Below are 288,358 nucleotides of genomic sequence, written 5' to 3' on the forward strand. Positions count from 1 at the left end.
AATTTTCTTTCCGATACTTTCGTTTCTGCTGACTCCGACCTCGTTTACGCACATGTCAATTATTAACATCACCATAATGTAAGTCGTAACTACAAAGTAACCCGTCGAAAACGAAACTGACGCTGCCCAAAGTGCCGAACTACTCGCATTCAACACAAGGCTCTCTCCTACGTTTCCAGATATATTAGTTGAAAGATTCATTCTCAAGACCTCGGAATAAAACAGCTATGAGATCAGCCTGAGTAAACTCTTGAATGAATGCTGAATTTTATTCGGAGCCGATAGATCACTATTGCGCATTCAATAAACGTAGTATTAAAATTTATTTCATACATTTTGATCATTGATGTCGTATTGAGGATTGTTTTTAGCTCATACTAATAATGACCTATACAAAAATAATAAGACCTTTCTAAGACAAAAGTAAGAGGACAGGAATGATAGGATCAATATGATCTATTGTTATTTTGACTGTAATCAAACTGTCGATGGAAACGAATTCTTATTGGACACAAAATGTACATATGGATCGTTTTGTTTTTAGATTGTTGTGAATCATTATTTTCTTCTTTGAAAAAATCACTCTTCAATTTTCACCTGTTGAAACTTGTTGTCGCTAGAGGAAGGCTATTACTTTTATTTATTTCAAAAGTATCTGTGAGCTCCATGGAATTCGTTAGAAGCTTTATGTGATAACGTAATCAAAATTGGGAATTTTGTGTCCATATATTTGAGCATTTTATATTTCTTATGAAAATTGCATCACACTGCGGCTGAAGCGATCCCAACATAAGAATTCTTTTTCATCGATAGTTTGATAACAGTATATATAATATTAAATCACAAAATTTCCATGTGTTTCTTCCATCTCGGCAAGGACGGTATCTTTGTTTTCTATGTGACAGTTATCATTAGTATGCCGTAAAACAAATTACAACACGAAAACCATGATTAAAATGAATGAATTGATTTTAAACACGAAGTACACTTGATATACAATAGGAATCTTTAGTCAAAATATAATATTTAGTATTCGCTCAACGGAAGGTAGACACAACTGCAGTTATATTTCGAAGAATCGAAAATGAATTTTTCAACAAATACCTCTGGAATAGAAGTTGAAGGTTTAGTGTTGAACGGAACCAGTTTGGCAATTTGGGCTTCATCAGTTTGCCTTTTGTTGGGATTTTTTGTGGCTACAAGTTACATCATGGTAATGCTAATGATTGATATGAGCAGAGACGGAGTTGGACCGAGTGGCACAAGTCAAAGTGTCGGGGAAAAAATGGGAAAATGGATAAAAATCTCGCGATTAGTACTGGTCGCTGTTTGCAGCATTGACTACCTGACTGGTTGGCTGGGACGCGTTTTAGTCGATCTTTACAGACCGAAATTTTGCCATGCCTATGTCGTTTGGAAAATAATGATCGAATCGGGTGCTCCCACCTTTACCTATTTGACGGTTTGGCTTAGACATCGAATAATCCATAGCATTCCAGCCATGCAACTAATGGCGCTACTCGCACTTTGAGTATAATTGTATTAGTCTTAGCTATAGTTGTTCCCTCGTTAAATAGATTGCTTATTGTTCTCAACTGTGCAACCAAATTTACGCATATTGGATGCGATATAGTCGAATTGAGTATCCCAATTCAGATTCCATTGATGTTATTTGGCGTGTCCTCCATTGTAATGCAAGTTATGATACTAGGACTTTTTCTTCATCCGCTACGTCAGCATCAACGGAACATTGGTAGAGCAGCTGACAATTTGACGCCTATGCTACAAAGAGCCTTTTTCACTACTCTCGTGTGTTGTGTCAGCGATACTGCTGCTTCAATTTTAGTTGTTTTTGGCGGAAGTGTGTTGCATAAATTGCGATGGAAACTACATTTTACATCAATATTTTGATGATTCTGATTGGCTTTCCGGAGTGGAAAACAACACTTTTCCCTTTCCTCAGTTTCACATCGGAAGAGAATTAAGTGAAACCTATAAGTTTTCATATGGGGAATGACGAAGCAAAATGCCTATCGACAGCGTTGATTTGTTTTTAACAACTTTCATATGAACATAATACTTTCTATTGTCGACTGTTTAATTTTTCAAATATACAATTTTCAGTTTGTTTGGAATCATTGGACCCAAACTCTTTATTGGGGAAACTTAGTATAATTATGGAAACCCTGGGACCTATGTAGACATAAAACTAATTGTATGTTAAGCCCGAGACGAAATAACCATCGATTAAAATCCATTTAAATTGAAGCGACCATTTAGCCGAACAAAAATTATGTTAAAGTCCATGTAAACTCCTTATCCACAAACCGAAACAATAATAACTGACGCAGTTTACCCATACAAGTTTTAATTTATTTTTGTAATTTCCTGGCCTATGACATTTCACCATGCGATCGCAAGTTTTATATTATCTGTAATTCATTCATGTAAATAAAGTTTTTCTCAGGAAGTACAAAACGATTTTTAAAAATTCTCGAAAGTTATCATTAGGATGCGGTTAAAACAAACTTCAATACGAAACCCATTATCAAACTGCATGAATTGAGTTTCGACGCAAAGTAACGCGGTATACAATAGCAATCTTCAGTCAAAGTATAATATTTTGTATTTGCTGAACGGAAGGTTGACATAACTGCTGTAGTATTACAAGGACTTGAAAATGAATTTTTCAACAAATACCTCTGGAATAGAAGCTGAAGGTTTGGTGTTAAAAGTAGACACTTTGGCAATTTGGGTTTCATCAGTTTGCATTTCGTTGGGATATTTTGTGGCTACAAGTTACGTTATGTTATGCTAATAATTGATATGTGCAGAGACGGAGTTGGACCGAGCAGAGCAATCGAAGAAGTTGCGATACCATTGAAGAAATGGATCAAAAGATCACGTTTTATATTCGTCGCTATTTGCAACATTTTTTACATGAGTGCTTGGCTTGGACGAATTTGTTTGATCTTTACAACCCGGAATTTCGCAATTTACACAAAAAGTGGAAAATCATGATTGGAGCTGGTGCTGTCACTTTTACCTATTTAACGGTTTGGTTCAGACATCGAATAATTCATAACATTTCCACCATGCAACATTCAATTAATTGTACTACTCGTTTCTTGAGTATAATTGTGTTAGTCTTGGCTGTAGTTGTTCCCCCTTTAAATAGATTGATGGTCGTTCTCACTTCTTCAGTCAAAGTTACTCAAACAGGATGCGATATAGTCGAAATGAGTGTTCCAATGCAAATGCCATTATTTATAACTGGTTTGACATCCATTGTAATGCAAGTTATATTACTGGGACTTTTCTTTCATCCGCTACGTCAACATCAAAAGAACATTGGTAGAGCAGCAGACAATTTGACACCTTTGCTTAAAAGAGCCTTTTTCACCACTCACCAGTGATGTTGTTGCTTCCGTGTTAATTGTCGTTGCAGGATTGTTTATTGCAGACATATTCATGGAAACTAGATTTTTCATCAACATTTGGATGATTCTGATCAGCTTTCCGGAGTGGAAAACAACTCCTTTCCCTTTCATCAGTTTTACATTGTAAGCGAATTAGGTGGAAATTACACGTTTGCATGTGGAGATGAAGAACTACAAAGCCTATGTACATCGTTGACTTGATTTTAATAACTCTTGTATGAATATTATCCTTCTATTACTGACTGTTTTTTCTTAATTTTATTCCTTTTTCAATTATTTTGTAATCATTTGACCCAAACTATTTTCTGATTTCAATATCTCTTGTATGAATATTATACTTTCTATTGCTGGCTGTTTTTTTTTTCTTTCTTGTATTCTTTTTCAACTATTTTGGAATCATTAGACCCAAACCATTTTCTGGGAAAAAGTTAGTATCATTGTTATACCCATCATGGATTTGCCCACATCATCTAAAATAATATGAAAATGATGGGACCTATATAAACATAGAACTCATTGTTTTCATGCCCGAGAATAATAACCGTAATAACCATCAATTAAATGAAATATATATATTACTTCAACTCTAATTTGATGCGACCATTTTAGTCTAGCAATAAATTATGTTGAAGTCCATGCAAACTCCTGCTCCACAACACAACACTACCTGACAAAGTCTATCCAATCAAATTTTCATTTAATATCATCATTTTCTGGTGTATAATATTTGATCACAAGTTTTCTATCATATGTACTTGATTCATGTAAATAAATTTTGCCGGAGGAATCTGTTTTGTTTGATGTCTCGTGTTATTGCGTAGGGCGGTTTTTGTCATTGTCATGAATTTTAATATTCATTAGAAAGAGAACAGATTGAACATATAAATTACAGCCTATCAAATCGTCCGGACTTACCGTTTTTCCCTGAAAATAATATCTAGCCTGAATTTTAAAAATGATTTTAATATATGCCCTCCCCGTAAAATACGACCTAGTCGATAGCGCGAAATTTCTTTTGACCTAGTCGATGGCAAAAAATTTCTCCTACTAGTTTTCTTCCGTCAGAAAACTCGGTTAGATAAGATCATCATTGAAATTTATGAACTTAGTTACTCTCAAGATCATCCAGAGGATAATGATATGATTATTTTTGAATAATCTATGTTTAACAGTTTTCCAAAATAAAAACGTGTTATTTATAGATTAATGGATATCGGTTTTCACAATTTGTATATTTGAAAATCTTCTACTTTTCTACTTTAATTTTGTTTATAATAAATGAGAGACATCCCCCCAAAAAATAGGCCCAAGTGTTATTTTTCGAAAGAAAATTGGAATAACACTCTTATTTTCGAGGAAACACGTTATTAGTGAAATATATCGTTTGAAGCCATGGCCTAACTAAGATAAAAGGAAATACAGCGCTTCCGTTAATTTGTTTTTCTTTGTTTGGTGAAATACCTATTGATTCACCCATTCCAAATATTTGGAATACTTGGCAGGTCTGGGGGGTGCTGTTGTGGAAATGATCAAAATTCTTAGAACTCTGTTTGTTTTGGTTTTGTAATAATCTTTGGTGAAATTTTATAAAACCATAAAATGAATTTTTATATAAATTTCTTTTTTTGTTCATGTCCGATTGTCAAATGTAAAGAGTAAAATATGTACTTATTTCATCTACCCTAAAAGTGACGCTTTAACAACTCTTTTTACCATCCCCTAAAGTTCGTTCCCCACAAGTTTGGAAAAGATAACTAATTGCTCGTCAAGGCGAACACTCGAAGGCATTAAAATAGAAGATGGTGAAACTAAAGTATGGAATCAAAGTAATTATCTATTGAGATGAGAAAATTTCTCTGGTTTTACAAAACTGGTAAAGAGCTTAATACGGTGGTGAAAGACTATAGATCTATACAACACGACACGTGCATATATGCTTACCGAAAGCTATTTAACAATGGGGAGATAATATTTGAAACGAATCGATGCAAATATTGCAAACTTTAATGGCTATGGAAATCACACATAATAGAAGACAAAAATCATAAAGTATCATGATCTATTTGTCAAAAAATTCATCCCTGATGTAAACCATTACAAAATGGTTATTTCAGATATCCCCGTATGGTATACTAAATATAACCCGTTACGTTGGGTATTTTTCATGCAAAACGCATCCAAGATCAATACGAGGTATTTGGTCATCAATATCACATCAAAGATATTAAATTTGCTTGTATTAATAGTAATTTTTTAAAAAAACCAATAAGTGTTGACGCCTAATTAATTAATCTCAAGACGCCTAACTAATCGATCTTAACGCCTAATTATAATGTTACTAAATGCAAGATGTCAAATCAATAATTTAGCCCTATATGCTAACACAAGTAATGTGAGGACGCCTTACATTAGGAAACATTTTAATTGTGCTTTGGTCGTTGAGAATTTCGATCTCGTTGCTATTTTTCGCAGCTACTTTATACCTTATGATAATGCTGATCATTGATATGTTAGTGAATGGAGTGGGTATTAACAGGAACGAAAGTATCGGAAACAAATTTAGCCATTCTTTGCGATCTTCGATTCCTAACTGGTTCTTAACTGGATTTTCTTGCCACAGTTAAGGTATGCTTGTCTGAACATGGTTTAATCGACAATTTTGTTTAGTATTATTGTATGCAAGCTATAAATATATTTGAATAAAATGTCACGTTGTGTATTAGACCTGTCAGTCTTTGCGTTTGTAACTGTTTCCTAGTTTATCAATTTTAATTTTTGCTTTGCAAGAACATTTACATACAAGCATGCATGTACTCTACGTAAGAATTTTTTTGTTTGGCGTCGACTACATAACACAGCTTTTCTTTTCTCTGCAATAAATCCTTCAGGAGACACACCACATAAAAGATTGTATTTTACAGTATGTGTGATTAATTATATTGCAAATAATGATAACTGTTTGCTTACGAGAGTACAGGTGTTAGATGCGACCCCTCATCAATTACAATAAATCTCTGACGTTATTTCTTATGTGTATATTTACATTTTTTTTCTAATGTCGTTATACACGTTTGCCGCATTTTCTTGCATTGATTCTTGCATGATATAAATAAAACATCTGCAATGCAAGATTATTCTTCAAAACTTCAATCAAGTTGGTGGATTTCCATATTTCATTTCATTTGCGAGTTTTCTGTCATTAATTGGTCCTTGATCATTTGTTTGAGCGTTTGATGTGTATGCCAGGGGTCATATACCTTAATGGAAACGGCGAATAAAACGTGGGCATGTGGTTTATTATATATTTATCGGTGGAAATGAAAGTTGTCCATTTATTGTGGCAATTCAAATCCGTTTTAAAACACTTACTTTTTTTAGTTAATTTATTCAACACGTTGTTATCTCCAGTACTTTGTTATTACTAAAGATTTATTCATTAAATAATGCTCTTCCTGTATAAGTTACATATCAATAGATAAACATAAGAGAGACATACATTCCATTTCTAACGCAACAATCAAATGAACGATTGTTGAATTATATCGCCTAATCGATTTTGTCCACGTAGCTGGAATTCGAATAATACATATACACTAAGCTCTTTTGTTATTGCTTTATTGTTGTACAGTTTTAAAAACCAAGGTCATAAACAAAATAAAAATAGCATGTTTATTTGAATAGAATAACACAGGAATAGAATACGGTATGAATACAGTGATATTACGAAACGCGGCTTGTCCTTAGAGAGACAACAGTCTAACTTTGATAGAAACAGCTGTAAGTTCAGATAGGACCAAGTCGGGGAGAAAAAGTATATGAGCGTTCCATAAAATCTGATATACATTTAATTTATTAATTGTTAGGTATTTAGTTCTCGAACTTGAAAAATATATTCAATACATTTTCAGACGTTTTCAAAAAAATTACAGCTATCTACTGTTGAAAATTCATGCTGGGCAATATAATGAATTAATGATAGCTAAACATTTTCCCTAAAAGTAGTTTAAGTCCAAAAATTACTGAGAATAAAAAATTGTATATTAATAATCATTCAGGAGCAATCATAGAAAGGTTTTATACTATTATATTAAGTAGTTCAACACTGCCTATAGGCTTCACACTTCTCCATATCCAAATCCCTCCATTCATCTTCATATCCTAATATGTAATTTCCACTCAATTAACTTCCGATGTAAAACTGACGAAAGGGAAAAGTGTTGTTCTCCACTCGGGAAAGCTGACCAGTATCATCAGAATGTTGATGAAAAACGTGGTTTCCATCAAACTTTTTGCAATTAGCGTCCCCGCAACGGCAACTAAAGCATAAGCAGCGGTATCACTTACACAACATACCAGAGTGGTTATAAAGGCTCTCTGTAGCACAGGTGTCAAATTATCAGCTGCTCTACCAATGTTGTTTTGATGCTGACGTAGCGGATGGAGGAAAAGTCCCAGAATCATAATTTGCATTATAATGGACGACAAACCAATTATAAACATTGGTATCTGTATTGGGATACTCAACTTGACTACAGAGCATCCTGTTTGAGTCACCCTGGCTGAACAGGTGAGAACGACGATCAATCTACTTAAAGGGGGAACAGCTACAGCTAAAATTAATACAATTATACTTAAAATGCGAGTAGCATAATTAATTGAGTGTTGCATGGCAGGAATGCTATGGATTATTCGATGTCTAATCCAAACCGTCAAATAGGTGAAAGTGACAGCACCCGCTTCGAGCATGATTTTCGACTTTTTCTGTAAATTGCAAAATTCCGGGTAGTGCAGATCGACTAAAATTTGTCCAAGCCAACCAGACAGATAGTAAATTTTGCAAATAGCGACGAATATGAAACGGGATATTTTGATCCATTTTCTCATTTGTTTCCCAACACTTTCGGTAGCGCCGCTCGGTTCAACTCCGTCTTTGCACATATCAATTATTAGCATTACCATAATGTAACTCGTAGCCACAAAATACCCCACTGAAAGGCAAACTGTTGAAACCCAAATTGAAAAGCTGTCTCCTTTTACCACCAAACCATCATATTCTATTCCGGAGGTATTTGTTGAAAAATTCATTTTCAGGTCTTTGAAATACAACCGCTGTTATGTCTCTACCTTCCGTTGAGCGAATACAAAATAATATCCTTCGACGAAAGATCCATATTATGTACATCGAAATTATTTCGCTTTGAGAATCAATTGATGCATTTTGATCATGGGTTTCGTATTGTTTGTAAAGTTTGTCTTTGTTGTTTTCTTTGTGAAGTTATCATTAAAATACGGTATATTAATGATATCGTTTACACGGAAATAACAAGATCGTTTTGGCCGAGTTGAGAGTAACAAGGGAATATAATATGATTTAATATAAAATTAACTGCAATCAATATATTGGGATCGCTTCGGTCGCACTGATATGCAATTTTCAAATGAAATGTAATCTCAAAATAATGAATCATTACATACCTATAGCTATAATTTTAAGTAGTTCTTATGTCGGCTCAGATCAATGATCTGCTGCGTGTACAGAATTTAATTTTGAGAGGTCATATTTAAATTTGACGTACATCGCATTTTCATACCACATTATTTATTCGAATGACGAATTCGCAGCGATCAAATATCGTCACAGTCATCATTGAAATTACGTTATAGTATGAATACATTGGACCGGTTTGTGACATTAATACAAATGAAAATGCTAGAATGTTTTTAAAAGACAATTTAATCGGAAATTTGTTTTATCGAATTTTTTTCATTCTAAATACCTCATCTTTGTCACATGCAATCGTCATCTTTTTTCGCGACTGATATCACCGTTCGACTTCTCCAAGGTGTAACTCGATAACAGGCACTGGTTTATCGCTTCGTCACCCTGAAACCCCATCCTTCGTTTTAACATTCAAAGTGTACTGTGTTCATTTTCGGTTTACAAGAGTATAAACTACTGATTACTGACTAAATCATCTTTAATTTGACTCAATAATTTACGATCTTGTCGACGATCATTTCCAGATTTTTCATCACGAAACTTTGTTATTTCACCAAACAAACAAAAACAAATTAACGGAAGTCCTGGATTTCCTTTTATCTTAGTTAGGCAATGACTTTGACCGATATATTTCACTGATACCGTGTTTCCTCGTAAATAAGAGTGTTATTCCATTTTTTTTTTAGAAAAATAACACTAGGGATTATTTTTTGGGAATGTCTTTTATTTTCATTTATCAAAAACAAAATTACAACGTAGAGAGTTACGAGATTTTCAAATATACAAAATATGAAAACCGATATTCATTTATCTATGAATAACACGTTTTTATTCAAGAAAAACTGATAAACATAGATTGTTCAAAATTGAGCATATCATCCTAAGGAATGTCTTGAGCGTAACTAGATTCATAAATTTCAATGAAGATTTTATTTAACCGAGGTTTCTGACGAAAGAAAACGTGTAGGAGAAATTCTTTGCCATCGACTAGGTCAAAAGAAATTTCGCGCTATCGACTAGATCGTATTTTAAGGGGAGGGCATATATTAAAATCATTTTTAAAATTCAGGCTAGGTATTATTTTCAAGAAAAAACGGTAAGTCCGGAAGATTTCATTGATCTGTAATTTATATGTTCAATCAGTGCCATTTCTATTGAATACTAAAATTCTTTTATTGCATTATCAGGCTATCGAACCCATTATGTGGATTTGTCGCACACGTAATCTGTTGTGGCTTTTACATACTTTGCGAGCATAATTATTCATAAAAAAGGCACTGCTACACATATAAACACATGCGGTGGCAAGTGGCATGAGCGCAAGTACGACACATTATTATCAGGAGGGCTGCATTTTTATAATGAATCGTATTGATATAGTATTTTAATTAATATGCGTTTCATATTCGAAGTAAAATGATAAGTTAGAAAAGTCAGAATGAAGAGTTACCGGTGCAATATATCATCATGGTTCATTCAATCTAAAATGATAGCACATTCAATTTTCAAATGACAAAAATGGACCCTTTTACTTACACAATTTTTAAAATCCGGTGTCCTATTGCTTTTTGAGAATTTTAACAAAGTTTACAATTTATTTCTTGTCAAGGAGCATCTATATTTATTCTTTTTAACTCCCATGCACTAATGCATGATTTTCCACAAATATACGATATAAGTTATCACAGATATAGAACAGATTTCCCACCAAACTTCTTATTTAATGGGAATGGACCTATAGAAGTCAACCAATGTTTTCTCATGAAACCTTTTCTTGTTTCCAGCTTTTAAGTTTCTATAGGTATTACGAATTATGTTGGTTCGTAAATAATGTTAGTTTCATATTGGACACAAAGTTGACTTAAGGACAGTTTTGTTATTATGTTGTTCTTGGTGGCGGTAGTTTTCATGTAGTTGTTGTGAAAAAATCGCTTTTTTGTGTAACCATTGGTCCAATTTTCAGTGGTTAAAGTATGTATTTGTCGCTAGAAAGCTATAACTTTTATTCATTCCACAAATTTCTGAAGGCTCAATGGAATTCGTTTTTCAGTATGATTTTTTATTTGAGACGCCACCGAAATTAAAAATTGCTCACCTTGTGGCTGCGCTGCGTTAGCGATCGTTGCGTTCTGGTTGTCAGTCAAGTCGATGAGACCGGTACTGTAAAATATTCCATACCAGTACTACTTCGTTTTGTTCTACGTGCCCATATAGTTGAGCATCGCTCTCTTGTTTAATTTATGATTAATTGGAAACTACCGTCAGTCATTGCAGTCTGGGTGGCATAGATCTAACTTAACTGATTTGTAGTAATTTAATTTTTATGGAACTTTGTTTTTACGTGCTTTGTTTGAGGCTTTCGCAGGGCGCACACAAATTCGCTACAAGACGCGTACGACCCAAAGCAAATGTTGCGAAGCAATAGTTGTGAAAAAGAATTTATAGTTCATTTGAGAATGTCGGCTATTACCGTCCAGCATAGGGCGCACGTTCATTAAACTACGTAAGTACTTCTTTTTATTTGCGTGGCACAACCATTTTTGCATATGTTATTCCTAACCCCCACCTGGATCTGTCATCCAACGCCAGCGATCTCTCGCATATTGGGATCGTTACGACGAGAAAACGAGAGAAATAGCTTGCTCGATTTCGGGTGATCGTCCAGTGACGGAATTTTTGAATGACGTAGTCGGGTGGGGGTTAGAAATAACATATGCAAAAATGGTTGTGCAACGCCAACTAGAAGTACTTACGTCGTGTTGTGAATATGGTCCCAGAATAGTATTACAAGTGTTCGTTCAAAGCAAATAATTGATAGAAAAAGTAAAGTATAACACACTTTCTTCACATTGTTCACAAGTTAGCATATTTCATTAGTGGGACTGCATAACACGCAATATCAACAGCTACATTAACAAAAATTGAAATCGGCTTGTTATGTATTTTATATGATATTTTATTACCATTTACGACAATTCTGAAATAAATAGAGTAAGTGAAATAAAATATTATTTATGTTCATATAAAATGTTATAGAATATCAAATCCATTTTGGAAGGGAAGATACATAATACACACCACGACGTAATTCTTACACTCGGAAATTATCAATTATATGGCAATACTGTATAGGCTTTCATGAAATTTTTACAAAGTTTACCAGAAAAAACATAAAATTATTCTTAAATTATTGACGAAAATAGCTACAGAAAGTTTATATTCACATGAAAAATTATCAAAATTAAATCAACACTGTCCAGATGCATTTTATTTGTTGATCCTCGTGCAAAACATTGTCCATGAATCTTAATTCTCTTCCGATGTAAAACTGATGAAAGGGAAAAGGGTTGTTTTCCATTCCGGGAAGCAAATCAGAATCATGAGAATGTTGATAAAATATGTAGTTTCCATTGCTAAGTTTTTAATAAACGGTATGCCAAATACAACTGAAATGGAAGCAGCAGTATCACTGACACAACATACTAAAGCAGCAAAGAAAGCTCTTCGTAACATAGGTGTCAAATTGTCAGCTGCTGTGCCAATGTTCTTTTGGTGCTGGCGCAGCGGATGAAGAAAAAGTCCTAGAATCATGACTTGTAAGGCAATGGACGACAAATTGAATACCATCATTGACATCAGATTTGGGTCCCGCGGTCCAGCTACAACGCAACCATACTGTGTAAATTTGGTTGAGAAGTTTAGTACAAAAAGCAATCCACTTGAAGCGGGAAGAACTAAAACTAAGACGAGTACAACTGCACTTATGATGCGAGTAGCATAATTAGTCGCATGTTTCATAGCGGGAATGCTATGAATTATTCGATGTCTAAGCCAAATTGTGAAATAGCTGGAAGTGGCAGCACCCGATTCGGACATGATTCTTAAGGTATAGTACAAATGACAAAATTTCGTGTAGTATATTTCGACTAAAACCCGTCCGAGACAACCAGTCAGGTAGGAAATGTTGCAAATAGCGACAAATATGAGTCGTGATATCTTTATCCATCCTCCAATTTTCTTTCCGATACTTTCGTTTCTGCTGACTCCGACCTCGTTTACGCACATGTCAATTATTAGCATCACCATAATGTAAGTCGTAACTACAAAGTAACCCGTTGAAAACGAAACTGACGCTGCCCAAAGTGCCGAACTACTCCCATTCAACACAAGGCTCTTTTCTGCGTTTCCAGATATATTATTTGAAAGATTCATTCTCAAGACCTCGGAATAAAACAGCTATGAGATCAGCCTGAGTAAACTCTTGAATGAATGCTGAATTTTATTCGGTGCCGATAGATCACTATTGCGCATTCAATAAACGTAGTATTAAAATTTATTTCATACATTTTGATCATTGATGTCGTATTGAGGATTGTTTTTAGCTCATACTAATAATGACCTATACAAAAATAATAAGACCTTTCTAAGACAAAAGTAAGAAGACACGAATGATAGGATCAATATGATCTATTGTTATATTGACTGTAATCAAACTGTCGATGGAAACGAATTCTTATTGGACACAAAATGTACATATGGATCGTTTTGTTTTTAGATTGTTGTGAATCATTATTTTCTTCTTTGAAAAAATCACTCTTCACTTTTCACTTGTTGAAACTTGTTGTCGCTAGAGGAAGGCTAATACTTTTATTTATTTCAAAAGTATCTGTGAGCTCCATGGAATTCGTTAGAAGCTTTATGTGATAACGTAATCAAAATTGGGAATTTTGTGTCCATATATTTGAGCATTTTATATTTCTTATGAAAATTGCATCACACTGCGGCTGAAGCGATCCCAACATAAGAATTCTTTTTCATCGATAGTTTGATAACAGTATATATAATATTAAATCACCATATTTCCATGTGTTTCTTCCATCTCGGCAAGGACGGTATCTTTGTTTTCTTTGTGAAAGTTATCATTAGTATGCCGTAAAACAAATTACAACACGAAAACCATGATTAAAATGAATGAATTGATTTTAAACACGAAGTACACTTGATATACAATAGGAATCTTTAGTCAAAATATAATATTTAGTATTCGCTCAACGGAAGGTAGACATAACTGCAGTTATATTTCGAAGAATCGAAAATGAATTTTTCAACAAATACCTCTGGAATAGAAGTTGAAGGTTTAGTGTTGAACGGAACCAGTTTGGCAAATTGGGCTTCATCAGTTTGCCTTTTGTTGGGATTTTTTGTGGCTACAAGTTACATCATGGTAATGCTAATGATTGATATGAGCAGAGACGGAGTCGGACCGAGCGGCACAAGTCAAAGTGTCGGGAAAAAAATGGGAAAATGGATGAAAATCTCGCGATTAGTACTGGTCGCTGTTTGCAGCATTTACTACCTGACTGGTTGGCTGGGACGCGTTTTAGTCGATCTTTACAGACCGAAGTTTTGCCATGCCTACGTCGTTTGGAAAATAATGATCGAATCGGGTGCTCCCACCTTTACCTATTTGACGGTTTGGCTTAGACATCGAATAATCCATAACATTCCAGCCATGCAGCATGCAACTAATGGCGCTACTCGCACTTTGAGTATAATTGTATTAGTCTTAGCTATAGTTGTTCCCTCGTTAAATAGATTGCTTATTGTTCTCAACTGTGCAACCAAAGTTACGCATATTGGATGCGATATAGTCGAATTGAGTATCCCAATTCAGATTCCATTGATGTTATTTGGCGTGTCCTCCATTGTAATGCAAGTTATGATACTAGGACTTTTTCTTCATCCGCTACGTCAGCATCAACGGAACATTGGTAGAGCAGCTGACAATTTGACGCCTATGCTACGAAGAGCCTTTTTTACTACTCTCGTGTGTTGTGTCAGCGATACTGCTGCTTCCTTTTTAGTTGTTTTTGGCGAAACGTATGTTGCAGAAATTGCGATGGAAACTACATTTTTCATCAATATTTTGATGATTCTGATTGGCTTTCCGGAGTGGAAAACAACACTTTTCCCTTTCCTCAGTTTTACATGGGAAGAGAATTAAGTGAAACCTATAAGTTTTCATATGGAGAATGACGAAGTAAAATGCCTATCGACAGCGTTGATTTGTTTTTAACAACTTTCATATGGACATAATACTTTCTATCGTCGACTGTTTTATTTTTCGAATATACATGTTTAAATATTTTGGAATCATTGGACCCAAACTCCTTATTGGGGAAACTTAGTATCATTATGGAAACCATGGGACCTATATAGACTTAAAATTAATTGTATGTCAGGCCTGATACGAAATAATCATCGATTAAATAAAAGATATATATTCCTATTAAATTGAAGCGACCATTTCAGCCGAACAAAAATTATGTTAAAGTCCATATAAACTCCTTATCCACAACCCTAAACAACAATAACTAACGCAATTTACCCATACAAGTTTTAATTTATTTTTATAATTTCCTGGCCTATGACATTTCACCATGCGATCGCAAGTTTTATATTATCTGTAATTCATTTATGTAAATAAAATTTTCCTCTGGAAGTACAAAATGATTTTTAAAAATTTTCGACCGTTGAATTGAATGTGTTGGAAATATTCAATCAATGATTCCTGCCCGATATTATTTTTAGATTACATTTCACTTGGATATTACATAACACTGCAACTAGGATCGATCCTAATATTAAAATTCGCTTCAGTCGATGGACTGATTGCAGTTTATTATATATTGAATTATATTATTTTTTTTGTCAACATACTTTTAATTTTGTGCAACAACAATTGTCTTATTACTTTCTTTGTGAAAGTTATCATTAGGATGCGGTAAAAACAAACTTCAATACGAAACCCATTATCAAACTGCATAAATTGATTTTCGACGCGAAGTAACGCGGTATACAATAGCAATCTTCAGTCAAAGCATAATATTTTGTATTCGCTGAACGGAAGGTTGACATAACTGCTGTAATATTACAAGGACTTGAAAATGAATTTTTCAACAAATACCTCTGGAATAGAAGCTGAAGGTTTGGTGTTGAAAGGAGACACTTTGGCAATTTGGGTTTCATCAGTTTGCATTTCGTTGGGATATTTTGTGGCTACAATTACGTTATGGTAATGCTAATAATTGATATGTGCAGAGACGGAGTTGGACCGAGCAGTGCAATCAAAAAATTCGGGATAACATTGAGAAAATGGATCAAAATATCACGTTTTATATTCGTGGCTATTTGCAACATTCTTTACATGAGTGCTTGGCTCGGACGAATTTTGTTTGATCTTTACAACCCAGAATTTTGCAATTCACACAAAAAGTGGAAAATCATGCTTGGAGCTGGTGCTGTCACTTTCACCTATTTGACGGTTTGGTTCAGACATCGAATAATTCATAGCATTCCCACCGTGCAACATTCAATTAATTGTTGCGCTGAGCGCCTTTAAAGGAATGAATTTGTAACCTAATTTTCAAAATTAATTTCATTCTGATTGCTTTTTTTGTGTCGACTTTGATCGTCTTTACCGCCAACGTAAAATGAAAAGTCAACAATATCTTTTCTACTGGCTCCACGACTCGTTGTCATTTTATCTTTGTATTTTTGTTTATGTTATGTTTGCGCTAAATAAAATGTCTGAAATGTGGTCGCTGCGTATCCGTCAATAATTCTGATGAAATTGACTTAATGGCATTTCTACATATTCAAATTAATATATATATTCATCCAGAAATCTTTGTAATGTAACTTCATTAAATACTTGTATTGACGTTTCAAATTTTACGAAACGGTTCAATAATACTTGATATTCCCGCGACATTGGAGCACGTGACACTCATTTAAACATTGACACAATATCCTAGCCATTGCAAATAAATAAATAAAAAAACGCAAATATAACACTTCAGTTTTGACGTCTTTGTTTGTTAGTGAAAACTGTGTGCAGATGGTTGTCTCGTGTGGTTGTCAGAAATCTACATGCGCGTTGTGTAATGATTGATTCAGCTATTAGCGAGGCTAGTAGCGATGTCTACGCCCGTTATCAGATATTCGAATAGTAAGCTGCAATTCTAATATTCTTGATACTCGAATATTTTTCCAGCTCTACGCAGTAAACAGTAAATAATTATTACCTTGATTGATTTTATGCTAAAAAACTTGCCTTCCATGTATTATGTAAATTCTAACGAAATCAGTACTTGGCTGGTATTAAAGTTTGGTACAAACGTTTGCGGCCCGCATCGAATGTCGTCGTGTGAAAGTGGCCCTGAAGACAAGAAAAGGTTGGACAGGCCTGGGTATATGTACTCATACTGGATAGTTTGTGCCAGGGATAAATATAATAACCACCTATGCTAATCGATCTACTTGTACATGCTATTCTTATTTTACTAATAACATCTGTTTATAAAAGTGAAAACAATAAAATAATAGCGAGAGAGCATTATGTAAATATCAGGATTAGAGTGTTGAACTATTCATCTGCATTCGAGGTGCGTGAACATGTCTAGGGGTCGGAGTATCGGCAGAAATGTCAGTTATTTGAATAGTATCGATCTGAAGCTGCTGTGCCATTAAAATACCAACACTGGCATTGATAAGTCAAAACCCAAATACGTAGTGACAGGCAATCTCACATTCATTGAATGAATTTACAAAAGTACAAAACGATCTTTGAAAATTTCGCCCGCTGGCTTGAATGCGTGGGAAATAGTTTGGGATTGTCTTTTTAGCGACACCTCGTACGCTTCAAAAGAGTCATGAGTTGTTGAATATTGTCCATATATTTGAGCATTGATTGTTTAATAAAAAGGTTCTTCTGTTCGATATGTAGTTGCGCCAAGATACGCGTCTGATTTCCCAATAAATACTTTTTGTCAAATGATTCGGGAAGTATTGATAATTATCCATCTAAAATCTTGCACAATAGATGTTTCCCCGAGCATCGACTTCCTTGTTTACTTCGTGACATTGTCCAATCAGCAAGATGCAAAAAGTTACGTAACAATGCCCCTTTCCGCATCCGCTCAGACACTTTTTTCACTCAGACAGATTTTCAGGCGTGTTCGTAAACATTACCTCGTTTTCGAGTTTTTGAAGTCTATTCGTTAGTTTTCAGTTGTGTTTCGGAAATTTGAATATGAATCGAATAATTCAATGATCACTTTGTCTTCCTAGGAGTTTCAGTTTAATTCAGTAATCAAAAATTAGTGTAGAAATAGCTGTGATACCCCAGGCAAAATTTTTTTATTTATCGGTACTTTTAAAAAACAGATATTTGAATGCTATGAATCAGAATGATGGTTTGAAACAAATATCCCATTTCACAGGCGCCAACTCGCAAAATTACTCCTAAAATAAGCACCGAAAATTTTGCAATGGTAAAGTATGGGAAAGTGTTTCCGGGAGTCAAAGGTCGGGGAAAGGTCCATAGTTATATATAGATAAGTTCTCAATCACATTATAGGAATTAAAAGGAGTAAAAATAGAATCTTAATCAACACTCTTGATTTGCATTTTTCCTTGATCTCTGTATGCATATCTTAGTTTCCTTCAGTTGACAAACTGTTGCAGAGAAAGATTGTCGTGTTACACTCCGGAAAGCTAATCAGAACCATTAATAAGTTGATGAAGAATGTAGTGTGCATACTTGCATCTTCTGCAAAATTTCCGGCAATGATAACTACAAAGGGAGCAGCAGTATCGCTTACACAGCATACCGAGGTCGTGTAAAACGACCTTTTTAACACTGGCGTTAAATTATCAGCGTCCCCACCAAAGTTGGATCAATTGTAAATTGTAATTGATGTAATTAATTACAGTTTTTCATGTAATTGTAATGTAATTGAGGCAATTTCATTTTGTATAACTGTATATGTAATTGTAATTTGCTAAAATTTTGGCTCAATTACCAAACTACGGCATCCTTTCATCTGGCCCCCAATAACACGAAAAAGGGCGAAATATTTTCCTAAGGAGCGTTTTCCAAGAATCGCCTCCATTTTTTATTTCGTAAATTAGCCAATCAGCAAGATGCGAAAAAGTGACGTAACAATATGCCTTTTTGCATCCGTTAAGACACTCGGACAGATTTTCAGTCGAGGTTATATAAACAATGGCTCATTTTGCGATTTTAAATGCTATTCGTTAGTTTGCATTTTGACGAAAACCCAATAATGTATTGAAAGAAGAAAGCTGAAGAATTTCCCAGGCTTGCTTCGTTAGCCAAGAAATATTTGGGACTAACAGCATCATCAGCCCCGTCAGAAAGAGTTTTTTCAATTGCGGGTAACTTTCATACCGCAAGAAGAAATTTATTGGGGTCAGAAACTTTTCGCAGCCTAATTTTTATCAAGTGCAATCCAACAGTTTTTGAGTAGGTGAAACTGTAAATATGAACCAAAATGTTATTGGACAGGTTAGTGGACAGAATGATCGTTTTGACCAAAACTTTGGTATTTTGTGTTGTTGTTCTTGTTATTTGACATAGTTATTGAAAAATCGCTTTTCTCTTCGATTACTGGACCAAATGCTCTGAAATTTTCAAGTTGAAGATGGAATTTATTTCTAGAAGGCTATAAATTCCTTTATTTCTAAATTTCGTATGAAAACTAATATTTCGTCCAAGATTTCGCTTTATTATTTTATCCATGGGAACACTAGCTGTCTGGTTTGATTCTTGCTAGGCGAAACTCGAATCTTTTTGAAGGTAGCGGTAGCGTCAAGGGTAAGGACTGCCTTGCTCTGTGTAATGTGTTCATGTATTTGAGCATTGCTTTGTTGTAATATTAAATGTAATTGTAAAGGTAATTGAACTGAACTACTGTAATTGATCCAACTCTGGTCAACACCAATTCCCTTTTCGATGACGTCGCAAAGGATAAATGAATAAACCCAGTATCATGACCTGCGTTACTACAGATGAAGCGTTGAAGATCAGAAATGGAACTTGAATTGGTATCTTTGATTGAACCATCTGGCATCCATTTTCAGTAACTTTGTATTCAAGATTAAGAAGGATGACCAACACATTACCAATCCGAATAGCCGTAACTAAGACGCTTACCAATATTCTCACTATGCGTGTTATGGAATTGGTTCACTGTTCGATTGCGGGAATGCTATAGTATAGAATAGATTATTCCATGTCTGAGCCACACCGTAAAATAACAGGTAAAAAGCAGACAACCTATAGAATAATTGTTACAACCATATAGATCTGACAGCATTCCGGGTAGTAAAGATCGACTATGATATGCAGCTCCGAACCAGTCAAGAACGTAAGGTTGCAGAGAATGGCGAAAATTACTAATAATTTTATCCATGCTTTATATTTTTTCCCGATACTTTCGTTTTCTGTTAATACCGACTCTATTCACGAACATATCAATGATCAGCATTATAATAATGTATGTAGTAGCTGCAACATATCCCAAAGAAATTGCCCATAACCAAATGGCCAAAGAGTCGCCATTCAGCAGCAGGTTTTCCGGTTCCAGTTCTGAGTTGTTTGTTGAAAAATTCATCTCCTTGACGATTGGCAGATATGTCTAAATATACCTTACCGTTCGTATACGTTACCCTGCTATATACAAAGTATAATAGGCATAACCAAGTTAATAAGCGTTATCACATAGTTTCTGCACTTCGCGTCGAAGATGAATTCATTCAATTTACTCATCGATTATACATTAAAGATTATTTATTTATATTAATGATACCTTTTTTAAAAATCCATTAAATGTTGACACGTACAATTACAATGTTACTTAAATTAATAGTTTGACTTTGTGCTAACGCAGGTCATGTCAGGATGCCTTACTCTGTTTGCGGTAAATTTGATCGAATTCGAATTGAGAATTTTTTTTTTTGAAATGACAATAAAATTTATTATGGAACCAGGACAGTTTCCGCCTATATGACCAATTATGGACACGAAATGGACCTATGAAAAGTTTTGTCATTTTATATTCTCATATCGCTTTCCTCATTAATTACTGGACCAATCGCTTTGAAATTTTCAGTGGTTAAAGATTGTATTTTTCGCTAGAAATTGAAGAATTCATCTTTAACCGTGACGAATATCACATATGCCTATTTGATATGCCCGTATGTAAGGCATACTAAATATAGCCCGTAAATTAGCGTGACGTGTCTTAACACACCTTTCTCGCGCTCCGCCTCGAAGATAAATTCAAGCAATTTGATCAATTCTACAGTAAAGTTTGTTTTTAAGAAGAATAACATTTTAAAAGACATCGCATGATGGACATCTAAGCATACAATTAAAATGATATCGATTGCAAGGCAAATGAATCAATCGTTCAGCTTTTTGCTATCGAAAACAATCCAGCTCGTATCCCTTCTCTCGCACACAATCTCACATGCGATTCGTAAACCGCACAATATTTAGTACATCTTTCTATTCATCTGATATTTTTTCAAAAATCCAAATTTGACCACAACCACATCCATTGAATTTTAATGACTATTGTATGATCAAACATATATTTCTAGATATTTCAAAGAACGTGTAGTTGTCAAAGTTTTCAAAATAATTTCACACAATTTTTTCCCGGGAAAAGATTTTACATCTGTACTTTTGATACGTGCTTTTAAAGACATTTTAAATTATCATATTTCACTATGGGTTCTGGTATTTTATCTCAATTTGAAGTGGCATGTTGGAGTGTGGTGGCTGAAATTGTTAAATGCCTTTTTCTTTTTTATGCTGTTAATCATTTACATGCGATTATCTTTTTATCAATTGGCTTCCATAAGGCTATAAATTACTTGCTACAGTCTACCTCCTAATCTTTTGACCAGGGTTTCTCATATTGGGTCCACGGTTAGCCTAAGGTATCGGAATGGTTTTCTGAGCGCCACGAGATTCACTGGGTGCCTCGTGATAACCACAATAATTCAAGGTAAGCTTTTTTCAATTAGTTTGCTATATCTTTATGGAATAACAGGGGGCCATGAGTGATGAGCGTATATGGAAGTGAGCCACGAATAAAGTTTAATAACCACTGCTTCGGGGCCTGGAGATGTTTAGTAAACAATAATTAGTTCCCCGAAGTTATCTGCAACATATCATTCCAATATAAATGTTCATAAATCGAAAACGAACGCAGTGTGAATTATCCCTATTGGTTGTGCGTGAATTTTCATACACAACAATCGGCCTACATAAACATGTTCTGGATTACTCGCATAATCGGTACCACAAAAAACAACTGTAATTTAGATGTCGCTGACACGTTAACTTTATAGTTGATTCGCGGCTCCTCGTCCATTGCAGTTAAATGATGGTATATCTGTTATATTTTTCTTTCTCAATTGATTTATTTTTTCTGTTTATTTGTACAATATTTCATGCACGACGGAAATAAATATCTGAATGTTAACCACCAATAACAAAGCATATATATAGAATAGAACTTTTCGTTTTGATTACGCCATTCGATATATCGGATGAAATGAACTTTTTTTTAATTTCTCAACGTTTCCCAAACTGTGTTCCGCGGAACACTAGTGTTCCGCGAGCATCTTCGAAGTGTTCCGTGGAAAAGGAATCAAAAAAACGTCTTAAATAGTCGTCATAGAGATCTATGGCAGGGCTTCCCAAACTAGGGGCCGCTAAACGAATTCTAACACCAATTTTACAAAACATCAAAGACGCATATTTCGAACTGTTTACTATAATTAACGAGAACAAGGGCCGCGAAAATTTTGGGAAGCCCTGATCTATGAAACGTGAGGTTGTCCCTCAACTGACTGTTCAATATCGCGTCACCATCGGCCTAAATCGTACTGACTGGGGAAGGGTAGTGGCATTTTCGATAACTGTCGGCCTAGCTTTTTGACTGTTAAGTTCATTATCAAGTAGACCTGAAGAATAAAGGCAAAGGGTCAACTCTTCTTCCTCCATCTCTGCCTGGTTTTACTTTGAAATGCTGAAAAAATTAATCATTTTTGCTCAACTCTATTAAGTAGATAAATGCAGCGAAATTGCAGCAAGCAAAATTGCAGCACGTACTTCTATCTCCATTAGACGTAACATTAGAGGCAAACACTACGTAATGGAGAGTAAACGACATAGAATGGTAAAAAAAATTTATTGCTTCATATACACACCATTTAAATTAAGAAACAACAGAAAATTAAATAATAAATGCAACATGTAAAATATTCAATCATATTTTAAGTATTTCAATACAATTCTGTTAGTTTTCGCCACTCATTTGACAACTTTTCTTTATCAATTTTACCCTTTTATTTTTTGGTGTTCCGTGAGGCGAGATAAAAAGTGAGAGTGTTCCGTGGCCGAAAAAGTTTGGGAAACGCTCCCCCAGCTAGGCATGTTATTTGATTGGTAGCTTTAATAAATTGTTTGTCAAGTTGTAAATTTGAAATGACCAACTTGGGTGAAAAATATAAATATTATCAATCTCAAATTATTTTTATTAAATTCCCGAATAAAATTATATTTTGCCAAAAGTACACAATACAACGTACCTGTTGTCGTATCAATATAATCCATGTTTCCTTATCTTCAATAGTTTAAATACTTCTCCTACGCTACAACGTTCTGGATGGCAGCTACAAATTTTTATTTCCTATACTGTTAGCATATCTTAATACTACCGAATACTTAATACAAATTAAAATCAGAATCTCAGACATGACCTTGAACAACATAAAATATCAAAATTAGAATATATATAGAATGACGCATTCCTGTAAATACACCTAACTGATTTAACTCGAATTTAAGGTATTACGTCAAACCATCACAAACTAGCAAAATAGACCCGCGTGTGATAACACCAAGCAATATAAAACGTGTCGGAATATGCGAAAACACATGGATAAGGCTCATTTCATAATCAGTTTTTATCAATCATTTAATCGCCGTTTATGCTGATTATGGGGTCAAAATAAACCTATTTAAGGGGCACCCCTGTTCATGTATTTCATTCCCATACAAATTTGACGCGATTACACAGCAAAATAGCACTAACCCCACCCCGTAACTTAATATAAAGCTCGCAAGCTACATCAGCTGTCAGTCAAATACAATATTAATTACTTGTGGAGCTATGTACATACACATGAACAATTACGTACCAATTGAATACGAGTCAGTCAGTCAGTAGCTTCTTTTTACCCATGCCGAAAGTACACATTGTCAATTTAGAATCAGGATAATAAAAAAAAAAACATTCTAGTGTGAAGGGAGACGTGACAAACCAGTGATGGAGCAGCCTCGCCTAAGAGTGAGTCATAGATTAAATCATACAGAGGGGAAAATACGAACATCGCATATTAACGAGGCTCAGAAGCTGCAGCGGATAACACGGTATACGGGTCTCCGCCTGCAAGCCTATGATAAAGTCTTAGACAGTTCATTGACTACAGGTGTTCGTTAAAAATATTAGTTTTCTCATGAAATATGCGAAAGGTTCTTAACTATTTAACGCAACCAAGGTAATCAAAAAAATAACATGCACTGTAGCATACAACACTTCTGTACGGTATCTGTAGACTGATAGATTAACTAAATTAGGGATGTTTTTAATAGAATAATTTATAAACAAGTCTAATTTAAAAAGTCGCAATTGAACATAGGAAACTTTACAAAACAAGAGAGCTACGCCCAATGGACACGTCTGTTCGCAGTACAGTACATTTTACCGTACCGTCAGATCACAGTCTACAAATATATTCACACCAAGCGAAGCAGTACAGTAGGACACAAAATGGCGTCCGATGTCCGCAGAAAGTTTAATGACGTCATAGCAAACAAAACAAATCTCACAGAGCTAACAGAAATATTTAAAATGAATAAAAGTAATAACCTTCTGGGGAATAATTTTATCTTCAACCACTGAAAATTTGAAAGCAATTGGTCCAGTATTCGAAGAGAAAAGCGGTTTTTTAATATTTCCACTAGGTGTGTTATTCTGTGTCAAAGAACAAGAGAGCTACGCCCAAATATATGGACACGTCTGTTCGCAGTACAGTACGGTTTACCGTACCGTCAATCAGCGTAAGGAAAAAATCGTAGCAAAGTTCCGTAAGGACTTCGTTACGGACCATCGACGTTCGATGGCACGTGATCAAAAAGAAGAGGAGTGTCGGCTATGTGTCCGCAGAACGTTCGGTGACGTCATAGCAAACAAAAACAAATCTCACAGAGATAACAGAAATATTTGAAATAAATAAAAGTAATAGCCTTCTGGAGAAATTTCATCTTTAACCAGTAAAAATTTCGAAGCAATCGGTCCAGTAATGAAAGAGAAAAGTGGTATTTTAGATTTTCCACTAGATGTCCAAAAAGTGTCAAAGAAGAACAACAACAACAACATAATATTGAAACGATCGTTATGTCCACTACGTGTCCAACAAGAAGAACATAATATTGAAACGATCGTTATGCCCACTACGTGTCCAATAACAATAACAACAAAATTTTGAAACGATCGTTATGTCTACTACGTGTCCAATACGAGCAAGTTTTGACCGCTCGCAAAGACCTGACCCTCGGCTGAAGTCGTTTACCGGTATGATGTACTGGTTGTGTAGCAACTGTTGCGTCATATTTGACTCATCACAAATTAGGGATTCTTACGAAATAAATGAGGAAACTGTACGATCGCATATTAAAATTTGGAAGTCAGATTTTTTTCATAGCGTGTGGAACGACCAACGACTAACATACCATGATGCGCAACTAAAGCCTTGGTCAATGAGGAGTGTCTGACGCGATACGCTCCATTCCGGCAACTTATACCCCATATCTGTTGGTCGCATCGGACTCACGCCTCACGGGCTGTAGTTATTATATAATCAGTGGCTATTATGGCTAATAAAGGTAAGTCTACCATTTCTATACGTTAGATATATACTATTAGCGTGTTTCCCTAAGCGGGTGACTATTCAGGGAGCTACCATGTGCTGATATATGACAGACAGAGCTGCCGAGTTTAAATCCCCGAATCAGATCCTGAAGGTAATGATATATTCAGACATTACATGTCTGCCTGTACCGTACTAGACTCATTCATGTTAGAGTATCATAAACTGACAATATTCATGGATCTTGACGAAGCAATGGAAGAAAAGTTTACCTTGAATGAGCAAAAGTAAGAAAAGCTATTGAAAAGAGAGCTACAGAGGGCAAAAAGTGTTAGGAGAGGTTTAATGCAGGACCACCAACAGATCATGCATTCAATTATCTTATCATGAATATATTTTCTGAATTTTATTCTATAGATAACACATACTTGAATGTGATATTTTCATGACAATATTTTTGCTAATAAACAACTTATTCTGTGATTTATAAAAAATAACTTGTTTTATTCCAAGGTGCTCAACGTGTCAAAAGTTATTTTCCAGCGTGGCATCTTTGGCTCAACATAATCATAAACAAGGTAATTTTTACATACCGGTAATTATAGACTCCTACATAAATTCCATGATTACTACTAATACAACTCCGACAACTCAAGATTATTTTTAGGCAGAGATATTAGTGGGGGCAAAATTGCAGCGGAAGATCATTGCAGCCACTGTCCCTATTTTACCAAATGTGGTCAAATACTTACAATGGTTGCTGAAGAAAAGTCCTAAGTGATCAAATGTTATTCTTCAGCTGTGATGCAGTTAGCGTAATCCCTACACTGGAACAGAGTATTCCAGGTTTACTATACCCTCCAGTCTGTCGGGAAATTATTTGAAAAATTCACAGCCAAAGAAATGGATTAAACGAAAGGTGCGGTCTTAATATTTGTCTGGATTTGAGTATGTTTAGATACCATAATTTTACGGATTATATGACTTACTGGCAAAAGTTGCTTAATCAGGTTTGTATTCATACACAAGGATATAAAACGCAACAGTTTTCTAAGCAATATTGGTTTTGAATGTAGGCAATAAAGCACTACCTGATTCATAAATTGTGCGCACCAGCTTAACAGGCGCATATCGATTTTAATTTCAAGTATTGACACAGATTGATTGACATTCATGGTAATCAATAATGCGATATATTAATATTACACCCCTGTTTCCTATGTTTCCCAGGTTTGAATGAAAAAACGATGCCAAGACCCGGAAGACTGCAAAAGAATTCAGTCGGTATTTAATCCCGAACCGGACTGTTTGATAACTGATTCTATTATTGCAGTAATGCAGGAAACAGAATATGGACGCTTAATCGTACCAGTGTCCTTGAACTATGTAAGCTGCTCGAAATTGAATTTAGACTAAACTATGCTCATGAAGGGGTTATATCCACAGTTTTTGAAAATTTTAATATAGAATCATTTGGTATTGCCCAAAACGATACTAGCATGCTGGACATCTTGGAAAAATTATGTAGGTTCTACCTGAAATTAAGGTGCAATCAAACAGCCAGAATTGTCATAACCAGAATTTATCCCTACGAAAACTGCTTAAAAAATAAATAAATGTAGATGAACAGCATGATCTCTTCACTTTATTTTGCAAGGTAGTGCGTTTAGATGTGATTCCAGTTTTATTTTTATTCCTTTGGCAGTAATAAACAAAGTAATCTTTTTTTCATAACAAAATGTTCATTGCATGGAATATAGTATATTTTCATGACAATAGGCAATGTAAGTTGCATAATAAAAATACAGCATATCTAGAACTGTTTGATTTGTCCCAACGACAGATGATTTCCAGTTGCGTATTTCTGGGATGAAAATCATTTTCAAACCAAATCAGTCGCTCAAAAATGCTATGGAATGGCCCGAGCATATTTTTAGGCGCTCCCGTAGTATGTGTACCAAGATAGCGCACAACCTGGTACACATATCACGGAAGCACCCTTTTATATATCCAAAATTTGGTCAAGCATTCATAATATCAAACCATTCATCCATAGACAATGCTGACCAAGAGCTCTGGCCAACCCCTCTGCTGCATCAATATTGCAGCAGTCTTAGATAGCACCTGGGCTGCATATTTGACACACACTTTTGGGTAGTTTTGTAAGCACAAGTGGGATTCATTCAATTTGCAGGAGCGGAACTCTTCGGATGAAAAGGATGGTACTTCACGAAAATGGTCATCGTTTTTTAATAGGCGAATTCCACCAGCGTGACTCGCAAACACATTATTGCGTACTGTTTTGAATAAATGAAATGATCCGGACCATTGAAACATGTATAAGGGAAAGTTAACTTCAAATTATTTAACTCATGTAAAATTTTACGGTTTGCACTAAGTCCATCTGTAATGAGTGCGATGAGCCCTAAACTCACATTCTTGGAGTTCTCCAACACTTTCCCAGAAAATGCTAGCGAGAAGGTCTGAGCGGATAACGTCAAGGGCTTTGAAAACTTCCTAATCAAACCATGTGCATAAACTGGCAGTGCATTGTGTGCAGGAACTTTTTCTCTGCGTTTCTCGACTCTCCCAAGTCAACAAAGCCAACCATCATATCTTTTTTTTGAATTGTAGACAATATTTTCATTGGGTTTATCTTCAAATATTGCCTTGAATTGACTAAGTTATGCCAGGTTTTGAACCAAATTACACACAACTTACCAGATTTGTCTCAATTTCGCACATTAATGTTTGTTTATTAATAATAATTGTACATTATAAATTTGGGCACTCTTCAACTAATTTTTTTCGCCTACTTTACATCATTTTGTGTAAATGAACTAAAACTTATGGACAGGTGTATGTATATTCACTTGGCTATCAGTCCCTGAGCTCGTAATGAAAGTGAAACAAGAAAAATCTCCAAAACACTGTTTGCATCTTATCCCAGGAGAACTAAATATTTCACAATTTAGTGATATAAAATAATGTTGAGAGACATTTCCTATTATTGCTCGAGCAGTGTTGTTAAGTCATTTGCAAGATGATACTGTTAGTGGAGGCATAAATAGACAGTACACTCAGATGAATGAGCTGAAGTTTTATGTACTTTTTGAGTGAAAAAAATGAAAAATTTTCAAGGTAATAAGATGATGATATCAACACCAGTGGTGAACATTGTGAATTCTTGAAACAGATGATTAGAAAAATATGTAATACCTTAAAGCAAGCAATCTAAGCTGTGGAGGCCCTTGTTTGAATTTTTTGAATTAGATCTCGAAAAGGACAATTCAAAATGTTGACTTGTTGTAGAACTGGAATTGCTGCTGCCAGTTATTCCCTCACAAATGATCGATGTATATATAATATGCAGAATATTTGATAAAGTTGTTTCTTTTACATCAAAATCATTTAGTCCTTCCGATGTTACACTAGTCCAGCCATGATAAATTGCACTGATCTCCAACTCTGAATCAATGTTTATAGCCAAACTTGATTGATCTGCAGCTAATTAGGGCTTGAGAAAATATTGTCTTTTAAATCCTGGTATTTCCAGTTGGAGGGTGGATAAGTTAATGCACTTTTTTTCAAGTCTTGCAAAATTATATGACATGTTTTTTCAGATACTTTCCTCTTTTTTGGAGAAGATTTATTCAAAGTTGGCTTTCATCTTGGGTATTGCACTAATTTTAAGACGTGACTGCGAGGCTTAGTTGAATATTCCTCTCTTTTATTATAAAATTAAAATCGTGAATCTATTTTTATGAATTTCATTTTCTTCCAAGTGCTCTTTACAAATTTTTACTCGTCACGTAAATACAGGTGTTTGAAATCAGCCTGTAGACCAATCACATTTTTTCAATTTTGTCTGCCCATATAAATTTTTCACCGGAACAAAATCGCTTGGATGGTGCCAAAAACAGGCTGCAAGATCCACTGACACTATCGATTACTTATGTTGATGAGTGATGTGAATAAATAGCCTATTATGCAAATTAGGCCTATGCATTTCTAAAAAAAGGTAGCCTAAAAGAAAAAAACGAGTTGACTTTGAAAAAGGGAATTGATACTTTCTGACTTTTAGTGTTTGGTGAATCTGTGAATACTATATTTGTAACTGAAAAGATGGTAACCCTGTAAGGCAGTACCGGACTCACAGAACATAAGAAATAAAGTAGCCTAGGCCCTAGGTTACGAAAATCGGGTAGAATATTGCAGTATTTAGGTGTTTCATAGAACGCCATTTTACCTGTAACTACGTTGAATCTGTGAATACTATATTTGTAACTAAAAAGATGGTAACCCTGTAACCCAGTACCGGACTCACAGAACATAAGAAATAAAGTAGCCTAGGCCCTAGGTTACGAAAATCGGGTAGAATATTGCAGTATTGGGGTGTTTCATAGAACGCCATGTTACCTGTAACTACGTTGTCTTGTTGAGGGGGAAACTAATAGTTGACTCCAAAGATAAATCTAATCTATTTTTGATTAAACTAAAAAGACAGAACTTAAGATGGACCACCGGCATTTGATATTTTATCCACATTAAACTACTGAACAAACTCAATGAAATACCACAGGCTGCTGAGCTAAGAATATACAGCGAGATATTTTGTGCACATACCACCGTCTTTACCAATTCCCGAGCAAATCAATTGACCGCAATGGAGCGTGAAGCTGCAGAAACTCGTAACGCGAATAACTTTGTTTGTTTTATTAATGTGGACGTGGCTTTCTAGACTAGTTTCATCCCCATGGGAACGACATAACGTCTGGCGAAACATCGATTGGATAAATATAGGGAAATGAGATCGAAAATTAAAGCCAAACATTTTTATAGCTTCATCTAATTCAGGTAATTTGGTCCACTATCGCAAAAATACGATCAACCTTCAAGTCATAGGTTAGAGAGTGCCTAATAACGACTCCTGAGAACTTGAAAGAGTGCCTAAGCTAAACATGGCATCTTTTCTATGCCTTTGTAATGATAGATCTGTATTATATATTGACTGCAAGAATATTATACCACAAATCATAACAGCTATATTGAGTGGATCAGATATCGCCTACTCCAATATGTACCGTGTTTTCCCGAATAAAAGACCTAGACTGAATTTTATTAAATGATTTTAATATCAACCTTCCCCTTGAAACGCGACCCAGCAGTTTTTTTTTAAATAAAAACGTTTTATTTATATGTAAATGAATATCGGTTTTCCTTTTTTGTATATTTGAAATTTCTGGAAATTCCCTACTTTGTAATTTTGTTTTTTAATGAAAATAAATGACACCCCCCCCCAAAGCCCTACTATTATTTTTCGACAATAAAAAATGAATACGACCCTGTCCTATTTTTGTGGACGGGTAGAAGGTTTTGTTTGCTTTCATGATTCTAAAATCAGTTTTATCAACTATTTTATCGTCTGTTATGCTAACTATGTATTCTAAATAAAACTATTCCATTTTTACAAGTTGCAAAGAAAAGCTAGACCATGAGATTTATCACACATTTATTTTAGAATTACAGCTGTTAACACTGGATAATTGGTATAAATTATATTGTAAATTACATGTGATAAACGAAATGTAATAAAATTAATTACTCACACAATATCTGCAAAACAAAACATTCAGAATCCAATAAAATTTAAACTCGTTAATTTTTGTCACAAAAAATTGATAAAAATCAACACATAATACTCCTGAGAAAAATTAGGGAATATGGTTCGATCCACCACTGTTACCCTAAGTAGTCTCGTTGATTCGAATCCAAAAATGGCGGATTGGTTAACTCTATGCCATTGCTGGGATTTCACTGTTGGTCGGTAAAAAATTACTTATCTGGTTGACTATTTCAATATCCAACCTCGTATAATAATCTTCTTTGTCTTTGCCATCACCAGAAATAAATATAAGAATCCCACCCTTTTTAGGGAGCAATTTTTTGATCGTTCAATGAGACTAAAAATTACCACCATATATTATCCACAATTGATACTGATTATAATGAAATTTACATATGATAAAATAAAATGCCGGTAGTTTAAAATTAATCACATTTTACAAAAATTTTTAAGAAAATAAAAAAAAATATTCACAATTCCATAAAACTCGATTCTTTGCTTTTACTAGAAGTTAATAAAAACTGACACATAATTACAAACATTGAGGGAGATAGCATGGTCACTTATAATGCCAACTTGGGGTATCAGTAAAGAAAGAAATATGGTGCTCCCGAAGAATGTGCATCAACCTGAACACAGTATGTGTACCAGGTTCAGGTTGTGCGCCATTTTGGTGCACATACTTCCGGAGTGCCAGAAATATTTATGAATTAATTGTTAAGCAGGAGAAAGACTTGCCAAGGCACCTATGCTACCATAATTACTTTCGCAGTTTTGAATAAGTATGAGCGTATTGTGCAAAATAGCCAATAAAGAGGAATGACATGTGGCCCCGTTTTTACTTTGTGATTAATCGTTTTTGCCAAAATGAAAATACACAATGAACTACTCATAACAGAAAACATCGACATAACTGCATACAAAATTTAGGAATGAACAATGGTAGTGAAAATTGTTAATTACAAAATATTCATCGGAATGCATTGAATCGAATGATACAGAACAAATAATTTGAAATGCACTAAAAATTACTACAGAACTTGTTCCATAATGATATACGAGAAGCTAATAACTGCAGCACATAATTATTCAGAACATATCATGTATACCATAAGTTCTCAAAGTGCTCCGTATGGAGACCCAGGGATCCCTATGAAAACATAGCGACTCCACGAGCTATTCGTTTACTTCTTAAAATACTGACTTGGGTAATTTTGTAACAGTCCTAAGGAGCAATAATGGCATCATTAAAATTTGACAACAGTGGGAATATTGCAACAAGGCAGGTAACTCGAATATGGCATTACCTAGTTCCAATAGAAAATTTTTATTTTTATAAATTTATTGTGAGGCTCCGTAAATAATTGCCAACCTCTTCACAGGCTCCATAACCAGGGGCGTAGGCAGGAATTTTCAAAGGGTGGGGGGTTCTGAAATTTAGGTGTGTACTAAATGTCGCACAACCTGAAAATAGTATCTGTGCCAGGTTAGGGTTTAGGTTGTCCGTCAACTTGGTACGCATACTTTCGGAGCGCCGAAATTTGTAATTGCCAAGTTTGACAGCAACAGGTGGTCTGGCCGGAGGCCGCAAAACGCGAGTTCCTAAGAGAACTGATGTTCTAAAAATTGCTATGTGTGATACAGAATGTTTTTAGAAATCGAAACTGAATATGTCAGGATTCCCAGAAATGAGGGAATCAAATGGAAATTGCGGACTCAATGGATGTTTCCCCGAGCTTCGACTTCCTTGTTTACTTCGGGACATTGGCCAATCAGCAAAATGCATAGAGTGACGTAGTTTCGCATCCGCTCCGACACTTTTCTCGCTCAGACTGATTTTCAGGCGTCGTCGTAAATACTGCCTCGTTTTCGCGTTTTTGAAATCTATTCGTTAATTTTTAGTTCTGTTTCGGATATTTAAATATAAATCAAATATTTCAATGATCACTTTGAGAGGTTCGACCCGCAGTAACCGCTAGATTCATTTCTCAGGAGTACAAACAAGCAAACGTTTATTTGCAATACATACCATGTGTCTTAGCCGTAAGATAATCCCCAAATTTACATTGGACATAGATAAAATATGACCCACCAGCCTGTAAGTTGGTTACAGTCATGCTTTTGTCATTGGTTTCTATCGGTTCTTTAGCTATATTCCGGCGAGAGTCCAACACATGAACGATGAAAGGCCCAGAATAATCAGAATAAATTGTAACATCGATAGAATGGGTTCTGTCCTGTTTGTTCTGAGTGCAAGTCACCTTGTCTGGTTGGTTGGGAGCTGAAATTGAAATGAAATGTATACTGTAATGATTATATCAGTATTTGGGAATTCTTTTTTAGAAAAGACAAAAATATTTTCGTTGGGGAAAGCTGTTGGGAAACGGGAAACCTAAATTTCATTTTTGATTCGCTTGGACACTTCAAATACTATAAGGCCAGACGATGCACATACAATTTTAAGTAGCTATAATAGCATTCATTATAGAGAAATAAAAATAAAACATATTCACAAACCTGTCACAAATTTTAAACTTGCACAATCATCATGAAAGAACATTTTGCCGTCTCCCGGCCAAATTTTTACTTCATACGTTTGGTTAGGCTCGAGCCATTCGAGATCAAATTTCAAGTCTGGAGTCTCCAACGCTTCAATGATGTTTCTCTTGGAATCCTGAACTTGTATCTTTGCTTTCAGCATTCCAGGTGATTTGTTCCATGTGCATTCGGCTTTGCTTGTTGGCGAAACATTGTCAAGATTGACTTTCAAATCTGAAGGTTTTTCCAATCCTGGTAAATATATTTAATTTAATTATATTCAACTTAGAGTTCAGATGCATAAACTTTTTGCTCTATATTGCATTGTGAAAAGCGTTGGAAACATACAATTGTTGATTAGCTTGTGGGATACAATCTGATAAGGATAAATAATTTCCCAATATATCATCAATATACGCATTGTAGTAAAGATGAAGTACTGAACCAAAAAGCAGGGCCCGTCGGAGTGTGGCATGCATCCAATGAAGTCAAAATTATGAGTCTGGATGACAGATTTTCGAAGGCAATAAATAGGTCCAGAATTTTCCACAGTTGCTAAGCATTCTCCACACTCTTAGAAGAAGGCTTGTATATGCAAAAGTCAGGAGTTGGAGTGAAAATCCTTCCTAACCTAATGTCGAACCCAACTCAGAATTGTGAGTCAGGACCGTTGGTAATTTTTTGGCAATAAACAGGCCTGGATTGAAAAATTGCTGTTCCCCAAAAGTTTCAACTGTTTTATCATTGTTCACCCACCCTGGGATAAATAAGATTAAGCCAGTAATTCAAAATGTTTTGAAAGTAATAACAGCTTTTAATTACGAATTGAGATTTCATATCCCAGGATAATCTTTAGGATCATATGGCGAACTACGATTCTTGTGCTGTTTCTAGTCCTAATTGGAATGGAATAGTTAACCAGTCATTCAGTTCAAATGCGAGGACTTGATTGCGGAGAGATCGATATACAATCACTTGTTACGTGAACCAGCATGTGATGGCGCGGAGTCTAGCAATTCCCTCCTATCTAATTTTTCCCCACAGGATTTGATCCTGCAAATCCATACAGCTGCAATGACATGCATGTCTTAGATGTGCCAAACAAGAACCTTCATATTATACCTGCATACAACCATCTTTTTGTGGGGAGGCTCGTATGGTTCTGTTCATTATTGTCGTGACAACAAGCTTGGACAGCAAGTAGATAGAGAGCACCGACTTGAAATTGGAATTGGTGTTCGTCAACCCACAAATCAGGTTGCTTGCTTTCCAGAGTCTTCAGTGTATCCAAATTGTCTGAGAGTATCTTATAAATGTAATTGTCAGCATGGTCTACATTATCACAGGTGATGTGCATCAATTTGCTTGTGAGAATCTCAACATTGATTTTAGGACTTTCTGGCACTGCAAAATAAATTTAATTTTGGTTTAATAGAGAAAAATGTGGTCACCTACTAATAGAACAGAATTTTATATTCATTCCAGAAGAAGAGTAAGTTTACGACATGGCTATACGACATGGGTTAGTAACCAAATGAGAGGTTGTGATATGCCATATGATCAAACTGTCTTTTCGGTTTTCCAGTTCCCATGGATAACTATGAAAATCCGGATCTATCGCATGTTCTTGGGCTGTAATGGTAACTGAATGAGAGGCTGTGTCTTTTCATATGCTTAGGTGTCTCATTGCCTTTCCTGTTCCTACAATTGATGTGTTTATGTATTGAATGATTGTAGGTGAATGGGTAAGTACAAGCTAGGATCTATTATTCGATATTGTAGAGTTAGACAATGACAAACTGGCTAGCTCTGGTAGCTAGGATAGGATTTACATATTTATCCCGGGGGGTGGGGGGGGGATAGGGGAAGCCGATAAGACGGATAATAAATCATATGGCAAACCTATGGCCTCCTGTGTGGTTACCAGTCCATATCGGATATGAGTTTAGTTTCCCCGCTACTTGTTTTCGGAAGCGTGGACTTGATGATGGAGGAAGCCGTAACCGACCAGTGGTTACGTGAACCACCCTACAGCAGCGAGAAGCCCAGGAATCATCTCGCACATAGCTGTCCTCGAATAGGATTCGAACCACATCGCGCCACATCACCGAGCCTTCTAAAACACTAGCTTATTATCTATCACCAGCTTGTTTATAACCTTGTTTAAGGTGAAGATATGAGAATATCTCATAAAGGCAACCAGTCGTGACATCAATTACCTCATTTCTAGCTAACGGTACTTACCAATAATTGTGTAAGGATCAGAATCAGCGCCTCCAGCAGAGACCTTGAATTCATAAGTTCCCGGCTTCAGATCAACAAACTTGTGTTCGGAACTTTTACAAGTAATGGGATGAAGAGGGATATAATCCTTTGACCAGCTTATTTTGTAGTTGATACTCGGATTTCCACAATTTTCCCATTTCAAGGTCATGCCAGATGTGTCTTCAATTGGGAAGCAAGTAACTCCAGATACTTTAGCTGGAACTGTCAATGATATAAAAAACTTGAAGCTAGGTGCAAAATAAAATGGAGTATACGCAGATCAAGAGAAAAATTGTGATACTTTAAAAACAATGCAGTATCCTTACATTCAGTGGATTGAAGTAAAAGTATGAAAAGTGTCTTAAGGAATTAGTTCTAATGGTCAGCACATTTGCCTAATCCAGGGGCCAATATATATTAGCATGCAATATCGATGCATATTTGCATTTTTTTTTTGTTAATCTGTAAATTAGAAATGGTCAGCTTCCTGAGAATCAGCACTGCTTTATTTGGCTAAAACAAAACCCAACTTACATGTTGTTACTGGTTTCCCAAATGTAATCGATGTCGTTTTGTTTTTGTCAAAGATAGATTGAGCACCAATCACATATTTTGTTGCGGGTTGACAATCTTTGATTACGTAATGCCGGCTCCTAAAACTTATATATTTATCGCCATTAATGATCAAAGTAAATGGGCCATCATGACTGGTAACAACTTCAACGTCCAAGCTTGTCTCTGGATTCTCTTTATTTCGTTTGACAATGACATCATTTGGAGCTGAAAAAAATCAATAATTATCTGGCGTATGGCTATGCATATCAAAATTTGGCAGTGGCAGTTAAGCAGTGGCTTTTAAAGACATATCACCAAAATAATCGTGCCCCTCCAAAGTATAGTAGCGCCTTATTCAACAGTGGCTATTAGTAAAAAGTATAAAAATGTAAATATGTCATATGAAATAGGATGTTCATTCAGTCATTTTCAGGTTAGTATCAGAGTACCGGGGTGTTAGTTAACTGCGTCGAATACACTGGTTATGTGGTTGATGCAACTTAGTGAGTGTTAAGAAACACACATCAAACAAAAGATTGTTATCCTGCACAAGTTCTTGCATTCTAATTATGTGGAGGATAAATATGTGGAACAAAATTGCCTGGACTCATCTCATCTTTATAAGGGGTAATGTAACTACTAGTTAGTTATAACTTCATTCAACATCAGGTCATGCATGTGAAATGAAAAAATCCTCATTCTCTTACTTCTTTGCTGGTGCACAAATTCTAGGTAACGGTGATATTGGCAATTTTGCGATGTTTCCAATACCCTAATTAAACCTTCAGTCCATTTTTTTTCTCGCTCACTTTAAATTTAAACCAATTTAACAAATATACAATAAACAAAGCGACATGAAGATCCTGGTTGAGCTCATTAAATCTAGCAAAAGCTTTATTAAATATTAAATCATGCATCTATTTTTTTAACCAAACTATTTACCTGTTGCAAAAGATATGGATGCATATTGGTTGCTGAGATGGCTGCCGTTTCTTGCCCAAACTTTGAATTCATAAGAAGTTCCATCATAAAGTTCGAAAGGACTCCATGAACTCTGGTTTGTAATTTTTTCAACTTTGAACTTCTCATAATCTGTGAGTTGAACTTTTGCTGATGACATTCCAATTGATTTTTTCCAACAGAATTGGATTCCATTGTCTGTAAACTTAAACGTCAGGTCTTTGGGTGGTAGAAGAGCTGAAATGAAAACATGTAAGTTCTTCAAAGAGGAATTTGTTGTTTTTGGGGGGAAATATAACTTTGCATTCGGCCAGTTTTGTTGTTATTGTATAGGTATTTAATGTCATTGTAATACATATTTATATTATTTACTATTCAAAATGAAGATTTCAGTTTGATTAATCAAGGCGCATAATAATATATCTGTTCTATGAAAGTTGGCACGGTAGTTTAGTGATTAAAACAAAAGTTTGAAAAGTACAAATTCCTGAATAATTGGCATCAAAAATAGTGGAAAACTTTATGTGAGTCTCAGATACAATTTTCATCCCTATCTATCCGAAGTACGGAAGCAAATAATTTGAATGTAAACAACGAAGCAAATGCTGACTCATGAACGTTAACAATAACTCACGAGATAGTTCAGTGTTAGACCAAGCCGTCTCTCCTTCACCGGTTGTATTGTATGGAATCACTTTACATGCATATAAGATTCCATGTCCAGCTTCTGTATTGAAAGAATGGCGACGTCCAGAGGTTTCCTGTTAAAGAACAATATATTAAATAGCTTTCCGCACTAGGAAATTCAAACTATCTAAGATATTAGAAGGGTTTTCACACCAGGAAATTCAAACAATCAGTTTCAACAAAACTAAAAACTATAAAAAGCACATACTATATTTACTTCATTTATTACAGAAATATCAAATCAAAATCCTTTCTGTGTTAAATCAAGGCTTGGTGCATCAGGCTAATAATGGTAACCAAACTAAAACCACTGGGAAAATACAAAATACAATGGGTTTGCATCTTGTAGACTCCACGGCTCTTACCAACACAGATGCATTTTAAAATGGCTAACAACATGGCATAACCACTCAAACCGGGACTTCCCAACCTTTTTCACTGTGGACTCCTAAATTTTTATTCAAAGTTGTATGGACCAAGTGTTCTTGCATAGATTGGGATGGTTTGTCACCATGCTGCCCGTAGGTTTTCTTGTAGCAAGTTGGCAACCGTAAACACTAAAAGAGCCAGTTGGCATCCTTTCCATCAACTTCAAACCTACTAGAGGCCGCAACATATACTCTATTGTCAGTGGCTATTAAAACTTTCCGAAACTACTTGGAGTGCAATAATCTAGTGCTTACCAAGAAGCCAAATAGAATACGAATGATGCAATATTAAGATTAGTGATAAACTAATAAAATAACATTTGTTTCGACCGACTTGCATCACTTAAAAATGCGTCCCATTTTAGCTCCACAACCTATAACTGTTGTAACCACTTTGATTCACATGAGCCAGTGCTCCGAGAACAAAAAGCTGCAGGTTGCCGATAGCTGATATAATTACACCATAGGTGGTTACCTTTACTTCTAGTTCTTCCCATTCACCGTTTAGTTTGTATTCATGCAAGATTACTTTATAGTTATTGGCATTCAAAGATGCATCCCATGAGCAAGTAATCTGGTCTTCTACAATTTCCAATTCAATTTTGGAAACTTTGGCTGGAACTGTTAAACGAAGAGATACAAAAGAAGTTAAAGGTTCCATAGCACTGACTCTCAACCAGTGGGTCAAGGCACAATGCTGGGCCTCAGAAATCTTTTCAGGTGGACAAACATATATGATTTTAGTAGCAATGAATGATGTTTATTGCTACTGAGTGGTAATTCTCATATTAAATATTAAAATACATTATGCTGTAAATCTGATATCTCACCTGTAGTGTATTCAAATGGCTTTGACCATTCACTAAAACCCCCACGATTTTGTGTTCTCATTTGCACTCCATATTTGCAACCAGATCTACCACCTCGATATGTAAGAAAGCATTTTCCATCTTCATTGCTTTCTCTTTCATGTCTTAGTATTTGTGGTTCATCATTGAAGTCCAAGCATGAAATTTTTACTTCTTCTCCACAGCAATTCGGTTGGGACTTCCAGGAGAGATGGAAAACTGAACTTGGGTTTTCTTCATCCAGTATGAAGTTGTTTTTCATTATCAGAGGAGCTTTAGGTGCTGAAAAATATTTCCCACAATAAATTTTTATTGCTAAATGGTTTATAAAGTGTTAAAGATTGTCAATAATTAGCGTATTTTACACGACAGAAAAGTCATTATACAATGAAAAAAATCGGCTCTTTTAACAAGTGCGTAGTCACGGCGACTGTTACGGAAGGGATTGTGATTTTCCGATTTTGACCCCCCCCCTCCCTTTTTTTTTAATTCTGGCTGGTCGCGTCTGGTCGCACGATCCATTTAAAAAAAGTATTAGGTGTGCTTTATGTTCCATAAATAACAATATGGCAATGACTTTGACTTCGATAGTTGTGGAAGCAGTACCTGGTGGACATGTACTCGCAATGCTGGGAAGTCAAAAAATGTGCTCACAATATTCACCCTGTAAACAGAGTTCGTTTTACCTGTTAGAATTTCCTGAGTTTGCTTTTCTTTACCTTTATCCCTCCCATACTTTGGTGTCACTATTGCATAGTAACTACAATTATTCTTCAAATCTGTAAATAGACCATCATCTGTGTGGACCCGCGGTTGGTCCTCTGCACTGGAGTCCCTTAGCGCAATGATGTGACATGTAGCGTTCAATGCTTCATTGTACTTAACGACCACAGAATCCAAATTGTCTTTGTCCAGTTCTAACCACGCTTTACTAACTTGTCCAACATCTGAAATGAATATTTTCATATTTATGCTGGTGGAGAGGAAAGCTGATTTATTCATATCGTGTACCATGGACTATTAACTGCCTCTAATTCCTCGTTACCAGTACATATCTGGTATGAAAATTTTTAACCAGTTATTTCTCTATTGCGAGGAGCCAAGCAATCCTGTCTCACATTATTATTCTCACAAAATATGCACCTGCGAATTCAACAAGAGGAAAACATACATATCTGGCCAACATATCTAGCCTAATGCAGAACCACACAATACAAACCTGTTGTAATAGTTTCCGGAGTTGTATAAGGTCCATAGCCATCTTGATCAGCTTTAATAGCAACTCTGTACACAGTGTTTGGCAAAAGATCCCGGATAACATACTCTTTGCAATCTTTTCCCAGACACATAACAAAGGAATTATTTCCTTGTCGATACCGGAGTTTATACTCTTCTACTCCTGTTGGAGGATCCCAAGTGCAATAAAGTGTAGTAGCAGAATCTTCCGTTCCTCGCTGGACATTGAATTTTTCAACTTTAACAGAACCTGAAAAGATTTTAAATTTTATTGATATTTGACATATTATGCTATAGTTGTTTAATATAGTGTAGGATTTACATATTCATCCCGCGGGAGAGGAAAGTGGATAAAACAGCCCAATCATATGGCAAACCATGGCCTTTCGTCCGGTTACCAACTCTGTCGAGTATAAGATTAGTTGGACAGTTATTTTCATTTTTCTAAGATGCATGGCCTTGATGGTGGAGAAAGCCGTTAAGGATAAGGATAAGATTTACATATTTATCCCGGGGAGATATTACGGCCCAACCATATGGCGAACCACGACCTCTCGTCCGGGTACCATTCCATGTCGGGTATGGGATTAGTTAGTTACTTCTTTTCGGAAGTATGGACTTGATGGTGGAGGCAGCCGTAACCGACCAGCGGTTACATAAACCACCCAACGTCGTCGAGGAGTCCAGCAAGCCTCTCGCACAAAACTATCCCAACATGGGATTCGAACCTGCAAACCCACGAAGAGTAATCAGAGGTGCGGTGGCGAGCGTATTCCTAACGCTTAGCACGATGAGCCACACAGCCGCGCCGTAAGGTAGTTACGTGAACTACTTTACGGTGACAAGCAGTCCAACAATCCTCTCACACATGGTATGGTTATCTTACTTGATTTTGTCTTTAGTGAATTGGATACTATCCATAGACTTGGCATCCCATTTGAGGTTATTGCTGCAACTTGAAATGTGTAGGATGTTCCCTGTTTCAAACCATCAATTTTGCTTTTTGTGTCGGTAGTGTTAATATTTCTAGAATACAAAAATATAGATGTTGGAGCAATATTCCATAAAGTAATACTTGATACAAAAATGAAGTTATAGTTTAAGCAAGCAAGTGAATTACTTTATAATCAAATGTTACCTTCTTATTTATATACATCAGAGCAAATTTGGATTAAAGAATAGCTGGCTGGTAAAGAGTTCAAAATGCATGATCATTAAGTTAAATGTTAACCATCATGCTTAACACGAATATCATATAAATAAATTTGGACGCTCCAGAAGTGTATGTACCAAAATGAACTTAAAACTTACATGAAAACTTTATTCTCCGTTAACACTTCAACAATGTAGTTTACTTTTGAATTCCATGAACTGCCATCTGGTTTCTTCCATGTCAATTCAACATCATTTGTATTTCCAATAAATTTGGCTCTGACTTCTTGAGGACCATTTTTATCACCTAGTATCATTAGAAGATTCGATTCGAAAAAGATTTAATCTTTCATTTTTTATTTTGCATATTTACATTTCTTTATTTACGATATGTATGTTCCATCCACTTGTTTGCAATGTGTTTTTCGAATAAAACATACTTTCGCCTCACTGTCTATAATTTGTAGCTTATTGTTAGCTAGTTATTTTAGAGCTGGGGCGTGAGACTTGACAAACCACTGTTCTAGACAATTATTCATAGTTATATTGTATCAAAGTAACACAAAGTATTCAAAATTATATCTCAGAGTATTCAGAAAAACCAGGCCATAATATAGATTTATGTCTTCTTACTTATTTCTTTTATAATTTCATGCAGATAAAAATTTAGGCAAGGATAGAAATACAATATTGGGAATAAAAATAAATCTTAATTACCAACAAATAATTTCTCCTTGTTGGATGGGTTGTCTTGATCTTCATAATATGAAGTGACTTTGAATTTGTACTCTCTACCAAGATAGATATTCCTCTGCATATCAACATCAAACTTGCATTCTTGCACAAGACCTTTAACTTCTTTACGGTCTAGCAAAACATCTTTGTCTTTGTCATAGATTTCAACATAGTGTTTGTCACAATTTCCTGTTGATGTTGACCATTTCAAAGTGAAAGAATCTGCCTGACATGTAATTTTGAAATCCTTCGGCTTTGCTGGTCCTGGTAAATAAAAACATAAAAAAGTGAATAGTAAGAGCGGTCTTCTAGTCATCGCATGAAAACTGTTTGTCTGACTAAGTTGGAACTTAACAAATGAAAACAACAACTGTTGCTTTAACACTATTTAATTTCAGCAATGACCAATTCCAAAGCTCATCTCCAACACTGATCTATGATTATGATAAAGTAAACCAATTTTTATTTTTGCAAATTTTTAAAATATTAGTGCCTAACACTCACGTGTATAGAAGTCTATGTCTCCAGAAGGGTGCTGGAAATCGCCCAATTCATCAGAATAGGTACAATAGATAGTAGTATGGTATCTTTTACCACACTCCAGCTTCCTATCATCAATTTTCCATTCCTTGGAAAATTTAGTCAGGTGTGGAGAATGACAAACTTCACCCGATCTATCACTGATTATCACTTGAATCTTCTTGACATATTTTCTGGCTTTGGGGAGATCCCAGGTGATGTTCGCACCTGATATGAATTCGCTTGCTGGGGGCTGCGATTGAACAACTTTTAAACTTTGACCTGTTAAACAATAGTCTGTGTCAAGTATTTAAAGTTAAGTCATAAACTTGCTGTAATGTAGTAAAATATGACACAAACTGTTGTAGTTCCATATTTGAATATTCACCCTCCCGTTTTTGTATACATACATGCCAAAATTCGTGGGACAGAAATAATACAAAGAGACAATTACCAAAAGTTATCAATATTTTGATTTTATAGATAATATAGCATTTCCATAAACACCCTGTGTAAAAAAACAGTTAAAATATGTCTCAATGACTCATAGCCCTTTACTTAGGTACCATTTTCGGAAAATACCAAGTACTTGTAAATCAGAATAGTAAAACAATTGTGTCCCCAAAAATCCTCTTGGGTTCTTATTTTAACAAAAACTATTGGAAACAAAAGAGTTATTGATTTTTTTTTTCTTAAAATTTTATTGTTATTTTGTATTTAATATTAAACCATTCTAAAATAACTATTGTATATGGGTGCAGTATTTGAGCAAAAACAGTATTTATTGTTTTTTTTTATGACGTTACAAATAGTTATTCAATCTCTGATTGCCAATAATTATACTGGGGGAATAATAATGCTTTTTGGAGCTCGCAATTGTATCAATATTTATGGAAATTTTATGTTGTGGCCATAAAAGCACTGCCTACCATTTAGTATATGAGCGTATATTCTCGGTTTGGGATATTTCACATAATTTTTTTTTGATATTTGAGTCATTGGAAAAAGAGGCTTGACCACTGACAATAGACTACCTCTCAACAACCAGGATCCATCTATCCCTTTATTTCATGTAGAAATCAAACCTTCGTCTTGATTGATGAAAATCAATGATGGACTAAAAGTATATTTTCAAAGGTCCACACATTATACAACTGTCAAGCTTAAGAGACTGAACTATTGAAATATGGAATCGATTAAAATTATATCAACAATTTCGAGGTCGTTGTTTTAGCGCTTCCTAGCTGACAAATTTCTTGATAAATAAACAAATAAAAGTAAAAAATAAAGCAACTGTACTTACATTTAAAATCATCTTCATTGTATGTATTATTAATTGTTTTGTCCCCTGTAAAAATGAAATTCTAATCTCAATATTTAGGAAAATAAATGTGTTTTTGCTGTTTAGCTGTTTTGACGCAGCTTAAAAACCTCATTTTCCATCCAAGCAAGCATTTAAAGATGTGAAAAATTGATAAATTAGAGCAGGGTTATCGAAAAACTGAGTTACGTGGACCCCTATGGTTCGTGATGACTGCACAAGGGGTCCGCACGATATGAAAAGATAGATCTTTGATGATTGAATTCAATCAAAAAGACATTGTACCTCTTTGGTTGAGTGTTGCTGACAAATATCTATTGTTGTTAGAAAAGGCGATTAAATTTTATTGCCTTTTGCAATAATCTACATGTGTGAGGCAGCATTTTTAGCTATTGCCCATATGATGACATAATACAGGTCAAGATTTTGGGGTTCGTCAAAAATAAGCTTTTACGAACAGGGGTCCGCTGCCCAAAAATTTGGAAAACCCTAAATTAGTATTTTGCTATGAGTGTTATTTGATTAATTGTTTGAACTGGAGAATAGACTGAGATATGGGTAGAATTCGAACATATCTGCTAGGTTCTCCTATTTTATGCCCCTTTGGGATTTGTGACACTGATATCGGAATATCCTGTCATTATCTGATTTTATAATTATTATATAAACCCCAAAATATTCATATCCACTAACTTATTTCTTTCGATTTGTACCATTCTACTTAAAACCTGTATTTTTAAAGCAACTTGCAACTCACCTGTGTCCATGTTGAATGTGCTTCCATAAACGCTTACTTTTGTGTTATCACCAGATACAGCAGACACTATTCGTAATCCAACATTTTTTGCTTTATCATACAATTTTGAAGCGAAATTTTTGTCTGATTTTGAATGTAGATATGTAACAACAATAATATATACTTCACTACAGCATCAGAATCAGCAATGATTCAAAAGATCTATCCCAGTGGTTCTCAACCTTTTACTGACCGCGTACCACCGACAAAACCGCTTTTGTCGCGGGAAACAATGGCACAAAAACGCTCTATGGTAGTATTTTATGTGCCACTACTTTTAGAGCTTCATGCAAAGTTTCAACGTATTAATTATATGCAGTAACAACGTATTAATTGCATGCAAAATCACGAGAAAATTTGCGTCGTCTACCGTAAGAGCTGAACGGCTCTAATCATCGCCACCACTGAATTATCGCAAAACTCGGACAAATAAATTTTGGCGCTAGCGCTATCCGGAACTGCCTAACCTAGTCTTCAAATTATTTGGCCTCAAAAGTCAAAATTATGCCGATCAACCAACACATACATTAGGTAATAATAGTAACATCATTATGATGTATCTATCAGGGTATCTCGACACTAGGGTCGCCAACTTTGTGTTAAACCATTCCGAGACACTTTAATGTCTAGAATTAGAAAATTGATGCAACAGAAGCTTGTGAAACACGAAAGACACCAAATGCGCAGTGCGCGCTGCGCATCAAAGATTGATGATCGCACAGCGTTATTTTCACAAACTTAAAGCTTGTAAATAATAATTATCATAATCAAAAAAACTTGTGAAATGTTGACTCTTTAAGGCATAAACGCAAAAAAAAACTAAACCAGGATAAATGTACAATTTGTGCAAAATAGATTTAATTCTTTAACAAAAAAAGTTAGTCTGTCTGGTATTTAAATTATTTTTGAGATTTTGCCGCTTTGGGAAGATCTTTGTTAATTTCTACAAGTGAATTTTTATTTTAATTTTCTGCCAAAAGTGTATGTTAAAATTTGTAATCCTTACGGCATTATCGGCAATCGATGAACTCTCGCTAAGACAAAGAGCTGTATGCAAGACGTCTTAAGATAGAAGGCTATGCGAGCCTGGAAACTGACTGAATAAGATGCACTAAAAGTGTATTATAAACTAAAAACAAAAAACGTTGTCACAAACCGTTACTTTAATAACTAAAATTTTCAACAAATCTCACCGAATTGGGTTTCTTAAAGCTTGTCCGTTTCAAGTTTCGAACGGAGCCCATACGTTGACATTGACTTCTATTTTATAACTCATTGGTTGTTAGTAAATTCAGGAACAACCGTCAGCCCGGGACACCAGATGTCAATTCCGGGAATGTCCCGGCCATTCCAGGACGGTTGGTAGCCCTACTCGACACGCGACGACCACCCCTCCAAAGTCCGAACGCTCTCTTCGTTGCCGATAATCTCAATGCAAATATATTGTGGACGTAACACGTTAAACGGGCGAAATATGCCCGTCTCGTTTCTTTTTAGTAGCGGGCGAGAGCGCTCTATCAAGAGAAGGACTGGTAACGCTATAAACTATTCAGCGAATACATTACGTAATGGAAGATAAAGAGAAAGCGTTTCTGCCATATTCCAGCCACCTCAAAAGTCGGTTGTTGCAATAATTCAAATCTGCTCGCGTACCACTTGAAAAGCCCCCGCGTATCACTAGTGGCACGCGTACCACAGGTTGAGAATCACTGATCTATCCAATACCATTGATCAAGACAATTAAAACATCGTTCTCTACCCTTCTGAATATTAAAGAAAATCATAAATTTCGGATACTCCTTGCTAAACCTCGAATTGTATTGAGTTTTTTAATTGACTACTTGAGATGTCAACACTGGTTCCTGATATCTACCCAAGTAATATTCAGAAACCAAATTGTTATTTATTCATTCTTGCAATATACCTTTCTTGCATTACACCTAAGAGTCGCTGTTCTGAAATGGCTAATTTTGAATCCACATCTGTGTTAAAACAGATATTGAGAATTGGTTCACATTGCTTGGTTTATCTAATTGTTTCATTCATTTTGATTCAAATTACCTAAATTTCAATTACCTCATCCAGTTTCATTTTATTATGGCATCCTCCTGTGATGATAGCTACAGATTTTGGGGATGATTTTAGATTTTGCGATTGGCAATCAACAAGATTAAAACAAATTAGGTTGGGTGATTGTTTGAAACAATATGAAGAACAATATGGAAGTAAAAAGGAGCCTGCTCACAAGAGATGCCAATAGGCTCGGCAACCTAACCCACAGCCCTGGGACAATAATATGATATGAACCGCAGGCGCGTTTTTCTTAATATGTATCTTCTTTTTTTTCTATTATGCATTATCTCATCATTATATTATGCTTATATTTACATTTAAATCAGGTTGTGCGTCATCTTGGTGTACATACTCCAGGGGCGCCAAATATTGTATGTAACTATAACTTGTTATAACTGAATACCATACTCCATATTGAAGTACAGTTAGTTCATTTCGTTATGAATGAATTTCTTATCTGCTTTTGGCCAAATGCTAATTAATATTGGGCTAAGGAAATTAGATTCAAGTAAAATACCAATTACCAAATGGGCAGCATAGTTTTTTTTTTAAATCGTCATTTGGCCGTATATTGGTTAAAAACGTTACTGGACCACAGGAAAAAAATTATTACCTTGTAAATGAGACATCGCAGAGCCTTGCTGCATACCTGAAAAGGACGGTCTTCGTTATATTTTAAATTGAACGTTTCAAATTAAATTTATTTTAAAAAAAATAAAATAAAATTTATTAATTGCATTTAGAAATAAAAATTGTCAAATGTCTTGCGTATTTATCTCCCCTAGACGTAACCGAATAAATATATTGACATTTTGAGTCTTGTTTTAGGTAAGGTAAATGTCAGCAATTAAATCATGTTCGATTATGATGAGTGAAAAAAATTATTTTAATTCTCTCATTCAAAGTCAATGCTTGAGTGAAAATCTATTCCAGAACAGGCAATTAAATAATTTATTACATTTTTTTTGTTACGTTACTCCCAAACTAATTAAAACAAATGGCTAAGTACAACTGACCTTCATATTGTTGCTTTCTTTCTGCCACAGTCGCTGTCATATCAACATCAGTTTCCAAACAATATTCATGTCTTTGATTTGGGTCTAGTATTAAAAATAAATTTTTGAATAAGTTTTACATAAGTTTTCAAAAAAAAAAAAAATACATTTTTACCCGATTTACCTGTGGATGAACATCTTGAAGAATTATTTTTTAACAGGAGGAAGCTGTTACATATATTTTTGAGTCGGGTCTTACTACTTACTGAATACAGCGCGAAACACCGCAAAGAGCGCAACACAGAGAAAAACAGCGCGAAACAGAAGGAAACCAGCGCAAAACAGGAGACGCAGTTATTGCCGAAATTTTATCTTCTTTTTTTGGTGCCCCAGAAGTATGTGCACGAAGATGTCGCACAACCTGAATACTAACAGCTACTCATATACTATTTTGTTTCCAGCACCAAGATGCCACACAACCTGAATCCTGACTGCTACACACACACACACACACATACTATTTTCAGGATGTGTGCCATTTTGTGTCCAGCACCAAGATCTCGCACAACCTGAATCCTAACCGCTACACATACTATTTTCAGGTTGTGCGCCATGTTGTTCCCTACCCCAAGATGTCGCACAACCTGAATCCTAACCGCTACACCAGGGGGCGGCAACCTACGGCCCGCGGGCTTTGCTGAATTATAGCAACAAAACAGCTGTTTTGACGATTATATTCTTTACAGAAGTAACAGAATTCATTATGAAACACGTGTATAGACTAAATTATATTATAACCTAACAAGTATATAATTCACAATTACTCGTTTAATGAGCCTATAATTTAATTATAATTAGACAAATGGCAAAAAACGCCGAAAAGTTGATGCCAATCGCAAACAGTTTATTGGCGCAAAAAATATTCAAATGGTAAATCTTCACGCGCTGCTTGTAGTTTACCTTCTGGCCTGTGTGAAAAAATATAATTCATAGGCCATCCGTTCAGTTTTTAACTTTCTAAAAATATGTGCGGCCCGTCAATGACTTGCAACCGTGAATTTTGGCCCGCGAGTGACGAAAGGTTGCCAACCCCTGGGGGGTTCGGGTTCCAGCGGTTGCTGGAATTTTCTGAAAAGTGAAAAAGTTGCCGATAACACGTGCAATTGCCTTCTGCTATAATCGCCGTTCGTTTTCATCAACGCGGCATGTTATTTATGCCGTGAACGCCCTTTACATTGGTGTTTATTCTCTTTAAATCACAAATTTGTGCCGCGGGAACAATGATAATTATTTTATTTTTGTACTCGCACGGAAATGTGAAAACTGAAAAAGCGTGCAATTGCCTTCTGCTAAAATCGCCCATGTTTTCATCAGCGTGTTATTTAGGCCGTAACGCCCTTACGTCGGTTTTTATTCTTTCTAAATCATAAATTTGTGCCACGATAAACATGATAATTATTTTATTTTTGTACTTTGCACGGAATTGTGAATTCGTTCGGTGGCTAGGTTCTAAAGACAAAAGAAGGAGTAAAACCGCGATCTAAATTTGATTGAAAAGCGGCATTATAAAATACTGAAAATAAAACCGTAAACAATATAAGTTTTGTTGAGTCCCGCGACAGTCTAAAAACGCTTTTCTAGTCGCAAAATCGCAAAATTTCGTGTGCCTACGGCGCACATTATGGTTGGTCGCCGTTTAGGAACATACCGTCACTTAAATCGAAACACGATTAATTGTGAGTGGGAAAAAATTGTCGTAGAAAATTTTCGTGTTATAATTAAACAAGGTTGAAAACACGATTTTTTCCCGGTTTGTGATGATATATAAGATAATTAATCCGAAGTATATCCATTAATTTTTATTGTACTGAAATAAATTTTACTCCATGAGAATTTACAGTAGATTTACGGATTTTTCAGTAAGTTTTATCTTTAAAAATAATCGGAGTGTCAGCATTGCGATTGAAGGGAGTCAATGTTACAAGCACATCTCAAATTTGTCGAATTTGCAAAATAGAAAAAAATACGGATCAAAACAATATATGATAGGCGACGGGCAGTTACCACAAATTTTTATGTCGGCAAATGGCCGAGTTGTTTTAAAATTGTGAATTGTAAAAACTTGTTTTGTTTTGTCGACGCAAACGCTGGTTAAAATGAAGAGAATTACATTAATAAAGCAAGATATTTTAATATGCCCTCATCGGCCACGAATTGATTACTTTGCACAACAGAAAATCATTTTTCGTTGTAAACGTCGGCTCTTTTAACAAGTGGCGTATTCGCGGCGATGAATATGTATTTTTGATTTAACGATATACTTCATATGCATTTTCATTGTACGAAATAAAATTGTACTTTTCGGGATTTTATATCAGTTACTGAGATTTTTCTAACGGCGATAAGGAGTTGGCAAGATTCCAAAAATACGTATTAAAATTAAATACACCGTTTATCTCATATTTTTATGTCCACCGATCGCCGTGGCATTTCAGAGAACTAATGTTTTAATTTTGACGTAAGAAGAAGCAACCGCGAGTTACGTTGGACACAATTAAACTAATATATAAAGACATTTTAGAATTTTGTAGTTGTCAGAGATTGAATATTTCACGCGACAAGAATAATCATTATACGCTGAAAAGACGTCCCTTCAACGAGCGCGTAATGCGAAGACTGTTACAGACCGCAATGGGAATTTATGATTATGGATCCCTCCCCCCTCCTTTAAAAAATCCTGGCTGCGCGCCTGAGTAGTAAGACCGTTTTTGAGTTTTATTAATTATAACATCAAACTTTGTAATTTGTCTTGAATAATATAGAAATGTTAGATTAGAAAACTTACTACAAAATCTTTACTAGTTGATATATAGCATTTTCAATCATAGAGTGTTATGTTCTGGGTGTGGATAGAATACGATTTACATATTTATCTAAGGGGATACGAGAGCTGGTAGGAAGGCTTAATCATATGATGAACCGCGGCCTCTCGTCCGGTTACTGGTCATTGTAGGGTACGGGATTAGTGAGCCAGTTATTTATTTTTAGAAACATGAACTCGGAGGTGTAGGAAGCTGTAACCACCGACCAGTGGTTACGTGAACCCCCCTACAGCAACGAGGAATCCAGCAATCCACTTACACATAACTAACTATTCACAACTGTACAACACATAACAGGATATGCAGTTAAAAGTTGAGATATATATACGGCAGCTTAACGAAATTAACCACATTATTAAACCATTAGAACATAACCCAAACTAATCAACTGGAATTGAAACAAATTTATCATACAGAATGAATGCAATTACATTTACGCCACTCGAAAATTTGAACTAACCTGATGTTTTCCTTGTGTCTCCTAACGACATATTGAAATTATGTGCATCATAGGTTACATTGCGCTGACCTAATGAAATGGAGATAAAAAAAATTTGATTCAGATGTTTGAAAGCTGGCACATTATGCTAAGCATTAGGAACACTTTGACATCACACAGTTATTTACCAAACACAGCAAATCACTACAAAATCCTATGAGATATGGTTGAGTGCTGAGGAAAACTGAGTCAGCTGAAGTCACTTTGTGAAAGAATCAAAGTGAAGGTAAATATCAATCAATCCTGGTTGCAAACATGAAGACATTTTTTACAGAGTTACAATTAGAAAAAAAAAACATTGCTGGAGTATGATTTACCATGTAAATTAATGCTTTATTGGTAAAATAAATTGGTATCTATTAGCTTGTTGCAGCGATTACTCAGCATAGGCCATAGGAGGTGGGCAAATTGTGACCCATGGCCCATTAAGTGTTTCATTCGGCCCACTTATGTTTGCTGAAGTTACGAATATAATTTTTTTAGATATAAATTTTCGTTGAAAATATTATAATGAGTAATGACCTATTTTTTTTTATAGTACTGGTATTTCATATTGAGTTTCGAGCCTGCGGCCCAGTAACCAAGTCTATTATCTGTAACGGGATCCTAGTTTTAATTTTCTAAATAACATTGGTTGCAATATAGAGATTTAAAGTCGTTATGCCTCATATTCATTCATAAAAACACATTTTAAAATGCAAAGTTAAACATCGAAATCGTCTTTGCCCTTGTGATTTAGAAGTGCAGCGACTTGATTTGTGTCAAGACTTGAACATATGATTTGTTGTGACTTAAACTCAACATGAGACTCTTGATTCACAGCTTTTTTTCCAGTATGATTATGCAAATGGAGATTGCTGGACTGTAGCAAAGTGATTTCTTTGATATCTAATCCAGTGGTTCTTGTAAAGGAAAAAGGAAAATAAATTTTACGGCCAGCATTGTGCCCGCTGCCAACTGCTCTGTGGATTTCTTGGGGAGGGGGGAGTGGTCGTTCATGTCCCTTCTAAAATTGTGATCACGTTATCACAATTTTAAAAAGGACGTAGCCATTTTAGTAGTGATATAGCAAACATAGCCATTTTAATGGGGACAAATCGGAAATAGTCATTTTAGTAGGAATATATTGGAATCGCGATTTTAGAAGGGACATAGCGGGCATATGGGACAAAGCCATTTTATAACTACCTGTTTATACTAGTAACAGGTAGAGGGTTTTTCAATGGAATGCATTTGCTTTTCAACATTTCTGAATTCGAATACCGGTAATAACATTTTTTTATTACATTTTATGGGCAATGAATGTTGATAAAACACACCTGAGATATGCTCTCAGATTACTTACGTGGAGGCTGTTGAGTAATCACTTGTTGATTGCTTGCTTCTTGCTGTTGAGCGAAAGCATTGTTTGTAGATGGTGTGGCACCTACAAGAAATATATATGAGTAAATAAAGACCTAAAACTTGTTTGAAAAGAGTAAATTAGTATGTTATTTCATGCTGAGAGGAAACAAGATCAACAAAATCGACTTTCCATCCTTGAGAATAAATAAAATGAAATTGTAGAAGCACATCATAATTTTCTATTACATCTGTAGAATAATGACAATTGCTAAATCCTGTGTTGGTGCAGTAGGACAGGGGTTCTAAATCTTTTGGTTTCATGGAACCCGTGATGAGTTTGACTATTATTTATGGAGCCCTACAGTAAATTTATAAAAAATGATCGATTGATACTTTTAGATAAAGTCATATTTGAATTATCGACTTGTTGCCAAATTTCGACACTACTGTGTCAATTTACATTAATGATGTTAATTTTAATGCTTTTATGGACAGATGCAAATTAGCCAAGTCTGTATTATAAATAAGTGAATGAATAGCTCGCGGAATCCTTAGGTTTCTCTAACGGAGTCCTGGAGCTACGTACCAAGCACTTTGAGAACCTAAGTAGTGGGAGATCATATTTCTCAATTTGAAAACAGGCATCCACTAGATGTCGTGTGAACCAATGAGAAACCCAATCTCAAATTCCGCATTGAAATTGCGATTGTATTATATTCAGATTATCATTTCAATATCAATATATTTTCATAAATACTAGTTTGTCTTCCTCTGTAGGGAAGCCACAGAAATGAAAAATGAACTATATTAGCAATAAAAGTACATACATATTGTTAAAAATAAGCTAATATTTTCAAACAAAAGATAGGGTTTCCTCATATTAAATGTCAATAGGTGGTGCTGTTGCATCATCTGGATCAATAAAAGTTACAATCCGCCGATTATAAAATTGTTGACTATGAGTTTATTATCTGGCATTTGATTTTACATAAAAAATATTGATTTTTCTCTCAAACAAACATTGTTTTGATTGGTTTATTATTTTCTACTATTATCAGTAGTTAAATGAGTCACAAAAATCAAAAATATTCAACATTTATGCTAAATTTGAATTTTTGTTTCCACTAAGTTTCAAATTATAATTCCAATTCTTTTTACCAATACAGTGGAATATGAAAATTTAAACCAGCTCTCACAATAATATCCTATAAAAATAACTTTGACTTTATAATTTAGGCATATTGAGACGGCGGAGTGCATGGTGCTAAGCGTAAAAAAATTCGCTTGCCACCGCACCTCTGATTACCCTGCGTGCATTCGCAGGTTTAAATCTCAGACAGAGATAGTTATGTGCGAGAAGATTGCTTAACTACTAGCCGCCATAGGGTGGTTCAAGTAACCGCTGATCGGTTACAGCTTCCTCCACCATCAAACACATGCTTTCAAAAACAAATAACTCGCTAACTAATCCTATACCCAACATGAACTGGTAACTGGACGAGAGGCCTTGCTTCACCATGTGATTAAGATATATTATCGGCTTTTCTTCCCGGATAGATATGTGAATCCTATCACAATTTTGATAAGAAACTCACCAGTCTGAGAAGTTGGACCACTATGAGGTGGTTGATTGTGTGCAAAAACAGGAGTTTGAAATTGTCCAGCTCTTCCACCTAAAAATACTTATATTGAAACTACAGTTTCATAATTAAATCACCAAATCTTTTTAAGTAGATATTAAAACCTTGGGTGTTGCTGTTCGATAACCTGATTTGGTTCCCCGCGACTTCCCTTCCACAGTAAATTGTATAATTACCTCTTTTTTGAATATTGTACATGATCGTTTTTATTGGCTGGTACTTGACTAGTTACTTCAAAAAAACCTTTTTATCAATTCTCAAAGTACGCCTTTACTGGCCTGATATTATATAATGAAAGATGTTTACGTATAAGAATTACTAATATATTTGCCAATAAATAGTGGTGAAAAAGGGCTTACCAGTAGCAGCTGGAAAATTAGGTGCACTGTGATAAGGTTCTTGGCCATATGCATTACCAGTAGTTCTATATTGTGCAGCTCTTTCATCTAAATGAAAAGTTCAATTTATAAATTTAAATATAATGAGCAGAACTCCCTAGGCCCGAATCTCAAGCTAAGTTGAATCAAGAGTCATACATGTCCGGGTAAAAGTAATTCCAAAACTTTTCGAATACCGAGTCAAGCAGAATCCTTGCACCCCAAGGTGTCTGGTAGGTACACTTTTTTGTATGATAGGTACAGTGACGGAAATTTAGCAAAGTCGATTCTCAAGTCATGTCTGAGTCCCGGCAAATTACAACTTTGAGCATATAGTCAAGTAGATTCTTCGCACCCCTGAGTGTCATGTCAAAAAGATAACATTGAAATCAGTGGTGACCAACCCATGGCTCGTGAGCCGCATGTAACTCTTGTGGCAGTTTTATGCGGCTCTTTTCATCTTGTTTATTCTAAGTAAAATAACTTGCTAAATAACGATCATCAAATTTCGATTCAAAATATTATGATTGGTTACCATCCTCCTATTATGTCAAAGACACACGAGCACGAGCTTCATTCATTTTAACATACAATTGTACATTATTACGACACAATTGCATTCTTTGGTGTGAAAAGCTTTTATTGTACTGTGCTGTGAGATAATTGTGTGACAAAGAATTTATGATTTACTCGCCCTTAAAATGTTAATAACAAAATCACTAGTTGGCTTGAGTTTCATTCAGTTCGAAAACCTGGCTTGTCGCATAAAAAAAAAACAGGGTAAACAGTGGTATCATACATGTTTCTACCACTTAAAGTGTGAATCTTGTATAATAAAATGAAAATATGTCCCACCCTTTTTCTTTCTGTCATGACTTCTTGATCTTCCTCTGGGACCTCGACCCTTGGTACTGCTCTTTTGATTATTGTGTTCTTCTAAAAAAAAGAATACTGAGAATTTTTTTATCACAAATCAGGATAGCATAAAACTTTTCGATCCACAGTAAAGGTTTTCACTAGTCAATGAGTTTTCTGAACATAAAATAATTTTTAAATTTTCACATTAAGTAATTTTCTTTTGTCCAGCTGTTTCTGGTGGTGTTAACTTGAAATACTCCAAGTATTACAGTTGTTATGGCCAGATAATGATTTATTTCCGATACAAGTACATAATACAATTAAGCAAACAACAATAAGCAAAAAAATGTATACGGAGGGGGACGGGCAAGACTTCCAAGGTCAACAAGGTCGACCGACCCCTAAGGTGAAATTCTACCAAGACAGGCCATAAACAGGGTTCTTATGGGTACTACCGAAGTATTAGAACCAAGATAGTAGACACTGGAATGTAATATGCTTTCCAGGTTAGAGTTAGGCCAAACTTTTATTCCAATTTTCCTTATTTTAGTCCCATTACGAGTTTAGTAACTAGCCAAGTGACTTCTGTAGTATTTGTACGTGATATTATGCCCCAACCTGGTACGCATATTACATTCCAGTGTCCGCTATCTTGGTTCACATACTTCGGGAATACCCATTATTGGACACGAAATGGACATAACAATCGTTTCAATATTATGTTGTTATTGTTATTTTCTTTCGTCATTATCATTAAAAAATCGCTTTTCTCTTCGAATACTGGACCAATTGCTTTGAAATTTTTCTCCAGAAGGCTATTACATTTTCGCTATGATGTCATCAAAATTATTGCCATTGGGTGGCGCTACGTGTTCATATATTTGAGCATTGCTCTCTTGTTCTTCTTAGTATTGTAATCATTGCCTGTAGCCAGGCAACAATGGACTATTTTAGCTGATACACATACTACCCGGTGTCCGCCATCTTGGTTCGCATACTTTGGGAGTACCCAATAATGTAATACAGGAAGTCCTCGACTTACGACGTTGTTCCGTTCTCGAGACGCGGTGTAACCCGAATTTCAGTGTAAGTCAGAACATTATACTGTACAGTACATAAATTACTCTATACATATCGTACTGTATTGTGAAGTATGGTACAGTAATAAAATGTACAAATAATGCAAAAAGTACTTTATTAAAAAAACAGAAAAAAATTCCATATCACATGAATAAAGCAAATACTGTACAGTACAGTGTTATCTTTTATATTTTTCATGTCGCGACCGTCGTAACCCGAGGACTCCCTGTAATGATAAAATCCAAATTATAGCGCACTGTAACACTGTAAATAAGTAAACCTGCTTTTCATAACATATTGACAATTGCATTCCTTTATAATTCAAAATATTTCAAGAGATTTATGTACAAGACACGAACCTTTGGGGTCACCAGGAATATCATTCTTTTTAGATTTTGGTCTGGTTACTGCTTCACTTCCTAGACCTGCTGAGAGCTTCACTGCTGATGGATCTGTAAAACCAATAATTGAATTGAATTTTTTAAGTGAATTCACTCAATTCAATTTTCTAAACAAAATGTTTTTTTTTAGATTTACGCATTAGGTAATTTTCTTCTGTTTAGCTTTTTCTGGCATTGTTGACTTGAACTATTCCAAGTATTACAATTGTTGCGGTGAGGAAAGGTACAAGTCAGACAAATCACTGCCTATTGTCCCAATACCAGTCCAGTATGGAATTAGTTAGTTATTTCTGATGAGCAGACAATCAATCAATTTTATTTTGGTAACTCTGATAGAAACAATACAAAAACAAACAAACAAATTGCAGAGGACCTGGAGGACGGGCATTTATACAGCATTCCTACAAACCATCTGACTGCAGTGAAGCGGGATTATTATGGGAGATCTTGTGGAACTATCTTTCAATGAGGCCATTAATAGGCTTGTGTTTTAACAGATAATTTATAATAATCTAAACATAAGAAAAAAACATTAACAACTGCATTCCATTGCAATCTGCTTCTAGCCGTCGTTTAAAAGATTTACGCTTATGAAACGAACCTTTTGGATTGCTAGGAATATTATTCTCTTCAGATTTTGGTCTGGTGTCTGTTCCACTTCCTAGACTAGCTGTGGGCTTTACTGCTGATGGATCTGAAAAACAATTATTGAATTAAATTTTTTTTAAGTGAATTCACTCAAATCAAGATCACTCTCGCTCACTTAAGAAGGAGATTCACTTCTGAGTGACAACTTAGGTGCCGAAGACCCTAGTGTAAACTGAGGATTAGATAGACTCGACAAATTCTAAAAAGATAACAGGGCTTAAATAATTTGAGAGCTACTGCTGAAAAAGATATTTGTGTTTTAACTAACCTTTTGGATCTAGTACAGCTGGTGTTTTTTCCTTATTTTTTTGTCCGGGTTTAGCTTCTTCTCTAGGAGTATCTGGTGAAGGTCTCGGACGAAATCCTGGATCTGAATTGACAGTTATTTATTCACATAATCATTTTTATATCGAATAAAAAGGTGTGTTATCTTTCACAAACAATGATAACTAATTATTATTGAAGTATTATTGTTTTGTTTCTGTTGCTTCAAATGTTTTATAGTGTTGACATTCTTTGCGAAATAACATCTCTCTCTCTCTCCATGCTTCAGTGCTTACCATTAGGAAAACTAATGTCTTTCTACCAACTGAATCAAGTGAAATGTTTTTTTTATGTCTATGGATATTGTATAAACTCTTCTATCAGTGATCATTTTATTTTCAGTTAGCTAAGAATTCAAGACCTTGCTATGATGAAATTAACTTGAATACAAATTGATGCTCACCCGAATGAGTCTTATTTCAATTTTTTTTTTTTTCAAAAATAACACTGAGGCTTATTTTGAGGGTTGGCTTTATTTTCATCTATCAAAATTTTTAAAATTCAGGCTAGGTCTTATTCTCGAGGAAATACAGATGATAAATTAAATCTCATATATCCACTTTATTTTTCTTCCATTTTAGTACGAAGCATCATCCTTGCAAATTTTGTACCTTGAAAATAATAATCAGTAACAGATAGAAGTCCAACCTTGGTTTCTGTCCTCTTTTCCAGAAATTTTCTTTTTGCCTGGGGGACTTTGTATCTTAGGTGGAGTTTGTGTAGCAGACATTTTCTTGCATGCCAGGAATGCAATGGTAAGCTTGATTGAAGAAACTACTTTGTAAATTGAATTGAGTAAATGCTAAAAAAATACAAGGCACACAGTTTAATTATGGTGAATCGATGGACAACATCCCTAACCCAAAGCAAAGTTGAAGTCAGCATAGTGGGTTCGAATATTGGCTCGGCAGATTGGCGCCTTGTGTTAGGCGTTAGGAATATGCTTGCCGTTGCGTCTCTGATTACCCAGGTTCAAATTCTGTGGGGGCTAATTATGTGCGAGAGGATTCCTGGTTTCATGCTTGGATGGCGCACAACCTGACCATAGTATGTGTACCAGGTTAGGTTTATCAAGTTGTGCGCAATCTCGGGAGCGCCAGAAAAGAATGTCTCACTTCAAGATTGCGATGTTAAGACAACTATTGAGCAAGGCTGGCGGCTTTCATGACTGAGAATTATAATTTTGTAATAAAATTCGTCTTTTAACATTTTATTACCTTTTAAATAAGTACCAGATCACGACTAAACTAACTTTGCTTCACGAGTCTTGTATGTGCTGAACAAACACGTTGGCTCATATAAGACTATAATTTATGTCGGTTAATTTAACAATTTTTGTCTAAAATAAACGTGGCGCTCATCGCAGAGTAAATTTGTAAATGTTGCCGTGGACCCGAAACCGACATGGTAGTAAGTAGGTAGGGCATTTTTGAAAGTTTTTTTTTACATTACGAAATAAAGATGTATTATAACAACGAGGGAAGTCCATAAATACGGAAAACAAATAACTGCCTAATTTATACCATCCCTAACATGGGCTGGTGGCCGGACGATATACCATGGTTCGCTAGATGATTAAGCGTTGATATCGGCATTCCTCTCTCTTGTGATAAATATGTAAATCATATTCTATCCGTTCTCCATTGCTCAAAATCATGCGTTTGAAATGACACCATAAAACGATGCTAGTTTTTGGCGCCAAAAATATATTCGAAGCAACAATAAAACAAAACACTAATAATTAACTACTAGCAATAACTCCCGATTCGCGTATTAACTGGCAAAACATCATTTTCTACAAGGTCAAGCAAATATTTATCGACCGATTAAAAATTAACGGCCTGTACCTAAGAGAGAACTTAAAATTGTTTGGGGTAAATACGGCCGATAACACCAACATAATATCGAAAAGTTTTGATAGGGTTAGGGTTAGAGGCTGTTTATCTTTCGGTGGCTTAGTTCTGCTTTTGTGCTTTGTTTTGAACGTTATAGAGAGCCGCGTGACGTCAGATTTGACGCCAGAAACACTGATCATAAAGCTAACGCCATGTTTGGCGCAAGCGTTGCAACGTAAATTTCAGGCAGGTCGCAATCATGGCCGACGTTAACTATTGCGGGACCCTGTGCAATTCGGATTCCGCAAGCCCAGTCTGAGTACAGTCAGAAATAATGTTCCAAAATTAGAATTTAGAAACACACAGACTTTTACATGATTGCACGGTAGGACGGTTAAATTAACACCCGACACCTAGTATTATTGAGGAGCCTACGGTAGCGCGAGACCCGTTGGGGTCTCAAAGGTTGCGTTGGCCAAAGCATGGCTATGGCCAAAATCCATCTTATAAAATCGCGGGTATGTTAAACATCGTTTTGTAAGTATTTATTAAATTGAGGCGAAACGCTGCCTCTGCCAGACAACGAGACTATTAATAGTTCCCGGTACAATACCGCTAAAAACTTTCACTTTATTTTGGGAAAGTTTTACATGGGGCTTCTATACTGCCTACTCGGTTACGCATTTTGGGAGGCTTGGTATTATATACATTTTTAGACATTCGTTGGGTTATATTTGGAAAATATAACGGGTGTTAATAAAAGCTTATTTTTTTTATTAAATTGCGAAGGAAATTTATAGAAACCTTATATTGTTTTGGCCCTCACAAATGTATTAAGTAAAGTACAAATACCTAAAAACAATTACTGATCAAAAAACAACGTTCTTCCATGGTCAAGTTTAGCGCGTAAAGAAGCCGTAAGTTAAGATTGTCCGACTGGAAATATTTAAATACATCCAATTCCCAATAGCTAAAAATATAAAAAGCAGCGTGTAATCCTCTTTAAACAATGAATTTATTCTGAAGCACGCATAACTGGTAATAAACTAGAATATCGGTTAATAACCGTAGACTTATCGATCGAAGGTTAGGGATCCCCCAAAACAGTGGTCTTACTCCATAGTGACACCGTGTGTCCCATCACTAATTAATTAATAACTCGCTAATTAGGAGACATAATTCATCCAAAATCAAAAGGCTTCTGATCCGAGCTATGATGAATGCACGTGCAAAATTTCGAGCAGATTCAACCTCGCTTTCGTGAGATATCGCGTGCATCTAACACACAGACAAACAGACATACAGACAGACAAATACCTATCAACATACTTACCGATCTTAAGATCGATAAGTAACAACATTGTGGCGATCCATTTATACCAGTGGATTTAAACTTTTGATATCGTTACCCCTATATGAAATTACCAAGGGCCCAATTACCCCTTTGACAATCTCTAAGTGGAATAAGCTAAATTCGTCTTTTCATAAAAATACAGTAGTCATATGTCATATAGTTATCTCTTTTTCTCCACTGAAAATGACGATAATACTAAAACCTACTGCCTATCTTACGATCCGAGTCTGAAATACTAAACTTGCGCGAACTCTGCATTTTAGCCTTCAGTCTGTACGACGAAGTATTGTTATTATGTCCTTACTAACCGTGTGACTCGATGACTACACTCATGGACTAGACGCGAGCATTGAAGCAGCTTTTCTGCAGACTAGTCAAAAATATGGGGATTGCAAAATAAATTATGAAACAGTTAACGTCTGGATTACCCTCAAAAAATTACCAAATCACCCCCTTAGGGGTGATTACCCCCAGTTTGAGTACCAATGATCTCTATACAAACACACACTCTACAGAGGCAAGTAGATAAATTATTCACATATTTAACCATCGGTGACCGTACATTTGAACCCATGTGTATATCCACGGGTTCAATCTATATGCGTGTGCTGAAATCCTTGGGTTAGGGTTAGTATGGGTTCATATATCCGTAAAACAAAAAAAATTTCCATAGGTGCAAATGGTCATGCATATGGTCTTATAGTGATTTCTTATTCTTAATAGGTAACGTTATGTTCGAAAAGACCTCAATTTTTTTTTTAATTGAGCAAAGTAGATTAGTGCAATCTAGATTAGTGTATTTTGCGAGAAACCTGCTTAATTAAGCAACTATAATCACAGTTTACACGCTTGACTGAATCATTTTAAGAGTCTTATATACATCTCAAGCAAGAACATAACATTGCATTCTACTAGCCGTCGAGAAACCAGCTTGGATTAGTCAGTTGCACTGAAATCATATTCCGTAACAAATCCTACGCAATTGTCGGCGGCGCGTTGGCGGGTTATTATGATTACGCAATTAAAAAACGAAATTACAAATAAAATATCTTAGCGTGCACCAAAAATAGAGCAAGTTTTTTTGATTTGTCAAATCATTAAGTTCAGCCGATTGCAAGGTTTTTGTTGGTTTTTCGCGGTTTTCGCACGTTTTGGCAAGATTTTTCTGTGGCTTTCAATTAAGGCATCAATCCAAATTAGTGTATTTTACGAGAAACACGATTAAGCCGCGAGAAACCTGGTTCATACACTAAATCGAAACGCTTCCTTAGAGTCTTATACACATCTAAACCAAGAATATAACATTACCGTCGGTAAATAAGTTTGAATAGTCAGTTGAATTTGTAAGTAATTGAAATACTAAGAACGGTGACTATTACATCCGCTTTGTCAATTCGGTTCTGCTTTCGCTCATCGCGAAGGACGTTTGAAGGTTCCTTTGTCAGAACTTGTTATCATTGAATACCCACGTAAGCGTGTCAGAGAAACGCTAAAATGGCCCACTTCGAAATTAATAATAACACTATAAAATTTTCGTTGTTTTAAAGTATGTACCAACGTCCATGTAACATATACGCGGGGGCCATACATATCTAACAGTTACCTATTACCAAACCTGACATAAACGGGTAAACGGACCAGATTACGTGGTTCGCCATGTGATAAGGTTGATTTTTAAACACTGATCATTTCGCCGGGGCTTATCGCGAGGGACGATTGAAGGTTTCTTTGTCAGATCTTATTATCATTTAATGCCCACGTAAGCGTGTCATAGAAACGCTAAAACAGGCCACTTCGAAATTAATATCAACACGACAAAAATTTCGTTTATTTTTTAATAAAAAAGCACGCCTATGTCGCATATCCGCTGAGGCCATCCATATCTAACAGTTATATATATATTACCATACCTGACATAGACGGGTAACCGGGCCCGAGGCCGTGGTTTTCTATAACCAACATTGATTTTCTGCGTCACCCTTGTCACTGTGAAATGCCATTTTTATGTGTTTTTTTTCCTAGCTTTTGTTCGCATCGAGTGTATTTTCATTTTGATGAAAAATAAACTACTGACCGACCGATATAATTGAGCCATCTTATTGAATGGTTTATTTGTTAACGAATATTATTACTTTTTCTTTGCCAATTCGGTTCTGCTTTCGTCAGGGCTTTATTGAAGGACGTCTGAAGGTTCTTTGACACAACCTACTGTCATGTAATGTCCGCGTAAGCCTGTTAGAGTAACGCTAAATAGGCCTACCTCAAAATTATTAATAACACTATTTTTTTTTGTTTTATTAAAAGTGTGTACCAACGTCCATGTAGTATATTTGCTGAGACCATACATAACTAAGACTTACCCACTACCATACCAGACAAAGACGGGTAAACGGGCCAGAGACCGTGGTTCGCCATATTATTAAATCATTTTATCGAAATCGGTTCGGATGATTTGTAAATGGTGTTTATTACTTCTCTTTGTCAATTCGGTTCCGCCCTTTGTCAGGACGTCTAAAGGTTCCTTTACCGGAACTTATTGCCACGTAATGTCCACGTAAGCATGTTCCCCTGAGAGCGGGGAGTGAACTCGAAAACTCAAATCCACAACTTCAACTTTTCCAAGCTCATGGCGCCAGATTAAATAGCAATATCGGGCTAACATTTTCAAACTTATCACTGGGGGAGAGAAAACCGATAGGACGGCTTAATCACATGGCGAACCACGACCTCTCGCCCTGTGTCCGGTCCATGTCGGGTATTGGATTGTCGGGTTACACATCAGTTGCCTGTTCCATATGCACGGACTTCAAAATTCGTCTGTTCATTTCAAACTCGTAGACTTGAATTTCTGCGGTTGGACTCGCATGTGCGTTGTCACTATAATATTATTTATGATTCCTTTGTCATAACAACTAGCTACAACCAGTACTTTTCCGCATAAACCACGCATATATATTTATAATTTCAAAATCTTGTACTAATAAAATAATATATCTACAATCTACACGGACGCCTCGAAAAGTATTCGCAAGCAAAACCTGTTAACTTACTGACGACCGAGCAACTGACTATCGAAGCGGAATCAGTAACATAAAACCGAAAACAAGAGAAAGTGGAGAAAAACTGTTCGTGCTTTACAGTAGGCCGCACCGCCTATTCACAACCTGGGTATTTCCCTTCGCGCACCTGAGGTTATTCTACGCTCGAAAGCATTCCTCTGTAGCAATGAATAGGCGTGGGCCAAATAGTTGGTGATCGTACATTTGAACGCATATATTTGCACTCGTATATCCGCGGGTTCAATCTTTATGAGGGTGCTAAAATCTATGAGTTAGCGTAGTATGGTTCAAATGTCCGTAAGTCCGTATTCCATAGGTGCAATAGTATACAAGTGCAATTGTCGTGGGTTCAGATGTACGTGGGTTCAAATGTAATGAAACCCAAATGAAGTTATCTCGTGGTGTGTGTACCTGGTCGGGGTTAGGCCATGATTTTATTCCGACTTTCCTTATTTTAGTTATATCACGAGTTCAGGACTGTCCTTTTTTAGCCAAGTGAATGTAAGCGAACAAAATTAGTTACCTCCACATTGGCACATACGCTTTTGCAGCGCCACGTATCCAACCAGGGCTGGATCAAACAATAGCAAATATTAAGCAAATTAGGCACATTTTGGCATCGAATGGCGTTCAACGGCGTCTCAGTGTTCGAGTTGGTCTAACGACTCAAACCTCAATTTTGGCCCGGTTTAAATAAATTTTTGCTTAGTGTTCATTCTCATGTATCCTTTATATATGTTTGTAGGCATTAGAACTATTTCCCAAAAAAATATCATGCAAATTTATCATAATTTGGCCTTCAATCGGTAATGAATACTGTTAAAAACCATCAGTCGTTTAACGTTTAAATAGCATTTCACCGTAACTTCAATACTGTTAAAAAGCGTCAGTCGTTGAATGTTCAAATGGAATTTCACCGTTACTTCAATACTGTTAAAAAGCGTCAGTCTTCGAATGTTCAAAGAGCATTTCACCGTAACTTCAATATTGATAAAAAGCGTCAGTCGTTGAACGTTCAAATAGAATTTCACCGTAACTTCAATACTGTTAAAAAGCGTTAGTCGTTGAATGTTCAAATAGAATTCCAATGTAATATAAATAATGTTGAAAAGCGTTAGTCGTTAAATGTTTGAATAGCATTTCACCGCAAATTCAATTTTATTAATATTCCATTTCACTGAAGATATTAGTTAGGGTCATTACAACGTGAGACTAGCTCTATTTAGCCTTGCTCTATTATGATGACGCACTTGTAGGCGTATAATAAAGCAAGGAGTCAGAGATAAGACGTCATTACGTGAACGCAGGCATGTGACAAGGAGCAATCTTAGAGAGATAAGGCAGGCAGAAAAGTTTTTTATATTTCTATATTTTTTATATCTATATTTTTATTTCAAGTCTATGCTTCCGAAAACATATAACTGGCTAACTAATCCTATACCCGACATGGACGGACCATCGGGGAGAGGCTATGGTTCGCCATATGATCAGGATAGGATTTACACATTTTTCCCGGCGGAGAGGAAAGCCGAAAAGACGGTTAAATCATATCGCGAACCACGGTCATCGTATCGACTTTCCTCTCCCCGGGATATATATGTAAATCCCAGTGGCGGCGCGTGGTCATTTTGACAACCGGGGCAAGCTACTGCGGGACCAAGTCACCCCCATCTACGGGGACAGGATGAGCGCTGTAAGTTCTCCCATCATTTTATGAGTATAAAAACCATTCCATCGGTAACAACCAATCGGCAAAAGCGACAATTTTTAACGATAAGAAAGTGTCTTTAAAACCGGTCCAAGTCAAGGGATTAATAAATTTAGACATAGTTTATTTTGAAACCTCTTTCAAAAGGAAAGGCAATATTTACCCAGATAAATACAATGACATATTAACAGAAACTTCGGGAAAGCAGACAAAACCTAAAATAAGGTTTAAAACGTTACTATGAAGAAAGGAAAGTTAATGCAAAGATAAGGACATGCGTCGCTCACTCATAGATATATATGCTGCTATACTTCTACTGCTTGAACATATATGCAACACGCCGCGGTTTCTTGGAAGCAAAATGCTAAATAACGCGCTGATTAAAGTCATGCATCCCAGAAATAACGTCTCTGTGAATGGATAAAACAGCCAAGGAATTTAATCTATCTTGCTTCATTGTGTTTCTGAGATACGTTTTAATACGCTTCAGCGTGCTGAATGTTCGCTCTGCGTCGGCGGAAGAAATAGGCGTCGTCAAAATGATGTACAGAAATTTTGCAGACGCCGCAAAGGTAGTTACTAGAGTGTTATCTATGAGGAACCCATAGAGCGCGCAAGTTGATGTGATGTTCAAAAAAGTTTGATTGGTGTATATACATCGCAATTCATTTTCCAATTTACCCACGTTTATCATGGGGTAAAATTTGGAGACAGTAGCCAACAGATGGATGGGAAATTGACGTGCAAATTTTGAAAAATTTTTGGGGTTCATCAAAGAGAACGCGTCGCCGGCAAGGTGTTCAGTGCGCAGACGATCGCCTATTTGATTCACTAGAATGTCACAGCATTCCTTTGCAGACAAAATCAAACGCTGCGTTGTTTGTCCGCGGCGTAAAGAAGCACTCCATGTGTCGTCGTATTTTATTGTTTCCCGGATACGAGATACAGCATCGCAGAAGTCTGAAATACACGACTGCACAGACGCTCCATCCATTAGCCTTGACTGCAATGCGCCGTATAATACATCCACGTGATAGAATATTGTGGAGAAAAAAGCGAGAAAAAATGAAAACTCACCCTCTTCTAGCAGACGCTTTAGACCTGCCGCCTCCCTCACAGAGCGTTCGTCCCAAACCGGAGAGCTCTGAATGCCATTGAAACACTCAATGAGCTCAGACCTAATTTCGGACACGCCCTGCACCACGCGTGATTGGAAGTTCCAACGTGTTGGTGCACAAGCTGGGAGACGGCAGCTACATATCTGGCGAAGGAGGTCAGAGCGCTTCGGCGAAACGGAAAAAAATGAAGAAAACCCCGAAACATTTGCAAAAAATAAAAGGACGAGAAGGGTATCAAAACACATATTTTTAATAACGAGGTTAAATTGGTGTGCATAACAATGTAAAAAATGCGCATGAGGAAAATCTTCTTTTATATAAACTTGAACACCATGTTTCGACCCACTCATGACTGCCGCGCCGTCATAAGTTTGAGCTATCAATTTTGACTTCGCGTTGTAAGGCTGTAACACTTCTTTCAGTACAGCCGATATCCCGCAAGCCGTGCGATCAACGATCGGTACAAAGCTGTGAAATCTCTCGGTAGGTTTACCATCTTTCACAAACCGAAAAATCACAGCCAGTTGGGAAACGCACGTGATGTCAGTTGTCTCGTCAGACTGAATCGAAAGGAACTGGCAATTCTCAATTTCCAGAGCCAAATGTTGTAAATAAATTTTATACATTGAGTCGAGCAAATCATTTTGGATATCCTTAGATGTCCCTTTCGAAACAGTTGCGGCATTAAGATGATCTCTCAATACTGTATCTAGGGATGCGGTGTATTCCACCATATCCAAAAATACCCCTCTATTAGAAGAGCCAGCCCGTTCATCGTGCCCACGGAAGGACAGCTCGTGACAACCAATGAACTTCAAAACATCTATCAATCGACCGAGAACATGGCGGTTTTTCTCGACGTTTTGGTTGTGCCGACGAATAGAAACCGCGCGTCCGAATGTTCCGAATGTTCGGTATTTTACTGCATTGTCCAGATGCTCCATAGAAGATTGATGATCCCTGGCACGCTCGGAAAGATGTTTAAGATCTCTAAAACCAAATTTACACCAACGTGAGTCACGGGCGGTAGCAAAAAGTAGGCAATAAAAACAAAAAAGTGCATTTTTGTCCTCGCTGTAACACAACCATTCGTGTTTTTTATACCAAGTTTCTGCGCAGAATGTACGCCGACGCTTTCCTCCGTCATGGGATTGTTCCAGTGAACAATTTTTTGGTTGATAAGGCCCAAGACGTTGTACCTCTAATTTTTGTTCCAGCGGCAGCTGCGAAAACGGAGTGCGAAGTAGTGCATCAACCTTATACATTATGAGGTCTAAGGCTAAGAAATGCGAAGCCGGAAAGAAGTGAGGAGCTCAAAAGGAATGTGGAAAATCGAAAGCAAATGGACTAAAGGGGTCTAACTGATTCAAATAGCGAAACAAGCGACAAAAACGAAGGCGAGGAAACTATCAACTCTTCAAGCAACCAACGAACGAGAAGGAATGCGTGAATATGTCAACACGTTGTTGTAAGAAACGTCGGCATTGTGTCGTCATAATTTCGGGGCTAGCCCCGATCGGCCCCGATGATTTAGTAAAAGAAACAGAAAACAAACGAGACAAACGCGGCGAGTGGAAGATAAAAGAGAGAAAACGATATACAATGAGCAACCGGGGCAAAATCGGCGTCGCCCCGTTGACGTTCGGCGAAGGCTTTGCGAGCGAAAAATGAACCATGTCGGGAGAATATGACTAGTGTAGACAGTCTGTGCAACCGATATTGAGGTGTTTTTTGAATATTTTTTATTATACCGGAAAAACAACCGGGGCATTGCCCCGGTTGGCCCTATTGACGCGCCGCCACTGGTAAATCCTATTTTACACGTCAAAAAAGGCTATCGCCGCAAGATTCGCGTAATCGGCAACCTCAAAGCGTCAATTGTGCGCTGCGATTACAGCGTCGTCGTTGTGACTTTGGATATTTATTGCTCCCTGTTCAACGAACATTTTCGAAATACCATTCCAGTTATGACAATATCGGGATATCGTCTTCGTCAACAATCAATTCATTTAACCTCTCGCATATAGCCATATCCGCACGGAAAGAATTGAAGAATATGCACAGTTCAATTTCGTAATTGATTTTCGTAATAGAATGTTTTCATATTTTATTCCGCGTTATTTTATTTATTTCTTAAGTTGTGTATTCATATATTCTTTTAATTTTGTCGCGATCTTTTAGGCACCAAACCTTGGAAAATCAAATTTTCATGCCAACATTTTTTTGCGAATAAAAGCTTTCTTTAACTTACTGTTGATAACGCCTAAAAAACTTTTCGCTTTTTTTCTCATCAGCGAAAGTTTGAAATCGCGACTCTGATTCCGGGGAAATCAGAATTTCAACTCCAGACTGCCAACTATAAATTCAGCAATTTGTATGTTAGAAGAGCCTGATATATTTATTGCCAGACCATAATGCATTTTACATTTCAAGTCACTGATCTGCAAATTATCTTTTTTAGACGTGTGAAATGTGACACAATTATATATTATTTTTTCCCCACTTTGTGATAGCTAGAAGAAACTCACTTACATGCAGTGAGGGGATTCAGCCGGTTCGGACCAAAGTGACTATAACTTTGACTTTTATAGTCACTTTGGTTCGCACCGGTTCTATAGAACCGTCTCACAGAATTTTATGAGATCATCGAACCGGTTAGCATTATTGGTCACTGTCAATAATTTCTTGTAAAAGAACCGGTTGAAAAATATGACTTTTGTGATGGAACCGGCTGACAAAAAAAATGAATCTCACCACTGCTTACATGCACAGTTTTTATAAACTCTAAATTTCAATTGCGTTTGTCATAATTGCGTTTTTGATATTGCATTCAAAATGGCACCATATGACAACCGCGGCCACAATTTTTTTTTTCAATTTTAATTTGAAAAAGTGTTGCTCTGTTCTTCTTCTGATCGGTGTTTTCACATGTTAAATTGATATAAAAGTTATTGCCCGACTTTGCATAGTGTGTGTTTATTTTGTTGCGTACTTTCCCTGTGTTTAGTGAACGGCAAAGCGCTCTTGGATAAAACCAACGACTAAGCATTAAAACCAACAAGAGGAAAGGAGTCCGAAAACTTTCTAACAGTTGGTGGACGGACACGTACTTGAAGGTTTTTAATTATTTACTGAGTTATGCTCGTCTCCAAGGTAACCCTGCATTTTGTTTTTTGTTTTGTTGTTGTCTTGTTTTATGCCAGAGCGACCAAAATAAAATTGATTGATTGAAGATCGAATAGCTATTTGACCGATTATTCCTTATGAGGACTCCAGCACAACATATGTCGAGTCAGCTGACCTTTGCCTCCAGGGGAAAAGAATCTGGTACTACCAGGCAAAAAATAAGCGTTACCGGTACCATTATTGGCGTTAGCCCTTGTTTCTGCTGGATGATTTCATAACCTGCGTTTATCGCAGAAGTTGGAATTTACTATAAACAGATAATTATACCCGTATAGTACCGTACTTGGTAAAATCTAAAACCTCAATGCGCTCAGCAGTGCTGCAGTGGCAGTTACAGAGTTACGGTACCGGTACCGGTGACTTCTTATCTTATCTTAATCAATCAACTTGTCGAGTGTCGGTTTTCACAATCCCAAGACTGCAAGAGAAGGAAGGGTATAGTATAGTTTAGTACCACAAGTACTTTCAGTGGGCGTAGCATAACGATTTTTGCATATGTTATTCCTAACCCTCACCCAGTCACCTGACTATGCCATCCGAAAATTACCGTACGTCACTACGACGTCACCATCACGTCATAGAGATTGCCAAAGTATACCGGTACCGGTAATTACGATCGCCCGAAATGGCATCTGCGCCACCGATAAGAACTTGCTAAAGCCGGCGATCTCTATCCTATCGTGATCGTTGCGACGAGAAAACGAGGTAAATACTGAAATAGCTTGCTCGATTTCGGGTTATCGTCTGCGCGTTTTGGACGACCATCTGCATACTTTGGGGAGCCTTATTACGCCACTGTGATGTCGGAATGACTTAATTTTCCAGTGACGTAGGCCAGTCTGGATTTCATGGCCTTTTTGAACGAGAAATCGGGCGTGCAATCAGAAATTCCCACGTGCAAATAAGAATTCCTGGCGTGCAATTATAGCTCACGACGTGCAAAACAACTGCACTCGCGTGCAACTGACTTCGACATCAGATACCTCTCAATACATCCGCGTAAAATTACCGGTATCGGATAAAATATACGTTGAATCAGAGAAAAAATGGACGTTTGACCTTTGACCCCAAACATTATTTCTACAGTTTGTCGCTAATTTTGAGAGTGTTTGTGCGACTTTGGATACCGGTACTGTTCAGTACATCCGCGTAAAATTATTGGATAAAAAATACGTTGAACCAGAGCAAAATGGACATACTTTGTCATTAATTTTGGTAGTGTTTTTACGTAGAATTAATGGATAAAAAATACGTCAAATTAGAGCAAAATGGACGTTTGACCTTTGACCCCAAACATTATTTTCATACTTTGTCACTAATTTTGGGAGTGTTTGAGCAACTTAGATACCGGTACTGTTCAGTACATTCGTGTAAAATTATTGTATGAAAAATACGCTGAATCAGAGCCGTACTTGGCCATTGGTGCGGAGGCGATCTTTTCGTCCATACCTATTCTCACGGGATTCCTATTTCCTATCATTCAACACGATATGGACCTTTCCCCGAGCATCGACTTCCTTGTTTACTTCGTGACATTGGCCAATCAGCAAGATGCAAAAAAGGACGTAACAATGAGAGGAATTTTTCGCGGGTCAAAGGTTGGGGAAAGGTCCATGGTCTTTTTGCTTCGCAATATTTCGATCAGACCAAATCTTGCAAGCTGGTATTTGTCGACAATTGTGGAGGTATAATATTTTGGCATCTTTATATTACTGGATTATTGATTTTAAAACCATTTAAACCGATTTACATTGGTGAGCAATTGCAAATTTTCGGCGTGCAAAATTGATTTCGCTCGCGTGCATTTTTGCGGAGCGCTAGCGGCCTCGGGCGTGCACCTGCCATGGAATCCAGTCTGGGACGTAGGTGGGGGTTAGGATTGACATATGCAAAAATTGTTGAGCCAGGCCAACTAGAAGTGGATGTGGTACTACAGTACTAAACTATAGCCTACCAGACCCGAGAAGAAATTGTAAAATTTTCGTACTGCTCACGTAGCCACCGTGCCGTCATATTGATAGTTCATTCATAACTGCGTAGGCTGATAACTGGATAAGGAACAATTTGACTTCCTGACTTCAGTTCCTAAAATTTATTGACTCGGGGCCAAATTAGAAGCGGAAGGATCTCGGTACCGGTATTTGCGGCCCAGGAGATGGTAGCGCCCACACAGGGCCGGTATCGGTACCGGTACGTGAACGTATAATTAAGATAGACTATCACTATTTAATTGTTTCTATCTCACCCAAGTTCAGCGGGCCATATTAAATTGTTCCGCGGATCATTATGTTATGGGGCCATGGTTCGGGAACCACTAGATTACTGGTAACTATTTAAAATTCTATACCGGTACGGTACCGGTACCTAGACACCCGATCTGCGTACCGTATGGGGTACCATACCTCAGACCTAGTAAGAAGATGTGGCTCTGTGGTTCGTTAGACGTTATGTAACTAGTCAGACATGATACAGGTATGATTCTGTGATTTGCTGTTTTCATCTTTTCCTTCCTTCTCTTGAGATTAAAATGAAAATTATGTTCTGCCATATTAAGTTTTTTTGCTTCATTTTCAAATCATTTTAGAAATCAATTTTGTAATTCTGTAAATAGCCTATTTCTAATTTCATAATTTTATCAACTCTAAAATGTAAGTTTTTCAACTATCTGTATCAAACGTTTGCCTCAGAACTCTGGGAAAATGCTGTGATATTATACGGAATAAAATATCATAATCATTGAAGCGTGACCAGTCAGAATAATCTCATCATACATTGATTGATAGTGCTGGTATTCACACTTCTTCATTTCACTACCTAAGTCGAGGACCAAGGATTATACTGCTATATAGGGATTTACTGAATGAGGCATCAATTCATCATTAGTATTCCTGTGTTCTGTTCTACTATTAATGAAAAACCTGGATTATTAAATAATTGCATACTAATGCAATCACCAATCAAGGAAGTTTAATTCTTTTTAATATTAATTAACTCTGATTCTTAAAGAAATCAACAACTTTATACAGAAGATTTCCACTTTAAACTTCATCATGACGGACGTTGATGAAGCTATCAATAATGAAATGGGTTCGCTTTGCAAACGTTCTTATTTACTTTTGTTGCTGGTTTATTTAACTGTTGATTACTGCCATGCACCGCAGATCATGTTAGTCATGTTTCTAGCTCCACCTGCGGATGCGTTCGATTATAACCCACATGCTTATAATGCTCAAACTATAATCACCGAATGGCATTTGACTGAAGAGGAAATAAATTGGATACCTGGTCTCCTACAGTCAATCTTTTTTCTCGGTTTTATGATCGGTACTGTTCTATTTGGACAGTTATCTGACAAGTATGGCAGACGAAGCATTGGTTGGAAGGTTTACACTATTTTAATGATTGCTGCACTCTTAATAGGATTCACTCAGAATTGGCAACAAATGGCAGCGTGTAGAACTCTAAGCGGTCTTGGTATCGGTGGACTAAGTGTTGTAAATACGATTATGCTTCAAGAAATGTCTGCGTCAAAAATGTGGGTTACGAATGGTATTATAGGTCACATATCTTTCACTTCGTTTATGTGTGTGTTTTTGATAATTACCTATTATATACCTACATGGAGGACTCTATGTGTTGTGGCCGCATTGCCTGGATTACTAGGATATTTATTTTATATTTTTACACCTGAGTCCCCAAGATGGTTGCTCTCTCTAGGACGGGTGGATGAAGCCGAAGCAGTAATTCAAAAATTTTCGAAGCGAAATGGAAATCAACATTCGTATTACAAATTAGTAACTGGGGATGGAGACATAGATGAGCCGTACTCTGATTCCCAACATCGTTCCTTGACTCCATTAGAAGTGAAAAATTCGATATTAGACTTGGTGAAACAACCTGTATTGCGTTACCGAACTGCAATACTAAGTTTTGTGTGGTTCACGACAAGTTTTGTGTTTTATTGTATCACACTTGGAGCAGGATCATTCAGTCCAAACTTTTATCTTGCGTTTGGTATGTCTGCTATTAGTCAGCTTCCATCTGTTCCAATTTGTCTATACTTTATGGAGCGGAAATGGTGTGGTAGACGCGGAACTTTATGCTTATTAATGTCCATGACTTCACTTAGTATGTTTATCATGTATATAGTTCCAAACACGGATGCAAACTCACACTTTCGTTTGATTTTATCAATGGTTGCGAAAGTTGGTTCTTCAGGATGTTTTACATTAATATACGTTTATACACCAGAACTTTTTCCTACTGTTGTTCGAAATGTCGGACTTGGTAGCATGTCTACAGTAGCCAGAATCGGGAGTATGACGGCCCCTTTCCTTGCCACATATACAGTGAATTCAAATTCCGCAACACCGTTTCTATGTTATGGAATTTTATGTGGAATTTCTGCAGTTTTAGCTCTACTTCTTCCAGAAACTTGTGGAAAGAAAATTGTTAACACAGTTGATGAGGCTTACACACATGAAGAAGAAGATGGAGAAATTACAAGTTAATTTAATGATGCTGTGGGATAAGTGAAGCGTGACTCGACAGAATAATCATATCATGAAAATAGTTTTGACGATCCCGTATCAGGTTACACTTCATTGCCTTTTTTTCGTTAATATCAGACTGAATATTATCAAAGAAGCATCTGCTAGCTAAACATTTTCAATGGACATCTTCCTACCTCAATTTTAGCTAAATTCACCTAGTAAAAAAAGGTAGTACTTTTCTTAAAAAATTAATTTTTTGCCTTATTATAGTTGAAAAGTTGTTTTTGTGTTTTCTTTATTATTTTATCTGTGTCTGATATTATGTACCGATACACATTTATTATCTTAGCAATATTTAAGAAGGAAGTATTGAATATAGAAGTTTTCGTATTTTATATGTTGCTTTTTGCAATCTCGTGAGCTCGTTCGACCAATTATTGCCTTTTTTATGAAATTTCAGAGCTGATTCATAAAAGGTTTTCCGAAGTGAGCCAAGATCTCTAAGAATTGAGCTGGAATTTAGACTTAGGTCTTGGAATCAAAATCCTACCTACTTGCAAGTTGTCCATGAGGCATTTTTGCACTGGACAAGGCCGTGTACAATCGGATTGATATCCACTGATACATAAGTAGTCGCTAATTTTATAATAAAGGGAATTATTTAGGTTTATTACTGTATATTCTCTCATATAATCTGACCCTACAAATAGTAACATGCCGTACGCACCTATCACGGTAAATGGTTGCGGAAGAGGTTTTGTGTGATCAGAGTTGGGCCAAATTTTTAGTGGAATAAGAGTTCTGGCAAAAGGCTTCAACTGAAATTTTCAATGAAAATTTTGTTACCACTTACCATAATGATGAATATAGTAATAAAATTAAATTTTCTGAATATTCTAGGAAACAAAGCTTCATTAAACTTTATTTTTGAAGTGGCGACACAAAATTTGTATTTTCAGTGCAATACTATAGCCTACTGCCAAAAGTGATGAACAATCTTTCGAAATGTAAAACGTTATTTCTTAACTTCGTTATTTTTAAGAATACACATCTTTTGATTACAATCTCTATTACTTTTTCAAATCATTTGATTTAAATTTCCAATTTCACTTAAATTTTTGACATATGTTTATTTTATATTCATATTATTGCTATAAGTTTTTGTGTGTGTACTTGCTGGGTATAACAACTGTGACACTAAGTCCTAGTACGAATAATTCGTAGTGAATATATTTCAACAAATTATATGTTAGAATTTTCTAAAACTTTTTTATGTAGAACTGCTTCAAGTAAATTCATGACCCAAAACCTGAAAGCAGATGGAAGATTATATGCAACATCTGATGCACTAATATTTTAGAATTCAATTATTCCTTGGCTACTCTATCTAAGAACTGGAGTCTTATCTATCTGGTCCACTACATATTATCTATTGAGGGATTTCCTTTTACATTGAAATTGCAGAGGTGGAATTCCCCTAATGTAAGATGTCTGTTCTCTCATGCTTGAATTTTGTCTGATGCTCTAGTTATATTTCTGACATATTGGTATTTGTTTCATAGCATAATATTTTATTATTCAAGTTTCTATTAGTTTAGCTCTGGGCATGTTTAGAGGAATAAGATTAATGGGATTTGTGTTATAAGTTATTGCTATGTATTTTGCACCTTTTTTGTTCTATTCTGAGAGTGAGATCATCTTAGAAAAAAATATTTTATGAATATTATTGACCTTTAATTATATAGCCTATTATATATTATTATATTCTGTGTTGTCCATGTTCTATCTTTCAAACTTGCCTTAATCAAGTGTTGCACAGTCATAAACAACTAAATTGACCAATTTATGACATTAGTAGGAGTTTTGAATAAGTTGACCATTTAAATATTCTGTTGTTTAAATGTAATACAGATTTCATTCTTGACTAAAGTATATACCCAAGTTACAGAGATTTATGCTGTTTTTATATTTATCAAAGTGATTTTTTTTAAAGTTTATTGATTTTAAATAGAAGTTTTGATCCTGTTAATTAATGAGCTAAATTTTCTGTAGTTTGGGATATTGGTTTCTTTTTTGAAATAAAAAGCACATACTTTCCCGTTATAATTAATATTTGATTAAATGCCTTATTATTATTCCACTCATTTTTAAGTCACATGAGTAGAAGTTAATAAGGAAATCTTCCTGTAGTTGAAGCTAAAAGTTTTCTTTTTGCGTAAAGCATACACCCAGGTTATTAGGATATTTCTTGTTTCATATTATATGGCATGGAAAATCACTTGAAATGAATTCTTTTATGGAGTATTTTATCCAGTTTTCTGGACTCGGCTGTTGTTTTCAAGTACCGGTACAACATTGTCATTATTGTGACATTTTTATTTTAGTTCATGCTCAGTGCTTTTATTTCTGAAATGTGTCTGTAGAAGCATTCGAAGCGCTAGCAATATTTATGTTCTTTGCTTCTTGCCATTAGTGTCTATGCTTACAAATGTTATAGTAAATACATTTATAAGTACAATTTGGTTTATAGTTTATTTTCCATTTCAAGTACTCAAATTTTGATTCATTCTATCAAGTGTTGAAATTTGTAAGATATAACCCCTATTACAGCTTCAACACATATTTTGCTTATGGGTTATGGCATATATTATATGAACATTTTTCAATTGCATATTGCACTTTTGGTTATCTTACTGTGCTTTCTACCATCATTTCAAATTTGCTTTTGATATTTGTTAAAATTTTAGAGACCAAATTCTGTTTAGTCATTGAAATTTTCACAAATCGTTGAATTTGATCAGGCAGCAGTATTGTATATTTTTTTCTACATTGTTTTTTTTCTTCACATATATGGCATAACTATCTCTCTTTTCTCTCTCCCTTTAGTTAGTGAATAAAGGTATTGTAGCAAGAATCAAGTTGGTTATATTTAGTGGTACAAATAGATGAATAACACTTTCACAAATTTTATTATGTAACTTAGACTTTGCAGTTTTTGAAAAAGTAAGACATTTGGACATTTTTGAATTTTCACTTAAGTCTGTTCAGAAGGAACTCCTTTAATTTAACAGTACTGAACTAATATGGACGGCCACTTACACCAACCTATGCTTTACTATATTATACTTAAACAATTGTGCCTTTTTAATACAAGTTAGTATAGTACTTATTCAATATACGTTGTTACAGCTGTGTTTAATTTTAAAATGTCATACTTTAATTATTGTGTGGTGTATTATCATAATATTACATAAATATTGTATTTTCCAGCTAGTAAGCCAATTTTTTGGCCTGATTTTCTGGGGTCAAGACTTATTGGGCGTTTCCCCTTTTTTTGTTTTTTCCAGTGGTCATCTTATTAATATTGGACTAAAAATATCAGAAAAGGAGGTCAATAATGTGCTTTCACCGCAAATTTTTCTGGGTTGGCATTTCAGCCGGAAAATACTGTATTCCCTATTATACTATAGAGATAACACAATTTACCTTGTCAGTCCTACATTTAATATTACACAGATTGTCTTTAAAAAAACACGCTCTTTTTAATATATGGTGTATTGCATTATTTTTTAGATTTCTAGGGATTTATATATTATAGGGTAAAATGCTATATCCTTGACTATTTGGGTGGTACATTATCAACACACCAAGTGATTTTTTCAAGATAGGATTGGACTATCTGTTATTGGTTAAAAATGTCGCAATTAATTCCTGACAACATTGACATTGCGTGCTACTACACTACGAAACACTCATGGAGAGGAAAGTAAGAAATATAATAATTTTTTTTAAATTCAACTTTTAGTTGTAGTTATGCAAGACTCGCTACTATCTTTTCTTCCTATACGCCATTGCTCTGTTGGAGTGGTTTCCAAGGTTGATTGACTGGGGACCAAATTTAGAAGCGGAAGGATATTCGCAGGCCAGGAGAGTGAAGGGCCCAATGCCGTTACCGGTACATATACAGCAATTGAAATACTGATATAGTTGAATTGTTCCGAATATGCACATGCTTAAACTGTGATGAAGACATAACAATTGGAGTACTAAACTATTTCACACACTTGAGATCGGTGGGCCATATTAAATTACGGCCCATGGTCCGCAACTTGGGAACCACTGCTCTATTGGATCCATATGCATAAAATGCATTTGTTGTATCATGAACAAAAATAACTATCCTATGTGATTCAAGAGTCTTGCTTCACACTTGACACAATTGTATTTCTGTGCCATTTTGATAAAAAAAATATAGTAAAATATAGCGTGACACTACAGGACGGCAAATCCACCATGCACTAACAGTACGTTGTGTTGTGCTGTAAATTTTTGCGATGGTACAGTAGGAGCCCATAATATTTTCTGGTGCAGTAGCTGAACTACCCCCCTATGTGTTGCTCAATTCACCTAATGTAACACTGTAAATCCAGGCCAATAATGTGCATATTGTATGTGACACTACAGGACATTTTTCCACTTCGGAATAGCGGCCTCTATCATCTCTTAAAATTCTGGTAATAAATCGTTAAATGGGTGAAGAAATGTCCTACAACCCTGCAAACATTCAAACTTTATTAACTTAAATCCAGTGCGTCAATTCCATATGAAATAACTGTACCACACAATCAAACACTTTGTGTCAGGAATCATCACAAAATATGCCAATTATACCAAAATTGCTACATTTCAGGCCAATTTTTATAAACCATTAAAAACCTGGGTGAAATTTTAAATTGTTCGATTAAATCAATGTAGTCCAATAAAATTCCAATGTCTTTTGGTATCGAAAATAAAAAAAAATTACTTTCACTACACTTTTTAAAAAATTGATGGAATTCAACTTTTGCTTGGAATGGCCCAAATGATCTTTTTATAAATGACTGTTCTATATGATTATTGTATAGGCTACCCAATTAATTTTTTTTTCATCTCTTTGCTATTAGTTGGCAAAGTCTGATTTTTGTCAGACAAAATGTTACATAATAAGAATTGTGAAGCGTAATGTTAGACTTCTGAATGAATCCACCCCCAATTTCAGTTTTAATTTTCAAACAGGATTTTTGGTCAGGCATAATGTTAAATAATATGATTATTTAATGTGTGATGTTAGACTTTTGAACCACTCCATAAACCCCTGTTTTTAGTTTTAAATTTGATTTTTAAATATTTTCTCTGTGCAAGAATATGACTACACAAGCTTACACAAGCATCAATTTGAATGACTCAGTTCTGAATCAGAGTTTTGTCGTTAGTATCGTATTTCCCACTGACCTGTATATGATACTCTGCGGAATACCGGCAATTATGTTGCTGAACAATTGATATCAGAATTCAGAACACTAATATCAGAATGCACTAATGTACTTTCTGTTAATGGTGCTCCAGGAGTGTGTGTACCGATATGGAGATAACTAATTTTGTTGGCCTACTTCACATCGAGTTGTGGGAAGGGTCTGGTACACACACTACCGTAGTACCCTGTTAATTAATGTTGGTTTATATTTCATCAAATTTATTTTTCTATATATCCCCAAATTGAGATACCAAGATATTACCACTTTATAAATATACTGGTTTGAGAGCATATTATGGCGCGGGAAACAGTGACAATAAGCGTTCAGTATTGTTCTGCAATATTTTTTTTATTCTCGTAAAACTTATTTGCAGCTGCACTGCTTAAGCCATTATGTTACACTGCACAGGGATGAACATGGTAGCTGTCTCTGGTATGATTGCCAATATGTATCGGATTCAATTGAATTAGGGCCCATTTTCATGAACTAGTAACAGTTTCATTTTCTAACTTTTACTATTTTCAGATACAAGCGAGTGTTCTCTGTTGGAACGAAAGGAATCACAACTTATAATCCATCAACATTAGAAGTAACAAATCAAGTAAGAAATTCATGTTAGGTTCATAGACCATTTTTATTAAATTGAGCTTATTTGGGACTTCTGTAAGTTAAATATATTTACCGTATATCCTCGCATATAAGCCGACCCCCTAAAAATGGCCCCAAACTGGTGAATTTATAAAAATTCGCATATAAGTCAATCCTACAAATCACATGCTTTGTTCGTGAGAGCATGGTTTGAATTGTAGCTAATGGAATTTGAAGTAAGCATAATGTCATTTAATTTGAGCGCGATCAGAGTTATGTGTGTATAATCCGATCCCTTAGTTTGGCAACTTTATTACCGTACTTATCGATTTTAAGATCGGTAAGTATGTTGATAAGTATTTGTCTGTCTGTTTGCTTGTTTGTATGTTAGATGAACACGATATCTAACGAAGGCGAGGTTGAACCTGCTCCAAATTTGCATGTACATTCTTCATATCTCGGACCAGAAGACTATTTATTTTGGATTAATTATGTCGTATAATTAGCGAGTTATTAATTAATTAGTGATGGGACATGCGGTGTCACTATAGAGTCATAAATTGAAACACCAGTTTCGATCGATAAGTCTTCGGTCTTTGATCGATATTCTCGTTTTTAGGTTGTAAACTCGGCTCGGTAGTAATAAGCATTTTAGGCTTACACTTCACGATGTCTGTGTTCCATGCCATTATGATCAAGTTCTGTGTTTGAGTTCCGAACAAGTTATGTTAGCTAAAGTGCTGATATTTTTTTTGGAGTGTTACAGTTAGGCATACCTTTTTACTGGCTCGCCCATGAGATGATTAATTCTAACATAAAGGGTCAATGAACTATGTATTATTGAACTAGTAGCGATAAGCTACTAGAATTCAGCCTTTAATCTAAAAAATTTTGCTCTATTTTGTAATTTTTCAATTTTTTTGTTATTTTTCAGTGGCCGTATAGTGACTTTGCTGGAATTCTTGCGGAAAGCAAATCAAAGAATTTAAATGAATTTATCATTTCATTGCGAAAAACTGGAAAAAAGAATGATACGATGAGATTCTCTTGCGACCATAGGGCTGATGTTATCACTGAAGCATTGGTGAGTCTGCTTCGCCTATCAAGTGTCTTTTTTATAAAATTGGTTTGAGTTCCCAACCTTTGTCATTAAAATCCTCCTTTCGGCTATTATTGGACTTATTATTCCCCCCTCACCATGCATGGAAAATATTTTATTTGTTACTTATCGATTTTAATCGGTAAGTATGTTGATAGGTATTTGTCTGTATGTCTGTCTGTCTGTCTGTCTTTTAGATGCACGCGATATCTCACGAAAGCGAGATTGAATCTGCTCCAGATTTCGCATGTGCATTCATCATATGTCGGACCAAAAGCCTATTGATTTTGGATGAATTATGTCGTATAATTAGCGAGTTATTAATTAATTAGTGATCAAGTGATCAAGCGAGAGAATTTTGAGATCAGCCGAGTGTGTGTGTGCGATGCGCAGTGCGCAAGTTACAAGAGCGGATGAATCAAAACCGCAGTTTCTGTTTTGTGGGATCCCCTAACTCTATATCGATAAGTCTTCGGTTTCCAACCGATTTTCTCGTTTAATCTTTAATGGAAACTCAACTAATGTTATGCGCAAGTTGATTTTGTACAGTTCAAGTAGTTTATAATTTGTGCATAAATAAATATTATGGTAATAATAAAGAACTTTTGTCATACTACACCAAATAAAAGCCAAAGTAAAATTCATCCTGTGGTTACTAATATTCTAATTGACATGTCAGTTCACAGTCTTGATAAATTCAAAATTTATGTCGGATTTGGCTGTCTTGTGAATGTTGTGATGAGATTTTTATGTCCTAATGGTTTAGCACTCTTTGAATAACCTTTTTTGAGTATTCTGAGATAGCTATTTTTACAAAAAATCGCGGTGTTCCCAATTTGACCTGCCTACTAATAGTATATGCCATTCATATTTTATATGAAAATCGTATTTTAACAATATTTTTATTATCTGAGTTTTTGAAACAGTATGCTCGAAAAACTATGTCTCTGATTGGGTCCATTCCATAAAAAAGAAATTGTAAACCTTATGAGAACATTACTTTATTGAATCTGTCGCATTTGTGTTCGAATTCATATTTTGTTTGCCTATATTTTGTAATAGGCTGTGCTCAACACACAGCAAGGCAACACATAGGCAAAGTGATTGATCATTAACCAGGGTAAAGGTGTGTTTGTCTGTGTTGAATGATCAGTTCGTGTCATTTATCTTTTTATTGATTTGTTTGATATTGCCTGTTTATCTATGCCAGTGTGGCATATTTAACCTGTTTTAATAACTTTGTAACCATCTCGTAATTTCTAATAAAATTGAAATCATAAACTCTAATGTTCTCTACAAATTTATAACTTTCTGTAACTGTCTGACAAATCCTAACCCTTTTTAAATCTTTTTTTTTATATAATGTGGTAATAATCTTTGTTGGTTTGATAACGCCGGTCTATCTATGCCAGTGTGACAAACCTGGTTTCATTATTTTGTAACGATCCAATCATTTATTTATATTATAATAAAAAATTATAAACTCTAATGTTGTCTACAAATTTATGACATTCATAACTGTGTAACAAATCCTTATACCGTTTATTTATTTGTTTCAGAGATACTGCAAGCATTTTTCTGAAGCATATCACAAGGTTCAAAGATTCAATGCAAGGAAACATCATTGGAGTGATACAAGACTTCCAGTTTTATTGGAGGTATTGACTATTAAATTCTGTCATGTATTTTGTAGGAATGACCTCCCAGTTTTATTTCACTTATATTTGGGATCACATATTTTACATATTTAGGATCATGTACGTTCAATAACGGTTATAAGGGTGTTGTAGATAGGGATGTCACTTTCAGATTTACGAATCGGATTGATTCGAATCGCATCTTTTCCGAATCGATTCGAATCAGATTTACGCGATTTGGAAAAAGAGAGCGATTTACAGAAAAAAAGAAAAAATATTGGACGTTCGTTAATCGTTGTTTTTGGCTCATTGAATCGAGATACAGCGTCGACAAATTATCGCTTGTCAGCGCCGCGTCCATGATGCACATTTGGACTTTCTGAATTACGAAAATAAACGTAGTCCACGATAATAACAGTGCCCGAGTTTGCCAATAACGTTGTTAGCCACAAAATATTCGTGTCTCCAATATTTATGGGAACTTTTTTTCGCAGCCGTAGTCGGTTAAACGATTTTTTTTCTCGAAATTAATTTAATTTAGTCGTGGTTAATTTTATTGTCTTCAAGCATATTCTTGCAAGCATTTTCCATTATAGTAATTCAGATGCAATTAGAATGTTTTTTGTCGTATTACTCTATGCTGCTAGCATAAATATTTGCCAAGTATATCTCTGTTTAGCATGCTCTATCACGATATTGAACCTATAAAGAACAGAGATGCCGAAATACTGTGTTGGTGAAGCTCTGCTACAAATTATGTAATAAAATTGTACTAATATTTTGAATATAAAAAATCGGTAATAAGGCCGGCCTTAATTCAATATAACGAAAAGTGAAATATCACATTCACATATACTGGTGTGGGAAAGCAGTGCTGTTACAGTGTTTATGACATAGCAGTACAAGTCTTCTAGAATTGAGCTTTTTCGGGACTTTGGGAAAACATACGCATGCAATAAAAAAAATTTGATTCGAGTAACAAATAAAATAACTCCGACTTATGGCAGTGGTTGATAAGTCCCTTATCAAAGACTTCAACACTTGTGCCCCCTGCTTTACTATTTAAAAACTTAGTTTTGCTTTATTAATGTGTTTTCACCAGTTTTTGTATGCGCCACAATTGATAATAGGAAATCCAATAACGAAAGTAAACGAATAAAGGTCTTACACTCAAAGACTTAGGCAAATCACATTCAATTTATTTTAAATGGCCCCTAGTGACCCACTTTGTTAACGATTTTGAGGGTCCAGTTTGAGAGACTTTGGGTTGACCTTGTTTTTTAATTCTTTTTCGGCTAAACATGTTGAGTCATTAGAAAAGGGAGTTGGACTAAACAGACACGCTTATTCAAGACTTATGTCCCATTCAAAATCTGACTCCTCTCTAACTACATTTTCATTTACAACTTATATTTTTGATGCATTTTTTTGTATCATCTGACAAACTGCCTATTCTTTATTTGTTTTTTGTACTTTTGAATCTGTACTAGTGACCTTTGTAACAACGATGCTTGAATAAGATCAAATCAAATGTTTATAATTGTGAGGTTGTGTGACCTATCCTTTGTCTTATATTTCTTGTGCTGCTTGGTCCATATGTGACCTGTGCTAAAAAGATACTTGAATAGGAAAAAGTTTTTAACAATAATAATATGACAGAATTTCATTCTTCACAATCAATTCACTTTATGTTCCCCTTTCTCAGGTTGGAGCAGGATCTCTTCATCAACTCGACCCAACTTCAAGCAGAGTTCTGGCTTCTTATGACTACAAAGACATTGAAGGGTTCACAGAGGTAAATTTTTTATAAGAGTGTTTGCTCAAAGTAAAATCATGTGCATGTCCTCAAAGGCAATGGTTTCTCATTTCTGAGCAAACTTATGGGCAACCACTAAAATAGCAAAAGCTACATGCACTAACACAGAAGCAAAGGAGACTCATCTCTGAACAAAGTTTTATTTATGAATATAAATATTATCAATTAGCTAACAAATCCCAGAATTATGTATTTTGTTATAGAATACTAGAATACTATACTTTTGTATGAAAAGTATGCTTGATTGCTTGTTTTTTTACTTGATACAAAATAACACTGAGCGGGAGTGTCTGGTAACTGGTTGCAGTAGGGTTGTTTTTGCGGAATAAGTACGAGTTGTAATAAGTTTTTAGCCTTGTACTTTTGTTGTTTTTTGAATTTGGTCCGTCCACAATGCAAAAAAGGTTACAGAATCCTGCTTTATATAATGCACATGGTAGGATTGTTTAAAAATTTCTGGGTTTCAGACATTCAAATTCAATGCAAAAATGATATATGATTCACATGTTTTCTTTTTTCAGGTTTCAGGATATCCTGGTGGATTTGCTGTTATTTACAGTTTCAGTAGATTGGTGAGTCATTACATCTATTTTATTTATAAAATAGAAAAAATTTCAAAAATTTGGTAATATTTACTACTCTAAACAAGGTTTTGTAGAAGCAGCCATTGCTTCGTACAAAGCTACCATAATTCCGAACCAAGGCAAAACTCTTTATTATCCCAAATCTGTGAGTAAAAAGACATCGGCATTGAAATGCCAAGAGCCCTCAAAATTATATGGAATTATAGTGGTGGATTACATACCAGTGATAACCAATGGCAGATCAAATCCCATGCCCACCACCGCCTCACACAGGATGTACCTCACATATCAGCATATCTCACATATAAGCCGACCCTACGAATCGTAACATGTCGTACGAGTTGTAGCTGTTAAATTTAAATTAGCATATTGTCATTCGATCAGAGGTATGTTTCGAATTTTTAGTGCGATCAGAGTTATGCGCGTACAAGCCTTATTCTGGCAACTTTTTTTTGAGTTTTAAACTCTGCTTATATGCTTACATATCATTAGATATGCTTATTCAGGGCCAATTGCGTTAATGAGCGCCATATAAAAAAAAAAAAAAATATCCAAATATTTGACTTACTATGCTATCCACTGCTACTACTACGGCCATTTAATTTTCAACTCATTTCTCTCATTTCACAGCATTTATTCAGTTGTACAAACCCTGATGAACTAATTAAAGCATGTGTAGATGCTGCATCAAGGAATGTTGGAATTCAACTTAAGAAACGAAAAGATCCGATCTCATTCGATCAATTCGTGAATTATCGATTTGGAAAATTTAGCGACGATGAACAAGTAACAAGCGTTGCAGAATTTTCTGTGCAGAAAATAACGCACAGAGTTAATGTGAGTAGACTTTGTCGAAATGGCTAAAGTTTTGAAATTTTTTTCATTTTAAATATCACAAAAAATAGGTTGTTTTAATCACAATTTATTCATTGTATTCAAGAATGTTTCAAATAAATAGAGGCTTTTTTCATAAGCACAGCCAGGGGACCCTGATCTATCATGCCCTCAGAAAAAAAAGGATATGAGATATTGTTAGATGCTTTTATCTAGCCTTGTTTGAATCATTAAGCTTTGTATTACGTCATAATACAAAAAAAATTTGGCACCTAGCAAAAATTTTTTGCTTGCTACACTCTTGACTCTTTTAGTTTGTTTTTAAATACAGTTTGAAACCAAATATGTAAGCCAAACCAAATGAAGTAAAAGTTATTTCAATCAAAAAAATATAATTGTCTTCATTCTCTCGAATTACCTTTTACATATTTCACACTATTGGGTGAAACTTGATCAAATAATAAGCATCAATTTCATGACATATGAATGGCAAACCCAGAAGTCGGCAATTCCATTTCCAAGTGGGCCAGTTACACATAATAGACCTGGGCCAGACACATACACATAATAGTTACTGGGCCAGAGGATGAATAAAAAGTTTATTTACAACTGCTAGGCTAACGTTAATATATTAATAAGAAGAACAATGTAACAATCGGGGTCATTATGACGTTATTTTCATTGATTTTTTCAACTGATCGTGGGCCGGTTGAAACACTGCGTAATTTGCTCGCCCATGTCCTAGCCGGTTTATAGTTAAATCTTTTTATAGTCTCAACTTTTATCAAATAGTGAAGTTTCCTATCTATGTTGTACACTACTGAAATTATTACTGTTACTATAAGTGATGCTTGTCTGGCGATAAGTGGTGCTCAAATGTAGACGATCAGATTTGGTTTTTCTGAACAGTGAGGCTTCAGAGGGAATTTATAAAATATATTTGTTATATGTGTGAAGTAGGTGTCTTATGAAGTCTTTCTATACTTTCCTTCCTACATCATTTGGCTTTCATATTGTTGAAGCTTGGCAATAATATTTCTATGCCCAAAGTTTTTGCTGCTGTTTTTCTTATGTCAAGCACTATTAACTGACATTCATGTAACCTGGATAAACCTAGTCTTGTTCAATGTTAGTGCACCAGTGTTTGGCATGCAACTGTTATGTTAATACTCTTACTTTTACCAATTTTAGTTCAGGACGCTCTTGTATGGAAAAAACTCAATTGAAATATAATTTATAGCAACAGAATCCCTATTAAGAATCCCTATGCTAAAAATAATTTCACTAAGCTTTAAATGGCAGTTTTGACTTGAATCATTTAAATTCTAGCATTAACTGCTATCTACTGTTATATCATCTCGAATAACAATAGCTATAGTTCACTCTTTGTACACGAGTGGTTGGATTGCTTTTAGCTGAGGGAGGCTTGTTTGAAAAAACAACTCATTTGAAAAATCTATTGAAAAAGTGAAAATCCATTTTAACATGGCTATTCTTAAACTTTTAATCCAAGGTCAAACATAATCTCTCTCTTTTTCGTATCGAAATGTGTTGATTGAAAACAAATTTAAAAAAGGGAAACTAAAAGTGTCTGGTACAGTTCTATTTTCGGCATCACATATTTTTCAATATTTGTAATCTTTTGCTCATTATTTATCAGGAGCCTGTAAGAAGGACGTTATGCCTGAGTGAATCCTGTATCATTGAAAGAGACCCAGCAACATATAATATCGTGACATTGAGACCTTTATCTGAGGTGAGTGACTAGGACAAATCATTTATTTGGAAAATCATTGCAGCTTTTAGTCTGTATAGTAAGGAGCTTCTATTTAATTGGTAGGAATCTTTTTAATTATAAATTTTTATAATGTTATGCCAACGTTGTTAGGCTCAATACCCTAACTGTGATGCAATGTGATTACTCAAATGATGAGTAGAGCCACAACTCTCAAATGTTGTGGCGCAATGCATCTCATCTATCCGCCTGACTTCTGTTCAAGAAACTCTGGTATAATTCTGTTGTAGTATTTTATCTATTCTATTTCTCTATCGTCAAGTTTTCATTCTAGTTAATTAATATTCACGTTAATATTTATCCAATTCCAGGTATTTTCACTTGTGCGGGACGTTGTAAACCCTCAGAAGTTTACAATAGAATATTGCAAAGGACAAAGAAGGTATTATCTATCAACAGACAGAGATTCATTGCTTGCTACTCTATTAGACGGAGTCAGAGCATCTGGCAACAGGGATGTTTGTGTGAAGGTGAGATATTTTATGAGTTTGTTATAAGTTGGGCACGGGGTTAAAAAAATGTGTGAGTTTTATATTTTGTTTTGCCAATTTACTTTGTTTTAGCCACTGTCACTGGGCCACTGTTGCCACAATTCTGATTATTTAGGCCTAGTGCTCTACTTGGCGTGAGGATTAAATATAAGATTTTTATCCTGTGTGTTATTAATATGGTTTGGGCTCTGCCCCTATCTGGGCTATTGTATACATCCATATAATTTGTAAGTGGGTGCCAGTTGCTTTTCTCAAAGATAAGTCTTGTTTTCTATTGTGCGCAGAACTCTCATAGAAAAACTCCATTAGAGGGGCGATATGTCTACTCAAATGATTCAAGCCTGTGAACCCACACATGAATATAGTTCCAATGTTTAGCATGATGTGTCAAACTATCAAGTATCCAGTCTTATTATTTTTATCATTCAGATGATAGAAACGAACCTTGGGCAGAGGATGGGACCAATGTACGTCCCAGTAGAAGAAGACGTTGAATCATTACATCTAAGATTTCTAGCTCAACCTCCAACCGGAAACTTTGCTGATGCAGTGTCTAGGTTCAATAATTGTATCCAATATAGGTGAGTGATGGATTATAGTCGTCAGATATGTGAACATTCGGGGAAGAAATTTATTTAAAGTAGAGAGTTTTGACCCATTTTAGAAGATATTATCTCATTTTTCTGCAGTATTCGGTATTTTGGAGATGGTGACAACTGTAACTAGGGATGGGCAATATAGAATACCGAATCCGGAGGATTCGAATCCCAAAGTATTCGAATCCAACGGGATCCGATAACAGGATTCGGTTTCCGCCTCTCCGGCGCCAAGAGTCAATTTTTGTATTTCGGGTTTCTAATTTATCAATTATAGACGAGCGTTTTTCTCGCGTGGAAATCTCTCTCGTTTCATTAAACTTGCGTCTGCTCGCAAAGAACCCGTAAATCGGTCAACCTCAAACACTGTAATTTCAATCGGCATATTCAAGACAAGAAGTCGGCAATATAACCTCACGCCGAGGACTCGTTATTGCACCATTTTTGCGTTTTCCTTCTTTGCTATCTAGCTAGCGTTATTTACTGGTGATATTCCGATAATCTTAACGTTACTTACTGGTGATATTCCGATAATCTGAATGCAACAATCTTTAATTGTTTACAGACGTGCCTTGCCTCATTTTAAATTATATGATTTTTCGCGACCTACGAGTTTTCCCCAAAAAATGATGCACGTAAACCAAAAGCCGGGCGTTAAATGTTATAACATTACTCGCCATTAATTTAGATCAAATATTATTTACGAATAATTTTATCATACCATTTTCCGAAATACAAAGTTATATCGCAAAACGCGAACAACTGTCACATTTAAATTTCACTCTCAAAAGATTACATATTTTTCGGTTCGTTACTATCGTTCAAGATAGACGCACGTTTGATTTTAGTCGCCGATAAATTTTGAAAAAAATTGCCGCATCTGGCGAAGATAATGACGTATTGAATTTGAGTAGGGCTAAGTCTGGGTAGATAATGAATAATGATAACATTCCTATCGTTCAAGATAGGCGCACGTTTGATCGAGTGTCTGTAGTATTTTAGTCGCCGATAAATTTTGAAAAAAGTTGCCGCATCTGGCGAAGAGAGTGACGTATTGAATTTGAGCAGGGCTAAGTCTGGGTAGATAATGATTAATGATAACATTTCTATCGTTCAAGATAGACGCACGTTTGATCGGAAGTCTGTAGTATTTTAGTCGCCGATGAATTTTGAAAAAAGTTGCCGCATCTGGCGAAGCTAGTGACGTATTGAATTTGAGTAGGGCCAAGTCTGGGTAGATAATGATATGTAACGATAATCATAGAAAATGAGTTCGTCTTCAGATGTTATTACCTAATAACTAAGTACGAAATCGCGTTTACGGGAACTTGGTTTTACGTGTCTTGCTCTCACAGAATAAATGGTTGATTTTAATTGATAGTGGTTAAATTTAATATTTTACAACGGCGCATAGGTTGCAGTGGCCACACGCTGGTTCTCAGCGGGTATGTTTTAGTATACTCGGCAGACTTACATTAATAATGATTTAACGCCGTTACATGTCTATTTTGTATTTAACCGCTTACTATTAAAGTGTGTAAAGCGTGTCTTAATTTAGCATATCAGTATTTATTAGTATTTAGGGATTACATACATTTGGAACAATTGAAGGCAAAAAATATTGTAATATTCCTAAATTTTATTGTCCTGGGAACTGCCTGTTTAGTATCAAATGAAATCCAATGTTCAGGACATTTCCAAATAGATAATACATTTATAGTAAGTAATACATTTGCAATTTTTTACCATCTAAATCCAGCAATGTAGAAATTCCCACTATTTGAATAAGTATAAAAATAGAATAGGATTCGGTATTCTGGATTCGATTTAACTATTCTAGAATATTCTAGAATAGTAAATTATTCTACATTGCCCATCCCTAACTGTAACCTTTTGTAAAATCTTTCCTCAGACTGATAATTATGTGTACTAGTTATATAAAATGGACGGTGCTCTCGTAGTATTCATACCCAGATGGTGCACAACCTGAACATAGTATGTGTACCAGGTTAAAGTTAGCAGGTTGTGCACCATCTTGGTACGAATACTACAGGAGCGCCAAATGGACTAGTTCTAGTACTTGTCTTGAAAATTTCAATATCAATGATTCCCAACCTTTTGAAAGTAACATCTTATAAATAAAATCATAAAATAATTTTTTAGTGGATTGCTCTGGGCTGTAAAACAAGATGGATTCTTCTCAGAAAATAAAGAGAAACTCATCAATGGTGCAATAAATGCTTTGCTCGAGAAAGAAGGTTAGACTTTTTTGATTATTTTGGAATTTTCTATGTTTTTTAACTTCCCCATAACCCTGAAATTGCAATGTACAATTACGTCTCATATTGGCATTGGTTGCGGTTTGGGAACACCCCCCCCCCCCTTTTGAAATGTAACATCCCCTTTTGAAATGTAACAAAAAAGCCTTTTCCTGTACATACATAGCAATTTTTTCGAGCTTGAAACACTTTTTAGACTCTTAATAAGATTCTTGAAGACTCACCTTTTCCGGTCGAACCTGCTAGCTGTTACGATCTAATTTGGCAATTTGAAATATCAGGACCCAGCCAGTCAATGGCTGATTGAGACCGTATCTGCAGCCTTATTCCTAACTATTGTGCCAAATTATGTTATCAACGTAAATTTAAATATTATTTGCCATTGCTTCAAAGTTATAATGGTTTTCTCTCAAGTTTCAAATCTGACGTATACACGGGGGTCCATAAAGTCCCAATTACAATTTCATTTTTGGGTGCTCCCGAAATATGCGAACCAAGATGGCGGACATCGGAACGTAACATGGGTAACAGGTTAGGGTTAGGCGATAATTTTTTTCCAATTTTCCGTATTTTAGTCCTATTATCAGTTCGAAGACTAGCCAAGAGCCTCCCGTAGTATTTATACCTAAAATTATGGCCTAACCCTAACCTAGTACACATATTACATTCCGATGTCCGCCATCTTGGTTCGCATACTTCGGGAGCCCCCATTTTTGTTATGAAGTCAGTTCTCAATATATCTTAACTAGGTTTGTTGTTTTTTAATCAGTAATTTTTCAAGTATTTTTACTTTATTCAATATATCTGTGAGAGTCAAAACAATGTATGGTATCCATGAATTTCCTTTGGAATTTTACATAAGTTTATTAACCTTTGTGGACACCCTATACTATTCTGTATTGATTTCTATGTTTGCCTTAATCCTTCAGGTGATCAAAACAGCATATCAGACATGGAAATGGAATCCCAGTTTCATGCAGTCAGACGTCTCGTTGCATCAAAGGCTGGTTTTATGGCTTTCACTCAATTACCTAAGTAAGGAAATTACGTATTGTGGTCTTGGCGTGGCCGGGCCAATGATGAGTTACCTCCATATTGGCACTTCTGGAGCGCCTTGAGCTGTACTTTTACATTTTGTTTGCATGGAGTGCATGTTTTGAATATGAGTCACATATCCAGTCGTGTAGCCCTTTCATGTACTGGTGTTTCTTTTCACACAAGCAATAAGCCATCCTTCCCAAAATTTAATTTTATTTTTTTCCTTTTCCTAGGTTTCGAGAAAAGCTTGGTATGAAGGTTGTGAAAGCCTTGAAGCGTGAAAATGATGGAGTAATGCATGCGGCTTGCGATATGCTCGCTACCTTACTATGTGTAAGTCTTTTATATAAAACTATAACCAGGATGTACTTGAATACACAAGATCAAACCAGATATATAGGGTGTCCATAAAGTCTTATTTTACAATTGCAAAGGGAATTTATCGATATCGTATATTGTTTTGGCCCTCACAGATGTATTAAATGAATTAAGAATACTTAAACAATTACTGATTAAAAACAACAAACTTGGTTAAGATGTATTGAGAACTGACTTCATAACCACATTGAAATTGTAAAGGGACTTTATGGGCACCCCATCTATACGTCCAATTTGTCCAATAGATCATAAGCTTTAAGTATCTTTATCTCATAATCTTGTTTTATTTCAGCCTATGCATGATGATTATGACCTACGTCAAGAACAATTGAACAAATCATCTCTTTTGTCATCGAAGCAATTTCTGCAAAGTCTATTGGACCAGTTTGCAATAAGAGTGGTGAGTTCACAATATAACTGTAACATGGCCATCAAGCCTAGGTATTAATGATATTATAACGAGAATATCGGTCGGAGACCGAAGACTTATCGATCGGAGGTTAGGGAATCCCCCAAAACAGTGCTCTTACTCCATAGTGACACCGTGTGTCCCATCACTATATGATTAATAACTCGCTAATTATACGACATGATTCATTGAAAATCGATAGGCTTCTGTTCCGAACTATGATGAATGCACATGCAAAATTTGGAGCAGATTTAACCTCGCTTTCGTGAGATATTGCGTGTATCTAACAGACAAACAAACAAACAAACAAACAGAAAAATACCTATCAACATACTCACCGGACTTGAGATCGATAAGTAATAATGCTATGGAGCTTATAACTGGATAGTGTATTTTTGTCAGTGAGACACTAACCCTACCAATGTCTCCCTGACTACATTTCTCTATTGTTTAGAGATTGCCTAGAGCTGTTGTTCTTGTATCTTTATTATCTTTATCGTGGAGCATGTTTGAAAGTTCAACTTTGTGCTGTTAGTTCATAGATTCTAGAACCCTCTGTACAATGTCAACATGCTAATTGTTAGCTAGTTTTTTTCGAGGTGGGGTCAGGGGTGTGAGTTGTGACAAATCCTAAAAAGGGGAGGCATCTTAAAAAGTTTGAGAACCATTGCAATGGAGCCTATACCTGGAACATTTGTTATTGTTTAGTGAGACAAAGCCTCACACTTAACCTTGACTTTGTTTACTTCCCAGTTTGGCACCCACCTAATTTATTACACACTGAGTTTGAAGTCGTGGGTGCACGGTTTTAGACCCAAGATATTCGAAAATTTGTTTATAGTTTAGGTATTATAAACTCAAAAATATATGAAAGTGAGTCAGATTTTCTGTAACTAGTTGTTTATCATTTTAATTATCACTGTCATTGATAGATGCACTGAGTTGACTTGCTTAGCATGCTAAGCTTTCCCCAAAGCAACACACAATATTTGCACGCAAAATAAAGAGGGTTTTACTGCTAAAATCCACTATACACAGAAGTAGCTAATAAAACTTAATTAAACATAGAATATTGAACTACATGCAGTTCAATCTTCGATTATTAACTATTTCAAAATGTTTCTAAATTTTTTATTTCCAGAATAAAGGCAGAGGAGCTTTAGTAATCAGTGCAATGCTGGATTTCCTCACATTTTCATTGTGCGCACCACACAGTGAGACAACAGACGGGAAATGTTTTGAGCAACTTTTACAAATGGTTGCAGATATGGGTAGAAGCATATTCAAGTTATTTCAGGTATTGTATAAACTACATCCTTGTGCCTTGATGCGACCCGCTGAAGCATTTCATACAAACCGCCTGCTCTTGGAGAGAGCTGTGAATATTTTTCACAAATTTGTTACAAAATCCAAATTAATTTTAAAATTTAATTTGAAAATAACTAAACTATAAATTGTTAAATTAATATTAATGTTATTTTTATCTTTGGTTCAACAATGTCAGCCACCATTAAATTTGACACTATCCTAGAGAATTGGGAAGAGTAACTGTGATGTCACTTTGTGGCCTAAAAAGATTTTTGTACTGCTGCTCTTGCAAAAAAAACTTTCTCCACCTCTGGAGGTGCTGTTTTATGTTTAATTCGGTTAAATCAACTTTATTCGGCTATCAATCATATACACTGATATACAGGATGACCCAAAAAAACAAAACTGAGTTTTTAAACTGCGTCTTTAAAAATTTAAACAAAACTTGAATTTGTTTTTGAGTTTGATTGTACCATAACGTTTCAGTAATCCCCAACGCTTTGCACAAAAGTAATGCTCTCTCAAGAATATGTTCTAAATGAGCTTGGTTCTATTTTTGTTGGTCACTCTGTTGTAGGATCAATAGATATGGAGGGTTAACAGAGCACACTGGTACTTTTTTTCTAAAGTTGATATGCGCTTTCATATGTAGGCTTGTCCTCGGAAATTGTTGCATGATATTTATGTTAACTCTAACAGCTTTCATCTCTTTTTCCAGCATCCTTCCATGGCAATAGTAAAAGGAGCAGGAATGGTCATGAAAGCAATTATAGAAGAAGGAGACTCTGAGACTGCAGCACATATGCAAGACTTGGCCCTTGCTGAGGTGAGCAAAATATTAATTCGGATCGTCAAAAATATAAATACTTTGCCAAGAATAAAACTGCAATTGGATAAAGTTCAAGGACACTGGTTTCGAATCTCTAACCATGCAATTTTGAATGTACTGGGTACCACTCACGATGACTGCATTAATCTAAAGCAGGGATGGGCAACAGGTGACCCACGGGCCATAATCCGGCCCACCAAGACATTGGCTCTTGTCAACATTCGAAATTTCCCCAACTAGCATAAAATCTTAATCCGATAGTGTATTTTTTTGAAGGCGATCACATGAGTGAAAATACATAATCAAATTTCTTGCTCTTGTCGCTGCATTAAATCTTCTGCTGTTTTGCAAACTTAGTTGGAAATCCAGCTTCTTATACCTTTTCCCTCAATGGTAAACTTTCCGTTTCAGGGAGCTCTGCCTCGTCATCTGCACACTTCCATGTTTACTGTATCAACAGACATGAGGATGTTGACCAATCGCCAACTGAGCCGCCATCTTGTTGGATTGTGGGTAACTGGTCACCCTATTGCTATGGGACTTCTGAGAAGAATATTGGTATGTATGTGTATTAGCATAAAAACCACTAGAACTGAACATTTTATAGAGAGAAATTGTTAAAATACTGTCATTTTCTCTAATGTAGAAGTGAAGGAGTCCCATATTGAAATAAATTCATCGGCAACCATCGAAACATATGCTAATATAGGATTTTCATATCTATCGTGTAATAGAAAGACTGAACATTCAGTCATATAAAAAACCAATGACCTATCGAACCAGTCCAGATTAGGTATAATAATTCCTAACTATAGATGCATTAGTAGGAAGGCCAGTAGCCCTTCAATCCATCATCCATACCAACTGTCAGAATAGCTGCAAAATAATCTACTAATCCAAGTTAAATTGTGCTGCATAGTAGTAGTTGTAGGTGAGTTTGATGTCATAGTGCTTGTGGTGAGACCTATGTATGTTGTCCTAACAATCGAATAGACCTGGGCTCAAACCGGGATTCAGATTTTTTACTAATCAAATTCAAATGAAACTGTAAGTCAATAACAAGCAAAATTAATTATCAATTCAAAAATATTATTTGACTTTTTTCCAGCCTGCAGGCCTTCTTGCCTACTTGGATTCAGAAGACAGTGTTCCTGAGAATGAGCAGGATCTGATCAATATAAGAGACAACTTGAAACATGCTATCGTGAGTGTTTATTTAATTTATTTTTAGAAGGAATCAAGTATTGGGATGTATGGCCTAACGTTCTTTTGCCTTACTATCCTTTATTTGTAACTTATTGTTAGCTAGTTATTTTCAAGGTAGGGGGGGGGGGGGGGGGGGGGTGACTTGGTAAAAATTATTCTAAAAAGGGGGCAAGGCTTAAAGAGTCTGCGAAACATGTTAGCCTCACTCAAATCTGAATTTAATTGCAGGATCAAACTAAAGGAAAGCAGTCTCAATGGAAACAACTAGACAAGAATTTAAAACAGGTATTTTATTATGAGCGTTATTCATAAATTGATGATTTATCCAAATAATTATATTATTCAGTCTTTTTTGTAAGTTCACTTGTTTTGTGCAAGTTTTTGCGCTTGATGAACTTGATAAATCATATTCATGACATAGTGCTGGTTGGCAGGCCACATGTTAATGCAGCATGCGCCTATAGTATAGTACATAATAGGGCACTCCAGAAGTGTGTGTACCAATATGAGGTAACTAATTTTGTTCGCCTATTTTATGTCAAGTTGTGTGAAGGGACTGAGCAGGGGGTATATTCACTTGGATAACACAGACAGTCCCCAAACTCGTAAATGAACTAAAATAAGAAAAATTGGAATAAAAATGTGCCCTAACCTGGCACAGGAGTACCCATAATAGTACACATATGCCAATAGTACAAACTTGATGATTTAATCTTGATAAATGATGAAACTGTTTTTAGATATTTCTGTGCAATTGTTCAGATCTCTGGTATATATGCGCTTCACTCTGTGGCCAAAAGTCAGTTTCGCAAATTTCCTGAAAAATCTCAGTTTTATCCTTTTTACGACAGATCTACAAAGTTTAACTCCTTTTTCACAGATTGAAAGAGTTGTCTCAAAGAAAGCGAACATTCTTCTAACTCATTGGAGAGATCAGATGGGAATAGCAAGAAAGGAGCAGCCTCAGCAGAAGCCCATAGTGTTAAGAAAACGAAGACAAAGAATCAAATCTGAGGCAAATTGGCCGTTGTTCTATTACCAGTAAGTTACTTTTTTTGGATTTTTTCGTCAGGATTGCTGGACTTGAAGTATGTTTACAGATGGCTTGTTGAAATTTTGTTGTTTTTGTTAGGTTATTCGTGTTGTTGTCTGCGCCAAAATTGTTTTTCTCTTTACCCAATGACCCTTTTCAAATTTTCGATTCCTAGAGGTGTCCATATCTTCTAGAGGGCTGTAATTTTTCCATAATTTCTATACAGCTTAGGCTCACTGTTTTCCCCAAAAGTTTGCATTTTTTTAGATGGACATATCATATATATATATATATAAATTGCAATTGAATTGCATTATAAAAACGTCGGTTGTCTACCAATAACAGAACTTTATTTAAAAGTTTGAAGTTGTTCTGATTTCATTTTCTTTATTATAGATTCACCATGGATCATTCATTGCCGAACTTGATTTGGAACTACAAGGTAATTATAATGAATTTCTCTTCATTTTTTCTGGTTCTAATCTACCTAGTAACCAATGACTTGAGAAATAGTGATCTCTGGAGATTTTAAGATTCTTTAAGATATAATAGGGGTTTTATGGGTGCTCCGGAAGTATGCGAACCAAGATGGCGGACATCGGAACGTAACATGGGTAACAGGATTAGGCGATAATTTTTTTCCAATTTTCCTTATTTTAGTCCTATTATCAGTTCGAAGACTAGCCAAGAGCCTCCCGTAGTATTTATACCTAAAATTATGGCCTGACCCTGCCCTATTACACATATTACATTCCGATGTCTGCCATCTTGGTTCGTATACTTCGGGAGCCCCGTTTTATGTTTACCCATGGGGGACAGCATGTAAAATGACCTTATCACTTCGATTCAGCCACGATTTCTCGTCCAGTTACATGACCGTGTCAGATATAGGAATAGTTAACCAGTTTAAGTTTGAGACGCATAGACTGTTGACTTCGACTTTTATTCATGCAAGCCTTTCATTTCGAACAAGGCCCAGTAATATCCAACGATAGGTATGAATCTGGTATTTTTAAAACAGTTGGAATTTTACTGGTTTTGTCATTGTCCATCCTATTTGATAATTTGGGGTAATTGAATTATATAAAATAATTTTCCAATAAGCCTAAGAAAAGAAGCTGGAAGCAATTTGAAAATAAATTCAAGTATAGGAGATAAGATATAGTAAAAATTACTGAACTATTTTCTTTTCCATACAGACACGAGAAGAACTGCGGGACGCCCTTGAAAACGAAATGAGAGCTTTTAATGTTGACAAAGAACTTGGTCAAAGTATTGAAATTTCCTGGAATCATCAAGAGTTTGAGGTTAATCATGATTTAGTTGGACTGTTCATAGCAGCATGGATGCCAAAACACAGATTCTGGATATTTTGGTTTTCTCTGCTTTAATAAACCCAGTTTGCAGGCTTAAATCTGTCTGTAGAAATATAAGAAGTTGTCACCTCACTCAGAATGTAAAAAAAATTGTAGTCTCCATCTTCCATCTTAAGCCTTCACGAAAAGACTGTTTGTTTCGAGCTTTGTTAGGAGTAACACTGAATTCATGAACATAGTGGAATGTTTTAAATACTTGCTAAATATTAAAGATGATGTTTTGTTACTTTTAGGTTCAATATGAATGTTTGGCCGAAGAAATCAAGATCGGAGATTATTATTTGAGACTTCTTCTTGAGGAAGATGAAAATGAAGAGAATGGCGCCATCAAGAGATCGTGAGTTGCTTTGTATTTGGTTATAACAGATATCGACGTAAATTGTTCCTGTATTTAACTACAGCACCAAATGTCGCTGTCCGATGGCCAAAGTTTTTCTTAAAATTCTATGCTCTATTACAGATATGAATTTTTCAATGATCTTTACCATCGTTTCTTACTGACACCGAAGACAGCCATGAAGTGCATGTGTTTGCAAGCAATGAGCATTGTATATGGGAGATGTTGGGAAGAGATCGGACCTTTCAATGATACTAGATACCTTGTTGGGATGCTGGAAAGGGTTGGTTTTTGTGTTATGTTATAGTCGGGTAGTCAGGAATGTCTGAAAAAAATTATATTCAGGACATATGAGATTTTAGGATAGGGGATTTAAAAAAAAATCACCATTATAAGAAGTGGCGTAGCCAGGGGGGTAGGGTTGGGGGTTGGAAGCCTTCTTTTGAAATGTAAAAAAAAGCATTTTTCTGTATAATCTATAGCAATTTTTCATAGCATGAAACGCTTTTCAGACTCATCAAGAATCTTGATCCGGCCGGACCCGCTACCAGTTTGGTCCTAACTTGGCATTAAGAAATTTGAACCCCCCCTTTTCCCCCCTTTGAAAATTCTTGGCCACGCCCCTGATTACGTGCATTGACATTTGATTGTCACATGCGAATTGACTGCATCAAACTGATGCTGATAAGAGTTGTATAAACAATATAATTTTAGCTATTATGCATTACCAAATTCATTTACTATCAGATTACTATTTCTGCCAATTTCTTTGTGGAAGATTTATTCAGAAAATATTACATAATTTCTCAGAATGTATGCTATTCATAGAAGTAGACTACTTGGTTTTGGCCATTTCCGGTTCTTGTATGGCCTATAATGGGAGTGCTAAATGTATTTAACATCAAAACCATACTGCTCTATCAATTTATTGTATATTGGAATTTCGGTGCTCCCAAAGTATGCGAACCAAGATGGCGGACATCGGAACGTAACCTGGGTAACTGGTTAGGGTTAGGCGATAATTTTTTTCCAATTTTCCTTATTTTAGTCCTATTATCAGTTCGAAGACTATCCAAGAGCCTCCCGTAGTATTTATACCTAAAATTATGGCCTAACCCTAACCTAGTACACATATTACATTCCGATGTCCGCCATCTTGGTTAGCATACTTCGGGAGCCCCGGAATTTCCATGGAAAATGATGGATTGTTGTTGAAATGTTCTTTCATTTTCAGTGCTCAGATCGCCTTGAACGTGACAGGTTGATTTTGTTCATCCAGAAGTTGATAAAACATAAGGTATGTGACAAATTTCGTTGGTATTATGATGGTATGCTAGTGCCATTTAATTCTAACAAAATCGTATGAAAGTGAACAAAGTTTTAATGAGAATTCGATACGATTAGTAAACTGTATTGAAAAAAAAAAGACTTTTATATTCATGTAAGTGAAGAGAAAAAGCCAATATATGTTACCCATGTCTCTAATGCAATAATAGATAATTTATATATGGCTACTTACATAAAAAAGAAAATTTTTTTTTAAATTTTTTTTTTGATTTTAGAAAAACGATATATATACCCCGTCCCTTCAACTGCAAACCCAAACTAAAAATCTTTTTTAGAAAAACGTTAAAGAAGCACTCGATGCAAATGCAATCCGAATTCTTGTTGACCTACTGAGTCTTGCCCATCTTCATACAACACGAGCTTATGTTCCGACACAAACCAACGTCATTGAAGGAACAGATGAAATGGTAGCGGGAGCTGCAGAGAAAGAATGGTATTTTGGAAATAAGGAAAAAGAGAGACTTGGACCTTACAGTTTCAATGAGGTATAGTGGTAGAGATAAATAAATAATGGTTTATTGCTGAATATTTCACCAGAGTTGCAGTAAAAATAAACAAACGAACAATAATTATAAAATATAATCCCAAAGGGGTGGGCGAGACCTCTTTGACTGTTTGAATGATTATTTGGTACTCCTGAATTATGCGCACCAAGATGTCGCATAACCTGAACCCTAACCTGGTACACTACCTGAGTTCAGGTTGTGCGCCATCTTGGTGCGCATACTTCAGGAGGTCCGATTATTTTACTAATGACACTTTATCAGCTTTTAATATTGAATATTTTTTGACTAAAAATGGTTTTTAAATGCTGGCTACCTTTACCACTATTATTGTAAGAGCTTTTTGTTAGAAATTTATGTACTTTCAACTTTTTATGTATATTGCCAAGTTACATCAGCTGTTAACTTAATAATCGTTTCAACACTACATGATACTAATGACCACCTAATATAGTGTTTGCTTCTTTCTTGAATTCCCATGATAACTATTCTGGAATTTGAGGACAATATATTTATATTTATTAAAATATTGTTTGATTTGTGATAAAATTTTCAAATTGGCCAATTTTGGAAAATTATGTTCTCTACTCTTAGGATTGGCTACTTGTTGTATTGAAAAAAGTTTGACTTCATCTTTTTTTTACTTTTTCGGTGAAATCGGAATGTTTTTAAACAGAAATGTAGTCTGGTAGTGGAGATGTTGCATCTTCCTAGTATTGCTTTGTTGTAAATATGCCTGCTTTCAGTTTGATTTCGGTAACAAATTCTTCTGTTTTAGATGAAAGATTTCTGGAAAGATGGCACACTGACACCTAAAAGCCGATGCTGGGCACAAGGAATGGATGGATGGAGACCATTACATGCAATCCGACAACTGAAATGGTGCTTGATGGCCACTGGTCAAGCAGTTATGAATGAAACAGATCTTGCTATAACAATATTAAACATGCTAATCACTATTTGTGATTACTATCCAAGCAGGTATAGCCTATCTTAGCCTTAGCTTGTAAAATTAGCTGTCAGTACTTTTAAAATACCATATGCTCGGACATTTCGTGACAAAATGGTAATTTAAAAAATGTGGACCAGCAAATACGCATCAACTCACGAAACACTCTCATAATAAGCATTAAACTAGATTTAGCAATGGTGGACTGACTATACAAGAAATTTTATTTGGGTCGACTTTAACTTCACAACTTTAAAATTAGAAGGCAGCAAGTAGTATGACTTCATATCAGGTTTCCCAACCTTTTAGGGCTCATGGCCTTTTTTCGGATGCTTTTAGCACTCATGGGCGCCCCCTGTTTATCACTTCAGGGGTATTCACAGTGATATTTTAATTGATAGATTCCAAATCCCATTATGTTAAAACAGATCATGCTCGAAAAGTGAAAACACCATTAAAATAACCTAATCAAGTAATGAAACTACGAAGAACAGAAGTTTTCTTATCAAGAAAAAAGTAAAATTAGTTTTGGGTCAAGCATTTTGAAACTCGGTCTGTGGCACCTTTGGAGGCGGCGGGCTGCCAGTTGGGAATCGCTGCTTTATATAGTACTGGAAGCCCAGAACTTCACCCAAAAAACTTGGTTTTGAGTTTCACAGACTTCTTCAAAAGCAATGTTTTCGGGGTCTGGTGATAAAACCTGGGCTGAGACTCTAGCAAACATCCATTGCTTCCTTAGTCCAATTCTTGATCGATATGTTCGCTTGTAACAATATTTTTTGTATTTCAGGGATGCAGACAATGCTGTGATTCGTCCACTACCAAGAGCAAAAAGGTTGTTGAGTGAAACTGTGTGTCTTCCTCATATAGTGCAGGTATTATTCAATTTCTCGTAGCTCAGGTTATTTTGAATTCAATATCGGGAACCTTGCTCAAGAACAAGCTTTCTTAACAACCAATTCAGCAGTCTTATTTTGCCTAAATTTTTATCAATATTTTTTTGATTTCTGTCTTGGGTGAAGGAAAATGTGTGAATTTGTCACTTCAAAGATCTCCAAAGCCGTTTCATTTTTGCGACAATGCTGTGAACGACATGCTAATTCTGTTAGTGACGTTTTCTTTCTGAAAACATTGAAGTTTTAATCTATTTCAACCTCTACTTTTTGTTTATAGCTTCTCTTGACCTTTGACCCCATACTTGTTGAGAAAACTGCAGTTGTATTGCAACATGTCATTGAAGATAATCCTATGCTTTCTAGAATGTATTTAACTGGTAAGTGGGATTTGTGCTTTATTATTTTATTTGTAAGTTCATCTCAAGGCACTGACTAAGGGGTTAATCAAGCTGCCGAACTGATATAAATATGAGGTATAAGCAGTGGTGGGATTCAGCCGGTTCGCACCAGTTCTATAGAACCGTCTAAAGGAATTTTATGAGATCAGTGAACCAGTTAGAATTACTGGTTACTGTTCTGTTTGTAACAAAACTGGCTGAAAAATACGGCTTTTGTGAAAGAACCTGCTGACAAAAGATTTGAATCCCACCCCTGGGTATAAGGTTATGGAATGGTGGATTGCAATATTTGGCTACGTTCCTCTGCCCACCACTTCACCCACTGTAAGAAATTGGGTAGGTAGTGCAAAACCAGAAAAATCGAGCTAGGCATTAAGAATACATCCTCGCCGCCACAGGGTGGTTCAAGCAACAGGTAGACGGTTACTGCTTGATCCTCCATGAAGTCCATGCATTTTAAACAAATAACTGATTCCATACCCGACATGTGTTGGTAACCGGACGTGGAACTGTGATCTCCATTTGATTAAGTCGTTTTACCGACTTTCCTTTCCTCCGTGAATTCAGGGATGGCCATTTCCGAATACTAAACTATTCCGAATACATTCTAAAATAATGTTTTCGAATCTGGAATTCCGAATACATTCTAAAATCGAAAATAACACATTTTTGTTTTAGTTTATTAAAACCCAGTAAATTAGGAAATAAGCTTCAATAGAAATATCAGAATAAAGCCACAAACCAACAGTATATGTACAAAAAGTAATTGATAGTTTATAGCTATCAATAAAAAATAATAGCAACTTGTGACACGTCAGTTTATTAAAATTATTCACTTTGTACAAATGACCATATGAAAAGATAGCCAAGGAGTTGTCTGACGCTTTCTATCATTGATACCATGATATTACGATAACAGTCAAGTCTATTGACAAAAATACTACTTGTATTCAGATAATTGTGTATATTTTCTGTGAGTAATCAAATTTATTGGCAATACAGGCAACTGAAACAAGCAACAACAATCGAAAATCCATTATGCCTTTAAAAATTCTAATATTTAAGCTTAGAGTATTTTACTACCTACCAGTATATTTGTATATTAATTTATGTGAACCATATTGTTAATATGTGTAACATATTGTTGTGTTCAAATTAGAAATAAATTAATAGAGAATAGATGACCACCACTGCCAGCCGCGCAGCCAGGATTTTCAAAATCGGAAATTCCCATTGCCGCCTGTAACACCCACCGCGATTCCGCGCTCGTTAAAAGAGCCGTCTTTTCAGCGTATAATGATCATCCTGTTACCTAAAATATTCAATCCATAACAACTACGGATTCTAAAATATCTTTATATATTAATTTAATGGGTCCAACGTAACTCGCGGTTGCTTCTTCTTACGTCAGAAAAAAACATTATTATTCGGTCCACAGCGATCTGTGACCTAAAAGTACGAGATAAACCACATTATATTTCATATTATGTCAAGCTATTTATAGATGCTGGTAAAGTTTAACCAACAGAAAATTTTAATACGTATTTTTGCAATCTTGCCAACTCGGTATCGCCGTTAGAAAAATCTCAAATAATGATATACAAATTCTGTTAAGTGTAGTGTATAATTCATTTCATACAATGAATATACATATAAAGTTTAGCAAGCAGTAAATTAAAAATACATATTCATCGCCGCGATTATGCCACCTGTTAAAAGTGTCGACTTTTACAACAAATGATATAACAACGAGTATATATATTTCTGTTGTGCAAAGTGATGAATTCGTGACCGATACGGGCATATTTAAAATGTCTTGCTTTATTAATTTAATTGTCTTCAATTAAACCTGCGGTTGCGTCGACAAAATAAAATCCTCACCACTCTTATATACCATTGCAATCCGCGATCATAGGAATAAAAACGTGTGGTAAACTGCCCGATTAAATAATGTTCAGATCCGTACTTTGCGAATTCGGCAAATATTTAGATGTAGGCCTACTTGTTAACAGTGACTCCGCTCAATCGAAATGCTGACACTCTGATTATTTTTAGATAAAACCGTCGAAAAATCCATAAATCTGCTGTAACATCTCAGAGTAAAATTTATTTCATCACAATAAAATTAATTGAATATACTTTTAAGATTAATTATATTATATACATCCTCACAACCCGGGAAAATGTCGCGTTTCATACCTTGTATAATGTTAACACGAAAATATTTGAGGGCAATTTAAAGCAATGAATAATCAGGCAAATCCCGCCCTCAATTCGTGACGATATGATTCTAAACGCCCGACTAAACATAATGTGTACGGTAGGCCCACGAAATTTGGCGATTTCCACAGCCTAGAAAAGCGTTTTATAAATTTTCGCGGGCCTCAATAAAACTTATATTGTTTGCGGTTTTATTTTCAGTTTTTTAAATTGTCGCTTTTCAATCAAAAAGTTGCATTGTCTTTAGAAACTCGCCGCCGATGAACGTATTTACCAGATTCACAATTCCGTGCGCGTACAAAAATAAAATAATTGTCGTCGTTATCGTGGAACAAATTTGTGGGAAATTTTCGTTTTAGAGAAAATAACACAAGCGTAAAGACGTTTACGGCCTAAATAACACGTTACGCTGATGAGTGATGAAAACAATCACGCGCAAGTTTCTATCGAGAATGTTTTCATTCAACGGAAACGTCTTGGAAGCGGCGTCGGCCGAAAATGTGTGACGTCACACAAATATTCGATATTCTTATGAACGCTATTTCCGATATTCGAATGACGAGATATTCGAATACATTCGAATACTTTATTCGAATTGGCCATCCCTGTCCGTGATAAATATGTGAATCCAGAGTGCAGATGGGAAATTGCCTCGTAACAATAAAACGATAGTCTAAATATTTAATATTTTGTTTCCAGGCGTCTTCTTTTTCATCCTAATGTACACCGGCTCCAATGTGATCCCAATTGGAAAGTTTTTGAAATATTTGCATTTGAAACAAGCATTCAGGACATCTGATGAGGTAAATGTTGAATTGTGAAGTTGGTTTTTTAAACTTTTTTTTGGTAATATTTAAAGATAGATGTTCTTATTCTATATTGTACTCAAAGTTCAGTATTGTATGTACTGATGTACTGATGCGTTGAAAAGAAAGTTGTTCTCTGAAAATATTAGTTTGAGACAAAAACGTTTTCTTCACAATCATATACATTTATCAATGAATTTTGTGAGCTTGTTCTTGCCCACATTAACAATCATAAATCTCCTGAATGCCTGATATGGTCGATTCTCAATGCTAATTTTTATTTCATCATTCGGTACTCCCGTAGTATGTGTACCAGGTTAGGTTTTCTTTATTTTAGTTCTATTACGAGTTCGGGGACTGTCTGTGTTAGTCAAGTGAATATACCCACTGCCCATAGGCTTCCGTCCTTTCAAACAACTTGATGTAAAATAGGAGAACAAAATTAGTTACCTCCATATTGATACACATACTTCTGGAGCGATGATCGTTTCATGTCAAGTTCTAATTACAAAGATAGAGGTAAAATATAGTGTGCTGTGATGTGCAATCTAGGAACCGCCTGGATACATTTAAAAAAATGTGTATTTCTGTTTTCAGAATGTCTCTGACATGGTCAGCCACTCAATCCTTGGTGCATTGCTACCTGAAGCCATGATACATTACCTTGAGAACTATGGTGCTGAAAAGTTTGCTGAAATATTTCTGGGAGAGTTCGATACCCCAGAAGCTATCTGGAACAGTGAAATGAGGTTTGTGATTGCGAACGAATTGTTTTTATTGAAATCTATATAATGGTAGGCAGGGATAGCCAATTCGAATGTATTCGAATATCTCGTCATTCGAATATCGGAATTAGCGTTCATAAGAATATCGGATATTTGTGTGACGTCACACATTTTCAACGCCGCTCTCAAGACGTTTCCGTTGAATGAAAACATTCTCGATAGAAACTTGCGCGTGATTGTTTTCATCACTCATCAGCGTAACGTGTTATTTAGGCTGTAAACGCCTTTACGTTTGTGTTATTTTCTCTAAAACGAAAATTTTCCACAAATTTGTTCCACGTAACGAAGACAATTATTTTATTTTTGTACGCGCACGGAATTGTGAATCTGGTAAATACGTTCATCGGCGGCGAGTTTCTAAAGACAACGCAACTTTTTGATTGAAAAGCGGCAATTTAAAATACTGAAAATAAAACCGTAAACAATATAAGTTTTATTGAGGCCCGTGAAAATTTGAAAAACGCTTTTCTAGGCAGTGAAAATCACAGAATTTCATGTGCCTCTGGCACACATTATGTTTGGTCGTCGTTTAGAAACATATCGTCACGAATTGAGGGCGGGATTTGCCTGATTATCCATTACTTTAAATTGCCGTCGAATATTTTCAAAGTATATTTAATCAATTTTATTTTGATGAAATAGAGAGAGAGAGAGAGAGATTTTTTATTTTCGTCAACCAGAAAAAAAAAAACAGTCATAACAAAAATAATAATAATAATAATTTCACCTCGAGATGTTACAGACGATTTACGGATTTTTCGAACGGTTTTATCTAAAAATAATCAGAGTGGCAGCATTTCGATTGAGCGGAGACACTGTTAACAAGTACATCTAAATATTTGCCGAATTCGCAAAATACGGATCAAAACATTATTTAATCGGGCAGTTTACCACACGTTTTTATTTTTATGACCGCGGATTGCAATGGTATATAAGAGTGGTGAGGATTTTATTTTGTCGACGCAACCGCAGGTTAAATTGAAGACAATTAAATTAATAATGAAGCAAGACATTTTAAAAATGCCCGTATCGGTCACGAATTCATCACTTTGCACAACAGAAAAATATATTGTTATATTATTTGTTGTAAAAGTCGACTCTTTTAACAGGTGGCATAATCGCGGCGATGAATACGTATTTTCAATTTACTGCTAAACTTTATATTTATATTCATTGTATGAAATGAATTATACTCTACACTTAACAGGATTTTATATCATTATTTGAGATTTTTATAACGGCGATAACGAATTGGCAAGATTGGAAAAATACGTATTAAAATTAAATACATCAGGCAGTTTATCTCGTACTTTTAGGTCACAGATCGCCGTGGACCGAATAGTAATGTTTTTTTTTGACGTAAGAAGAAGCAACCGCGAGTTACGTTGGACACATTAAATTAATATATAAAGATATTTTAGAAACTCGTAGTTGTCATGGATTGAATATTTTACGTAACAGGATGATCATTATACGCTGAAAAGACGTCTCTTTTAACGAGCGCGGAATCGCGGTGGGTGTTACCAAAGTCACTTTGGGTGTTACAGGCGGCAATGGGAATTTCCGATTTCGAAAATCCTGGCTGCGCGGCTGGCAGTGGTGGTCATTTATCCTCTACTAATTTATTTCTAATTTCAACAAATATTAGAATTTTTAAAGGCATAATGGATTTTCGATTGTTGTTGCTTGTTTCAGTTGCCTGTATTGCCAATAAATTTTATTACTCTCAAAAAATATACACAATTATCTGAATACAAGTAGTATTTTTGTCAACAGACTTGACTATTATCATAATATCATGATACCAATGATAGAAAGCGTCAGACAACTCCTTGGCTATCTTTTCATATGGTCATTTGTACAAAGTGAATAATTTTAATAAACTGACTGTGTCACAAGTTGCTAATATTTTTTATTGATAGCTATAAACTATCAATTATCTTGTGTACATATATTGTTGGTTTGTGGCTTTATTCTGATATTTTTATTGAAGCTTATTTCCTAATTTACTGGGTTTTAATAAACTAAACAAAAATGTGTTATTTTCGATTTTAGAATGTATTCGGAATTCCAGATTCGAAAACATTATTTTAGAATGTATTCGGAATATTTAGTATTCGGAAATGGCCATCCTGATGGTAGGGTCTTGCTGATATTGGTTTATTTTTAAGCCATGCTGGTTACTACTCAGACATACATTTATTGCCCAATGGGGGTTCTACCTCTTGCTTAATTAGCCATCCATACTTGAATACACACGATTACAACTAGGTATGCTTATTGCCAACCAGTGCAGAAGCAGACAACTAAAACTGCTTTGACAGATTAGACTCGAAACTAAATAATGAAAAGTGATGGAGCATGTGCTGCTGTACGAATTGCCAATATTTTTAAAACAATTTTAGTTACAAACAAATCTAAAAAATTAAAAAAAATAGTAATTTAAACATTTTCAAGTATGGGTGGCAACTGAAATGACAAGAGCTAATGAACTATATTGATTTATGACAGTACTTTACTCGTCATAAAATGCCAAAATATACAATCCAAACAATAAAAAAAAAAAAAATTCTAGTCATGGATGTGAATTGTTTTTAACTTTCAAACCAGTCTTTAAAAACAATCAAAACTTTTTCAAATTAATTTCAGACGTTATCTGATTGAAAAGATCGCAGCCCACGTCGCAGATTTCAGTCCACGTTTGATGAGCAACACCAGAGCGCTGTACCAGTACGTTCCCATTCCATCTATAAGTTATCCACAACTAGAGGAAGAATTGTTCTGCAACATGTATTATCTTAGACATCTCTGTGATCAAACGAAATTCCCTGAATGGCCAATCAAAGATCCGGTGAGTAGACTAAATAGTTTAATTAATGGTTGCAAGTTGACTGAATTATTTTATGGCTCTAAGTTAGGGCGGTGATTCTCTAATTGTCCAGTACAGTGGTTCTCAAACGGTGAGGCGCGCCTTACAATGGGGGCATAGACAATTTTTTGTGGGGGCAGGAAGTTAATTGAAAATAAAAGTATTTGTTAGATATTTTGGATCTTCCCCCATCTTATTTTGCATTCCATCTTCGTATTTTCACTCAGCTCTGTGCAAGCAACAGCTCTTGTGTAGGGGCTACTATTTCAGAACGATTGAAATATTCAGGTTATGGACCGTACCTACTCAATTTTTCTGCACTCTGGGGGTAAGGTGGGCCATCTGGGCCCTTATGGCTTAAATATAAAGTGCTTATAAAGTGATTTCAGTCCCCCACAAAATAAAGTAGCTAACTGCTTGAGTCCTGTTTGGAGCAAAAAAAATATGTCATATAGAAAAATTGCTGACGTTAAGATAGACATGTGACCTTCTTGTCCATAGAATTAAGAATTGTTCTTTATCAAGTATCGCTCTCTTGTTTCTGTCAGATCAAACTTCTGAAAGACGTTCTGGAAGCCTGGAAAAAGGAAGTTGAGAAGAAACCTCCAACAATGTCTGAGGATGATGCTTATGAGGTTCTCAGGTTGCCAAAAAATCAAGGCCCGTAAGTGATGTTTCTTTGTTATATCTATTATATATGGTGAATTAGGCAGACAGGCCTAACAAGGCTAGGTGCTTGAGACAAGACTTGTGCTGAAAGGGTATTTAATATCTATCGGCTCAGCGATGTGACGCATCGTGCAAAGCCGAAGGGATACGCCCGTCAGCAGACCTCTGATTACCCTTCATGGGTTCGCAGGTTACCGGCCGCTTGCTCCACCAACAAGTCCATGCTTCCAAAAACTAATAACTGGCTAACTATTCCCGACATGGACTGGTAACCGAACAAGAGGCCGTGATTCGCCATATGCCTAAGCTGTCTTATCATCTTTTTGTCGTCTTTTCTCTCTCTCGGGATAAATATGTAAAACATGTTGAGTCTTCTATTCTGCTCAAATTTTGCCTCCTGGATTTAAATTCCTAATTTTCTAGTTTAATACACTCAATTCTGTTGATAATAAACTATTGTTTAGTTAAATTTTTATATTACCGTATTTCCTCGAAATTACGCCTATCTCGCGAATAGGTCAACTCCCTAAAAACGGCCGTAAAACGGCGATTTTATAAAAATTCGCGAATAAGCCAGTCCTTCGAATCTTTACACGCCGGACGCCTTAAGAAAAATGTAGAAAGAGAGCAAAATTACTGTATACAAACAGTTCTCACGTTTGTGAGAAAATAAAACAATGCATAAAACAATTTCCTTTGATCGCCCACAAGGGCGGTTAATTTCGTTCCATGTCTGTTTCAAGGAAAGAAATAACGCTGTATTAACACAGTCTTATAAATCGCTACGAATCTTAACACGCCACACGCCTTAAGAAAGGTGCAGAAAGAAAACAAAATTACTGTAACACAAACATTTCTTACATTTATCGTTTCTGTTTGTTAGCGAGGGCCATAGGTGGCTTCTTACCCGCAACTCTTACTTGTTAATTGATCCATCTGTCCTTAATATATCCACTATGTTTAAAGTTCTGGACAAGGAGTTAATAATAATAAATAAGGCTATTCTAGTTGTAATTGCATTAGATCTATCTGAACTGTTCGAGAGCAGTTGAATTTTTCAAGCTAACAAAGCCATTCCACCTCTGTCCCTATCTATCTCACCTAGAAGACAACGCAGTATTCATTTTTATGATTTTTGTCTCAGATAATATCAAACTTAAGATTTGAAATCATACTAGCAGTGTATTTCTATTTTCAGGATAAACGAGAGCAAAATCCGCAAAGCATATTTTAGAATGGCACAGAAATACCATCCTGACAAAAACCCAGAAGGAAGGGTAAGTCTGCTTCATGAGTTTGAACTCATCGCTTGCCTTGACAAGTCAATATAGCCAAGTCTACCTTACTAATCATAACCACTATGCCAGTTCTGTTAAATTCTGAGTTCTAAAACCGTTTTATCGTCTTTCTTCACCCTCTGGACAAATATGTAAATTCTATCCTGTAAATCTTATTAAGTCAAGTTAAATCTGTCATACTAGCCATAACAGCTCTTCATGCTCTTTCACTGACATTCGCACCCTCTCACTTGAATCAACTCCTCGATTTTTTAGGATATATTTGAAGCAGTAAACAAAGCGTATGAATTCCTATGCGCCAAGAAAAAGAAACGTGCAATAGATGGGCCTGACCCAGAGAATATTTTACTTGTCTTGAAGACTCAGAGCATCTTGTTCAGCAGATATAAAGAAGGTTTGTTGCTTTTGTGTTGAATAATACTATACTGATCACATTTGATTAAGCTTGGTTTCTTTGAGTTACTTTGTGATTTAAAACTTTATTATAAAGACTATTGGGTACTTCTGTAGTATGTGAACCAAGATGGGGGAGATTGGTTTGTAGTATGTGTACCAGGTGATAATTTTATTCCAAATTCCTTATTTTAGTTCTTTTACGAGTTTGGGGATTAGCCAAAAGACTCCTTTAGTATTTATACCTGAAATTATGGCCTAACCCCAACCTGGTACACATACTACGTTCCAATGTTCGCCATTTGGTTCACATACTTTGGGAGTACCAACAATTGACTTGTTTTTTGAACTGAGGTAACTTACTACCCTTTTCTCTAACAACTGGATTAGAAAAATACACCAAGCTTATGCCCCAAAATTCTCATCCCAGTTCCAACTACTCATGATAGATAATCTGCTTTTGTAGTGATAAAAGGACTGATATCTACTGTTCTATGGCAGCGAATTCCAAGTCCAGCAATTCTTTCCATATATTCTATACAAGATTTAAAACCTGTGAAGCCATGTAGTGTATTCAAAATTCAGACAACAAGCTTCTAATAAGCATTAGGAAATCTCTAAGCTCTTGATTTTTTTCACCAGAACTTGAGCCATACAAATATGCTGGTTATCCTGCGTTGATCAAAACAATAAAAATGGAAACGACAGATGATAAATTATTCAGCAAGGAATCTCCTCTGTTGCCAGAAGCTACAGAACTAGCTTATCATACCGTCAACTGTTCAGCATTGAACGCTGAGGAATTGAGAAGAGAGAGTGGTTTAGAGGTAGTTTGATAAATGATTTTCTTTGACTTTTGACTCAGAGATGGCAAAATTTGATTTTTCTGAAAGAAGTTTGAATTAGTATTTCAAAATAAAGGCAGGATGGCCTAGCAGTTGAAGCATTACACTCTTCTGTGTTGGTATTGCGACATTTAATGATAAATAAGCCAACAAACATGAGCGAAAGAATAAACGCATTACAGCAGTGGTCCGCAAACCGTGGCCCGTGGGCCAATTACAGCCCGCATATTTAATATGGCCCGCCAAAGTGAAATAGTGAAAAGTGAAACACTTTATGTTATTACATTTTTGCATCCTGGATGCCACAGTTGTTACGTCGTTATCACAGTTTATTATGTTGGCATTTCGTTTTATATATATATATTGAGATGATTTTTGTATAACAATACAAACCATCAAAATCTGAAATCAATCTTGAAGCCTATTTTAATGCCTATTCTTCATAATTTTCTCAGCGCGCTTGTGTGCCGACCCCTCTTTCGGCCCGCGATTATACTTCCGCTTCAAATTTGGCCCTTGGTCATTACAGTCATGGGCAAATGGCTTAACATTCGGCCCCCAGAAAACCATTCGTGTGCTGCCGTGGGGGGGCTGAGCGGTCAGTTTGAGAAACTCTGATCTAATCTTACACTCTTATTTCCAGATTCTCCAAGCAGCATTTACTCGTTGCGTTGCAATGTTGAGCAACTCTTCTCAACCTACAGATGTTGCTGTACGAGTGTGTATGTACATATGCAAGTGTTATACTGTCGCTGCCCAGTTCGAACAATGTCGGGAGAAGTTTGTTGAGGATCCTACGATCGTCAGAGATGTCTGCAGAATATTATATTATAAGGTATGGTTGCTTTTTTAATTGAAAATTCGCTCAAAGAAATAGTATAAAGGTAGACTAATCGGCGCTCCAGAAGTGTGTGTATCATTATGGAGGGGACTAATTTTGTTCACCAACTTTACATCAAGTTGTGTAAAGGGACTGAAACTTATGGGCAGGGGGTATATTAACTTGTCTAACACGAACAGTCCGCAAACTTGTAATAGAACTAAAATAAGGAAAATTGGAATAAAATTATGGCCTTATCCTATCCTGGTACACACACTACGGGAGTACAGACTAATCTACTTTTTAGCAAAGCCATGATTGCCCCTGGAATGCCAAAAACTACAGAGATACTGTATTGCATTCTGTACTTGTAAATGCCGGTTGACGTGAGGCTTAACACTTTTTTGTATTTATTTGTGCCAGGCAGTGTTTATTGAACTTTTTAAGCCTTGCCCCCTTTTCCGAATTTGTCAAGTCTTGCGCCCCACCTCAAGATTACTAGCAAACAATAAGTCACAAATAACAGATAGTAAGACGAAAGTATATTTTATCAAAAAACAATTTGAAAATATGTGTACATAATGAAGAAATGTAAACAATAAAGAAATAAATGTAAACAATAAAAAAAATGTAAATATTCAAAATAAAGCGGGCATGATCTAATCTAACTAATATTTTTTTATTATTAATTAGCATCACGCTCCCTCAAAAAATTGTCTCCGAAACCCTCCTTGTCCAGCATTTGAGAACTGCTATGCTGGAGGCTACATATACAAGATTCTACATAGTTGTTTAGTTGTTTCTACATAGTCTACTTCAGTTGTTTGTGTCCGAATACAGTTTTCATTATCGTATTCGCCTGAACTGGGTAATATATGGATACTCAATCTCAATATTCAATTACCATTTTCAGAATCTTCCGAAATTATGCACAACTGCCACCGAGTGTGTGAGTGCATTTGCGATGGACATGGCAATGCAAACTCAGTTATTCAAATCCGGTGTCATTTGGCATCTACTCCTCTATTTATTCAATTATGACTTCACATTGGAAGAAGGCGGAGTTTCAAAGAGTGAAGAGTCCAATCAGCAGGTTGATTTTTTTTTTTAAATAATTCTTTGGCCAATCATGATTATTAGATTTATTTTGTACTCAGCCATGGTATAAAATATTAACGCGACACAAGACACAAATTCAAGAAAGTTGCCTAAAACTTAGAGGTGATTTAAAACTCTGGACATAAAAGTATTAAAAGGGCAATCTCATCATTTGGACATAGAATATAAGAGGAAAAACCTGACTCTACCAGAGATACTCTCTGATTGATTTCTGAGTATTGTCTGCTTTGGTTCGTTTGCACCACTTTTGTTTGTTGGGCTAGTTATGAAGCAAGTAAATAAGGGAATGAAGTCGGATTTATGTGATTGGGATAAGTAGGCCAGAGCTTTTTAAATTGAGACATACGTTTGCAGTGTGTGTATTCAATAATTCAATTTTAATGCTCATACATAGCTATTATATTTAAGGGGTGACAATTTTTTCCAATGGTGTATTTTTCCTAATCCATTGTCGAAGCCAACCTATCCATGAATCTAGAATTAATATCCTCATTTTCCAGGAAATGGCAAACCGACTTGCTCGTCTCTCTGTCCATGCACTGGCGTGTTTAGGTGGCTACCTCACAAAAGAAGGGGGAAATCCCCTTGTACAAAAGTCCCTCAGTGCTCTCATCACTGGATATTTGGCGAATAAACTAGGAGAAGGAAACTATGCAGAGGTTTGTATTTTGTTTTCTTATTCATTTTTGTGTTTTCCTATTCATTTTTGACTGGGTAATCGTCTATATACGAATATTATAGTATTCAAGGTTCTCATTTTATAATTTGCACTTAGGGGTGACAGTCTTTGTTTGTGTTTAAATTAAAGTGTTAGTTTCAACTCATCTGATTGTGTATTGTAATTTTAAAATCTGCCAACAGCCGAGAATCAGAATTCGCTATCGTATATTCCAAAGTGCCTGGAACCCGAACCTAATTTCTAAGTTTTGCAATCTGTTAACTTTCTGTTTCAGTCTAACTCGCAGTCTGTGAGTAGAGGTGGTATTCTTGTTAAGCTGAGGCCGAAATTCTATTTTAATAGTTCATTGTTAATTAGACTTTTGGCCCTTCAAAACAGTTGGTTGACATTGATTGTATAGCCTTTTTTTTATTCATTAGGTGGTAGAGATTTGATTCTGTCAGTCTGGTAGAATTTTTGTGTAAATCCGTAGAAATTTAAAAATTATTGGAGTAATTGATTCTAACTTTTTACTAGATTTAACTACCGGTAGGTTCTATTCTAGTAACCATACTTAACACAGCATGAAATAGTTTTATTGGTTTTCTTTTTCATTTTGCTGGAATTACAGAATCGTATGGACAATTTCACTGAGGTGAGAATTGGTGTCAATTCACGGTGATTTCAATTCATCATTTCTCCTGAAATGATGATGAATTATAAACTTGCTTGGTGAATTTATTTTTCCTTGTGTCATTTTTGTTTTATTTGGTGTACTCTGAAATGAATCTAACTTGGATGTAATGAATGTTCTAGTTCTTCCACTTGTTCACACTATCAATTATGAGCCAGTTTTCTTCTTTTGCTAGAAAACCATATGGCCACTGGTTATGCCATGAATCTCACTTCCAAAGCTTTTTTTGATCATTCGAAAAATCTTCTGAATCCCATATCTATATTTTATTTTATATTTTATTACTCTATGTGGTGTATACTTCATTTCTTGAACTAATTCATCGATAATCTTTATTCATTTTATATCTGGTATGGGTGTCTATTTCTGACTAGCTTGGAATCCTGAATTTACATTCTCTCGCCACTTTCCTCTTTATATTCAATAAACTATGTTTGTTTATTTTTGTTATTCTTATTTTGCCATGCAACAACTTATTTTTTCTTCCTCACAAAAATCCCCAATCATTGATAAATGCCTCGAATATGACAAAAATATTTAAGATATCTATTAAAAATGTAAAAACTGTAACATGCATTAGTTATAACCCATGCTCCAAACAAATCCATAGAAATATGTAGCTACTACATCTTACATGGGCAAAGTACGGCAAAATCTTACATGGGCAAATCTGACCCGGCCTGTTGGGTAATTCAATCTGGCTTGTCTGGTTCTGCGACAACCAAACTAAAACCAAATTTTGATGTTTTAGCTAAAAAGTAGCTCAGGGAATTTGTTGAGATCGCGATTGAATTTGGTTTTAGCACAAGGCCTATTTTCTCCATATTCGCTTTTGTGACACTAACATTGTAAATATTGTTCATGAAATGTAACTTTTTTCATCACATTTACTTGGCCCGCCAGTCTGGGTGGGCAAAATTTTGGCTCTTGGTCCTAAAATTGTGCCCATCCATGAGCTACATGGTCGGAAATATCTAATTTGTTTACTAATATATCAATAAACCACTGTCACAAAGCATTTATTCTGATTGGGGTAGACTAATCAATTTCTCAAATGGCGGCTGTCCTTTATGGTAGCTTTTCTAACAAGTTAAAAACATAGTTATATATCATCATTAGATTGCTAATTATTTGCTTTGGATGTTTATCTTTTGTATTTTTACATCTTATGCTTTGGAACAAGGCCCTGTATAGGATCTACATCCATGGGAGAACCTACTATATTTGGAAGCTACTAAACTTTCTATTTCAGCTTTGTCTATCCGATTATTACATCCTGGGTAAGGTACTGGGCATGGGATTTGTACTAAAGATGTTTGATCTATCTAGCCCAGGGGTGGGCAACTTCTCTAGTCGACGGGCCAGATGTGGGAAAATGAGGTTCTCGGCAGGCCGGATTATGACATGAATAGTATTCAATATCTTAATCACATATTTATTCGCTAATGCAAAAAAAGAAAATTTTAAATTGCGTTTAAAGTAAAGTTTAAACTGCAAAAAAAAATAGACCAAAAAACACATAATGAATTTATCATAATGTACTAAAAGTGTAATATTGTAATATCATAATGTACTGATGTACAGTCAGCGGGCCGGTCAAAATCTCGTCTGGCCCGCGGGCCGTATGTTGCCCACCCCTGATCTAGCCTATCTTAACCTATAACAATTAACCCATAGGTCATCTTACATGGTATTTTATCATATTTTAAATATGTATGACCTTTTACCTAGGTTTAAACTTTAACCTTTTGTTTCCATAGGTACTGAAAATCCTTAACAGCAATACAGAGAACCCATACTTGATATGGGATAATTCTACAAGAATTGAACTGACTGAGTTTTTGAAGGAACAACAAAGAATGGTTATAAGAACAGTAAGTTTTATTTTGATCTCTGATAACCTACGCGAGTTTGCCGGTTTCAATCTTCTGGAGGGTAATTTTGTGTTAGGACTGGGAGGATTGCTAGATGGTTACTGCTTCCTCCATCATCAAGTTCATGAAACAAATAGAAAACCTTGTTAAAAAAAGCCTATTAGAAGCCGATATATAGATCCTTTACGCGTCCGATTCAATCGAGAAATCTGTTATCGGCTTAATTTTTGTGGAGTTTTTTTTTAAATATAAATTACTATCTTGTCTTTTTTCAAATTACCAATTTTTATAAAAATGCTAACCCAGGTATTATTTTTACAGGGAGAGTGTGATCCAACATTTGGGTCAGATTTTGTGTTCACCGTCCACGGTAAGGAGTTGATCATCGGTGACATATTTGTGAGGATTTACAATGAACAACCTACGTTTCCTTTAATGGTGTGTTGAATATTTTATTTTTCTAATCTCATGTCCTCCATGAATAGAAAATTCGCTAAGCAGAAAATCTAGTCGAGGATGTAGTGACATCAGGGCTAATTGACAGTCTGTGGTCCAGATTCATGTCCGGATTCGATTTGGATGACTCCTGTTTGGTTTTTGGAGCATTGGCGCCATTAAGTTTGGATACACTTTTATTTATAGTTTGAGTTAGTTTCATCATTTTCTCATCTTATATGCGAAGAGCAGTGATTCCATAATAACTCGGTTAACGCATAATCATCATCCGGCTTCGAGGATTCTTATATTTGTGGTTACCTAATTAAACATGAATATGCCTATTTGAGGTACTATTTAGGCCTGCTATGAATATATTTTCTGATAAGACTGGACCCTGCAAATTTTGAACTTCCATATGTGGACTTCTATTAAAAATTGTTGAACAGCCCCGCTGACATTACGTAGAAAATTGCCTTACTCTTGACTGATTATTGTTCGAACCTGGAATCTGAAATGTGTGGGTATGTCCAGATGACTTGAAACTTTCCATTTCCATTGTAATTATTATAGCCTTCATTCCACAATACCGGTAAGGCGGTAATACTCTGTGCGTGAACCAAAGCTTTCTCAAAATTGATCAGCTATAAATAAATACACTTTATGGAAAAAATTTGAAAATTGGGATCAACTGAAGAATCTCCCCCCCGGACCCACCTGTGGAGGAGATTCTTCAGTTGGTCTTAGTTTGGGTGGAGATTCTTCAGTTGATCCCGTTTCCCAACTGAAGAATATCTCCCTCCCCAAAACCACCTAAGCCGATATTACCAGTTGATCCTTCATTTGACCTGGACTAATTATTTGGTATGGTTAGGGTTAAATGGTCTTAGTTGGGGTGGAGATTCTACAGTTGGTCTAACTTGGGATGGAGATTCTCCAGTTGGTCTGCAAATTGTTTAGGAAATAATTCTTTCAGGTACCACTTGTATACATATATATATATATATATCTTCTGAAACGATTGGTCCAGTAATTTACTGCTCTAAGAACGACCACATTTTTAAAACTGTCCACTCAACCATTTTTTCTTTTTCATTACTAATTACTGCTTCCAATTCAGGAACCTCATACTTTTGCAAAGAAACTTCTGGATTACCTGGGATCACAGGCCGAGGTCAGTTTCTAATGTTCAATGTATAGCGTTATATACTTGTGTTTGTTTGTGTATGTGTGAAGTGAGAATAAAAGCCTTACAGGTTATAGCAAAACAATATTAGCAGTCTGTAAAATCTGAGCCAAGGTATAAAGTTGGGTAAAAAAGTGCTACTTAAAGGGAAAAGGCACTCGCTTGTCTGAGGTAGCTGAGGTTTGACCACGAGGCTAACACCTTTCTGTCATAAAGCCCGATAAATACAATTTATGTTTATTATGGCTCAAAAGGTTTTGGTAATTGAAAACGGTAAACAAAGTTTTTTTATGTCATTTATGAGTACTTCCAACCTTTTTCTAAGCTCTAGAGACCCAATTATTTACTGATAACAGTAACAATTATTGCAAATCAGTTTTTCGTTTTACTGTCCTTGAAATTGTAATATTTTGAGTGGTAGTGTGTTTTGATGGTAAAGTTGAATATTGTAGCGTTTTGCCGCATTTTGTATGTTGCAATTGAATGATTTTGACTAGATTCTTGTGAATGACATATGAATATGAGGTTAATTAGACTGATCAAGACAATTAATCAGCGGAAATATCGGTATCCAGGCCGGATAGCGACTGTCAAAACAGTGACTGTCATAATGGCGACTTCATAATAGCGACGTAATCAAGTGATCGACTGATCGCTGTTTTAAATGAATCGCTGTTGTGTAGTCGCTCTATTGACAGTCGCTGTTTTAAATTAATCGCTGTCGTGTGGTCGCTCTATTGACAGTCGGTATTTGGAACCCTAGCCGGAAATATCATCATCTTGAATCTAATGATTGCTATCTCTCGGCATTTAAGTGGTTGATATGGACAAATTATCTTACAAAATGGCAATTTAGAACATTCATATGTTTCTACATTGAATATTACTACCCGATGGTCCTCTGTCCATCTCTATTTGCTGTTGAGTTTTCATAACTAAGGCATTTTAAACTAATCAGTTTTGTCCATTCCTGCCAGCTGTCCATGCATCTTAAATATTAACTGTTTAACTATTTCCATACTCAATATGGGCCGGCACCGTCACCTCTACACTAAGATAAATATGTAAATTGCTATATTAAATTTGCTTGTATTGTCAATACACATAGAATCTATGCTTATAATAACTTATATTAAAATGATCAAAATACTCTGATTGTAAAATAATAGCAATTGAGTCTTTCTAATTAAAATAAATTTATTCTCATATTTGCTGCTGTCAATTCACTGCAATGGATGACCTATGAACTTTGAACTTCGACACATGGATGCATGGTGACAAAACCTGAACTTTTTTGCATGTTTCTCCTCTCTCCTATTTTGTTATAAATTGCACATCATATCCATTCTATTGTACTTTATTTGCACCTTTCTATTGTACCTTGCTGTTGGCCAATTTTGAATGAAACTTTGACTATTCGGCTCCTTTCCTTGTAACTCATCTATTTTTTTCTTGTTTTTCTGCGATTGCATTGTTTCGATCAATTTTCTTGTTTTCTAACCTCTTGGTGGCATTGAATTGCCGTTATCCATTATTTTTTTTATACCCTCTGCATGTAACACTGTCTTATGAAAAAAAATATTGCCAAATTTTTTATGCAACTACACTCTCTATATCGCTTACTCTATTTTCCCTAACGGCACTCTACTGGCTCTATCACTTCCCTGGTGACCATTTTTGCATGTAACATTGTTTTTCCATCACCATTTCCCTTTTTCTCTTCACACAACATTCTCATAAAATTTTCCTTTGTGGCGACATATTTTTATCTCGCTATTCTCCTTTTGGATAAAACTCTAACCTTTTATCATTATTCCATGTTCTTTTGCAACCACACTCTCGTGGATGTTCTTTTGTGGCTAATTTATGTCGACATGTTTTTATTCCCTTTTGGATATAACTCTAACACTTTTTCGTTCCTCATTATTTTGCAATCACATCTTTTTCCTAAACTCAAATATTTCTTTTTCCTTTCCTCATTTTGTTGAACTTGTCCAAGGAAATTTTTTCTCATTATTTGACTGTAACAACCTCTTAATTTCTGTGGAATTTACAATTAATTGCTTGCTTTTTTCTAAATTCTTCATTCATATAATTTTGCTTCATATTTTTATCACTTTTCGTTTGCTTTTTGTTATAACACTCACTTTATCATTTATTAATAATCACACTAATTTTATATTGGAATAATTTTAATTAAATTTTCTTTGTTGATTTTTGATTGTCAATTCTGCGATTCTTTTGTTTTTTAATGGCTTATATAAATATATTGAGCAAACTAATTGTAATGGAACTACCAATTTTGATTTTCACAAAATTTGGTATTACTAATTATATTGAATATTGCAAATAATGCATTTCTGTAAAATTACTTCCAACGGAATTCATGTATTTTGATAAATATTTGATACTCACCATTTTTGAAAATAATAAATTGTTATGTATTGATGCAATTTTGCTACTAATTATTAATGAAACGAATAAATTACATGAAAACTAAATTAATAAACTTGTAAAATCACTCAACACAATTCATGAATTTTAATAAATGATTTCAACATATCACCTGTAAAACAATAAATGATAATAATTTGATGCGATCAATTCCCAAAAATAGTATGTCCTAAGTTTAATGGCACTAAACCAACAACAAATCCCAAATGGTGAACAGAGACTACGCAAGGAACAAGGCCATCCACCGATTCCCCTCAAACCAACGAAACTGAAACCGACGGGCCAATCAGATTTGATCAGCATGGATAAGAACGCTACGAAGCCACCTGTGCCTGCAAAATCTGTCTCTAACGACCGACTTGCGAATTGTGAGGCTGCTCTTCAAGCTTTATCGAATGTGATCAAGAACTGCCCTGGTTGGTATCTTTGTATTGTAGTCTATAAGTGCTGAATTCACTGCTTCGAAGATGTTTTCATGTTCATTTAAACTCTTTCGAGTCTCTGGTAAATTGATTTTTACTAACGCACATTTCACTGCCACAATTTTATGTGGATTTAGTAGCTCTTAGCACTTTAGTGGTCATTCTTAACTTAATTCAATGATGAATCTCCTTTACTTCTGAGTCATTACCTGTGACCTTGCATTAAGAAAATTGTCTTGAAATTTGAATTTTTATGAAGTATTTCTTTTCCTTGGAGCATGACAGCAGGAACTATTCAGGCAGCACATTTTTGCTCTAAACAAGGATTTGTTGTTGAATACTATGTACAGCGCATCCCGGAGAATATGATTGACGGCAGTTCATTTGTGGTTATAAGATTTATGAGCTCGCTTGTCATGCTTCTTATTATTTTGTAGAGGCTCGCATTTTCAAATACGATGAGGGCTAATTAATTATGTACGCCAGGGAACTTCTCGCCTCATCATTGTAGAATTTGTCAGTTATGCTTTCTCCATCTCCAAGTCCATTCATCCAAAACAAATAACCGGTTAACTATTCCCATACTAGACATGGACTACGACCTGACAAGAGTCCTATGATTGAGCCAGCTTATCGATTTTCCTCTCCAATATTATTTGGTCCACATTACTGATGGGAAGTACCAGCTTCCCCTCCCTTCGAGTTCATTCACCTTGTGTATAAATAACTGGTTAACTATTCCTATAACCGGCATGTATTGGTAACCAGACTAGAAAACATGGGCTCAGGGATGAATATGTAAATTTTAAAATATCAGGCTTAGATGTTCCTGAAACATTTTTGTTTCTCACAGGCACAGAAGCAGTTTGCATTGGTCATTTCAAGTTGATATTTTCACTTCTGAGAGTGGATAATGCTTCCAAGATGCAGCTGGTAGCTTTAGAGGTGAATTTATTAGTTACATTACCCAAGAGGGGTATCGAATTGGCAATAAATGTTACATAAGCTATCTACAAATTAAATTTATTTTGTCTGTACGAGTAGTTTCATTATCGCGATGATAAATTGTTATGTGTCGAGCTATCTGGCGTAAAAAAATAATTTTTTGTTACCATGATGCCAATTTTTCAAATTCACAGTTTTATTATAGTATTTTCCCAATCACTAACACAATAAGAACTCTGTATGTAAATGTATTGTTAAGAGGTGCCTGTATTTGGCAGAGTGCAAGATACTAGGCAAGAGGTCGAATTGAAATTAATTTTTTTATTAATAATTATTAATAATAATAATTAATTAATTAATAATATTAATAATTAATTAATTTTTTGAACCTCTTCATTTACAGGGTGTCCATAAAGTCCTGAAAATTTTTTAAATTGCAAATGGGATCCATCGATACCTTGTATTGTTTTGGTCCTCGCAGATGTATTAAATGAGGTAAAATCACTTAAACAACAAACCTGGTTGAGATATATTGACAACTGACTTCATAACAAAATTGAAATTGTAAAGGGACTTTATGGACACCTGTATATTAACTTTTCCTATTTAATTATATTCATTGTATTCATCAAGGTACTAAGTGGAGTTACCGGCAACAGAGAATGCGTTCAAAACATCGCGGATTCAAAAATTACTTCTTTACTGTTGCTAACACTGGAATCATTGCCAGCTGGCAGGGGACTCATACTTGTGACTTTACATGCTCTTGCATCCAATACTAAGATTGTTAAAGAAGTTTTAGAACAAGGTAATGTTGCAAAATGTTTCAATTTTTCAAACTTTTAGGTGACTTCGGGTTAGTGCGAGTTGGTCTGGGGAGTGTTGTATCGTACTTTGGCTTTTTGCTAATATAAAAAATGTGATGTTGTCATTTAAATTGGTAAAGTTTGACTCCCAGCTAGAGGATTTGAAAAATTATCAATGTCCAACCCTCACTTGAAGAAGTGGATCTTAATTTGCTTGATGCCACTTGTCACTTTTGTTTCGAAGAATTTATTTATTAACTTACTGTAACACATAAAAATACAATCTATTTTATATTAGAGATTCGAAAAACACCCAATTCTAGCTCATAAATTGGGTTAGCAGAATCTACTTGGTTCATCAGTTTGCTGAAGATTGAGAAAAATATACTAAAAGTTATCATCTTGTTTTATAGGTGGATTAATCTACTTGCTTGATTTATTCTGCAATTCCACAACTCCTTCTGTCCGTGAACAAACAGCCGATCTGTTTGCAAAGCTGTCTTCTGATAAGTTGACAGGACCTAAGGTATTTTTATTTTTTTTTCTATATTTTTTTGTTTAGGTTTATGTATCTATAATTCATACATAGCCAAAGATTGTTTCATAATGTCTTTGTAATATTAATTCCAAGTTACATTTATATCAATCATTATAGGCACAGGTTGGTTTCCAACATATATAAATTAAAATAAAACGCACAATCAAGCTGTCTTAACTGGACTGGAAAAATTTTCACAGTTTTGAACTTGTATATGAATATCTAAAATACAGTTTAATGGGGTGGGTTTACTATGAATCAGCTTAAATTATATTAGTATTTGTTGTGTTTCAAACCCAAACACTCGCTGCCCATTGGTTTAATGCAAGCGCATGCGTATATTACTAAATTCTATATGAAAATAACACTGCTACAAATATGCAATAGTCCAGTAATGATCGTTACAACTTAGATTAAGTTCGACCATTTTTATATTTGAGACAAACAAGTATTAGCTTAGAAATTTCCATCATAACTGCCCGCCGCCCTTTTCTAGTTTAATGGCCAAAACATTCTCTTCCCATATGTAAAATTTTTTTCTCAATATTTCTAGATCCGAATTCTTCTGAGCAAATTCTTACCCTCCATATTCATGGATGCGATGCGAGACTCACCCGAGGCCGCCGTTCATATGTTTGAAGGAACGCATGAAAACCCTGAACTCATCTGGAATGATGAAGCCAGAGAAAAAGTCTGCTCTACTGTCAAGAATATGGCTTTAGAGTAAGTTTTTTTTGACTTTTGTTGGGAATAAGTGAAAACATCTAAAGATAAAAAAACACTATGCGCAAATATCCAGGTACTAAGCTCGAAATAAAGTAGAACCGATACCAGTACTTTTTCCTCTCAAAATACTCTTACCTTCACTGATCTCCAGAGTCCAGATTATCGAAATATGGTTGGCGAACTGCCACACAGACACTCAGTGCAAAATTTTTTATTTTGATGATGTCATCACACAAAATTCTCAAAGTAAAGAACGAATCCCATAAAGCCTACTGAAATTTTTGAAATAAATGGAAGTGACATCGCCACACTTAACTTCTAAATAAAAACAAATGTCATAGAGCTGAAAAAAAAAATAATAGCCTTCTAGTGACAACAGCAATCTTTTACCCCTCAAAATTTCAATTGGTCCAATAATTAATAAAAAAGTTTCTTTATGAATTCAACAAATCGATCCACAGTTTTTTTTAATTATGGTTCATGAATATGATGTTATATATTGTGCCGAATGCCAATTCTATGTGAATTAAACTACAGGATGGAGATGATCCTGATATTTTGTCTGTAACCTTAATGATGAATTTACTTTATATTTTAGACACTACAAGAAGCAGACACTAAATCCTGACCTAACATGGAAACTCCCTGATGATTATGTTTCTGCATTTGTTAATGAAGCAGTAGGAGAGGTCGTGGTAAGTGAAACAATTAAGATGATTGTCAGTTGAACTTATACTAAACAAACTATCTAGCATAGGATGGTCCGAACCTTAGCACGCGGATCGCAGTCACATTCTGTGCGGCCCACAGAACAGTTTTAGCATACAGATATTTGTATTCATTGGCATATCATTTTTTAGCTATTCCAACTCGGGCTGGGATCTCAAGATTTAAACCCTTTTCCTAATTCCGATGTCATGATTGATTATTATTGAAGTGAGTAAACTCGCAGTGTTTTGATCACTTTTGGGTTTTCCCAACTGCGGCCTGCAAGGCTTACTCAAAAATATTTTGCGTCCCTTCAATCTCGCAAACCTTGGACCACTCTGATCTAGCATCGTTGCTAGAGGTTGTAAATCATTTTGGCTCACACATATTTTTTATTGTGAAAAAATGAGACTGTGATTGGGTGGGTCATAGGTATTTGAACATAAGTAAGCATAAGTAAGAAATTAGGATTTTTTTTTGCAATTCTTATATTCTTTGGTTAGTATCGTGTAGTTTTTATCATGGGGAATTATCACTGAACTAAGACAGTTTCTGGTACTCGATTTCATGTTATTTTAGCAATTAGCGTTGGATTGAAAGAGGAAATTTTTGTTATTGAAATTTTAGTACGTTCTTTTGTTCTGTTCGTTTCTAGGTGGCAGGAGTGTATCTTCGTTTGTTCATCGCTCAACCAGGATGGGTGTTAAGAAAACCGAGAGAGTTCACAGTAGAAATCATGGAGAAATTTACAAAGCTGGTTTCAAACCCGGGATATCAGGTAACATATCTCTTCTTATGCCTGATTACAGGGCTTCCCAAACTGGGCGTCCGGCAACAAATTTTTGAGGCCGTCAAGAGTGCAGCAATTTCACACAAATTCTATATCCGCTGTACTTATTTGAGCTTTTGATTCGAAACACAATTATTAGAACTAGCTCTGAATGGGCCAGTTACAGATAATAGACTTGCTTACTGGGCCAGAGGCTCAAAACTCGATATGAATTTATGAACAAAAACAGTTTATTGGCAAAAATCTGACGTAACAGCCGATGTACAATAAATTCTAGTTTACTGAATGGCTCAAGAAGCTTGCACATGTGGGCTGGATGAAAAGTCGTCTTGCATGCTAACAGAGGGACAAATATGTTAGTGTGTAGCAATTAGTCTGAACAATAGTATATATTTTCCTCGTAACACTTCGGTGGTCCGGCTCCTTAATTTGCCCACGTCTGGTCTTCATAATGTGAACATAATTCTTATTTCAGGGTGAAGCTCTTGAAACAGTCACACAAGCCATTTGCTGTCTGTTCACTTCTCAACCAGCACTTGCAGAACAAGTTCCAACACTTGGGCATCTTCCAACTGTGTTCAAATACATGGCCAGTAAAAATGATGCCGTTCCGAAAGCTTGCATTGCAGTGATTCATATACTATCAGATAATGAGGTGTGCAGTATTTCAAACCTTAGCACTTGGTTGTTTTTATGCCTTCCTACATAAAATTAGTTTTTTTTTGTTTATCTCAATAATAATTAAAAGACTTTAATATCATTATTGCTGTCGTTTGTTTTTTTATGAAATAAGTATGCTGTAACTGTTTCCAATATAAGCCTGACGAGTTCAAATTTGATAGAAGAGTTAAATTCACGTATTACTATATCTATAATGAGATTATTGTATATTATTAAATGTCTCTTATTTTCTTTTTAGTATTATTATTACTTGTCTCACTTCTCCGTTGCCTTCTCAATAAATCACAATTTTTTTTTATTGAATTGTTATTTTTTTTGTGAACAAATTGGTTTTTACTTCTATTCACTCATTGTTGTATAATTCTGTCTTTAACTCTATTTGAAGGTCTCGATATTTACTGATTTTTGTGAAGTCAGTCTTTCGTATTTGAAATTTTCTACAGTGCTTAAAATTAACTTATATTTTCTATAAATCCATTTTAGAGTTGTGTCCATGCTTATGCCTTGACTGAATGCATACGACCACTCATGCGTGGTATGAAAACCAGACCAGATCAGATCGGAATAGCATGTGATGCCATGCATAAAATGTTCACAGTGGACCAGAGCCCTCAACTCATACAACAGGTAGATAAAGTACTTGAATAGATGTGGATGAGGGCTGAAAGGTCAAATGTTAGCTTGATGGGTATTGTTGGCCATTGTGCAAAGCTAATTACCAAATGGGATGCTGTGGTTTGGCATATAATTTAGTCGTGTCACTAGTTTTACCTTTTTTTGTGGGCTTTGGCGAACACCTGAACATAATAGCGCAGGCTCATGGGTGTTTTCGAAATAGAAAAAATATCGTGGTGAAATTACTATGTATCACATTGATCATTGCAATAAAAAATTGAAAATTCAATAACTAATTCTTAATAAAGTACATTGAACTGCAGGCCATCTTTTTCCTTCTTACTCAAAGTTAATATGTGGCATATCGAATAAAGCTTTAACAAGATAGTATCAAAGTGATTAATAGGAATTTAACGTAATGTCTTTCCATGAAAAAGCAAGTATTTTTGCGAGCTTTTATTAGATCATAGTCTAACTTCTGGTGACAGAACAAGATATATCAACCAGCCAATAAATAATGCATTATATAAGAAATCTCTATAGTTATATCCAGTGATAAGCTGAAAAAATCGCAAAATTCGCCTAATTCGCAAAAATGTAATATATTCACAACATGATGCGGACGTTTACAGAACAGCAAAGAAATTATATGAAATATGTTTGTGTAAAATTATAAGAGTATTCATAGCAATTCAATACAAATCTTATTATTAGAAAGGTATAGACTATAGAATGAATTTTCATGGGGTCAAAGATCGGGGAAACATCTATTACACGTTACTGCTGTACTAATAATTATTTGTGTGATGTGATGTAAAAAGACTCAATATGATGTAACAAAACATAAATTAATAACTAAGTATACCAGAGAAACTAGACTTTTTGTACCACAATTTTATTTCAACAACAGGAACGCAAATGTTGTAAAATGTCCAACAACCGGAACGACATTCTGGTGCGTTCCGGCTACAGCTCACCACTGGTTATATTTTGATTTTTCTAAAAAATTTTGATATACCATTTTGGTGAAAAGGGATATTTTATTCTTGTTTTCAATATACAACATTTTTCTGTCCAGGTTCTCAACGCAGATTTGATTCCATTCCTACTTCGACTACTTGAGGGAGAAGGCATGCAAGGAGTGCCGAATGCTGCTCAAACTAAGGCCCAGATTGTTAAGTCATTAAAAGCAATGATGGGAAGCTTCGAACATGGAGAAGAAGTTAGTTTGGATTGTTATTGCTATATATTATGAGTGATATGTTGAGGATATCGAGCACAACCGATGTTTCCAGAATGATGTATTTTGTCGGCACTTTGAGTTTCTATACAGAAAAATTCATCGGGGCATCATATGGTGAAGACATTAGTGCATACTCACTACATACACGGTGTTTAAAAAATTTCGCCTGATTTTATAGTGACAATAAGTAAAAATTTTGCCACACTTCATAGTGATAACAATTGTAAGTTCAAATAAATTTTATTGTATGATTAATGAGAACTACAAGCACAATAAGAACTAGTAATAAACAAAGACATACATTTTCAATTGTTATTACTATGAAATTGAGCAGAATTTTTTGGACACCCTGTATATATCCTCCTATAATAATTGTTGTCTGCGTCGGTTTTTAGCAAACCTGTGTGACTTTCCTATACATATTACACTCTGAACAAGAATCTGCACAAGCGGCCGCTAATATTTAATTTTATGTAAAGTGATACTTTTTTGGAAGAAATGGAATCTCTATAGTTCAGCATTGCCTACCAGATTTACTTCACCCTAGGTTGGGCTTTGGACCCTATGGCGTTTAACCATCGAGTTTCGTCCTTTGTTACCAACATAGTTCAAGTTTAATACATCAACCATTATGCTAATTTGTTGTTGTATTCTTCCAAATATTTTGGAACTCTTTATTCCTTCCTCACCATGTGTGGAACTACTTTATTTATTCAATCTTCAATGGATCATTAGCTGGTATTATGCGCAAGTAACACTCCCGCTTTTGTACTGTTCAAGTCGCATAAATAAGTGTTACAGTAATAATAAAGAACTAAAGAAAATTAGGAATAGGATTTACATATTTACCCCGGGGGAGGGGGGGAGGGAAGAGGCTAATGGTGAACCACGGCCTCTCGCCCGGTAAACCGTTCATGTTCTGTATGGGATTCGAAAGCGAGATATTTGTTTTAGAAAGCATGGTTATAATACTATAGCAAATACAAAGTCAAACAAAAATCTTTCTTGGGGACGAATTCCTTCCCGGTTGGGATACGTTGCGCTAGTCCATTGCGGCCACTAAGATTAAATGAGATATAAATTTTATACTAATCCTAAATCTTGTTTTCAGATTCAAGGTATTTTAGAGAAGTCCAGCACTTGGGCAGCTTATAAAGACCAGAGACACGATTTGTTTATTTCTAATACTAATATATCTGGATATCTCACCGGTAAGTTTAATTTATATTAGATATTTTGATTTCAGAGAAAGTATTCTGTGAGCTTGTTGCCGTACTGGGGCAAGATATTTTCACGCTCCAGCCTTTTTCTTATCTGCTATTGCGCAACATTGGAACGATACTATGATTCTTTTCAATGTGGCCTGAGGTATTTTGATTTCAATATTCAAGATGTTTAATTGCAATACTGGATGAGTTTCAAACATTTTCAATTTTGTTACAAACCTGTTAATGATATAATAGCAATCATCATCCCAATATCACTATTGGGGAATTATCCCACTTTGAATCGTACATTTGATAAATCAAATGCAATTTCTAACAATATATGCCGCTTGCATTATTTCCTGTATAAAGGGTCAGTCTTGATTAGTGTAGTGTACCCATGCTTTCAATTGTGTAATCTCCCTTTCAGGTGGGCCCACAACAGCAGGATACCTCACTGCAGGTCCAACACAAAGTATGATGCCTCAGAAACCCCCTCCAGTGGACAAAAATTGAAGAGATGATCTGGAAACCATTCCGAATCAGGGGATAGTCAACAAGACAGTGTTCGCCCGTAGCACCAATTACTCTATCATTAAATCAAATACCTAATTTATGCCATGAGAGATCATATATTATTATGCCTCATAATGCTGTTTTGGGAAGCAATCTTGATAAATAATAATAATAATCAAACAGATTATTCTTATCCATTGGATTGTGATGACTGCAGGGCCAAGTGTATACCTAAGTGAATTAATAAGGTATTCGGATTAAACTTGATTAAAGTATAAAATGATTTTAAATGTCAAATCCATCTTATTTATGGAATGAGCTTTCTTTATCTTGTATTCCCAACATAGTTCAATTTCCTCGCTACTAGATTGGCTATCTCTTCGTTATATTGCCCACATATGAAAATATACTATTATAACCTATTTAAATCTAATTATCGAAGTATAAAATAAATTGTTAAATTCAAATTTATCATACTTTGTATCAGACATGCTTTTGTAACCTGTATTCTCAACAAAATACAATTGGCACAACCAACTATACAGGCTTATTCTTCATTGGTTTGTTAGTGACCCATGTATGAGGGTATACTTTGAATCTATTTGAATCTAGTCGTCTATTCCAATACCCGACATGGACTGGTAACATGACAAAAGGCTGTAGCTTTCCATGTGATTAAGTCTTCTTATCAACTTTCCTCTTTTCCGGGATAAACATGGGATTCCTGTCTTATTCTAATAAATAATCCAGCGATAAAAATGATTTGTAGAATTGAAATTTATAACAATATATATATCAGATGAGCCCAATTTACCCTATATCTCCTGCATATTTCAATATTCTCACTACTGAATGAAATGGGATATTTTCTCATCGTCATGTAAGCTAGCCAATGCTATGGCCTAAGAATTGTCTCAGCGAATAATTAATTTCTAATCTGTGACCTATACATGAATATTGAAGGTTAAATTGTTATTATTTTCATTTTTGCAACCAAATTTCACATTTTAGATTTTTAAATAAAATCAGCTTGCAATATTATTATATATTCATGTATTTAAAATATTAGGACAATTATATTTAACTCAAAAAATTGAATAATTTTTTGCTAATAATATTCTTATATAATGACTTTCTAATTAAATGATGGAAATACTAATAATGAGTAAAATCTGGACCAGAATGTGATATTTTGCCCGATTTGATAAAAAAAAATTTGCTATTATAATTCCTGTACCAAGAGATTGCTTTGGAATTACTGGCCTTATTTTTGAGCCATTTTGATTCAACAATCACTTCTGATTTCTTGTTATTATCGTGGGTATTATTTTTTTTCAAATATCTTGTGAATTGCCTCGTCTATAAGAGTTCACCAACTCATTCAAGTATAGCCACATAGTTTCATCCAGTGAAGTTCAATTCGGACTCGGGGTGTGAAAACGCACAACAAAAGTAATTTGTTTGTCTCTTATTACAATCTGTGTCCTAGAGAATACAGTTTTACAGTTCGGGATACATGTGATTTGGCCCTGGGTGCTCTAGGTATGACGCAGAAGTACAGTAAATCTGCTACTTAAATAGCTCTGTAATGTCATTAGTTATTTCACCTTTGACTACATACATACCGGTAGTTAAAGTTCTTATAATTGTCGTCCATATCATCGATGTCTTTTCAAGATCCGCCTCTAGGTAAGATCGTCATATTATATCCTATTATGATTGTTTTTCTGCAAGACTTATTATATCTTGATTTTGTTTATGTATTTTCTGCCTGCTATTTTATCTGTAATTTAAAATTCACTTATTTTAACAAAATCGCGCCATTGATGATAATCGGCGCTTCGTCAACGGCTTTGTTTAAGTCGTCATTTCTGATTATTATGTAAGAATCGCATACGTGCAATGTAATAATTGTTTCATCATAATGTTCCGCGATTATCCACGTGTACTCGCTTGAAATTAAATAGTAAAAACGTTTATTACGTCTGTCTCTGGGTGTTTGTGTTGCAGGTATCCCACAGCACTAGAGCACGTGCATCTGATATTATTAATAATAGCTCAGCTATTCCCATATTCCACAAGCATTGGTAATCGGAAGAGAGACTGTGGTTAGCCACGTTGATAGGTAACCGGACGAGAGACCGTGGTTAGTAATATGATTGATTCGTTTAATCGGCTTTCTCTTTTAGCTTGAACAACCGTTAAATCCGTTCTCAATATTGTTTATATCTGCCGTCTATCTTGTTTGCTTTGAGGTATTTTTGCAGTCGACAAAGCTTCATACGAAATCACCTGTTAAGCAGCTGTGAATATAGTATGATGTCACGGCCACACATGTCCCAGCCCGGTATTACTCGCCCTACACAAAGTAGTGAGAGCGTGGATTTAGAAAGACTACGAAAGTGATCACCGTTGGTGCAGGAAAACTCTCACATCTCTGTATATTCAGCGAACTTTTTTGTTCGTCCGGCGCAAAATTATCTGGGAAAAAACTCGCGGCGCGCTTACGCGAAAAAAATGCTACTTCTAATAAAGCTCAATTTTGTGATCGTTAATGTGTGTTTTAAAGTTTGTAGTCGAAAGAAAGGCAAAGGCTCGACTCTATTTCCTCATATCTGCAATCACTTATGTTCGCTAAATTCGGTTCAGCAGATAAATAAACTGCAGCTAACGAAATTGCAACAAGTAGTGTCTATCTCTTTTGTTACATAATGATAGAGGCGTACACTACGTAACAGAATGTGATCGACATGAAAAGGTAAAATTTATCCATTGATTCTTATACACGACATTTAAAATGAGAAACAATAAATCATTTATATCAAATGCAATATGTAAAATATTTTTACATTTCGGGGCGCACTTAACAACTCGCCGCGGCGCAACTTTTGGGAACCGCTGCCTTGATTCATTTCGTTTATTACTAGCAATTGAGAAAATTCGGTACATATAAGAGTCGAGAACGTTCAAGTAATGCCAAATGGTTAAATATTTTGAATCAAAATGATGGCGTAAATATGCTTGAATACGATATCTCGGAAAAACAGGCATGAGAAATCAACCTTAATAATACCGATAATACGACTAATTTTTCTGGGGTCGAAGGTTGTTTTCATTCGATGTATCATCCCTACGTAACAATACCGCCGCAGCTACGAAGAAAATCAAGGACAGTGACGCAACAATGAATAACTTTATCACCATCCACGCGGGTCGCGGACTGTTCCGGCATTTATAAGTCTGGCGGATTCTACGCGAAATTTTGCCGTTTTTTCGCCATGGTTTGGGATTATTTGCTTGTTTGTGTATATGGTTTGAACAGAACAAGTTGACGGTCACGTTGTTTTGGAGGGAGAATAATTTGGATGTACTTACAAAGAGAATGTTAGTTGTTATATTAGGTGCAGTAGCCTGTGATAAGTTTGTGAAGACGTTAACCAGTCTGCATCTGTGAAAGAGTTTTGTAGAAAATCTAAAGCGGTGCTTCGCGTTAATTTGGTGAGTCGTTTTTCTATTCTAATAATCTTTCCACCGTCTCCAGGCAAAGTTTTATGACGGTATGACTCTCATTAATTATCGAAAAGTACCGGTAAGTAATATATATATATATATATATATGAGCTCTGTCTATCCTACTAAAAACGTCAATTGCGATACCAAGATTGAATAAAAGCAAACAAATATTGAATAGGACTGAGCAGTATTAAGGTATAAATTGAATATTCGCTTACGTAGAGTACAACTATAAATGGAGTGGGCATGCGCAATAACTTTATGGTTCGCGTGACGGGAGTCGCTGAGTCGGGCCGTGTACTATAATAATAGTAGCTACAGCTACTATTAGAACGAAGCACGGGCTGTGATAGTAGAAAAAAACAAAATGTTGATTAGTTCTAGACAATGGAGAACATTCTCTTTTGGATTAAGTTGAGTTCTTGTCTAGTTTAGCCGCATCCTCCCTAATCTTAATCTACGCCTTTTTGTTCTATGCGTAGGATAATTGTTCTATGAGTAGGATAAAGACAATTAACTATAACTTGTAGGAGAACGTTAACGCAAAAATGAAGAATTCTAGCGACGATAGATGATTTTTGTTTTAAATTTTTATACTTGTTCTTGAGTAAATCGATATGTTCCAGTCAAATCTTATTCACCTAGCACTGTACTGTGAGGGTGTGTAAATACTACGAAAGTGATCCTCATTTGTAACAGACAACTATTGCGTTTCGGTATATTCTTTAATTCAGCGGTTCAAAAACTTTCTGTTCGTGTGGTGCTAAATAATCTGAGAAAAAACTCACATATACTATAGGGGCAAACACTGGCTGTGATAGTAGAAACATTTATTGGTACAAGGCTACAAGCATTGAGCACGCTGTGTTGTTCTATGAGTATGATAGGGTTTACGTATTTATCCCGGAGGAGAGGAAAGCCGATAATACGGCCTAATCATAGGGCGAACGCCGCGACGGGTATGGGATTAGTTATCGCCTTTTTTGTTTTCAGACGCATGGACTTGGTGGTGGAGAAAATCGACACCGACCAGCGACCACCGTACGACGATGAGGATTCCAGCAAACCTCTCGCACATAATGAACCCCATATGGGATTCGAACCTGCAAACCCACGCAGCATTATCAGGGGTGTGGTGGCGGGCGTATTTTTAACGCTTAGCACGATGCGCCACACTGCCGGATTAAGATAACTTACTTGAACTTGTAGGAGAATCCTAGCGACGATAGATGATTTTTGTTTTAAATTTTTATTCTTATTCGTGGGTCAATCGATTTACCGCATTAATACGCCAAGACCAAATTTACACAACGGAATCTAATATCGTGTTTCCCCGAAATAAGACGTATCCCTAATTTTGAAAATTATTGAATATAATCACTCTCCTTAAAATAAGACCTATTGACTAGCGCCTAGTGCCCTAGTCGATAGCCTGAATTTTTTTTTTTACCTAAGATGGTCGATAGCAAGTAATTTCTCCTACATGTTTTAAATCAGGGGTGACGAACCTATTTGCTATCGCGGGCCATTTTATAAGTCACCGCTGAGTAAGCGAGCCGCACAGCATTTTAGTCGTACTATATACCTGTTAAGTTTCTTTAACAGAAACAAACAATTGCATTCATAGAGACCTAGCCTGGAGTTATTTAATGAATATTTTGCTCAGGGATTTCATGCTCATTGCTCCTTTCTGTAACGTTGATATCTCGAAAATAATCTAAGATAGTAGGTAGCATAGCGATAGAGCGGAGTCAGTGTTGCAAGAACAGATTAAATTTGTAACAACGCAACAATTTGAATCAAAGCTTAACATAATTAGGCAGTTTGAAACCCTTTTTTATGGTCGTGGATTTTCGTGTCATTTCGTAGCAATATTCTAATTTCGTCGACGCAACCGCAGGTTTTATTACACACAAATTTAAATTAATAAAGCAAGACATTATAAATGGACTCTTTTTGGTAATTTTGACTGCGCCCTTGAACAGAATTCAACTTATGTCTTATCGAACCCTCCTTTATGACATTGATATGTAAAATTCTAGTAAATAGTGCATGCTTCAGATAAGTATTCGGGATCTTTCGTACAAAGCCCTGCCATAAAAAGCACCTCTGCCTCCGTTAAAAATAGAAATAATCAAGTTACGGTTCAAGGGTGAGTCTGGGAATACTAATTGCGCCTGGAATTCAAATCTTCAAATCATTCCGAACCCGAATGAGTCCCTCCTGCGACAATTAGCCGATTTTTAAAACGTACATTTCTTCAAGATCTTCCATTATTATAAATATAATTATTGAACATTGAGTTATAACTTTTTATTACTTTCAAATATCCCGTGTATCGTGCGCCGAAAAATTACGTTTTTACAAAGTAAGGTCACCCATTCTCCGTTAATCTTTATGCGTTTGCCGGCCGATAAGGCAGCTTAACTATGCTAAGACGATGGCCATTTTGATCCATTGTTAAAGGTATCGATGATCCGATTAAAATGATGATATCGATTAAAAATAGATGTATTAGAAATAGCGTTGTCAGTAATATTAAGAATACTGACAATCCCGTTTTCGCTGTACAGTCTCTAAAGCAGTGTTTCTTAATCTGGGTTTGATCAAACCACTGCGGTTCGATGAGGCTGTACCAGGTTTAAGGTTTAAGGTGAGGTTTAACCAGCCTACTTATTATGTAAAATTGGCTCCATTACATTTGAACCCACGTACATTTGAACCCATGACAATTGCACCTGTATGCTATTGCACCTATGGATTTTTTTTTGTTTCACGGATAGTTAAACCCATACTAACCCTAACCCATGGGTTTAGCACCCGCATATAGATTGAACCCGTGGATATACACATGGATTCAAATGTACGTGGGTTCAAATGTACGGTCACCTGTAAAATTAACTATAGTTTATCTCAGATATAGAAACACGTTTAAACATCTCATAATACTGTATGTAACTTAGCGCAGATGTAAGTTTTACTGTAAATGACTGTTACACCGTAGATCCCAGTTTCACCGAAAACAAATATTATCACAAAATGTCGTACACTTTCTGCATACTTAGGGACACAAAATATCTTAGGTTGTTTTAATGTGGGGTTTTAAGCTAAATTTTTGCGTGGCTGGTCCCTATTTATAGTCTACAAATAAAAATGTAACTCAAGTTTAAAGGCAAGTCGAAGATATAAAGTAAGTGTACATAAATATAAAAGTGATAAACTTTTGAAAAGAATATTTTATTGCATAGCTTTGCTTATAATTATGAACATTCGTTCTGGACAACTTCTATATGGCATTGACAACAATATGGCGTTGAGTCACATGATATCTATTACTGTATAACGATAAACAAACGCTTTTACCCGCATTTCAATCCAGTAAGAATATTGAGAAGCGAATGCATTGACTAATTGAGCTACCAACGTTTTTATACGACATATTATCTTTCGGATTTCCAAAGCATTTGCAGTTTTTACATAATCAGTTTCTCGCCATATATTGACCTTACCTAAGATATACAAAATCAAAGAAATCACCCGCTCAACCTAACAACAAAAAGCTTCTGCTTCCGCCAACACCATTGTGACAAAACAATGCCTATTTCCACTCGGGTAGCTATAGGTATCCTAGGTTAGAGTTTCTTAACCTATGGGTCGCGACCCAAAACAGTATTTTTTGTAGTAAATTTTATTTTTATATTTGCTGCGCAGTGGCAATTAATTTTACGTGGTGTAAGTATTACATTGTAAAATCTTGGCAGTATCTAATTTGCTTAATCACAAAAAGTATATTTTTTTGCTAAAAGCCTTAACTTACGTAATCGCCACAACCTTAATTATTCGCTAAATGCGTCGTCTTACTTGATTGCTAAAAAGCATATTTACTCGGTAAATGACACAAATTATTTAATTGCCAAAAAGCATATTTAGTCGCTTAATGCCTTACTACATTTAATCGCCACTGCCTTACTTAATCGCAAAATAGAATATTTAATCGCTAAGTGCCACTACGCTTACTTAATCGCCACTGCCTCATTAATCGCCAAAAAGCATATTTAGTCGCTTAATGCCTTAGTACATTTAATCACCACTGCCTCACCTAACTAAAGTTACGCTATGTTTTCAAAAACTCGCTGATAAAAAACAAGTGCAGCCTACTCTTTGAGAGTTAATTTCAGGAAAAATATTCGCCATGTAAAAATTGTGGCCATAAAACACTGCGTGCTGTTTACTATTCGAGCATATAATTAGGTCGCTTGATTTTACAAAATTCATGTCGCCCAAAAAGTTGGGAACCACTACCTTAGGTTACACCACAGTGACCCTTTCTATAACCTTGCCCCTAGATAATAAAGTTCTGATTGTGCTATAGTTTCATCTGTTCAACATGATGGGGTTCGATAGAGGCTTTCAGAACAGTTTAGGGGTTCGGCAGGCTTGCAAAGGTTAAGAACCACTGCTCTAAAGGTTTATGGCTTCAAGTCCGAGACATTCCATCAAAATATACCCGAATATTATTTTTCGTAAGAAAATTGAAATAAGACTCCGTCTCATTTTCGGGGAAACGAGGTGTGAAAGAATGAGATTTCAGCTCGCAAATGTTGCGCAACAATCATGGAGGTCTCGCTTGATTTGACTCTCGTTTCGAACGACCTTTAAATATAAATAACCGAATAGAAAGGTCCGTCTTCGCCTACGACCATACCACGTTGAATACACCCGATCTCGGAAGTGAGGCAACGTCGGGCTCGGTTAGTATTTGCATGGGTGACCGGCTGGTAATACCGGGTGCCGTAGGCTTTTCGCTCTTTAACTAACTTTATTTTTTGCAATAGATTTCAAACTGAATGTTTGTATATATGTTACAAAATGAAATTCAACGAAGAGAATACATTTGGCCCCCCCCCCTCATTTTTGCGGGCCGCAAAAAGTATTTTCCTAATCGTGGGTGTAAAATTTGGAATGGTTATAGAATTTGCCCGGCTTCATAGGTCATAGAAGCAGACGATGTTTACTTACCTGGCATCAAGCGTTTTAACATATATGTAATGCTTTGAACAGTTAGATAAATATATTTCTTTGATAAGGTTTGAAACGCTGGGCGAGAGTTCGGCCTCTCCTCGCCATGGTTTGGCCATGTATTTGCTTGTTGAACTGGAAATGTATTATATTTCGCAGTAACCATACATTTATGAAACGTGTTTCGCTACAGACTTGTATAGGATTGACGCAGTCTTAATGAACCGGGTGTGATTATATAGTATTGTATAAGTTTATAATATTATTTTATATAGACATTGTTAGTTAGCTCAGGTGTTTGTTGTATATTATTTTGATATATATAATAAATATGATATAATACCTCTAGGTGACGCTGTTCAACCGTTTCCTTTTAAACTTGTCTCTCCGAGGCTTGCTGCTTAGTTTGCTACTGGTGTCTTAATTTTGAAGTGCCTGACTCTTACAATAAAGTAGTGTTGTAATGGGAACTTGGTGCTTGTTTATAAATTACTAGAAGTAGAATAATTAAACTCACTTTTTCTTGTTGTTTAGTTTCTCGTGTTATTCATGATAATGCGACTTTTTTTGACTATTTTAACATTAATACGAAGAAACTAAACATACAAAGCGGAATATATTATACAGGGTGGCCCAAAAGTAGGAATACAGTTATTTTATTTATTTTTTATTACCTTCCAAGCAGCTAGAAAACTAATGTAAAATCCACACTAGATTAATTATCTAAAAAAATAAGGAATTTTTGTAGTACTTAACAAGTAACATAAGGTGAACTGCAAGTAGCTTCAAAGCATATAAAATAGTTTAATAACTGTATACCTATTTTTGGGCCACCCTGTATAACGAATGAGCTCTCATTTCGCCAATGTTACGCAACAATCATAGATGTTTCGCTTGATTCGACTCCCGGTTTCCAACGAATCTTTAATATAAATACCCGAATAGAAAGGTCTTCCTTCGCCTACGACCATACCACGTTGAATACACCCGATCTCGGAGGTTGGGAATACCGGGTGCTGTAGGCTTTTCGCCTTCGAAGTAATTTTATTTGTTCAATAACTTTTGATGTGAACGCTTTTTAATGGGTTACAAAATGGCATTCTACGAACAGAATACATCTGGCTTTATTCCCTTAATTTTTTCACTGTTTTGCTTCGAAAAAGCGCTATACGCAAGGGGTGTTCATCTAACTGATATCTATCGTTTTAACATATATATAATGCTTTTCACAATTTGTTAGATGAATATATTTCTTAAGTACATTCTACTAATTAGAATAAATTCTTCCACATTCTTTGAATTTGTAAGGCCCTTATTATTTTCCTAATCTTTGGGCACAAAATTTGAAATGGTTATTGAAACTGTGCTGTGTCCCCCTTCTTATATAACTTTCTTATTATACGGTAGTACAGCAAAACTACTATTTTCGTTCTATTATCAAATACAACTTTTCAGAATTGCATTTGCTTTTTACACCTGTTATTTATTCAATATGTGTCCATCCTTATTCATCTTACGAACAAAAACAAGCATTGTATTATGAGCCAAAACTCAGGGTATTAGTTAGAAACTATATAATAACCATATAATATAATGCATGATTTTGTTTGCAAGATAATAAAATAAATTTATATGGTGTGTCTTCATATTACCACATCACTGGAAATTGAAAAACTAATAGATAGATGCTAACAATGCTGTAGGTAGTGATGATATTTCAGTTAAAATGTTTAAAAATGCTTGTTCTTTCACCAACTCTATCCACTCTTTCAATCAGAGTTTCACAGATCTTGTGTACCCAGATATACTGAAAATAGCCAAGGTGATACCAGTCCTTCAAAAAGGATCTAAGCATGATTCGAATATTTAAAGGCAGATCTGGTGTGCCCCAGGCTTCCACTATTGGCCCGCTGTCATTTTTATGCTGCATAAACGACCTACCTTTGGCATCTGCATTTTATTCAACACTGTTTGGAGATGATACTTCTCTGGTAAAATCAATATCCTGCGGTTCAGAACTCCACAATGGGCGAATCAACCGAACAAAATTATCATGCAATAAGTATTCTTATGGATATTCTTGAGCTATATGGATTTTTCGTGCTAGCTTCAGTTTTCCTTGTTCATAATAATGCAAATTTTTTATTAGTGGGCCAATGGAATTGCAGCATTAATACGCCGATACCAAATTTATAAAACCAGATATAATATATAACTAATGAGTTCCCAGCTCGCCAATGTTGCGCAACAATCATGCATGTCTCGCTTGATTCAACTCTCGTTTCGAACATCCCTTCAATATAAATGACGAATAGAAAGGCCTATCTTCGCCTACGACCATACCACGTTGAATACACCCGATCTCGTTCGATCTCGGAAGTTAAGCAACGTCGGGCTCGGTTAGTACTTGCATGGGTGACCGGCTGGGAATACCGGGTGCCGTAGGCTTTTCGCTTTCAAAGTAATTTTATTTATTCGATAACTTTTGAAGTAAACGCTTTTTAATGTGTTACAAAATGGCATTCAACAAATATAATACATCTGGCTATAGTCCCTTAATTTTTTTTTCTGTTTTGCTTCGAAAAGGCGCTATATGCAAGGGGTATTTATGTTTATCTAACTGATATCTGTCGTTCAAACATATATAAAATGCTTTTCACAGTTTGTTAGATGAAAATATTTCTTAAGAACAAATTCTTCCACATTCCCTTGATTTGTAAGGCCCTTATTATTTTCCTAAGCTATGGGCATAAAATTTGTAATGGTTATTGAAAGTGTGCTGAGTCCCCCTCCACATATAACTTTCTAATTATACGGTAGTATAGCAGAACTACTATTTTTTCGTTCTATTATCAAATACAACTTTTCGGCATTGCATTTGCTTTTTACACCTGCCATTTATTCAATATGTGTCCATCCTTATTCATCTTACGAACAAAAACAAGCATTGAATTATGAGCCAAAACGCAGAGTATTAGTTAGGAACTATATAATAACCATATAATATAATGCTTGATTTTGTTTGCAAGATAAATAAAATTGTATGGTGTGTTTTCATATTACCACAACACTGGAAATTGAAAAACAAATAGATAGATGCTAACAAAGCTGTAGGTAGTGATGATATATCAGTTAAAATGTTTAAAAATGCTTGTTGTTCCGCCAACTCTATCCACTCTTTTAATCAGAGTTTCACAGATCTTGTGTACCCAGATATACAGAAAATAGCCAAGGTGATACTAGACTATAAAAAGGATCTAAGCATGATTCGAATAATTAAAGGCAGATCTGATGTGCCCCAGGGTTCCACTATTGGCCTGCTGTCATTTTTATGTTACATAGACGATCTGCCTTTGGCATCTGCATTTTATTCAGCACTGTTTGGAGTTGATACTTCTGTGGTAAAATCAATATCCTGCGGTTCAGAACTCTACAATGGGCGAATCAACCGAACAAAATTATCATGCAATAAGTATTCTTATGGATATTCTTGAGCTATATGGATTTTTCGTGCTAGCTTCAGTTTTCCTTGTTCATAATAATGCAAATTTTTTATTAGTGGGCCAATGGAATTGCAGCATTAATACGCCGATACCAAATTTATAAAACCAGATATAATATATAACTAATGAGTTCCCAGCTCGCCAATGTTGCGCAACAATCATGCATGTCTCGCTTGATTCAACTCTCGTTTCGAACATCCCTTCAATATAAATGACGAATAGAAAGGCCTATCTTCGCCTACGACCATACCACGTTGAATACACCCGATCTCGTTCGATCTCGGAAGTTAAGCAACGTCGGGCTCGGTTAGTACTTGCATGGGTGACCGGCTGGGAATACCGGGTGCCGTAGGCTTTTCGCTTTCAAAGTAATTTTATTTATTCGATAACTTTTGAAGTAAACGCTTTTTAATGTGTTACAAAATGGCATTCAACAAATATGATACATCTGGCTATAGTCCCTTAATTTTTTTTTCTGTTTTGCTTCGAAAAGGCGCTATATGCAAGGGGTGTTTATGTTTATCTAACTGATATCTGTCGTTCAAACATATATAAAATGCTTTTCACAGTTTGTTAGATGAAAATATTTCTTAAGAACAAATTCTTCCACATTCCCTTGATTTGTAAGGCCCTTATTATTTTCCTAAGCTATGGGCATAAAATTTGTAATGGTTATTGAAAGTGTGCTGAGTCCCCCTCCACATATAACTTTCTAATTATACGGTAGTATAGCAGAACTACTATTTTTTCGTTCTATTATCAAATACAACTTTTCGGCATTGCATTTGCTTTTTACACCTGCCATTTATTCAATATGTGTCCATCCTTATTCATCTTACGAACAAAAACAAGCATTGAATTATGAGCCAAAACGCAGAGTATTAGTTAGGAACTATATAATAACCATATAATATAATGCTTGATTTTGTTTGCAAGATAAATAAAATTGTATGGTGTGTTTTCATATTACCACAACACTGGAAATTGAAAAACAAATAGATAGATGCTAACAAAGCTGTAGGTAGTGATGATATATCAGTTAAAATGTTTAAAAATGCTTGTTGTTCCGCCAACTCTATCCACTCTTTTAATCAGAGTTTCACAGATCTTGTGTACCCAGATATACAGAAAATAGCCAAGGTGATACCAGTCTATAAAAGGGATCTAAGCATGATTCGAATAATTAAAGGCAGATCTGATGTGCCCCAGGGTTCCACTATTGGCCTGCTGTCATTTTTATGTTACATAAACGATCTGCCTTTGGCATCTGCATTTTATTCAGCCCTGTTTGGAGTTGATACTTCTCTGGTAAAATCAATATCCTGCGGTTCAGAACTCCACAATGGGCGAATCAACCGAACAAAATTATCATGCAATAAGTATTCTTATGGATATTCTTGAGCTATATGGATTTTTCGTGCTAGCTTCAGTTTTCCTTGTTCATAATAATGCAAATTTTTTATTAGTGGGCCAATGGAATTGCAGCATTAATACGCCGATACCAAATTTATAAAACCAGATATAATATATAACTAATGAGTTCCCAGCTCGCCAATGTTGCGCAACAATCATGCATGTCTCGCTTGATTCAACTCTCGTTTCGAACAGCCCTTCAATATAAATGACGAATAGAAAGGCCTATCTTCGCCTACGACCATACCACGTTGAATACACCCGATCTCGTTCGATCTCGGAAGTTAAGCAACGTCGGGCTCGGTTAGTACTTGCATGGGTGACCGGCTGGGAATACCGGGTGCCGTAGGCTTTTCGCTTTCAAAGTAATTTTATTTATTCGATAACTTTTGAAGTAAACGCTTTTTAATGTGTTACAAAATGGCATTCAACAAATATGATACATCTGGCTATAGTCCCTTAATTTTTTTTTCTGTTTTGCTTCGAAAAGGCGCTATATGCAAGGGGTGTTTATGTTTATCTAACTGATATCTGTCGTTCAAACATATATAAAATGCTTTTCACAGTTTGTTAGATGAAAATATTTCTTAAGAACAAATTCTTCCACATTCCCTTGATTTGTAAGGCCCTTATTATTTTCCTAAGCTATGGGCATAAAATTTGTAATGGTTATTGAAAGTGTGCTGAGTCCCCCTCCACATATAACTTTCTAATTATACGGTAGTATAGCAGAACTACTATTTTTTCGTTCTATTATCAAATACAACTTTTCGGCATTGCATTTGCTTTTTACACCTGCCATTCATTCAATATGTGTCCATCCTTATTCATCTTACGAACAAAAACAAGCATTGAATTATGAGCTAAAACGCAGAGTATTAGTTAGGAACTATATAATAACCATATAATATAATGCTTGATTTTGTTTGCAAGATAAATAAAATTGTATGGTGTGTTTTCATATTACCACAACACTGGAAATTGAAAAACAAATAGATAGATGCTAACAAAGCTGTAGGTAGTGATGATATATCAGTTAAAATGTTTAAAAATGCTTGTTGTTCCGCCAACTCTATCCACTCTTTTAATCAGAGTTTCACAGATCTTGTGTACCCAGATATACAGAAAATAGCCAAGGTGATACTAGTCTATAAAAAGGATCTAAGCATGATTCGAATAATTAAAGGCAGATCTGATGTGCCCCAGGGTTCCACTATTGGCCTGCTGTCATTTTTATGTTACATAAACGATCTGCCTTTGGCATCTGCATTTTATTCAGCACTGTTTGGAGTTGATACTTCTCTGGTAAAATCGATATCCTGCGGTTCAGAACTCCACAATGGGCGAATCAACCGAACAAAATTATCATGCAATAAGTATTCTTATGGATATTCTTGAGCTATATGGATTTTTCGTGCTAGCTTCAGTTTTCCTTGTTCATAATAATGCAAATTTTTTATTAGTGGGCCAATGGAATTGCAGCATTAATACGCCGATACCAAATTTATAAAACCAGATATAATATATAACTAATGAGTTCCCAGCTCGCCAATGTTGCGCAACAATCATGCATGTCTCGCTTGATTCAACTCTCGTTTCGAACAGCCCTTCAATATAAATGACGAATAGAAAGGTCTGTCTTCGCCTACGACCATACCACGTTGAATACACCCGATCTCGTTCGATCTCGGAAGTTAAGCAACGTCGGGCTCGGTTAGTACTTGCATGGGTGACCGGCTGGGAATACCGGGTGCCGTAGGCTTTTCGCTTTCAAAGTAATTTTATTTATTCGATAACTTTTGAAGTAAACGCTTTTTAATGTGTTACAAAATGGCATTCAACAAATATAATACATCTGGCTATAGTCCCTTAATTTTTTTTTCTGTTTTGCTTCGAAAAGGCGCTATATGCAAGGGGTATTTATGTTTATCTAACTGATATCTGTCGTTCAAACATATATAAAATGCTTTTCACAGTTTGTTAGATGAAAATATTTCTTAAGAACAAATTCTTCCACATTCCCTTGATTTGTAAGGCCCTTATTATTTTCCTAAGCTATGGGCATAAAATTTGTAATGGTTATTGAAAGTGTGCTGAGTCCCCCTCCACATATAACTTTCTAATTATACGGTAGTATAGCAGAACTACTATTTTTTCGTTCTATTATCAAATACAACTTTTCGGCATTGCATTTGCTTTTTACACCTGCCATTTATTCAATATGTGTCCATCCTTATTCATCTTACGAACAAAAACAAGCATTGAATTATGAGCCAAAACGCAGAGTATTAGTTAGGAACTATATAATAACCATATAATATAATGCTTGATTTTGTTTGCAAGATAAATAAAATTGTATGGTGTGTTTTCATATTACCACAACACTGGAAATTGAAAAACAAATAGATAGATGCTAACAAAGCTGTAGGTAGTGATGATATATCAGTTAAAATGTTTAAAAATGCTTGTTGTTCCGCCAACTCTATCCACTCTTTTAATCAGAGTTTCACAGATCTTGTGTACCCAGATATACAGAAAATAGCCAAGGTGATACTAGACTATAAAAAGGATCTAAGCATGATTCGAATAATTAAAGGCAGATCTGATGTGCCCCAGGGTTCCACTATTGGCCTGCTGTCATTTTTATGTTACATAGACGATCTGCCTTTGGCATCTGCATTTTATTCAGCACTGTTTGGAGTTGATACTTCTCTGGTAAAATCAATATCCTGCGGTTCAGAACTCCACAATGGGCGAATCAACCGAACAAAATTATCATGCAATAAGTATTCTTATGGATATTCTTGAGCTATATGGATTTTTCGTGCTAGCTTCAGTTTTCCTTGTTCATAATAATGCAAATTTTTTATTAGTGGGCCAATGGAATTGCAGCATTAATACGCCGATACCAAATTTATAAAACCAGATATAATATATAACTAATGAGTTCCCAGCTCGCCAATGTTGCGCAACAATCATGCATGTCTCGCTTGATTCAACTCTCGTTTCGAACAGCCCTTCAATATAAATGACGAATAGAAAGGCCTATCTTCGCCTACGACCATACCACGTTGAATACACCCGATCTCGTTCGATCTCGGAAGTTAAGCAACGTCGGGCTCGGTTAGTACTTGCATGGGTGACCGGCTGGGAATACCGGGTGCCGTAGGCTTTTCGCTTTCAAAGTAATTTTATTTATTCGATAACTTTTGAAGTAAACGCTTTTTAATGTGTTACAAAATGGCATTCAACAAATATGATACATCTGGCTATAGTCCCTTAATTTTTTTTTCTGTTTTGCTTCGAAAAGGCGCTATATGCAAGGGGTGTTTATGTTTATCTAACTGATATCTGTCGTTCAAACATATATAAAATGCTTTTCACAGTTTGTTAGATGAAAATATTTCTTAAGAACAAATTCTTCCACATTCCCTTGATTTGTAAGGCCCTTATTATTTTCCTAAGCTATGGGCATAAAATTTGTAATGGTTATTGAAAGTGTGCTGAGTCCCCCTCCACATATAACTTTCTAATTATACAGTAGTATAGCAGAACTACTATTTTTTCGTTCTATTATCAAATACAACTTTTCGGCATTGCATTTGCTTTTTACACCTGCCATTCATTCAATATGTGTCCATCCTTATTCATCTTACGAACAAAAACAAGCATTGAATTATGAGCTAAAACGCAGAGTATTAGTTAGGAACTATATAATAACCATATAATATAATGCTTGATTTTGTTTGCAAGATAAATAAAATTGTATGGTGTGTTTTCATATTACCACAACACTGGAAATTGAAAAACAAATAGATAGATGCTAACAAAGCTGTAGGTAGTGATGATATATCAGTTAAAATGTTTAAAAATGCTTGTTGTTCCGCCAACTCTATCCACTCTTTTAATCAGAGTTTCACAGATCTTGTGTACCCAGATATACAGAAAATAGCCAAGGTGATACTAGTCTATAAAAAGGATCTAAGCATGATTCGAATAATTAAAGGCAGATCTGATGTGCCCCAGGGTTCCACTATTGGCCTGCTGTCATTTTTATGTTACATAAACGATCTGCCTTTGGCATCTGCATTTTATTCAGCACTGTTTGGAGTTGATACTTCTCTGGTAAAATCGATATCCTGCGGTTCAGAACTCCACAATGGGCGAATCAACCGAACAAAATCATCATGCAATAAGTATTCTTATGGATATTCTTGAGCTATATGGATTTTTCGTGCTAGCTTCAGTTTTCCTTGTTCATAATAATGCAAATTTTTTATTAGTGGGCCAATGGAATTGCAGCATTAATACGCCGATACCAAATTTATAAAACCAGATATAATATATAACTAATGAGTTCCCAGCTCGCCAATGTTGCGCAACAATCATGCATGTCTCGCTTGATTCAACTCTCGTTTCGAACAGCCCTTCAATATAAATGACGAATAGAAAGGCCTGTCTTCGCCTACGACCATACCACGTTGAATACACCCGATCTCGTTCGATCTCGGAAGTTAAGCAACGTCGGGCTCGGTTAGTACTTGCATGGGTGACCGGCTGGGAATACCGGGTGCCGTAGGCTTTTCGCTTTCAAAGTAATTTTATTTATTCGATAACTTTTGAAGTAAACGCTTTTTAATGTGTTACAAAATGGCATTCAACAAATATAATACATCTGGCTATAGTCCCTTAATTTTTTTTTCTGTTTTGCTTCGAAAAGGCGCTATATGCAAGGGGTATTTATGTTTATCTAACTGATATCTGTCGTTCAAACATATATAAAATGCTTTTCACAGTTTGTTAGATGAAAATATTTCTTAAGAACAAATTCTTCCACATTCCCTTGATTTGTAAGGCCCTTATTATTTTCCTAAGCTATGGGCATAAAATTTGTAATGGTTATTGAAAGTGTGCTGAGTCCCCCTCCACATATAACTTTCTAATTATACGGTAGTATAGCAGAACTACTATTTTTTCGTTCTATTATCAAATACAACTTTTCGGCATTGCATTTGCTTTTTACACCTGCCATTTATTCAATATGTGTCCATCCTTATTCATCTTACGAACAAAAACAAGCATTGAATTATGAGCCAAAACGCAGAGTATTAGTTAGGAACTATATAATAACCATATAATATAATGCTTGATTTTGTTTGCAAGATAAATAAAATTGTATGGTGTGTTTTCATATTACCACAACACTGGAAATTGAAAAACAAATAGATAGATGCTAACAAAGCTGTAGGTAGTGATGATATATCAGTTAAAATGTTTAAAAATGCTTGTTGTTCCGCCAACTCTATCCACTCTTTTAATCAGAGTTTCACAGATCTTGTGTACCCAGATATACAGAAAATAGCCAAGGTGATACTAGACTATAAAAAGGATCTAAGCATGATTCGAATAATTAAAGGCAGATCTGATGTGCCCCAGGGTTCCACTATTGGCCTGCTGTCATTTTTATGTTACATAGACGATCTGCCTTTGGCATCTGCATTTTATTCAGCACTGTTTGGAGTTGATACTTCTCTGGTAAAATCAATATCCTGCGGTTCAGAACTCCACAATGGGCGAATCAACCGAACAAAATTATCATGCAATAAGTATTCTTATGGATATTCTTGAGCTATATGGATTTTTCGTGCTAGCTTCAGTTTTCCTTGTTCATAATAATGCAAATTTTTTATTAGTGGGCCAATGGAATTGCAGCATTAATACGCCGATACCAAATTTATAAAACCAGATATAATATATAACTAATGAGTTCCCAGCTCGCCAATGTTGCGCAACAATCATGCATGTCTCGCTTGATTCAACTCTCGTTTCGAACAGCCCTTCAATATAAATGACGAATAGAAAGGCCTATCTTCGCCTACGACCATACCACGTTGAATACACCCGATCTCGTTCGATCTCGGAAGTTAAGCAACGTCGGGCTCGGTTAGTACTTGCATGGGTGACCGGCTGGGAATACCGGGTGCCGTAGGCTTTTCGCTTTCAAAGTAATTTTATTTATTCGATAACTTTTGAAGTAAACGCTTTTTAATGTGTTACAAAATGGCATTCAACAAATATGATACATCTGGCTATAGTCCCTTAATTTTTTTTTCTGTTTTGCTTCGAAAAGGCGCTATATGCAAGGGGTGTTTATGTTTATCTAACTGATATCTGTCGTTCAAACATATATAAAATGCTTTTCACAGTTTGTTAGATGAAAATATTTCTTAAGAACAAATTCTTCCACATTCCCTTGATTTGTAAGGCCCTTATTATTTTCCTAAGCTATGGGCATAAAATTTGTAATGGTTATTGAAAGTGTGCTGAGTCCCCCTCCACATATAACTTTCTAATTATACAGTAGTATAGCAGAACTACTATTTTTTCGTTCTATTATCAAATACAACTTTTCGGCATTGCATTTGCTTTTTACACCTGCCATTCATTCAATATGTGTCCATCCTTATTCATCTTACGAACAAAAACAAGCATTGAATTATGAGCTAAAACGCAGAGTATTAGTTAGGAACTATATAATAACCATATAATATAATGCTTGATTTTGTTTGCAAGATAAATAAAATTGTATGGTGTGTTTTCATATTACCACAACACTGGAAATTGAAAAACAAATAGATAGATGCTAACAAAGCTGTAGGTAGTGATGATATATCAGTTAAAATGTTTAAAAATGCTTGTTGTTCCGCCAACTCTATCCACTCTTTTAATCAGAGTTTCACAGATCTTGTGTACCCAGATATACAGAAAATAGCCAAGGTGATACTAGTCTATAAAAAGGATCTAAGCATGATTCGAATAATTAAAGGCAGATCTGATGTGCCCCAGGGTTCCACTATTGGCCTGCTGTCATTTTTATGTTACATAAACGATCTGCCTTTGGCATCTGCATTTTATTCAGCACTGTTTGGAGTTGATACTTCTCTGGTAAAATCGATATCCTGCGGTTCAGAACTCCACAATGGGCGAATCAACCGAACAAAATCATCATGCAATAAGTATTCTTATGGATATTCTTGAGCTATATGGATTTTTCGTGCTAGCTTCAGTTTTCCTTGTTCATAATAATGCAAATTTTTTATTAGTGGGCCAATGGAATTGCAGCATTAATACGCCGATACCAAATTTATAAAACCAGATATAATATATAACTAATGAGTTCCCAGCTCGCCAATGTTGCGCAACAATCATGCATGTCTCGCTTGATTCAACTCTCGTTTCGAACAGCCCTTCAATATAAATGACGAATAGAAAGGCCTGTCTTCGCCTACGACCATACCACGTTGAATACACCCGATCTCGTTCGATCTCGGAAGTTAAGCAACGTCGGGCTCGGTTAGTACTTGCATGGGTGACCGGCTGGGAATACCGGGTGCCGTAGGCTTTTCGCTTTCAAAGTAATTTTATTTATTCGATAACTTTTGAAGTAAACGCTTTTTAATGTGTTACAAAATGGCATTCAACAAATATAATACATCTGGCTATAGTCCCTTAATTTTTTTTTCTGTTTTGCTTCGAAAAGGCGCTATATGCAAGGGGTATTTATGTTTATCTAACTGATATCTGTCGTTCAAACATATATAAAATGCTTTTCACAGTTTGTTAGATGAAAATATTTCTTAAGAACAAATTCTTCCACATTCCCTTGATTTGTAAGGCCCTTATTATTTTCCTAAGCTATGGGCATAAAATTTGTAATGGTTATTGAAAGTGTGCTGAGTCCCCCTCCACATATAACTTTCTAATTATACGGTAGTATAGCAGAACTACTATTTTTTCGTTCTATTATCAAATACAACTTTTCGGCATTGCATTTGCTTTTTACACCTGCCATTTATTCAATATGTGTCCATCCTTATTCATCTTACGAACAAAAACAAGCATTGAATTATGAGCCAAAACGCAGAGTATTAGTTAGGAACTATATAATAACCATATAATATAATGCTTGATTTTGTTTGCAAGATAAATAAAATTGTATGGTGTGTTTTCATATTACCACAACACTGGAAATTGAAAAACAAATAGATAGATGCTAACAAAGCTGTAGGTAGTGATGATATATCAGTTAAAATGTTTAAAAATGCTTGTTGTTCCGCCAACTCTATCCACTCTTTTAATCAGAGTTTCACAGATCTTGTGTACCCAGATATACAGAAAATAGCCAAGGTGATACCAGTCTATAAAAGGGATCTAAGCATGATTCGAATAATTAAAGGCAGATCTGATGTGCCCCAGGGTTCCACTATTGGCCTGCTGTCATTTTTATGTTACATAAACGATCTGCCTTTGGCATCTGCATTTTATTCAGCCCTGTTTGGAGTTGATACTTCTCTGGTAAAATCAATATCCTGCGGTTCAGAACTCCACAATGGGCGAATCAACCGAACAAAATTATCATGCAATAAGTATTCTTATGGATATTCTTGAGCTTCATGGATTTTTCGTGCTTGCTTCAGATTTCCTTGTTCACAATAATGCAAATTTTTTATTAGTGGACCGATGGAATTGCAGAATTAATACGCCGAGACTAAATTTACAAAACGAGATCTAATAAATAACTGATGACTTCCCAGCTCGCCAATGTTGCGCAACAATCATAGATGTCTCGCTTGATTTAACTCTCGTTTCGAACAGCCCTTCAATATAAAAGACCGAATAGAAATGCCTATATTCGCCTACGACCATACCACGTTGAATACACCCGATCTCGTTCGATCTCGGAAGTTAAGCAACGTCGGGCTCGGTTAGTACTTGCATGGGTGACCGGCTGGGAATACCGGGTGCCGTAGGCTTTTCGCTTTCAAAGTAATTTTATTTATTCAATAACCTTTGAAGTAAACGCTTTTTAATGTGTTACAAAATGGCATTCAACAAATATAATACATCTGGCTATAGTCCCTTAATTTTTTTTTTCTGTTTTGCTTCGAAAAGGCGCCATACGCAAGGGGTGTTTATCTAACTGATATCTGTCGTTCAAACATATATATAATGCTTTTCACAGTTTGTTAGATGAAAATATTTCTTAAGAACAAATTCTTCCACATTCCCTTGATTTGTAAGGCCCTTATTATTTTCCTAAGCTATGGGCATAAAATTTGTAATGGTTATTGAAAGTGTGCTGAGTCCCCCTCCACATATAACTTTCTAATTATACGGTAGTATAGCAGAACTACTATTTTTTCGTTCTATTATCAAATACAACTTTTCGGCATTGCATTTGCTTTTTACACCTGCCATTTATTCAATATGTGTCCATCCTTATTCATCTTACGAACAAAAACAAGCATTGAATTATGAGCCAAAACGCAGAGTATTAGTTAGGAACTATATAATAACCATATAATATAATGCTTGATTTTGTTTGCAAGATAAATAAAATTGTATGGTGTGTTTTCATATTACCACAACACTGGAAATTGAAAAACAAATAGATAGATGCTAACAAAGCTGTAGGTAGTGATGATATATCAGTTAAAATGTTTAAAAATGCTTGTTGTTCCGCCAACTCTATCCACTCTTTTAATCAGAGTTTCACAGATCTTGTGTACCCAGATATACAGAAAATAGCCAAGGTGATACCAGTCTATAAAAGGGATCTAAGCATGATTCGAATAATTAAAGGCAGATCTGATGTGCCCCAGGGTTCCACTATTGGCCTGCTGTCATTTTTATGTTACATAAACGATCTGCCTTTGGCATCTGCATTTTATTCAGCCCTGTTTGGAGTTGATACTTCTCTGGTAAAATCAATATCCTGCGGTTCAGAACTCCACAATGGGCGAATCAACCGAACAAAATTATCATGCAATAAGTATTCTTATGGATATTCTTGAGCTTCATGGATTTTTCGTGCTTGCTTCAGATTTCCTTGTTCACAATAATGCAAATTTTTTATTAGTGGACCGATGGAATTGCAGAATTAATACGCCGAGACTAAATTTACAAAACGAGATCTAATAAATAACTGATGACTTCCCAGCTCGCCAATGTTGCGCAACAATCATAGATGTCTCGCTTGATTTAACTCTCGTTTCGAACAGCCCTTCAATATAAAAGACCGAATAGAAATGCCTATATTCGCCTACGACCATACCACGTTGAATACACCCGATCTCGTTCGATCTCGGAAGTTAAGCAACGTCGGGCTCGGTTAGTACTTGCATGGGTGACCGGCTGGGAATACCGGGTGCCGTAGGCTTTTCGCTTTCAAAGTAATTTTATTTATTCAATAACCTTTGAAGTAAACGCTTTTTAATGTGTTACAAAATGGCATTCAACAAATATAATACATCTGGCTATAGTCCCTTAATTTTTTTTTTCTGTTTTGCTTCGAAAAGGCGCCATACGCAAGGGGTGTTTATCTAACTGATATCTGTCGTTCAAACATATATATAATGCTTTTCACAGTTTGTTAGATGAGTATATTTCTTAAAGACATTCTATTAATTAGAATGAATTTTTCCACATTCCCTTGATTTGTAAGGCCCTTATTATTTTCCTAATCTATGGGCATAAAATTTGGAAAGGTTATTGAAAGTGTGCTGAGTCCCCATCCATATATAACTTTCTAATTATACGGTAGTATAGCAGAACTACTATTTTTTCGTTCTATTATCAAATACAACTTTTCGGCATTGCATTTGCCTTTTACACCTACTATTTATTCAATATGTGTCCATCCTTATTCATCTTTCGAACAAAAACATGCATTGAATTATGAGCCAAAACGCAGGATATTACTTAGAAACTATATAATAACCATATAATATAATGCTTGATTTTGTTTGCAAGGTAATAAAATAAAATTGTATGGTGTGTTTTCATATTACCACACCACTGGAAATTGAAATACAATTAGATAAATGCTAACAAAGCTGTAGGTAGTGATGATATTTCAGTTAAAATGTTTGAAAATGCTTGTTCTTTCGCCAACTTTATCCACTTTTTTAATCAGAGTTTCACAGATCTTGTGTAACCAGATATACTGAAAATTGCCAAGGGATACCACTCTATAAAAAGGATCTAAGCATGATTCGAATATTTAAAGGCAGATCTGATGTGTCCCAGGGTTCCTCGATTGGCCTGCTGTCATTTTTATGCTAAATAAACGATCTACCTTTGGCATCTGCATTTTATTTAACACTGTTTGCAGATGATACTTCTCTGGTAAATTCAATATCCTGTGGTTCAAAACTCCACAATGTGGCGAATCAACCGAACAAAATTATCATGCAATAAGTATTCTTATGGATATTCTTGAGCTTCATGGATTTTTCGTGCTTGCTTCAGATTTCCTTGTTCACAATAATGCAAATTTTTTATTAGTGGACCGATGGAATTGCAGAATTAATACGCCGAGACTAAATTTACAAAACGAGATCTAATAAATAACTGATGAGTTCCCAGCTGGCCAATGTTGCGCAACAATCATAGATGTCTCGCTTGATTTAACTCTCGTTTCGAACAGCCCTTCAATATAAAAGACCGAATAGAAATGCCTATATTCGCCTACGACCATACCACGTTGAATACACCCGATCTCGTTCGATCTCGGAAGTTAAGCAACGTCGGGCTCGGTTAGTACTTGCATGGGTGACCGGCTGGGAATACCGGGTGCCGTAGGCTTTTCGCTTTCAAAGTAATTTTATTTATTCAATAACCTTTGAAGTAAACGCTTTTTAATGTGTTACAAAATGGCATTCAACAAATATAATACATCTGGCTATAGTCCCTTAATTTTTTTTTTCTGTTTTGCTTCGAAAAGGCGCCATACGCAAGGGGTGTTTATCTAACTGATATCTGTCGTTTTAACATATATATAATGCTTTTCACAGTTTGTTAGATGAGTATATTTCTTAAAGACATTCTATTAATTAGAATGAATTTTCCCACATTCCCTTGATTTGTAAGGCCCTTATTATTTTCCTAATCTATGGGCATAAAATTTGGAAAGGTTATTGAAAGTGTGCTGAGTCCCCATCCATATATAACTTTCTAATTATACGGTAGTATAGCAGAACTACTATTTTTTCGTTCTATTATCAAATACAACTTTTCGGCATTGCACTTGCCTTTTACACCTACTATTTATTCAATATGTGTCCATCCTTATTCATCTTTCGAACAAAAACATGCATTGAATTATGAGCCAAAACGCAGGATATTACTTAGAAACTATATAATAACCATATAATAGAATGCTTGATTTTGTTTGCAAGGTAATAAAATAAAATTGTATGGTGTGTTTTCATATTACCACACCACTGGAAATTGAAATACAATTAGATAAATGCTAACAAAGCTGTAGGTAGTGATGATATTTCAGTTAAAATGTTTGAAAATGCTTGTTCTTTCGCCAACTCTATCCACTTTTTTAATCAGAGTTTCACAGATCTTGTGTAACCAGATATACTGAAAATTGCCAAGGGATACCACTCTATAAAAAGGATCTAAGCATGATTCGAATATTTAAAGGCAGATCTGATGTGTCCCAGGGTTCCTCGATTGGCCTGCTGTCATTTTTATGCTAAATAAACGATCTACCTTTGGCATCTGCATTTTATTTAACACTGTTTGCAGATGATACTTCTCTGGTAAATTCAATATCCTGTGGTTCAAAACTCCACAATGTGGCGAATCAACCGAACAAAATTATCATGCAATAAGTATTCTTATGGATATTCTTGAGCTTCATGAATTTTTCGTGCTTGCTTCAGATTTCCTTGTTAATAATAATGCAAATTTTTTATTAGTGGACCGATGGAATTGCAGAATTATTACGCCGAGACTAAATTTACAAAACGAGATCTAATATATAACTGATGAGTTCCCAACTCGCCAATGTTGCGCAACAATCATAGATGTCTCGCTTGATTTAACTCTCGTTTCGAACAGCCCTTCAATATAAAACACCGAATAGAGATGCCTATATTCGCCTACGACCATACCACGTTGAATACACCCGATCTCGTTCGATCTCGGAAGTTAAGCAACGTCGGGCTCGGTTAGTACTTGCATGGGTGACCGGCTGGGAATACCGGGTGCCGTAGGCTTTTTGCCTTCAAAGTAATTTTATTTATTCAATAACTTTTAAAGTAAACGCTTTTTAAAGGTTACAGAATGGCATTCAACGAATATAATACATCTGGTTATAGTCCCTTATTTTTTTTCTGTTTAGCTCCGAAAAGGCGCTATACGCAAGGGGTGTTTATTTAACTGATGTCTATCGTTTTAACATATTATAATGCTTTTCACAGTTTGTTAGATGAATATATTTCTTAAAAACATTCTACTAATTAGAATAAATTATTCCACATTCTCTTAATTTGTAAGGCCCTTATTATTTTCTTAATGTTTGGGCACAAAATTTGGAATGGTTATTGAAACTGTGCTGTGTCCCCCTTCTTATATAACTTTCTTATTATACGGTAGTATAGCAGAACTACTATTTTTTCGTTCTATTATCAAATACAACTTTTCGGAATTGCATTTTATTTTTACACCTGCTATTTATTCAATATGTGTCCATCCTCATTCATCTTACGAGCAAAAACAAGCATTGTATTATGAGCCAAAACGCAGGGTATTAGTTAGAAACTATATAATAATCATATAATATAATGCTTGATTATGTTTGCAAGATAAATAAAATTGTATGTAGGGCTGGGCAAAATATTCGAATAGCGAATCGAATATTAAATTATTCGAATGGCATTTTACTATTCGAATATCGGGTACCACGTGATCTGCGCCGCTTCACTTGGACACAGAACGTCTCTGAATCGATCGTGATTCGGCGCGAGAATTCACCTACAGCGCACGCTAACAGACAAAAGCGACAAATTTGAAAAATCGTCTTTGCGTTGTGGTGTTATTTGTTTTCTTTCCTTTTCAATCGTTCATTTCAATTCCTTAGTTTGCAAAAAAAGGTACCGAAACCGTTCCCTAAATTCAGAAATGTCAAATTAAATTAAAATAAATATCCCAGATTTTAAACTCTGTATGATTGGCGGCATGTGATTAGCCGTTTCATGCAGGAACCAAACATAAATTTGTTTAACGAAAATTAAAAGTTGAAATAACTTTCGCCTGAAACCATGCATAGTATAACACGAACAAGCTATGATCAGAAAAGAAATGGCAGGTAATAGTTCTTTTAATGTACTTTCGAATATTTCTTCAGTGATCCCTTTCATTCTTGACCAAGGAATGTTTCGAAAATATAAACATTTTACTCGGGCATGCATGGCGGGTGTAGTGTAGAAATCGTGAATTGGAGTAGGACGTAAAATCAATCGTGAATTTCGATGTAACAACGCGCACTGTCTCGTAAACGAATTGTTGTATCATCGGAAATGATTACATTCGTTATATTTTGAGCATTTTTGCACTAATAAATAGGGCGTGACATTAACAAAATCGTCAAGAGAAGTAAAAGTGAATTTGCAAATTCCTTAAAAAAAATTGTGAATTACTCGGTAAGGATATCAGCTATAACGATCGCGAGGTTTGTTGAAAGAAAACGTCGAACTTGAAAGAGTTGTTATAATTAGCGCCTGGCCAGCCATTGGGCACATAAGTACAAAAGCGCAATTTATTTCAGCATTAGGTGGCATATGTAAATTATTATTCAAGAAGCGCTGTTTATTAACGCCATCTTGTCATATGGACATGCAGAAATGCCTCTACCGCCGAATTATTTAGTCACTATTTCAAATCAACATTCGGGATAGACGCAATCACAGCTTTGCGAGGTTTGTCTGTAAAGTAACATAGACAACATAGAAATGCATAGCAAAGTTAATTAAGGTATTGTCTTAATAAATATCTACATCCCGGTATCGATAATAATATTACCGTTCGCTTAATATTGTGACGGTGAATTTACAAACGTTGATAAGTAATATGAAAGCCAACGCAAATGATAAAAATTAGAATATTAATAATTTAAATCAATCCTCAACTTTTAAAGTGAACGCTTTTAATGTGTTACAAAATGGCATTCTACGAATAGAATACATCTGGCTATATTTCCTTAATTTTTTTTACTGTTTTGCTTCGAAAAGGCGCTTATACGCAAGGGGTGTTTATCTAACTAATATCTATCGTTTCAACATATATATAATGCTTTTCACAGTTTGTTAGATGAATATATTTGACAAAATCAAAGTTGAGTTTGTTTCTACTGTTGGTCCAAGGCGCATTCATAATACTGACACGCTTACATGGCCTTTTATTTTAGAACGCCTTGGTTGTCAGTAAATTCCGGGACATCCGTAGCCCAGACCGGGACAAGGGACGCCAGATGTCAATTCCGGTCATTCCGGGACGGTTGGTATCCCTAATCGAACGGCTTGATATTGGTTCGCGGAACTGTTTGAAATAAATTAAAACGAGTGTTCTCATGAGTAAAAATTATCACAGCGAAATTTTTGATGAAATATCAAATCTCATACGATTAATAGAAAACTTAGGAATAAATAAAAGTAATAGCCTTCTAGCGAAAAATACAAACTTCATCTGCTGAAATTTTCGAAGCAATCGGTCCGGTAATCACGGCGAAAAGCGATTTTTTTCATATCATACCGATAGAACGAAAGTAATGCAAAGAACAACAACAAAATAATAATAACCTATCCATAGGTCCGCTACATGTCCAATAAATGCAATCATCATGACTTCAATATAACACTCACTTTGTATGTCATACCAGTCCAAACGTGTATTCCTCTCATTCCCTCAGGAATCATTGAGTGTAAACAAGTTTTTAGTAGGTTGTAGTGTGTGACGTCATAAATATTATCCATTTTATTCCTGCAAAGTGATTCAGCATCACTGAAGGTGACGTTTATTTTGGGATATAAAATCACTTAAAAGCGTTTCGAATTGTAAGTGATGTTACAGGGTTCTGAAATGGAATGATCACATTCAATCAACAATTTCCAATCTGTCAGTGATTAGTTTATTTTTTCACATTTCGAAAATACGAAAGTGTACAAACAATGCGAACATGAGTAGAATAAAAATAATTTATTTAGCTCGGAGGGAGACGCAATATAACAGTCATGGCTATCAAGCAACGCCACCCACTTCAATAATCCGTTGGGCACAAGTAGGCCTATTATTTAATATGTTACCACGTTATGATTAGGAAATAGCGAAATGCTAGCTTTTCATTTAATGAGTTAAAATTAAGCATTTTTTGTTCTTTATAATTTTACTATATCAAGTATTTGATTAACCCTCGAACCGCTGGCAATTCAAATTTTCAAATTATTCCTAACTTCAACTGGATAAGTACTAATTTGGGTACTCCCGAAGTATGCGTACCGATATCCGACATTTGTTACCATTGTTACCTTAGAATATTTACAACACAATCTTAAGATGAGGTTTAAAATAAGGTAGATAATACCTTGTATATCGGTTGTTTCAGGGAAAGTTGTCTCTGTGATTGTAGTTGGTTCTACAGTAGTTTCACGTTGATTAAACTCGGTCGTAGATAGATCGTCATAGCTGGTGTCAATAAGTGCTTCGGCAGTTAGGAAAATTTTATCACCTGTATAGAAAATTAAATTTGAAGCACTCTAGCAAATATTTGAATGCTAATTTGCTATGCACCACTAATGCACTAAGTTATGCACTAAACGCGTTCTGTAAATATGTACGTTTTATATGTGACCTTGCAGTTACTGCATTTGCTATCATTGTCGAAATGGGAAAGGCCCATTTACGTAATATAAATATCGTTAATTATCTGATTCAAAACAGTACTTAATCCGTTCTGTTTTTATATACACAACAAACTTTCTTTCTCGATAATTGAGGACATTATTTCCTGTGGTTTTATACTTCTCTGGTGTTGTCAACTCGAATTCAGATAGCACTGCGGATGTTATTGTTCTGGTATCGAATTCAGTTGTTACTTCATTTTCTAAAAATACGTCGTGGTCGATCTTGCCTTCGGTAGTGGGTAGACCGGTTGTTGTAATGTAGTCTTCATTGGCAAAAATGATGACGTCATTAGTTGTAGAGGTTTCGTCATAGTTAGTGACGAAGTGAAAATAGTTAGTGAAAAAACTGCTAATAAAACTGACACGAGATTTCCGTTTTTCTTACTTTTATTCTGTAATAGCAAATCAAGTTTGGCATGATTTTTTAGAAATGTTTGTCAGCTTTATGAATACCAAAGGTTGATGTATTTTGACTCGACAAACCAATGCAGTAAAATTACCAATCTAGAAATTCAATATTGTTTAATTAGGACAACAGTTGTATGACATTTTTGAAAACAGTTTATCCATTGGGGATCTTGTACTTAAAACTCCTCTAATCATGCTAATGCTTTCGAACTATCATATCTGAAGCATCGATTATTCAATATCTAAATCAATCCATTACTCACCATCTTCGCTTGATGCCTGTTGAATGAAATGAAAATAGTTTTAATATGAATGTGTTATCAATAAAATATCACTTGCTAAAAAGTTGACCCACCGACACCGTGATTGTCTTTCCGTTGCCACAAGATGTGCTGTCTGAATCACCGTTGAGTTGAAATTCATCGATATTTCAACTGCAAATACAGAATTTAATTTGTTCAAAATTTATTAGTTTCGACTCTAAAGTTGTCTTAATGAAACTCTGACTAAGACAAATAAAAACAAAACAAAATAACATCCTGCAAATTTTGTAAGCAACCCGTTTCTCATTTTAATTAATATCAGAATCTTCAAATATATCTGTTCTCATAGCCGTTGCGTAACGTTGATTCTAGTGTTGCCAACATGCGATGCAAGTTGATTACGGGTGCTGATTATATCTTAACTTGTTGAGTATAAACGACGACAAAACATATCACATTGACAAAATGTGCCCTTTTTAAATAGATAATGATGGACGTCCGACTTCAATGCCTCACGCCCATTATAATGAACAGGATTCACATTTTATGTCCAATAGGGTAGTTCTGATCTCTTTTATGTGTTCTGAGCTCTTTTATGTATATCCGGTTTCATGTCTGTTACGTTAACCTCCGAGAGATGACTTGTATGGGAAGATCGCAATGCTCCGCGAGAAGTGTTCGATTATGTCTACGTTTGCAAAAACACTCAATTTTGTATCTTAGTTCAATTTTATCTTAGCTTGCAAAGTGTAAAATATCAGAATTCTTACCTGCGATTGCACTTCCAAAATATAAGATCAGAGCGAACGCAGACGAAAACATTTTTATTGGCTTTTACATTAGCGCAGCAATAAACTACTTTTTCAAAATGCTCTAAATGAAACTACCAGGTATGTGGACCAACAAAAGGTGCAGGCCTTTTTCAATATGTAATATTTTCTATTTCAGTATCATCTGAGTATTACTATTGACCAAGTTTGGTGTGCTGAAAATAGTTAGTTTATGCGGGTACAATTTTGGTGATTTGAAAATTGAAAATGCGAGTACTCAGTAGAACCAGGAAATAACACTGTGCTCTATCCGACTACATATATGCATTGGGTTCAGTTGAAGACAAGGGATATTTGCACCCAGATATATCACTGAGTAATATATAAGACCTATTTTGTCCGATCACGATATTTGACTATTCATGAATCTTCATAGTAAAAGAAATTAAGCGATATCCAAGGTATTTTATACAATACTGTGTGAGCATAATAAAATAAAACTGAATGTTCTTGTTAATTCATTACTTATCGATCTTAAGATCGGTAAGTATGTTGATAGGTATTTGTCTGTTTGTTTGTTTGTCCGCCTGTCTGTTAGATTCACGCGATATCTCACGAAAGCAAGGTTGAATCTGCTCCAAATTTTGCATGTGCATTCATCATAGCTCGGATCAGAAGCCTATCGATTTTGGATGGATTATGTCTCATAATTAGCGAGTTATTAATTAATTAGTGATGGGACACACGGTGTCACTATGGAGTAAGACCACTGTTTTGGGGGATCCCCTAATCTTCGATCGATAAGTCTTCGGTTTCTGACCGATATTCTAGTAAATAGTTGTTGCTCACAAATCTCACAGTATAAAGGTAAATAGTTCAATTGGTTCATTTCAAGATAAACAATTATTGAAACGTAAATCGTATATTTCACACTCACAAGTTGTGGCGGTAATACAAAACTACAAACTAATTGTGTAACGATAACAAAATTGAATGAGGATCCATACTTCTATCGTTAATTTCCTCTAACATAATAACAAATTAACAACATCTTCACTTTGAAACTAATTGATCGTTAATATCGATTATGCGGTCTTCGATATCACATTGTTCGATAAATAAATTACTGGTCACGATGTACGAAATATAAAAAAAATTGGGTAGTAATCGAGATCACTTTTTGATATATTTCTAAAAAAATTCAATCACATGAACAGAAAATTCATTTGTTTGAATCCCGACGACTAAAATCATCTCATCAAGTCGATTGTGTTTATGTGGGCTTTATTTGTAAATGGATGCAATTTCGCACACGTATGTATGTTTATTTGCCTCAAAAATGTAACAATAACTGCATAAGAATTAAACAGTATAACAGAGACGGGATACATGTTCAAGATCTTACTGCCCTAGAACAAGGATGTGCGACGTGCACCCCAACAAGTATAACTGCAGTTTAGGACTGCTGCGTTATGGTAGGACAATATAATTGTCGTTTGGTGACTTCTGACGCGAAGTGACGAAAATATCCTTGTCCGATTTAAACTTTGACGACGGTAGGAAACCTAATTTTGAAAAAAAGCTCCAAATATTTTCATTTCCTTTCAACGACTTCTTGATTTCTTTATCAACATATTTTACCAAGAAATTGCCTAATTTAGGTGACCAAGTATCGCAATTACAAATTAAAAAACAGCGTTTATCTAAGTAACATTTAAAATATAATATAGTAAGTGACAAAATTAATTCAATTTAGAAAAAATTATACAAGAGAAACTAATAAGTTAAATACACAATCATGATAAAAGTAAGGGAATGCAATTTTAATATTGCTTGGTATTTTTTGATCCATGGGGATTGCAATAAAAAATCAAACTTGGCGAATTTTCACTGGAGGATTTTTTGATTAACTCTCACAATGATATTGATTTGATTGTCTAATTATTTTATTGATAATTTCTTGATTTCATCTGCAAGTTTTTCTTTATATAACCTTTTATTAGGTAATTCAGGTATCAGGATGACTGCATGAAATGACCTAGAAATAACTAAAAAATTCCAGTCAAAATCAACGCTGGAAATTATTAAAGTCAAGAAAATATTTGCAGTATTTTTCAGTGTGTAAGGTCACAATTATTTTCGAAAACTGATAATAATTAAATTTCCAGAAGTATACATTTTTATAGGATGCTAAACGCATTAAAATATAGACAAATAGTACAGAGATTAGCAATCTTAAATTGCCAAAATTCTTTGGTAAATGATCTTACAAATATCAATGATAGAAATAATTTTGATTTCAAGTAAAAAGTGACAAAATAAATCAAAATGTTCTGCTCTGAAGCATCGTCCACGCTTAAAATTATCCACGCTATAAATTATAAAACAAGGGTTGTGAGTGACCTAAAAATCTATCTGTTTTCACATTTCACATATAACTCCGTTGTATGGCCATGTTGGTAAAATATTCATGATACCATTGTACGGATTTGAGACCAGATGCTCGAAAATAACAACATTTGTGAACCAAACACCTGACAGTGGATAATTTTGGTGCCACACCCCCAAGAGAAGAGATGTTGGTTTACCAGTTGTCAGCAGGAGTTTGCCGTTCTGTAAAAATCAGGAAACACGAAAAAAGTTCAAGCAATATTTAAAGACTTAGGATGGGAATATTTTATGATATTGTTAATCGAAAAATTTCAAACTTCAGTGGATAATTTCAATTGATATATATCTATTCTATCATTACTGAAAAATTTTACATCATGACAAAAATATGGTATTTCAAAAATAAACGCAGTCATAACATCTGTTTAATATATAAAAATGGGAAGTTATATATATCTAATATGCCATATCGCTAATTATCCAAACAGTCGGACGAAGACGGCCACCATTCAGCGAAAATTTAACAAGCCTTTGATTTGGCCTGTCTCTACAAAACTGAACAAATACAGCCAGCTGTTTTCGTAAATGTCAGTGAGGTGTTAGTGAGTGCAAACGCCAAGTTAATAATACTCGTAAACATTTAGGGGCCAGAGGTTCAAATATCGACTGGAAGGTAAAACAGGCAATATATATTGCTGTTTCACGAAAAGTGACAACCGCTATAATGCAAGGTGTTGTCCTATAAGTTGTGTAACTGACCTTTCTTCTTTCTTGCTCCTCTTTGAGAAGACTCGGTATTTCTTGGTGACAAATCCGAAGCATCGACACTTTCAGCAGTATTTTGTGAAGGAAAGTTGTCAGTTGCCTGCCGTGGACCTACATTCTGTTGCTCAGCTGCCTGCGGAATATTCATCTGTCCAATCTCACCTGCAGCAATCTCAGTTGTCCTTGTTCTGAATAAAATACGGATGCATACATAAGGCATTTGGAATTGGCCACGTTTCATTATTCTAACCATCCAGTCCTGCTTAGGTATGAGACTCTGGCATTTAGGTATTTCTACAAACTAATATTTCATTTGTGAATCCTTAGTATTTCTACATTTATAAATATATCTTATCAATCAGATGTCACCAATCACCATATATAATTTCCAAAAAAATTTTTGTAAGTGTTTACAGCCATCAGGATTTAAATATTATGTTTCGACATTGCATTTCTAGCTGAAATACATTGAAATTGTGTATTCGAAATCTCAAATGCGTTTTTATTGTTAAATTCAAAGATGCGACGTGAGAGACATACGAGTAAACCTACGTCACCCCCTCCTCTAAAAATACTCCAATCGCAACACCGTCTGATTTAAAGATTTGTCTTTGCAAACTTGGGTTGTAGGCTACAAAATTAGGTAGTTAACTTACTGTACAATTTCCATTTGTTTCTTCTCGTTATATATATGATTATCATATGCAGTTTGCTTTTAGTATTGCTGGCCACCTTCTGCTATTCCGGCTGCTCACAACAACTCCGTAAATGTTTCAAATTTGCAAATCCTAAGTGTGACAATACGAATCGACTTCAATACTGCCTACGACTGCTACGAGGCTACAAAGTTACTCTGTCATGCGTTTTTCAGCAGACAGCTCTATCGTTTTCGAAATAAATTGCAAGAATACTATTTAATAAGGCACCGCAAGGCCACCTCTGGGAATAAAGGCAGCTGTTCGGCTGCTCAACGTGTTGCATGCACATCGTGCTAAACGTAGACACTCGCCACCGCACCTCTGATTACCTTGCGTGGGTTCGAATCCTATTTAGGATGGTTATGTGCGAGAGGATTGCTTGGACTCCTTGCCGCCGCTGGGTGGTTTCCGTAAAAACTGGTCTGTTAAAGCTTCCTTCGCCATAAAGTCCACGCTTTCGAACTGGATTGTTTCGATTATTAGTTTTCAGCCAATAGCCTATTTACCAATCCTATATTTTATGTCAAATACAACGGCGCAACGGCTATTCAAACACGGCCTAGCGATATTTTTGTGAGGAATTCTGCAACCCCAAACCTGATAGACGGATATGGACATTGCTTAAAGAGTAATTATAGGTAATCTCGCGGGTTACCGTACATTTGAACCCACGTACATTTTAACCCACGTACATTTGAACCCATGTGTATAACCGCGGGTTCAATCTATATGCGGGTGCTAAAACCCATGGGTTACGGTTAGTATGGGTTCAAATATCCGCAAAACAAAATATTCTCATAGGTACAATAGTATGCAGGTGCAATTGTTGTGGGTTCAAATGTACGTGGGTTTAAATGTACGCGGGTTCAAATGTGCTGGGTTCAAATGTAATGGAACCAACCTCGCGGCGTGTATCATTCGCTCTGACTCAAGAGCGTTAAAAATTTCTCGAAGGAAACTTGCGCATCGCGACGACGTCAAAGTTACAAGAGGTCTGTGGACGATGCTTGAAGATTAATCACGAGATACGATCTAGCGGTGTGTATCCTTCGCTCTGACTCACTAGCGCGGGAACTTGCGAATCGCACACACACACTCAGCGCGTTTAAAGAATCTCTCGCTTTCTTACTCCATAGGCGGTTTCGATTCATCCGCTCTTACTCCATAGAAACACCTCGTGACCAATCACTAATTAATTAATAACTCGCTAATTATACGACATAATTCATCCAAAATCAATAGGCTTCTGATCCGAGATATGATATCCGATATATATATATATATATATAACTCTAATTATAGGAATATTTAAGAGTCCTCACCCGTGGTTTGATATTTCTCTGGTGTTCTCAATTCGAATGCAGATGGCACTAAAATTTGAAAACTTCTCTCAAAAATGAAAAGCTTGAGTGTGATGTGGAGATAGCAAAGCGATCTAACGTAAAAGATGCTCGAACGCGGCGATAGAGCAGGTTGTAATCGATAAGTGGTCCGTGGGCTGTACCACACAGCGAGTAGTCTATAAGTACTGAACTCTGTCTACTTATTAATTTTCCACTCGGCTAAAATAAAATTTTATTACAATTAAGGCGTTTGTGTTGATATTGCTCAAAGCATTTTCCCACCACCATTCTAACAAATGTCGTTTCACATGATTTATTTCTTTTTTTATTTATTTTCTGTCTCACGATTGAGTAGTTGTTATATGTTACTCAAAACGAACTCAGAGTTGCATGGATATTCATTCCCATGAAACGTTTCTATGCAGAAGTTTGATGTAAATTCGATACTGTAATAATACTTCAATGCAGCGCTCACGTTCCGGATATAGTCGAGCATGAATTTTCTAAAATCGGGCACAGATAAACTCATTTTCACTTAAGGTAATGTGTGGAAAATTTCATTTTAAACTCAAGATCCTTTTTATTTTAAGCTATGAGCCATTTTATTTTCGACTCAGTGCTGTTTTATTTTAAGCCAAAAACCACTTTATTTTCAGTCCAGAGCCGTTGTATTTTAAGTCAAGAGCCAACCACTCAAACAAATAACAAACGTTCAAACATGGTATTAACTTTATCAAACCATGTTTCACAATAATTTATAATATGATGAAACGGTTTCAATTGACTTAACACGATTTTTTTCGAATGAGGCTAAACAACCGCTTTCTAACCGAATTTGATTACTTTTTCAAATTGAAATTTATCTAAGGAAGTCGATGTATCTTACACAAATCTTTACGCGCCTTGTATATTAGCGGCATGAAAATAAAAACCCCTAACATACAATAGTAAATAGATAGGCCCAACTCTTATAATTAAATTATCAAAATAGTTTTCAATATTCTCAGCCCTTAGTGATTTAATTTTATTTCAATGTCCATTTCATGATTAGTAAGATAAGACATTTACATACAATAAGATAATTTATGAAAATAATCTCTTTTTCTTTTTTTATATTAATTCGACAATTTTCAAAAACATTGAAAAAATAATTATTGTGCTAAAATCACAAAAAAAGTTCAAGCGCTTACTAATAACGAAAAGACAAATATTGAATATTGCAAACCAATTGTAGATCGCAAAGTGTCAAAGGATTTCTTCGGATTTTAATGTTCGTAAATCTTTGCTAGACACCAGTAAATTGCTAAAATTCGCAAAGTTCAATTGACACTGAATTCTTTTCCAAATTTGTGGATGGGCCGTACAAAATATACTGACTAAAGCATTAACCGGAAGCAATAAAATCGAAAAAGGAAATGACATTCAGTCGCTCTAAAACCAAGCTGACTACTAAACAAGCAAATATTAAAATAGCGACAACAATACATAGCTATTTAAAGTATCACATTCCTCTCTGCATGTAGGTTTGTAACAGATGAAAACAAGTTCGTGAGTGAAATCAGAATACAATGTGCATACATTTATGTGGAGATTCAGTTTATTATTGAGCACCATTCCCCGGCAACCGTGCGCCGTATAAATCGGGTGTTGTGAAGTTGATTTAATATGCTTGAAATGACTTCGATAAATGACTTTAATCACGATAGATTAATAAAACTTCTACATTGTCACCTTTCAAGGCTTGAGGATTGTAGAAAAACAATCTTTTTGTTTTTTTCAGTCGTTTTTCTCTTGTTGTATCTTTCATCGAAAACTTTATTGGTCGTTCATGTTCAATAACGACGTTTTCTCACCCTTGACTGTTTATTTGTCGGACGTTGAATCATTCTTTTGAATGGAAGTTTTTACCGGGAGGAGCTTTTTGTATGTAAAACACAATACAATCAGTGACACAAGCATTAAAAAAAGTACAACGCCGCTCAGAATAGGCGAACGTTCAATAGTTACCATTGAGGTTGACAACAACGGGCCAACGATCCTGCCATCTCCAGCAAACATTAATAATGCTCCCTGTTTAAAACTTTGTGTTTCAATGGAAGTTATCTTTGAATAAAGTGAAATTATTGTAATATACGTAAGCGGAAATGATATTGTCATAATAAACCAATCAGTCCAAAATAGTGGCAAGAGCCAATAAGCCTGGCCAATATTATTTTGGAAATATAAAACAGTGGAGTAAACATTGAGTATTGAGTACACGGAGCAATGGAGTCTTATGTGGAATTTTCGTCTTGATATTATACCGAATCAAATAAGTGAGCTGTTATAGGGGACTGGAATGAATCCGAAGGGCATATTTTGAACTTTAGGCTATTGGAACATATTAGCAATTTAGATTGAAAAACTATCTAATGCGTTAAATTTAGCCACAAACACAACGGAGTGCCTTATTTTCAACATGCGAGTGCGAGTAGTAGTTTCGCTTTTGTACAATGTGCGTAGTTTATAAAGTGTGCACTAATAAGAAATATATTTATAATAAAAAATAAAGAATATCAGTAATACTGGATTTAACTGTTTTAATTTTGTCCTGAGAATCTTTTCCGTAACCGCTTTTATTACCAGCTTCCACTGATATTCTGTACTCCGTGTCGGGAGTTAAATTTTCAAATTTGAACTGTAGATTCTTTATCACATGTTCTTGTAGAAAACCATCTGACATTGCTTGTATTTTATACTTTGTGGCATTGGGGGTTTCATTCCACTTACAAAAGATCACCTTATCAGGGTGCTGATCATCTAGCTTCATCTGAAGATTCTAGGCATATGATGGCCCTGAAAAACATTTAGTGTACAATCTTTTTACCAAACGTGGTTTTTTGATGAACAGTGGAATAGGGATAAATTTACTACTGACTCAGATTTCAAGGTATTTCAACAAAGGCTGTCCTGCCTGCCAGCTCTTGTTTTTTAAATATCCGGATATATCTGTTCAAAATTTAAATTAGGCGTTTTGAAAGCCTTCGACATTATCTTTTTTGATAAAATAAAAATTTATTATGTGATAGCGTCTGCCTTCTAGACCCTCATGCAAAGAGAATATGTGAAACCATCTAATAGAAAGAAAAAAAATAACTTGAATCTGTTGTAACCTCATTCATGCGGTATCCATCACTTTCAGAGTCATTGTGGACCGCAATGATACTGAACTGATATGAGAGACCACTCTTTAATCAATCTAGTGTACAGCTAGTTTCATTGACTTTTTTCGTCATGTCGGGTGTATTTGCCTCTTTTACGAGATAATGTGAAGGAATCGATTCTTCTGGAGCTGTCCGTCGAAGGTCAACACACTCCGTCGTCTTTCCTTTGTTCAAGAAGGTTTTCGCCATTCTGGGGATGGAGCCGCCTCCAGAATGTAATTTTTGTGGAAGAAAAAAAAAAAAAGATCAGAAATCGATAAGATGGCGAACCATTGCTTTTATGCAATTGTAAGTCGATTTTGATAACAAAAATAGACCACCTGTGTCAGATGCTAGGTTATGACAGAAATTTGCATTTGTTTAGCAGTGAAAAAATTATGATAACCCACTTTATGCATTACTTGAACAAGTTTTGGTAATCATTGAGAAGAGTCTTAGTGATTCAGCAATTGCACACGAAGAGGAGCTTTGGGCTTAGAATTAGGATGAACTTAGACACAATCGACCTTTTTTTATACACAAGTTTACTTTAAGTCAACTCCTAAATTATCATCCAACAGTGGAAACAGAACTAATAGAAGAGTAATAATCCACGCCAATATGCCCAGAGCTAGATATTCTCTGATTGAGTGACACAGGCGTCAGTGGTTCGGTGATTTGAAATAGTCGAAGAAACAATGGAATAGTTTGTCTTACCTATCAAATAGTTTATAGTTTTTGTAGTGTATCGATTGTCTTTACCATGGGCAGTGACTTGGAAGGTGTAATAAGTTCCAAGAGAAAAATCGCCAATTAGTTTTGTATGCTTTGTCACGGCTTTGCTGACTTCCTGGTAATCGACTTGCTTTTTGCTCTCGGACTCAAATATTTTAAGTTCGTATCGTTCAGCAACCTGTGCACTGTCCCATTGTACCAGCACTTGATCTTTCTCTACTTTCACTCTAACATTTGGTTCGGTAGGCCCTAGAATGCAAAAATTAAATAGGTAGTTGCATTTACATATGTTTGTTACAGAAACAAGAGAGCTACGCCCAAATATATGGACACGTCTGTTCGCAGTACAGTACGGTTTACCGTACCGTCAGATCACAGTCTACAAATATATTCACACCAAGCGAAGCAGTACAGTAGGACACAAAATGGCGTCCGATGTCCGCAGAACGTTTAATGACGTCATGGCAAACAGAAACAAATCTCACAGAGCTAACAGAAATATTTAAAATGAATAAAAGTAATAGCCTTCTGGGGAAAAATTTTATCTTCAACCACTGAAAATTTCAAAGCAATTGTTCCAGTATTCGAAGAGAAAAGCGTTTTTTTAATATTTCCACTAGGTGTGTTATTCTGTGTCAAACAACAAGAACAATAACAACATAATTTTGAAACGATCGTTATGTCTACTACGTGTCCAATAACAAACTAAGAAAATGAAATATGGCTACATTGAACTATGGGGAAAGCTGGCTGCAAAGCTTTGAATAAATCAATTGAATTGAAAACAGTCTTAAAATCTGCTTCAATTATTGGACACGAAATGGACATAACGATCGTTTCAATATTATGTTGTTGTTGTTCTTGTTCTTTGACACGTTTTTAAAAAGTCGCTTTTCTCTTCGAATACTGGACCAATTGCTTTGAAATTTTCAGTGGTTAAAGATTAATTTTCTCGCTAGAAGGCTATTACTTTTATTTATTTCAAAATTTTGCGTGAATTCTATGAAATTTGATATTTCGTCTAAAGTTTTGCTGTATTATTTTTTATCCATGGGAACACGGATTTTAGTCAGTGTCATGACTGGCTGTACGTTTTGATTCTGCAAAATTCTTGCTACTGGAAATTCAGAACTTTTTTGAGGGTACCGGTAGCGTCAAAGGTACCGGTAAGGACTGATTCGCTCTGGTCTAACGTGTCCATATATTTGTGCGTAGCTCTCTTGTCTTCTCTGTGTTGATTTCTTCATATACTGTTTTTATATGCACAATTGCACAGTATAACATTTCCCCAAATTGATGAGAAAATTTTCTGTGCAAGTTTGGTGTATGAGATGTTTATTAAACATCGTATGGCTTTCTTGTCGCACTTTAATATTGTATTGTAGAATCTCGTAATCGTCGGACTCTCCTGAAAAGCCGGGAGGTTCCCAACTAACGGTTGCCATTTCGATGCCTCCATCATTCGTTGACATATTTGTTTCAACGTTGCGTGGTTTGTCTGAGGAAAAGATATCAATATAGAAGTTATAAAAAGTTTTGTGTTTTACACATTACATTTTTCTTCTTTTTATCAGTAAATGTGACAAATATTTGTTGACCAAAGCTTAATAAAAAGAAGTATGCCTATAAAAGCCTGAGTAACACACCGCTAAGTATTTGATCGGTTAGAAATCTCCCAGGATATATGGAAATTAAAGACATTATGAACTCTCCATCCTTGCAAGGTTGCCTCCACCAGCCAAATAAATGAATCGCTATTTTTGGGATAAAATAAATATAAAGCATCTTATCCTGTACAATTATTACCTGTGACCACATTTTTCAAAAATTACATAAGTCTAATAAAATTGAGAAAAATGAACGCAGTGATCACCAAAATCATTTTTTCTGACATTTGTCACTTGACTGTGATCTGAAAACAAATTCACCAAATCACAAACAACAAACCATTCAATATAAAAAAATATTATATTCATTCCAATAAATTTGTTGTCACGAATCTCCATTAGTTGATCGATAACAGCTGGACTGTGTTGTTAAAAGCAGTGTGCACTGGAAAATAAAGTATACAAATTAAATTGATAGAACTGACATAAAAAAAAAGACCAGGATAATATCACAAGACAGTTTAGTAAAGTTCAACATATAACAGTGTTTTGTATATAAAAAAAAAACTGAATCATTATTGGGATTCTACGTTTATCTGGTAGTAGACTATCACTATTTTGGTATATGTACAAATTTGCAATTTGTATTTGGTTCATACAAAAGTGTGACTGGGTATCATCATGCTTTGACTAGATATTTTATCAAACAGTCGATAAACGAAATAAAGTGGTAAATACTTACTCTAGGACCAGTTCTTCAAAGCTTTCTGATGGGCGGTCAGTACCGGTAGGCCAGACTGGATTCCATGGCAGGTGCACGCCCGAGAGCGCTAGCGCTCCGCAAAAATGCACGCGAGCGAAATCAATTTTGCACGCCGAAAATTTGCAATTGCTCACCAATGTAAATCGGTTTAAATGGTTTTAAAATCAATAATCCAGTAATATAAAGATGCCAAAATATTATAACTCCACAATTGTCGACAAATACCAGCTTGCAAGATTTGGTCTGATCGAAATATTGCGAAGCAAAAAAGACCATGGACCTTTCCCCGACCTTTGACCCGCAAAAAATTCCTCTCATTGTTACGTCCTTTTTTGCATCTTGCTGATTGGCCAATGTCACGAAGTAAACAAGGAAGTCGATGCTCGGGGAAAGGTCCATATCGTGTTGAATGATAGGAATCCCGTGAGAATAGTTATGGACGAAAAGATCGCCTCCGCACCAATGGCCAAGTACGGCTCTGATTCAGCGTATTTTTCATACAATGATTTCACACGAATGTATTGAACAGTACCGGTATCTAAAGTTGCTCAAACACTCCCAAAATTAGTGACAAAGTATGAAAATAATGTTTGGGGTTAAAGGTCAAACGTCCATTTTGCTCTAATTTTACGTATTTTTTATCCATTATTTCTACGTAAAAACACTACCAAAATTAATGACAAAGTATGTCCATTTTGCTCTGGTTCAACGTATTTTTTATCCGATATTTTACGCGGATGTACTGAACAGTACCGGTATCCAAAGTCGCACAAACACTCTCAAAATTAGCGACAAACTATAGAAATAATGTTTGGGGTCAAAGGTCAAAAGTCCATTTTTTCTCTGATTCAACGTATTTTTTATCCGATACCGGTAATTTACGCGGATGTATTGAGAGGTATCTGATGTCAAAGTCAGTTGCACCCGAGCGCAGTTGTTTTGCACGTCGTGAGCTATAATTGCACGCCAGGAATTCTTATTTGCACGCGGGAATTTCTGATTGCACGCCCGATTTCTCGTTCAAAAAGGCCATGAAATCCAGACTGGCCGGTAGGCCTACGATCATTACATAAAACGCCGTGGCTTGATCCCCTCACATTCAGAACTTTATATACAATAGCATTTATGTTTAACAATACATCATTGTTTCAATCTTTATTAAACTACTCGGTGAGAAACGTGATTCAAACGCCAAAACAGGTTGAACACCTTACTCGCCAATGGCGAGGGAGCTAATTTCTGAAATGAGTTCTCACTACTACGTCATCAAAGCCGTTTCCGAACCTGGGTAGATTTTCGTTAGGGCGGGTTTTGAAAATTCATAAGTAGAAAACTAAGTCCACTTTATGCAAGTGGTAAACGTTAAAAATTCTCAAAAAAATAAATAGAATCAAATTTTCCACAATAATGTTCGCGTGATAACCCACCTTTGAAAACTGGTCCTTGAAATTATCTCGAGTCAGTTTTGGATGCTGGTTTATTAACACCCACAATAAAAATTGCCCTGGCATAGTCGCCTTGTGTTTGTGATTTAATAGCGTCGTTATTTAATTGATACTCAGTTGTCGATAGGGCTTTTAAAAATGAGGGCAATGACTAAACGTATTTATTTCATTCATACAATGACTATTTAGATTGCATCGATATTCCAATATTTGCATATCGACAGTTTACGCGGTCTCAATTTACATTGTGACACCATAATATGAATGTATGATCATTGACCAACAAGTACTAGAGATGTTAGGCGCCATTATTAGTTTTCTTTGTCTGGTAAGAGCCGTGGGACTGCTTAAATTCAGCTTAGATTACTTTGTGAATCGGAGCCTCGAAGATTAGTGGGGGTGGTAGCCCTCGGATAGTACATAGTTTGTGAAACGAGAGAGGGTGTAACCTTGTATATGTAACGTAGCCTGATGGACTGCGTGAGATCGCCTGCGAGTCTTGGACAATGGTGTGCAGATTTTGAGTCAGTGGGGATATGCAGATTTTACGTATTTGTGACCTTACTTTTAGATGACGTTGTCAGGTGGGATTCAAGACATATTGAAAAAGATGTTGATCGACGCCTACTCGTGGTACTAAACTATACCAGACCATGGTTAAATAATATGTATGCTTGTCATCGGACCATGTTTCTCCGTGTATGTTTGCGGAGAAGAGTTAACGTTGTAGTGCATGGATACTGTGCGGGTTAGTGTAGTTTCGTACCTGATCCTGTGTTTTGCTGACATTCGCTGTATCACGTAGGGTTCATATTACGTCGAGAGATTTTGCTCGCGCTGTTTGGTTGTACAATTGTATTTAACTTGTATGGAATTGTGGGGTTCCACAAACTTCCACAAATTTTTTTGAAAATATTCATGGCGCACATACACGAAAAAAATTGTGCCTTTAACTAAAACTCAATTTTGTGATTGTTTATCTGTACCTTGATGTTTTTAAACATGTAGGCCTAAGGAATAGGCAAATGGTCAACTATTCTTCTTCTTCTCCGTCTGCTTCCCATTTAAAATACCGGAAAATCTCTCATCTTAGTTAAACTCTGTTTAGTAGATATATAAACTGCATTGCAGAAAGTAGGGTCATTATCCATTGTTGCGTAACAATAGGGGGCGCTCCTGTAGTATGTGAACCAGGAAGGCGGACACCGGAACGTAGTATGTGTACAGGGTTATAGGGATAGGCCATATTTTATTCAAATCTTCCCTATTTCAGTTATATTAAGAGTTCGGGGACTAGCCAAGTGACTCCCGTAATGTTTATACCTGAAATTTTGGCCTAACCTGGGGCGCCATTCGCCAAACTTCGTGAAAAGCCGCGTTTACGAGCACGTAGCCTAGTCTCTTAAAAACGCAGTTACGAAATCTCGTTAAGTGCGATTCACATTACATCTCGTAAAAACTTTACGCACGGTCACGAAAGTTCTCTCGAAATCTTACGCACGGTCGTCGATGAACAAAAGCCACCGTATGATCACTCAACCGTATCATTAACTGCCGCCAGCCGCCCGGCGCGGATAAGCTTATTTTGCAATGATCTCTGCTTTACTTTTTGCAGCCTGTGATTCAAAGTTTGGGGAATATAGCAGTAATCTATGAATGAATGGAATAAATTCGGAGATACATATATTTAAACGACTTCTGTAACAGACAACAAAATAGATGAATAATGTAATCCCATACTTGATGTTGGTACGTTGTTAGTTGGCATATATACGTGGGTCCACCACGTATGCAAACACCACAGCATTTGTTGGGGTGCATGTCGCACGTACTTGTCTTAGGCCAGTAATGTATTGAACATGTATCCCGTCTTAGTTATACCGTTTAATTATTATGTAGATACTGTTGCAAATAAACACACATACATTTTAACTTGAATCCATGCTAAAAACAGGCCGAACTACTGTTAACGAGTAAAATTTTCCCCTCGTTAGTTTGCGAGCACTCCGGCGCGTTAAGGAACTTTAGTAAATACCGATTTTCGGTAAAATGAGAGAAGAAGGCACTTTACGAGACGTCTGTTTTAGCGCGCAAAAAATTCTCTCGAATATTAACGATACTTCGAGAATACCATTTTTGCCTTTCACGAGAAAGTGGGTGCTTTACTAACATGTTAAATGATAAAGAAGTTTGGCGAATGGCGCCCCTGGTAAACATACTACGTCCCATTGTCCACCATCTTGGTTCACATACAAACAGGAGTGACCAATAGAGGCATACACTACGCAACAGAAAGAAACGACATATAGGGGTAAAATGAAGTTATTGATTCATATACACAACATTTAAAATAAGAAACAACAAAACATTTACAGGTAATACAACATGTAAAAAATTCAATCATACTTTAGTTATGATTATCACAATTCTGTTTAAATTTTGCGGCGCACGCCTTTGGAAACGCTGAGAAGTAACGAAGTACCGGTAACTACCCCGTTGCTTGGCACGCTAATTCATTTTTATTAGCGCTTGGTCATATAGCTGATCATTATCTTGATCTGTTTGTATTTAGGAATGGGTATATAAATCACCAGATGTCGCTAATAAGCTATCTATTTCTGGATGAATCATAATGTCTGTTGCTGTTGTCTAATTTAATTCAATTTTAATGTTATTTTCAATTAATTCAATTTTTGTGTTATTTTCCGATAATTTTGTAATTTAGAGATAATTTTCAGATTACTTCATTGCTATATTTGCTGTTATAATGCAGCATTTGGTGTCGCTGACTGGATGACTCATTGAGTCTTTCGCTATCCCACTTTTATTGCTGTTTATCAATGTTTCTTGTATTTTTTTTTTAGTTTATTATGCTTTTCTTTTGCTTCATATTGATTCTTGCTTGACGGAATATCTGAATCTATAATTAGACAAATTCCAAGAAATCGCAGAAAGTCGATGCTAAGTGCAAAAGCTTCAATGGCGCAGAAAATATTCAAATGTTTTTTTTTGCTATGCAATAAGGAAATAAATCTATATTCTGTTCTAGAGATGTATCACTGCTTTATTTATTTTTTAAAAAAGTTTCTTCTTTGTAGAAAACTTCATCCAAATTTGACAAACCGTGCGAAAAAAATTCACATCGATGTTTTGAAGTACATGGTACATATGCATGCGAACAATTATTTTTGAAAATGAACATTAGAATAAACAAGCTGAGAACTCGGATTAGTGATGCCAATTTATGAAATGTTTTAATTCAAAAGTTAATTTCTGGCTTAATCTTATTTATCCCAAGGTAGGTGAACATAATACAACAGCTGAAACATTTGGGTGAAACGCAATTTTTCAATCCAGGCCTGTCCAGACTTTTGCATACACAAGCCTTCCTTATAAGACTGTTAAGAACGCTTATCATCTGTTGAAAATTCCGACCTCTTTTATCGCCTTTGAAAGTGTTTAATCCCAACTCTGGCATTTTGACTACAGTGAATGCATGCCACACTCCGACAGGCCCTGCTTTTTAGTTTAGTAATTTATTTTTACTGCAATGCCTACTTTGATGATGAATTTTAAATTATCAAATTATCTATTCCTATCAAATTGTACCCCGCAAACTAATATAGTGTAATGTGTAACATATGGTTCTCAAAGTGCTCCGTGAAAGAAACCTAGGGGCTCCGCGAGCTATTCGATAACTTATCAAGATACTGACTTGGCTAATTTTGTAACTTTCCAAAGAAGCGATAACATCATTAAGTCATATCATCATTGAAAAATATCGTCAAAAAATTTGACAATAGTAGCGTCGAATTGTGGCAATGAGGCGGTAATTCAAATATGACATTATCTATAAGCAGGAGCGCAGTCAGGATTAAAAAGGAGGAGAGGGTTCAATATTATAATCGAAAATTCCTGTTCAGCATTCTTCGCAATTGGATCACTCGTCAAAAAAGGCTTTTTTAGTGGAAAACAAGTTTTATGTAGCGTAAAATACTAAATCCATTGCCGATGCGAGCATTTAAAATGTATTGTCACAACAATTTAATTGTGTTCATCGTTACTCGGCTTTGAGTCGAAATTACTATTACTAAAATTAAAGATTACTATTTTATAATAACATAAAATAAGCGCTAAACTGCCAACTGGAAATGAATTTGAATTGCATTTTGCAATCTTGGAATTCGCCGTATTGGAATTTCTTTTTTCAGCTCTCAAGAATATTTTAAAGCAAGATATTGCCCTTACAAAAATCCCAAGGTCGGCGTTAAAATCTCAATAAGTACAACTTACAATTGCGCAATCTACGAGGGATGCGGGCATATTTAAAATGCCTTGTTTATTGGCTCAATTGTGTTGAATGTAATTTTATTACAATAAAAATTGATTGATATACATTAAGTATCTAAAATGTCGTCACATATATACCGCGAAAAAGGCGCATGCGGCTCCGGCGGTAGAAGAGATAAAAAGGGACATCGCGCGCACAGTTGACTGTGTTTCGATTTAAGTGACTATGGTATGATTTCCAAAGAAAACCTAACATAACACCAACTTTTTTCATTTACATTCTGTCGTGAGTCTGCTCAAACAAAACTTACGGTGTTATCTTCCGAATTAGGTTCAAGTTTTAATATTTTATAATGCCGAAATTAGGGTTGCGGATTCACCTCTTAATTATATATTTTTGGCATCTCGTTGCCGATGATTATAATATACTAAATTGTTTTTCACAATGAACTCACAATTTCGTACGAGAACAAAAATGCAATTATCGTCGTCCTCGTGGAACAACACATGCTTAACTCGGTGAGAATTTGTGATTTAGGGAGAATAAACATCGACGTAGAGATCTTTACAGTCTTAAAAACACGTCACGCTGGCAATTTCAACAAAATGCAATCGCGCACGTTATTAGCGATTTTCTGAGTCAAAATCAAAAGGGATGGGGCTCGACCCCGAATTTATTAATATGTTTGCCAAGTGTCAAATCTACAGCCTTAGTATATATAATTTATCTGTGAAATTCAGGTGTATTCATGGCTTGTATTAACCCAATAAAAAAAGGTTTAGCATTTAGATTAAGGAAAGTAATTTTAATTTATTCAGGAACAATCGGTAAGCAACAATGTATTTTTGTCTGTTTCATTTTTAAAATTTATTTGTGAGGCTCCGTGAATAATAGTCAACTTTTTCACGGTCTCCGTAACACAATTTGAGAACCCCTTTCAACGATTGTATGTTTCCAACGCTTTGCAGAATGCAACAGAGAGCAAAAAGTTCATGGACCTTAATTCCAAGTTAAATATATTTGAATTGTTATATTTTTTCAAGATTGGAAAAACCTTCAGATTTGAATGTCAAGCTTGACAATGTTTCGCCAACAAGCAAAGCCGAATGCATATGGAACAAATCTCCTGGAATACTGAAAGCAAAGTAGAAGTTCAAGATTTTCAGGAAAATTTCTTTAAAGACTCGGAGACTCCAGACTTGAAATTTGATCAAGTCTCAAGTCTAACCAAGCATATGAATTGCATCTCTATAACACAACTTGGGAAACATGTCAAATGCCTGAATCATGGAAGCATCCAATAATGATACCGATTTTGAAACCTGGTAAACTAAAAAACGAGAATATCGAGAATTCAATCTCGCTTTCGTGAGATATCGTGTGCATCTAACAGACAGACAGACAAACGAACAGGCAGACAAATACATATCAACATACTTACCGATTAAAATCGAAAAGTAATGACCCAATTACTTACCGACCCATATCATCCACCCACACCACAATGTTATGCAAATTATTGTGAAAAATTATTGTAAAACGACTAATGACTTATTTGGAATTTAACGGGAAACTAAACTCAGTGCAAAGTGCAATTAGGAAACAGAGGTCAACTCTGGATACTCGTATACACGAGATGACAAACTCAAGGCATTACAAACTAGATAAGTGACATTAGACGTATTCTCACAAAGCTCATGACACTTTCAAGTTAGCAGATTTGGGGGTGGATGACTTAACCTGACTTATTGCTCCTTCAAAGCCCAATAGCGTGTGTACCTCATAAACAGCAATTATATATATTATAATTATTATATATATTAATTATATATACTGTATAGCAGCGGTTCCCAAACTATGGGTCGCGACCCACTGGTGGGTAGCAAAAGGAATTATAGTGAGTCGTGAAAAGATGTAGAAAGCTTTGATTAATTATACTGGTTATCAGAATAGGTGGCGATTCGAATAAAAAAATTGCTACACAAAGAATGACTATGTGGCTTTTTTTACGCATAGCAGTTTTGTACACTGTACAGCACTTCTTACCGCGTTTCCCCGAAATTTAGACAGGATTTAGATTTATTTTCTTTTGAAGAATAACACTATGGTTTTTTTTTTTTGGAAGAGGTCTTTTGTGTTCATTTATCAAAAATAAAATTACATTGTAGAAAATCACGAGATTTTCAATAAACATTGTATAAAGACCGACATCCATTGTTTTTATTTGTATTTCCTATACAAAAATCAAGTGACAAATATCGTAACTGTGATTCTGACATCACACAATCTTGAATAGTGGTGTGATCTTCACCTTACCTCAGGTCATTGAACCTTTCTGCTCCCACACATTTTAAGGGTAGGGTTTAATTAAAATCATTTTTAAAGTTCAAATTAGGTCTTATTTTGGAGGAAACACGGTAGTTTTGTGATGGTTAGCGATTGCTGTGTTCTGCTTTATGTCATTTTATTAATTTATTAAAGTTAAATGTGTCGCCATAAGCTGTGGTAATAAAAAATAGTTTGGGAACCACTACATTTGCCTATGCTAATATCTGTATATTCAATTTGCCGATGTATATTTAATTTTTCCATATGTCGGTGCCGGTGACTATTTTGTAAACTAAAGAATCCTGGAATGTACCTCGCCTAAACGGACTACCGGTTCCAAATTGTTAGTACTTTTATCAAATACTTTTTTACACAGATTTCGACTATATCCATTGTAGTAATAAAAATTTACCAGGTCTAAATTAGTTATAAGTTGCGACTTCACTCCGAAGATGTTTGTTTTGACTAGACTCGGGTTTTCCCCAGGCTATCACGTGATATACTTTCTCAATTTTTTTTGTTCTTTAATAATAAAGCCCCCCCTCCCATTCTTGAAAACCCTTGTATTTATATATTATCATTTATATTTAAATAGATTCTTAGCATAGTAAACTCGAAAATACAAGCACTAAGTCACCGGGGCCTTAGGCGCACAATAAAATCTATGGCACCGCGAAGAGGGCTGTTCTATTTTTCAGTTGCTTTTTAAGTAACTTTTTTCAACTATCAATATACCGTTACTATCATGTATAGGTAGAATATAAGTCCCTTCGTTCTTATTCGACCACGTAAGATTGGACCACATGAAAAGTATGAGATGCGTCTTTATCGCACAATTTCATCTGTTGCGCGTAAACGACAAAACGTAAAACGGTATTGGTGTTTTGAATGCCAACTTATTCCTATTTTATTTGAAAAACAACAAAATGTCTTAGGATTCATTGTGTATTTCTTGCCGAGCGTTATGTTAGACTTGGACAAATTATTAGGTCGGCGGCTTTATGAAATGAGAACAAATTGTTTTGAGAAATTTTACTATCTCTATAAATCCTAATAAAGATGCTGGAATTTTTTTGTAAAGTTTAATTCAAGGAATTGCTGCCCAAACTGCTGCTAATAAAACATGACAGCTATTTTTATTTAAGTTCCTCTTTAGCTTACAAAGTTTTTATTGTTTATTCGAGAAAACTGCTGTCTGAGCAAGATAGGTATTTTGTTGAAGACTTTATATTCGATGTCTTACTATCTTCGTAATATATTAAAAATAAAACCACGCGATGATTTGTAACGAAACATTTTTAGATATTTTGTACTCTCCAGAAAGTTCATGTTTGTTTGTTTGTGCCGATGCCAAACTCAAGGGACTATTGGGACTCTAATCAGATATTCATATGATACGGTGCGTGTCCGGTTAACCCTTAGTTTGTCCATCATCTTGTTTTATATAAGGATATGAGCTGTTTTATTCAGACTGTAAAAATTAAATGGAAGGATTCATGAGAGTTACATTGAAGGATGAGTTAGGCATTAGAGGCGAATGGGAGACTCAGGAGGCAATATTGAAGTGAATAACTTTGGAAAGATATTTCTGTAGCTGCTTTCTAAGGATAAAAATCAATGAAAAGATAATAAATATGCTGAAACATCCACGTTATTTGATTTCATTATAGTAAACTCTAGTTAAATTTTTTGTTTTTTCAAGAAAACAGCTGTGAGAGGTATTTTTATTTAGAGTATTGATGTTTGATTCTTGCGTGACGCATTACTTACACCACATCTTCAGATAAGCAAGTAACATGATACATCCACCCCCCCCCCCCCCCCACAGGTATCACGACAAAAAAATTCATTGTGTTTCTGTAATACCTAAACCTATATTATAATACAAAAGCCGCATAGTTGTCTGTTTTTTGTAAGTTGTCTATATGTTAAATTCTTTATTGGTATTGTTTTATCTACGCTCACACGCTCGAAAATTGCGCGTAAAAATACAAAAAAAAATTCAATTAACTCCTAATTTATGAGCTGATGTATGACAAATAAATAAAACGCACCACTAAAGAAATTTTATCTATTAAACATGAATCGCAAAGAGAATAATAATGTGTTGGTCTCTAACTTTTTCAACTATATTTTAAGGGTATCAAACCAAAAATGATAATAAGCTGAATAATCAGTTCAAACTATCAAACAAGATAAGAATACATAAAAATGACATGGCACAAGAGTAAATAGTGATTAACTATGTTGAAATCTGATAAATCGTATAATGAATACTATCTGTAAACTATTATATATATGAAAAAATCTGTTTGGTCGTTCAAACATTAAGGTAGTTGAACTAACTTCGGGAATGAAGTTATTAAAATAATATATATATCTTAAATACCCTGTACCACAAGGAAATGTATTGCACCGCGAAGACGGCTGTTATATTTATCAGTTGCTTTTCAAGCGGTAATGCCTTTGTTTTATTCTTATTGTTTTTCCATACGACCAGTATAATGTTACCTTCGTGTCTCGAGATATTTAGTATCTTTGTTCTTGTGACTATATTTAACAGAGATCAAGTATGGAAAGAATAGGAAGCATATCTTTAAAGCACTATTTTATCTGTGGCCCGTAAATGGCAAAGGAAAAGGGGGCATTCATTTATCGAACGCTCACTTCTTTAATCTTTTCGAAAGACGTAAGGTCTCAAAAATGTTTTGTTTATTTTTTGCCGAGCGTCTTGTCAGATTTTGACAGAGTATGGTCGGATGAAACGGTTGACCAATTGGGTTGTTTTTTGACATATGATACTACTGCAGGTAGCTTAAGGAAATGAGCTGGAATCATGTAGCAAAGTATAATTCCTGAACTTAGATGTCGGAAAGACTTTTAATAAATCTACATATTCTATTTTGTGGCGTTAACTTACAGCTCTTTTGATTTCGGTCAGTGTAAAATATTTTTTAAATTACTAAATAATTTTTGAACTATTCAACATTTAGCAACTAGTAGTTACTAACTACCCATTTGAATAGAAATAAACCAAAATTTATATGATACATATTTATTTGCTTGAAAAATTCGTCTTTGCTGCTGAAATAGCGGCATTTAATATGATAGTTCTTGTCTGAACAGGCCTGACCTCGATCAGACAAAACGATACGAAAATACGTTTGTGTAAGTGTGCAGCAAGATTTCCGAATGGAATAGAATGGTTTACTCTTCATACTTGCTTAGTTCTATCTTTGATAACTTCTTATTGTCACGATATATTGTCGAATAACTCGAGGATTATAAAGCTATGTAATTTAGCAAATCTGGTATGTTTTAAAGTTAAACCATTGCTATTGTTTGATTTGCTTAAGTAAGGTTAGAAAATAAATTGAACACAGCTGCCAAAAGGAGTGAATTGCTATGTTGAAATGTCAAGTATCCTACTGTGAATACTATTTGTAAACTATTATATAAAAAAAAAATTTGTTGTGTAAAACATCGTGACTTTTAAACCAACTTGAATGAATGAGGTAAAAATTCCACAAAAAATTGTAAGTCAAAGAAAATAGAGGGGTTATATTTTTGTTGTTGGTATTCAAGCGTTGGTGCCTTATTTTGATCGTATCATATTTTTATACTATCAATATATCGTTACTATCATGTATAGGTAAAAAATAAATCCCTTCGACCATGTAAGACTGGACCACATGGCAAGTATCAGTTGCGTCTTAATATCCCAATTTCATCTGTGGCGCGTAAACGTCAAAAAGAAAAACGGCGTTGGTGTATAGAATGCCAACTTATTCCAATTTTATTTGAAAAACGAAATGTCTTAGGATTCATTGTGTATTTCTTGCCGAGCGTTATGTTAGACTTGAACAGGATTTATAAGTTCGGTGGCTATATGGAATGCAAACAATTTTTTTAAACAAATTATACTATATTTATTATCTTAATAAATGGGCTACCAAGATTGCGCACAAACTGAACCCTAACCTTGTACACATATTATATTTAGGTTGTGCGCCATCTTGGTACACATACTTCGGGAGCTCCAATGAATGTTCTGAAATTTTTTAGCAAAGTTTAACTCTGGTAATTGCTGCCCAAATTGCTGCTTATGAAGTCTTACACTTAATTTTAATCAAGCACCTCCTCATTCAAGAAAACTGCCGTCTGTGCGAGATAGGTATTTTATTTAAGACTTTATATTTGACGTCTTGCTATCGACGTAATATATATTACAATCGCGGAACGTTTTGTAACGAAACATTTTTAGATATTTTGTATTCTTCATGAGGTTCATGTTTGTGTGTATCTATGCCATTTATTTTCGGGACTCTAATCAGATATTCATATGATACGGCGCGTGCCCGGTCAACCCTTAGTTTGCCCATCATCTTTATTTATATTTATAGATGTGATATGTAAAAAGTAAATGGAGGGATTCATGAGAGTTACATTGAGGGCTGAGTTAGACATTAGACGCGACTAGGGGACTCAGGGGGCATTATTGAAGTGAATAACTTCGGAAGGATATTTCTGTAGTTGCATTTTAAATATAAAAATCAAGTAAAAGATTATAAATATTTTAAACAATATATTTATTTCTATGGCGCTCCAGCAGTATGTGCACCAAGATGGCGCACAACCTGATAACTCTAACCTTGTACACATACTATGTTAAGGTTGTGCGCCATCTTGGTGCACATTCTTCAGGAGCACCGATTTTATTATAGATACCTTCAGTTGATTTCTTTGTTTTTTCAAGAAAACAGCTGAGAAAGGTGTTTTTATTTAGAGTATTGATATTTGATTCTTGCGTGACCCCTTTTCTTACACCACATCTTCAGATAAGCAAGTAACACGATACATTGATACATCCACCCCCCACAGGTATCACGACAAAAAATTCATTGTGTTTCTGTAATACCTAATGTTATATTATAATACAAAAGCCGCATAGTTGTCTGTTTTTTGTAAGTTGTCTATATGTTAAATCCAATATTTGTATTGTTTTATCTACGCCCACACGCTCGAAAATTGCGCGTGAAATTAAAAACAAATTCAAATACTCCTAATTTATGAGGTGATGTATGGAAAACAATTCAAACGCACCACTAAATGGATTTTATCTATGAACCATGAATGGCAGAAATTTTTAACTTATTCAACTAGTCAATTAGTAAACAAGGTAAGAAAAAGGATAAATTTGAATGACATGGCACAAGAATAAATGGTGATTAACTATGTTGAAATCTGATAAATCGTACAATGAATACTATATGTAATTTGTTATATAAAAAAATCGGTTTGGTCGTTCAAACATTAGGGTAGTTGAACTAACTTCGGGAATGAAGTTATTAAAATAATATATATATCTTAAATACCCGGTACCACAAGGAAATCTATTGCACCGCGAAGACGGCTGTTCTATTTATCAGTTGCTTTTCAAGCGGTAATGCCTTTGTTTTATTCTAATTGTTTTTCCATACGACCAGTATAATGTAACCTTCGTGTCTCGAGATTTAGTATCTTTGTTCTTGTGACTATATTTAACAGAGATCAAGTACGGAAAGAATAGGAAGCATATCTTTAAAGCACTATTTTTTCTGTGTCCCGTAAATGGCAAAGGAAAAGGGGGCATTCATTTATCGAACGCTCACTTCTTTAATCTTTTCGTAAGACGTAAGGTCTCAAAAATGTTTTGTTTATTTTTTGCCGAGCGTCTTGTCAGATTTTGACAGAGTATGGTCGGAAGAAACGGTTGACATATTGGGTTGTTTTTTAACATATGATACTACTGCTAGTAGCTTAAGGAAATGTGCTGGAATCTTGTAGCAAAGTATAATTCCTGAACTTAGATGTCGGAAAGACTTTTAATAAATCTACATATTCTATTTTGTGGCGTTAACTTACAGCTCTTTTGATTCGGTCAGTGTAAAATATTTTTTAAATTTCTAAATAATTTTTGAACTATTCAACATTTAGCAACTAGTAGTTACTAACTACCCATTTGAATAGAAATAAACCAAAATTTATATGATACATATTTATTTGCTTGCAAAATTCGTCTTAGCTGCTGAAATAGCGGCATTTAATATGATAGTTCTTGTCTGAACAGGCCTGACCTCGATCAGACAAAACGATACGAAAATACGTTTGTGTAAGTGTGCAGCAAGATTTCCGAATGGAATAGAATGGTTTACTCTTCATTCTTGCTTAGTTCTATCTTCGATAACTTCTTATTGTCACGATATATTGTCGAATAACTCGAGGCTTATAAAGCTATTTAATTTATCAAATCTGGTATGTTTTAAAGTTAAACCATTGCTATTGTTTGATTTGCTTGAGTAAGGTTAGAAAATAAATTGAACACAGCTGCCAAAAGGAGTGAATTGCTATGTTGAAATGTCAAGTATCCTACTGTGAATACTATTTGTAAACTATTATATAAAAAAAAAAAATTGTTGTGTAAAACATCGTGACTTTTAAACCAACTTGAATGAATGAGGTAAAAATTCCACAAAAAATTGTATGTCAAAGAAAATAGAGGTGTCATATTTTTGTTGTTGTTATTCAAGCGTTGGTGCCTTATTTTGATCGTATCATATTTTTATACTATCAATATATCGTTATTATCATGTATAGGTAAAAAATAAATCCCTTCGACCATGTAAGACGGGACCACATGGCAAGTATCAGTTGCGTCTTTATATCCCAATTTCATCTGTGGCGCGTAAACGTCAAAATGAAAAACGGCATTGGTGTATAGAATGCCAACTTATTCCAATTTTATTTGAAAAACAAAATGTCTTAGGATTCATTGTGTATTTCTTGCCGAGCGTTATGTTAGACTTGAACAGGATTTATAAGTTCGGTGGCTATATGGAATGCAAACAATTTTTTTAAACAAATTTTACTATATTTATTATCTTAATAAATGGACTACCAAGATTGCGCACAAACTGAACCCTAACCTTGTACACATATTATATTTAGGTTGTTCGCCATCTTGGTACACATACTTCGGGAGCTCCAGTGAATGTGCTGAAATTTTTTAGCAAAGTTTAACTCTGGTAATTGCTGCCCAAATTGCTGCTTATGAAGCCTTACACTTAATTTTAATCAAGCACCTCCTCATTCAAGAAAACTGCCGTATGTGCGAGATAGGTATTTTATTTAAGACTTTATATTTGACGTCTTGCTATCGACGTAATACATATTACAATCGCGGAACGTTTTGTAACGAAACATTTTTAGATATTTTGTATTCTTCATGATGTTCATGTTTATTTGTATCTATGCCATTTATTTTCGAGACTCTTAATCAGATATTCATATGATACGGCGCGTGCCCGGTCAACCCTTAGTTTGCCCATCATCTCTATCTATATTTATAGATGTGATATGTAAAAAGTAAATGGAGGGATTCATGAGAGTTACATTGAGGGCTGAGTTAGACATTAGACGCGACTAGGGGACTCAGGGGGCATTATTGAAGTGAATAACTTTGGAAGGATATTTCTGTAGTTGCATTTTAAATATAAAAATCAAGTAAAAGATTATAAATATTTTAAACAATATATTTATTTCTATGGCGCTCCAGCAGTATGTGCACCAAGATGGCGCACAACCTGATAACTCTAACCTTGTACACATACTATGTTAAGGTTGTGCGCCATCTTGGTGCACATTCTTCAGGAGCACCGATTTTATTATAGATACCTTCAGTTGATTTCTTTGTTTTTTCAAGAAAACAGCTGAGAAAGGTGTTTTTATTTAGAGTATTGATATTTGATTCTTGCGTGACCCCTTTTCTCACACCACATCTTCAGATAAGCAAGTAACACGATACATTGATACATCCACCCCCCACAGGTATCACGACAAAAAATTCATTGTGTTTCTGTAATACCTAATGTTATATTATAATACAAAAGCCGCATAGTTGTCTGTTTTTTGTAAGTTGTCTATATGTTAAATCCAATATTTGTATTGTTTTATCTACGCCCACACGCTCGAAAATTGCGCGTGAAATTAAAAACAAATTCAAATACTCCTAATTTATGAGGTGATGTATGGAAAACAATTCAAACGCACAACTAAATGGATTTTATCTATGAACCATAAATGGCAAAAACTTTTAACCCATTCAACTAGTCAATTAGTAAACAAGGTAAGAAAAAGGATAAATTTGAATGACATGGCACAAGAATAAATGGTGATTAACTATGTTGAAATCTGATAAATCGTACAATGAATACTATATGTAATTTGTTATATAAAAAAATCTGTTTGGTCGTTCAAACATTAGGGTAGTTGAACTAACTTCGGGAATGAAGTTATTAAAATAATATATATATCTTAAATACCCGGTACCACAAGGAAATCTATTGCACCGCGAAGACGGCTGTTCTATTTATCAGTTGCTTTTCAAGCGGTAATGCCTCTGTTTTATTCTAATTGTTTTTCCATACGACCAGTATAATGTAACCTTCGTGTCTCGAGATTTAGTATCTTTGTTCTTGTGACTATATTTAACAGAGATCAAGTACGGAAAGAATAGGAAGCATATCTTTAAAGCACTATTTTTTCTGTGGCCCGTAAATGGCAAAGGAAAAGGGGGCATTCATTTATCGAACGCTCACTTCTTTAATCTTTTCGTAAGACGTAAGGTCTCAAAAATGTTTTGTTTATTTTTTGCCGAGCGGCTTGTCAGATTTTGACAGAGTATGGTCGGAAGAAACGGTTGACATATTGGGTTGTTTTTTAACATATGATACTACTGCTGGTAGCTTAAGGAAATGTGCTGGAATCTTGTAGCAAAGTTTAATTCCTGAACTTAGATGTCGGAAAGACTTTTAATAAATCTATATATTCTACTTTGTGGCGTTAACTTACAGCTCTTTTGATTTCGGTCAGTGTGAAATATTTTTTAAATTACTAAATAATTTTTAAACTATTCAACATTTAGTAACTACTAGGGATGGGCCGGGATTCGGATCCGGACTCGGATTCGAGTCGAAACCACGCATTTTTTGGACTCGGATTCGATTTCGAGTCCACGTCATTTTTACAGAGTCTATGATAAATTCTGTTTTTACTAATTTTTGCCTATGTTTGTACTTTTACCTCTATAAATCTCAGTATATACCCTAACTCAGGGGTGGGCAAACTACGAACCGCGGGCCAAATCCGGCCCGTTGGGTAATTCAATGCCGTCCGATGCTGCCACAACCGAACTAAAACCAAATTTTGATGTTTTTGCAAAAAATAGCTCAAGGTATTTGTTGAGATCGTTCATTAAATTTAGTTTTGGCACGGGGATTATTGTTTTCCACTTTTGCTTTTGTAACACTCTAAATATTATGCATAAAATATAATTTTTTACGTCACATTTACAGGGCCCGCCAGTCTGAATGGGCGAAATTTTTGGCCCCGGGTCCAAAAACCTTGCCCATTCTTTCCCTAACTGATTAAAACGCATGGTAACAACTATTGATCGCTCATAACAATGATGTCGTCGCCAGTCGCCTTCAAAAACTATATATCCTTTTTGGTATACACGTGAACAATAGAATATGTGTTAGCGCAATATTTTTAAGTCTTCGATTCGCGTAAAAATGAAACATGCTCTAGATCATAGGTTCTCAAAGTGCTCCGTACGGAGCCCCAGGGCTCCGCGAGAGAAACCCAGGGGCTCCGCGAGCTATTCGATTACTTTTCAAAATAATGACTAGTTTTGTAGCTGTTCAAAGAAGCAATACAACACTTTGATAAATTTTGACAACAATATAGCCTCGAAATATGGCAAAGAGGCGGAATTAAAAAAAGACATTATTTATAAGCTGGAGCTCAGCCAGGATTCTCAAGAGGTGGGGATTTGCGCGCAACATTCTTTGCGATTATAAAAACGGATAACGAGATTTCTGTTGCGTAAAATATTCAATGTATGGCCGATGCGAGCATTTAAATAAAGTGTCTTGTCGTAATAATTCAATTGTACTCATAGATACTCAAGTTTGATTCGAGATTACTATTAGGATTACTAAAATGAAAGAATACTATTCTAAAATAACATAAAATACGTGATAAACTGCCAACTATAAATAAATTGGAGTCGTATTTTTGCGATCTTGGAATTTGTCAAACTTAATTTGTTTGTTTGCACTCGAGATTAATATTAAGCAAGATATCGCCGTTTAAAAAATCACAAGATCTGGGCAAAATACGATTGAAATTTATTTTAATGCATTCGGCACCGTCGGTTGTTTCAGAATAATAAAAAAAAGGTAAATCGCGCACACAATTGACTGTGTTTCGATTTCGCAGTTACTATACGATGAATAACCAAAAAAAAACTAACATTACACCAAATTTTGTGATTTACAATGCCTATAAAAGCGTTTTTCACATTGAACTCATAATTCCCCACGAGAACAAAGAAGCAATTATCGTCGTCATTGTGGAACAATACATGTATATGCCGAAGAAAATTTTTGATTTAGGGAGAATAAACACCGGCGTAAAGATGTTTAAAAACATGCCATGCTGACGAAAACTATCGGTGATTGTAACAAAATGCAATCGCGCACGTTATTAGGGGCCTTTTGAGTCTTCCGAAAATGTCAAAAGGGAAAAGATTCGACCCCTAGTTTATTAATATGTTTGTCAAGTGGAAGTCAAATTTACAGGTTTAGTAAGAGTATATATAATTTATCTTTGAAATTTTGATTTATTTATGACTTGCATTAACCCCATTAAATAAAGGTTTAGCATTTAAATTAAGTTAAGTACTTTTAACTTACTCAGGAATATTTATCGGAAAGCTACAATTTTAACATATCTTTTGGGGCTCCGCGAATAATAGTCAACCTTTTCAGGGGCTCCGCAACACCAAAAGTTTGAGAACCCCTGCTCTAGATCAACCCAGGGGGGAATTATTCAATACCTCTTTTAAATCGAGTTTATTACGTGCAATCATTTCCCTAAAAAGAGAGCAATTGGAAACATGGAGAATTTTAGAATTTTTACATGCACTACTAAATAAAAAGCGTCAAAAAGAAAAACGGCGTTGGTGTATAGAATGCCAACTTATTCCAATTTTATTTGAAAAACAAAATGTCTTAGGATTCATTGTGTATTTCTTGCCGAGCGTTATGTTAGACTTGAACAGGATTTATAAGTTCGGTGGCTATATGGAATGCAAACAATTTTTTTAAACAAATTTTACTATATTTATTATCTTAATAAATGGGCTACCAAGATTGCGCACAAACTGAACCCTAACCTTGTACACATATTATATTTAGGTTGTTCGCCATCTTGGTACACATACTTCGGGAGCTCCAGTGAATGTGCTGAAATTTTTTAGCAAAGTTTAACTCTGGTAATTGCTGCCCGAATTGCTGCTCATAAAGCCTTACACTTAATTTTAATCAAGCACCTCCTCATTCAAGAAAACTGCCGTATGTGCGAGATAGGTATTTTATTTAAGACTTTATATTTGACGTCTTGCTATCGACGTAATACATATTACAATCGCGGAACGTTTTGTAACGAAACATTCTTAGATATTTTGTATTCTTCATGATGTTCATGTTTATTTGTATCTATGCCATTTATTTTCGGGACTCTAATCAGATATTCATATGATACGGCGCGTGCCCGGTCAACCCTTAGTTTGCCCATCATCTTTATTTATATTTATAGATGTGATATGTAAAAAGTAAATGGAGGGATTCATGAGAGTTACATTGAGGGCTGAGTTAGACATTAGACGCGACTAGGGGACTCAGGGGGCATTATTGAAGTGAATAACTTCGGAAGGATATTTCTGTAGTTGCATTTCAAATATAAAAATCAAGTAAAAGATTATAAATATTTTAAACAATTCATATTTTTAATCTATGGCGCTCCAGCAGTATGCGCACCAAGATGGCGCACAACCTGATAACTCTAACCTTGTACACACTATGTTAAGTTTGTGCGCCATCTTGGTGCACATTCTTCAGGAGCACCGATTTTATTATAGATACCTTCAGTTGATTTCTTTGTTTTTTTCAAGAAAACAGCTGAGAAAGGTGTTTTTATTTAGAGTATTGATATTTGATTCTTGCGTGACCCCTTTTCTTACACCACATCTTCAGATAAGCAAGTAACATGATACATCCACCCCCCACAGGTATCACGACAAAAAATTCATTGTGTTTCTGTAATACCTAATGTTATATTATAATACAAAAGCCGCATAGTTGTCTGTTTTCTGTAAGTTGTCTATAGGTTAAATCCATTATTTGTATTGTTTCATCTACGCCCACACGCTCGAAAATTGCGCGTGAAATTAAAACAAAATTCAATTAACTCCTAATTTATGAAGTGATGTATGGAAAACAATTCAAACGCACCACTAAATGGATTTTATCTATGAACCATGAATGGCAAAAAATGATAATATTGTGTTGGACTTTAACTTATTCAACTAGTCAATTAGTAAACAAGGTAAGAAAAAGGATAAATTTAAATGACATGGCACAAGAATAAATGGTGCTTAACTATGTTGAAATCTGATAAATCGTAAAATGAATACTATCTGTAAACTGTTATATTAAAAAATCTGTTTGGTCGTTCAAACATTAGGGTAGTTGAACTAACTTCGGGAATGAAGTTATTAAAATAATATATATATCTTAAATACCCGGTACCACAAGGAAATCTATTGCACCGCGAAGACGGCTGTTCTATTTATTAGTTGCTTTTCAAGCGGTAATGCCTTTGTTTTATTCTAATTGTTTTTCCATACGACCAGTATAATGTTACCTTCGTGTCTCGACTTTAGTATCTTTGTTCTTGTGACTATATTTAACAGAAATCAAGTATGGAAAGAATAGGAAACATATCCTTAAAGCACTATTTTATCTGTGGCCCGTAAATGGCAATGGAAAAGGGGCATTCATTTATCGAACGCTCACTTCTTTAATCTTTTCGAAAGACGTAAGGTCTCAAAAATGTTTTGTTTATTTTTTGCCGAGCGTTTTGTCAGATTTTGGCAGAGTATGGTCGGAAGAAACGGTTGACATATTAAGTTGTTTTTTAACATATGATACTACTGCTGGCTTAAGGGAATGTGCTGGAATCTTGTAGCAAAGTTTAATTCCTGAACTCAGATGTCGGAAAGACTTTTAATAAATCTACATATTCTATTTTGTGGCGTTAACTTACAGCTCTTTTGATTTCATTCAGTGTAAAATATTTTTTAAATTACTAAATAATTTTTAAACTATTAAACATTTAGTAACTAGTACCCATTTGAATAGAAATAAACCAAAATTTATATGATACATATTTATTTGCTTGAAAAATTCGTCTTAGCTGCTGAAATAGCGGCATTTAATATGATAGTTCTTGTCTGAACAGGCCTGACCTCGATCAGACAAAACGATACGAAAATACGTTTGTGTAAGTGTGCAGCAAGATTTCCAAATGGAATAGAATGGTTTACTCTTCATTCTTGCTTAGTTCTATCTTCGATAGCTTCTTATTGTCACGATATATTGTCGAATAACTCGAGGCTTATAAAGCTATGTAATTTAGCAAATCTGGTATGTTTTAAAGTTAAACCATTGCTATTGTTTGATTTGCTTAAAGTAAGGTTAGAAAATAAATTGAACACAGCTGCCAAAAGGAGTGAATTGCTATGTTGAATTGTCAAGTATCCTACTGTGAATACTATTTGTAAACTATTATATAAAAAAAAAATTGTTGTGTTGATATCGTGACTTTTAAACCAACTTCAAGAATGAGGTAAAAATACCACAAATAATTGTAAGTCAAAGAAAACAGAGGGGTTATATTTTTGTTGTTGTTATTCAAGCGTTGGTGCCTTATTTTGATCGTATCATATTTTTATACTATCAATATATCGTTACTATCATGTATAGGTAAAAAATAAATCCTTTCGACCATGTAAGACTGGACCACATGGCAAGTATCAGTTGCGTCTTTATATCTCAATTTCATCTGTGGCGCGTAAGCGTCAAAAAGAAAAACGGCGTTGGTGTATAGAATGCCAACTTATTCCAATTTTATTTGAAAAACAAAATGTCTTAGGATTTGTGTATTTCTTGCCGAGCGTTATGTTAGACTTAGACAGGTTATAAGTTCGGTGGCTATATGTAATGCAAACAATTTTTTTAAATAAATTTTATTATATCTATTATCTTAATAAATGGGCGTTCCCGAAGTATGTCTACCAAGATGGCGGACAAACTGAACCCTAATCTTGTACACATATTATTTTAGGTTGTGCGCCATCTTGATACACATACTTCGGGAGCTCCATTGAATGTGCTGAAATTTTTTAGCAAAGTTTAACTCTGGTAATTGCTGCTCATAAAGCCTTACACTTAATTTTTATCAAGCACCTCCTCATTCAAGAAAACTGCCGTCTGTGCGAGATAGGTATTTTATTTAAGACTTTATATTCGACGTCTTGCTGTCGACGTAATATATATTACAATCGGGACGTTTTGTAACAAAACATTTTTAGATATTTTGTATTCTTCATGATGTTCATGTTTGTTTGTATCTATGCCATTTATTTTCGGGACTCTAATTAGATATTCATATGATACGGCGCGTGCCCGATCAACCCTTAGTTTGCCCATCATCTTTATTTATATTAAAGATGTGATATGTAAAAAGTAAATGGAGGGATTCATGAGAGTTACATTGAGGGCTGAGTTAGACATTAGAGGCGACTAGAAGACTTAGGGAGCATTATTGAAGTGAATAACTCCGGAAGGATATTTCTGTAGCTGCGTTCTAAGTATAAAAATCAAGTAAAGGATAATAAATATTCTAAACAATCCATATTTTTATTTCTATGGCGCTCCAGCAGTATGTGCACCAAGATAGCGCACAACCTGATAACTTTAACTTTGTACACATACCATGTTAAGGTTGTGCGCCATCTTGGTGCACATTCTTCAGGAGCACCGATTTTATTATAGATACCTTCAGTTGATTTCTTTGTTTTTTCAAGAAAACAGCTGAGAAAGGTGTTTTTTTTTAGAGTCTTGATATTTGATTCTTGCGTGACGCCTTTTTTATACCACATCTTCAGATAAGCAATAACATGATACATCCAACCCCACAGGTATCACGACAAAAATTCATTGTGTTTCTGTAATACCTAATTTTATATTATAATACAAAAGTCGCATAGTTGGGTCTTTTTGTAAGTTTTCATTATGTGTAAGCCTTTATTTGTTTGTTAAGCTCTCACACGCTCGAAATTGTGCGTGAAATTGAAACAAAATTCAACGAACTCCTAATTTATGAGGTGATGTATGGCAAACAATTCAAACGCACCACTAAATGGATTTTATCTATGAACCTTAATGGCAAAAAAAATAATGTGTTGGACTTTAAATTATTCAACTAGTCAATTAGTAAACAAGGTAAGAAAAAGGATAAATTTAAATGACATGGCACAATGGTGATTAACTATGTCAAAATCTGATAAATCGTATAGTGAGTACTATCTGTATACTATCATATGAAAAAATCTGTTTGGTCGTTCAAATATTAAGGTAGTTAAACTAACTTCGAGTATGAAGTTATTGAAATTATATATACGTCTCACATACCCGGTTCCACAAGGAAATCTAAGGCACCGCGAAGAGGGATGTTCTATTTTTCAGTCGCTTCTTAAGCGTGAATGCCTCTGTTTTGATTTTATTGTTCGTCCATACGACCAGTATAATGTTACCTTCGTGTATCGGCAAGATATGAAGTACCTTTGTTCTTGTTCGACTGTATTTAACAGAGATCAAGTATGGCAAGAATAGTAAGCATATCTTCAAAGCACTATTTTATCGGTGTCCCGTAAATGGCAAGCGGTTGACATATTGGGTTGTGCTTTGACATATGATACTACTGCTAGTAGCTTAAGGGAATGTGCTGGAATCTTTCAGCAAAGTATAATTCCAAAAATTAGATGTCCGAAAGGCTTTCAATAAATCTTCATATTCTATTTTGAGGTGTTAACTAACAGCTTTTTCGATTTCGGTCAGTGTAAAATATTTCTTAATACTGAAAAATTTATAAACTATTCAACATTCAGTAATTACCCACCTGAATAGAAATAAATCAAAAATTATATAATTACATATTTATTTCCTTGAAAATTTCGTCTTAGCTTCTGAAATATCGGCGTTAAATATGATAGTTCTTATCTGAACAGGCCGAACCTCGATCAGACAAAACGATACGTAAATACGTTTGTGTCCAAGATTTCCGAATGGAATAGAATGGTTTACTCTTCATTCTTGCTTAGTTCTATCTTTGATAACTTCTTATTGTCCCGATATATGATAGAATATCTCGAGGCTTATAAAGCAATACGATTTAGCAATCCTGGTATGTTTTAAAGTTAAACCATTGCTATTGTTTGATTTGCATTGTAATATAGGTCAATTCATGCCTCTATCGCCGTATTTTGAATTTATCGTTTATTTGAGTATCTATCTTCACGTTAAGTGTATTTTCACTTAGAATATTGAATGTCTTACTATCGTTATAATATGTCACAGAATTACGCGAAGCTTTTTAACGCTGCGTTTTATGATTTTTTATTATTATTCTGAATGTTCATGTGTGTTTGTTTGTACCGATCAGTTTGTCCACCACCTTATTTTTCATTTATAGATTCTGTTTTATTCAGACATTGAAAACTAAATGGAGAGATTTATATTGAAGACATTATGTATTTCATTGTGTATCTAGATCAGGGGTGCACAACACAAATGAGGACATGTGCCAAATTTTTCAAATTAATCTCGTCGCGTGCCACGCACAATCGTTGGTATTGTAAATTAACTCCTGTAAAACAAACAAATTCCAATAATAATACATAATAACGAATATCTATTTATTGAAACAGTTTAATGTCCTGAAAAACTGCTGATTTTGATATAAACGTGATATTTTAATGTATATCATATATAATTCTTTTTGTCCAAAACCTTTCGCGTGCCACGTTTGAGCGTATGGCGTGCCAAATTTGGCACGCGTGCCCCGTGTTGTGCACCCCTGATCTAGATTACTCGATCTCATACTAAAATCAATACTATTGAAAAGGTGGCTGTTTTTGTAACTTTCCATTCGAGCGTGTGTGCCTTTTTTGTATTGAACTGTTGGAAAAATATCATTGCACTCGTAAACAATTCATTCCAAAATCAAGTGAGAGAAACGTAAAATAGTGACCTTTGACCCGTTTCCCTCCATGTCCGAAGGTGACTTTTAAGTTCCGTGTACTTGACACATGTACGGTGGCACAGACATGCATTAGTTGTTACTGTGTGCATTAGCTGTTCAAGTTTATCTATCTGGAATGTGTTCTGTTTTGGAATGTGAATGAAGTTTGCAATAGCAATATAGTTGTGCGTGCATACACACCACCTTGCGAAGAAGACATTTGACAGTTTTGTCTCCAATGTTACAATATCGCAGGGATATTTCAGAGATGAATTAAAACGAAGCGAAATAAACTAACATAAGGCCAACATAGAATAAATATTGAACACACAAAACACATATGACTAAAAATAACAAAAAATAACTTTCTCTCCAAAAGGGTTTTGACAGACAAAGAAAATCTAAACATGAAATGATTTTCGTCGTATTTGAATTTTATTGCATTCGCTTTTAGAATTCGACGGTTGGAAGACATTATTTAAACCTATCATACTTAACCTATCATAGTTGCGCAACAATCATAATGTCTCGCTTGGTTTGACTTTTATGCTCAATATAAAATGCTGAATAAAAACACTTTGCCGATGCATGCGAATATACCTTGCTGAATGAATACAACCGATCTCGTTTGATTCAGGAGGGTAATTATTAATTGGTGAATGGCCAAGGATACCAAGAGTTGCAGGCGTTTTCTCAAAATCAGTTTTAAATTGAAACCGTGAAAGTTTTATTGTCCATATTGTTACAATGCATTTTTCCTCATTTCCCCGATCTTCTTCGGTTTCATATGATTTTCCTCAAATATGTTAGCGTGAATTTGGAGTTGTTATTAGATGTGAGGTAGTACTTCGGTCCTCCTGTAGTATGGGAACCAAGATGGTGGACACCGGAACGTAGTATGTGTACCAGGTTAGGGTTAGGCCATAATTTCAGGTACAAATACTACGGGAGTCACTTGGATAGTCACCGAACTCGTAATAGAACTAAACTAAGGAAAATTGGAATAAAATTATGCCCTAACCTGGTACACATACTACGTTCCGGTGTCCGCCATCTTGGTTCGCATACTACAGGAGTAGCGGAACTTCAACTACTCTACATGGCCTGCCGTATATTTCTTTATCTTGCATTTCTCGTGATATATTCACACCACTACTACTATTCATATTTGAGCTGTTTTTAAACTTTGGATTGTGTTTGTTCACATGAATTCAAAACAGCAAAAAAAATTGAACTATTTCGCCTTGATAAGAAAAGTAATTTGTATATTGATGCCAATTATTGATTAAGAAAGCCGGTTTTTCTTATTAATGACCAATTTTGCACGCAAGATTCTGGAGACAGGAATTTTTGCGGTTCTTCATTGTTTATTCAATTAATTCATCCTGAGTGAACCGACTAAAGCAACGATCTTCTGTAAATATAAATGCTATAAAGAGAAAAATACTATTGACGCTCATAACACTGTCACTCAATTGCATCTATTAGTACCCGCTAACCAGCACAAATTTGACCTTTATAGTCACTTGCCTGCGCACGTTTAACAGTAATTAGGCACCCCGGTGAGGCCGCGACTCACAGTTTGGGAACCACTGGTCTACGGGTTGCACAAAAATACAGTGTTCATGCTTCAATACTTTGGTAGAATGTTTGAGTATTCATATAAAATGATATTAACACAGGCAGGTGGGACATGGAATTTTTGACACACCAGCGCCACAGTGTCGTTAATGGCGCAAACCATTCCCTCGCTTGGCAAAAACCACTGTATTCATGAGTATACGAATAAAGAACTAAATTAGGCAAAGCTAAGCGATAAATGCATTGCTGTTTTAGATAGTGATTTATGTCTATTTTTAGGTTTTGCTGTTAGATCTAAGAACTACAAAAATGTTTTAAGCAAATAATCGATTCTAGAAATGCATCTGAAATTATGAACGCGCGAACCATGTGTGGGCCGCACTTATTGAATAACAACTGTGGGATGTTTGCGCGCGTCGAATAACCTCTGGATGGATTGAGGGAAATACCCGGGTTTTGTATACTCGGTGCTACCGCTGTATCACTTCCTTTTGTAGTTACATACATTTATCGTGACTCTCGCTCGTTCTGTAACTCAGTATTTGAGGTTCCTTTAGTTTAGACTACTTCGCCACAGTAAGAGCAATATTGCCAATAAGTTAACAGGATTTATTTAGCGAGTGGTGCGTTTTTAAGGCGTTTTTTTATTACTACCTATTGAAAATTGTAGTTATGCATGGACATTGCGATTCTCTAAAGCAACATATTCAGATATCAGACATACAATGTTATTGCAGTACCGCATATACTGCTGTACTGCGAATTGCATAGAGGCATGTTCAAGACATTTCAGTTCCAAGAGATTGAATTGACGAGTTGTGTTCACATTATTTCTCCGTATACAGATTTCCCATGTCCATTATATGGCATAGATGGCATGGTATAGAATCTCCAATACTTTAAAATGGCTGTATGGGGATAGTTGCTACATTCGAAAATGGGTGCCATAGGTGGGGATAATGTGTCTTTTCAGCGACCTAGCATTGCAGTCCGAAGAATAACATTGTTTCCATTTCTTTATAAATATGCCACAGATGGGCCGTGTATCTGTGTCATGCTTCATGAAGAGACCTAGTCAGATGAGCATAAAGTGATGTTTTGTTTATGTAATTCATCTGACATTTTCACTTTTGCTCGGAACAAAGCCTTGGACTAGACACTACTACCAAGAAGATGTCACCTTGTGTTTGAAATCAACGAAATCCGTCCAACTCATCACACCGTAGATAAGGCGTTGAGCATAGATTTTGAATCATAGATCTCTAACATATTATTCCTAATATTCCGACCACTATGCCATGAAAATTTCAACATAGCGAAGTTTAACATGTTGTTCTCAAACTATTGAATGTAATATAACTATGTTTCTTGTTTTACTAGAATCTTGCTGGGTTTAATATATCAAGTAGTTATTTTATGCAAGCTTACCACCGTATTTTTGAAATGTGAAAAAATGTCGGCTTCATCAACCTCGCCCAAGGCACCAGAAAGTTCTGGAAAAGAGGACGAAAACCAAGGTTGGACTGAATAATTAATTAGTCTTCACAAAATAGTAGCTTTCAATATAGCAGTAGCTCCTTGTTGAGGCCTTTTTCACTGTCCTCGTTAGAAAACCTGACAACAATATCATATGATATGATGAAATATCATATGAAGCTAAAAAACTTCAAAATTGAATGAAAGATTTTTAGATCTAAAATGCTAAAACACTTCTCAATCATCGAAATTATTGCATGAAACATTCCTATTTAAAATTTTTCTCAAATAAAATTTTCTTGACTTACAGCCCTAATCTTCATTGTCATAACTTAGAATTTATTGCACTATTTTATTGTTATTAGCCTTCCAAGAAAAATAGTTGTAGTTATAAATTCTAATTCAAACTTTTTTGTGACTCGATCTCAACTTGAGATTTGAATGCTCAATGACTCAATTCAAGATGTAAGGAATTTTAACATTAATCAGATTTATGGCATCAAAAAGTCATAACCAACTAGAAGATATGTAAGCAACTTCGCAGCTTTTCTGCAAATATTATCAGTGCAAAGCAAAATGTTCCTTTTGCCTATCGTAATAAATGCACTGTCTGAATAAAGTGTTTATATTTCTAAAACTCCCATAGTATGTGTACCAGGTTAGGGTTAGGCCAGAATTTCCTCTATTTTTGTTCTAGCCTCTATTATAGCCAAGTGAATATTCCCCCTGCCCATAGGTTTCAGTCCATTTACACAACTTGATGTAAAGAGGCGAACAAAATTACCGTAGTACCTACATATTGGTACACACATTTCTGGAGCACTATATTTTTGTTTATCAAAGTTGCAATTGGCTATGCAATGTCGTTAGTGTTTTATTGATCAGCTTAATGAACCATCTGTTAATTCTCTGTATCGAGTTTTGTGTGTGAATTCAATAAAAATTTATAATTATCATGACATCATGAATTTTGAGACATGTCGACAATAAATTTCATACAATAGGCCTCATGAAATTGGCCCGCTTTTTATGCCAGACCCTCTATTGTTCTCATCTCTTTTGTCCAGTGCAAACTATGATTAACAACCCAAGTGTAAACAAAGGTTTTCTACATTTATCTCTTACAAATTTTTCTCGTGTCGTCGTACCATAGTTTCTGACAAGTTTATATCCCTGTTTTGTTTATGTAATTCATCTGACATTTTCACTTTTGCTCGGAACAAAGCCTTGGACTAGACACTACTACCAAGAAGATGTCACCTTGTGTTTGAAATCAACGAAATCCGTCCAACTCATCACACCGTAGATAAGGCGTTGAGCATAGATTTTGAATCATAGATCTCTAACATATTATTCCTAATATTCCGACCACTATGCCATGAAAATTTCAACATAGCGAAGTTTAACATGTTGTTCTCAAACTATTGAATGTAATATAACTATGTTTCTTGTTTTACTAGAATCTTGCTGGGTTTAATATATCAAGTAGTTATTTTATGCAAGCTTACCACCGTATTTTTGAAATGTGAAAAAATGTCGGCTTCATCAACCTCGCCCAAGGCACCAGAAAGTTCTGGAAAAGAGGACGAAAACCAAGGTTGGACTGAATAATTAATTAGTCTTCACAAAATAGTAGCTTTCAATATAGCAGTAGCTCCTTGTTGAGGCCTTTTTCACTGTCCTCGTTAGAAAACCTGACAACAATATCATATGATATGATGAAATATCATATGAAGCTAAAAAACTTCAAAATTGAATGAAAGATTTTTAGATCTAAAATGCTAAAACACTTCTCAATCATCGAAATTATTGCATGAAACATTCCTATTTAAAATTTTTCTCAAATAAAATTTTCTTGACTTACAGCCCTAATCTTCATTGTCATAACTTAGAATTTATTGCACTATTTTATTGTTATTAGCCTTCCAAGAAAAATAGTTGTAGTTATAAATTCTAATTCAAACTTTTTTGTGACTCGATCTCAACTTGAGATTTGAATGCTCAATGACTCAATTCAAGATGTAAGGAATTTTAACATTAATCAGATTTATGGCATCAAAAAGTCATAACCAACTAGAAGATATGTAAGCAACTTCGCAGCTTTTCTGCAAATATTATCAGTGCAAAGCAAAATGTTCCTTTTGCCTATCGTAATAAATGCACTGTCTGAATAAAGTGTTTATATTTCTAAAACTCCCATAGTATGTGTACCAGGTTAGGGTTAGGCCAGAATTTCCTCTATTTTTGTTCTAGCCTCTATTATAGCCAAGTGAATATTCCCCCTGCCCATAGGTTTCAGTCCATTTACACAACTTGATGTAAAGAGGCGAACAAAATTACCGTAGTACCTACATATTGGTACACACATTTCTGGAGCACTATATTTTTGTTTATCAAAGTTGCAATTGGCTATGCAATGTCGTTAGTGTTTTATTGATCAGCTTAATGAACCATCTGTTAATTCTCTGTATCGAGTTTTGTGTGTGAATTCAATAAAAATTTATAATTATCATGACATCATGAATTTTGAGACATGTCGACAATAAATTTCATACAATAGGCCTCATGAAATTGGCCCGCTTTTTATGCCAGACCCTCTATTGTTCTCATCTCTTTTGTCCAGTGCAAACTATGATTAACAACCCAAGTGTAAACAAAGGTTTTCTACATTTATCTCTTACAAATTTTTCTCGTGTCGTCGTACCATAGTTTCTGACAAGTTTATATCTCGAACAAATAATCTTCACATGTTTCATGAGATTTAGCGTAAAAACATATCAATTTAGCAACCCATACCCTATCTCCCTGGGACGTGCCATAAACCGACTATTGTACATATTGTCGTTGTTCCTTATCTCTTTGTTTTGTGTATTTCACTATTTTATTTGTATAGGCCTTTTCATGTCTGTTGTCCTAGTATAACGCAGCAGTCCTAAAATGCTGTTATATTTGTTAGGGGTACATGCCTCACATCTGTGTCCTAGGCCAGTAAGGTCTCAAACATGTATCCCGTCTCTGTTTCACTGCTTAATCATTATGCAGATACTGTTACATTTGTGAGGCAAATAAACATACATACATCCATACAACCCTGAGTATTAGGATTAAAACACAAAATTTGTTAATGTTAGAGCCCTAAGTTGCGTCAAGTCACTTGCACTTCCAAGTCAGAATTTGAGTCAGATCAATGCTCGCGTTGAGTCCTAACCAAATTTAATTAACAGGAGTGCCATGAATAAACATGAGTCACATTCACGTCTACAGTGCATCTAATGTTGTTTTAAAAAACTAGGTAATTATTACTAGGGTTTATTGATACAGAGTGTCTCAAAAGTAAGTATACACTCTTAATTTTGATTTGCTGCGTCAGAAAACATAATATGGATAAGTAGCAAAATTTAGGTATTGTTTGCATTTTTCATCAACCCTCCGAATGACGAGGAGTTTAACCCAAGAAATAATGTTCAAAATTACTGTTTGGCAAGTAGCATATAAACCGGTATTGCAATTTGCAAACTTATTTCCTCTATAACAGTGAAATTGGAATTAGTTTGGCTCTTAATGTTTTCCTCCGAGCGACCGCTCTTTGGTCTTCATGATCTTTGTTCATCGACTACAGATCTTCTTTCCATGAATTTATAAGAATTGCATAAATTGTTCATCGTGAGGTACAGGGGTGTGCAACCGTTAATACAGGAGGGACAAATACAAATAACTGGGGGAAACCGCGGGCCACACCATCTATAAACATGCTAGATGTTATAGGAATAGATAATAAAATGATTAGACCCATGCATACCCCTCGCAACGCAATGGATTGGAATTATTCTCACTTTCCAGATTTAACTACCAGTAAATTAAAAATTTCCTGGACTGCACAGTAAACATTCAAATTGAAAATCAGCACTTCTTCGCGACCGCACAATTTTTGCTTGTGGGCCGCATTTGGCCCGCGTGCCGCAGGTTGCACTTCCCTGGTGTAGGAGCCAAATTAATTTCACATTTTCTATTAAAGAGGCGCAGAGTTTGCTTTACTGATTTATATGCTTTTTGCCAAATAGCAATTTTGCAACTCATTTCTTGGCTTAATCTCCTTATCATTCTTTAGGTTGATGAAAAATGCAAACAATACCTAAATTTTACTACTATCTATACCAGGGTTGCTCAACCTTTTTGGCTGAAGGGCTACATTTCGTTTACGAATGATTGCGCGGGGCACTTGACATGGTAGTTATGTTCTAGTTTTCACTACACTGATGATGAGAAAACAAACGAATTCCTTACACCAAATTTATAAGAATAGTAAATACGAAGATACAGTAAGTCGAAAGTCTTTACCACACATAGATATTTCAATGTCAGGTATGATACCGCTTTTATCCAATAATTTTGTCAATGTTTGGGGTGATGGACTATGCAGAACAAATTTTTATATGACTGTCAGAAATTAGTGATCTCACGGAGGATTCGACATGATTCATCCGTGAAAATACTTGCTCGTATAATGTAAGTGCTGTCAAATATAATAAACTACTTTTTCTAGCTTCACAGAAATATGACACGAAAACAGATTGAAATACATTGCAGACAATAAAAATAAATTTAAACATCTCTTCCCAGCAATAACGACAACAAAGAGACATAAAAAATCTTTCGATAGCTGGATGGTGCTTTTCGCGCGTTTGAACGACGAGAAATAATTTATTTATTAAAGGTTCCAATAATGGCTCAGATTTGTAAAAGACATTGGGATTTGGATAATACCACGCGGGTCACGGGTTGGACGACCCTGATCTATACTATATTTCTAACGAAATGAACGCTTTATGATGAGTATCTGAAAAGCAAATCAAAATTAAAAGTGCATACTTATTTTTGAGACATCCTGAATACCAACATTTACCTCGCCACTAACATGGCCTATTCCGAGTTAATGCTGCAACCAGATGGGGGATTTTCATTTATTTTGTATACAACATAGATATATGTGGTAAACCATTCTTCAGCATTGTTTTCTGCTAATCGTAGACTCTCTTAAATTTGGATTTTGATCATAGGATTTTGTAGTGACCTGCAAAGCTGTATTTGGTAATAAACTGTGCGATTTCAAAAGTTTTTCTAATGATTAGCATGAAGTGCCAGTTATCCCACCTCTAAACCAACTTTTTTTATTTCTATTTTATTAGGTCAGCGCAAGTTAACCTACGATTTGCATGATGTTAATATGACGTTAGGAGACAAACGGAAAACATCAGGTTAGTTTAGGGGAAATTTTACCTCTGATTTTTACAATTTGTTTGGAGCTGGTTAAATAGACACATATTTTGACAAAAGGGTCATTTTATGGGCTTTTTAAAGTATGATGCAATCCTATCATATAACAAAAAAATATTTTTCTCAATGAATATCCGGATTGGGACTTTTCTCGTCATCATAAAGCCTCGTCTCTTTTTTGAATTTTTGTAGTTTATTCAATAAAGTCACCATAGGACAGTCTGAGTAAATTATGCCCCACAATACAAAGATAGTTCTCACACAACGCTTTCTTATGTATTTTGCTGTGAACAAGGCCATGTATGAGAATCCACGGACATCTTTCTATAGGTGAAGAGCTATAATGTTTGAAAAACCCATAATTTTAAAGAATAATTCATCCTCATTGTTCACCCAATTTATTACACCATGGGTGGTACGATTTTTCTACAACCTCTCTAAAATAAACTCTCTAAACACCCCCTAATTTTTAGGTGTGACACCATACTTATGTATTTGAATATTCAGAAAGTGGCTCATATACCGGTGAAGATTATCAGTCAAATACAAATACAACACATTTTATAAGTTACAAATAGTTTTGTCAATAATAACAAAATATCTAACACCCCCTAAATTTGGAACCCTCCTAAAATAGTGAGCCGGGATACAAGTGACAAGTAAATTTTTGTAATCTGCATTTCAGTTTTTAGACTTTTCCCGTTCCGATTTTGATTCCCAATAAGTTCTTTCAATATTTTACAACCCGTTCCCATCCGTCCCCACAGCATCGTGCGCCCACAAACATACGTCGTAGCTCATATTTTTTGCCTAATGGTTCCGCAGATAGCTGTTGAATCATTTTAAATATATATATTTTCTCTTTTTTTGCGGCCATAATACAAACGTAAACGTGGTCAATGTGCGCCTTGGCTGTGAACTGGATTTCCAGCCCACCTTGCGTCAAATCTGGGCGGCTATTCAGAAATTCTTACATGTCAATATGAACAATAAAAAGCTTTCGACTACAATGCTTTCCCATAATTCCAGATATTTCTAGCAGTAAATTTACTTTGTCATGTGTGCATATGGTAGAGAAATGACACTCGTCAGCACAATGTGGTACATCTGCTTGCAATTTAGTAGTTCATGTAAACGTTCTAAAACTTTCCATGCTTTCCATTGCCGTTTTATGGAAAGGATTGCACGCAATAAACTCGATTTAAAAGATTCCCCATGGGGTAGATCCAGAGCATGTTTCATTTTTACGCAAATAAAAAACTCAAAAATATTGCAACAACACATATTCTATTGTGTACCACATGTATACCAAAAAGAATAGATAGTTTGAAGGCGACTGGCGCAACATCATTGTTATAAGCGATCAATAGTTTTTAACTTGCATTATATTATCTGGATATCTGTCGTCGTTTTATTAGGAGTATTTATAATGCACACGAAAGATATTGTTACAGATCTAACCTTGAATTTTATCTAGTTAAGGTATGTAGTGGAATTTATAGAGGCAAAAGTACAAACATAGGCGTAAATTAGTAAAAACAGAATTGATTATGGACTCGGTAAAAATGAAGTGGACTCGAAATCGAATCCGAGTCCAAAAAATGCCTGGATTCGACTCGAATCCGAGTCCGGATCCGAATCCCAGCCCATCCCTAGTCAAAACCAATCAAGTGAGCGGGTCCCAGCCAGGGGGTCAAAAGCCAGGTCTTTATAGTTTAAATAATAAAGTCACTTTAGGACAGTCTGAGTAAATTATGACCGTTATACAATACAGAGATAGTTCTCATACCACGCTTCCTCATCGCTCTGAACAGGGCCCTGTATAAACATTCACGGATATCTTGCTATTGGTAGATAGCTATAATGTTCAGATAAACCATAATTTTAAAGGATACTCTATTGTCATTATCTACCCAATTTAATACACCATGAGTGATGCAATTTTCCTACACCTCTCCTCCTATAGGGGGGGAACCTTCCTACTTTTTTGGTGTTACTTTAATTCTTAACATAAATAAAAATGTATTTGAATATTCCAAAAATGGCTCATATGCTAGTGAAGATGATCAGATAAATACATTCATAACACATCTTATATATTGTATCCCTATTAATCCCTATTCCACTATAACTATTATCACTATTCCACCACCCCCTAAATTTAAAACACCCCCTTAAAATGAAAAGCTGTGGAGCATACTGGGCCGTGGGGGCATGTGATTTGTAAAGATTTGCAATCTGCATTTCAGTTTTTAGACATTTTTTGTTCATATTTTGATTCCCAATAAAATATTTCATTATTTTACACCCCAAATCTATTAAGTATCTTGTTTAATTCAAACAAATATTCTAGTTATTTTAAAAATTTTTAAAATGTTATCTTTTATTACTAGATTTTGACCATGGGCATGATTATTCTTTAAGCACTGATGTCGACATTGATGTTGACATGAAATCTGTGGCAGCAAGACCTCAGCAATTTGAAAGTAAGTGATACCATATTCTACAATTTAGGTAAATGATTGTTATTGAACGACATTTAATTACAATTTTTGAGTATAAGTCCAGTGGGGATGACGAAATGCAAGACTCCTTCCAGACATATTGTTTTTCAAATCGTTTGTTTTACTCTTTTATTGAAGTTCAAGCATCTGGAACAACTGGTTAACTACTATAGCTTCCATTGACGTAAAACAATAAAATGGATGACGGCAAAATGAGTTGCTCCAAACTGTACGCTTAGCAGAGATTTAAGAAAATTTAGTAAACGCTGGATAAGATTTACATTTACATATTTGTCTTGGGGGAGAAGAAAGCTGCTATGAGCCTATGATGACTCAATCATATGACGAACCATGGCATCTCGTCCGGTTATCAGTCCATGTTGGTTATCGGATTAGTTAGTCAGTTAATTGTTTTAGATCAGGGGTTCTCAAATTTTATTGGTCGCGGGTCAAATTCAAAATAGTAAGGATGTTCGCGGGCTGGAAGAGTGTAGGGCCCGAAAGTGCGCGACGTATTAGCTGGGTTCAGTAGGATTACATTTTCCTCGTAACTCGTTCCTCGTTTCCTCGTAACTCGTAATAGCGCGCCGCTGAGGTTTGATTCTTTTCAATACAGAAATACGAATGCTTCCATTTATCCAAGAAACGTCTATTTTCAAAGCCTAGTTAATGTTTGTTATTTGAAATCTATAAGCTTTCTAATACAGCTGATAACTAAATTACTGCCCGATAACAATTGGCGGTATCTAGATCGCTAAACAGTATAAACAAAATCTGTTGAACACTATTTCACTCAAGCTTGGCGGGCCATTTTAAATCGTTACGCGGGCCAGACTTGGTCCGCGGGTCGCGGATTGGGAACCCCTGTTTTAGATGCATGGACTTGCTGTTGGAGAAGGCAGTAATCAACCAGCGGTTACGTGAACCATCCTGCATCATGTGTTATAGACATTAGTTATCAACCGTTTTACACCTGTTGAAACAATAACATATAATACTAAAAAAAAACTTATAGCGAATTTTAGCAGATTTTTTTTAACTACAAGTAGACCCGAACATTGAAAAAGACATTTTTAATTTCACCTGCATTTCGGAAATACTAGATCTGATAAAGATCAAATTCACACTGTTCACAACCATGCCTGAAAACTGTGTGTATAAAAATGTGAAAAAGGTGACTGAGCAGTTTTCAAATTCCAATAGTTATGTCAGCTTTAAATATTTCTGATTAACTAATGATTTAGATTTTAACAAACCAGTGGAAATTTTATATGCCACGGACAGGAGGGTTTACAGAAAAATTTCATTTTTGTAACTCAAAAATTAATTCCGATATTGTAGTTGCTCAATCGGCCTTACCTTATCATTGCAAGAATGTCTCATGTTAGTCAGAAGCACAACATTTATAACTGCGCTAACCCCAACATCACATTGCAATGTCAAAGATAAATAAAGCACAACCGGTGTATAGCAAAACGATATAATTTGCCGACGTTTCGAATTTCTATTCAGAAAAACTTCATCAGGGCATGATATGAAGAGTACACTATCGTATATATATAGAGTAGAAAAATAAAAAAGATAGTAAAAATTAAACGGCGTGAAAAACTGAAAAAAGGGACAATATGATAAGTTCAAACAATTACGCGACTATCTAAACAATGATTTATATACATGCGGGAACAATGTAGTTTCTTTATCGTTCATTGAATTTTTCTCTTTGTTGATATGATAAGATTCGAGAAATAGTCTTTTTCTGTAGTGAATTTCATGTTCCAATATCCTGCTGTTATCCCAATCAATGCTGTGATGAGTAGAGGGCATGTTTCGAAAGGGCCGATTTTTCAAATTTCTTTTGTTTTACATCACGCTGATGTTCTTTTTTTCTAGTTTCTAGACTTTGTTTCGTTTCTCCAATGTAAATAGAGCAACAATCAACGCATGGGATTGCATATACCACGCCGTTTTTCTTGTTGGGGCATGGGCGGTCTTTGACATTAGAAAGTAGTTGGCCAATTGTGTTTTGGGGTTTAAAACTAACTTTAATCCTTACATCTTCTAAAATTCTTCGAATTTTCTCGCTGAGTCCTTTAACATATGGAATGGTTGTTGACACGTACGCAAGAGTGTACTTCGAGAATAAACAAAAAGGTTTTATTATCATTGCAATGATAAACTCACAATTTAAACATTTTTTTTGGACTGATTCTCTCGTTTTCATGTATATTTTCTATTTAAATATTTCTCTTTTGACTGACTCTCTCAATTCGATTCACATTTTCTAAATTTTCCATCCAAAACAAGGTAATTGTTTATCTTTGTATCATATAATGTATAAAATTAGGTATTTCTAGATCTTATGTGTTACAGATTGCCTTCACTCACATATGGACACATTAGTTTTTGACCAATTCTTTTATACATATAATATCCGCCGAGTAAGAGTGTACTTCGAGAATCAACAAAAAGGTTTTATTTAAGTAACTACAGTTAAGTGGGCCAACTTATCAGAATGGCGAGTTTCTTATCAAAATTAGAATAGGATAATATTTACATATTCATCCCGAATGAGAAAAAAGCCGATAATGCGACTGAATCATATTTTGAACCTCAGTCTCTCGTCCCTAGTTCATGTCAAGTATGGGATTAGTTAGCCGGTTATTTATTTTTGGAGGCATGGACTTTTGGGTAAAGAAAGCCGTAATTGACCAGGGGTTATATGAAGCAGCTTAGGGCAGCTACACCAGGTTAGTTTAAGTGAAGTTTATCAAGATCAACTGAGCAGTGCAACGGTATTATCTATTTTCCCTTTTGTCAGAATATTGAGACATTTTGGGCTCATGCTACAGTTTGATTTTTACAATTTGTTTGTAGCTGGTTAAATAGACATATATTTTGACAAATGCGTCATTACATGGGCTTGATACAACACTATTATGCAACAAGAAGATATCTTTCTCAGTGAACTTTTAGAGCGATTCTTGAACCCTCACGGCTTTTTAACCTTAAGTCGCCATAGGACAGTCGAAATAAATTATGAACCAAAATACAATACAGTGTTAGTTTTTATACAACGCTTCCTCGCGTATTCTTTCTCGCTTTAAACAGGACCTTGTATAAGCATCCAAAGATTTCTTGCTATAAGTCAGGGATGGCGAACCACTGACCCGCGGGTCACAAAGTGACTCATCGCGTTTTGTCGGTGACCCTCCAAGGCACGAATGAAATGAAAACATACTAACTTGTAAGTGATAAAAATTGATAAAACCGGCTTCAAACAAATTTGACAGTAAGTAAACTACATAATGTAACGTCAGTTGGGCAGCCAGACCCACGAACGCTTAAATTCAAATTTCCGGATCGGTATGGTAATTTTCAGAACTCCCAATCTTGGACGCACGTGTTCACCCCTGTATACCTTTAAGCAGCTATTGGCTGTGATATCGTTTATGACAAAACAATCAATTTGATCTGTTCATTTCTCGCAACGTCTCGTTACAGCAGTGGTTCTCAACCTGTGGTACGCGGGGGCTTTTCAAGTGGGACGCTTTGAATTATTGCAATAACCGACTTTTGAGGTGGCTAAAATATGGCAGACACGCTTTCTATTTATCTTCCATTACTGAATGTATTCGCTGAATAGTTGATAGCGTTACCAGTCCTTCTCTTTAATGAGCACTCTCGCCCGCTACTGCCCATCTAAAAAGAAACGAGACGGGCATATTATCGCCCGTTTTACGTGTTACGTCCACAATGCATCACCATTGGGAAATTGGCAACGAAGGGAGCGTTCGAATTTCGGAGGGGTGGACGACGCGTGTCGAAATACCCCGATAGAGCCTAGATACATCATAAATATTTTACTATTACTGACTGATGTATGTGTTGGCTGATCGGCATAATCTTGACTTTTGAGTCCAAATAATTTGAAGACTAGGTTAGGCAGTTCCGGATAGCGGCTAGTGCCGACCGAAGTGTATTTGTCCGAGTTTTGCGATAATTCAGTGGTGACGATGATTAGAGCCGACGATAAACGACGCAAATTCTCTCGTGATTTTGCACGCAATTATTACGTTGTTACTGCATATAATTAATACGTTGAAACTGTTCACGAAGCTCTAAAATGCATGTAGTGCCACATAAAATACTACCATAGAGCGTTGCTTGTGCCATTGTTCCCCGCCACAAAAGAGGTTTTGTCGGTGGTATGCGGTCATGGTAAAAACACAAAAGTGGTACGCGGTCAGTAAAAGGTTGAGAACCACTGTGTTACAGCGTTCATTCACATGAACTAAAAAGGCACTGCAGACTGTTTAGTTTAGGGTATACAAAAACTAGATGCTACTTTACATTCATCATTTCTCGCCTACAATGTTGTGGGAGAAACAAAATCTGTTAGACTCAAAATGAGGACCTAGAAATCTGAAACAACAATGGGGCAGTGTGAAAGTACCTTAATCTGGTTGAAAGCCAATCAAAAAATATAACTCTATCAGAGTGGAATTCCCTCCAAACTCTTTGGCGCGCAAAATAATTTGCTGCACATTCTAAACGTTTTTGGGTAATTCATAATATGCGTGTTTTTGTACACGAATTTCATAAAATCGAGTGTCATTAACAGTCCAGTAGTCTCTGGTTGAAGTGCTGCATAAATAAAGCCCAAAGCTACTCAACACCAACCGAAGCTTATAGGATTTGAAAGATAGGATGCAGCAGCAAGTTTCTTATAGATACTAACATTGATAAACTATTTGTGACTCACACTCTTCTGTTCCGTGATAAAAATATAATTTTTGACCCATTCGTCGAAAAAGGTTCGCCGTCCCTGCGTATAGGTGATCCTCAAAGGATCATCCATCATCATTGCCTACCCAATTTATTACACCATGGAATGTACGATTTTACTACAACCTCCCCCTCTTAAAATTTTAAAACCCCCTCCCTATAATTTTTAGGTGTATCACCATACTTGAATTCTCAACAAAAATAAAAATGTATACGAATATTCAGAACGTGACTCATTTGTCCGGTTAAAATGATCAGTCAAATACATACCCCCCCCCCCCCCAATAAGATAAAAAAAACTGAGAAATGTACTGGATCGTGGTGGGCATGTGATTTGTAAATATTTGTAATCTGCATTTCAGTTTTTAGACTCTTTCTGTTCAGATTTTAATTGAGATATTTACACCCCAATTCTATTTAGTATCTTGCTTTGAGTCAAACAAATAATCTATTTATTTCAAACAATTTCTAAATTTTCTGTGTTATTACTAGATTTGAATCATGGGCATGATTATCCTTTGAGCCCTGATGTCGACACTGATGTAGGTATGGAATCTGTAGCAGCAATGCTTCAAAACATTGGACGTAAGTGATACCACCTGCTACGATTTAGGTATATGATTGTCATTGTACGACATTTCTTTGCAATTTTTGGGTATAAATCCATTGAGGATGATAAAGTACAAGACTCGTTCCAGACGCAAAGTTGTTTACAAATATCTTGTTTCAATCTTTTATTGAAGTCCAAGCAACTGGTTAACTACTATAGTCAGGGCTTACAGTTTCAATTTCTATCGTATTTTATTTTCCGTCTCCTTCGCACTTTTCCGTAAGTTTCATTGTAATTACCTACATTTCAGCAACTCAAGATCAGATTTCCTCTGTTACGCAACGACAAAATAGTCAACAAGACAATGAAAGTACAGGAACAAGTGAATTGGGTCCGCAATGTGATGAAAGCTGTAGAAAATATGGACATAGCGACAACTGCTGGATGCCATCAGGTATGTCACTGTGATTTTCAGTTGCTCCAAAGATATATATTTCTGAATATTTTCTCTTTCCATTAACATTAAACAACAAAATTGATGACGACAAAAATTAGTTGCTCCAAACAGGTACAGATCATGTGCTTAGCAGAGAATCGAGACAATATGGTAAACTCAGGATAGGATAGGATTTACATATGTTTCCCGTGGAAGTGGAAATCCGCCAATACGGCATAATCATATGGTGAACCACGGACACTTGTATGGTTACCAGTTCATTTCAGGTGAAGAATTAGTTAACCAGTAATTTGTTTTGGATGCATGGTCTTGAAGCCATAACCGACCAGAGGTTAAGTGAACTACCCCACGTAATGTGTTGATGGAAAGACATTGATTATCGACCTCTTCACACCTGTTAGATATAAATACCTAAAAGTACTAACAGCGGGGGAGAGGAAATCCGATAAGACGTCTTAATCATATGGAACCACGAACACTCATACGGTTCCATTCCATGTCGGGTATGGGATTGGTTAGTTATTTGTTATGGCCTAGTTTTAGAATTCTGCTGCTTTTTCATATTCGGTTTATTTAACTTCGGTGTCACAAATCACAAAAATAGACTAAAAAAAGAGCTATTCCCATTCTATCCTATTCTTTCCCCTTGTTCCAGTTTGTATAATTTGCCATCTGGATTTCAACGAAATGAACAAAGCTGCAAAAATTAATCTCTCACCTTTCTTCTCAAAAAATAAAGTTTATCTTTGATTGATATTGAAACTCAATTTTACAGGGGAAACATATTATACAGAAAATAAAGATGATTTTAATTGTAAGTAGAATTTCAAATGCTTTCTTTTTACTTTTATTATTATTTAGCTAAAAATTTATCAGCTAGAAAAGAATATGAACAACTATTTTAAAATCATCAGGTAGGATAGAATTTTCACTGCTGCTTTTTCATATTCGGTTTATTTAACTTCGGTGTCACAAATCACAAAAATAGACTAAAAAAAGAGCTATTCCCATTCTATCCTATTCTTTCCCCTTGTTCCAGTTTGTATAATTTGCCATCTGGATTTCAACGAAATGAACAAAGCTGCAAAAATTAATCTCTCACCTTTCTTCTCAAAAAATAAAGTTTATCTTTGATTGATATTGAAACTCAATTTTACAGGGGAAACATATTATACAGAAAATAAAGATGATTTTAAATGTAAGTAGAATTTCAAATGCTTTCTTTTTACTTTTATTATTATTTAGCTAAAAATTTATCAGCTAGAAAAGAATATGAACAACTATTTTAAAATCATCAGGTAGGATAGAATTTTCACATTCATCTTGGGGATGAAAAAAGCATACGAAATGGATTGATTATATGACATACCACGGCCTCTCGTACGGTTAGCAGTCCATTTTGGTTACGATATTAGTTAGCTAGTTATTGGCGCGGCAATAGAGCTCATCATGCATTAAGAACCGCTCGCCAGCGTACCTCTGATTATTCGCTGTGGGTTCGTAGATTCGTCTCCCGCGCGAGGATAGTTGTGTACAAGAGGATTGTTGAACTCCTCGCCACCGTGGGGTGATTTACATATCCGCTGGTTGGTTACGGCTTCCAGCACCAACAAGTCCATGCTTCCGAAAACAAATAACTGGCCAACTAATCCCATATCCAACATGGACTGGTAACCGGACGAGAGACGTGGTTCGCCATATGATTAGGCCCTCTTATCGGCTTTCCTTTTTCCTGGGATAAATATGTGAATCCTATGTAAAAGCCTATTTGTTTCAGGTGCATGGTTTTGATAGTGAAGGTTGTCAGAAATTGACCACTGTTTAGTTAGATAAACCAGCCTTTGGCGACGACGTGTCCAGCAATTTTCTCGCGCATACTGATAATGTTATAATATTTAAACCTATTGTGTCAAATTGATTTATTGTACCTGATTCACTGGCGAACATCATCTGCCACTTAACAATATAACCACATGGGTAGCTAGGTCACCTTCAATGTTCTCCATATCAATTTTCGGTAAATCCAAACTATGGAACTGCAACATTTAGTTTTTATAAATTTGTGTTATATTTTTCTATATTACAGCAATTCCATGACACAACTTTAAAATGTGACATAGACTAATGTTTAACAGGTCAAAGTTTAAAATTTGTTCAATCCGAGATCCCAACAGGCAAGTTCATATCAGGTGCAAAACTCACCTGGAATCTTCCGAAAGCCACAACGGATTTTACGAAGATTAAAGTAAAAATCGATAACAGTTCGGGAGAAGTTTGCCATTCTCCATACCTGTCTAAATCTTCCAAAAAATGGAAAATTGATGACGAGAAGCTCGAATGTGGTAAACGATACCATGCCACTATCTATTGTACTTATGAAGATGAAATGGGGGAGTATCCCTTCCTTGCTGGAGAAATTGAATTCTATACACGTGAGTAATATGTACTGATGTTTAAAGTTAAATATATATAACTATGAATCATACTTCACGAACATAGCATCAGCAAGAAGAAAAATTTTATTCTGCTTTCAGGCTACCTGAACTTGAAATTATTGATGAAAACAGAATGAGTTTCGTGGTTGTGCAAGTGTTCTCCGAATTTGGTTGTCTTATTATTGTTGGTGAAATTATTACCTACCCAGGCAGGCACGCAGCCAAGATTTTCAAAAGAGGGGGTTTCAAAATCGGAAGTTTCCAGTGCCGTCTGTAATAATCACCACGATCCCGGGCTCGTTAATAGAGTCGCCTTTTAGGCTTCTCTCGCGTTAAATATTCAATTCATTACAACTACGAGATTCTAAAAAGGTCTCTATATATTAATTTAATTGTGTCCAACGTAACTCGCGGTTGCGACTTCTTACGTCAAAATAAAAAAAATTACTGCAGTAAAATACCACGGCGATCTGTGAACACAAAAATTATGAGATAAGCTGCCTGATGTATTTAGAAAAGATAAGAGAGATAAGTTCATTTCGACTCCATAATCAGTAAAAGGGGGATAAAACTGTTGATAAAAACAAATATATAAAAACTGATTATGAAATCAGGAGAGTAAACAAAATCTTGGATAAGGTTTAGAACGTACAGAATATAAGATGGAAGGTATTGCCAAAAAGAAGTGGTACGTGTTCACTCACTAGAGCATTAATTAAATTAGAAAAAAGAGAGAAGCTTTAGATAAATTATATGGTAATCAAAAAAAAATAAATAAACACGTAAAAAAGAAGTTAGAAGAAAAGATAAGTAATGTAATGAATAATAAATATTGTTTGCCACACCATTTAAATATTTTTGTAAAAATTCCCAAACAAGAGTGAACAGTATTTAATATAAGAAAAAAAAAAGATTTCGCCAAGCTGATTATCATTGTAGAGTCAAGTGCCAAATTGCCCAACCAAAGTTGCCAAAGTTGAGTGCATGAAGAGGAGGGCTAAACCTTTTCATTCACCAAAGACATTCCAAAATATGGCTAAACTATGGTCCAGATCAATTAAGACATCAGTTATCAAATACTACTGGTTACAATTTAAGTATGCAATAATTAGATTAGGGGATTCATACGGAGGTAGGTAATGTAATTTATTGGTTATAAAGGGTTGGAGCAAGGATTAACGAATTGAGGATGTTTTTTCATGGGATCCTTTGAAATTAATACGGAAGATTTATCAGAGTCAATCTTTAAAAACTTGTTAACATATTTCACGTCATTCGGTGATTGTGACGTAGCCTGAAAAACGAAGAACAATTTGCGAGTAGGTGTTTAAAAGATTGCATATATGAATATATGTTGACCTATTAATTATTAGGAGATGAATGAAATTGTTAAATTGATTCGAGGAGGTATTGATCATTAAATTCTTATCACTTTATATTGGTGTTTGGAGGATCCAAAAGCAATTTCTGTTAGGGACACAATTGTCACACCATGCAAAAACATTCAACTTTGATCATATCACACTATCTACACTTTGGTCAACAAGTCAACTTCACAGCATGCATTAGCTTACCTAAACATAAAGTGCATGTTTACATTAAGAGGTAGGAAACCACATCAAATTAAAATTACCAAAACAAAATTAAAAATTTATTAAAGGGGAGAATCCAATATAGCTCGATTGCTCGCCCAGTTACAATACTTGGTATCTTGCGGGAACTATAGCATGCTGTCTACAACCCTCATCAGGATATATCACCACTCATGCAGAAAAAAAGCCATACACGTGTAATAAGAATGATCCCACTCCAAGAAAAGAAGCATGACCATGCAATTGTCAGAAAGTGAACAGCTATTCATTAATAAAGGACATTTTAAATATGCCCTTATCGGTCATGCATTGATTACTCTATTGATGCGGTGAATTTGTATTATTGATTTTCTGGTATACTTTATATCTATTTTCATTGTATGAAATAAAATTGTACTAAATGTGATTTTATATCAGATATCGAGATTTTTCTAACGGCGATAACGAGGTCGCAAGATTGCAAATATACGTATCAAAATTAAATTCTGTTATAGTTCCTGCAGCTATTAACTAATATGGCTAGGTGTGCTGTGTAGCTCTGTTATACCTACTTCAAATTGTAATTAGTCTTGTTTCAATCGCAATCCGGTGAAAGCATTCACATCATTGTATATATATATGTGTGTTATTTGCTTTGTCAGATGGTAACTGACATACTTGGATGGTATTTTTTAATTTAATTGTCTTCAATTTACCCTGCGGTTGCGTTGACAAAACAAGAGCCACTCTAAAACAGCACGGAATTCCGCGGACTTTAAAAAGGGGTGGTAAATTGACTGATTATATATAGTTTTGATCCGTATTTTTTCTATTTTGCGAATTCAATTTGATTTGAGATGTACTTGTAACACTGACTCCGTTCAATCGCAATGCTGCCACTCCGGTCATTTTTAAAGATGAAACCTTTCAAAAAACCGTGAATCTGCTGTAAATTCTCATGGAGTAAAATTTATTTCAGTACAATAAAAATCTATCGATATACTTCAGATTAAATATCTTATATATCATCACAAACCGGGAAAAAATAAAGTTCTCAACCTTGTTTATCAATACCACGAAAATTTTCGACGACAATTTTAAAGTAATGTATGAAAAGGCAAATCCCGCCCACATTAACCGTGTTTTGATTTTAGTGGCGGAATGTTTCTAAACGGCGACCAAACATAATGTGTGCCAATTGGCACACGAAATTTTGCGATTTTCAATGCCCAGAAAAGCGTTTTTAGACTGTCGCGGGACTCAGGAAAACATATATTGTTTACGGTTTTATTTTCAATATTTTATGTTGCCGCTTTTCAATCAAAAACATTCAGAATGCGCGGATTTCTCCTCCATTTCTCTTTAGAACCTCGCCGCCGATGAACGATTTTAGCAGGCAATTGCACGCTTTTCAGTTTTCACAATTTCGTGCGAGTACAAAAATAAAATAATTATCATTGTTACCGTGGCACAAATTTGTGATTTAGAGAGAATGAACACCAATGTAAAGGGCGTCCACGGCCGAAATAACACGCCACGTTGATGAAAACAATCGGCGATTTTAGCAGAAGGCAATGGCACGCGTTGAATAGATCAAATCTGGAATTATATATAAAAAAAACTTTTCTCTCCTATTTCAATTTCATTATGAATCTCATTTCATCTGCTTCTTTCCAATTTCTAAAGTCTAGTTCGAGCACAATGTACCTGTACGCACCACGCTTCAGCTTGACTGGGCAAACTTTTTCCATATTCTTTTTCCTACTATTCACTATTTTTGTGTTTACATTTACCAGGACCAGCAAAGCCGAAGGATTTCAGAATTACATGCAATTATTATTTTTTCACTTTGAAATGGTCAACATCAACAAAAAATTGTGACAAACACTGTGTTGAAATCTTTGATAAAGACTCTGAAGTTTTGCTCGACCGGAAAGAAGTTAAAAGTCTCGTGCAAGAATGCAAATTTGATGTTGATGTGCTAAGGGATATCTATCTTGGTAGAGAGTACAAATTCAAAGTCACTGCATATTATAAAGATCAAGAAAATCCATCCAGCAAGAAGAAATTATTTGCTGGTAATCAATCTCATTTTTTTCTCTCTGGCTATGCCCAACACAGCTAGGTTAAATACCTTTTATCTTACTAATAGCAGAATATCTCATGCTTGATGCATTGCAACAGGCATTTGGAATCATTATTTTGCTGCATAGATTTATGTCATTCATGTGTGACAGGGATGTTTAAATTACCATTACATGGTGCTTTATGCACCACCACTGGTTACAGTTTCTAAACAACCCATGTAAATAAAATAACTTGAAGAGTTTTATAAAATTTAAAACCCTTTGACTAATAAATCTTCCAGGTGATGAAAATGGCCCCCAAGAAGTGAAAGCAAAACTTATTGAAAACACAAATGATGTTGAATTGACATGGAAGAAACCAAGGGGCAGTTCATGGGGTTCAAATAGAATAATATACATTGTAGTAGTGTTACAGAAGAATAAAGTTTTCAAGTAAGTTTCAATGAGAACTGTTATGAAAAACAGTATTGAGATTTTGGTTTTCTGAGATAAAATATATATCGAAATCAGCTATATGGTGTGGGACATCATGCTAAGCATGATGAATACGCTTGTCACCGCACCTCTGATTACTCTGCGTGGGTTCGCAGGTTCGAGTCTAAAGGGGGGTAATTATGTTCAAGAGAATTGCTGGACTCAACAGATTTGTTCATGCAACTGAAACAAATATTTAATATTATACATGATGACATAAGGTAGTAACCGAACAAGCGCACGTGCTTCGCCGTATGATTAAGTTGCTTTTCCTCTCCCCCAAGATAAATATGAAAATTCTATCCCATTCAAATCTTTCTATGTGTATGTGTTACATATCATAGTGCACTTTTTGTCGGTCCGCTATTCTTTAATCCAAATTTGCTCTGACATATGAATGTCAGTTGTACATAGCTAGCATTTGATTATAAAGTAATTTACTCTGATCGCACTATGACTTTATTTTTGTGTCAAATATGGCAATATTACCATTTTCTTCAAATAGAATAATGTTTTAATATCTATATTTCTTTATTCTAGAGGTTACAAAACTACAAACACAAAATGCAAAATTGATGGTTTGAAACCGGGAACATCTTGCACATTCCACGTTGCAGCAATAGACTCGAATGGGAAAACAAGTCTGTGGATTGTATCCAATTTATTAAAGAAAAAATTAGGTGAGATAATCTTAGCAAGAAGTAGCCATTTTTATAAAATAATTCAAAATTGTTTCAATTATCATATTTTTTTAATTTAAATATTCTTATACCACTGGATTCCAATTGCATTTTCGTGATTTCTTTAGCACATTACTTTGAAAAATATTAAATTTCAAAATCTTATCAGGTGCTGTTAATTTCTATGTCCAGCGAAGATCAGAAAATCCTGCTACTACAATTTTTTGCACTTGGAAACCTCCACCAGAAGTAAAAGGGTATAAACTCCAATATCGACAAGGAACAGACTCCTTTATCAAGTGTTTGGAAAAAGATTGCACAGAGTATGTTATCCGGAATCTTTTGCCAAACACTGAGTACACAGTTGCTATTAAAGCTGATGAAGATGGCTATGGTCCTTACACAACCCCGGAAACTATTACAACAGGTTTGTATTTCTGTATCAGCCCAGATATGTTGGCCTGGCGGTTGGCACATTGTGCTAAGAATTACGAATATTCTTGCCATTACATATCTGTTTGCCCCTAGTGGATTCGCAGGTGCAGACCCTGTGGAGATGATATTGTGCAACAGGATTGCTTGGCTCTTCGGCATAGACGAATAACTGGTTAAGTATTTCCATATTAGATATGGAACGGTAAGCGTACATGAAAGGCAGTTACTAGTCCATGCTACACGATATGATTGAATCAGCTTTCCTCTCCACCAGAATAAATATGAAAATATTTATTTCAGGTGTTGGACAAGTTAGCAAAGCTTGGTTAGAACTGGACAAAGACAAGTTGGATTCTGTGGTCGTTAAGTACAATGAAGCATTGAATGCCACATCTCACCTCATTGAGCTACGGGATTCCAGTGCAGACGACCAACCACGGGTTCACACAGACGATGGTTTATTCACAGATTTGAAGAATAATTGTAGTTACTATGCAATAGTGACACCAATGTATGGGAGGGAGAAAGGAAAAGAAACACAAACAGAAGAAATTCTAACAGGTAAAAATTGTATTTTTGTTTATAGGGTGAATGCTATGGGAATGTTGTGGGTAGTTCTGTAGTATGCGAACCAAGATGGCATACACCGAAACATACCTGGTATCATGTGTACCAGGTTAGGGTTATGCCATAATTTCAGGTACAAATGCTATGGGAGTCACTTGGCTAGTCACCAAACTTGTAATGGAACTAAAATAGGAAAAATTGGAATAAAAATTATTGCGTAACCCTAACCTGGTACACATACTACATTCTGGTGTCCGACATCTTGGTTCGCATACTTCGGGAGTACCATATTGTGAGCACATTTTCAAACTTCCAATCATTGCAGCATTCACTTTGTCACCAGTTACTGCTTCCACAACTATCTATTGGCTCGCGCGGGTGTTGCGCATCGTGCTGAGCGTTAGGAATACGCTCGCCACGCACCTCTGATTACCCTGTATAGGTTCGCAGGTTCTAATACCATGTGGGGATCAATTATGTGCAAGTGCGTTGCTGGAATCCTCGTCGTCGTAGGTTGGTTCACGTAACCGGTGGTAGCTTATGGCTATGGCTTCCTCCACCATTAAGTCCATGCATCTTAGAAAAATGAAAATAACTGGTCAATTAATTCCATACTCAACAAGGTCTGGTAACTGGACGAGATGCCGGTTGCATCTCATAGCCTGGTGAGCCTTGTGTATGAACAAAACCCAAATCTAAAGTTCAGTAATTACTGACATTTTCAAAATAAGTTATTTGTGTAGATTTGCCTGTCGTATCTTATAGCCTGGTGCTTCGTATGTATGTACAAAACCTGAATCTACGCAATTTTTGACAATGCTCCTTATGGTCAGAAAAATACAGTAAATATTGACATTTCCAACAGTTGGCACAAAGCATCAACCATTTAGCAATAAAACTTTATTGTTTACATCATTTTTTCAGCACCCAAAGCTCCTCTCATAACACAAAGCCATCTGACACCTGATGGAGAACACCCAAGTTCAGTTTTCCATCTCTCCTGGAAGTCCCAACCAAATTGCTATGGAGAAGAAGTAAAAATTTCATGCTTGGACTTCAATGATGAACCACAAATACTGAGACATGAAAGAGAAAGCAATGAAGATGGAAAATGCTTTCTTACATATCGATGTAGCAGATCTGGTTGTAAATATGAAGTGCAAATGAGAACACGAAATTGTGGGGGGTTTAGTGAATGGTCAAAGCCATTTACGTATACTACAGGTGACTTATCTTTAATGGAATAAAATTTTTATTTCAATGATTGTTTCATGTTTTGTGAAAAACATACAAATGTAGTTGATAATGTAATACAATTTTTCGCATTGTGTCTCTTAACAAGTCTTTGTGCGAACAAATGAAGATGGTCCTGTTGTATTCAATTGTATGCTTAGTTATTAGTTAGGCTTCCCGCTGCTTGTCAGCAGGGAACCTATTGTATTCCTGTGTTTTATTATTATTATTTATTATTATTATTTTTTTTTTTCAAAGTGGTCCTACAAACTTGAAATTCACCTCAAATGTGCAGAAGTTCTCAGCTAGCAATAAAATGCAAATTTTATGCATGACTGACCACGCTTTCACGCTCCAGTGAGCAAAACGCGTATTCAGTTTTTTTGCGATTTCTCAAAATTGATACATGGTATTGGGTTGAAATTTATAACAATGATTAATGGACATGTTCCGGATACAATATGTCAAGGATACGCATGAGTGACCTCGGCGATACGCTCCAGTGAGCAATATAGGATTTTACATTTTCATCTTCTCCTCGAGAACGACACTACTTAGAGACTTGAAATTTACATTACATGCAGATAATAAGTCCCCCATCATAATTTGCAAATTTTATGCATGACTGACCACGCTTTCACGCTCCAGTGAGCAAAACGCGTCTTCAGTTTTTTTTGCGATTTCTCAAAATTGCTACATGCTATTGGGTTAAAATTCATAATAATTGATTAATGGACATGTTCCGGATACGATATGTCAAGGATACGCATGAGTGACCTCGGCGATACGCTCCAGTGAGCAATATAGGATTTTACACTTTCATCTTCTTCTCGAGAACGACACTACTTAGAGACTTGAAATTTACATCACATGCAGATAATAAGTCCCCCATCATAATTTGCAAATTTTATGCATGACTGACACGCTTTCACGCTCCAGTGAGCAAAATGCGTCTTCAGTTTTTTTGCGATTTTTTAAAATTGATACATGCTATTGGGTTGAAATTCATAACAATGATTAATGGACATGTTCCGGATACGATATGTCAAGCATACGCATGAGTGACTCCGGCGATACGCTCCAGTGAGCAATATAGGATTTTACACTTTCATCTTCTTCTCGAGAACGACACTACTTAGAGACTTGAAATTTACATCACATGCAGATAATAAGTCCCCCATCATAAATTGCAAATTTTATGCATGACTGACCACGCTTTCACGCTCCAGTGAGCAAAACGCGTCTTCCGTTTTTTTTACGCGGGAAGCCTGTTAAAGCTGCACGCAGCTCTAGTTATTACTGATATTATGTGCTTAGTTGGAATGATGGACTACATGCATCCATGAGCTCCTATCTTACAATATGATGTCAATATAATAAGACTTAAGCACTAACTATCAATGATAGTTATTACCTAGTGAATATTATTCAGGGTGAGACAGCTAGAAAACAGCTCAGTGGTGTGGAATCTTACATATTTGAGGTTTCTGGAAAAATGGAATTTTTTCATAATATAGTGAAAAAGAGTGAGCCTATATGCCAGTTTAATCATATTAAAAGTCATAACTTTTAATTTGGTTTTCAGTGCAAATATGGCTCTTAAAGTAACAAAGCAATTATCTGTTTTCAATATCTGGAGAACGATTCTCAAAAATAGCCCTCTTGCATTACATTTATATACATTATTTTAATAACTTATCATTAGGTTTTCTGCTGTAAATTCATGAAATTTTTTGCATATTTTGTTCATTAGTGCCGGACAAAATTGCAAACATCAATTTGGAAATTGGAAAAGACCAAATAACTGCTAAATGGAAAGAAGCGATCAATGAAGATAACTATAAAATAACTTTGTATAAAGGCAATCCAGAAGGTGAAATAACGAAGGTACTTGAAAAGGTAAGTTATAGTGTATCCATCTACTATATAATACAAGATTGGAATAAAAAATTTGTGGTGAGCATTGGCCACCACGACTCTGATTATAATCCGTGGGTTCGCAGGTTCGAGTCTCATGCTGGAATGATTATGTGCAAATAGATTGCTGGACTTTTCCTTGCCGGCACAGGGTGTGTTCATGCTCCAATAGCGACATGGACTGGTAACCGGAGGAGAGGTCGTAGTTTACCATGTAATTAAGCCATCTTATAGGCTTTCCTCCGACATCCCAGGATAAATATTCAAATTCTATCTTATTCTGAATAATTGAATTATTACTTTTATCATAACATTTTGTTGAATTTTATAAGTTAAAATCCATCTAATAAAGTATTATATCAACAGGAAACGTCTGGGCAATGCTATTCTTTCCCAGTTCAAGTGGAATTCGGAACTCCGTATTCATGCGAAGTAATTCCATGCAATAAAACTGGTGAAGGAGAAAAGACTTGTTCCAACACTGAGCTATCTCGTGAGTTGAGATTTGCCTGGATATCTATATATTGTGTGCTAGTAGTTTTTGAAATAATGAAGAATATTGAGTTTCTAGGAAATTATAACTTAGCCATTTAACAAATAATTGAAAAAATATAGTGAACTGTACGAATGTCATGCACAAGAATAAGAAAATTTCAAACTGAGGGACAATCTTGTTGAATAATGATAGTAAAATCAAAAAAATTTTGTGAAATAGACAAATACTAGAACATTTTCAATATTAAATATCACAATTTTAATTGTCTAAAATCGGTCTTTTGTAGCTAATAGACACACCCCAAATACAAATGCGAGTGAGAGTGTAAAATTAAGCTGAAATCAGTTATAAAATTATCGTTATGAAGCTAAAAACGATAGTTGAGCTGGAAGTATACATAGCGCGTAGAAACATGCTAATAGTTCCTTAATATATTTTAACATTTCAGCTCTTCTACCACCTCAAGATCTGACCATCGAGGATACGAATGGTAGAATTTCCTTCAGCTGGACAAACTCAAATGGAATGTCATCAGCTAAAATTGAACTCACCGATTTTGAGAAGTTCAAGGTCACAGAAATAACGAAGCAGAATTTCTGGAACTCTGATATTCTTTATGATGGAACTTCTTATAAATTCAAAGTGTGGGCGAGCAATGGAGGCCATCTCAGCAAGCAATATGCACACGCAACTTTCGCAACGGGTAAATTTTGGTTGTTAAGATTTAGGAACACTTGTCAAAGTGGTGGAAATTATAGCCATCATTGGCTGAAGCCATGAGCACATATTTCGGCGCTCCCAAAGTATGTGAACCAAGATAGTGGACACCGGAACGTAGTATGTGTACCAGAGTGGGGTTAGGCCATAGTTTTATCCAATTTTATTTTATTTTAGTTATATTACTACTCGTGCACTCGAGTTCGTGGACTACTCAAGTGACTCCCGTAGTATTTGTATCTGAAATTATGGCCTAACCCTAACCGGGTACACATGCTACATCCGTGTCCGCCATCTTTGTTCACATATAACGAGAATTCCCAAATTTACGCATGTTGCTGTAATTAATAATTTGTGCTCCATACCATCATCTGCCTTAAAAGTAAATCAATAACGCAGTATTTGTCTTCATCAGGAAACGAATAACACACCAATGGCAGATTAATGTTTTCCTATATTAAATACTCGAATAATATGAAAACGACTGAATGAAATTTTTTTTTGTGATTCATTGCTGAAAAAAAAAATAACTGTGATAAAATGATGTGATAATCTTCATAAAACACTGAGTTAGACCAATGTGCTAACCTGGAACAAGTCAATCTCATTTGAAAATTACTTGAAAGTTTGGTTAAATTTTTATTTTCAGCTCCTTCTGATGTCATTGTCAAAGAAAATGAAGAAAATCCAGAAACAAGCTTGGATGTCACAGTTATTTCAAGACATGGTGGGCCCTTTATTTTGACTATTAATGACGACAAAAAAATGACCATCAGGAGCCGGCATGCTGTGATCGAAGATTGTCAACCCGCAACAAAATATGTGATTGGTGCTCAATCTGTGTTTGACAAAAACAAAAAGACATTAATTACATTTGGGATACCAGTAACAACAAGTGAGATTCAGATTAAAATATTCATTTCATTGTGCAAGAAATGTGGACATCTTGTTTACAAATATATTATAACGTAACAATCCAATAAAATTAAAATCACCCCTATTACAACGACTCAGAAAATGCAATGAATGGTGGGCACTCAAGTCTCACAAGCTTGCCTGTTTCATGCATGCCTATGTGTAATACAAATAGCATTTTTTCTAAAATTCCAAAAATACCCGTAGCACACCTGAGAATCTCTCAGCAAACAGTTTGAGAAATGCTTCGCTAAAATCTCTGCTGATGCTGTATTCTAGTATATATATATTACATAGGCATCTTCAAATTCAGAAAAAAAGGTCTTTTCAAAGTTCCTTGATAGAGCAAAAAGCTATGTATCTGGACCACGAACAGTCTCAGCCGTATCTGGTGACAACACATCTGCTACCTTTAATGACAGCACAATCCACATGGAAACGGGTGAGTTGCCATTAAAAAAATGATACAAAAGTACAGAGGCTTTTCAAAATTGAAGCAAACCAGAGCGTATAATTTCGTGAACAGAAATATTTTGTTGAAAATGTGAATAAAAATGTATGCAGAGGCTGGGTGTTCCTCATTTATTTCTAATCTAACTTGCTAAAGTAGATTACGATACAAAAGGGACCTAAGGCATTGTCATAGATAAACTTATAGAGTATAGATATTTACCTAATATATGGTAGGGAGTTTTCTCTTTGAGAAAAGGTGTATTATTTTCTGATATCTACTAATACTTCTCATACTTCTGATTACTACATATTCCATCAGTTGGTAGACAATTAAGGAATTTTTACATGATTGATAATAAAATCCAATATTTTACAGGGGACAAAACATATCATATGCACAGTGAAAATGATTTTAAATGTGAGTAGTATTAGAAGTAGATCCTTACTTGTGTTTATTCATTTCTCTATAAAAATTTGTTAGCTTGGAGAAAAGCTGAACAAACAAGTTCGAAATATTGATATGACCCCAACTTAGTTTAGCTCAGGGGTGGGAAAAGTTTTTGAACCAAGGGCCAAAAACGTTACCCAATGAACTAAACCAAACTAAAATCAAATTTTGATATTTTTTCTGTAACACGGTAAATACTGTTCATAAAATCACACTTACATGGCCCGCCAGTACAAGTTAGGGGAATTTTCTTACCCAAAAAACTTCTTACTTGGTCCAAAATGTTTTTTCCCACCCCTGTTTTAGGCTCTTGATATTTTACGATTTTATTACATCTTCAACATTGTTGGATAATAATTGTTTTTTGAAAACCACCTGAATGAGAAGCTATGATTTATCATATAGTTATGACAGTTTATATCCTTCCATGTCACTCAGGGATACTCGTATATAAGAAAATGCCAAAATGCTTATCCCGGAAATCAAAGACTAAATCAGTATGAAATATTTTGAATACAGGATTTTTATATTATTTTTGGAGTCAATGGTTGAACCCCAACAAAAAATTACAGAATCCTGTTTTTCTTTTGCTTTTGAATTTTTCACTTCACAGTAATTTTATATTTTAAACGTTGAATATTATTTAACAGGTCAAAGATTGAGAGTTGTGCAATCTCAGTTCCCATCAGACAAATTTATTTCGGGTGCAAAGTTAGATTGGGATCTTCCAAAAGCTAAAAAGGATGTGAAGAAAATTCATGTGGTAATCAGTAACAGTTCAGGACAAGTTTGTCGCTCTCCATACTTACCCAAAGGTTCAAATGAATGGGAAATATATAATGGGAAGCTCATGTGTGGTAAAAAATACCACGCAGCAATATATTGTACCGATGTTGACGAAAAAGGGGGCGAGTTTCCCCACATTTTAGGACAAGAGGAATTCTATACACATGAGTGTTAATTACTAATATTTCGGTATTTGTCAAAAAATTCATTTCACCACTAGTATGGTTCTAGAGCAGGGGTGGGCAAGGTTTTCGGACCACAGTCAAAAATTTTGCCCATTTAAACTGACGGGTCATGTAAGTGAGATGACAAGAGATACATTTTATGAACATTATTTACAGTGTTACAATAGCAAAAGTGGAAAATAATAGGCCTCGCGCCAAAATTAAATTTAATCGCAATCTCAACAAATTCCGTGGGCTATGTTTTAGCTAAAACATCAAACTTGTTGTTTGCTTGGTAGCATTAGGTGGGCCAGATTGAATCACACAACAGGCTAGATTTGGCCCACGGGCCGTTGTAACTTGTCACAAATTTTAAAGGCCAGTTAAGGGGTACTCCCATAGTATATACCAGTGCATATACGAATTAGGGTTAGGCCATAATTTAATTCTAATTTTTCCTGAGATTTTCGATTGGAATGAGAATATTTTGGTTATATTACTAGTCCCGGAATTGTCTGTGTTAGCCAAGTGAATATACCCCCTGCCCATAGGTTTCAGTTCCTCTACACAACTTGATGTAAAGTAGACAAACGAAACTAGTTACCTCCATATTGATGTTCATACTCCAGGAGCGCCATTTTTTAATATTGCCAGCTCTAGAGTTAATAAAATTCTGTTCTGATAACAAATGCATACTATTCACAAACCTTATGTAGCCAAATTTATTATTGCAAATAGCGATGTTTGGCTTCGCTAAGGTTTTTAAAATTTGAATTTAGCTATCTTGGTATGGGATGCTGATTTATTTTTAACATTTCCACATAAGGGTTAAGATTACAGGTTGTTTTTTGTTTTTCATCAACTAGGACCAGCAAAACCCAAAGATTTGAGAATCACGAGTGATTCCGGTTCTTTCACTTTAAAATGGTCAACGTCAACGGGCAACTGTGACCACCACCATGTTGAAATCTTTGATAAGGACTCTGAAAAATTGCTTGACCGGAAAGAAGTAAAAGGTCTTGTGCAAGAATGCAAGTTTAATGTTGATGTGCAGAGGGATATCTACCTTGGTAGAGAGTACAAGTTCAAAGTTACTGCATATTATAAGGATCAAGAAAATCCTTCCAACAAGGAGAAATTATTTGTTGGTAATCAATCTTCATTTTTTCTTAGTTCAATATTTGAGAATTAGTATGTCGCACGTAACAACTGGTTACATATTTCTCCATCACCCATGTAGATTCATTCGTAACATTTGACTGGTTTTTGAGTCCAATTCCCATGGATGTTTCCCCTAGCATCTATTTCCTTGGTTATTTCCGTAACAATGAACAATCAGCAAAGAGTAAACGGTGACATAACAAATGTAAATTTTGCATTCGCTCAGACACTTTGTTTGCTCAAACAGATATTCAAGCATGGTTGTTTTTGCTTTTACAGATGCGCCTTCAAATTCAGACAAAAACATCTTCTCCAGATTGTATGATAGAGTGAAAAGTTATTTGTCTGGACCACAAACAGGCCTTGCTGTAGCTGGGGACAACGCATTCGCTGACTCTTTCACAAATCTCATGGAAATGGGTGAGTTGCCATTGAAATCATGCTGCTTTGAAATCACTGAAATCATGAGGCTTTTTAAAATAATAAAATGATTCAAAGTGTCTAGTTTTGTGAACAGAAATATTTTATTGAAATTGGAAATTAAAATTTATGCTGTGTTTGCCACTTCTGCCGTTTCTCCGATTTTTTGTGTCTTTTAAGTAACTTGTCACAAATTTTAAAGGCCAGTTAAGGGGTACTCCCATAGTATATACCAGTGCATATACGAATTAGGGTTAGGCCATAATTTTATTCTAATTTTTCTTAAGATTTCCGATTGAAATGAGAATATTTTGGTTATATTACCAGTCCCGGAATTGTCTGTGTTAGCCAAGTGAATATACCCCCTGCCCATAGGTTCCAGTTCCTCTACACAACTTGATGTAAAGTAGACAATCGAAACTAGTTACCTCCATATTGATGCTTATACTCCAGGAGCGCCAGTTTTTAATATTAAATGATAAGCAATTGGATAACTGTTTCGTGCTTAATAAAAAAAATAAATTTTTTAACAGGAAACAAGACATATAATGAAGATGATTTCAAATGTAAGTAATTACTTTTACTTACCTTATATTACCGGCCATTTTTTGGTGGGTGGTTCACGTAATTGCTGATCGGTTATAGCTTCCTCCGCTATCAAGTCCGTGCTTCTGAAAACAAATACCTGTCTAACTAATACCATACCCGACCTGGTAACCAGTCGAGGGACCTTGGTATCATGGGATTAAGCCGTATAATCAACTTTCCTCTCCAATGGGATAAATATGTGAATCCTATCCTAAATGAACTGAAAGTGTTTTGAGATTGTGCGGATATTTTTGATTCTTAAACTCCAGTCTTTATTGACATGCCCTCCCTATTGAATATTGCTCTGAAATATGGTAATAACTGCAGAATTTTTTTTTCTTATTCCGATTTGATTACTTTACTTCACAGCAATTTCATGGCGTAACATTAAAAACCTAATATAAACCATTATTTAACAGGCCAAAGTTTAAAAGTTCTCCAATCGGAGATCCAGACAGGCGAATTTGTATCCGATGCAAAATTAACCTGGGATCTTCCGAAAGATAATAAAGCTCTCAAGAATATCCAAGTGATAATCAGTAATGGGGTAGGCCCAGTTTGTCGCTCCTCATGCCTGTCTATAGATTCCAAGGAATGGGAAATCGAGAATGGAAAGCTTGAATATGGTGAAAGATACCAGGCTACTGTTTATTTTACCTACGCTGATGGACAAGGAGAATTACTACACTCTTCTGGAATAGAATTTGTTACATGTGAGTGTTAGTTACTAATATTTTTGAATTTTTATAAATTTCCCACAACATTGTGTCATTGCAAAAGAATTTCTGAACCCCTCAATCAACTAACACATCCGTGCTTTTTGGTGGTTTTTCACCGTTTTTATATGTTTTGGCAAGATTTCTAGTGCTTTTTGACAATTTTTCACTGTTATTGCACGTTTTGGCGAGTTTTTTTGTACTTTCTGACTGCTTTACACGTTTTGGCAAGGTTTCTAGTGTTTTTTCACGGTTTTTCATTTTTTTTATACGTTTTGGCAAGATTTCTAGTGTTTTAACTAGTCCCATACCCGACTTGGAATGGTAACTTGTAACCGGCAATGGTAACCGAGAGGCCGTGGTTCGCCATATGATTAGACCAGAATTCCTCTCCCCCGGGATAAATATGTTTATCCTATCCTGAATCCTAATATACTAGACTAGAAATAAACATAATTTGTATCGCATTTATCTCTATTGCAGGTTCAAACCAACCAGAGGCAGTGACTTGCACTACGAACAAAGACGATTCTAAACAGTACTTGGACCCTGAATGATTGCGAAATAACAATCGCAACCAATGACAAAAGTCTAACAATAATCAAGTTGTAAGCCTGTTGCGCATAATCTCTTTGCCTTTTGCACATAACCATCTCCGTATGGGTTTTGGACCTACGAACCGACGTAGGGTAATCTTAGATGCAGTGGCGAATGTATACAACGCTTAGCATGATTCGCCACACCGCCGAGACAGTTTTTGCTTCAGTTATGCACCCCCCTCTCTCTGCAAACATTTTCCAATGTAAATACGAAAGAACCTCATACAATAGGGGTTTTCAAACTGAGGCAGTGGTCCTTTCACTCCATTCCTATAAGAGATTTTATTTAGTGTGTGTTGGTGCATGATGTAAATATAACCGATAAATAATTATCACTGGACACCAGTGAAGGAGATTCTATAAAACCATTTGTGTCAAACTTTTTAGTTCTGTAACATTCCATTCACATTGTTCATTCATAAATTAGTTATGCATTTATATCGCAAATTTACTGTTTTGTGTTATTTGTATGTATTTTCATAATTAGGGTGTGTATTAGGGTTTTGCTACTAAGCCATATCTTGTTAGACTATGATCTTTCTAAGCTCACAAATATACTCGCTACTGCGGATCCATGTGTGTCAGTTGTCACAAGGAACGAGATCATGTTATTCTTATTTATGTTTATAATTAGGCTGTCTTTTGCCCATTATTAAAGTAGAAGCATGGTCTTATGTCATTTTACTCGGTCGGGCCGAATGATTGGTAATTTTGCATAATACCCTACAGAGGTCCATATTTTGAAGAGAAGCAGTGACTTGACTGGTTTTAATTTTCAACTATATCGACCAATCACAAGCACAAAGAATTCTCCTTTTTTTATTTATCTCAAGAAATGAGAATGTAGATAGGACTGCAAAACCATATAATGGAGTTTTGGTAACATTCCAGTTTATTTTCAACAATAATTGGTCAATTGTCAATTGCTTCAAACTGTCATCGAATTTATCTTTTTCTGCAGATTGTCAGCAAGTTAACTTTTTGTTCGACTTTTACCTTTCACAAGTAATTCATCACAGGTAAATTAATTACTGGTAAAACAATAAAGATCAGATGTTGAATGTTTTTATTCTTTTTTTGCATCGTTTATAAAATTTAATTCCCTTTATAGCATATTTTTGGGCGCTCCAAATGTGTGTGCACCAACATGGAGGTAACTAATTTTGTTCGCCTACTTTACATCAAGTTGTGTCAAAAGGACTGAAACTTAAGGTTTTTTTTTCTCGTATAATATAAATATCATATTGATAAATCAGAGGGGGAGCTTGTTTTTTTTTTCGACTTGTATATGTTCTAAAGAAAAACTGATTTTTGAGATGCTCCCTTTATCTTAATTGATATGCCAGATGTAATTTTTCAATATGTTCCAACGTCGGAAATTAAGTTTTTAGAACACTGTTATTATAGGTTAATACGGCTTTAGCAGCTGAACCACTAATAGCTCTCTCTATACATGAAGGGTATAAATGCTACATGGCCAATCTTTAATCGAACTCGCCAGATGAAGGGATTCCCCGGCTGTCCCGGTGCTAAAGTGTTTTTTTTCCTCCACACAAGATGGCGACACCTACAAAGAAAAATAAATATAAACACACGACCTGACGGTTAGATCATTGGAATTCTATATCGTTTATAATTTTGTTTTGCCCGGTGTCATTGTTCTGAGTAACAGATAAATTCTTTTCAATGATTGAATTATCGTAATATAAAATACATTGTTATAAACAGTGTTCCATCTAAAAACATTTTACACTGCGCAATTCTTTGTTTTAGTGAGCATGGATATTTTGAGGCCGAGCAGAGTTCTAAATGATTTAAAAAAATTGTGAATTATTACAGCATCAATATGTTATCAGGATGCAACTAAGTACGTACCCATTAGACTCAATTTTTTTCCTCGTTTTCATGATTTTTCAATGTTTATACACCTTGCCCACGTTTATTGCTGGCTCGTGGGCCTAGGCCCGGGCTGGCATTGAAAGCCTGGCTTAAAATAGTTCTTTCCAGATGATTCAGGAGAAATCCAGTTAATTGAACGTAACAGATACGTGTGTGACATCACAGTGGACAGTGGTAACGAAAATATCGATGAAACGGGCTTTCCATCTCGCGTTAGAAAATATGGCAAGCTAAGCTTTGAAAACGTAATGCTACAGGACAATTGCGCGAAAATGAGATTTCACTGCGCAAATGGTTTGATTGCACTTCGCAATCGCGCGGTTGCGCATTTTAGAGTAAACCTTGATTATAAATCAGTAACTACCAGCTTTAAAGCCGTGCTTTGCTTCAATTGACTATTCCTGTATGGAAGTTTAGGTGGGCACGCCCATTATCCTATGGAACAATGTTTCCCAAAGTTGATTGGCCGGGCCGAATTAGAAGCGAAAGAATATTCGCGGGTTAGGAGAGAGGAGCGCCACAAGAGGCTGTAACCGGTACGTATAATTGAGATATCAGTATGATGGAAATCACACGAATATAAGGGTGCTTAAACTACGATATTAGTTGAGCAATAACCGGTATCTAGAACGCAAAAAAAGCATTTGGTGTTAAAGCAACGACCATGATACATACCCATCCGTCCATCTATCCACCAAGTGTTTGAAGCAACGACCATAATACATACCCATCCATCCATCCATCCACCAAGTGTTTAAAGCAACGACCATGATACATACCCATCCATCCACCAAGTGAAATAATTTATGAAAATAATCCCTTTTTCATTTTTTATTTTATTTCGACAATTTTGAAAATCACAGAAAAAATGATTATTGAGTTAAAATGACAATAAAAGTTCAAGCGCTTGCTAATAACAAGAAAACATATTGAATATTGCAAACCAATTGTAGATCGGAAAGTGTCAATGGATTTCCTCGGATTTTAATGTTCGTAAATCATTGCTAGACACCAGTAAATTGCTAAAATTCGCAATGTTCAATCGACACTGACCTAAAAAGGTTGAGAACCACTGTTATATAGCATTTCGCTCGTGTGAACCAAGTAGAGCATGATTGAATTTCATGTGTTGAAGTTCAAATAACTTGCTATTTATGAGCGTCTATTACAGGATTTGCCTGTTTAACGGGAGCCAAGAAAAATCCAACAAATCAGGTCTTTTGTATTGAAAATGAAATACAGCGTTTTATTCGACAGTATTCAGTGTATGGAGCAGCTATTTTCCTACACTCTCTCCTACAGGGGGTTACCACTTTCCTCAAAGTTTCAAACACCCCCCTTTGAGGTTTGACACCGCGCTTTAATTCCTAACCTAAATAAATTGTATTTGAATATTAAGAAACTGGGTTATATGCAGATGATTAGTCAAATACATACCACATTTTCATGAGTTACAAATAGTTTTATCACTAACAGAAAAATATCAACCCCCTCCTAAATTGGCGAACACCCCCACTAAAATGAAAAACTTAGGAACATACTGGCATGAAGTGTGATAGGGAAATAGCATAGCAATCCAACGTAAAATATGCTCGAACGCGGCGATAGATCAGAGCATATATAAATACTGAACTGTTCCACTCGCGTAATATAAAATAATATAATAATAAGGCCTTTGTGATGATCTTGCTTAACAGGGAATTTTTTTTACTCTACCAACATTCTAACAAATGTCATTTCACATTATTTTTTCCCTTTTTTATTTGTTTTTCGGTCCCATAGATTGAGTAGTTGTAATATATGTTACTCAAGACGAACGCGGATGTTCATTTCCATGAAACGTTTCGATGCAGAAGTTTGATATAAATTCGATACTGTAATACTACTTCAATGCACCACTCACGTTCCGGATATAGTCGAGCATGATTTTTCTAGAATCGGGCACAGATAAACTCATTTTGCACTTAAGGTAATGTGTGGAAAAGTTCATTTCAAAACCAAGAGCCGTTTTATTTTAAGCCAAGAAGAATTTATTTTTCGACTCAGTGCCGTTTTATTTTAAGCTAAAAACCATTTTATTTTCAGTCCAGAGCCGTTTTATTTTAAGTCAAGAGCCAACCACTCAAACAAATAACAAACGTTCAAACATGGTATTAATTTTATCAAACCATGTTTCACAATAATGTATAATATAATAAAACGGTTTCAATTGACTTAACACGACTTTTTCAAAACAAAGCTGAACAACCACATTCTAACACGAACTTGATTACTTTTTTAGATTGAAAGTTATGTAAGTGAGTCGCTGTAGCATACACAAATCTTTACCCGCCGTGAATATTAGCGGCATGGGATTGAAACCCCTAACCCATTACTTTAAGCTCGTTATAACTAGAACGAATCAAAATATTTTTCAGTATTCTCAGCCCTCAGTGACTTAATTTATTACAATGTCCATTTCATGATTAGTAATATGATATATTCACGAACAATAAAATAATTTATGAAAATAATCCATTTTTCTTTTTTTATATTATTTCGACAATTTTGAAAAACACAGAAAAAATGATTATTTAGTTAAAATAACAATAAAAGTTCAAGCGCTTGCTAATAACAAAAAGACATATATTGAATATTGCAACCCAATTGTAGATCGAAAAGTGTCAAAGGATTTTTTCAGATTTTAATGTTCGTAAATCTTCGCTAGACACCAGTAAGTTGCTAAAATTCGTAAAGTTCAATTGACACTAAATTATTTTCCATATTCGTGGATGGGCCGTACAAAATATACTGATTGAAGCATTAACCGGAAGCAATCGACAGAGGAAATGACATCCAATCTCTTTAAAACCAAGCTAATATTAAAATAGCGACAACAATACATAGCTATTTAAAGTATCACATTCCTCTCTGCATGTAGGTTTGTAACAGATGCAAACAACTTCGCGAGTGAAATCAGAATATAATGTGCAAACATTTATGTGGAGATTTAGTTTATTATTGAGCATCATTCCCCGGCAACCTTGTGCCGTATAAATCGGGTGTATGGAAGTTGATTTAAAATGCTTGAAATGACTTCGATAAAAGCTCTTTCTTAGCATTGCTTAACAGACACTTTAATCACGATAGATTAAAACTTCTACATTGTCCCCCTTCAAGGCTTGAGGATTGTAGAAAAACAATCTTTTTGGTTTTTTCAGTAGTTTTTCTCTTGTGGTAACTTTCATCGAAAACTTTATTGGTCGTTCATGTTCAATAACGACGTTTTCTCACCCTTGACTGTTTTTTTGTCGGACGTTGAATCATTCTTTTGAGTGGATGTTTTTACCGGGAGGAGTGTTTTGTATGTAAAACACAATACAATCAGTGACAAGAGCATTAAAAACAGAACCACGCCACTCAGAATAGGCAAACGTTCAATAGTTACCATTGAGGTTGACAACAACGGGCCAACAATCCTGCCAGCGCCAGCAAACATTAATAATGCTCCCTGATTGAAACTTTGTGTTTCAATGGAAGTTATCTTTGAATAAAGTGAAATTATAGTAATATACGTAAGCGGAAATGATATTGTCAAAATAAACCAATCAGTCCAAAATAGTGGCAAAAGCCAATTAGCCTGGCCGATATTATTTTGGAAATATAAAACAGTGGAGTAAACATTGAGTATTAGATAACACAATGTTCCACCAGACCATCCAATCAGCAAAATAACTCTGTCGTTCACTTTTCTGTTAGCAATGCCAATTACAGCATATGATATGAAAACTGAAATAGCACCAGCGCAAAATAATAAACTATTTTGTATCCCTCCCCAGTCGAAAAAGAGTAAAGACATTTGCGTTATAGCTGAGTCTAAACAGGTCACCGACATCCATGCGTTAAAGTTTAGCAAAAGGCAGACAAGAACTTCTTTTCGAAAAAATTCGTCCCGAAAACTTTTTGGGGGCTGATTTGTTGACGTCGAAGTTTTGGAAATAGTTTTATGTATATAGTTACTATGTTTCGGTACTGGCTCACAAGCGCTTTCATTTGAATATTTCTCAGTAACGTCTTTAAATAAGGCTAACACGATCAATGTTTGTATCATCCACACAATGGCCAGAAGAAGTCCCGGAGAAGATAATTTATTTGCAGGAAACGGGCCAAGCCTGAAATCTAATTTATCTAAAATCAAATTGAAACCAGGCCCGATGATGACACCTATTTCCCTCATGAATGCCATTATTGATATAACTCCGGTTCTCTGCTTTGTTGTTGTTGTCTTTGAAATCATGCCGAGATAACAAGAGCTGGCGCCCACTCCAAGTCCTGCTATAAGTCTCGCCCCCAATAATATTCTGTAATCTCTGCCTACAAAGTACAGAAAATTTCCCACGATTCCAAATGAACAACTAACCACGGCGCACAATTTATTTGCGCCTGTCTTATCAGCTATTCGTCCAAATATGGGTGCTGACACAACTCCAGCGAGACTGAAAGCTGACATGATAATTCCAAGAAAACCTGTAGGTCCATCCATATATATAAGATATTCATTTAATGTCGGTAGAATGACAGCATATTCAACCCCAGTTAAAAAGTAGAATAAACCAGCACACAGTAACCGTCCACAATTTGGTAAAGCACAAATCATTGTACATCTACTTTAGCTTAAACTGTAACAAAATATCGGAAGCCGAAAAAATTTACCTAGTTAAACATAAACTAAAATATGTTAATATTCAATTGAGAATATTTCCTCAACAGGTTCAACTTCATTCACTTTTCTATTGGTGATGAAAAAGCAATATGCCCTACCCACACTACTCTTTTGATTTCCACAAAGTATCTAATCCTGTAATTGTACATATACGTGACGAGTTGCCGCAATAGCAATGTCACAACCTCCGACAATAATATTTGAACAATTTGGACTGTCGTGATAAACCATGTTAGGTCTAACATATTCCAATGAGTATATGAACTGTGTCTAATTTCCTACCAAGCAAATGACGTAATGTAATTAATGGCTATGAGTATAAATTATAAAATTGTATTGAAAATTTCATCCGGCTCTGGGCTCAATTACCAACATGCAATGCAATCCTACGAGTTTGTAACCCATGCCCTAGACCAAGACAAATATATCTTTACACTGGCGCGGTGAGCTATGGCATCTCTACTGACATTTACTCCATCATTTTGCAGAAGAATATGTACCTGGAAACATAAATAATTTTTTGTAACTTTAATTAATTTTGGTTCGCACTAATAAGAAGTTTGAAACGCGATACGAACAAAGAGAAATTCCACGGAATATCTATTCATCTCCATGAATCCGTTCTATTCACAACTAAAATAAATATTTAAGCCAATATTTGTACATTAATGTGCATTCCGCGATTACGTTGCGGATATCGCGTGGTATAAACTTTCTTAGTATCGAACGCATATATGCCATATATATAACCTCATTCTGTACCTAATAGACATGCATAAAATCAGTATATCTCGCAACCAATACGCAACAAAATATGCTATGAGTAAAAATTATATTGAAGATTGCATGCGGCTTTCGGCGCAATTCCCAACACATGCGACGCCTGACTCCTATGCGTTTGTAACCCATATCCCAGGTCCTAGAGACATAGGCTAATATACAAACTTTCTACACCGTCGTTGTAAGCTATGCTATCTCTATTGACAATTACTTGCTTCCATCATATTGCAGAAGAATATGTACCAGAAAAATTTTGCTACTCCTTCCACCCTGTTCTCCACGCACTTGTGCATAGACGAAACACCTCTTCCTTGTCTTTTTATTTGCAGAAATCGATTGAGTCTTTATGTAAACATAGACATCAGAGAAGTGCAAACTCAGACATATCACGCAAGAAAATATCCGACTCGTGATGAATGAAGTTTATTTAATGTTCTTGCATTCGTGCATATCTGTCCATTTATATGTTTATATCAAACTCGATGTTATATCAAACTCGGGTATCAGGAATTTTAATGGTTTAACGAGCATGAAATGTATTACTATTGGTGATAAACCGTTTCTCTGCTTTCTCGTTTTTGTTTTGAAATTATGTCTTGGTAACAAGTGCTGGTTTCGATTCCAGTTTGGATATAAGTCTCCAACCCAATAATATTCGATAGTTTTTGTCTACAATGTACAGAAATGGATGCAAAGTGAGAGCAAATGATTGGAGATGCAAATGGCGGTTCAAATATATGTAGCTGCAAATATCGTGGGTGTAGGTGTCCGATCGTGCTAATATTCAAAGTCCCCGTGGATGTATTCAATATGCTGGCGCTAAAATCTGTGGGCACAAATGTTAATGTTAAAATTCTGTCGGGTTCAAAAATACGCACGTGTTCTGTTGTCCTGGATTCAATTTGCTTCATTATTTTTTCGTACATATGTGACTAAAAACCTTCTCACCTATCAAAATTGGCACCTACCTTGTTTCAGCACCCACGTGATTAACCGATGTACATTTATACCCAAAGATTGCATCTCTTCTCGTTTGTATCCAGTCAGATTTTAATCAATATAAATTTTCACCCATGTTTGGCACCCACAGATATTTGTACCCAGTTATATTTCTACCCACGTTCACTTAACATTTGCATCCATAAATTTTTACGCCCAAGGACTTGTGCTCTCATGGACATTTGAATCGACAATCACTTTCGCTGGAATTTTGTGTTTCATACAAAATTCCCATTATTTTTTAGTTATGGCTCACCGGCAACAATCACAAGGTTTTCCATAACTCAGTTCAAGCAATACCTTAAAACAGTCGTAGCAATACAAAGTACGCACGAGTGCCGTAAAGTAACTTGCTCGACACAATTTTTTCTTTCGAATTTGGCGCTTTCTATTTTTTTTTGGACTCGAAGCTGACCTATGAATCGTTTTGTTATTATGTTGTTGTTGGAATTTTCCTTATTGTTGTTATGAAAAATCGATTTTCTTTTTGATTACTGGACCAATTATTGCTTTTAAATTTCCAGTGTTCAATAATTGTTGTTGTCACTAGAAGGATATTACTTTCTTTTATTTCAAAAATTTATGTGGGCTCTGTGAGATTAGTTTTTTTTTGTGTGAGATAGCGTCATCAAAATTTAAGATTGCGCACCGTGTGACGGTGACACGTCGTTGCTGTCTGGTCAGACAAAGTCGGGAAGACTACGGTATCGGTAGTCTATTGTAGAAGATTAGATACCCATATTGCTTTGATTTGGCCTCCTTGTCTATATATTTGAACATTGCTCTTTTGTCTAATATCTCAGTTTGATTGGTATCCTTATCATCAAAGCGCTCTTACGTCGTGTATTCATTTTGGGCTGATTTTCATACGGCCATAGCAAAAGAAACATTGGAATATAATTATAACTAAAAAAACGTGGCTACTGTAATCAAGACCGTACACACAATTTTTTTTTATCTTAGTTTACGTTGAATATATACATCTTTATAAAAAACACTCAAATGGAAACCAAATACTCGCGAGTGAAAATTGATGTGGGTGCATGCTACTGTCTGAGGGTACAAATAGATGTGAGCTTGAAGTTATACAGATGCAAATGTTCTGAGGGCAGTTGCTCGGGTTCCAAATAGCGACTGTCATAATGGCGACTTCATAATAGCAACGTAATGAAGTGAGCGACTGTCACAATGGCGACCGCATTAAATCAGCGACTGTTATGATAGCGTTAGGGTAGCAGTCACTGTTTTAATGCGGTCGCCATTATGACAGTCGCTCACTTGATTACGTCGCTATTATGAAGTCGCCATTATGACAGTCGCTGTTTTGGCAGTCGCTATCTGGCCTGGATACCGAGGGCAGTCTACGGGTTCGAATGTAAGTGGGCGCAAATGTGCTAAGTTTAAGTGTGATGCACAACGCAATAAGACGTCTGTGACTTCATTGCTTTGGGAAATAATTAATATTCAGCATTATTATAAGGAATGGTATTTTACATTTATTTTTTATCCCTTTTTCTATTTTTTGCTCCGCACAAATAAGGAGTTTGAAACGCGATACGAACTAAAAGAAACTACACGGAATATTTATTCATTCCCATGAATCCGTTCTATTCACAGTTAAAATAAACAATTGATTCAATAGTTAACGACTACGTTGCGGATGTTGTCTGCCATAAATTTTCCTAGTATCGAAAGCATGTAACCTCATTTTGTGCCTAATAGGCATGCCTACAATTATGCGAACATTATGTTTATGAAGAGTTTTGTTTTAAACCCGAGTGAACGATATCTTGAGGCAATAGCCATAGCTCACCCAAATTGTCACGCATCGAGTATGCCAGGGACATGTCAGTTCAAATCCTAGTACTTGTGCACCTATATACATGTTGACAAAAATCAAGACATATTTCATTATTCTCAGTCCTTGGCAGTTCAGATTTATTTAAGTGTATTTCATAACAAGCAGTATGAAACAAGTGTGCTGTGTTGGAGGACAAAATACATAAACAACAAAGGAATTTTCGAAAATAACCCTATTTTCTATTTTCAATAATATACCAAACAAAAAAAAAGATATTTTGCTGAAATCACAATAAAAGTCCAAATTGATTAAAAACCAAATGTGGATCGGAAAGTGTCGAAGAAAGGGCGTTCCAGAAGTGTGTGTACCAATATGGAGGTAATTAATTTTGTTCGCCTACTTTACACCAAGTTGTGTAAAAGGACTAAAACCTATGGATAGGGGGTATATTCACTTGGCTGACACGAACAGTCTTGAAATAGGAAAATAAAAAAATCGGAATCAAATTATGGCCTAACCCTGTTACACACACTACGAGGGTACCGAAGAGAGATTTAGCAAGATCTAATTTCATTATAAATTTTTGCCATACTATAAAAAGGATTGCCAAATTTGTAATGTTCAATCACCACATTTAAATCCTATACATACGCAACTGAGCTAGCTGCTCCATGGATGGGACGTACAAAAAAGTACTAAACTAAGCGTCAAACGGAAGCAATAAACTTGACGAGAGGAAATGACATCCAGTTTATTTGAAAGCAAGCTTGACTTCTGAACAAGCAAATATCAAAATTGCCACAGCAATACATATATATATATATATATATAAAATGTTTAGAATGCAGTATTACATTCCGTTTTGCATCTATATTTGACCCAGATGCAAACAATTTTATAATTAATTAATATCATTTTATCATATAAATAAACTTGATACAGGTTCAATATTGGGCACCATTAACCGTGCCGCGCCACATATTGTCTTTCTCCCTTTTCAAGCATCAGAGATTGGCGAAAAGCAGTTTTTTTAGTATCGTAATCTTCAAGAAAAATATAATTAATCGACCTCTTTCAACAAAGACGTTTCTTCGTTCACATCTAGACCTTTGTCAAGTGTTGAAACATTCATTTGAATCGATGTTTTTACAGGGATTAGTTTTTTATATGTGAAACACAATACAATCAGTGACACTAGCAATAAAAAAAGTACCACGCCACTCAGAATAGGCAAACGCTCAATAGTTACCATTGAGGTTGACAACAGCGGGCCAACGATCCTGCCAGCGCCAGCAAACATTAATAATGCTCCCTGATTAAAACTTTGTGTTTCAATGGAAGTTATCTTCGAATAAAGTGAAATTATGGAAATATTCATAAGCGGAAATGATATTGTCAAAATAATCCAATCAGTCCAGAATACGGGCAAAAGCCATTGAACGTTGCCAACAGCTTCTTGAAGAAATAAGACGGTAGAATAGACGTTAAGAATTAGATAACAAACTATTACGCCTGAACAACCAATCAGCAAAATAACCCTGTCGGTGACTTTTCGGTTAGCAATACCTATTACAGCATATGATATACAGACTGTAATAGCACCAGCACAAAACATAACACTATTGCTAACTCCTCCCCAGTCGAAAAAGAGCAAACTCATTGGTGTTGTTGCTGATTCGAAACATGTAAGGGACATCCATGAGTTAAAATTTAGCAAAAGGCAAACAAGAACTTCTTTTCGAAAAAATTCGTCTCGAAAACTTTTTGGGGGTTGATTTGCTGACGTCACAGTTTCAAGAACAACAGTTTCCTGCAAAGGGTCATCATGCCTCTGTACGGGGTCATTGATGTCTATTTTTTCATTCGCATAGTCTTCAGAAACATCTCTAAATAGGGCTAAAACAATCAATGTATGTATTGCCCACATAATGACCATAAGAAGTCCAGGAGAGGTAAATTGATCCACAGGAAACGGGCCGAGTTTGAAATTTATTTGATTCAATATCAAATTGAAACCAGGCCCAATAATGACACCTATTTCCCGCATGAATACGACTAACGTTATTACTCCGGTTCTCTGTTTTGTCGTTGTCGTCTTTGCGATCATGCCGAGGTACGCCGAGCTGGCTCCATTTCCAAGTCCAGATATAAGTCTTGCACCCAACAATATTCGATAATCTCCACCTACGAAGTAAAGAAAATTCCCCACAATCCCAAATAAACAGCTAACAATGGCGCACAGTTTATTTGCGTTCGATTTATCAGATATTCGTCCATATATCGGTGCTGATATTAGTCCAGCAAGACTGAATGATGAGATGATAATTCCAAGAAAACCCGTAGGTCCATCCAAGTATATAATATATTCATTTAATGTGGGTAGTATGATCGCAAATTCTACTCCGGCTAAAAAGAAGTATAAACCAACGCAAAATAACCTCCCGCAATTTTGTGATGTACAGATCATGTTATCTCGATTTCTAAGTTTATCCTGTAAAATATACAAAATGTTGCAGTAATTCACCAGTTAAAACATTCGCGTAAGCATAAACAAAATCGTTTTATTATGGATATTAATATTTCCTCAGGATATAATACTCCATTTACTTTTTCAAAGCGTGGTGCAAAAATAGTATTCACTTATATATATATATATGACATTTAATCCGAATTTTTGCATATATGAGACGAGGTACAGCAATAGCAAAGTAATAAAAATAGTTAGGTGCTCCTGAGTTTTAAATATTCGGCAAAGAGTATAGGATATCCTGTATGGAATGAGTATCTAAAAACATTACTTATTAGACATACGTGTTGATGTAACAAAAACCATCACCATTCATTTGGTTAGCGCACAAGTTGAAATTCTGCATGAGTTGAATATATTCAAATTACATGTTGTATTGCTGAATATTATTGAATGAAGCACTGCTCTGGAATAGAAATAAAAACACTGAAAAATGGGTACTCCTGAAGTATGCGCCGCAAGATGTCGCATAACCTGAACCCTAACCTGGTACACAACCTGAGTTCAGGTTGTGCGCCATCCTGGTGCGCATACTTCAAGAGGTCCGAAAGAGGGTATTGGAAGATTGTTAGTTCCTTTGTTGGTCTACAAAGGTTCATTTATAACATGCTATGCATAAGAACATCTTCGCTACAGAAAACAAAACTGCAATGCCCTGTTCAAAACACGATCTACCTTAGTCAATCCTGAAACTACCTAAACTAATATACGGTCGCGGTATGTCATGTTAAAATAAACAGATCTCACATATTTTACTGAATATTGTTCGGAAGTTTCTTACAAAGCCTGATGCAGAAATATTAGATTTGAGATAAACACCCCCGCCACGTTTTAGAATAGGAAATTAGTAATTATCCAGTTGGAATTAGGGTTAGGAATGATTCGAAAATTTGAATTCCCAACGCAGTCTGCATTCCTATCCCTAACTAGATAATTAATGATTTTCCTATTTTGATCATTGGCGGGGGCTTTGTACAAAATATCCTATCGTTCGTATCCTTATCGTTTTACTTGTCTGCACCACTGTACCGAAATAACATGCAATCCTTACAACCCTCATTTACCTGTGCTTTGCTTTTACGAAGCACGATTCATAGCTGTCACTCACACGCATGCAAACCTATACAGAACAGGCGACAATATATCCGGAACGTGATGAATGCGTTACAATGTTAATAATGTATTGATGTGCTTTAATGTGTTTATATATTTGTTTATATTGAACTCCGGTATAGCCACGACGCAAGACCGTGAAACTCAGGAGATATTACTATTAGAAATAGTTTAAGCATTTTTGGCAGTTGCGCCACGATTTCAAATGAAGTGCTACACAAATGTTGGGATAAGTTTTATGCCCATTCGTCACTATAAATATAGCTTTTTATTTGCGCTACCAATTATCTACTAAAATATTATAATTCTGACTTGTTTTATTCGGTTGCCTTGTTAGACATTGTTATTATGATTAATGAACGCGACAATTAAAAAGCATCGTGTGCTGATGATATTCATTTTCAATACCAGGATATTCTTGTTTCCATCTAACACATTTTAAGTAGAAAAAAAACTTCAAAAAACGGTGGCGAGTGCGACAATTATTTATTCCTGTTGATATAACTTTGGTATCAAATTTCATCTTTTATTGCCTAGTCCTAGAATATCACACAAAAGAGCGTATTGTCAATTTTAATTTGTAGGGGCGTTAGATTATTCATGAATGCATACAAAAGTCATAAAATTTCTCAAATTTTCAAAGGGAATTTATCGATACTATATTTTGTTTTAGTCCTTACAGCTGTATTAATTGAGGTAAAAATACCCTAACAATACTGAATAAAAAACAACGAATCTGGTTAAGATATATTAAGAACTGACTTCATAACAAAATTGAAATTGTAAAAGGACTTCATGGACACCCTGTGTATCTATTCACCTCCTGCCAACACAACAGCAAAAATAACACAAATTCTAGGCGCATGGCATTGAAATTGACTGTCGGCTCAACTCTATAAACTTGTTGCAACACGTACAATAAATAGACCAGATTATGGTTTATTAGTTATAAATAGAATCAGATATAACATGTAACCATAATGAATGGCCTCGCACGTTTTACAACTTAACATAACTTATGAGAAAGTAAGGAGGCTTGCGTGAAAATCTGCCTTCAAAGCTAAGATAGCTAAACTTGTTCAAATTTGTTCTTGCTAAACTAATATACGGTCGCGGTATGTCATGTTTAAATAAACAGGTCTCACATATTTTACTGAATATTGTTCAGATCTTTCTTACAAAGCCCCCGTCACTGATGCAAAAATATGCGATTTGAGATAAATACCACCGCCACGTTTTAAACTTGGAAATTAGTAATTATCCAGTTGGAATTAGAGTTAGGAATGATTCGAAAATTTGAATTCTCAGCGCAGTCTGCATTCCTATCCCTAACTAGATAATTAATAATTTTCCTATTTTGATCCTTGGCGGGGGCCTTGTACAAAAGATCCTATCGTTCTTTTACTTGTCTGCAACACTGTACCGAAATAACATGCAATCCTTACAACCCTCATTTACCTGTGATTTGCCTTTACGAAGCACGATTCATAGCTGTCACTCACACGCATGCAAACCTATACAGAACAGGCGACAATATATCCGGAACGTGATGAATGCGTTACAATGTTAATAATGTATTGATGTGCTTTAATGTGTTTATATATTTGTTTATATTGAACTCCGGTATAGCCACGACGCAAGACCGTGAAACTCAGGAGATATTACTATTAGAAATAGTTTAAGCATTTTTGGCAGTTGCGCCACGATTTCAAATGAAGTGCTACACAAATGTTGGGATAAGTTTTATGCCCATTCGTCACTATAAATATAGCTTTTTATTTGCGCTACCAATTATCTACTAAAATATTATAATTCTGACTTGTTTTATTCGGTTGCCTTGTTAGACATTGTTATTATGATTAATGAACGCGACAATTAAAAAGCATCGGGTGCTGATGATATTCATTTTCAATACCAGGATATTCTTGTTTCCATCTAACACATTTTAAGTAGAAATAAAACTTCAAAAAACGGTGGCGAGTGCGACAATTATTTATTCCTGTTGATATACCTGTGGTATCAAATTTTATCTTTTATTGTCTAGTCCAGTTGTTCCCAAACTTTTTTGACCATCGCCCCCCTAAAGTAGTTTATACAACTTCATCGCCCCCCTGTACTACAAAAAAATATAAAGTCAGAAACGAATATATTACAGACCAAATAAGAAGACAAATCATAGTTTATAGTGTTTTTTAATGAGATAGATGAGCTTGGTGTTCTTCAGCGAGTTTTTTATTATATCTAAAATTACCCCGTTTACTGATGGAAAGGTGATTTCGTTGTTTTAATAGCAATAGTAGCACGGCTGAAAACCCCCTTTTTACCATATAATAGGTCGGAAATGAAAGAATCCAGAGTTCTACCATCTCAAAAACCGCCGTGTACTCTTGCCTTATAGCATTTCACTCCCTAAATTCACCCCATTTCACATTAAAATAATAAAACCAAAGTTAATTTCCCCAAACTTATAATAATGATTTTCGTACATCTCATTCATTCGTACAGCCTGATGACCTGCACCAAAAAAATTCGGAAAAATTCATCCCCGATTCCTCATCCTATCACGGCCTCCAGTCCGATCACCAGTCCATAATTAACCAGCCATTTGTTTTTGGATTCATAGACTCGGATGTGGAAGAAGCCGTGACTGACTATCAGCTACGGCCCAGGGGTCGGCAAATTTTATGTCGCTCGCAGGACAAAATTCAGGGTTGCTAGTATTTTGCGGGTCGCATATATTTTTCGAAAGTTAGAAACGGAACAGCGCGCAAAAACTGCGACAATTCGTGAACTCAACTCAGTCGTCTTATTAAAAAAATATTACAATGACATTTAATGTGACACTGTCTTATTGCTGCATCACGCTGGATAGCTTTACGACGCCAAGATTGAAACATTTTCTAAATGGGCATCACCAAACCCACTTCTTTGCTTGTTCTTTGTAATGTTCATTTTCGAAAATAATGGTTTGCACAAATAGGTACTTTCAAACATCGAAGTGAATATTTCCGCATGATTTGTGAAATTTTGATAAATATTTTCTTTAAGAAGATACATTCTTACAAAAATTAAGCAGTGATCAATCTCTCGAATAGGATATGTATTTTATTTCCTTATTGCTTTGCAATATATTCGAATATTTACTGCGCAATTGAACCCCTGCACTCAGCATCAACTTTTCTGCGTGTTTCCATTTGTCTAATTATAATTAAATTGCAGGCTCGTTAAACGAGTGGCTGTTCACTACATTGTTAGGATATAGTATAATTCAGTATAAACGTGTCTCACGATAAATTCTGTTACGTAAAAAATGTAATTTACTCCTCGAGCGTAGATTATAAATAAAAAAAATTTCATCGTCAAAACCGCCGTTTGGATTTTTCCCCGGGCATAGACTTCCTTGTTTACTTCGTGACATTGGCCAATCAGCAAGATGCAAAAAACGTAACAATGCCCCCTTTCGCATCCGCTCAGGCGCTCAGACACTCTCACTCAGTCAGATTTTCAGGAGTGGTCGTGAACATTACCTCATTTTCGCGTTTTTGAGTTATATTCGTTAGTTTTTAGTTGTTTTTTGGAAATTTGAATATAAATCAAATAAGTCAATGATTACTTTGTCTTTCTATGAGTTTCAGTTTAAATACAGCAATCAAAAATTAGTGTAGAAATAGCTGTGATAGACTAGGCTAAAATTCTTTATCGGTACTTTTAAAAAACAGATTGTTAAATGGTGTGTATTAGAATGATAGTTTGAAACAAATACCCCATTTTACAGGCAACAACTCGCGAAACCACACTTAAAAATGGGTACCGAAAATTTTAAAATGGTAAAGTATGGGAAGAATTTTCCGCGGTCAAAGGTCGGGGAAAGGTCCATTCAGTGAATCGTCCCGGGCCAGATTATTTTGTTCCGGCCGTATTTTGCCGACCACTGGGATACGCAAACTACCTTGCCTTACTGCGAAGACTAGACCACAAATCCTTTCGCGTGTGATAATCGCCCACGTGATTCAAGCCTGCGAATGCACACAGAGTACAGAATCAAGTGCGCCGAACATAAAACAGGTTTCGCAAAATCGCCCCCCTATCGCCCCCTTAGACTTTTTCGCCCCCCTCTGTATCGTTTTCGCCCACTGGGGGGCGATATCGCCCACTTTGGGAATCACTGGTCTAGTCCTAGAATCAGTGGCATATCTAGGATGTGGCAGCCATGGCTCGTGCCATGGGCGCCGTTTGAGCAGGGGCGCAAAGACTGCAAAAAAGTATTAATCATGAAAGGTTTCAATGAAATAATTTCAGATTGGGAATAATTGAAACTCGTATTTTTACTCAAATAATAACGTACAAGTACCCCAATTCAATAAGAGTCATTATAAATTGTCAAACAACTATCAAGAGGCGCATTTTTAGACCATGGGCGCCATTCTACGTAGATACGCCACTGCCTAGAATATCACACAAAAGAGCGTATTGTCAATTTTAATTTGTAGGGGCGTTAGATTATTCATGAATGCATACAAAAGTCATAAAATTTCTCAAATTTTCAAAGGGAATTTATCGATACTATATTTTGTTTTACTCCTCACAGATGTATCAATTGAGATGAAAATACCCTAACAATACTGAATAAAAAACAACGAATCTGGTTAAGATTGAAATTCTAAAAGGACTTTATGGACACCCTGTGTATCTACTCACCCCCTGCCAACACAACAGCACAAATAACAGAAATTTTCAAAACATCAATTTAGTGTTCATTTCATCATTCCTAAGTTTAACCATCTTTGTTAGTGAACTCAAATAAGTTCAATTTTACTGACTTCAACAATATTCGGCTTGACAATAAACCCAGAAATCCTCCCTCAACACCTCCTATCTTGTCCTTAAAATGTAAAGGTCCGCTAAATGAGCTTGTAGTGCAGTATAGTGTTTCTTAATCAAGATACCACCTAATATCAGAGCAATTGATATGCAATTTCCTATCGTTTAGTTTATTGCTTCCGTTTAACGCTCTATTTGGTATGGTTCTTATGTTCAAATCAGATAGAAGGATGAACTTTCTCTGGCCATGGAAAGCGGTTTTCCGGATTGCGCCTCACGTAAAAAGCAGCTAACTTTATGCTTCAGTATCTCAAGAAACGCGATGAGTATTTAAACAAGTTTTTTACAACATGAAAGCAGGTCATTGGCAGTATTTATGTCGTGAACATTGATTTTATATTTTATGATTGTCCTAGAAAAATTTACTAATTAAAGTGCTTATGAATTATTAAGTAGAAGTAAATTTTAAACAACATAAAACTTAATGTACAATCGAAAATATATCTAGAGAGTTTGAATATCTTTCTACGGACACTTTCTCAGCGATTTTGCGACGAGTCATTCAAATTTGATATGCAAATAGGTTTAATATTCTTTACTCTTGACAGCGTCGTTACGACGTTACCAATAACGAAATGCGACGTTACGTCAGGTACGACATTACGTTTATCACGCAAATGCAACAGAGCGTTTCGATATTCGCAAGCACGTAAAGCCGACATTTTCAAATGCCCATGCAAGATAACTAATTAACCCGATGTTAAGTATTTTAGCCGCATAGCTTTGAAATTGACTGTCAGCTCAACTCTATATACTTGTTGCAACACGTACAATAAATATACCAGATTATGGTTCATTAGTTATAAATAAAACCAGATATAACATGTCACCATAATGAATGGCCTCACACGTTTTACAACTTAACACAACTTATGAGAAAGTAGGGGTGAAGGGTGCTTGCGTGAAAATCGGCCTTCAACGCTGATAGCTAAACTCGTTCAAATTTTGTTCTTCCAAAGAATAAACATTGGCTAGTGAATCTTACAGATAAAATTTCTTATAGAAAACATACTGTATATTTTTATATAAAGAGGTATCTGGATTGCAACATATTGATGATATACTACGATAATAGAGTGAGACCGAAACGTGTGGAATACATTGTTGGTGTGTTTCTGGTCACAACATACTCCTGAGTTTTCGTCAGACTCTCACAAACTTGATAAATTCAGACAGTGAACGGGGCTAGGATTGCTGGGCTCCTCGCCGCCGTAGGGTGACCACTGGTCTGATACGGCTTTCTCCACAATCAAGTCCATGCTTCCAAAAACAAATAACTAGCCCAGGGTGGTCCAAGGTTGTCGGCTCCGCGGGCCACAAAATTATTTTTGCATTGTTCGCGGGCCACCATAGTGCCAAGAATAGGTTAACAGTGCAATACAAAACAAACACTTCTTTTGTGCAATCACATAGTTATCAGGCATAGCCATTCTAGGGTAATATAATCCGTATTCGATTTTTAGTTTTCTATGATGCCTATATTGTTAGCATATATTCCCGACCAAAAAGTTAGAAAGCCAGATAACAATTTAGACTGCCAAGCACATCATTCAACTTTGCTAATTTCCCCGACTAGCCATAACACTATTTAATTCAGTGACATTAGTGATGATAATATGTCAAAAGATTTTTCTGATTAATTTTATGACGAAACAACACGTATTGCGATTTTTTGATTACTCTCCGAATGTGACGCGGGCCACAGATAATGAAGCGGCGGGCCACATGTGGCCCGCGGGTCTAGGTTCGGACCACCCTGAACTAGCCAAATAATCATACCCGACATCATCTGGTAACCGGACGAGAGGCCGTGGTTCGCGATATGTTTAACCCATCTTATCGCCTTTCATCTCCACGAGATAAATATGCAAATACTATATAAAGTTCGAGCGCTTTAATTGCTCTCTAACATTTCATACGATCTGATATTCTGATCTTTTAAGCAAATAAATACCTTTTGATAATATTTGAACAACAATTGTCTAACAAACGAACTATTCTACGGAAAAAAATCCATAGTTTTGTTTCACCGTTACATAACATAACTCATAACTCACTTACAGACAGGAAAAAACTATTTAAACTAAAATCAATTTCTCATTTTTTGACAAATTTTATTTCAAAATACAACATTTTCATCCGATTGTACGATAAAACTTGTTTTATTCTAACATTCCTATTAATTAATACGTGTAAAAATATACCAAATGTTGCAGTAATTCACCAGGTAAAATATTCGCATAAACCTAAAAAATCGTATTCATATGAAAATTAATAACATTTCCGCATGCTATACATTTATTCTCATAAATAAAACGCGTGGTGAGTATCAAACAGTATGCCGAATACCAACGATGGGCAAACCGCGGCTGCGGTTCGCCGGAGTTTTTATGCGACTCTTGTCAATAATTATATATTATCCAAATTTAATTAAGAGAAACTGTAGCGTAACAGTTTTTTTCAATTCATTAAGCGGTTAAAGAATATATATACTTTGTAATATTGTTATTATACGTTTGTGTAAAGTTGTTTTCAGTTTACGGTATTCTAATATTATTGATTTCAAAAATTATGGGGCTCTCACATATTTCTTGACTTGCTGCATGCAGCTATGCTTCTAAAGAATTTTGCCCACCCCTGTCATACACCAACGAAAAAAAATGCTACCTTCAAATAAAACCAATTTTGTGATCGTAAATGTGTAGTTTATGCCTTTTAAAGTTGGTAAACATATAGGCCCTGGAAAGAAAGGCAAAAGTTGAGCTCTTCGGCCTGATTTTCCTCGGAAATGTCAAAAAATCACTCTCGTTTGCTAAACTCGACTGAGTAAATAAATAATCTGCAGCGTGCGAAATCGCAGCAAGTAGTGTCTATCTCCATTGTTACGTACGAGGCAGGCACTACATTCCAGAAAGTAAGCGACATAGAAATGTAAAGTGAAATCAATATACACAGCGTTTAAGATAAGAAACAATAAAAAATTTATAATATTCAATTATATTTTAATAATGTTTAATACAATTGTTAATTTTCTCGGCGCACTTGGCAACTCGCCGCGGCGCACCATTTGGGAACCGCTGTAGTAGAGAATTAGTGGTGCAAATGAAAAGAAAAAATTTATTGTGTCTTATGGACATAAAACTTAGCATAATAATTGTATAGCACTTCGCTTGAAATCGTGAGGTTAGAGCTAAAAATGCACTCAACTATTCCTAATATCAATGTCTCTTGAGTTTCCTGGTCGTGCGTCGTGGCTATTCCGGAGTTTAACATAAACAAATATATAATAAATGCATTATTACATTATGGCACATTAATGCATTAATTAACATTGTAACGCATTCATCACGTCCCGGATATTTCTGCCTCGTCGTGTTCTGTATAGGTTTGCAGACGTATGAGTGACAGCTTTGAATAGTGTTTCGTGAATACAAATCACAGGCAAGAAAGGGTTGTAAGGATCGAAGGTTCGTTTGGTGCAGTCAAGTAAATGAACGATAGAATATTTTTTATAAAGCCCCCACAAACGATAAAAATAAGAAAATGATCAATTATCCACTTAGGGTTACGAAGGCAGATTTTGCTGGAAATTCTAATTTCAAATCATTCCTGAAGCTAACCCTAATCTCAAATGGATAATTACTAATTTTCTATTTTAAAACGTGGCGGTGGTATTTATCTCAAATCTTACATTTTTGCATTAGTGGTGGGTTTTTTGCAAAAAACTTGAACGATCTTCTGTGAAATATGTGAGACCTGTCTATTGTAACATGACATACAGCGAGTGTGTATTAGTAAAGGACGTTCACATGGTTACTAGTGAGATTGTGTTTTCAACTAGGCAGTGCAGTTTTCGATATGAGTACAAGTCATCCTCATGTACAGTATTTATCAATAAACCTTTTCAGAGGAACAAAGGAACTATCAGTATCCCAATTTCCCTTTTCAGACTTTTATTTCTAGTGCAGAGAAGAGCAGTGATTCATCCAATAACATTGAGTAATCCACATATATTCTATATTCATTCAACCCATCCGGAAGCTAGACCGGTGCGCTGTGGCAACTAATTAAATAGAGAAAATTCGCGAAGCCAGAAAACATAAATTGGAGCTGACTTTGTAAAAAGTGCTTAGTAACATAAAAATTACTGAAACTGTTATTGAACTTGTTTTGTCTACGGGCAGAAATATTAAGCGTTAGTTACTTGTAATCGATTTATTTTTATAATTATTTATTTGTAAATATTGTATGTTATGTTAGTATTGGATTTTTAATTTGAATTGATCAATGGCGCGAAAGATCACGGAAGTTATAAATGCCATAAAACATAACAACAACAACAAGTGTTCGTTTCCGTTTGTCAATCAACACGAGTATGTAATTAGTGTAAGGCGAGATCACCAATTCAAATATCGCCATAACGATGTTATAGTTCATGTTTATTAGCTTAGTTCAGGATTTACATATTTATCCCGGGAAAGAGGGAAGGTGATACGGCTTAATCATGTGGCGAACCGCGCGGCCTCTCGTCCGGTTACCAGTGCATATAGAGCAGGAGTGGGAACTTTTTTAGTATAAGAGCCGCATACAGCAAGACAGAACCATGTGAGAATCGCATAATTTTTCAAATTATTAATACTACAGCTCATTAAATCATTTTGTATTATAACTCTTACATTGGTACTAATTTGGGAGATGCGCCTTGGTGTAATGCGCACAAAACCGACGTTTGGGCTATTGACTGCGACAACATCAGCGATATTTTTGATTTTACAAAATAGCAGTCGGTGTATGGGTGTTTAGCATGAGTAATATTCCATGATATAACAAAACTACCTTAAGTTCTTGCATCTGATTCCTTGCCAAATGATACCATAAATTTTTGCTCTTTTTTGTAATATTTTGAACTCATTTAGTCTGTGTTTCACTGCTGATTTACGAGGGTAGTCTCGTAAAAAAAATTTGTGATTCGTTTCATGGTGCCATTGCTTTATTCTGACTTAACAGCTTATCAGAGATTGAGCACAAAGGCTTATTTTATTGACTAGTGAAAGCGTATTCTTCTTCTGCAATACTGCCAACGCAGCAACAAACATTTGACCATTATGACATAATATTTTTCACTTGGCTGATTTAAAATTCCACGCTACAACGATTTTCACACTACAGTAAAACATAATTTGTCTTAATCATTGATGAAAACTTTGTCTACTGCTTAATAATAAGTTTGAACAAAAAATGTTTCTCTTAGTTAAACTTGGTTGATAATTAATACTAGCGAGAAAAGACGCGGTATGCCCACCGTTGATATAGATAAGCCAGTCATTTGTTTTATGACGCATGGACTTTATGGTGGATCAGACGTAACCGACCAGCGGTTACGTGAACCACCCACGCAGGGTTTAGGATACTTCCATTAAGGATATCCTATACCTCCTACTATTAAAGGTTCAGGGTAAAATAGTATATGACACACTGTTTTGCACCACGCATAGAAAAGGTAAATGGAGAATATCCTGAGGAAATATTATTAGTTTCCATAATAAAACAAATTTTGTTTATGTTTATGCGAATGATTTACCTGGTGAATTACTGCAGTATTTGTATATTTTGCAGGATAAACTTAGAAATCAAAGTAACATGATTTGTATATTAAAAGGTTGTGGGAGGTTATTTTGTGCTGGTTTCTTTTTCTTTTTACTCGGAGTTGAATTTGCTGTCATTCTACCGACATTAAATGAATATCTTATATACTTGGATGGACCTACTGCCTTTTTTGGAATTACTATCTCAGCTTTCAGTTTTACGGGATTAATATCATCACCGGTATATGGACGAATAGCTGATAAAACTAACGCAAATAAACTGTGCGCCATTGTTAGCTGTTTATTTGGGATTGTGGGAAACTTTCTTTACTTCGTGGGCAGAGACTATCGACTATTATTGGGTGCAAGACTTATAACCGGACTCGGAAATGGAGCAAGTTCGTCGTACCTCGGCATGGTTGTAAGGACGACAACGACAAAACAGAGAACTGGAGTAATAACGTTAGTCGTATTCATGCGGGAAATAGGTGTCATTATTGGGCCTGGTTTCAATTTGATATTGAGTCGAATAAATTTCAAACTTGGCCCGTTTGCTGTGGATCAATTCTCTTCTCCTGGACTTCTTCTGGCTATTATGTGGGTATTACACACATTGTTTGTGTTAGCCCTATTTAGGGATGTTTCTGAAGACTATGGGGATAAAGAAATAGACATTAATGACCCCGTACAGAAGCATGATGACCCTTCGCACAAAACTGTTGTTCTTAAAACGACGTCGGAAATTCAGAAACTAAAAAGTTTTCGAGAGGAATTTTTTCGAAAGGAAATTCTTGTTTGCCTTTTGCTAAACTTCAGCGCATGGGCGGCCGTCACTTGTTTCGAATCAGCAACAACACCAATGAGTTTGCTCTTTTTCGGCTGGGGAGGAGTTAGCAATAGTCTTATGTTTTGCGCTGGTGCTATTACAGTTTGTATATCATATGCTGTAATTGGTATTTGTAACCGAAAAGTCACCGACAGGGTAATTTTGCTGATGGGATGCTCAGTCGCATTAGTTTCCTATCTAATCCTCAACGTCTATTCTATCGTATTATTTCTCCAAGAAGCTGTTGGCAACGTTCAATGGCTTTTGCCAGTATTTTGGACTGATTGGATTATTTTGATAATATCATTTCCGCTTATGAATATTTCCATAATTTCACTTTATTCAAAGATAACTTCCATCGAAACACAAAGTTTCAATCAGGGAGCATTATTAATGTTTGCTGGCGCTGGTAGAATCGTTGGCCCACTGTTGTCAACCTCAATGGTAACTATTGAGCGTTTGCCTATTCTGAGTGGCGTGGTACTTTTTTTATTGCTTGTGTCACTGATTGTATTGTGTTTTACATATAAAAAACTTGTCCCCGTCAAAACATCGACTCAGATGAATGATTCAACCCCCGATAAAAGTCTAAATGTGGACGAAAAAACGTCTTTGTTAAAAGAGGTCGAGTAATAATGTTTCTGTGGAAAGTTTTAAGACACTAAAAAGACTACTTTCCGGCAATACCTGATGCCCTTAAAATAACAAGACAATATACGCCGCGATTGCATGACTAATGATTTTCAACAATAAGCCTTAATCAATTTTATTATAATATAACGTTAACCATAAAATTCGTGCATCTGTGCCAAATATGGATGCAGAACGGAATGTAATACTGCATTTTAAACATTTTATACAAACAGTATTTCTGTGGCAATTTCGAAGTGTAGTGGTTTAGAAGACAAGCTTGTCTTTAAAGCAATCGAATGTTATTTACTCTCGTCAAGTTTATTGCTTTCGTTTGACGCTTAGTTTAGTACATTTTGTACGGCCCATACATGAAGCTGCTTAGTTGCGTCTGTATAGGATTTTAATAAGTTGACTGAACATAACACAAACATATTCAGCAAACCTTTCTACAGTATGGCAAAAATTTATAATGAAATCGGCACTAGCGAGATCCTTCTTCGACACTTTCCAATCTACATTTGCCTTTTCATCAATATATGTTTTCTGGTCAATAATATGTGTTTGGAGTTTTATTGTGATTTCAGCAAAATAACCCTCTTTCTTTGTTTGTTAAAATATTTAAAAAAAAAGAATAGTTATTATCAAAAATACTTTTGTTGTTTATGTATTTTCATCAGCACAGCATACTTGTTCCACACTGCTCATTATGAATTATACACTTAATAAAAACCGAACTCTCCAAGGCTTGAGAACCATGAGATATGTCTGGATTTTTGTCAACATTAGGGCATCTATACGTGCACGAGTTGTGTCTAACTTTATTTATATTGTTGTTGAAGGATTTGAACTTGCACGTCTCTAACATACTCGATGCGTGATAATTTGGGTAAGCTATAGCTCTATTGCCTCAAGATTCACTCGGATTTAGAACAAAGCTCTCCACAGTGTTCGCATAATGGTATGCATGACTGATAGGCGCAAATGAGGTTATATGCGTTCGATACTAGGAAAATTTATGTCAGACAACATCCGCAACGTAATCGCTGAATGTACATTAATGTGCAACTATTGAATTAATTATTTATTTTAACTGTGAATAGAACGGATTCATGGGAATGAATGGATATTCCGTGGAATTTCTATTTTTCGTAATGCGTTTCTTCAAACTTTTTATTATTGCGAACCAAAAAATAATGAAAGTTAATTTTTTCCCGAAGCAATGAAGTCACAAACGTCTTATTGCGTGGTACATCACACTCGCACCCAGAACATTTGCGCCCACGTACATTCGAACATGTAGACTACACTCAAAGTATTTGCACCTATATGCTTTCAAGATCACATCCATTTGCACCCTCGCACACCCACATTAATTTTCAGTCGCCAGTATTTGATTTCCATTAATTTTTTTCATAAAGATATATATATATATATATATATCAATGTAGACTAAGATAAATTACAAATTGTGTGTTTAATCTTGGTTACGGTATCCACGTCATCATACGGCCATAGCGAAGGGAAAATTGGAATATAATTGAAACTTGAAAAGTCTTAAAAAATTAGCCCCATATGAATACATGGCGCAAAAGTGAATCAATTGCACGTGGGAAACGAGCTTCGATGATAAGGATAAAAATCAATTTTGCAGCTCTATAAAGTAAACTTAATTAGCAATACATTGTTTTGAGTGATAGTCATTGAAATATGAGGCTAGACTAAAAAAATCTAGACTAGACATTTGGATGTCTCGAAGTTTTTGGGAAATCATTTTAGAGTGTTAAAACAACCGCCATAATGATATATTCCGTGATTTACTTGATAGAAAATTAAATGAGTAATCATATGTAATCACAGCTTAGATAAGTTGGAATGTATAAATACTTGGCTGAAAATTTCTGTATTTTCGATATGAGTACCAGTCATCTTCATGTACAGTATTTTATCAATAAACCTTTTTAGAGGAACAAAGGAACTATCAGTATCCCAATTTCCTTCCTCAATGTTTTTATTTTTAGTGCAGAGAAGAGCAGTGATTCATCTAATTCCATTGAGTAATCCACATCTATTCTATATTCATTTAACCCAGGGGTTCTCAACCTTTTCTCTGTTAAGTACCCCCCCGAGTCACGAAACAATCAACGCGAACCCCCAGTAATCAAACACCAAACTAAATTGTGATATATTGACTAACAATTTGCTGCAACGACTGCCAAACCGCGCATTTCACATTGTTGCGTCACAATCACAACGCAAGATCAGGGAAAATGTACGCTGAGTTTCAATTGGCACTTATTGGACACGTAGTGGACATAACGATCGTTTCAATATTATGTTGTTGTTGTTGTTCTTTGACACGATTTTAAAAAGTCGCTTTTCTCTTTGATTACTGGACTAATTGCATTGAAATTTTCAGTGGTTGAAGATGAAATTTTTCTCCAGAAGGCTATTACTTTTATTTATTTCAAATATTTCTGTTAGCTCTGTAAGATTTGTTTTTGTTTGCTATGACGTCACTAAACGTTCTGTGGATATCGGACGCCATTTTGTGTCCAACGGACCATCTTGCAATTTCAATTCACGCTGTCACAAGACAGGACCTTCTAAAGATAGAGAAGTTCTGGTACCGTAACACAGCGCGGTGACACTGAACTAACTCGTAGCTGTCAAAAGCTTGAAAATCCATACAAATATGAGAAATAAAAAGATGAAACTTGGCAGGTGGGTAGAGTTGTGTTTCTTTTAACCATATTTGAAAGTTTCGCGTTTCTACATTTGAAGGAGGGGGAATAGGGGGTGTGCATTTCCGATACGTCGATAATATCTTTGTCAACCAATTTGCGGCCACCGTGTTTTCGTCTGTTTGATTGCTGTGATGTGGTGCTTTGTTTATAATTTAACGAGTTTTGTTCGAAATAACCGTGTTCTTGAAATATATGACGGTCAGAAATGCAATTAGAAGCCCAATGTTTTCACGCTGTCACAAGACCAACAATTGTCAACCAATTTGCGACCGCCGTGTTTTGTCTGTTTGATTGCTGTATGGCTGCGTATGCGATAGTCTCGACGCAGCATAAACGATTATGAAGGCTTGAAATCCGTGGTCGCACACTGGTCGTTCGGTCGCAAATACGTCTTTCGAGTGCCGTACTTTGGGGATTTGTATAGCTTCAACCCTTTGTCGTAGAAAGTTAATACGAGGTTTAGCGTGTAGAATAAATGCCGCCAATGCACCCACGGTGAAAAAATTAACGGGTTAGATATATTTATTGGTTTTTGTTTTATAGCGGTTTGAATGAAATTGTCCGCAGACTGGCTACACCACCCTAGGCCTGGTGAGTTGTCCGTGTAGTCGAATTGTTCATCAGCCCTAAACGGCTATAACAGTCACTGTACCAAAAATTGTACCCCGATTCGGCTGGTGTTAAGTTGACGCATGTTATTTAGTAACGTTTTTATGTGAAATGTTTGACTGTGGTTCGGTACCTGATCCGATAATACGGTACATAATTGACTCATATCACGAGATATTTCAACTGATGTTTCAATTGTCACAGGACCTAAAATATCTATGACAGTCCCTGTACCGTCTCGGTACCCCGATACAGGTACTGGTAAGTCACCGCCGGTATGTTAGTCGTTGGTCACCGCATATGATTTTTGGGGAATTGTTCTGCGTGTCCATATATTTGAGCATTGCTCTCTTGTTTCTTTGTTAAAGGATATTAAAAAAAACCAACACACGAAAACTTGACTTTCATCCAAGTACACCTGGAAATCTTCTCGCGAACCCCAGGTTGCGATTCCCTGATTTAACCCATCCGGAAGCTAGACCGGTGCGCTGTGACAACAAACTAAATAGAGAGAATTCGCAAAGCCAGAAAACATATATTGGAGCTGACTTTGGAAGATATATTGGAGCTGACTTTGGAAGAAGTTCTTAGTAATGTGATGACCCTTGTTTTGTCTGTTAGGTGCTGTCATGTGATACTGTTGCCTTATTTGGTGTTTTGGCATTGGGGACACTTGGGGCCTTGTGACACTGCCTATCTGTTTTCTGGGTGTGCCTGTTAGCGTGTGCTGTGGTTGGCAGGGTGCAGTTCTCTGAGTGTGGTTATTTTCGGTTGGATTCTGGTCATGAGTGTCTGTGGGAGTGCCTCTGGTCTCCGTTGGGTTATCAAGAATGTTTTTTTGTGGTTTTGTGACTGTGGGATGGGGATTTGTTTAATGTTTTTATGCTAGACAGTAGGCTGATATTATTGTTTCAGTACAGTGGCATTGCAGTTATTTTAGCGTTGTATTTTGGTTGTTGTCAGGAAATTAGCTATCATCAGTACTGTTCAAAATGTTTTTAATGTGTATATTCTGTTTTCTTGCATTGTGCCGCCTGGTACTTTATTGGGTGACCGTACATTTAAACCCACGTACATTTGAACCCATGCGTATATCCACGGGTTCAATCTATATTCGGGTGCTAAAACCCATGGGTTAGGGTTAGTATGGGTTTAACTATCCGTGAAACAAAAAAAATCCATAGGTGCAATAGCATACAGGTGCAATTGTCATGGGTTCAAATGTACGTGGGTTCAAATGTAATGGAACCACTTTATTGTATGTGAGACGACCACGTCTATAACTCTGATTTATTCTGTTTGTCCATATTTATTCTTACCACTTGAGTCACTAGTGAGCAGCTGTGTAACTTTCTCTTTCAGCTGGTTTGTCAGACTACCGGCAGTGTAGATATTTCCTCTGTGTATTAGGTCATTTTTATAGTGTTTTAATGTCGTAAATCTATGTAATTCTTGTTGTAAAATGATATTAGTAGTACAGGTTTACTATTTCTCCAGTTTGGTATAGCTCTGTTCACTAGTTAGCTTGTATTTAACACTTCCGTAACTAGTCTATTTTCGCAGTTTATTTCCTGTGTGATTCCCATATTTCTATGCGTATTGCCATGTATATTACGTGTTTGTCGATAAGATAGGATTTGTGTTGTATCTTTAGTGCCATACTAGTTATTCTTATGTATATCTAGGTATGTTTTACCCGGTTTTTAGTATCCCATTATAAGTAAATAGTTCATGACTGTGACGTCATAGACCAATTCCGTATCTTGTGTTACGTATGTATCCTACGGTATTTGTACTGTGTTTTTATTTGTTTATTGTATTTCTTATTGGAGTATTTGGTTGTATTAAGTTCTCACAGGTGTATAATTAATCTAGTTAGTTAACTTAGTTACTCTGCTGTAATTGGAACCGCAAGAAGATTATTTTGTGATTGACATCTATTGCAACTTCAGTGTCCAAGAAGCTGACAGAAAGAACCTGAGTGGTGATACCAATTCCGGTACGCCACATATACGAATTTTTGGCGAGCACGCCAGGATTTATTATTTGATTTATTACACAGGGACTATTAGGACTAAGCCGATTAGGTAGGCTAGTCTGTGACGGATAATATTTGGACATTTGAGGTTGCCAATTTTTTTTTAATTGCGGTTGCCTGATATTTTGAAAAAATGGTTAAGAGAAGAAAGATTGTACCGGCACCAAAGAGGAGAATGAACTTTTGCATCTGCAAATACAGGTATTGAAGGCGAAACTGAGGGAATCAGAAGAAAAGCAAGAGGAAATGTTGGAAAAGCAAGAGGAGACTGACAGCCGTTTGCAACTGATAGACAGTCGTGTGCAACAAATTGGAAGTCAACTAGAATCAGTTGAGCTCCAGAATGCGAAAATTGGCTCATCTTTTGAGCATTTTTACAACATGCTTCAAGATATTTCTGGCGTGGTTAAAACAGGAAAAGTTGCTGATTCTGAGGAAACTCAGCCCATGTCACATGTCCCAGATGTCAGCTTCATCACTTCAACAACCGCAGTGATTGTTCTAAAAGTAGCGCCTGTTCTCAAAAATGATGAAATTTCTGATTTTGGATCAGAAGATGGACAACCAGAAGGGAAGCGGAACACGTTCTCGCAGACATTAGAAGTGAAATTTTTGGAGAATGGTCATGTGAGTAACCTTGCACCTACAATTCCTTTGTTGAATGATAATGGTAATGAGGGCACAAATGTCAGAAGGCAACTTAGTACTAGGCCGAAAATGGTTACAGTGGCTACACAATCAGCTCCTCTAGTGAGCGTTAGCAGTGTCCTAAATGCCAATGTTAGTCGTGGTGTTCTCAATAGCACAGCTAATGCTACGATGATGGCAAGAAATGCCAAAAAGTCAATGTATTTCGATGGGTCAACAGTCATGTCGTGGCCAAGTTATTTATGCCATTTTGAATTGGTTACCAGTTATAATCAGTGGGATGACGACACTGCGGGATTAGAATTGGCTACTTGCATGACAGGTCAAGCTCTAAATGTGTTGAAAGATTTACCAGATATGAAACGTACTTGCCATCGAGATATTGTGGCTCATTTTAATCATTATTTCAAACCTGCCGGAAATGAGAGTTCATATCGTACTACATTTCATTGTCGTAGGATTAAGCCAAATGAAGCGCCACGGGATTATGGTAACAAATTGAAAGAGCTTGTTATTCTTGCATACCCAAATCTTGATATTGCTGGTCAAGATGATATTTTGAAATCGCAGTTTCTCGCCGGTTTAACCGATGAAAGCATGATCAAACATGTTACCATGCAACAGCCCGATACTTTTGAAAGTGCACTGTCTCTTGCAACGCTGTATTACTCTGTGGATACGAACCACTCTGAGAGAAAAGATATGCCTAAACCTCGCATTGCCGCAGTGAAACAGAGTAACACTGGTAATGCAGCTAATCAGCAAACCGACCTTTTTCAGTTTCTCGAGGGCAGTTTTGAGCGACTTGTAGCAAAACTGGATGAGATCATAGGATATGTTAAGCCACGCGCTAATAACAATCGCAATTTTGATGGTGTACCACGCAACCCGTGTCCTCGATGTGGTAAACGTGGTCATTGGGGCAGGGATTGCAAGGCATGTTTTAATTGCAAGCAGACTGGTCATCTTAAACGGGATTGTCCACATCTTCAGAATCCCGCTGATCCTGCAACAGCTGCTTCCTCTTCGACCGCAAATTTAAACGACACTCAGCGGGCTTGAGGTCCTCAGTGTCCGCTGAAATATTACTTGATGACGGACCAACGAACCAGAATATAGACCTGAATATTTGTTCCTTGCAATATGACAATAGTTGGCATGCGAAGGTACTTGTAAACAATCAACCGTTCAATTTTCTTGTAGATAGTGGCGCTATGACTACTCTGATCGACATTTCCGTCTTTGAGGCTATAGGTGGGAAAGAAGCACAATTAGCACCACTCGAAGAATCTCTTGTTGCAGTGGGAGGACATGATTTATCACCACTGGGTACATTGGAAGTTGAATTGTCTATTGATTCTTTTGCATCGCGACGCACTGTTGTTGTTGCCAACCTAGGTATGTCTAATGGTATTTTGGGCATGGACTATCTCCGAGAACATGACTGTGTTCTTTACATATCATCGGGACACATGATGATAGAGGGTCATGAAATCAAACTGTTTACTGAAAAGTCTGTACCGTGTTGTCGTGTAACTGTTCGAGAAGATATTACTATACCCCCATATTCTAAGGTTGTTATCCCTGCACAACTTAGTCGCCCTTGGCCGAAAAGTATTGTGTCTGATGTTGCAGCTCTTGTTGAACCGCTGAATTCTTCTTTCCTTGCTGATGGCGTTCAGCTGATTTCTTCTGTAGTGGATCCTGGAAAGTCCACTGTTCCGGTTCTAGCTATCAACCAGAAAGGCAGACAACTTAAGATCAGGGCTGGATCTTTGCTTGGTATTGCACATCCTCAACTTGTAGCACAAATTCAAGTTGACGAATCCGATAATCGGGTTATAGCTGCTGAATTACCAGAACATCTACATGACATGGTCAATTTCGTTGAGGATCTAACCCCGAGTCAACGTGAACAGTTGGTCAATTTGATTTGTGAATTTCATGATGTATTTGTAGGACCAGATGGTGAATTTTGCCGTACTTCAGCAGCAAAGCATAGGATCATCACAACAACACCACAGCCGATTCGGCAGGCTCCTCGTCGAATGGGGTGGGCGCGTAGGAAGATGGCCGAAGAAGCGGAAAGGATTGCCATTGATTTTCTTGGCCAATTGCCAGTGACTGAAAATGGCAACGAACACATTTCGGTTTTGTCGGATTATTTCTCTAAATGGGTGGAATGTTTTGCTTTACCAAATCAGCGAGCTGACACCACTGCTGATGCATTGATTACTCAATTCTTTTCGAGATTTGGGGTACCAAGAATTCTCCAATCAGATCAAGGAAGAGACTTTGAATCAAAATTGTTTTCAGAAATGTGCCAATTGTACGGTATTCAAAGGACTCGAACAACTCCATATCATCCACGTTCAGATGGATAAGTTGAACGTTTCAACAGGACTATACAACAAATGTTGAAAGCTTTTGTAAATGAGAATCGAAATGATTGGGACGATCATCTCCCATATCTTTGCATGGCATATCGCTCCACTGTACATGATAGTACAGGATATTCACCGAACAAGTTGATGCTTGGACGAGAAATCGAGATGCCTGTTGATGTTATGTTTGGCAATCTACTCATCCTTGTTACACTGAGTTTGTCGAATGGTTTTCATGTGCAACTGAAAAAGCTTTTCTTCATGCTAGGCAACATCTAAATGCTGCCGCAACCAGACAAAAGCAAAGTTTTGATCTGGGTGTTAAACCACTTACTTTCCAGAGAGATGAATCGGTGTGGTTATGAGAGATGAATTATTATCCACCAAAGCATCGCAAGCTGAGTATTCCTTGGATTGGACCTTATCGAATTGTGGACTGTTTACCTAATCACTTGTATAGGATTCAGAAGAATTCGGGAACACGTTCTCGAATTGTGCATGTTGACAAACTGAGACCTCACCTTCATGAAGATGAAGAAGACAATGATATTGACTTAACTGGATTTGACATTTTACCTGATGTGGAACCTATTATGGAAAAAAATGAGCAGGTTGCTCATGATATTTTTGTAGAATTACCTTTCTCTTCAAGGCCAGACACTGTACCGGAAGAGGTTACAGTTGATGTTAACTCTGATAATGGCCAACGTACTAGGCGAAGGCCTAGATATTTGGATGATTACATTTGATTTTACTGTGATAGTGCTTTTATCATGCTTTTAACAATTCATTGTTTTGATATTAGATAGACATTTCATTTGAGTGTACAGTTCTTTACATTTTCTTCATATTTTTATGGATTTTCAATTTTGAAGATGGAAAATTTCTTTGTAATTTCCCATCTGGAAAAGGGGGGAGTAATGAGACGACCACGTCTATAACTCTGTTTTATTCTGTTTGCCCATATTTATTCTTACCACTTGAGTCACTAGTGAGCAACTGTGTAACTTTCTCTTTCAGCTGGTTTGTCAGACTACCGGCAGTGTAGATATTTCCTCTGTTTATTAGGTCATTATTATAGTGTTTTAATGTCGTAAATCTATGTAATTCTTGTTGTAAAATGATATTAGTAGTACAGGTTTACTATGTCTCCAGTTTGGCATAGCTCTGTTCACTAGTTAGCTTGTATTTAACACTTCCGTAACTAGTCTATTTTCGCAGTTTATTTCCTGTGTGATTTCCATATTTCTATGCGTATTTCCATGTATATTACGTGTTTGTCGATGAGATAGGATTTGTGTTGTATCTTTAGTGTCATACTAGTTATTCTTATGTATATCTAGGTATGTTTTACCCGGTTTTTAGTATCCCATTATAAGTAAATAGTTCATGACTGTGACGTCATAGACCAATTCCGTATCTTGTGTTACGTATGTATCCCACGGTATTTGTACTGTGTTTTTATTTGTTATTGTATTTCTTATTGGAGTATTTGGTTGTATTAAGTTCTCACATGTGTATAATTAATCCAGTTAGTTAACTTAGTTACTCTGCTGTAATTAGAACCGCAAGAAGATTATTTTGTGATTGACATCTATTGCAACTTCAGTGTCCAAGAAGCTGGCAGAAAGAACCTGAGTGGTGATACCAATTCCGGTACGCCACATATGCTTGTCGTTTTGTTTGGAGTATTTGGTTGTGTTTAGACTTTAGATTGTTAAATAATAAATAAAATAGTATAAATTGAAGTGAATATTGAGAGGAAACTTGACGTCAGACCATATTTGAAGATATTCTGAACTTGAATAATTATTTCAGAGACTGCCGGTACGCTACAAATGATTGTCGATTCAAATGTCCATCGGTCAGTCAGTAGTTTATTTTATCACATACCAAAAGTACACAGTAGACAAAAATAAATACGAATCACATATAAGACAATACTTTCAGTGTGAAGGGAGGCGCGATAAACCAGAAGAGGTTATCGAGCAGCGTCACCCTGGGGGAGTGAGTCTAAAAATTAAATCATAGTGAGAAAAAAGTCAAACAGGATACTAGCAAAAGTCGTGGATACTAAATAAAATAATAAAGTCGAAGACGGCCTTTTTACACATTTAAGTGACCGATATCACGGTGTCACTCTAATTAATATGAGAAAGCGACTCCCGACACCACTGGTCGGGGTAGCCATGGTAACAGCAGTTGGTTATTGAATAACAAACAGAAAGATAAAGTCGAGTTAGTTATTCCAATCGATGCGGAAATAGTGTTATATTTTGAGTCATTGACGCCGTACCGAAGTACGGCATAGGAGGGTAGAGACCGCCGGAAAGTATAAGTGAATTCAGTAGCACTCAGAATTTGAGTGATTTTTAAATATAAACTCGTAGGTCTCTACCGAAGCTGGAGGCAGATGTATACATGAAAATGTGACAAGAATGGGCAAAAAAACAATAAAAGGTAAGCATTATTCTGGTAGATGCTAAGCTATTAATCATAGGATAGATCCAGTATAAAAGCGCATGAGACAACAAAATGCACTAGAAATATACAAATAGGATGATGAGAACCACTATAGTACCGGTAAGGTATCATGCTATATTAGTTAAATAAAGCTGCACTTAGTAAATACCAATAATTGATAATAATATCTTAATAAATAACAATAATACGAGTTAACGCTTGTAGTATTAGGAGATAGTTGTTTATTAAGCGTGAACTCAAAGATAGGCACTTGTGTGTGACTGTATGACCACGGAAATCTGAGTTAGATTGGAGGCAAGAAAACTGGCGATAAATAAAGCAGTTCAAAAATTCTATAAGATTGCGCACATCAACATATATAGAGTAGAACAAGAATAGGGATGATTTATGATGATTCCACAGTAATATTGCAATATATAAAATACAACAAGCATTTAACAGCAAATAAACAGGTCTCTTCATTACAGGCAGGCTGTGGATCGAGTTGAATATGACCTTGATGGACACAAAGCAAGGATAAAATATGAAACAGCGACTTGGAAAATTCAGGTGGGTTGGTAAGAGGAAATCAGGAATTTTTTATAATTAAATTTGAAAGTCATGTAACATGACTCACGTAGGTCTTGGGGTAGACTGTTCCAAATTGAAACACCTTGATATTTCAAAGAATTTTGGGATTTGCTTAGTGAGAAGCGAGGTACAAAAAAATTACTCTTTGTTGAGGAGCGGGTGTTATATTTATGCACTGAACTTAGGGTGAGAAAATACTGGTCGAAAGCCGCTGGCAATTGATTGTTTTGGAATTGGTGCATAATCTTAGAAATTTCTAGTTTGTAGATGTCATGTAATTTTAGTACTCTATGCTTATAATATAGATTGTTTAAATAGGAACGTAAAGGTGCCCAAGAAAGGATTCTAATGGCCCTATTTTGTAAGACTTCCAATTTACGCATGTTGACTTTAGCTGTAGAACCCCATGCCGCTATGGCATACTGAATGTGGGCCTGGAAAAGTGCGGAGTAAATGGTTCTTAGTGTGGTATCCTGTAAGTAATATCTAAGCTTACCCAGGATCCCTACCGTTCTTGATAGGTTTCTATGCAAATCAGCAGTGTGGGTGTTCCACTTTAATTGGTGGTCGATATTGAGTCCTAGATATTTATAAGACTGGACTACTTCTAATTTTCTGCCATTGATACCAATTGCGAGGTTGGGGTATCTAGTGTGAGACTTCGAACTGAACACCATGACTTTTGACTCATCTATATTCACTGTTAGCTTGTTGCATAACATCCATTCATAAATTTTATTTATTTCAGTGTTCATATTTAGCTGGAGTGTAGTCGGATCCTTCGCGCTGGTGAGCAAGCATGCATCATCTGCAAATAGTTTACTCAAAAGATTCGAGCTGTTGGAAAGGTCGTTTATGAAACATAAGAACGCTAATGGGCCAACTACCGAGCCCTGAACAATTCCGCAGTGGATGGGTAACATTGGGGATCTATTTCAACAAATTGATACCGGCCTGTCAGGCAATCGGATAACAGCTTTCCTGCATTACCCCTAAAACCGTAATGTCTTAACTTGTGAATGAGAATAGAGTGGTCTACAGTATCAAAAGCCTTTTTTAGATCTAGGAAGGCACAACAAACATCGGAGCATATGTTTTTGGGTGTAAAAATTCATAAATGCAAATTTCCTCGGGTTAAATACACTTGGGTAGAAGTATTCATAAATGCAAATATTCGTGGGGTGCCAATGTACATGGGTGCAAATTTCCATGAGTTTCAAATATACATTTGCGCCCACAGATTTTACCACTAGCTCATTGAATGCGCCCAAGGGCAGTTGGACCCACGCACATTTGCACGGACGGGCACGTGCAATCAAGAACAATCGCAGTTAAAATGGTTTGGTCATTTGCCCTCAACAAGATTTCTACATCAGTCAATTTTTGCACCTTGTAGACAAAATCTATCGAATATTATTGGATTAGAAATATCCCAAATTGGAATTGGAACCAGCACTTGTTACCTCGGCATGCAGTACATAACTCAATTAAATACTCATCGTGGTTCATGAGATATGAGAGCGTTACGTTGATTGCTTTTTACACGCGGATTGCGTTTTCCTTCTATTTGGTTTATATATAATGACAATACCAAATAGAGCAACGATAGAAAATTGCATCTCAATTGCTTTGATATTAGGTAGTATCTTGTTTAAGAAAAGAATATGTTAATATGTAGATATGGATCGATTCGCTTGTCGAGGTTGGGTGATTCGTGTTGTTGATAAATAATGGAGCCAACCAGATGTGCATATACAGCCAAATTCAATACAATATACAGTCATTAAAGTAATGTACATACACAGTCACACATGGGTTGCTGGTATATGTATATTTCATAGTACCACCTAAATGTATGGAGGCGCTGTTGGCATAGTTAGGCTGTATATGTATGGTACGTTACCAGCAAATTATCGAGAGGATTGGATTAAAAAGTATTTTTGAACACTGTAAGCTCATTTTACGGTCCCTCACATTCTATGGATAAAGTAGGATGTGTCGACAGAGAGGGCTATTACTGGGTTACATTGTCAAGGTGAATTAATGATGAAGTAAGTAAAAATTAAAATTATTTGAGTTTACTAACAAAGTAGTAACTTAAGAAGTAGGAAATGAACAGTGAATTGATGCTTTGAAACATGCATGGTGTTGTGGGCGTTCCCGAAGTATGTGCATCAAGATGGCGCACAGCCTTAACCTGGCGGTGTCTCCAGAATGTCGTGTCCCGCTTATCCCACTCACAATTATTTAATCCTTGTTCTTTTACTGTTGCATCGCTTCCATCCCGACATTAGACGACATGCCTGATGACTCATACTTGTTTAAGATGCGCGTCAGGGCATGATCAAAGACATATCCCTTTGGGATATGGGATAACTCAACAATGGAGGATAAAATTTGATACCAAAGTTATATTATCAGGAACAAATAACCGTCGTACTGAAATTTTATTTCAAATTAAAAGTGTTGGATTGAAACTAGGGTTGGGATTTCGGGACTAGTTTTTGAAATCACGGTATCGGGATACCCCGGGATTGAGCCGTAAAATCCCAGGATTTTTTCAGGATTGAGTAAAAGATTGAAACAAGTTGCATCACAATAAAATCACATATTTATTTCATGTAATATCGACGCAGAAATATTAAAGCATCTAGGGTGTTATCGTTCATACGACTTCTTATTTTGTTTGCGAAAAATCCAAGAGCAGAAAACGCTCTTTCTGCCTCGACGGACGTGGGTTTAATTGTTTTAGGGCAGCGTACAACTTTTCATCGTTTTCAGGTCTCTTTTCGCTTGTTTCATACAATACCATCTCTTTTTGAATTACATGAGAGCTCAGGTTGCCAGGTCGACTGTCTTCTACTTCGTCATCTTCCACAAAACTGTGGAATTCCTCTGCTAAAGTTATTTTCTTTTCTTCGTCAAGAATTTCACTGTCAACATCAATGTGCACAATGTAGCCCACATTGTAAGCCTCTTGGGGAAATAATCTCTGCAAGATGTCCATGGCCAGAGCAGCAATTCTGGGCCGCTTTACTCTGTGCCCAAATTGATCCTGAACTTGATCAAGATGAGACGGACTTTTTAAATATTTCAATAGATGAACCAACTCAGCATTCCGCCGTTCTTCAATTCGTGCTTTGAACCGGTCTTTTAATGCCTGGCTGATTCCAGTTTTCTGATCACCAAGCTTCTTTAAAGTAAATGCAATTACTTCTTCTGCTAAAAGAATGTCTGCATCTCCACTGGAGAGTGTTTCTACCGCAACTTTTATGGGAGCAAGAGCATCACACAGTCCCTTGATAATTGTCATGTCATTTTCAGATAAGTCAAAATCAATATCCAGTCGAACTAGAGCCAATTTTACCTCTTTTCGTAGCTGATAGAATCTCTCTAGCATTGAGAGCAAACTGTTCCATCGGGTTTTGCAGTCGAGCAGTAGTGTCATTTCCTTTCCAAAAGACTCCAAGACAAAAGGTTGAAGAGCATCATCATTTTTCACTAGCGACCTTCTGAATATTTTCACGATGTTTCTGACTTTCTTGATGAATGTGTCAAGGTTGGGAGATAAAGTTGGAGAAAACCCGAAATCCTCGCGTTGTTCTGAGTCGTTGTCATCTTCGTCTGAACTGTCACTGTGACAGTCAAGTTCATCAGAGCATACTGCGACCGGTTGCCTTTTGTATAACACGTCACAAACGGCCAAATGAATCGCGTGAGCAAAGCAGATCACATGGAGTGGACTCGTTTCTTTTCCAAATTTCACCATCAAACTAGCACCATCAGTGATTGTGGAAACAATATCTGTATTCAGGTCCGAGACCAAAGGAGTTTAGTCGATTACCGACTAAGTCGATTGCTTTTTGTGTGTCCATGCTGCCGTGAATCAATCCCAGCGAATGAAAGCCACCTTGAAAATGACAATTAATGTTCATGTAACGACGATTTCTTGCGGATGTTGTCTCATCAAATGTTATGGAAAAACGATCATTATTCAGTTTGGTTGCACAAAACTCTTCCTTGACTAATTTCTTGACGGTTTCAAAGTTTTCCATCACCAGACTACGAACACGTTTGTGTAATTTGGGCAGCGTATAACCATCAGTTTTGAACGCTTGATGTAGCCTCTCACTTTTGGCAATTTGATTAAATGTAAGACCATCCACTACAGTTAACTGACTAACTAGCACCTCAATGTTGACTTTTTTTGACTTGAAGAACGACTCAATTTTTCTGATCTTGGGATTTGGCTGATCCTCCATGCTCGTGCGAGACTTCACTTCAATCTCGTGCTTTGACTTCAAATGAACTATAAGTCCCTTCGTGCTCGACCCAGACGCTTTTAAAATTGTTTGGCACAATTTACACTTCGCTTTTTCTGTATCTTTGCAAAATAAAAAGTTTTTCCAGACTTCTGACTTTCTTTTAGCACTGACTTCTTCAAAGTTTGACATTTTTTTTTTCAGTTTTCCAATCAACTCTGATTGCGACCGTTCTTGCTTCGACTGTAACTCTAGATCTAGACTTTACCTCCACACTGCAAACTTGTTGTATCTTGTCTGCATTTTGTACTGATTGTGACGTCAGACTGGTCAGTTCCAAACGTAACTTCATACTGAGGATTGTTCCGATTGTAATTTCAGACCGCGACTTAGTCTGACTAACTCAAAGTGTAAGCGTGGACGGATTTTTTCAAAATAAGTATCACAATAAACGGTATAACCTATGTGGATAACAAAGCTTTAAAATCCCGGGATTTTTAGGAAATAATTGCGGGATCGGGACTGAAAAAAAACAGTCCGAATCCCGGGATTTCCCGGGGTCCCAACCCTAATGGAAACATGAAGATCCTGGCAAGTGGCAATAGAAATGGATTTCACACGACGCTGTGTAACTGTCGCATTCATTAGTCATAGTGGAAATGTCTAACAGAGCAAAAAATAAAACATTTCAGAATTATATTATTATAATAGAGAATTGGTAGCACGAATAAAAACGTTGGATAAACGGTGACGAAGGGACATAACATTTGTATATCACTTTACTTGAAATTGTAGCGCAACTGCCAAAAATGCATCCAATTTTTTTTAAAGTAATGTATCGTGAGTTCCTCATTTTAAGTACGTTTTTTTATGATTTAAAAAAACAGCTTGTTTTAAAACAAGGGCTTGTTTAAAAACAATTGTTGTAAGAGCCAAAGTTAATTCGTGATGCAGAGCATTATTTTCTCATCAGATGTTCGACGATCAAAAAACGATAACAATTTTGATTGTGAAATATCATTCGCTTCGCAGGAAGAACTTGAAGCAACATAAGAAAGTTGCCTTTTGGCGCCCAACTGTCTTTTCATTGTTGGATAATCTTTCATGCACTGTGGTGTTTTGGTGCAGGCCCGGAAAAGCAGGAAAGATTCCTTCTTTACATTTATCTAGATATAGAGTGGGGTAAAACAAATGGATAGACTATATCAGTACAAACTTTTTGGCCCATAGAATTTCCTACGTACGTAAATACTGACCTACCGGTATCCGGGTAATGTAAATTATATTATAAGTACATTAAAAGGACGCTGGGCATAGCCTAGCTAGAAATAGATGGTTAACCTACAAAGTTAGAGTTGCACCAGATTACGGAACCGAGTTAACACTACGGTGGTTTTGTCCTGGTATGAATCAGGGGTGCCACAGCGAGCGTGTTCAACGCAAGTTATTCCTGTATGGCAATAAATACCGGTATTATACCTGTAGTACTGGTACTTAGACTCTTGGAGCAATCAAATTTAGCATCAGAAATACTAAAATACTGTAACAATGTAAACACAAATAGACTCACGTATGAATCTCCAATCATTCGATTCACTATTTCTACAATGTTTTTGTCGCAATACTTGCACACAGCCCTCCTGCAGTGAGTTTTACCTTCCGTTGTGTTAGGTGGAATTTCCCGGTAAAGAGACCATATCCAACTTCTCTTTCTACCAGACATTTAGAAAACACTGTGTTACGGTATCGGTAGCGTTCCGATAATTGGCGCCTAACCGTTGGTGAAAGACGCAGCGACGACGTTCGACACCAGAAGGCTTACTGAAAACCGAAAACTTCGCCGCCTTTGTGACTCTTGCGGGTCGCAACTCAAACACGTGGTGGCGAAGTTGGACATGAGCGGTGTGCTACAGCTTGAGAGGGCATGTTCGGGCAAGTCATCGACCTGTCCGTAACGTCCTGCGGCGTTTCGAATAGTTTATTGTCTATAAGAATCGATGAGAGGAGTTTTGCTTAAAGTTTCCTTTTTTTACCTTATTTAATACAAAAAAAAAAGTACAACCGCCATTTTTAACAAACCAGGCACTAAAAAAAAACATGATTTAAATTTTAAAACAATTGTTTTAAAACAAATATTTTTGGACAAATCCCTACTCATTTGTACGTTGTGGCTTTACCGGAATATAATATAAATAAATATATAAATGCATTAACATTGTAACGCATTCATCACGTTCCGGATATTTTTGTCTAGTCGGGTACAGTATAGCAGGGCTTCCCAAACTAGGGGCCGCGGCCCTGGAAGGGGCCGCGAAACGAATTCTAGGGGCCGCGAAGAGAACACCAATTTCACACAAAGTACTATATCTATTGCATTTTTTAACTTCTGATTCAAATTACAATTATTAAAAATAGTGTAAAACGATAATTTCACGATTCCGAGTGAATATACATCATCATACCGTGTTTCCCCAAATTTAAGACATTGTCTTCAATTATTTCTCGAACACTGGGGCTCATTTTTGGGGGATGTAGAGAATAACGAGATTTTTCTAATATACAAAGTATGAATACCGAAATATGATACCAATTTAATAGCACGTTTTCATTTATAATAGAGGCTACATATTGATTATTAACCATTTAAAAAGTAGATTTCTTTCTATCAACCAGGACCCAGTGGTTTTCGAACTTCATTGTATTATGACGCCCTCCAAAAATATGCTCAAGTTGCGACTTCCTGTGAAACATACCATACGTATTGATACATTTCAATATAATACCTTTTTTGCAATGAGTTTTATATAAATGAACAAACAAAACCTAACAAACGCTTTTTGAATCAAGGAAAAATAAACGTTATCTACAGAAAACCGAATTTCCGGAATTAAACTCATTAATTATAACATCATCACGAAATTTTGCGACGCCCTAGCAGAATTGAAACTTCCACGGGATTAGGTAAACAAATTGCGCTATCGACGAAGTCTTTTTTCAAGGCGAGCGGTTGTATTAAAATCATTTTTAAAATTCCGGTTTGGACTTATTTTGGGGAAAACACGGTAGAATCTTCGCGCTTGCAGAACAATGCTAATTCTGATCGTTAGACCCAATTTGTGTGCTTGCATAACAATGCCGACTTTAATCGCTAAGCTAGCGGTTTCGGAAGGCGATTTGCTCAGTGCGCCTCGAAACATATCACATATTTATTTATTCTAAATGTTTTATTGTTTCTCATTAAAGAAAATGATGAGTATATGAATCAATTCATTTTACCTTCTATATTATTTACTCTCTGTTACGTTGTTACGTAACAGGTAAACCCTAATGATGCAATTTCGTTGGCCGCAATTTATTCATTTGCTGAACCGAGTTTATCGAACATGAGTGAGTTTTAAGCATTTTAAAGAAAATCTAGGCAGAGTTAAGAAAGAAAGGTTAACCTTTTGCCTTTATTCCTTAGGCCTACATGTTTATAAACCTCAAAAGCAACGATGACAAACTTGTGTTTTATTTTGCGACAGCATATGTTTCGTGGAAGTACGCCATTAGTTTTTTCGATGATTTGGTGCCGCTGCAAACCGCTGCTTTATGCTAAGTTTGATCAATAAGAGTGAACAATTCCTGATTAGGACCAGGTCGTCGGTGGGCAGACATCGTAATTCATCATTAGGCCTGCATAAACAAACATTGAGCCACGGCTGAACTTGCTATGCAGCAAAGAGGGTTCCATTACATTTGAACCCACGTACATTTGAACCCATGACAATTGCACCTGTATGCTATTGCACCTATGGAATTTTTTTTGTTTCACGGATAGTTAAACCCATACTAACCCTAACCCATGGGTTTTAGCACCCGCATATAGATTGAACCCGTGGATATACGCATGGGTTCAAATGTACATGGGTTCAAATGTACGGTCACCAGCAAAAAGCATTCTCACCCATTACATTGAATAATTGAGTAACTTTAATCTGAGTAAATATGTGCTTGTTTTTGTTATTGAGTAGGCCTACTGAAAGCTGGGGATTAGCTGTGTCAATAAAATATCAAAAATGCATATTTCAAAGTGTTTAGCATTATTGACTTGAACAAGGCCCGCGAAAAATTTTAATATATCAAAAGGGGCCGCGAGCTCAAAAGTTTGGGAAGCCCTGCTTTGTAGGTTTGCAGGCGTACGAATGACAGCTATGAATCGTGCTTCGCAAATCACATGTAAATGAGGGTTGTAAGGATTGCAGGTACTTTTGATACAGTAGCGCAGTCAGGAAAAAGAACAATAAGATCTTTCGTACAAAGTTCCCGCCAACGCTCAAAATAAGATTTAACATTGTAACGCATTCATAACGTTCCGGATATTTTTGTCTAGTCGGGTTCTGTATAGGTTTGCAGGCGTACGAATGATAGCTATGAATCGTGCTTCGCAAATCACATGTAAATGAGGGTTGTAAGGATTGCAGGTACTTTTGATACAGTAGCGCAAAGTCAGGCAAAAGAACAATAAGATCTTTCGTACAAAGTTCCCGCCAACGCTCAAAATAAGAAAATTGTTAATTAATCAGTTAGGGTTTGGATTAAGGTTAGGAATGCAGATTGCGCCGGAAATTCAAATTTTTGAATCATTCCTAACCCCAACTGGATAATTGCTAATTTTCTATTTTAGAATGCGGCGTGGGTGCTGTCTTGAATCTCACATTTTTTGGCCCAACTGGATAATTGCTAATTTTCTATTTTAGAATGCGGCGTGGGTGCTGTCTTGAATCTCACATTTTTGCAATATTGGCGATCGCTTTGTACAAACGATACGAACGGTTTGCATAGTTACTAATGTAGATCGTGTACTGAACAAGACATTGCCGCTTCGTTAGCAGTACAAGTCATTCTTAAGCATAGTTTGTTATAAATGAATCTTTGTAGAGAATATACTCAACTCATACAGAAATTCAATCCGTGCGCTAACCAAAGAAATGGTGTAGGTTTTTATTAAATCAACACGTATCTAATAAGTAGGGGGGCGGGACGCCTTCAAAGACAACGATCCCTTAGCTGTGATTTTGTAACTTAACATTTTCCGATTTACTAGATATGGCTACTTTTTAAACCATCCCGTCTGTCTTCATTGGCCATATTGTCATCGAGAGTTCACGCGCATATCCTCTATCCAAATATCGGGTTCAGTTCGAAAAATAGAAAGGAATTGACGTTAACGATACAAATAATTCGAATTTCGATTTTTTTATGTACAGCAGAAGAAAGAAAAAATAATAAAATAGCCTGGCGTTTTCAAGCATTGAGAATTTGCTTATTCGCCCAATCACGCTTTTCTGTAGATAACACCTTCTTCAAAAAGACGTTGTTCAATGTTACATGTGATACTTTTTTTTTAATAACTGATCAGATTTCTTCCTATCTCGGATCAGTGTAATAAAAGACACGTCATATCGGTATTTACGCTCCGTATTCATGTTGCGTGGTACGCAACTTCCATACATATTCCGAAATTATTCGAGGGTTTCCGTATCTGCCATGTATTATACAGCAAGAACGTCAGTCCCGAGCTTCCATACATGCTATGTGCCAAATAGCGTGACATCCTCCAAGGTTTCCGTTAACGCCATGCGTGACACAGCTCAACTTCAAACCGCACATCTTCCGTACATACATGTGAAGACACGTAGCACGCTCACAGAACGACATTCACCGCGAAGCTTCCGATTAATCATTTCCGCGGGAATTTAGACGTGGTATTACTGAATTTATGCTCCCGTTTATGGGTGGCGATTTTGGAAGTCTTGGTCGGGAAAAGTATAGTTACCTTTGATTAAATACCCGTTTAGGATTTGCTTCCAGTCCGTTGTAATCTCCATGAATTGCAGATTTTGAAATTTGGTTTTCTTTAAAGTGAGGTAGTCTAAAAGATTTCCTATTTTATGTTTCCACTATACTATCTTCGTTGGGGTCCAAGTATTTGTCCAATATATCCAAGTTGATCTTCTTTTTTATGATGTTGTATTTCAGTATACCGAGAGATTTAGTCACGAGTATTTGTTGTGGTTCATTGTAGTTGTTATACATTATTTCGTCTCGGGATACAGAGATACGTTCACCACCCACATCATTTAACACTTGCAGAATCGCCAGGATGTAAGTTGAGATTTTGCTGCGGTGGTATACTGGATGTTTAGCGCTATCGGTTGTTGCTTTGCAGAATTTGCAATTCAACAGCTTGAGAGCGCCAGATGATTTATACCTGATCCCTATATTTTTTATACGGTCCCCACATATGTACACTTCTCTGGCAATTCGGTTTGAGCATATCCTCTCAACATTCGTGAAACGTGAGTTGAAGGCATTTGTACGCAGATGGACTTGTTCCCAGTTGGTATCCTGCTGTTTCTGGTTGGGGTCCATGGTCTTGAGTTTTCCGTATATATCCTTATGCCTTGCTACTTCCCATTCCGCTCGCGTTGAGTTTATTTTTTTGAAAATGCCTAAGCTATTTACCCAGTTAGGCAGGACATTATTACTGTGGGGCATGGAGTTGATATATAGTTCGCTGTTGACAATTCTGACTTTCGACCCTAAGGCATAGAGGGCCTCGTATTGCCAGAATTGGATTATTGGTCTTCCGAGTGCCAGCGTCATTCTCCCCACCTAGCATGCCTCACTTTCGCGTGGAGGTCGATCATGTTTATTCCACCGTCTTTTAATATTTTTTGAGGAAATTTTCTGCTAATCGCCTCAATGTTTTCGGGATGCCATAAAAATTTAAAGCATGCCGTTTGAATTTTGTTGAGAGTTTTTTGTGGGAATATTTTGATGTGGAATAATATTGCTGACATTATTATCGAATTTAGGACTATTTGTTTACCATACCAGATAAGGCAACGTAATTTTATACAATTGAGGGTCCGAACTAATTTGTTTACGATCTCATTCCACATTTTGTCTAGCCCTATTTCTCCAAAATGTATGCCGAGGATCTTGGTGTTTTTCTTTATATAGATCCGGTAGGATGAGTTGAAGATAAATTTATGAGAGGTTTTTGTGAGGCAAAGTATTTCTGTCTTTTCGATGTTTGTTTTTTGTCCAGTTGCAGTCTCGAATCGGTGCAGTTCTTTAAATATTTCGCTAATTGATGTTTGATCGCGAACCGTGAATGTGACATCGTCCGCGTATTGGTCGATCTTGTGCTCTAATTTTATGCCGCGGATGTTGTTGTTTGATAAAACCGATCTGGCGAATGGCTCAGTGTTTAAAGCGTATATTGTCATGCTGATCGGGCAGCCTTGCCTGATTCCTCTTCGGATAATTATTTCTTTCGATAGCCTACCGTTTACATCCACCTTGCTACTGATTCCGGTGTACACGCTTTTTAACAAATTAGAGACCCTATTTCCATTTCCAATATTTTGTAGAATTTTAAACATAAAACCATGGTTGACCCTGTCGAAAGCTTTTAAATCATCAATTAAAATTAATGTCCGAAATTCGATTTGTTTTGGTCGGCGTAGTTAATTCCGTTGATTGGGTTTCCGGTTTCCTGATTAGGTGTAATTTCGTTGTTTTGCTTGTTATGTTCCATAGTTTTACGAGGTGACTGTGTCGAGACTGTGTTGTTTATTTGGGGCTGGTTTGTTTATTTTGGCCTGGTTCTTTACAATATCGACATACTACTTCTTTTTCACAATTTATGAACAGATGTCCGATGTCGGCTTTCGTATAATCCTTTAATGTTCTTGACGTATTCAGTAGTGTTATTGTTGTTTCGAAGTATCTCCATTAGTCCAGGAAAGTCGAGGTCCAGTTCAGTTTTCAGAAACAGTGGTCTTGGGCTTGCGTTTCTTGTCTCTACGGTGGGTTCTTCTCTGGCAGGAGTCGATGACACAGCTGCGGAGTAGCTCATCTTCCTTTGTTTTTCTTTTGTTGCTTTGATTTTTTTTCAGCTGTTGGGGCAAGGCTCAGGCGCTACCTTAATCAATCAGAAATACATGTGATACGCTCGCTAACAATGTTAGCGGGAAACAGCGAAACAAACAAAATAACGCATTCACTTTCATCAAGTAGGCTAGCGCTGCGCTACACAGCAACAACAGTAAAGAGCAGTAACGAGAACATGTTAATTGGTAATGTTCGTGTACTATGCTGGACGGCTGAACGCCAAAGCGGGACTTTTGGCTGACTTGTCGGGACGGCGGGACAAGACGCTAAAAAGCGGGACTGTCCCGCCTAAAGCGGGACGTATGGCTTACCTCATCTCATATATACACAATTTCGGATTAGATGCTGTATATGAATAGATAGACATTGGGATATGGCATATCGTTTTTGCAGCACTCATATAGAAATTAAATGGAGTATATCCTGAGGGGATATTAATAATTTCTATATTAAAACTTTCTCTCATAGACTGCCTAACGGTACAGTAAGGTTAACATGAACGCTACAGTAACATGAACATTACTGAAACTGGTATTGAACTTGTTTTGTCTACAGGTAGAAATGCTAAGCGTTAGTTACTTATTGTAATCGATTTAATTGTATAAATATTACTTTGTAAATGTTGTATGTTATGTTAGTATTGGATTTTTAATTCGAATTGATCAATGGCGCGAAAGACCGAAGGTATAAATGCGATAAAACATAACAACAACAAGTGTTCTTTTCCGTTTGTCAATCAACACGAGTATGTAATTAGTGTAAAGCGAGATCAGCAATTCAAATACCGCCATAACGATGTGGTAGTTCATGTTTCTTAGCTTAGGACGGGTTTTAAATATTTATACCGGGGCAGAGGGAAGGTGATACGACTTAATCATGTGGCAAACCGCGGCCTCTGATCCGGTTACCAGTGCATATAGAGTATGGGCAAGCCAGTCATTTGTTTTCGGACGCATGGACTTTATGGTGGAGGGAGCCGTAACGGACCAGCGGTATATACGGCGCATATATGGCAAATATCATTAATTTCCACAATAAAACGATTTTTATGTTTACGCGAATGTTTTACCTGGTGAATTATGGCAATTTTGTATATTTTACAGAATAAACTTAAAAATAAGGATAACATGATCTGTACATTGAAAAGTTGCGGGAGGTTATTTTGTGCTGGTTTCTATTTCTTTTTAGCCGGAGTTGAATTTGCTGTCATTCTACCGACATTAAATGAATATATTATATACTTGGATGGACCTACTGCTATTTTTGGAACTACTATCTCTGCTTTTAGTTTTGCTGGACTAATATCGTCACCAATATATGGACGAATAGCTGATAAAACTAACGCGAATAAATTGTGCGCCATTGTTAGCTGTTTATTTGGGATTGTGGGGAATTTTCTCTACTTTGTAGGCAGAGATTATCGGATATTATTGTGTGCAAGACTTATAGCTGGACTTGGAACTGGAGCCAGCTCGTCGTACCTCGGCATGATTGCAAAGACGACAACGACAAAACAGAGAACCGCAGTAATAACGTCAGTCGTATTCATGCGGGAAATAGGTGTCATTATTGGGCCTGGTTTCAATTTGATATCGAGTCAAATAAATTTCAAACTCGGCCCGTTTCCTGTGAATCAATTTAGCTCTCCTGGACTTCTTCTGGCCATCATGTGGGTATTACACACATTGTTTGTGTTAGCCCTATTCAGGGATGTTTCTGAAGACTATTCGAATGGAAAAATAAACATTAATGACCCCGTACAGGAGCATGGAGACAATTTGCAGAAAACTGTTGTTCTTAAAACTATGACGTCGGCAAATCAACCCCCAAAAAGTTTTCAGGGCGAATTTTTTCGAAAAGAAGGTTTTGTTTGCCTTTTGCTAAACTTTAACGCATGGATGACCGTCACATGTTTCGAATCAGCAACAACACCAATGAGTTTGCTCTTTTTCGGCTGGGGAGGAGTTAGAAATAGTATTATGTTTTGCGCTGGTGCTATTACAGTTTGTATATCATATGCTGTAATTGGTACTGCTAACCGAAAAGTCACCGACAGGGTCATTTTGCTGATTGGTTGTTTAGGCGCAATAGTTTCTTATCTTATCCTCAACATCTACTCTACCGTCTTATTTCTTCAAGAAGCCGTTGGCCACGTTAAATGGCTTTTGCCAGTATTTTGGACTGATTGGATTATTTTGACAATATCATTTCCGCTTATGAATATTTCCATAATTTCACTTTATTCGAAGATAACTTCCATCGAAACACAAAGTTTTAATCAGGGAGCATTATTAATGTTCGCTGGCGCTGGTAGGATCGTTGGCCCACTGTTGTCAACCTCAATGGTAACTATTGAACGTTTGCCTA

At 35.7% G+C, this 288,358-nt stretch overlaps 5 protein-coding genes, 1 long non-coding RNA gene, 12 other non-coding genes and 1 pseudogene across 21 annotated transcripts; 17 read left to right on the plus strand and 2 right to left on the minus strand.

The window, feature by feature from the left end:
- Nucleotides 1-31,277: 31,277 nt before the first annotated feature.
- LOC120329799 (receptor-type tyrosine-protein phosphatase beta-like) lies at nucleotides 31,278-59,340 on the minus strand. Of its 2 annotated transcripts, none has more exons than XM_078118850.1 (28): nucleotides 59,191-59,340; nucleotides 58,487-58,588; nucleotides 58,172-58,264; nucleotides 57,529-57,621; nucleotides 56,087-56,164; nucleotides 55,214-55,300; nucleotides 54,810-54,887; nucleotides 53,216-53,296; nucleotides 51,832-51,900; nucleotides 48,511-48,594; nucleotides 48,108-48,143; nucleotides 45,383-45,505; nucleotides 44,608-44,652; nucleotides 43,290-43,586; nucleotides 42,768-43,049; nucleotides 42,210-42,357; nucleotides 41,785-41,924; nucleotides 40,882-41,148; nucleotides 40,349-40,609; nucleotides 39,645-39,944; nucleotides 39,290-39,435; nucleotides 38,334-38,460; nucleotides 37,682-37,936; nucleotides 36,719-36,964; nucleotides 36,164-36,406; nucleotides 35,042-35,323; nucleotides 33,899-34,171; nucleotides 31,278-33,662 (listed from the first exon to the last, which is right to left on the minus strand). In XM_078118850.1, exons 1-28 carry the CDS (start codon nucleotides 59,270-59,272, stop codon nucleotides 33,394-33,396), a joined length of 4,587 nt encoding a protein of 1,528 aa, XP_077974976.1. In that variant the 5' UTR covers nucleotides 59,273-59,340; the 3' UTR covers nucleotides 31,278-33,393. The 2 variants fall into 2 exon arrangements, with proteins under 2 accessions (XP_077974976.1, XP_077974975.1); XM_078118849.1 differs by having other exon boundaries at nucleotides 56,087-56,167.
- A 14,045-nt stretch (nucleotides 59,341-73,385) lies between these two features.
- Nucleotides 73,386-78,869, plus strand: LOC120329621 (solute carrier family 22 member 15-like). The gene has a single exon (XM_039396336.2). It carries the CDS (start codon nucleotides 73,853-73,855, stop codon nucleotides 75,311-75,313), a length of 1,461 nt encoding a protein of 486 aa, XP_039252270.2. The 5' UTR covers nucleotides 73,386-73,852; the 3' UTR covers nucleotides 75,314-78,869.
- Nucleotides 78,870-78,919: 50 nt separating this feature from the next.
- Nucleotides 78,920-134,614, plus strand: LOC120329620 (dnaJ homolog subfamily C member 13-like). 3 transcript variants are annotated; one of them, XM_039396334.2, is made up of 55 exons: nucleotides 78,920-79,061; nucleotides 81,115-81,190; nucleotides 82,112-82,261; nucleotides 83,836-83,934; nucleotides 85,619-85,708; nucleotides 86,251-86,301; nucleotides 86,944-87,150; nucleotides 88,808-88,903; nucleotides 89,254-89,412; nucleotides 89,863-90,014; nucleotides 92,193-92,287; nucleotides 93,238-93,343; nucleotides 93,580-93,679; nucleotides 94,017-94,124; nucleotides 95,275-95,430; nucleotides 96,160-96,267; nucleotides 96,682-96,828; nucleotides 97,379-97,474; nucleotides 97,705-97,761; nucleotides 98,357-98,517; nucleotides 98,906-98,951; nucleotides 99,709-99,816; nucleotides 100,119-100,222; nucleotides 100,346-100,505; nucleotides 101,457-101,519; nucleotides 101,845-102,054; nucleotides 102,851-103,053; nucleotides 103,812-103,896; nucleotides 104,195-104,294; nucleotides 107,235-107,338; nucleotides 107,939-108,090; nucleotides 110,776-110,977; nucleotides 111,544-111,659; nucleotides 112,863-112,941; nucleotides 113,218-113,356; nucleotides 113,998-114,182; nucleotides 114,844-115,035; nucleotides 115,934-116,113; nucleotides 116,640-116,798; nucleotides 117,429-117,452; nucleotides 119,252-119,365; nucleotides 119,687-119,803; nucleotides 120,921-120,974; nucleotides 123,604-123,856; nucleotides 124,716-124,807; nucleotides 125,441-125,615; nucleotides 126,027-126,139; nucleotides 126,705-126,874; nucleotides 127,476-127,572; nucleotides 128,241-128,363; nucleotides 128,851-129,030; nucleotides 129,540-129,683; nucleotides 130,750-130,893; nucleotides 132,026-132,125; nucleotides 132,550-134,614. In XM_039396334.2, the coding sequence occupies exons 1-55, from the start codon at nucleotides 78,991-78,993 to the stop codon at nucleotides 132,633-132,635; spliced, it is 6,858 nt and encodes a 2,285-aa protein (XP_039252268.2). In that variant the 5' UTR covers nucleotides 78,920-78,990; the 3' UTR covers nucleotides 132,636-134,614. The 3 variants fall into 3 exon arrangements, with proteins under 3 accessions (XP_039252268.2, XP_077974572.1, XP_039252269.2); XM_078118446.1 differs by having other exon boundaries at nucleotides 123,658-123,856; XM_039396335.2 differs by lacking the exon at nucleotides 117,429-117,452.
- Nucleotides 134,615-140,839: 6,225 nt separating this feature from the next.
- LOC120330521 (5S ribosomal RNA) lies at nucleotides 140,840-140,948 on the plus strand (annotated as a pseudogene).
- A 2,548-nt stretch (nucleotides 140,949-143,496) lies between these two features.
- LOC120330511 (5S ribosomal RNA) lies at nucleotides 143,497-143,615 on the plus strand. The gene has a single exon (XR_005567847.1). It is a non-coding gene; the product is annotated as a 5S ribosomal RNA (ribosomal RNA).
- Nucleotides 143,616-144,906: 1,291 nt separating this feature from the next.
- Nucleotides 144,907-145,025, plus strand: LOC120330512 (5S ribosomal RNA). The gene has a single exon (XR_005567848.1). It is a non-coding gene; the product is annotated as a 5S ribosomal RNA (ribosomal RNA).
- A 1,291-nt stretch (nucleotides 145,026-146,316) lies between these two features.
- LOC120330513 (5S ribosomal RNA) lies at nucleotides 146,317-146,435 on the plus strand. Its single transcript, XR_005567849.2, has one exon. It is a non-coding gene; the product is annotated as a 5S ribosomal RNA (ribosomal RNA).
- A 1,291-nt stretch (nucleotides 146,436-147,726) lies between these two features.
- LOC120330522 (5S ribosomal RNA) lies at nucleotides 147,727-147,845 on the plus strand. Its single transcript, XR_013479805.1, has one exon. It is a non-coding gene; the product is annotated as a 5S ribosomal RNA (ribosomal RNA).
- Nucleotides 147,846-149,136: 1,291 nt separating this feature from the next.
- LOC120330514 (5S ribosomal RNA) lies at nucleotides 149,137-149,255 on the plus strand. Its single transcript, XR_005567850.2, has one exon. It is a non-coding gene; the product is annotated as a 5S ribosomal RNA (ribosomal RNA).
- A 1,291-nt stretch (nucleotides 149,256-150,546) lies between these two features.
- On the plus strand, nucleotides 150,547-150,665 carry LOC144430900 (5S ribosomal RNA). Its single transcript, XR_013479806.1, has one exon. It is a non-coding gene; the product is annotated as a 5S ribosomal RNA (ribosomal RNA).
- A 1,291-nt stretch (nucleotides 150,666-151,956) lies between these two features.
- On the plus strand, nucleotides 151,957-152,075 carry LOC144430902 (5S ribosomal RNA). Its single transcript, XR_013479808.1, has one exon. It is a non-coding gene; the product is annotated as a 5S ribosomal RNA (ribosomal RNA).
- Nucleotides 152,076-153,366: 1,291 nt separating this feature from the next.
- LOC144430913 (5S ribosomal RNA) lies at nucleotides 153,367-153,485 on the plus strand. Its single transcript, XR_013479809.1, has one exon. It is a non-coding gene; the product is annotated as a 5S ribosomal RNA (ribosomal RNA).
- A 1,292-nt stretch (nucleotides 153,486-154,777) lies between these two features.
- On the plus strand, nucleotides 154,778-154,896 carry LOC144430925 (5S ribosomal RNA). The gene has a single exon (XR_013479810.1). It is a non-coding gene; the product is annotated as a 5S ribosomal RNA (ribosomal RNA).
- A 1,287-nt stretch (nucleotides 154,897-156,183) lies between these two features.
- LOC144430938 (5S ribosomal RNA) lies at nucleotides 156,184-156,302 on the plus strand. The gene has a single exon (XR_013479811.1). It is a non-coding gene; the product is annotated as a 5S ribosomal RNA (ribosomal RNA).
- Nucleotides 156,303-157,610: 1,308 nt separating this feature from the next.
- On the plus strand, nucleotides 157,611-157,729 carry LOC144430950 (5S ribosomal RNA). Its single transcript, XR_013479815.1, has one exon. It is a non-coding gene; the product is annotated as a 5S ribosomal RNA (ribosomal RNA).
- A 1,308-nt stretch (nucleotides 157,730-159,037) lies between these two features.
- LOC144430953 (5S ribosomal RNA) lies at nucleotides 159,038-159,156 on the plus strand. Its single transcript, XR_013479816.1, has one exon. It is a non-coding gene; the product is annotated as a 5S ribosomal RNA (ribosomal RNA).
- A 7,160-nt stretch (nucleotides 159,157-166,316) lies between these two features.
- Nucleotides 166,317-168,231, minus strand: LOC144430429 (uncharacterized). The gene is made up of 3 exons (XR_013479536.1): nucleotides 168,091-168,231; nucleotides 167,429-167,622; nucleotides 166,317-166,891 (listed from the first exon to the last, which is right to left on the minus strand). It is a non-coding gene; the product is annotated as an uncharacterized LOC144430429 (long non-coding RNA).
- Nucleotides 168,232-205,599: 37,368 nt separating this feature from the next.
- On the plus strand, nucleotides 205,600-238,329 carry LOC120329800 (uncharacterized). Its single transcript, XM_078118361.1, has 26 exons — nucleotides 205,600-205,727; nucleotides 209,317-209,385; nucleotides 211,798-211,890; nucleotides 217,186-217,278; nucleotides 217,554-217,697; nucleotides 218,476-218,514; nucleotides 218,860-218,898; nucleotides 219,836-220,132; nucleotides 223,503-223,784; nucleotides 224,075-224,225; nucleotides 224,808-224,947; nucleotides 225,117-225,374; nucleotides 225,683-225,943; nucleotides 226,874-227,173; nucleotides 228,936-229,081; nucleotides 229,466-229,592; nucleotides 230,044-230,298; nucleotides 230,962-231,207; nucleotides 231,541-231,669; nucleotides 232,057-232,098; nucleotides 232,779-233,084; nucleotides 233,951-234,226; nucleotides 234,519-234,659; nucleotides 235,193-235,225; nucleotides 235,667-235,960; nucleotides 236,447-238,329. Exons 1-26 carry the CDS (start codon nucleotides 205,664-205,666, stop codon nucleotides 236,518-236,520), a joined length of 4,299 nt encoding a protein of 1,432 aa, XP_077974487.1. The 5' UTR covers nucleotides 205,600-205,663; the 3' UTR covers nucleotides 236,521-238,329.
- A 22,565-nt stretch (nucleotides 238,330-260,894) lies between these two features.
- On the plus strand, nucleotides 260,895-263,052 carry LOC120329693 (major facilitator superfamily domain-containing protein 8-like). Its single transcript, XM_039396443.2, has one exon. The coding sequence runs from the start codon at nucleotides 260,905-260,907 to the stop codon at nucleotides 262,306-262,308; it is 1,404 nt and encodes a 467-aa protein (XP_039252377.2). The 5' UTR covers nucleotides 260,895-260,904; the 3' UTR covers nucleotides 262,309-263,052.
- The last annotated feature ends 25,306 nt before the right edge of the window (nucleotides 263,053-288,358 follow it).

This window comes from Styela clava, chromosome 12 (assembly GCF_964204865.1).
Source record: "Styela clava chromosome 12, kaStyClav1.hap1.2, whole genome shotgun sequence".
In the NCBI taxonomy this organism is placed as follows: Eukaryota; Metazoa; Chordata; class Ascidiacea; order Stolidobranchia; family Styelidae; genus Styela; species Styela clava.

Coding starts and splice junctions, on each gene's coding strand:
- LOC120329693 (XM_039396443.2), top strand. CDS start 260,905: ATGATTTGTATATTAAAAGGTTGTGGGAGGTTATTTTGTGCTGGTTTC.
- LOC120329621 (XM_039396336.2), top strand. CDS start 73,853: ATGACGGACGTTGATGAAGCTATCAATAATGAAATGGGTTCGCTTTGC.
- LOC120329799 (XM_078118849.1), bottom strand. CDS start 59,272: ATGTCTGCTACACAAACTCCACCTAAGATACAAAGTCCCCCAGGCAAA. Junction 40,610..40,881: donor TCCGGAAACTATTACAACAG/GTTTGTATTGTG, acceptor TATTCATTTCAG/ATGTTGGACAAGTTAGTAAA. Junction 36,965..37,681: donor ATCCATATCTTTTGCAACAG/GTAAATAGTTTG, acceptor GATTTTTTTCAG/CTCCAAATGATGTCATTGTC.
- LOC120329800 (XM_078118361.1), top strand. CDS start 205,664: ATGTCGGCTTCATCAACCTCGCCCAAGGCACCAGAAAGTTCTGGAAAA. Junction 224,226..224,807: donor CAGAAGAATAAAGTTTTCAA/GTAAGTTTCAAT, acceptor TCTTTATTCTAG/AGGTTACAAAACTACAAACA. Junction 229,593..230,043: donor TTCCAACACTGAGCTATCTC/GTGAGTTGAGAT, acceptor TTAACATTTCAG/CTCTTCTACCACCTCAAGAT.
- LOC120329620 (XM_039396334.2), top strand. CDS start 78,991: ATGTCGCAATTAATTCCTGACAACATTGACATTGCGTGCTACTACACT. Junction 120,975..123,603: donor ACCTGGGATCACAGGCCGAG/GTCAGTTTCTAA, acceptor TCCCAAAAATAG/TATGTCCTAAGTTTAATGGC. Junction 129,684..130,749: donor GCCCTCAACTCATACAACAG/GTAGATAAAGTA, acceptor TTTTCTGTCCAG/GTTCTCAACGCAGATTTGAT.